General features: G+C 44.8%; 1 non-coding gene across 1 annotated transcript; it reads left to right on the top strand.

The window, feature by feature from the left end:
- The first annotated feature begins 262,291 nt into the window (after positions 1 to 262,291).
- On the top strand, positions 262,292 to 262,453 carry LOC138565554 (U1 spliceosomal RNA). The gene has a single exon (XR_011301396.1). It is a non-coding gene; the product is annotated as a U1 spliceosomal RNA (small nuclear RNA).
- The last annotated feature ends 25,905 nt before the right edge of the window (positions 262,454 to 288,358 follow it).

The following is a 288,358-nucleotide window of genomic DNA, read 5'->3' on the forward strand; positions in this document are numbered from 1 at the left end:
GCTCTTCCGGATCTCCTCAGAGGCTTACCTTTAGATAAAAAAATTGAAGGAGTGAATCTCTCTTCAAATCTGACACCCGAGCAACAAGAAGAGTGCAAATCTATGTTGAATCAGTTTGCCTCTCTGTTCTCGCTTTCACCAGGCTTGATCCCTTGGGGCCAGCATGACATACTCACTGGTGACTGTCTGCCAGTCAAAAGCAGAGGATACCGAATGTCAGAAAATGTACAAACTCACATCAAAGGTGAGGTCAGCAAGATGCTTGATCTCGGGGTAATAGAGCCCTCTACTAGTCCATGGTCTAGCCCAGTTGTGTTAGTACCAAAGGCTGGATCTAAGGAACTTAGATTCTGCGTGGATTATAGAGCTCTTAATGCAGTCACCAAGACTGATGCCCACCCTTTGCCAAGAACAGATGAGTTGGTGGATAAACTTGGTTCAGCCAAGTTCCTCAGCACATTTGACTTGACGTCAGGCTATTGGCAAATAGCCCTGACAGACCATGCCAAGGAGAAAACTGCATTTTCTACCCCCATTGGCTTATACCAGTTTAAGGTAATGCCTTTCGGATTGGAAAATGCACCTGCTACATTTCAACGGATGGTAAACCAGGTTCTGAATGGGATGGAGGACTTCTGCATGGTATAATTGGATGACATAGCAGTGTTCAGCAATTCCTGGGAAGAACATGTAACCCACCTAAGAGATGTTTTGCAGGCTCTTGGACGAGCCAATCTGACCATAAAGGCGAGTAAATGCCAAATTGGACAGAGTAAGGTAGTCTATCTTGGACAAGAGGTAGGAGGTGGAGAAATAAGGCCTTTGCTCAGTAAGATTGAAGCTGTGCAAAATTGGACAACACCTACTACTCAGACCCAGGTGAGAGCCTTCTAAGGCCTCACTGGGTATTATAGGAATTTCATTGAGAACTATGGGACCATAGCTTCTCCACTGAATGTCATCTCCTCTCCCAAATTTCCTAAAAATGTTAGATGGAACGAGGAGTGCAATCAGGCTTTTGAAAACCTGAAAAAGGCTCTTTGCCAAGCCCCAGTACTCAGAGCTCCTGATTACCGCCAAACTTTCATTGTGCAGACAGATACTTCAAATGTAGGAATAGGTGCAGTACTCAGTCAACTGGATGGGAAAGGTAGGGAGCACCCCGTTTGCTTCATCAGCCTCAAGCTGAAGGATCCTGAAACAAGGTGGGCAACAATCGAAAGAGAATGCTTTGCTATCGTGTGGGCTCTGAAGAAGTTTAGGCCATACTTGTATGGTTCTACTTTTGTCATTCAGACTTACCACCAACCCTTGAGATGGATAATGCAAATGAAAGGGGAAAACCCAAAACTACTGAGATGGTCAATCTGCCTACAAGGGTTCGATTTTACCATTGAGCACAGGTCAGGGTGTCACCACCAAAATGCTGATGGTCTCTCTAGGATGTATCTCATCGACTAGAGGTATGAGATTCATCCAGGAGTGGATTAAATCCTCCTGTCCCTTAGTCTGGGGGGGACGAGTGTTAGGGAGAATTCTCTGTTTAGGCTGAATTTCCTAACCTAGTGAGTCCCCCAGCAGCTTTGCTGGATTTCTGGAGTTTGTTTTTTTCCATCCTGCCAAGAGTGAGACTCTTTTCTCCCACTCTTGGACATGAATGTGGTTAATTCCTGTGAATGTCAATGTGTTCTATGGGATATGGGGTCTTTTACTCCATAGGGTCTCATTTGTTTTGCTATGTGTGTTACAACGCACCCTCCGTGCCGTAACACCGGGGCGTCCTAGAGGACCCCCACCATAGACTCCATACCCTGGGACTGACTACTGTCTCCCAGGGCATGTAAAGTCACTATTGGCTTTACTAGACCTAAATTTACTAACAGAACTAGTACAAACCATCCTATTGTGGACGTACTGGTAGGGGTCATTCGATTACCCCTGTGTCTGTTATTCGAGGGGGCACTGTCCCGTCCCCCCTCATCGAGTTTTGGCTGGTGGCAGTGGAAACTACTTGTTATATTTGACCCCGAATATAACTCTATGGGATTCTTCCCATTGTTAGAGGTTAATACTTTTTCTTGTTAGTCTCTAACATACCACCGGTTTATTTGTCTTAAATAAATCTATCGGTTGGTATTTTCTGCCAGAACTCGGTTTTTAAAATGGCGTCTGTGTTCATCTCTGTGACTCCTAAACCAAAGGATGAGCCCTTTTGTTCCACGTTTGGCGGGCTTCTGCACAGAGGCCCTCCAAAGTGGTTCCATTCTGTATGGGTACCACAGGGGATGTGTGAGGGGGTTTAGGCACCCTGGACTGAGTTGCCTTGCCAACTCAAGTCGCACTCTGGTGTGATTGGCCCAAGTGGTGAGCCACCCCGCTCACCACTTAGCGTGTTTTGATTGACAGCTAGGCTGAATGAATGGGAGTTTTCTGCATAAAAGCAGGGCTTTTGGGACTGGATCTTCAGAAGTCGCCACAGGCCCTAAGAATCCGACGAGGGTAAAGCTGAACCGACCTGCAACGACGACACCTCCGGTGGAGCCCTGCTGAACCGACTCACCACTTCCCAACAACAGAGGAGATCTCCCAGCCAGAGAGTCTTCTTCCCCTGACTGGTGGGAACAACCAGTCCCCTTTGCTTTTTCTTCGTTCCAGGACGTAGTGGTCGAATTGCTCGTGCTGAGCACCGCGGCAACCGGATAGCCACTACCCACTGTACCACGACCAAAAGGTGGTGCCTTGTGACGGAGTACTCCGCGGCTGGTCTCTTCCCTGGTGGTGCAACGATCTTCAACTTTCCTTCGACGACGAGATCATCTCTTCTCTTGGCAAAGCCCCGACTTCCATCCACCACCAGGAACAACTGCCCCCGCCGGAGCTGTCTCTCCACCTACAAGGTACCGTGTCCGCCTGGCTTACCTTGTGACGGTTAGCATGAGGTGTCTTAATCCTCGCCTCTCCATTGGGTCACCTCCAAGCTTTCTTAACTTTCTGTTCTGAACTGGTCCAATCTTTCTATAACAATTTGCGACAAAGACTCGAAGTGCATTTCCACTGTGATACTTTTTGGGACATATCGCCTTGCCTCTCTCCGAGTGGGCCTGGCCTCTGAACTTTGCGATCTACAGTAGACCCTGCCTTACTTGCCTTGCATTTGTTCGTAAAAGTGTTGGTACCGAGTTGATTTCATACCCTGCCTTTTCTCTCCCATCCTAACGAATATTAGAGTGCCATCTAGGTTAAAGCATTCACCTCTGTCTGCAAATAAGTGGTGCCGTTGAACCTAGACTTGTCGCACTATTGTTAGGAGGATTGATTTACTTATAGTAATTGTAATTGAAGTTGTTTGCCGTATTAGTGCCAGAGTGTTTTCCATAGATGTGTTGTTATAAATAAATACCTATATATCTTTACACCCAAGCTCTGTTCCGTGTTTGCTTGTTCTACTGTGTAAATTGCCATCTTTTGTATACTCCACATACTGCCTAACTTTTCTTGAGAGAGGTCCGACTGCTCAGCCACAGCTACCAGGTGAATCTGTGTGGTACAGACAGCTACCAAGTGGGTTTACTGCCAACACCTGTAAGCCTAAATCTTTTGCAGTGGTCCCAGAGGGAACTGCACAGATTTTCCGCTTAACAGTGGGCAGCAGGCAATCAGGCAGCAGCAGATGGCAGGTGGGAGCGTGCTCAGAGCTCTGGGGGGCAGTAATTAGGCCTTCTGGGCAGAAGCGTGGTCTTCCGTGTGCTTACACGTGGCCAGCTTGATACGGAGTTATTTGGCACGTGAAAATCCAGCACGTCTGCGTGTAATTCGAGGCAAGGGCTTTAGCGCGTAAGCGCGTCAGCACACGTATGCAAATTCATTGGCCCAAAGGCCACCAGCGAGTATGCGCATCTGTGACGTGCGTGCGCGGGCGTTTCCCTGTACACGGGTGCATGTTGCACGTCCAATGACTGCACGTCAGAGTGTCAGCTCGTGTGATTGGAGGATGGGGCCTTAGCGCGTACACGCGGAAGTGACGCTGGACCTGTGGGCATCTTTAAAAGGTACGGGTAGAACGCCATTTCCTTGTACATTCTTTTCGTGGAGAGCGAGTGGGTGAAATCTGTACTTCTTGTCGGTTCACACGCGATTTACTTCACGGCGTTCCAAGTTCGTACTCCCCGTTACCTCTGACAGCTTTTTCTCTTCTTGTCTTTTTCCTGGACCTGTTTCCTCAAACAACGTTCACTTCTCCTGTTGTCATGTCTCCTCATACAGCGTACAATTCTTCTTTTGGCGGGGGTGTTGCCAACGTATTTTTCACGCAATATTTCCTGGCAGACGGTGAGTCGCGCACGTATTTGACATCTGTGCTTGCCCCGTGTGTTGCCTACTGCTTCAGAGGTCAGTCTAGGCTGCGTGTGACACGCATACGTTCATTTTTGTGTTTCTGGGTGCCACAGCATAGTGCAGGTTTTTTGTTTCCATGCACGTGGTCTAGGAGGGGTTGCATGCACATTATCTCCCTTTTTCGGGGTGCCTGTGCGTTGTGTGACCCGTCATCTTCCCCCAGGGGTCACATACAGCCTTGCTAGAGGACTAGGGTACGAATTCCATCTAGTACCCTACCCCTTTGACCACCAATTGCCCAGGACAATAGTTTACTGCAATTCCCATACGCACAACAACATTAGTGCCATGGTTGGGAGGCGAGCACACATTAAGGGTGGCAAAGGTGGGCGAGCCACAAGAGGTGGCCGTGGTGGATAGGGTAGGGGACATGGCCAGGACTTGCAGGGTGCCCCTAGCCCCCATGTGTGGGTGACCAGTCAGGGAAACCCATGCCCCCCCCCGGTTGAGGGTAACGTGGCTGACACCATCCCTGCTCAGCCCTTGTTGGACCAGCCCATTGTGGCACCAGACCTGGCACAGGGTGACTCCATGGATGACTTCTAGGTCAGCAGGTCTAGGCCACGTGTGGCGGCGCATGTTGGTGTCACCAGCCCACGTGGATCAGGGGCAGCTATGTCATCTGCTGCCCCAAGTAGGCAGGGTGGGGAGGCTGCAGGGGCAGCTGCGGCTCCATCCACCCCAGTTCTGAGTCTCCCAGCCAGGACAGTGTCGGTCCTAGCCCATCCTGCTGACGTTCCCCATGACTACATCACACTTCAGCTAATGCCTGCACCAAGTCCCATGGTAACTGTTCATTCCCACACTCCTAGTCCACAGTCCACCGGGGCTCCTGCCCCTAGTGTCCAGAGCGGCCTAGGACACTCAGTATCACCACCACCTTCCAAGCGGAAGAGGAAGAGTGCTCGTCCAGTACAGGCTGATGCCCCAGACACGGCTACACAGTCCGGCCCACCAAGGAAGCCCAGCTTCAATCAGGCCGAACTTAATGCACTTGTGGAGTATGTGTCCGCACATGACAGCGAAATGGTGATTACTGCAGGATGCAAGACCACACCCGCACAACGTCAGGCACACTGGCAGACCATTGCGGACATCATAAGTGCCCTTGGATTCGTGAGGCGCACAGCAGATGATTGCTACAAGCGCTGGAATGACCTTAAGCGCAGGGCAAAGAAAAAGCTGGCCTCAAGTCATGCCACAACTCTAGTTACTGGAGGTGGGTCTCCGGCAGAGGACATAGAACTCACTCCACATGAGTATGTTGCTGGTACATACGTCACGGTGGAACAGATCTAAGGTGTGGGAGACATGCCAGATTACGAGGCATTGTCCGGTGAGTGCACATGCATGTGTGTGTCATCCATGTACATGGTGTGTGTGTGAGGGCTTCTGATTGAGTGCCAGGTGAGGGGGTGTGTGCCTGAGTGGTTTGGGTCACCCATGTGCTTTATCCAATACATTCTATGCACCAGGATTTGGGTGTTGCAGTATCCCTTCTGGCAACAGTAGACATTCAGCCCAACCTCACGCCAGTTGCCCTTGAAGTGTCATCTTGCCACAACATAGTTGCATGTTATTCTGTGTCCATTCAGGCTGATTGTCTGCATTCCACCACTTTCACTAGGCATTTCTCAGTCCTATTGTCACATGTGTGACATGGCTAGGGTACATGCCATCTGTGTGATGACATGTGTCATGTATGTGTATTGGACATGCCAATCACAGGCCAATGTGTGATGGTACTGCTAGGCAGCATGCAGCAAATTTGTTGGTCTTCCATCTTGGTGTCATCAATTTGTGCCATTTGCCTCCCCTTCATATGCAGTGACAGTGCATGCATGGGAGGGTTATAGTCATGTGGGACAAGTGTCAATGAAGTACTGTTTCTGTTGCTTCTCAGCCCGAATTGTGTTCCATGGTGCTAATGCCTGTTCCCATTTCTTTTCTTTCATGTCTTTGCAGGGGATGACGCACTTGATACTGCTGGGGCTGTGGAGATGGTGCAGACCCAGGAGGGGTCTCAGGCCCGACCGGGCACCAGTGAGGGAAGTGGTGTGGTGGTGGGTGAGAACCCACACTTGCTGCAGACCGTCATCTCAAGGGGTGTCTCTGGGTGCACCTCCCCCGAGCTCTATTCAGGTGTCGATTCGGATGATGAGACCTATGTGCCGTCGCAGGTAAGTGTTTCTGGGAGGGATTCTGTGCTGTCCAACCCACATGCACCAGGGATAGAACCCTCAATGGGGATGTCAGTGTTGGTAGGTCCGCCTTTGGTGGTTACGGATGCAGGGTCACACTCCGCTACATCTGATCCTGTTCCTGGGCCAGCAGATCAGAGGGGGAATGCAGTCCTGCAGCCTCAGGCAGTGCCAGCACAGCAAGGCGCAGTTCGCCTTGCCCCAGACAGGTGTGGTGCCCGCCAACGCGGTGGCCGTACGCCACCTGGCAATACTGCATGGGAGCAATCCATATACGGTATGGCAAACCAACAGGCAGCATCAACTGAGATGATGGCTCAGGCCATAGATAGGGTGGCCACTTCCATTGTCCCCCAAGAAAGGCTAATTGAACAACTACAGCAGGCAACAGACTCCATTAGCCAGTCACACAGGGAGGACATGTTGGCGTCCAACAGGGACAGGCGGGCGGCACTGGAGACTCTGCGGGAAGCCATTTCTATTGAGTCCCAGGGCCACAGGGAAGCCCTGAGGGTGGAACTCCGTCAGCTCAGGGCAACTCTGGTTGAGCTTGAGGCTTCAGCTAACATGAGGACAGAACAGCAGCTGAAGTGGCTCACACGTACGCTCGCAGCTGAGATGCAGGCAACTAGGGAGGAGGTCTGGGCATCCCGTGAGTTGTTGCATGGGGACCTCCGCACAATTATCCTCCAGAACCAGACCTTCCACACCCGCATGCTTGCTGCCATGGAGGACCAGACTAGGGCTTTGTGTGGGCTGCCTCCCATAGTGCCACCACCTCCTGATGCAGCTGCAGAGGGTGAGGAGAGCGACAGCAGGGATTCTCCCACAATAGGGTAGCCGTGCAGGCCATGAGCCCATGGAGGTGTTTTTTTTCCGCAAGATCCACACAAGTGGGTTTTGGTGTGCACCCTGTCCTCGGACCTCCTGGGTGGCCTCCCCCACCCCCCGGGCCCATTCATGGCCATTTTTGATTATTTATTTTTTTGATTTTTGATTCTTGATTTTTTGGACAGTGTGTTGCCTTGTGTGGCTCCCGTGGGCATACGCTGTATTGTGGCTGGGGACATGCAGGCTTGTCCTGAATTTGGGTCAGATGCTTGGGTTTGTATGACACACACCCCTCCTGCTTATCGTTTCCATGGGCTTGCAAAGGGTGTGCCCAAGTGACATTGATTTACACAGTGACGTTGGACTCCCATTTGATGTGTGGGCAGTCTGTAGTCAATACTGTGTATACATTCCTAGTGCATATTGTTGTTGTATTGTACACTGCATGGTGTATTGATATGTGCCTCTGCATCCATCTCATCCTCCTAATTTGCAGTTCCATTTCTCATGTCTTCACAAGGCGGTCTACTTTGGAACTGGAGTCCATGTTGTAAGCAGTGCACCTACACTTTTGCGTGGCGCTAACACTGTATAGTTGGAAGTGTTCGAAGTGCTGGCATTATCAGGTCTTGAGGCTACCAATTTTTTAAGTCCCTACTGTCATGTTTATGGTAGGTTGGAGGTTGTGTAGGTGATTGGTATTATTGGTAAGTATTTGGTAATGTGTGTTGTTGGTCCTGCATTACTGTGAGCATTTCATGTGTGGCCAGTTTCCATTAGGGACACTGTAGTTGGTGACACTTGGGTCATGTTGTGGGGATTAATTTGTTTGCTCTCACATTGCATGACATGCCATGGTGTGTTGTGTGGCCGTGCCGGGGAGGGGTTGGGTGACATGGCACTGTTCTCATGTTGTATTTTGCAAGTGGGTATTCATTTTTGCTGCATGGAAGTGTGTCTTTTGATGACACTGCATTGGTGGTGTTTGTGTAGGTAGGGATGCACACATTGTGACACTTCCAGATGAACAATCTCAGGCTGCTATGGTTCTGACAGTTGACTGTCCCTTAATTCATCAGAATTGTCAGATTGAGTCATCATTGATTGTCAGGTGGTATGTGCCAGGGCTGTGTGCACTCCACAGGGGTGTGTTTTCTATGTGAAGTAATTAGCCACCAGCTGCGTACGGGCTGCCTCACCCCGTGCCCTTTCCCCTCCCATGCGCAGCGGGCGTGCATGTGGTTGGGGATGTGGGGGCACCACCATGTCCACAGCCAGGCCCCGGCGTGTTGCAACATTGTGCAGGACACATGCTGCCACTATGATCCTGCACACTACTGGGGGAGCGTATAACAGCTGCCCACCAGAACGGTCAAGGGAGCGAAAGCGTGACTTGAGCAATCCAAATGTGCGCTCCACTATGCCCCGTGTTGCAATATGGGCTGTGTTGTATCTTACCTCGGGAGGCGTGATGGGGTTCCGAATTGGCGTCATCATGTGTGTGCTCAGAGGGTAGGCACTGTCCCCTGGGGAGGTGGTGATGGGGATCATTAGTGGGGTATTGGCATTACTCTGTATCTGTCATGCATGCGTGTGCTGTGGCATTTCTACTCACCAAGCAGCCATGCATCGCCATGCCGCCCAGCTTCCATGTCCCGGTTTAGGGTTGACATCCTGTAAATGAAGCTGTCGTGGGTGGACCCTGGATAGTTGGCATATACTGAGGTGATGATTCCCTTGGCATCACATACTACCTGGACGTTGATGGAATGCCAGTGCTTGCGGTTTCTATAGATGTGCTCAGATGCCCTGGGGGGACGTAGAGCCACATGGGTGCAATCAATGGCACCTAGCACTTTGGGGAATTGTGCCACCCTGTAGAAATCCTGGCTGACAGCCAGCCTTTCTGCAGGTGTTCTGGGCAGGTATATGTGCCTGCAGACTGATGGTCGTGCAGTGATGATGGCCAACACCTGGTGTAGGCACCGTGACTGCGTGGCCTGTGACACCCCCCCCACTATGGCACTTGTACGCTGAAATGTTCCGGTAACCAAGAAGTTCAAGTCCATTGAGGACCTTCTCCACGGGGCTGAGTGCTTGGGAGCACAGGGTGGGTGATGTGAGGTCATCCTCCCACTCACTGACCAGGTCGAGTATTATGTGTAGTGGAAACCTGTACATCCCATACACCTGGTCATCAGGCATACCAAATAGGCTGGTTCTGGGTGTGAAGATTCTGGCCCTGACTATCCTTCTCCTCCTCCTGCGGTATCCCACGGCCACTGCTGCTAGGAACAGTATATTCATCCTGGCGTGTGAGCTTGTTTGTTATTTGCGCACTCTTTTATGCTGCGCGGGACGTGCGCCTGCTTCATGCTGGAGTACGTGTTTCAGGATTGGACCATTTATTTTTGGCGCGTTGTAGGCATCCGTGTAAATCTTCCCGCCCACCCCAGGAATACACGTAACACGCTCTCCCAGGCCCAGTCGCGGGTAAATATTCCCGCCCACCCCTGGAATACACGTACCCCACTCTCACAGGCCCAGTCGCGTGGTGAACTTCACGCGCACACCGAAATACACGTACCCTGCAAATTCGCGTGTGAAACTTCCCGCGCACCCCAAAATACACGTACCCAGGGCAATCGCGTGTAGAACTTCCCGCGAACCCCGTAATACACGTAGCCTGCTGATATCGCGTGTGGAAGTTCATGCGGACCCATAATACACGTACCCTGATGGTATCGCGTGTGAGACTACCCGTGCACCCCTGGAATACACGTACCCAGGCAAATCGCACGGCTGGGGGGTGGGGGTGCTGGGAGACAGGAGTGGGGGCCTGCTGGCAGGTGCCCCTGACTGGTGGGGGGTGGTGGTGCAGGGAGACAGGAGTGGGGGCCTGCTGGCAGGTGCCCCTGACTGGTGCGGGGGGGGGGTGCAGGGAGACAGGAGTGGGGGTCTGCTGGCAGGTGCCCCTGACTGGTGGGGGATGGGGGTGCAGGGAGACAGGAGTGGGGGCCTGCTGGCAGGTGCCCCTGACTGGTCGGGGGTGGGGGTGCAGGGAGACAGGAGTGGGGGCCTGGTGGAGGGTTCCCTGCACTACTGGGGGGTGGGAGTGCAGGGGGACATGAGTTGGACATGAGTGGGGCCTGCTGGAGGGTGCCCTGCACTGCTGGGGGATGGGGGTGCAGGAAGACATGAGTTGGACATGAGTGGGGGCCTGGTGGAGGGTCCCCCTGGATGCTGGGGGGTGGGGGTTCTGGGAGACATGCATTGGTGGGCAGTAGTGCAAGGTGACATGTGAGTTGGCTGGGGGGCATGGCCATGGTGGATGGGCTGCCTGCGGGACATGTGCAGGGGTGCAGGGTAGTCCCCTGTGGTGTGGGCCACCTGCAGGGACCGTGGAGGGTGTAGAGGGAACAGCTGGGAGGACCCACATGGCCAATTCACGTGTGGGACGCCCCGGCACCCCCGAAATACACATAGGCTGCAGGATTCGCGTGTGGAATCTGCCGCGCACCCGGAGTACACGTACCCTGCTGAAATTGCGTGTGGAACTTCACACGCACACCGAAATACATGTACCCTGCTCATTTGCGTGTGAAACTTCCCGCGCACACTGAAATACACGTACCCTGCTAATTTGCGTGTGAAACTTCCCGCGCACCCCGAAATACATGTACCCAGGGCAATCGCGTGTGGAACTTCCCGCAAACCCTGTAATACACGTACCTTGCTGGTATCACGTGTGGAAGTTCACCCGGACCCATAATACACGTACCCTGATGGTATTGCATGTGAGACTACCCGCGCACCCCTGGAATACACGTACCCAGGCAAATAGCATGGCTGGGGTGTGGGGGTGCTGGGAGACAGGAGTGGGAGCCTGGTGGAGGGTGCCCCTGGATGCAGGGGGGTGGGGGTGCAGGGGGACAGGAGTGGGGGCCTGGTGGAGGGTGCCCCTGGATGCTGGGGCGTGGGGGTCCTGGGAGACATGCGTTGGTGGGCAGTAGTGCAAGGTGACATGTGGGTTGGCTGCGGGGCATGGCAATGGTAGATGGGCTGCCTGCAGGACATGTGCAGGGGTGCAGGGTAGTCCCCTGTGGTGTGGGCCGTCTGCAGGGGCCATGGAGGGTGTAGAGGGAACAGCTGGGAGGACCCACACGGCCAATTCACGTGTGGGACTCCCCGGCACCCCCGAAATACACGTAGGCTGCTGGATTCGCGTGTTGAATTTGCCGCACACCCGGAGTACACGTACTCTGCTGAAATTGCGTGTGGAACTTCACGCGCACCCTGGAATACACGTGCCTAGGCCAATCGCGTGTGGAACTTCCCGCGAACCCTGTAATACACGCACACGCTATTTTTCACACAGCGGGTGTCCGTGTTTGTCGGTACCCCTTTGCACCTCATTTGTCCTAGAGGGCCACTGTATGGACCATTCATCATAGCTGTATATGGGTGCTTTTTGTTAGCGCATATTTTGGCGCACATTTATTTCAGACGCAGGGACGCTACCGCCTGCTTTCTTGTGGCGTACTTGTTTGGCCCTGTGCGCGTCTTTCACCGTGCGCTAGTTTGCCCTATTCGATTCCATGAATACGAGTTGTAGGCAAGCGTGTGGGCGTTCAGCGCACTTGCCTCCTGTACTTCCCCCGTGACGCCCATATTTTCACGCGTTGTTCCCCATTCCGAGTGTTACGCCCTGTGTTCCGCCTACTTTTGTGATGTGCGCCGTGCTATGTGCGATTTCACAGCGGCCGTGGCGCACGTCGTTGGATGACCTGTGTGCCGGCGTGCGCCGCGCTCTTTTTCAGCGCACATCCAACATTTTTCTGGCGTACGGACTTCCATGAATCGATGTGCGCTGGTTTCCCTGTGATTTTCACAGTTGCACTGCGAATTTCGCACTTTTACTGCGAATCACACGTTTTGGCACCTCTCTGCTGGAATTTGCGGCACACATTAATTCCATGAATCGGCCTGTCAGTCTGTTCCTAAACACCTCAAATTCACAATGCAAACAAACACTTCAAAAAAGCATTTACAGTAGAATAAGCATCCATTTCGGACTATGCATGTTGCTTTTTGCAAGTTCTAGTAATAGCATGTTTTTTCTCTGCTGTTGTCTCTGTTATGATCATCACAAGACTTTCCATCCCGGCGTCCTCGGGTACTTGACCAAATCCTTGTGCCTAAAAGCGTGTGTACAGTGTATAAATGTTTGACCATAATACATAAAGTGGCCCTTGATATAATTGTGCCACAATGAATGCCTTGTTGTAATGTGTCTATCTTTCCTATCTGCATGGCATGCTGTTCAGGATGTTTGGTTGATGTATGAAGTAACAAGTGCCCAGAGTATGGGATGCCGTCTGAGGGCAACTTCTGAAGCCTGAAAAGTAATCCATGCAGGCTTGACATGTGGCAACTTTGCACCAGACCTGCAAATGAACGAGCCTGCTGTTAAATCTGTTAGCAGTTTAATGGTATCCACTACAGAGTGTAATTTGCTTACTGATTTGAGAACATTCAGACATGTAATTGCTCATTTCACTAAAGCTGGTAAGATAGCTCAGTGGGTTGAGCACTTGCTGCAGCAATGTGTCTGTGATCGTTAGGTTGCAGGTTTGAATCCCGGCAGGGCCAGCTCATCCTTTCATCTTTCTAAGGTTGATAAATGAGTACCAACACAGGTTGGGTGATATTGTATGTATATTTGTTCTACAGAAAGCGCATAGGTTATATATAATAACACATCATTATCATTGTCCTTGGACATCTGCTCACCTTCACAGTCATTCGGTAATATGGTCCTATACACACTGATATTAAAGATACATATGGTAATCCAATCATGGATGCAATGTATATCACATTACATTGATATTGTAACCATATTTTTCGTAGTGTACTTAGGAACTATGCTATGTGATGCCACTTCCTGTTTTGTCAAGGGGTGAAAGGTTGTGTTCCATTGCTTCCTGTGATGTCACTTCGGGGTGGGGTAAAATGACATCACTTCATGTGATGTTATCAGAGGTCATGGGTCATGTGACCTCACTTCCGCTACCCCTGGCATTTTGATGAAATGACATCACTGACAGGAAGAGGGTCAGCACACAATAGGGAAAAAGACTACAGAGAGAGCAACCATAGATGTGCTTAATAGATAATGAAGAAATATGATATGATAAGTCATTTATAACGCGCCTGTACACAAGTGTTTCTAGGCGCAACAATGTAAGGGAGGGAAGTTAGAGGGAGGGCAAAACAACCGATCTTACTAGGCCTTATGTCATTCAGATTGTGCAAGTGCGAGAACGAGAAGTACAATGGGAAAGGGAGGGGGGAAGTGCAAGGGAGAGGGTACGGGAAAAAAGGGCAGCAAGGGCAGCACAGCCCTGGGTAGAACAAGGAGAATAAGGGACTGTAGGGCTACAGTTACAGCTCGTAGGTGCGTGGTAGGCCTGGATGCAGTGTAAGGGTGACTGATCATGAAATAGCCTGATAGCCAGTGAGACTCTGAGGGTAGCCAAGCAACCAGGTACAGCAGACAGGTAAGTCAGGTAGATCAGCGGGGAAGGCAGAGAGAGAAAGCAGAGGAGAAGTGGAAAGTTTTGAGCTGCTTCCAGAAATGCAGGTGGTCCAGCTCAAGTTTGAGAGGGGTAGGGTGGCCATTCCAGAGGGAGGCACCTGCAGAGGAGAGAGATCTTCCCCCCACTCTCTGCCTGGAGAAGCGTCTAACCCTTGAGAGTTGGAGGTAGCTGAGTGATGTACTCTAGAAGGAAGGTTTTTTGGAAGAGAGTGTTGGATTAAATGTGATCCCCGGCCCCAGAAAGCAATGTGGACAGTGAAAAGTGTCTTGAACTTGATCCTTGCCGTCACTGGGAGCCAGTGGAGAGATTTCAGGGCTGGAGAGATATGGCCCCTGGGTTTGAGGCCAAGGTTAGGTCTTGCAATACGGTTCTGGATTAGTTGCAGAGGGCAGAGAGTAAAGGAAGGCAGATTGAGAAAGAGGTGCTTGCAGTACTCAAGCCTACAGAGAACCAGGGCTCTGGAGACAGTGAGCCTCTGGGGGAAAGTTAGAAAGAGAAGAGTCCCTCTGAAGAGGTGCAGCTGGTAGTGGGACTTCTTAGCGATGTCTAAGATGTGAGGAGAGAAAGAGATAGTCGAGTCGAAGATGACACCAAGGTTTTTAGCTTTGCAGGAAGGTGAAGGAAGAGGGCCCAAGGCAGGCGGCCAGAGTGATAGAGTGAAAGTAGGGGCAGTGGTCCCAATGAGAAGGTTCTCTGTCTTACTGACATTAGGGTACAGATATTTGGAGGTGCACCAATCCTGAATCGCGGATAGACAGTCAGGAATGAGTGAGATAGGAGAGGAGGCTGAGGGAAGCCTGAAGGAAAGCTGAGTGTCATCTGCATAACACTGAAAATTAGAGAAGGTAGAGACCAGAAACTGGGTCTTTTTCTATTACTATGGTATTTATGCTTTAGTAGTGGTGTCTTTGAAAGCCAAACAGCAGCACTCAATCCTAGCTGCAAGATTTAGTGGTGGGAGTATTCTCCCTACTTTTGGAAGTTGAATCTAAAAGATTTTTTTAGGTACTAAAGAGTAGTTCTCATCGTTGAATATGTTTTTTTCCATACTTTATTTAGACATACAAACATGAGTAAACAGCCATATTAATTTTAGAAACATAAGATAATGTGTGATTGTGTTACACAGTACTTCCTGTGCCTATTTATTAACATGTAAGAAAAGTTCTTTTTTTAAATCCCACCAGCCATTTTCTGAAAAAAATATAACAAAGTTGAAAGGCTGTGCGGTGAGTCACGCTATGATGATGATGTGTGATATGATTGGTTATTTATAACACACTTAATACCCAGAGGTTTCTAAGCGCGGACCCGGGGATCAAACCTGTGTTGCTCCATCTCGTTTTGCTTCCAAGGCAAGCACATTGCCCCTGAGCTATCCTCCCAAGAAATGTGCTGAATGGCGTGCAGTGCTGTGTCCAGAACAGGGGCATGCATTCATGATGCTTTAGCATTCATGCCAACATTATTCATTCCATTCGGGAGATGCTGGCCCAGCCCTAGTTACAACTTTGCAGTCTGGCACTTGTAGCCCTGGATTCCTCCATTATAAATCCAGAACTGGACATTCCGGAATGCAAAAGATAAAACCAGGACTGGAGTTCCATCTGCTGAATGGAATGGCTACTGTTCGGAGTCTGGCACTTGTAGCCCTGGATTCCCCCATTATAAATCCAGAACTAGAAATTCGGGAATGTTAAACATAAAACCAGGACTGGAGTTCCATTTGCTGAATAGAATGGATATTGTTGGCATGTATGCTCTAGTCTGAACACATCAACACACCAGTGACAGGAAAAAGAAGCAGTAGACAACCACATATCTATTACTCACGATTCATATTTGTTGGGAGTATTTGCCTAATAGTAGGGGGTAAAATATGCAAGTACGCCACTTAACAGGAAGTCTGGCAACACATGCTCAATTAACTTTTCATTTTCTTTTTTGCTTTTTTGGAATTTGCATAGCATTATTAATCATATTAATCAGGCCTATTGTGTAATTGCTATGAATTATGGCTCTTGATTTAATTGTGTCCTTTGTTCTTGCTTGCTGCATAACACGTTTGGTCCATACCATTTCACAGTCTGGTGCGGTGGTTCCCTGGTGAATAGCTGTAACACGCAGCACCATTGTTAAGTATTCAGCTCTCATTACCATTTCCCGTGACCCTTAGTCCGTCTGCGGCAGACATTTTAAGATCAGGGCCATTGTGAGAAATATTCCTTTGAGAACAGAATGAAATACATGTTGAGTTTGTGGTTTTACCTGCCACTAAAAGGCCCTGCAAGTATATTCGTATCCAAGCGCAAAATACATTCAAATACGTTTGTCTATACCACTCAGGGATGATATTTGGTGGTTTCCAGGGGTCGCAACTGTGACCCCTGAGGTCTCCCTTGCTAACTCTTTTTTTTTTTTTTTTTTTTTACAAATGGAAGCTCCTTGGCTGTGAACAACGACATTCTGGAGTAACTGACTTTCTTGTTCAGGCCTCTTAAAAAACAGGGGGTTCCACAAGTATAACACTTTGAGCAGTGCCCCTAAATCTGAAAGAATAGTAATAACAAATGATGTGTCTTTCTGGAATCCTATACAATAATTGCTAGACTCATTAAAGGTTTATTTCAGCCACACTTCAGGGGGGAGTCACTGATTTAGTCTGTTCTTAAACACCTCAAATTCACAATGCAGCCAGAAACTTCCAAAAAGCATTTAGAGTAGAATAAGCTTCCATTTCTGACTATGTAGTTTTCTTTTTTCGCAAGTTGCAGTTATAGTATGTTTTATTCTGCTGTTGTCTATGTTAATCATAAAAAGACATACCATCTCGGTGTCCTCGGTCGCTTGGCATAATACTTGTGCCGAAAAGCTTGTGTACAGTGTAGAAATGTTTGACCATAGCACATAAAGTGGCCCTTGATTTCATTGTGCCACAATTAATGCTTTGTTGTAATGTGTCCATCTTTCCTATCTCCATGGCCTGCTGTTCAGGGTGTTTGAAAGTATGAGGTAACCAGTGACCAGAGTACGGAATGCGTGTGAGTACGTTGCATTCGCCGTGCTAATCAACATTCTTTAATACAGTGTTATGAACCCTCCCAATGGTACGTATTTTGCCAACCTATGAAGCCTGAAAAGTAGAACCACACTGACTTGACATGTGGCAACTTTGCACCACACCTACAGATGAACTGGTCTGCTGTTAAATCTCATTTACCAGTTTGATGGTATCCACTATAGAGTGTAATTTGCTTTCTGACTTTGAGAACATTCAGACATGTCATTTCTAATTTTACTATAGCCGGTAAAATAGCTGGTAAGATAGCTCAGTGGGTTGAGCGCTTCCTGCTGCGATGTGTGTGTGATCTGCAGGTTCAAATCCTGGCAAGGCCAACTCAGCCAGTCATCCTTGTGATGTTGATAAATGAGTAAGAATACATGTTGGGTGATATTGTATGTAGATTTGTTTTAAATAAAGCACTTACGTGTGAGTGCAATATAATAACGCATTGTTTTCATTTGGCTTTTGGACGTCTGCTTGTATTCACAGTAATTTGGTAATATGGGCCTATACCCACTGATATTAATGATACATATGGTGATCCATTCTTGTATGAAATGTATGTCACATTACAGTGATATCGTAACCACATTTTTGTAGAGTGCTCAGGAACAATGCTATGTGATGCTACGTCCTGGTTTGTCAAGGGGTGAACGTTTATGTTCCATCGCTTCCCGTGATGCCACTTCGAGGTGTGGTCAAAGGACATCTCTTCCTGTGATGTCATCAGACGTCAAGGTTCTTGTGATGTAATTTCCGCTACCCCTGGCATTTTGGTGAAATGACGTCCCTGTACGCACTACTGAGAAAAAGCTTTTAACCACCATTTAATGCACATTAAGGACGCATTGTGAACAAAAAGAACACAGGGAATCAGAGGTACCATCTATTCAGCTATTTGTAAACACTTTGCATACCAACATTGCCTACTAGAGCACTTTGTAGTGCAGTGAGGCAGTTAGGATATAACCTTTAATTTTATTTATGGAAGCAGCGACTGATTATTTAGTTCACAGACTGCCTAGTAAGACACCTCTTAAATGTGTGAGCGCTTTTCATATTAGACGAGTGACTGAAGAGCACAGAATGGAACTGATTTATTTCCATGGAAGCCTTCACCAGGCACGAAACTGAATGCAAAGATAGGTCATAACCTTAGCATCTCTGGCATGTTTAGTCATAATTCACAGTTAATATTCTGAAGGACACAATTGAAGGACATCCATATGCAAGTACAGGATTTAAAAGGCACAAACCTAGTTAGGAAACAAGAACGCTATGCATAGGGGACACAAGTAGGGCGAGGGAGTAGCTGAGTAGTTAGGATAAATAACAGTAGTAGAGGAAATGGGGAGCTTGTTTAGGGGGCGAAAAGTCACATACCATATGCATCCGTATTGGTAATTCTGCAAAAAAAAGCCCCATTGGGTCGAATAAATGGGGAATTACAATGCCACCACCACTTGTAATCAGGCGGAAACTGACCAATTGGCGGTAACAGTAATTACTTAGGGCAATTCTTTGACGGATTTACCGCCGAATTTCCACCTAACTGGTAATGAGGCACTGTGTTCTTAGTGATTCTAGCTTGAAACTCTTTTAGCCCAAACAAATTTATAATATATAAAGAATGTATGGTCATTCTTACATTCCCAAAATACTATTTGATGTTATGTGAGGCAGCCATGAACCCTCCTTGGTGCTATTTGTTCTCTTCTCTTTTCTCATATGGTTATTTTGAAAGTCTAGAAGAGGGGTGTACCAGGCTGTCCATCTTGACATTATAAGCTTCTATCAAAAAAACAAACAATTGTTTGTATCTATTTATTGAGAGAGAGAAAGAGAGAGAGAGAGAGGGAGAGAGAGAGAGAGAGAGAGAGAGAGAGAGAGAGAGAGAGAGAGAGAGCACAGACAGGATTAGCGTATAACATTCCACCTGGAGTTAGGTGTCAAATAATGTATCTGTCTGTAAAATTATGATCTACTGATCCTGTTTTAACAGTAACTACTATTGACAAATGCATTGCACAGGGCTATGGCATCCATGGCAATATTCTGCATTTTAAGCAACTACACAATTACAAATGAATATTTTGTGCATTTGGTTCATAAGAAAACCTTTATACAACATATTGTTTAAAATAAAACAAGACTAAAAAGAACAGGTGGTTGCACAATTTATTACACAATTTCCTTAAAACTTAAATTAAAAGGTAAATGTCATGGATCTATGGCTATACATTCTAAAAATCTCACTGTGTCTAAAATCAAGGATACATATACTCCCTTAAAAATCAACGCCCAGATGATATCTGATGTATGAATAATCCAATAAGGCACACATTCACAACAGATGGTTTCCTTGAAGATTGAGAAGTGGAGTGAGAAGCACTGGGTGATTGAAGCACCATTCACTTATGCATTTCTTTTCATGGAATGGTTTATGAAGTGATATATGTCATGTTTCATAGCATGTCTTGTGTATTAAAGACCAATTAGGTTAAAGACTCTTATGCAACAAATTATTCCTTACTAAATGGTGGGATCTTGTAATTAATAACCTCCCACTCTCAGTAGTCTGCAAAACAGCTCTTCTAGCTCTGGCAACTGGCGAATTTTCTAAGTTGGAGGGGTGTAACTATTTTACACTGATCAGAGCTAGCGAGTGTACCTAGCAAGCCTGATCTAACCATTGGGAGAAAAGGGTTTCATGAGGTTATCCCCTAAGAAAAAAATCTAATATAATGTGCAGAAAATATGCAATTTACAGAACACATTTCAAAATAACTGCGTAAAAAGCCATACAATGTGTATCTGTTTTCATAGGGGAATATATCAAAACATACAATATCCAATTCGCCAGCAGTACCAATGCGCTTTTATAATACATTCTCATGAGGCCTGATCCCACAAAATATGCCATCTTTTTGACAATGAAGCGCATTTTCATGATGCCTGTGACACAATATACAACTGCATTGCCACTGCAGAGCACTTTTTCACTATTCCTGTGCACACAACATGTGCTAGCATTGATGCTGTAACACTTATATGATGCCTATACCCGCAAATATGTGCCTGGATTGCCACTGTAAACAGACTGTCATATGACTGTGTCCCTCCAATATATGCCAGCATTGCCACAATAAGCACATTTTCATGATGCTTGTGTCCACAGTAGGGGCTATCATTGCCATTGTATGGCATGATACCTCTACCATTGCCCTGTAAAACATGTTCCCATGTTCAAAGGAATGTCTGTTGTTGCCCCTCATTGTTGCCTCACACATGTACACATTCTTTAATTTTCGTAGTGGCCGGACCTGAGTTCCACTGTGTTTTGGGTTAAACCCGGGGGGCAAGGCTCTAATGTGGAGGGAGAAGCTCTAAGGGGGCCCGGCCAGAGCTTCAGGGTGGCTGAGGCTGCTGCCCCCACCCTTGGACACCTGTCTCGAGGGTCCCCTGGCCCAGTGGTGGTCACGGGGAGCCCCGGCGGGGTCCCCATAGCTCCCCACAGGGAAAAGCTCTAAAGGGCCACACTGAAGCCCCAGGCCGGCTGGAGTGGCTGGCCCCTGGCCTTGTGTGCCTGTCTAGCGAGTGAGTTAACCGTCCCGAAGCCCGGTGGTGGTGCCAGGAATCCCTGGCGGGGTCCCCGTCCCTCCCCGGAAGGAAAAGCTCTAATGTAGCGGCAGGAGCTCTAAGGCGGCCCGGGCTAGAGCTCCAGGCTGCTGCAACTCCGCCATGGGTGCCTGTTGACTGTCCCCAAGCCCGGCGGCCTTCCCGGGGAGCCCCGGCGGGGTCCCCGTCCCTCCCCGGAGTGAAAACTCTAATGTGGCGGGGGAAGCTCTAAGGCGGCCCGGGACAGAGCTCCAGTCTTCTGCAACCCCGGCCTTGGGTGCCTGTTGACCGACCCGCAGCCTGGCGGCAGACCCGGGGAGCCCTGGCGGGGTCCCCGTCGCTCCCCAGAGGGAAAAGCTCTAATGTGGAGGGGGTAGCTCTAAAGTGGCCGGGACAGAGCTCCATGCAGGCGCCCAAGGCCGGGCTGCTGTAACCCGGCCTTAGGTGCCTGTTGACCATCACCAGGCCCAGTGGCAGTACCGGGGGGTGCCCCGGCGGCATCCCTGTCCCTCCCCGGTGGGAAAAGCTCTAATGTGGAGGGGGAAGCTCTAAGGCAGCTCGGTCCAGAGCTCCAGGGAGGTGGCAGGGCTTCTGCAACCCAGCCTTGGGTGCCTGGGGGGCGTCTTAAAAGGTCCCCACACCCCGGCGGGTTCCCCGTCCATCCCTGGAGGGAAACAATTCTAAAGGGGCCTTGCTAAAGCTCCAGCGGGGCTGGGTTGAGCTGCTGACCCCCGGCCTTGGGTGCCTGTCTCATGTCTGGGTCGACCGTCGCCCAAAGCCTGGTGGCGGTCCTGGGGGTGCCCTGACGGCATCCCCGTCCCGCCCCAGAGGGAAAAGCTCTCATCCCTGTCTCTTTCATTTCTGAACTCTTCCTCTTGTTTGCGTCAGTGTTCTTTAATGCCGCTCTTCTTCTAACCTTCTTTCTTCCTCCTTTAGCTGCACTTGTCTTTCCTACTCTTCTTCTGCCTTTCTCTTTGATATATCTTCAAGCTCTCTCTGTTTTCTTGGCTCCTTCTCTTCTCTTTCTCGCATTTCTTTCACTTTGCAATCTCTAATTTTCTTCTTTTTCTTCCCTTTCTCTCGCATGCACTTCCTCCATTATCTCTGCCCAACGTCTAGCTTCCTCCTCCTTGTCTCTGCTGTACACTGCTTCCTTTTCCATTTTCTATGTTTTGCTTGCTGGTTTTCTGTCTTTGAGCAATATCTGCCCACCTATCCATTCATTTGATGCTACTACCTCTTGGCCCGCAGCAAACCCTGCCTTCCCTGCATCATTCTACTGTAAATCTGCTTGCATCTCACTGCGCTTCTTTAATTCACTGCTATTGTCCCTTGTCGCTTTATTCGCTTGCTTTGCACTATCAAGTGAGACTGCACTACTACTTGTGGGTGCGCAAAAATGGATTTGTGTATCATGTGCTGCTTTTAATTCTTTCATAGGGTAAACTTCCTTGCTGGTGAGGAGGAGAGAGGAAGGGGAGGATGGGGAGCCAAGGGCTGCTCGCTCTCTGCATCCCCTTGGCTCAGCATCCAATGTCGCAGAGTCAAATACTCTTCCTCGACCTGAAGCATTTTACACAACTCTAGTATGGCCACTCGGTTGCTTAATTTACTCCCCTTGTATGCTGGCTGTAAATAAGTGACCATTTGCTGCTGCTCACATTTGTAAAAGCTTCCATCTTTGGGCCATGGCTTTGCCAACTTGCCCTCTGTGTCGCGAGTTCATTCCACGCTATGCTTTCCTATTTTGTCTTGTTATCGCTGAAGGGACTTGCATAAATGTTGAAGAGGCAAATCCTCCATTACGTTACCTTACACAATACTTGTCAATCCTTACTTGACCTCAAATCAAGATTTTCGACACGTCCGATTTTAATCAATTCAAAATAACATATCTTTTCTGAGCCTCTCTGGCTCAACACCATCAACACAGCTCTGCGCACCGCCCCTTCGTGGCTCTCTGCCCTAAAAGGTTAATCCATAATTCTACTCAGGTCCGCCTCACGCTCGGCACAACACTGATTCTCAACCACAGTCAGTAAATCGCCTACTAGATTTCACCATGTTCTGTACACTTCAAATCCTATTTAGCAACCTCATTGGTGAAGTTACCACTATCCTAGAGGAAAAATGGTCACAATACAACAAGACACAACATAACATATACACAGTCGCCTTCCTGCTCTTCTAAAAGGGTAAACCAACCAATCTGTTGGTCCCTCTTCTGTAGCGTCGCCTCACAGGATTACATCTCACAGACCCACTTAGGAAACCACCTTCTGTAGTATAAGGTAGCCTTTTCCGCTAAGCAAAATGCCCTGGTAAACCACCATATGCTTTTTAAAAATGTCCCAAAGTTTTCTTCTTCCTGTTTTCTAAGCTGATTGTCTAAGCACACCGCCTAAACTGACCACCCAACAAACAGGTATCCTTACACCACCGAGAAAAACATCACCCGACCCACTGAACAGATATGTTCTCCCCACATTTGCCGTATAGCTGAGTCTATACTTAAATTCCATGATTTGCTGATGTCTCTCAGTCACCGGCTCTCCCACAACCCGCCACTCTGCCAACCAGTCTGATAGGTGTCCCAGGAGAAGAAGGCAGGAATTTTCGAAAGGTGGCTCATGTTGACCTCTTTTCCATTCACATGTGCTTATGGATGTCAATTTACATGGGCCAGCAAACAGCCCTGCAGGAATGCAGCAAGACAAGGCGGTTTCTTTCCGAAAGAACCTTGCAACTTCCTCTGCTACCACTTTGTACAGTGTGGCCCTGCTCCTCTAGCAGTCACTCCGATTATTAGCAGAGTGCACTTGGGCCCCTCAAAAACACCCAGCTACAAGAACAGAAGACTTAGCCATGGGGCAAAGTTTTAGTTGTTTATTAGCAAATAAACATAATAGGTATCACACCAGAAGAACAAGTTTCATCTAGAGATCTAAACTTCTAAGCATGTGTCTCCTGGTTTTATCCCGGTGTGACATCACAAATCCAGGTTCCCTCAGCCTACCATCCACACCATAAAGCATAATCGGCAACACCTTCATTTTATAGAAGGATACAACATGCTTCAGGGAACATTTCCCAAATTTGTTGATTAGGATTCGGGACTGGGAGATTAAATGCTGCGGTTTGTTCCGGGCAGATGCCGCCTCATCGCACCTGATTTGTCTATCGTAGATATCTACCCCCAAATATTTATATTGGGGCTCCCTTTATAATTTGATATCTTGAAGCATTCATACCAAAGAAGGGAGGTGCCCCCTAGGTCCCAAAGTGGCGCTACAGCTTATTATTTGGGATTTGGTGACATTAATCACAAGTTTATTTGCATAGACATAATCACCCAACTGTGACAGCATACGTTGTAGACCTTGCAGCGTTTGGGATAGTAAAACAAGGTCGTCCGCATATAGCAGATATGGAATTTTCTGATCACCAATCCTCGGGGCATCACCCTTACAGTTCATAAATTCATGGCCAAGATCTATAATAAAAAAAATTTAATAGGAACGCTGCCAATGCACATCCCTGCTTTAGGCCTCGCTGAGTCTCAATTTCGAGTGATAACTTCCCATCTAGGCTGATACGCACTCTCATTGAAGTTTTTGAGTGGAAGAGGATAATTAATGACAAGAGGGAGTGGGAGCAGTCATACAATTTTAGTTTTTGAAAAAACAGGGTCTATCAACTGAGTCGAAAGTGGCTCTAAAGTCGATAAACCCCATATACAAGGCTTGCCTTTGTTCCGCCTGCTGGGCTTTTATCATATTCAGTGTAATTATATTTGGAATAGTTTGTAGGCCCTTTACAAACCCTGTTTGCAGAGGGTCTGTTAGTTTTTTTTACTCTTTACCCATGCCTGTAATTTTCCCAAGATTAACAAACACAACAATTTCCCCGGTACATCGAGCAGAGAGATGGGCCTATAACATGCGTGGCTCTTGTCTATCACCCTTTTGTATATTGGGATTGTGATTGCCTGTGTCCATGAACTGGGAAGAATCTGGGTTGCATTTACTAACGAAAAGATTTTAAACAAAATGGATGCCATAATTCAGGATATTTTTTAAGCTCAAAGTTAGAGAGGCCATCAGGGCCCCTCGCCTTTGAGTTACTAGTCGTGTTGATCAGGAATAAAATATCTGAAACCTCAAACTCCAAATGAAAAGCCATCGGGGGAATGACTTGATCAGATATCTCGCTGGAGACAGGTCGGGAATACAGTTGAGTAAAGTGAGCTACCCATACCTGCATTTGAACTGCACTCGCCTGCAGAACAACTTGAGGGGCAACAACAGAATAGGTTATAGCAGACCACATTTTCGCAATATTCTTGCCAGCTAAGATTTTTAACATGTCAGCTCCATCCTCTTGGTACAATGCCCGATCTGAATGACACAAGGCTTAGTGAGATCATTTGTCTTGTCCTCCCTCTGTTTTCCTTCCCTAAAAGTTTGTGTGTACAGGCACGTTATATATGACTTATCATATCATATCATATAATTTTATCACAGATGCCCAGAAAAATATACAGTGCCACAGTAAGAAATGGCTAGACTGGTAGAACCCAAATGCCAGTCTAGCTAGGAAATTACACTTAGCAGGACTCATTTATCAGAAATGCCCAGTTAAAAAAAGTCATACCAAACTGGCTGCACCAAAATGCCTCTCTAGACACTATTACCACGTATCATGCCTGCTTGACATGAACATGGACAACCATTATGATTTATTGCACAGTTACACCCCACCACACATCCCCTCCCATCCCCTACCCACACTCCAAAATCAGCTCATTGGCCTAGAATTACCTCCACGTCCCTCTTCCTTGTCCCAGTGCTTACGTATGAGGCTCCTTGACTTAGAGGTAAGTACTGGGATGAGGAAGAGTGGGACTAGGAGTAATGAAGATTACAGGTAGCTAACAACAAGGAAAGGTGTTTAATTCTACAATTTTCCTGAGAAAAACATTTTTTATTGAGGGATTAAGGATTCATTTGTGTGTAATGTGGGACAGGTAACAGATACAGATCTCCCATAAGGATTGAGGGATTTGAATACTTTAGCGTTCTCTAGGGATACTGCGGAGAAAGTGCAAGAGCATGTTTAGAGGGTCCTTGAGTATAGAAGGGAACTGGGAAGGTTATGGAATAAAGATGATGATGGTGATAGTTTAGACGTTATGTTCGTACAGAAACGGTTCCTTCCTTGTCGTAAATCAATAACTGAGGAAACACGAATTTGCACGAAAGATGTGATTAGGTGGATCTCAGACATGACGATAACTCCCGTTGAAGTATATGACATGTGTAGTCACTATACGCCAGAAATGCAGAGGAAAGTGATACAGGTAATGGAAGAGTACCTACAGGATGAGTGTGTGAAAAGAAAGATTAGTTGTCCTGCAGATCTACTGAGTATTTACAAGAGAGCTTTTTCGTTTGACACTTCTTCGGCTGCTTTAGCTGTCAATTTGGTTCTGTTGCTTAGTAAGCGTTCGGAGTTGCCTACTTCTCAGTTGCCTATGAGAGAGGTTCCTCCGACGTTTGTCCCAAAAGCAGAGATCCCTGCTAACGCTGTAGCAGGTACGTCAGCTCAGGAAATTCCTGCACATTATGTGTCACAGTTTGTTCACGTCCTGTTCTCGAGACAGGAAGTGAACACCATCAAACAATCTATTCCCGACATTAGGTAGAATCCGACGGGGTTCTACAAAGAAAAGGAGTCTGTTTTGCAATCGTCGGTATTCACTCTAAGTGATATTGATTTGTTATTTCCTGTACTCCTACCTGTTGATTTGTGGAAGCAGATTAGAACTGTGGATGATGTACCAGGGTTTGGAGATAGATGGACTAACATGATTAGGCTCGATGGAGAAAGGCCAGCTGGCGAAAGACCACCTCAGGTAATACTAACCTTGCCTGACAGAATAGTTACGAAATTGAAAACTATAATTCCCGAAAAGAGAATTATTTGGGACGAACATACTGCCTGTGTCCAAGGGAAGTCTGAGGGTGCTACCAAGTTCTTTAATCGGTTCAAACAGGTATTTTCAGATTTCAGTGGACAAGACTTAGGCACAGAGTCTGGGAAAAGATTATTCATCGACAAATTTGTGCGTGGATTGCTGCCTGACATCCAGTCGCAAATTATGTCCTCTGAGAGCGATTGGCAAGCGAGATCTCAGTCGGAAGTACTGCACATGGCTCAGTACTATGAGAATAGTGTCAATAATGAAAAGGAAAGAGTTGAAAAGAGAAAAGGTGATTTAAAGACAAAAGTATTATTGCAGCAAATTGCTAGAGGCCCTAGATGGGGTGGTATGCAAATTAAAGGCCAGTATGTTCCACCAGGTAATGCGCCCTTCGGTCCTGTAAACATTAACCTGTGTGCTTATTGTAGACAAGAGGGTAATTTGCGTGCACAATGCGCGATCCTCCGACAGAGGTCAAATAACACATTTGGGAATATGGGTAGACGATCCAGAGACCGCCCAGGTGTAGGGGGTCCTGGTAGAGGTCAGTTTTCACAGGATTCGCAGCAACCTTTTTCACAGGATAAACAGGCATCGAATGTGGATAGTAGAAAAAAATTTGACCATCCTTCTGCTGCTTTACACCCTGAAGAACTTCCTTTAGATGACATTCTGTTTCGCTAGGATTGCCCGAAGCAGGGTTTGGAACCAACGTCTATTCCCGTTAATCAGAAAGGTCCCTATGTTGAAATGCTAGTGGGAAATAGGACACATCTATTCTTGATAGATACAGGGGCACAAAAGTGTTCCATTGATCATTCACGGGTTCCAAACATTCCACTGTCCGGGCAAACCAATGTTTCTGTAGGGTTTTCTGGCACACCAGTTGTTTGTCCGGTTTCTTCACTGGTGCCTATTTCTTTTGGTCCCTTTACGGACCATTGCCCATTCTTGTTGACTACCAATTGTGGAGAGAATTTGTTGGGGTTGAATCTGTTGAAGGAATTAAATGCGGTAATTCACTGTTCCTCTGATGGAGTGCGTTTGACGAGTTCACCACAGCAACTTTCTGTCTCTCAATTCTTGACCAGACCTTTTCTGCCGGAATTTAGTGAGGTTCCGGAGTGTTTATGGGCTATTGATGATAATGACGTCGGTGTTTTACAGATTGAACCTGTTAAAAATGTCTTGAAAAATAGAATAAAGCTGCCACGTATTCCACAGTATAAGATCTCAGTTGATGGTGAACAAGCTTTGAAATGCATTGTCTCCGATTTGGTGCATCGAGGGGTGATTGAGGAAATTGCAGGTAGTTTGTGCAATAGTCCGATTTTGCCCATGTCCAAAAAAGGCGATAATGCAATTCCTTTTCATTTCATAATTGATCTACGTGCCATAAATAAGATTGTTGCTCCACAATTTCCAATTGTGCCTGATGTGACGACAATATTAACTATGATTCCGGCTTCAGCTACTTACTTCAGTGCTGTGGATCTAAAGAATGCTTTCTTTAGTATTCCTATTCACAAAGACAGTAGATACTTGTTCGCGTTCACCTTAGGGGGACGTTCGTTTACTTTCACCCGTGCACCACAAGGTTACACGGAAAGTCCAAGCATTTATAGTAGGGCTTTGAAAGAGCAGCTCGATACCCTTGAGTTGCCCTCTACTTGTACACTGCTTCAATATGTCAATGACTTGCTTTTAGCTGCTGACTCAGAGAGCGCTTATAAGGGGTGCACTGTGTTGTTACTTATTCACCTCGCTAAACATGGACACAAAGCTTTGCTTAAAAAATGTCAATATTGTTGTCAGGAGGTCGCCTATTTAGGCTATCTCCTGTCAAAGGAGGGAAGAAGGTTGACGCCTGAACAGATAAAACTAATTTCTAGCATGTCTGTCCCAAATAAGCAGAAAGAAGTTAGAGCCTTAATAGGAATGGCTTCTTGCTGTAGGCAGTGGATCCCAAACTTCTCGTTAGTGATCAAACCAATGTTGGTTTTGACGAAGAAGGGCATTTCTTCGCCATTACCATGGGACTTGGTACACCAGCAATCATTTGATTTGCTCAAGACTGCATTGTGCTCGGCACCGGTTTTGGGCACACCAAACTATGAAAAGGCCTTTGTGTTGTATGTGCATGAATGTGATGGATGTGCTTTGGCTGTGTTAACGCAGGAACATAGAGGGAAGAATAGGCCGTGTGGTTACTTTTCTTCCGCCCTTGATCCTGTAACATGCGCTTTGCCAAGATGTTTCTGAGCTGTCGCTGATGCTGCTGTGTCTGTAAAACAGAGCGAGGGAATGGTGCTAGGCCATCCTTTAACCCTAGTGGTACCTCACTCTGTAGATGTTCTACTGAACAGAACTCAAACGCAACACCTCACCTCTGCAAGGTTAACAAGATATGAATTGATCTTTTTTGCACCACACATACAAATTAAGAGGTGTTGTGTTCTTAATCTGGTTGAACTTTTACCTTTCCCGCAAGGTACTGCTTGCAGTGACGAAGAGTCACATGACTGCCTTTACACTACCGAACAAGAAATAAAGGGTAGAATCTATCTGAAAGATACTCCTTTGATCAATCCACAAGGGGAGCTGTATTGAGACAGCTCCTGTTTCAAACTCCCGGATGGTACATCCACAGCTGCTTATGCAACCACTATATTGTGCACAGTCGTGGAGACCAAGAGAATTACGGATAACTCCGCGCAGGACGCAGAGATTATAGCATTGACCTGAGCTTGTGAACTTTCCGAAGGGCTTACAGTAAACATATATACTGACAGTCAGTATGCCTTTGGTGTGGCTCACAACTTTGGGAGACTTTGGTCAGAAAGAGGGTTCTTGACTTCACATGGTACAAAAATCCAGCATGGCTCCTTGATAGTATGGCTACTCTCAGCGCTTGCACTCCCTACTTAGCTAGCTATCATAAAATGCACAATGCATCAGAAGATTGTAGATGGTGTAGGAAAAGGGAACGCTTTTGCTGATCAGATATCCAAACAGACTTTCACTGATCTCTCTTCAGACATGTATACTTCAAGGGAAGCCACAAATGCCAGTACTATGGATGAGGGTATTGATTCCGTAACGGATAACCAAGCCGATGCCACGTTAGAAGAGTCCAAGAAATGGGCTGATCGCTTGGGAGAAACTTGATGATGATGGGTTTTGGGTGGACAGAGTTGAAAGAAAATGGCTACTTCCTGACGCCTAGATTATGATGATGGTTGTTATGGCTCATGGTCCCACACACATATGCGCTTGTAAAATTACCTAGATGTTGCAAAAAGTATGGGTAAATGACAAAATCTCTAAAGTAGCAGAACATTTCGTCCAAGAATGTATGATTTGTCTTCAGCATAATGTGGGAAAAGCCACATCAACTCCTAGGGGTAGTTTTGGCCCACCTTCTGTCTCCTTTGAGGTCATCCATTTTGATTTTATTGAGATGGAACGTTGAAATAATTTTAAATATGTGTTAGTCATCATCTGTGCTTTTAGCAAATGGGTTGAGGCTTTTCCCATCAGTTTCCCTCAAATAACTCAGTTGAGGCTTTCGCTTCCACCTTCTCGCACCCCCCTCCACCTTCGGCTGACTCCCACCCTGACACAGCCCTCTCCACTCTCCACTCTGCTATATCTGAAACCCTTGATATACTTGTCCCTGTCATGAGAATCTGCCTGAAGCCCAAAGCCAAATGTAACTCCTGGTATGACTCGGATCTCGTCACCCTTAAACACAAGTGTAGGGTGGGAGAGAGGAAATGGCGTGCTTCATGTTCATCCTCTGACAAACTGGCCTGCCACCTGCTTCAAAGGCAATACCGGCTCTCCGTTTTCACTAAGAAGAGAGCCCTTATCCAAGCACGCATCTCTGCGGCATCTAACAATTTGCCGAACTCTTTAAAATCTGCAAGGAGCTGGCCAACCCTGCTGCAGTCTCCATCTCTCCTGTCCCCTCCCAGGCCCTCTGAACAGCACTGGCCTCTCACTTAATTTCAAAAACTCAGGACATCCTGTCCTCACTCTCCTCCTATCACCTCCCCTCCTCTATTCCCTGATCTCCCTCTGGCCCTTCTGCAGCCACCCCTCCTCCCTCCTTCTCTGCCTTTCCCCTTTTTTCTGCTGACAAGGTTTCGAGACAAGTCCGATCTATGAAAGTCTCGTCAAAACAGGTCCACCCCTGTTCCTCCAAAACTATCAAGGACCACATTGACTCACTGGCGCCTGCCCTGGCTGACTTCTGCAATCACTCCTTCGCCTCTGGAGTCTTCCCAACCCCCCTCAAGCTCTCTCTTGTGCACCCCCTTCTTAAGAAACCCTCTTCCGACCCCTCCTGCCCAGCTAACTATCGCCCAATCTCTATCACTCCCTTCCTGGGCAAGCTCCTGGAGAAACTGGCCATCTCCCAGCTTAATCTCCATGCTGAATCTGTTGGCAGTCTTCATGACCATCAGTCTGGCTTCAGAGCTGCCAGAAGCATGGAAACTGCTCTCCTGAACCTCTGTGAGGACCTGCTCTCAAACCTTGACTCTAACACCCCTTGTGTTCTCATTTTGCTCGACCTCTCTTCTGCCTTTGACACTGTCAACCACACCATCCTGCTCAACCGTCTCCATGATAACCTGGGTATCACTGGTCAAGCTCTGGCATGGCTGACCTCCTTCCTCTCCAATCGACCCCCCCAGGTCCAATTGGGTTCCTTCTTCTCTGACATCTTTATCTCTACCTGTGGTGTCCCCCAGGGATCTAACCTCTCCCCCTGGCTGTTCAACCAGTACCTGGCACTTCTTGCTCACCACATCGCCGCTCTCTGTCCCAACTTTCAGTGCTATGCGGATGATACCCAGCTCATTTTCAGGCTACCCTCGGCCTCCTCTTCCCCTTCCCTCATCGCTGACTGTCTTTCTGCTATCCAGGAATGGTGTGCCACCAACAACCTCTGCCTTAATGCCAGCAAGATTGAGATTCTACTTATCGGCACACCCACTCCCTCCTTCCCTGCAGCTCTCTGGCCGGCCTCCCTCGGCCCTCTTCCTGCTCCTACCTGCAAGGCAAAAAACCTCGGGGTCATCTTCGACTGCACACTCTCTTTCTCTCCTCACATATGTGACGTCTCTAAGAAGTCACACTACCAGCTACACCTCCTCAGAGGTATCCTTCTTTTCCTCTCCTTCCCCCAGAAGCTCACTCTCTCCAGAGCCCTGGTTCTCTCGAAGCTGGACTACTGTAACAGCCTCTATCTAAATCTTCCTGCCTCTACTCTCCGCCCTTTGCAACTTATCCAGAACAGGACTGTGAGACTTGTCCTTGGCCCCCTCGCTACACCGGCTCCCAGTGGCTGCGAGGATTAAGTTCAAAACCCTCTGCATTGTCCACAAGGCCTTCTGGGGCCTTGGGCCAAAATACCTTCAACTCTCTCTTGCTAAATATCTTCCTTCTCGAGCTCTTCGCTCATCCACCTCCAACTACCTCAGGGTCAGCCGCTTCTCCAAGCAACGAGCTGGGGTGAGATCTCTCTCCACAGCAGGGGCCTCCCTCTGGAACAGCCTTCCTGCGCCCTGAAACTTGAGGAGAACCATCTCCGGTTCCCGAAGCACCTCAAAACCTTCCTCTTTGCCTCCGCTTTCTCTCCCTCTCTCCCCTGCTAAAATCACTGAACCTGCACTGAATCTGTAACTGGGCCACTCACCAATCTCGGTCCTTGGCCCAGCCACTCTTCCCTGCACTGCCTACCTGCACTACGGGACTGTCTCTGTATCCTACAGCCCCTTCTCCCGGCACTTACCTTGCACTTGCCACCAGCTGGCCCTATTATTTATCTTGTATTCTACTAACCATGCACTGCACTTTCCTTGCACTTGCCACCAGCTGGCCCTATTATTTATCTTGTATTCTACTAACCATGTACTGCACTTTCCCCTCTCCCCTTCGCATTGCACTTTTCCCAGTCCCCCTACCCTTGCACTTGCGCCATCTGAATGACACCTGGCCTAGTAGGATCGTTGTCTGTCTCCCCTTGTTCCCCCCTGCCTCGTTGCGCCTTGAAACACTTGTGTAATGGCACGTTACAAATGCCATATCATATCATATCATATCATAAAGGTGATACAGCCATGACCACTGCAAAGACTATGTTAAAGGAGTACTTCCCGAGATTTGGGTTGCCAAGAGTCATCTGGTCAGACAATGGTCCACATTTTATCGCTGCTGTAATTCTGCAGATATGCACGGGTTTACAGATCGATAAACGGTTCCATTCGGCCACACACGCTCAGAGTGCTGGACTAGTGGAAAGACACAATGGCATGATCACAAACAAGCGCGCTAAGACGTGCACCAAACTTAAATGGCCGGACGCCTTACCAATCGTGTTGTTATCCATGCGAACAACCCCTCAAACTAAGACTGGGCTCTCTCCCTTTTTGGTGGTTATGGGGAGGCCTGCTAATATTTGGAATATTCCGAAGTGTCGTTCTTTGCGAAATGTTGAACATGTACTTCTCTCTGACTATTGTAGTCAGTTGACTAAAAACTTGTATTTGATTTATCACCAGGTGCGAGAGGCTTTACCTGTATGATACGAGGGTCCCGGTCACAGCATACGACCTGGGGAGTGGATCCTCGTGAAATCCTTTGAGCGATCTTCTTGCCTCGCACCTCGTTGGCGGGGCTCCTTCCAAGTCCTGCTGGTCACACAGACTGCGGTGCGGGTGGCAGACCGGAAGAATTTGATTCATGCGTCGCACACCAAGAGGATTCCACATCGAGTGCTACACGATACAGAAGAAGCAGAACCCCTTACCAATGCTCTAACCAACGATCACGAAACATCAACTAGCATTGAGAGTGTATCGGAGGCTCTCTCTGGTCCCGTGAGGTCTGGGGAAACAGCTATTTCATCTCTACACTCTCCAACCATTTTGTTTCCGGAAATAGTCCCTAATTGTGTTTCTGAACTTACTTCCGCTCATTCACCGCTTCCAGTGGGAAGTGACGACACGTTGATTACGGATCAATCAGTACCAGGGATCGCAAGTTACAATCTGCATCCTAGGAAATAGACTTACTGCACGGTTGAGCTGTGCGATCGAGGAAAATCATCGAAGGGCTTGTCTTTTTTGCCCGATCAATTGTTTGTAAGGGGATTCTGTTGGCTAGGGTTTGTGGAAGGACTAAGAAGACACTCGGCCTGGAGGTCGCCAGCAAAATAACACTGGTGCTTTCGTTTGAAGATTACAATGCCTGCTACTGCTTCCGCTCGTACAGGACTGATAGGAGAACGTGTGACCAGCTGTGAAAATGGACAATCTGTTACATGGGCCCTGAAAACGTACTGCTGTCTTGTGATTATGATAATTGGTTTTACAATAGTCATTGTCTTAGGTTTCTGGTATCTAGAAGAAGTACATCCGCTTCAGAATTTGTTGCCTACTGAACATGTACCTACTGTTTCTACTCAGTTTGTGCATCTGCACACTCTATCTCCTAGAGACTATCAGCACAGACAGAGATATCATAATAATACACTATCACTCATCATGAATGCTACACATGCCATTTTTAACAAATCTAATTGTTGGGTTTGTTCACATCTACCGCAACAATTGGATAAAGGGCTAAGTTGGTATTTTCATCTTTTACCTTTGACAACTGCATGCTATGCTTCTCTTAGAGCACTATTCTTTGGCCGCTGGAACGATAGTATCTCAGGGAACTTCAATGGCACTAATTTGAAGCAGTTTGAAAAACGTGTTCTGACTCCAAGGGATGCTCGCTCTTTGCAAATAGGAGTAAGCCTAATGTTGCATCTATTAGGCCTTCTGAAGACTGTCCCGTCCTTTTCAATCTTTGATTTCTTTTAAGATGGCTCCTATAGGCAATAAGGATGCCACAACTCCTTCCTACCCTGTCAATCATAGTCCCGATTTCATTAGTTTCTTTCTGCATACAAATGAATGGTACTCAGTCAATGGGTGATTTTAAAGGTTGCGCCAACGTTGCAAATTTGACTAGTGAAGACAGACCTTTGTATGTAGGCGAACCTGTCTACTTTGTTTGTGGTAATGTAGCATTTCCATGGTTACCCAGGGATTGGGAGGGAACTTGTTATTTAGGTATTCTGTTACCCGGGGTATTCATAGCCAGTACTGGTGAAATTTGAAAGGCTCGTCCACGAAGAGACGAGAATGGTTACACTTCAGCAAAAGTTCTGGGCAATGTAGTGAAATCCTTTGTGCCATTTTGGGGGCAAATAATGAACTCTGAAGATATCAGGAGACTAGCGAGAGTACTGGAGAGGACCATCAATAGGACCACTGACATACTCTATAATATGACTCTAGAACAGAAAGCAATAAGTTTAGTAGCACTTCAGAACAGGATGGCATTAGATGCCATCCTGGCTGAACGTGGTGGGGTATGTAAATTAGTGGGGTCTTGCTGTGTTTTCAAGCCAGATTCCTCCCCAACTATCTTCAAGGCAATACAGAATCTGCATATCCTAAGTTCAGAAGTGCATGTTCCCGAGGAAAACTGGGATCTTAGCGCTTGGTTCTGGGACTTCTTGCGATCTTGGGGATGGAAACTACTTTCGGTCTTACTGATCATCTTAGGAATTCTGTTGTTTCTTTGTTGTTGTATACAATGCCTTCCTGGTATGTGTTTGATGCTAGAGGGATGGTGTGCACAGGCAATGGGTACATTAGGACACAAGGTATATGCCCCAGAGAAGAACTCCAATGAATACGTGCTGAAAGAAATCATAGTAACTGATTTTATGGCAATTGACATTTCCGATAGTGATTCAGGGTGTATGGATTCTGAGACGTGGAGTTACTCGTAAAGTGACTAGAAGCAGTTTAGCGCTTGGCTTAGGCCAAAAGGGGGGTTTGTTAGACGGGAAATTATATTGTGCCTTCCTTATTGTATATATTGGCCTAAGCCCAGTCGCTCTGAGAGGAAATCCGCGCTTCAAGGTTCTGACCTTAGATCGATTAAGCCGCCATTTTAGGGTCATCCGCCATTTGGATTCTCACTCCAAAGTCACCCTGTGTCCTAAAATGGAGAACAGGAGAAGGTGGACAGTGTTATTCTGCTTGTAACATGGCCGTCTTGACCTCTGTACACGAGTTCATGCATAAACTGCCCGTAGGCCAAATGTTAGGGTCATGTAATGAGACCTTGTCCTTCGTTGACCTGTAGATCGAGGATTACCTGTGCCAACGATACTAATCCATGAGCATATATTAAGCACAATACTGCTTTAACGATGAATGTGAACACTTGTTTAACTGCATTGTATGAAATATGTACGAAGGCTTAATGTTGAATTCAAAGACACACTGTTGCTATTGTAAACTATTAGAGTATATATTAAGGAGAATCCATAAATGTATAAATGCATAAATTAGGAACGAACTCGGCATGAACCCCTAGCCCGAGAAATGGTTAACCTGCAAGTGGGCTGGACATCATGTTACAAATTGTATAAAAAACACAAACATTCTGATGTATAGTCCCACTCACTTCACACACCGAACAGGGCTGGTATTCGCTGTGTTGTACGGAGGGCTTGATAGCTATCTGTTACTTTGTCCTTTGAAAACTGTTCAGTTGTAGAATAAAGAGCTGTGTATCTTTGTAAGCCCGTGTTGGTGTATTTACTTTTGGGGTACTCAGCCTCGATATTCTCTTTTTGCTTTTACACCCCCCTCGTGAAAATTGACAATTTTGTACATTCCCTTGACTCTGACATACGTGCACAATGTGCCCTGTCATCCCACAAATCCTACATATAAGGGGTGTCCGTCTGGCAAGCCCTCCTTGATTATATCCTCCCAGGGTATTCTGATTCTCATTCTGTATACTCTGAAACCCAACTTGATTATTTTGAAATCCATCTCCTCTTCCTCTATAGCCCATACCTCTGCCTCATGGCACAAACCCGTATCAGAATTCATCCATCGGGCATTGATTATTTGCCTGCTATGTACCCACTACTTTCTGCATTCCCAATCCTTCTCCACTTGTCAATACTGCACGTTCTATGGCGAATTAAGACCATTTTTTATGATATGATGAAATTATATGATTGTTTAATTTATGTATGATGTGATATGATATGATAGTTTATTCATATAGCGCCTATACACAATGTGTTTCAAAGAGCTTCAAGGCAAGGGAGGGAACAAGGGAAAATACAATTACATTCTTACAGGCCATGAACAGTAAGGATGTGAAATCAACTATGGTACTCGGCCTGACGACATTTCAGATAGTGCAAGAGCTAAGACATACATAAGGAAGTGAGGGGGAAAGTGGGAAGGAAATGGAACCAGACAGGCGAATACCGTACTAGGCCTGACGACATTTCACGTAGAGCCGGAGAAATACAAAAGGTGAGGGAGAGGTGTGCTGAAAGGGAGGGGAGGAACAAAACAAGCGACTTTCATACTAGGCATGATGACATTTCAGATAGTGCTGGAGGGGGGGTGGGACAAGAAAGGGGAGAGGGGAGGAGACAGACAAGGTTGCTATCATACTTGGTTCAGCAACAATTCTGATATAGTAAGTGCATTGAAGAAAGTAAGGGGAGGAGGGGAGGCGATAGGAACAAGGAGAGGAGGAGAGAACAGAGAGTAAGCAGTCAAAAAGAGTGGAGATGGGAGAGCGAATACAATCGCAGAAGTCAGTATTAACACATAATGTTGCAAGCCAGGATACAAGATGAAGATGGGAACAGCATGATTCATGACCACCATGAGTACAAGATTCAAAGGAAGTCCAGCATGAGAGTTGAGAAAGGGTGACGCACCGTGAATCAATGAAGTCTATTAAAGTGAAATCCAGCATTGGCCTCAAGACGGTGATGGTGAACGAGAATGTATCAGGACAGACTCCTGCAGAAGTAGGCTGGACGGGGAGAGTGGGGAGCAGGGTAGAACAATCAAGCAAAACAGGCAACACTTGCTGAACTAACTTCCCTTTCTCAATTTTACTAGTTACATCTTTCTTCCTATTTTTCTCTTGTAATAACCGACAATGATGTAATATCACCAGCTGTATCTCAGCCCATGGCTTTGCTTCCATTCCCACTTGCTTCTTCATCTGTCTCTGTACTGGCTCAGGCACCCCTGATATAAATGTGGTAAAATAATGCCACTGTTTTTTCTCACGGCTCTTGAGTTTCAAGTTACCATTTATCCTGAATATCCTGAATGTAAGCAATAGGGTCTTCATCTTCTTTCATCCTACATGTCATAATTGTACCGATATCTGATGTATCAGGATACTGATCCTGAGAGCCCTCCACACATCCGCTCTAAAATTATTAAACGGTGCTCCTTCATGCACTGTGTTTTGTGCTGTCACACTTGAATACTGTGTTCTCCTCCATATGTCCTCCATATGTCATCAGCTCTTTCCCCAAGAATAGCTGGCAGGAGTCCTTTTATGGCCAACCTTTTCTAATTCATATATCCAATTCCCAGCACCCAAAGTAAAACTCAGGAGCTTACACCTTAAATTATCTATGTCCATCTGCAGCCATGGAATATACTATGGTCTTGCTGCCCTCTTTTTCTCTTTCCTCATCTGAAATGTCTTGTCCCCAACTAGTGTGACCATCATGCCCATCACCCTGTAGTGTATTTACGACGTGGCACACTCCAGACCAGGACTCTTCCCACCTGCAAGTAATGCAGCACACAATAAAAATGCTTTTTATCTTTATTAATTTTGGATTCTACTTTAAGAAAGCACTCAACCCGTCTCACACCCACCTTAACCAATACCCTATGGTCATAATGGACTAAGAAACAGACCAGTGTGTTACAATGAAATCTTCATTAATTTTAGAATTCAAGTAAAATCAAGCAAATCAAAATTAGGGCAGCAGTCACCAGTGTGGTGGCAATACAAATGCAAATCTTATAATACTGTTAATTCAACTTTCTAAGATCATTTACATGAACCTTAAATAGAAATGGAAGTTAAATCACCTTTTATTCACAATCATAGATGGCGCAAAAGTTATGCACTCCCCTGCAACACTTCTCCCAAACACCTGCTAACTAAATTCTGTGAGGATGGAAAGCAGTGGCAAGGAGTCAGAAAGAAGAGGAAAACATTGTTTTTTAAATTCGACCCACCACTCTAGAATCAGAGGCCAAAACAAAAAATGTAAACCCTCAAAATGAGCGAAATGGCATACTCAGATTTCACTGGTTACTTAGAGGTCAGTTCACATTTGCAGTTGGATGTATAGGACAGACATTTGCGTTGCTGTACTAAAGAAGCAAGGTAGCTTACACACTACTGAGCAGGGCACTGAAGCAATGTGGACAAAGGTAAAAACGATTTTGGGAAGGAAAACAATGCAACAGAAATCACACGTGGCAAAATTACAATTCCTTATTTCACAGAGGCTTTTAAATGTCAAACAGCAAAGAAAGTGGTCTTAGCAGTCAAAATTGAAAATTGGTTTTTCAGAGGGGAAACAAAGGCACATCAGAGAAAGGGTACTGAGGTAAAAGGATGACTCTTTATGGGATTATGTTTGGGTTTTTTATGGGAAAGTTTTAAGGAAAAACAAATAAACGGGCAAAATCGGCTTTGTTAGCACAATGATTAGTTTTACTAGGACAATATTTTAATGGCTATATTATTAAAGAAAGACACTGCACGCAAGGAGGTTAATTTGCAATTTTAACTAGCTTGTGCCACGTACCTCTAATAGGGGAATTAATTTTTTTATTTCAAAGAATACTAAGGATTTACACAAATCATTGAAAGAAGAAAGGACAAGAAAGATGCTAACACATATGTACTAATACAGATTCTTCTAGGGGAAAGGGAAAACAGAGAATACTAATAGTGTGGGATGTGACTAGGATTTTAAGGGGTTTTAGTAGGATTTGGAAAAATAATTCAAGGTAAAAGAGCGTGAAATGCAATTTTAGGGTACAGGGTGATGTTGATACTTACAAAATGCACTTGTATTAGGTAGTTTGGACAGCCAGCCGGGTCTCTGGATAACGGCACCAAGAATCTGGTCACTGGACAGTGGGGTCAAGAGATCTGGTCACAGGGACGGCTGGGCTCTCTTGGCTGGGAACAGCTGGGCAAAGTCTGGTCACTGTGGACAGCGGGATGAATCAGCTGGGCAAAGGGTCAGGTTACTGGATTCTCCTAAAGGGGATACACTGACTCTCCTCTTTTCTCCCTGGATTATTTGGATGAATGTATGAATGTGGTTCTGGATAGGTGGTTCTGCCTGGACCTAGATCAGTGGTTTGTCTCTGGATCTGGATTTGGGTCTGAGTCAGCAGGTCAGGAAATCAGGCAGTCAGTCAATCAGTCAGGAGGCAATAGTCAGTAGATTCAGTCAGTTCAGTGCAGTGCAGTCCCTTGTGTCCCTCTGGCTCCTGCTTTTATAGGCAAAGTGACATCAGAGACGTTTACAATATGGGAGGAAATACTCTGGACTTAGCCCTCCAAGGGGACAGGCCAGGCTATCGGTGCCCCCACCTTCCACCTCCCTCTGAGATCATTGGTTTGAGGGAAGTGGCATCAGTTTCAGTGTGTATGTTTTATGACTTGCTTTGCCTTACTAGTTACTTTTTACCAAAAATAAGTTATGGCACAAAAACCTCATATTTACAATATAGTCACCATCATAAAAATCAGATAGGCATATCCCATATTTCACAAGGAATATGCTGGTTTGAACGCTAATTCTGTGCGATCTTGCATCGGCCTTCAGCACAATTTCGTAGTTTTCAGGAGACAGATCACATCTAAAATTCTGCAAATGGCTACATATATCCACACTATTATCTGGCAGGATCTCCCTAATTTTAATGTCCGTGCAATTTAAGCTTCACCCAGAAATGCCTTTTTACTGCCATTCCAGTCCATCACATGCCACAGCGACACCCATAGTCTTATAGTGCTTGTCCAAAAATCACATTAAAACTGCTTCTTCCGCTTGCAGGGAAAAATGTATAATTATTCTGCATTGTCAATGAGGTGGATTTGCCCAAGTTGTGGGTGGCGCTGCCACCCCCACAATTCAGATTTTCTACCCTGGGTCAGCTTGCACAAGGGTTTCCCTGACTCCCCTTTTGAAGTCCTCCAGTGGATACTGAGAATTAATGGAAAGAAAATCACACCTACGAGGCAAACACAGGGCTTCACCCCCATCCTTTGTCCTTGAGGGCAGTTCTGCCAGGCAGTCTGGGGAAACCTGTAATTATCACACTATCAGGTCCAGGAGAACAAAGCACATGTCCTTTGCAATAACAGTTCATGAGTAGGTGCGACATTGGCCTCTCTGCCAAACTGGTTTGACAGAAATTCCTGGGCCTAGCTAGGATGATTTGTCTTTTGGGGCGAAAAACAGAGCACAATATGCATATTTTTGGCAACACCTCTCCCCACAAGTACAATTGTGTTTCTGTGCGAGTGTCATGATCTCTGCTTCCAAAAGGTCAGGGTTTTCCCAACTCCCTTGGAAGCAGATCCATAACCCAGGTTCCGAGTGCCAACCAGTCCCAATTGGGACCTTTTGGCCCCAGTCCTGGCGCCAGTGGCACCAGGCTCATAAATATGCCCAGTCCTAGCGCTGGAAGCGCCGGGCTCATAATGCTTGGGTGGACTTACCTGCAGCAGACCATGCTGCTTATTTGCCTGCCTGTTGAGCCTCTGATCCTCTTCTGTTTGGAACTACTTTTCCTGTTGGGTGGGGCAGGAGCCACTCCCTAGATTCAGAACACTGGAACTCTTCTGGAAAGCAGGAACTCTTTTCTTACCTAGGCGTGGCTGTGGAAGGAGACACCTAAGCACTACAGGAGGCTATTTAAACCACACCCGATGGATGAATCTTGCTTTGCGTTATTCTGCATCCTCTGCAGCAGAACGCTCATCGTGTCTTCTGCATCTGATCCTGGGCCTAAGGAAAAAGGCTTACCATCCTGAATCCAGTCTTCAGCAACACCTATAAAGACAAGAAAGAACAGGTTAGCATTACGGTCTTCAGTGACAGCTCTTCACTTACCTGGTCCATCGGCTGTCACCAACGCCTCGCGCTGCATTCCGGCATCTGAAAGACAAAGGCTTACCTACTCTTCGTGCACTCCGGAGGTCTTCACACTGCATTCCGGCATCTGAAAGACAAAAGCTTACCAACTCTTCGCACGCTCCGGAGGCCTTCGGCGCTGCATCCCGCATCTGAAAGACAAAACAAGGTTCGTTTAAAGACATTGGGGAACTTTAATACTCACATGCCATTACTCCTTTCCACATCTAACCCAGTGGGTATTCCGGCACCCTGCAGCCGCTCCGAACTTGTACCGGCAAAATAAAAAGACAGTTAGAGCGCATCGTGAAGCAGGCAACAAGCGCTTACTTACGTGCTTCCAGGCGCTTCTATTCATCACACGGGCTCCATCTTCAACTCACTTCAGCCCGTCATCCGCCATCGCCGGAACCCTGCAAAACAAGAAACATCATTACTAAAGACTTTAAAGACATTAGAATTACTCGAAACTTACCGTTCGTGCAGTAAACGACGGACAGCAGTCCTCTGAAGTCAAGAGGCCTGCTCCCCTTATCCAGTGAAGAAACTGGTTACAGCACCCTGCCCCGAGGCAGATGGAGAGCACGGCGTTCACTTACCTAAGGTGAGAGCGTTAACCTTTGGGGTTCTACAGGAGAAGAGAAAGGGAAGAAGAGAGAGACATTCAATAACCCAGTTCCTTAATCCCATATTTTCTATCTGCAGACATCTTACCCTTCGAGTCAGACATACAGTGCACAGAGGTCCAGCCCAAAGAGCCAGCCGTGTGTTACACATCACCTTTGAAGATACGGTATACGCCCAGTCAAGACCGGCGCCTCTACGGGAATCAGGTGAGCGTTACAGCGAGCTACAGTATTATTTCACATTTACTTTTCACAAATGTAATTTTTCTGCTTTGCAAAAGCAGATTTCACTTTTGCATTTAACTTTCTGAAAGGCTCTTCAAATATCTTGTTAGTTTCTGCACACAGAGATATGCTGAAAATAGTTTCTTGGTAACTGACATGAAGCAAGAGAGAGCATCTTTCCTTTGAAGTACTTTGCGGGTGTTGATTTATTTCGAAAAGTAAATCCGAGCTGTGCAGACTTTAAGCAGAATTCCTTTGCTTTTCACTGAATTTCCTGAGGAAACTATGCCATTCTGGGAAAGATGGCTTTAATTGATGGTGTTCAAAATGAAATACATGGACAGGGCTGTGTTTTACTAAAACAGAACTGTGTGAAGTTTGAAATGAAGGTAGCTCCAGTGGGATGTAGTTTTAAACGCAGGTAATTTTCCTGTGCAGCCGCAAATGTTTATATGACAGAACAGCAATGCACAGCCATTCTGAACTGAAGTTATTCTCTATGGATTCACATGAAGAAAAAAAAATGCAGTCATTCTTGGGGTGGCTAGGTTAAAATCTTGCCCCATATGGGCTCAGCAGACCGAAGCACATCCATTTTTGGGTGACTGCTGAAATGCATTTGTTGTTGTAGGGGAGTTCTGTTTTGGGCTCTAAATGTACCCCACAGCCCTTAACCAGATTCAATCTACTTAAAGACAATGCTCGAAGTTTATCACTGAACAGGCTTTCCTCCTCTCTTTGTGATCAAGGCATTAGGGATCGATCATCGTTCCCACGTGTTTCATGCTCGCTATTTCGTCTCAACTGTTGATAGGCCTTATCAATCCTTTCCCCAATGCTTTCCGCATCAAATATTTCTTCATTTCTCACAATTCTAGATTCCCCTGATGTTGATTCTTTTATAGGGAGGAACATTTCTGTTCTATCCCATCATATTTCTGGGCTTGGCCCTACTGGTTCCTTACGAATGGGACTGGTATCAAGACCCCACTGCCTTCTTTTTTGTTTTTTTTCTTCTTCTAATTTTCTTTGCTTTCCCTTGCCTTCATTCTTCTCTCCTTACTTCTTCCCTTCTTTCCTCTTCTTCCCTTCGTCTCTGCAATCTTTTGTCCCTTAAATTCTGTGCTTCTTCCTCTTCTCTCCTCTTTTCTCTTCTATCCCTGTCTTCTATCGCTCTCTGTCTATTGACATACTTTCTTTGTTCTTCTGTCTGATCTTCTTTTTTCTGTTGCTCCTCCTGAAACATCTGTTCTCATCATTCCCTGCTCTTCCTTCTCTGTTCATCGTCTTTCAATCTCTTCTCTCGTTCTTTATCTTTTCTCTATTGTTCATCCTTATTTTCTCTTTGCCTAACTTCCTCAATGCTTTTCCCATTTATCTTAAGTAATATCTGTCCTCCCATCAATTCGTTCTGCATGAGTGCTATCTCTTCGACTCTATCCTTCTCTCCCTTCCATCTCTTAATCTCCTTGTCTATTTCTGTTGACAAATTTGACCGCTCACTCTTTTCTTCTCTATTTTGTCTGATTTTACAGGTCTCTTCTTTTCTCTTATTCTCCTCTGGATCATTGCTGCTATAAGCGGAAGGTTCGTATATTGGGTTACTATAGCCTGTCACCGCTTTCAATTTCTTTAAATGATATAACCCTACTTCTTCCATACTAGCGCCTTTTACTTCAGGTCGGGCAAGGGGAGCTGAGGGCTCAACACCTTCCTCCTTACGCTGATTAACCATCCACTCCTCAGGTGGCGGATCTTCCCTCTGTTCCTGGTACGTTTTCCAGAGCTCTAGAATTGCTAAACTTTTCTCTAGTTGTTTCCCTGTGAACGCAGTGTGCAAGTATGTGGTCATGTGTTCCAATACCACTTTTGACAGTGACCCCCCTTGTGGCCATAGCATGAACATTTTATCTGCTGTGCCTTTCACCCATTCCACACTATACTGTTTGAGCTTGGGCATGTGCTTTGGCAATGGCTTACATAAGTGCATAAGAGCAGTATCTCCCATAATGACAAGTCTCAATTGACTGTCAATCCTTAACAGGCTGTTAAATATACGTTATACTATGTTTAAATCACAATGTTGTCAATGCCTTTAAAACAACAAATATGAGCGCACACCATCAATCGCTGCTCAAGCTTCTAATTTCTTAATTGGCTGTCCCTATCTTTTGATTGGTACCAATCACCTTGTTAGGCTTAAACACTATTGCTCCTCAACTTTGTTCAATTACATCACAACTTCTATCGCTCTTCGATATTTTTACTCAACAAACAACATACAGACTAGTTGACTTTACACATTAATAAACACTGTGATCACCCTTTTCTCTCTCACCTTTACTTATCACCTTACGTAAACCTGTTTACGCTGTATATGTTTCTGCTCTAACCCCGTTGGGATTCAGAAACTCCCTTGAACCAGAACTCTAGATGTTCCACTTCTTTACACAATATTTCCCGTTACTTAAAAAAAAATATCACAATCCCATCCCCTTCATTTGCAATTCCCTTTAGTCTACTCACCATTTGTTTGTTAATCAACTCAAGGCCTTCAGTATCGACTCCTCCTCCAATCCGACCACTTGGCCTTCCATCCGCAAAGCACCCATGGAAACCTGGAAATTTGGAAATTTCATCAAAGGGGGACCTGCCCACTGTCTCGGGTCTTCTTCCAAATTTATTTCTACCGACCACTCTCCACAGGAAACCCGACAATCTTTCAGCCCATGGCAGAGGGTGTCCGATCGTCCGAAACACTAGAGACTAACTAGTTTGGATCTTTTCCAACCATCCGCACCGCTACCACGTGAGCATATGGCGCTTTGGTTATTGTGCATGCAATGGTTGGGGATTCAGAATAACTCTGACACCAAATAATCAAACCGACTCAGCAAGATGGCAAAGGTTCTGTTTAAATATCAATTATCTAAGGGATTTACAACAGATATCAATGGCTGTTCGCTCGAGCTCTTAGTGAATTTATCATAAAAACACATTTATAGAGTAAAACTGTGTCATACGTGAGGTCATACTACATGGCAAATGAGAAAAACCTATTGGGATAGTGATAGGCTCAAGGGGTACATCTAAATATACTTTCTATAAGGCATGGGATTGTGATTGGATATCTACTGTCAGGTGGACAACTTATGCCTATCTCTACAAACATGTCATCTTCAACACTATTAAGTACACAGTATATCATAGGCTCTCATACTATAAGGATCTTTGTTATACAGCCCTCTACAATTGGTTGGCATGCTTGGGCCATGTCTGGAACATTCGGTTCACATAGCAGCACGTAAGCTCATACGTAGGTGCAGGAGGTGGACTTGACTTCACCTCCCCACTCAGTTTTCCCTTCATCTCTCATCACTCAAGCCTGATGCCAAGCAGATTGTCTTTGAACTTGGCCTTGCAAAGTATCCTTGTCTGTGGGAATATGTGGGAGTGCAAGCACGCAAAACTGTTGTTCTAGGACTCCATGCTCAACTCTATTTCCATCCTTGGTTCACGTGACAGGAGACCACGATCTGGTCCATTTTGCAGCATTAAAATGTCTTAAATAAATAAAACTTGCCATGCTTGGTGTTCTTTCTTTGTTCACCGCCTTCAAGAATAGATAACCGGCCTTGGCTTGCTTCTGCTTTGACTCTAGGCCAGACAACATCGTTGTTCATTTCCACAATCTCAGCTTATTAGTGCTGCATCAAAGTTCTCGGCCCTTCCTCTCCATGGGTCTGGGCTTACTAAATTCATGACATTGATGTCCAGCTTCTACACAATGGTGGCTTCGTCTGCAGTCTATTCACTACGTGTAGCCAGCTTCTAAGATCACTTTATCTACTTGCGTTACTACATCTGTACAGTCATTGAACGGCTTGCCTTTTCTATAGTGCGTCACACACATGCAATGTTATTTTCGCACATGAAACTTTACTTGATTATTAACGTCGTCATCAGCTTCTATAAGGTCCACGCATTTTCTTTGGTATTATTCTTAGTGCATCACGCTCCTCCCTTGTGACTTCACCAGCTCCTCTTTCACTCATGTTCATAGTCCTTCAGGGAGTTCCTCCCTCAGATTATCATCTCTTCAAGGATACATTTGATAGGGTTTTCTCAGAGGCTATCTTCTTTCAAACACTTGCTGCGGAAGGGGCACACAGGCAGGTGTCAAGCATGGCACAATCTGAGTTATCCAACATATAGGAGGTTGGGGTGGAACTTCGTGCAGAGGCAGTTACCTGCTCCTCTACAAAGCTTCTCTTATTTCCTCTGAAACAAATGGCTTAAGTGTCTGCACAGATGTGGCGATAGTCACAAAAAATCCCAGGGGTCAACAAAGCTTAGAGGATGCCCGTTTTCGCGCTTGCGTGGTACACAGAAATGCACGTCAGTGTATCCCAAAGGTGACCTCAGCATTCCATGGGGACTGTGCATCAGCGCAAATGACGCACTCTCTATCCGACTTATATAAATTAGTTTCAGGTGAGCAAGCCCAATGTTAATCTATCATGGGCAACCAGCACTGCATGAGCGCCAGGAATGTATCTCACTATGAAGGCCGGTCGATGCGAAATGCAAAAAAAGGAACATCGCACTACTGTCCTTGTTTGGGGTTAGTAAGTAATGCATGCAGGACTGTAGCGACTGGCACGGCTGGTGCTCGAATTACCTATGCTGTGTGCATCCCACTTCTCTTGGTCCAAACAGGCGCAGTGGGATGCGTTTGTGATTCGGGATCTGTTCTGAAAATAAGTGAAAATGTCCCTTTCACATTCGTCATGGGGTAAATATGGCTTATTACCTATATCTTCCGTCTGCACGGTTTTCTCTTCATCCAGCACTCTCTTGAGTCCCACTATCTTTCTGTGTATCTCTGTCTCTCTTTCGCTTTTTGTCTTTCTCGCTCACACTTTCTCTCTCTCTTTCTGCCTCTCTGTATCCCTCTCTCCATCTGCATGGGTTTTCTCTCCCCTCCCTCTTTCTCTTTACTCCCGCTCTCTTTCTCTCTCTCTCTCTCTCTCTCTCTCTCTCTCTCTCTCTCTCTCTCTCTCTCTCTCTTTCTCTATCTCTGTCTCTTGACTCTGCATATGCAGTGATAATGTAGAATCACAAAATAACTAATCCAATTACAACAAATCCAAAATAACTAATTTCATAATTACTAATTTGGGAAAAAACGAAGAGGGGGTTGGGAGTGGGAATAGTGCTTTAGGCGGTGGTGGAAAGGTATTAGGAACAAAAAAAGGGGGGGCAATAGGAGGGAAACCCTCCAAAACAACAAACATTGAATTAGCTATTTTGGAATTCGTTATTTTGGTATTAGTTGTAATTGAATAAGTTAATTGAGATTCGATGAAATCACATGTAACCTGACACCCACTGTCACTCTGTCTCACTGTCTCTTTCTCTCTGTGTTTATTTCCCTCTCTCTCACTCTGTCTCTCTCTCTCTCTCTTTCCATCTGCACTGACCCCTGCCCCTCCTCCCTTCCCCCTCTTGGTCTCCCCATGTCTATCCCCCCTCTGGGTGAGAGCTATGTTGCATGGTACGCTTTTTCTAGAGCAAACCTAGCCATTCCAGACAGGAGGGCAACCAGATTAAAAACCCAGATATCTGGAAAGATGGAATGCTCTGTTTTTTTATGGTTAAAGGTAGAAGGAGAGCACTTGGGTGTATCTGACAATGAGACTCTCTCAAAGAGTAAAAGAGAGAGAGAGAGAGATAGAGAGTGAGAGAGAGAGAGAGAGACAGAGAGAGAGAGAGAGAGAGAGAGAAATGTAGACACAGACCAAGAGAGAAAGAAATTGCAGAGAGTGAGAGAGAGAAAGCACTAGATGAGTATATGATATGCTGGGTAGAGCTGGTGAATTATATATATAATTTACTCATAGCATTACTTGTTTACATGTTACAATTAAAACCATACAACTAAAACCGTTTAAAGGACCAACAAATTTAAAAGGAAAGTTAGTGTATGTGCTGTGCAACCTTCATGCACTCTGTAAAGTCTAGAATAACTTGCAGTTAATCACATCTCCATACACATAGTGACTGGCACACATTATAACAGATACTTAGGAATCCTATTAGCACATTTCTAATTTTGATTTGATGGTAGCATTTGCACATCTGACTCTTTTTTTTCGCCGAAACAAACTTTCCATTGGAAGATATCACCACTATTGTGGCTCCAAGATTCCTCTGTGACGGAACTGATGCAGCAACACGAGGCGCTGCTGCCCCCTTTAACAATAATTGTTTATGTGCCATTCAATGGAGCCTCTTCTGTGTGCAGACTTGCTCAGCCGACAAGCTACTCACGGGTCTTTTCCCCACTACTGTGTCCAATGCCAACATGCTGCAGCATTTTCAGATGCCGCGGTTCGGCCACTCCCCCCCGCGCCACAGGTAATAGGATCTATCAAGTTTCCTCGCAGCAATTTTCCTGGTGGCCAATTTCTTCTCATTTTGTTAGGCCTCAAACAAACTGGTCTGTGAGGAAATGAGGTAGTTCGCAGTTACCATCAATGGCTCTTTGTGTTTCGTTTCCTTTCCAAGTGGACAGGAAGTGCTTACCAGAAATGTCGTCAGGCCTAGTACGATAGTTGACTGTATGTTCTCATCTCCTTCCTCCCCTCCTCCCCTCCCTATATTTGTCTAAGCTCTTGCACTATCTGAAATGTCGTCAGGCCTAGTGCAATAGTTAATTTCACATTCTTAATGTCTCAGGGCCTTGTTAGAATGTCCTATTTTTCCTTGCTCCCTCCCTTGCCTTGAAGCGCTTTGAAACACGTGTGTATAGGAGCTATACAAATAAACTATCATTCATTAATTCCCAGCAAGCTGAAACCCATGCTGTTCAGGATAAGCTGGGGGCACACATAGCATGCAGTCACTGCAAAATTGTATTTATTTATTTATTTTTGCATTTATAGACAGCACACTTAAACAGGTGGTATCTAGGCGCTGGCTACAATTATAAAGGGAACAACAGGATGAAGGGCTGTCACGACTCATTCTAGCTATTAAAGTTAAAGAAAACGCAAATTTATATAATTTGTGCAAAACCTATTTGTAATTAACGGAGCTCTGTCACTGTACATACTAAGCGGGTAATTCATAGAAATTCGCACAAAAGTGGCGCACGCGGCTGGCGCACAGGGTTCCCGTGCGAATGTCTGCACCAGCCGCGTGCGCTAAAATCGATTTCCGCGCAAAGCGTATTCATGGATTTTAGCCTCCAAAAGCAGCCGTGGTGCAGAGTGGCGCAGCGACCCTGCAGCAGCACCAGTTACGCCCCCAAGAACGCCCTTGCGCAAGGAAAAGCCATCAAAATCCCCAATCCAGCGCAAAGGGCTGCACCAACCCTGGACCAGTTTACCGGACTGCCAAACAGCAAACGCCAAGTGGGGAACGTGTATTACGGGATTTGCGGTAACTTCCACACGCGAAAGGGCCTGTGCGAGTGGGGTACGTGTATAACTGTTGTTCGCGTGAATTTTTACACGCGATTGCCCTGGGTACGTGTATTCCAGGGGTGCGCGGGACGTTTCACATGCGATCGGGCCTGGGGGAACGGGGTACGTGTATTTCAGGGGAGCGCGTGAAGTTTCACACGCGATTGGCCTGGGTACGTGTATTTCAGGGGTGTGCGTGAAGTTTCACACGCGATAGGCCTGGGTACGTGTATTTCAGGGGTGCGCATGAAGATTCACACGCGATTGGCCTGGGTACGTCTATTTCAGGGGTGCACGGGAAGTTTCTCACGCGATTGGCCTGGGTACGTGTATTTCAGGGGTGCGTGGGAAGTTTCACACGCGATTGGCCTGGGTACGCGTATTTCAGGGGTGCGTGGGTAGTTTCACATGCAATTGGCCTGGGTACGTGTATTTCAGGGGTGCGCGGGAAGTTTCACATGCGATTGGCCTGGGTACGTGTATTTCAGGGGTGGGCGGGAAGTTTCACATGCGATTGGCCTTGGTACGTGTATTTCAGGGGTGCGTGGGAAGTTTCACACGCGATTGGCCTGGGTACGTGTATTTCAGGGGTGCGCGGGTAGTTTCACACACGATTGGCCTGGGTATGTGTATTTCAGGGGTGCGCGGGAAGTTTCACACGCGATTGGCCTGGGTACGTGTATTTCAGGGGTGCGCAGGAAGTTTTACACGTGAATTGGCAGTGTGGGTCCTCCCAGGTGTCCCCTCTACCCTACCCCCTGCACGGCCCCTGCAGGCAGCCCACACCACAGGGGACGTCCCTGCACCCCTGGTCATGTCCCGCAGGCAGCCCATCCACCATGGGCATGCCCCTCAGCCAAGCCACATGTCACGTTGCAATATGATCACCAACTCATGTCTCCCAGCACCCCCACCCCCCAGCAGTCAGGGGCACCTGCCAGCAGGCCCCCACTCATGTCCCACTCATGTCCCCCAGTCCCCCCAACCCCCAGCAGTCAGGGGCACCTGCCAGCAGGCCCTCACTCATGTCCCCCAGCACTCCCACCCCCCAGCAGTCAGGGGCACCTGCCAGCAGGCCCCCACTCATGCCCCACTGATGTCCCCCAGCACCCCCACTCCCCAGCAGTCAGGGGCACCTGCCAGCAGGCCCCCTCTCATGTCCCACTCATGTCCCCCAGCACCCCCACCCCCCAGCAGTCAGGGGCCACTCATGTCCCACTCATGTCCCCCCCAACATGTCAACATGACCCACAATCATGGCCCTCATGTCCACCAAAATTCCACGGCACGCCACCCCTGCCCAAATAACCAACCAAGCATAACATACACCCCACATTGAAATGCCCATTTCATGAAACAACCCAAATGGCATGTATGTACATCAGCACATGTCCGTCACACACACACACACACAATGGGTGCCAGTGAATGTGAACACCCACATCGTGACATGCATGAAACCCATGAGAGAATACCACACATTGAAGTACGGGAACAAATGTATTGAACAAAGAATGTGGTGAAAGAAAATCAAATACCAAACAATGGACATAAGGAAAACAATGCAGAATGTCACATAATGATAAAAAAAGGAAATCAGAATCCAAAATATATCAAATCAAAAATGTCTCCAAAGTCTCCTTCCAACAAAGCAAATCCAAACCGAAATGAAAAAGTAAAATCCATTGCTCCATGGAAAAATAAAAAAATAAAAAGCCGACAAATGCACACTCCAACTATTTACAAGGATGAAATCCTGGGTCAATGAGCCCAACTGTCCAAAGGAAACCTACTAAAAAGCCTACAGAATAAACAACTATATACAAAAATGTGGGGCATAGTCCATGCGCCCCAAAGGGAAGAAAAAAAGAAAGGAAATTTAACACTAATGAACTATATACAATGGCGGCGGGCAAGTCCAATGGCTCACTGGTTGATGGCATGGGCCAGGGCATCATCGAACTCCTGTTCGAGATCTCGCAGGGATAATGCGGTGTCCAGCCCCAACTCCCTGCGAATACCCTCGAGGCACTCAGCCCGCCTCAGCGCCCTGCACATGGAGTTCTCCGCCCTGACCATTGTGAGCCGTTCCTCCTCCGCCCGCCGCCGCTCCACACCTATCTGCTGGCCCAACCGCTACCACATGGAAGACACTCCCATTTCAGGGTTCTCCTGCCCTCCGTCCGATGCCTGCCCCTCTGATGTAGATGGCCTCGAGCCATGATGCCTCCCACGTCGAGCCTGCCGCTGCCTCTGACGCAACTCCCTCTGCCAGCATGACGGCATCCAGGCTGATGGAATCCACCGACGCCGTCGTGCACGTGCCCTGCCCGATGATGCCGGCACATCCTCCATCTTCTGGGGTCCAGTTGCTGGTGTGTCCACCCCTGCTGGACCTCCGACTCCCGACTGTGGCAGGGATGGGAGCCCCACCGAGCTTGCTGCGTTGGTCGGGGCAGATCCACAGGGGGCCCTGGTGGCATCTGGAAGACGGAAGACGGCATGGAGAACGACTGGCGCATAGCCTCCACAGAGGAGGAGAGGGTCGCCAGAGTGGCCGACACATGTATGAAACCCCCGAACATGGTCGCTCCCAACTGGGCCACGTTGGCACGCTGCTCTTCGTGATGACATGTGTGCTCACCCCGGAAAGCACGCATGTCATCACAAATGTCACACGTGCGCAACGCAACACCATTCAGGACCTTCTCCATACGGCCAGGGGTCCCCTCGTCCGCAGCCATATATCACATGAATTTTTAGCAGCAAATGAGTTGAACATGTCTTCGCTCTCCTTTTGGAAGAGAAGACATTTTCTCGCAGATGTCCAGTTTTTATATCTTTTTCTCAAATGTTTAATTTGATTCTGATACCCAGATAATTTAGATTTTTGAAGGTTCTTAATTTTCTTACGCATTATAGATTTACGGATTTTCAACTCTGGGTCGAAGACATGCTTATGTAAGTAGAATAGTTTATTTAGACCATTATCGATTTCTTGAAATAGTTGTAGTGCATCAACATATGAACTCTCAGCTGTATTTTGGTGATACAGTTGGCCAATGTAAAATTTTAAACAGTGAAAGAGGCTATGTAGGGAATCCTCCTTCAAAAGCAATCTATTTCGTCCACTATTTACACTAAAGGATGTTTTTAGGTGTTCTGATTGTGTTGGCAGGATGTCATGTGTCCATGTAAAGATGAGATGATCATGATCACTAGAGGTTTGGGATTGTATTTGAAACTTTTTTGCTAATAAGAACATCTTAGAGTCACTGTATATATAATCAATGGTGGAGTTTTGATTTGAGGCGATGCCATGTTGGTTTACGCGGAATATATCCTTCAATTGAACCATTTATCATGTACAAGTCATTATTGGACATGATGTCAGGCCACCTCTGAACGATTTTTCCCTCTTGTTTGCAAATCTGTTGGAAGGAATGCAAATTTAAATCTCCAACTACTAGAATCGAGGAGATTGTGTTATCTAGAGCAACCAGATAGAAGAGGAGCTCTATGTCTGCAAAAAAATCAGCAAATTTCAGGTCTGCTCGGTTCCAATATATATTAATCAATGTAATAGTCGATGAACTGATGTGAATTTTGACTAAATGCATATAATCATTTGGAGTTGCCCATTCAGAGATTGAGAGTCCAGATGACTTCTTTACTGCGGTGAGCAGACCAGCCTTAGGTCTACCTTTAGGTTGTTTGATTGCCCTCAATGCTATAAGTTCGTAATTGTTCCAAACAGGGTTGTCAGTTAGCCAAGTCTCCTGAATTGCTACAATGTCATTAAGGTGCAGAATGGATTGTTGATTGTTTAGAAAGGAGATTAATCCCCGTGCATTCCAACTAAATAATGTCAATTGGGATGTTACTTGCGATTGCGACAATCATGATCAGGACTCACTACGAGGGTTTCTAGAGATTGTTAGATCTGACCCCGTCAATTTCTGATATCTTAGATATGAATTTCCTTGGAGTTTCTTTGTCGGTAATTCTTTCTGAAAAGTTTCATACTGCATTGTAAAAACTAAGTTAAAGATGTCTTGTCTGGCCTGCCAGATCAGATTTAAGATGACACCAGATCTGATCCACAATCGTACGCTTGTAAGAAGTGAGTGATCTAGAAATTCAACTCTGTCCATGTCAAAGGAGGTCAAATCTTCAAGTGAGGGAATGTCCGCAAATATATTTAGGACCGATGAACGATTCAGATCAAATATGTCATATGGGCCAGGTCTACATTTTATAATCAAGGTATGATAATTCTGTCCAGAGACAAGGGCCTTACCTTTGTTAACAATTATGGGTTTATCTTGAATATTTAGAGCAGAATGAAGAGGTATTTCAGTGAATACGGAAGTATTTGGTAGAGAATTCTGATTGAGAGTCGTTTGGTTCATCAAACGTTTCTCAATCTGCGATAGCCTAGTACGTAAAAACTGGTCTTCTAGTGAGACAGAAGATACATGTGGTGAAGTCTGATCATGCTGATCACAGCACGTTAATTGAGTCTGTGGAGGGGCAGACAGTTTTATGTCGGCAACACTAAAATTGGGTTGTTGCAGACTTGCAGTACAGCTAGGCTGAGTAAAATGATGAATTGTAAAAAAGTTTGACATCGAAGGTTGTGGATTCAATGACTTTTCGAGCTGTAAATGACGTCGTTCTATATCAGATGTTGTCTTACCTAATGGACCATTTGTTGTTATCTGGGGAAGAGTATGGGAAGAAACTAAAGAAACTTTCAATAATTTGGATTGTGCATCAATTTCGTCCACTAGATCATCTAAGAGTTGATGAGTGGGCGTACATTTGTTTTCTTGGTTGATTCTTTTAAAATAGGAGATACTATGTTCAATTTGGCATATTTTTTTGAAATGGCTGCAGATGTTTCTGACAAACCATTTTTAGGTTTGGTTAAGATTTTTAGAAATAATTTAGTTGCAGCCTGCTCAGTTGGCCTGTTATTTTCCATATTTTTAGGGTTTTTTTGCTGGGCATTAGGTGCAAAAGATACAGTTTTTTAACAGGCTTACAGAACTTGGCAATGTCTTGTACCAGGATTAGTTTATCCGGGTTATTATTCTTTTTCTTTTTCGTTTGGTTTGGATTATTCTTCCCTTTATCAGATGTAATAGGGGAGTTTTCATTTGCTTTATCTGGGGCTGTAAGATCAATTACGGATTTCTCCGAATCCAGTTCAGGACTCACTGGATTTTGTTGTGAGATGGCGTTTGCCATTTTATCAGGGAGCACTTGGAATCTGGTCTGAGCTGGAAATGTGCTTTCAGTTCTATTACTATTTTAGATACACAAGTTTGAATCAAGGATGAGCGCAAAGAGTTGTTCGATGCAGTAGCCATTTGGTCTACTAGTAATTGTTGTCTATTTGACAAAAGAGAGGCTAATGAATTGGAACTCAGTGTTTGTTGATTCAATAGGTTACTTATGAGAACATTTTGATGTTTTAAACACAAGTCCAAAGTTTCATATAATTTCAATAGCATTGCAGTTTCAGGTTCAAGGAATCTAGAGTAGTTTGTAGTAACGGGGGTAACCTGAGCATGGTAGCTGAAGGTACAGTTAAAGGTGATAAGGTAGAATTTTGGAGGCATGGCTTTGGTAGAAGCACAGAAGATTGTGAGTCTGAACCAGGAGATGAACATGGTTGAGTAGAATTTGGAAACATAACAGGGGACTGGGACAGATTAAAAGATGGAGCATCTTGATTTTTAAAACTTCTTTTCAAGCAATCGCTTTGAGTGGATGCTTGGAAGGAGTGACCGGCCTGCATTGAAATATTGGCAAACTGAGCACCTTCAGCAAGAGCATCAAAACAATTTGTTTTTTTTTGAGATTTAATATTTATTTGGGATAGCGCAGGGTCAATTTGCAGATCAATAATACAGCTAGGTAACTTTTCAGAGGTAATTATTTCATTGCATGAAAGATCCTGAGGCTTTTTTAATTGAGCATTGCTTTGAGCCGCAATCAGTGAGGAACTGGTAATTGGAACAGAGGCCATTGTGATGTCACTGATAAAGGGAATTAATTGTGGAACAAGCAACTCTTGGGCGCCGGCCATTGTATTATCATTAGTACCCTTAGAAGAAGTTGTTAATAAAGCAGAGACAGGCGGGTAAAAAGTGTGAATATCCGCTCTACTGTTGTCATTATTTTATGAGAAGATAATGAATGACTTTGCTTGGCAGGCGTATTCTTTAAGCGTTGAACAAGTTTCAAAATTTGAGATTTAGGCGGCATATCTGATATTAGAGCATATAATTTCATAAACTTCAATAAATGATTATGAAATTCCAAAATACTTGTAGCTAATACAATAAAATAAAATAACAATAAGTCAGCAGTGAACCAACAACAAATAAATAAATACCTTCAATCCAATAAAACATGGTAACGTGTGAAGCATGAATCATAAAACAAAAAACTTACTAAACATACAACGATATTCTTGAGGCCATAAGGCCTACACAGCCCAAACAGCCACACCAGCTCTTTCAAAAAAGCTCTTTGCCGAAAAAGCACGCGCGCAAAAGTGCGAGTCCTGTGGTGAAATTTGGTTGTGGGTAATGGAGGAGGGATTTCATAAAAAAAGTTAAAGTCCAACGTTGCTTTTTCCCTTTGCAAAGGTTGCTTTTGCTTTCACAAATCCTCGCATGTAGCACGTTGCAGGAATCCAGGAGCACACCCCAGCCACAACAGCTCTTTCAAAAAAGCTCTTTGCCGAAAAAGCGCGCCTAGTTTTAGTTTACTCTGACTGGAATGTTAGACAATCTCTTCTAAAACCCCTTGGGTTCGGTCACATGGGCTCGCTCTTTCTCTCGTTACAAAAAATAAATCTCATGTTACTTTCCAGTTACTTTCACATTACTTTCCCTGTTACTTTCTAAATGACCACAATCCCATCCCCTTTAGTTTGCCATTCCCCTTAGTCTACTCACCATTTGATTGTTTAGCTCGAGGCCTTTGGTATCGACTCCCTCCTCCAATCGACCACTTTCGCCTTCTGTCCTCACAGTGCCTGTGGAAACCAAGTAGGGATTTCATCCAAGAGGGAACCTGCCCACGGTCTCGGGTTCTACTTGCAAGTTTTATATTCGGCCACTCTCCATAGGAAACCCCACAATCTTCTGGCTAGATGGTGAAGGATGTACGATCGTCCGAAACACTGGAGTCTACAGGTCGATGGGTCTTATTTCCAACCGTCCTCTGCTACCAAGTGAACCCTTACGGTCCTTTTAAGTGAGGTAACACATCTTACCATGGAGGAGGTGCAGAATAACTTTTACCCCAGATAACAAGACAGACTCAGGCAAAATGTCTCCTCTGACTGTTTTATTTTCAATTGTCTAAAACAGGGAGTTACAACAGATAGCAAAGGTTGTTCAATTGTGCTTCCAATCATTTTGCATAAAAACAGACTTAAGTACTAAACATTCATCATACATGACATCATATTATGTGGCAAAATAAGAAAACCTACATGGGATTTTGGTTGGTTGAAGAGGAACATCTAAGTATAATTTCTAAAAGGGATTGGATTGTGATTGGGTTTCTACAATCAGGTGGACAACTTATGCCCACCCCCAGTGTAAGTCATCCTCATCAGTTACTAGATACGCAGTACAACATTGACTCTCAAACTATAAAGCCCTTTGTTATATGGCATTCTACAATTGGTTGGCATGCTCGTGCCCTTCTGGAACATTTGGCTCACTAGCAGCACGTAAGCTGGTGCCCAATGTGCTGGAGGGCGGACTTGACCATGTCACCCACCCAATTAGCCCAACATCTCTCATCACTCATGCCATCTGCCATTCAGATTGTCCTTGAACTTGGCCTTACAAAGTATCATTGCTCCTGAGAATAAAAGGGAGTATAGGCACAACCTTAATGTAGTTCAGGTCGGCACATCCACTCCTATTTTCATCCTCAGCTCACGTGACTGGAGACCGTATTTCAGCCTGTTTTGCAGCATTTAATTGTCTTGAATTAATACAATTTGCACTCATGGTGTTCTTTCCTTGCGCCTTAACAAGGGCTGATTCAGCTATTCACGTCCACTGTACCCCAAGGACTGATAACCGGTTTTGGCTTGCTTTGGTCCTTGACACCAGGCCAGACAGCCTTTTAAGGTCTTCCTTCAAGCTTCAGCTTAATTCTTTTCTGCGTCACACACACATAGCTGGTAATCCTTTTTTCTGTATGGGTTTCAGCTTATTGTTGACACCGATGTCCAGAATTCTATATAAAGGAGGCCCTGCCTGCAGTCTATTCACTACGCGTAGCCAGGCTTATGATTACTTAGTCTACTTGTTTTTGCAGCATCTGTACAGTTATAAGACGGCTTGCATTTTCTGCAGTGCTCTTCACACGTGCAATCTTCATTCCGCCTTTCAAAGTCTTCTCGATTCTTTACTTCGTCATCAGATTCTATAAGGTCTATGCATCCTCATCTTCAGCCACTCTTCTCAGTGTGTCCCACTCATTTCTTGTGATACCACCAGCCTCTCTTTCTCTCATCTTCACACTTCTTTGGGGATCTCCTTTAAGAGACTGTCATGTCTACAGGGATACATCATATAGGGTCTTCTCACAGGGTTCCTTGTCTCAAAGGCTCTCTGGGAATAGGCACCATCACCGGTGTTGAGCATGTCGCAATTTCCGGTTTCCAGCATATAGGCAAAATGGGGGCGGGACCTCCTGCGTAGATATTCAGCTGCTCCTGTACACTCTGCCCACTGGTTGAGTCATCGACCACTCCTCCATCAGTCTTCACATCCTGGTATTCTCTCTTGAAGAAATGCTTCTTCAGAGCCCCAATATTAACTACTCCCTTCACAAATCCTGCTGACTTTACATGCTCCTCAATGCTCCAGGTCATGCGGCTGCACTGTCCATTTGGGCTACAGTAGATCCATCTTCCCACATAATTCCTGTGATTCCTTGGATGCAGGAACTTTGTTTCCTCAGGTGCTAAGATGCTGGCTTCTATATATTTTCTGATTTCTTCATCTGACTACTCCTTGGGTCCAAACTTTGATTCGACATCAATCATGATCTTCATTCCCACTTCTTTCTTTGCTGTCTTCTTTCACTGTGTGAAAATTATCCTGATCATACAGAATCCAAATATCACCATGACCAGTACTGCTCCCATGAACCTAAATATGTTTACCATCGATTGTGGAACCCACAAGAAGATAGACACAGACCAGCCGTCATCTGCAATATCCTCTGTTTTTTCTTCCATCTTGTCGTGTAGCTTCGTCAGCAACGTTATCGTGAAGGTCCCATTCACGTCATCATGAGAAGGTTTGAAGGTCCAACATGATTCTCTGATTTTGGCGCAAACACCTCCATCAATTGCTGTGATCATATCAAGGACATATCCTTTCTGCAGTGTCATCAGTCTTATTGACCTCAGTTCTTCCCTGATAGCATTGAATCCCTTCATGGTGGTGTTGATTGTCTGTTGGAACTCCCAGTGGGTGATCTGTAACTACTTTACATTTGCCATTGTCTGGATTCCTGGCATAAAGATAGTCGTGAAGATTAAAGCAGTCTTGCTGAACAGCCTGTGCTCATATGGAATTGCATCAAAGGTTTCTATCAATTTAGCAGAGAAATAATTCTCCCTCCTGCATCGATTGAGGAATTACAGATATTTTCTATTCTTCAAATCGGCATCTGCTTTTAGAAACTATCCAATGTTCAGGTTGCTTTGAGGAATCACTAACATGAATAAGCACTATTGAACATATCCCTCCCCAATCTTTGGGCAGCTTCATGTAGGCTCTGGACCCACAAGCCAAATAGTGGTCCATTAAGAAAGCTTTTCCATCCTTCATGCCTGGTACATCAAATATTCAGCCATACTGATGATTTACTCCAACTTTCCTCATGCCATTTTTTCTGAATCACAAGGATGAATTTGCTTGAGGCACTATCTGCAACAGTCCTCCTTTATCGTTAACCCAATTCAACAACTTTGCAATCTTCAGCCAGTGGTGTACGTATTGTACTTCTGCATGTCACACAATTTCTTCAGGTGGTCTGGTTAGTGCTGGTGCATTGCATACAATCAGGCCTTCAGCCCATACTTCCAGAGTCAACACTATTCCTTTAATTTGCAGTTGGCCTCTTTCCCAGCATCTCTGTATCTCTTCTTTATTCTTGCCTTGACAATTTAGCCTCTTGTTTTCTTCCCTCTGATTCCTGCACCTTCCATTCCAGGCTGTTCATATTTTATTACTATATTCTGTGTTTCTGACTTCTCTCCCCTGCTTCAAATCTTGCACGTAGTTATCTTCTCTTTGAGATATCTTTTTAGTTACCCATATCAAGGATGCTGTCCTGCCTTGGAACCGTCCTCTTGTCTGGCAGAGTGCGAGATGTGTCAGGAAATTAGCTTTTTGCGCTGGTTCCTCTGTAGATATGATTATCTCAGAGGTTGGCATAAGGTATGTGAGTACAAACATAGCAACTCTCCTTGGAGGTTTTCTCTCCCACCTTTTTTATGTGTTGATACCACATATTAGTACTCAAGTGTACTGTACTGTCTAGATATGTGTCGATCCCATTATCATCTTCCTCTGCACTTCTTCTGTGTCTTCCCCTTAAACTTTTAGCCGCCCATGGAAACAGCTCTAAAGCAGCTCTACTCTGGGAAGAAAAAACTCAACACTCTGGCTCATTGGTAATGGACAAACCCAAAAGAGTTCCTGGAGTGGGGCGAATCAAAGGGACTTCTGCCCTATTCGGACATTTGAAATAACAAGTGTGAACCAGGTGAAACAGGAAGACAAAGATAGAAACTGAGCATGCATATATTACAGACCAGAATATTAACCCACACCATTTACGACATTCTGGAATTTGTTGGGCTTGCTTAGTCTCTGAAGCCGTACCATTTTTAGCATTCCTCATGTTTGCTGTACTTATTTAAGGAAGGAAAAACCCTTTACTCAGGTATTTGTAGTAGGTTTGGCAGCTGCAGTAGTTCCTCTACTATTGCCATGAGCAGCCTTCTAATCACTGGGCAATTCTTAGGATCCTGTAAAAAAAGTGTGGATGTACACATCTTTTCTAACAAAGCCGGATAAACTCGAAGAACAAATGCAAAAATAGCAAGCACGATACGATGCACATTACTTTCAGGGAGAACCATAAACTCAGTCGAAAAAGTTTTCAGTAAGAAATGAATTGGGGTTTGCTCACATTTCCAATTATCAAATCCCAACTCAAATTCTAGTTCAGGCATATTTGTGATCCATCAACAACTTTCTAAAGTTCATTTTTCAAAGATGCCTGTGACTCGTGCAATGAGTTTGCACTTTTGCTGTAATATCTATATGTAGTGTCCAAGGGGAGACACAGTCCAAATGTGAATTTGCATTTATCAGTTTTTTGCCTTATCATCCTTTTTCTTTGTCATTGTTCAAGTCTGCACACGCTGAAATTCTGGCTTCTGGATCGATCGTTGGTAGTGTGGTGGCCTCATCGGTATGTAGCTTAACGTTATTCAGGTGGATCCACGCTTGTCTACCTTGGACCATTACTGCGAAGGGAGTGATATTCTCAACTATGTAAGGGCCGGCAAACCTTAGCTCAAGCCACTTCCTAGTGAAGTTTCTGATCAGCACAGTGTCACCGGCAAAATGTCTAGGTGCTGATAATAGTTCTGAAGATCCAGTTGCTGAATGGTTTTAATCTCTTTTCTGAAACTGACCCCACTGGTGCTTGAGTTGATCTGAAATGACAGAGATACTAACAGTCATACATGTTAAAAATTCATTCAATTCATTTCTTAACATTTTTGCTGTACTCTGGGCATCACTTTTATTCCTCGATGGATGAGTTTAAGGTATTCTCATTCACCATCCTGGCACTAGCTTGTTGGGTGTGAAGTGGTGGTTCGAACCAGGCTGATTCCTTAGGGCACATAAAGCTATGAGTAGGCAATATAGCCTTCCCTTTTTCAGTGTCAACTTGAGGTTGGCAATCCTTTCTTTAAGGAGGCCATTATGTCTCCCACATATCCTGTTCACTTGCAGGTGATAAGCAGAAGAAAACATGTGCTTAATGCTCAACAATAAACTTATTTGTTCAAGTACTTCATTGACAAAATGTGGACCATTATCTGATCTCAGTACCTCACACACACCCCAGCTTGGGAAGACTTTACATACCAAAATCCTTGCTGTGCAAGTGGCATCACAGTGTGTACACAGACCTGCTTCGATCCACCTAGAGAAGGGACGCACCACCACTATCAAATACCTGTATCCATCACATATTTGCAGCATATCAACATAATCGATATGTAAATGCTGAAAAGCACCATTCGGTCAAGGAATTACTCCTCTAATCATTCGCAGTGTATGCCCAGCGATAAACCTTTGACATACAATGCAATTTACTACATAAAATGCAACATTTTCTAACAAATTTGGCACAAACCAGTCTACTGCAATTGTTGCAGAAAGACGTTCCCTAGTTACATGCGCAGTGTAGCACAGCTGTTCAAGCGCCACCTTTAACAATGCTTCTGGCATCACTGGCTTCCCAGTGCTATTCTGTCACCATAATGCTTTTGTGGGGGACAGAGAACATCCACTTTGCTTCCATAATTCCTGCTCTTCCTTTGGTGCACTGCCTTGAATCTCCATTAATTGCATTGCAAATCCCTCGTTCACAATAATAATCGTGACTACCTTCTCTTTAACACCTAGAGTATCAGAACTTAAAATATCTGTGGATTATGTAACCCTTTTGGCTTCTGTGACTTCGGCTTCATTCCCGCAAGAGATAAAGCCAGTTCGCTTAGTCTGCGCTGCACATTTAACTGCAACTATGGCTATTGGGAGTTGTAGTGCCTTAATGAGCCTGTCCTATAAGGATGAGTGCTGCACTGGAGTTCCATCTGCTCGGAGGTAGCCCCTCCTTTTCCAATGTGTTAGTCCTGCGTGTACGGTCGATGTCACATAGGCGGAGTCACTGTACACCGTCACTTCCTGCCCTGCATGATTTTCAAACGTGACAATAAGCACTACCAATTCTACCGCTTGCGTCTAAAAGTGAGACGTAGGCTTGCATATACTACAACTTCAAACTTGTCATTTGCATTGTGTCTCACTACAGCAGTGCCAGAATGCCATTCTCCACTTGCTTGATCAATTTTTGAAGAACCATCAATAAAGAGAATCACCCCTCCTGACAATGCGTACTCTTTTACGCGCCATATATCATCATCAAACTCTATATAATTTGTGTAGTCATGCACATACTTTCCTTCTGCCACGGGTTCAGCTACAAAGGTGGCAGGGTTCACTATTTTACATCTGACAATTTTAATCGCTGGGTTTGAGATTATTACTCCGTATGCCGAAGCTCTCTGAGATGTCAATGTACCCTTGGGTTTCTCTAAAATGGCAAACAAAGCATTCTCTACAAAAAGTGTAATAGAACAACCCATTACAATATTTGTAGATTTCTCAGTTGTGAACGCGGTGGCTGTCAATGACTGTTTGCAAGGAAAGTGCCCTTTCATAACTGGATCTAAAATCGCACTGTAATATGCCAGAGGTATTTACCCTAATTTAGTCCTCTATGTAAGCACTGCTGTCATAATCGCCCCATTTGTGTGTGAAAACAAGACAAAGTCCTTAGCATAATTGGGAATTCCTAAAACAGGAGCTGTACAAATTGCTTTCTTCAACTCTTCAAATCCTCCCTCCATTTCCTCAGTCCATCCTATTTTCGCCTTGTTCACCTGTGCTTTCTTTAGAGCCTGCAAAAGGGGCCTTGAGTACGAACTATAGTCAAACACCCATGCTTTAACATAATTACATAATCCCAAGAACTGTTGCATCTGCTTTACCATGGGCGATTTTGCAGTCTTCATGATCGCCTCAGCCCTTTCAGGTGTTACCTTCTTTCCCTCATGCAAAATAAACTGGCCTATGTACAACACCTCTTATTGACAATACTGTAACTTCTCTATGTCTACTTTGTATTCCTTGACTGCTAGGATAGTCATCAACTGAATCGTGTCTTGCCTGCACTTATCGTATGTGGTCCTACAAAAAATATCATCTCCGTGCTGTATCACGGCACTCTTCAAATAAATATTGCCTAGGTCCATCTGTAGGACTCTGTTAAAGATCAATGGGGATTCACAGTACCCTTGCGGCAAACCAGTGTGCTTCAGATGGATTTGGCGGAATGAAAATGAAGTCAAGTCTTGTGAGTCCTTGTGCAACAGGATTGAGAAAAACACTTCAATCACTGTGAAATATCGCACTTCCACTGGGATACTGCATAGAATCATCGCTGGATTAGGAACTAAAGGAAACTCTGTCCCTACAATCTGGTTAATCGGTCTCATGTCTTGTACAAATCTCCATGACCCTCCCTTTGATTTCTTCACACGGTAAACAGCGGTGTTGCACGATGATTCTGATGGTACCAGAATACCTTGTTCCATCAGTGCTGAGATAGGGCCTCATCACGAGTTGGGCAGTAACGCTGGCGCTAATAGCACCAGCGTTATCTGCCCTACCGTCAAACCCACCAGCGCTATTAGCGCCGGATCACGGGTTTGGTGGATTTGGAAATCCCCATTCCCCATTGAGCCCATTCGGGAATGCCCCATTCCCCATTGGGCTAAATGGGGAAATTTCGCGCTCTTACCGCCGGCAGATTTTCCACCGGCGGTATGAGCACGAAAGAAAGAACCCATAATTTGGCGGACCCTTAAAGCCGGCGGTAATAGCGCTACCGCCGGATTTAAGGGTTACCGCCATCTCGTGATGAGTCTTAAAACTAGCTTCACCCGTCTTCGAGACATTGGGTACTGTCTTGCTCGAGGTAAAATTGCTCCTGGTTTCAGCTTTATTTTGACCTCCCTTACGCCCTTCAATAGGCCTATGTCATAAGGGCCTGTAGTCCATAAGGCACTTGGCACCCTTCCCAAGTCTTTGGCAAAAAATGCTGGGCGCTGCCGCATTATCAACATTCACAGTGGGACCTCTCATTTTACTATTTTAATCCAATATGTAATGCTCATAAAGAACGCTACTTCATCATCTGATGGATCGTCTCTGAACATGTCATCGTCAGTGACGTCAGTCAACCTAAACTCTTCCCCAATGGCAATCACTGTTCTCCACGGTCTACCCTCATCATCTGTTCCTTCGAACATTGCCATTTCCCCTTGTACTATGGCTACATTGAGCTCTAGGGGAATAGTCTGTCCTGCCTCTTCGTCCATGGGTATCTTTGGTCTAAACAAGAATTCATCAGGTATCCTCATAGTCCTTCCTACTAAGTCCGGTAGCCATGTTAACAGAATGCTTACCCCTTGAAGGAAACTTCTGGTTCCATCGGTACACCTCGCAGAGCCATTTGGCGTGCAAATGCCAATATAAATTTGCCCACATTTATGTAATGTATCCCGGGAGTGGAACACAATATCCCTTCATCAGCAAAAGAAATCGTCATGTTAAGCTTTGTCATGAAGTCTCTTCCCAAAATGTTAACTGGCTTCTGCCGTGAATACTACAATGCAACAGACATGTCACACTCTCCTATAGAGACTGGTAATTCATCAGTAAAAGGATCTCAAATTGTTGCTCCAGAGAACCCTTGAGCATTCATGGCAATTCCTGACATTGGATATTTTTCCTCTAGTACACATGACCCTGTAGCTTCAGTGTCTACTAGAAACTAAAAAGATTTGCCTTCTATCATCACATCAACCATTGGTTCCTCTGCGGGTCTGGTGTCACTGATAGTACTGAACACACCAAATCGCCCTGTGAGCTGTCCTATTGTGGATACATGCATACCCCTGTACCTGTGAAAGGATCCCTCCCTGGGAGGATAGCTCAGCGGCAACGTGCTCCCCTTTGAAGCAAGACGACACTGTGCAACACAGATTTGATCCCCTAATCCGTGCTTAGAAACCTCTGGGTATTACGCGTGTTATAAATAACCTATCATATCATATCATATCATATCTGACCACAGTGACATCCCCTATTCTAGGTGTCAATAATTGTCCTGTGTTTGAATTCTGAAGTATCTGCATAGGGGTATGCTGTGACTGTCCTTGTGGTGGATCTCAATGGTGGTTGCTGTGCCTGTTGCATTAGCAGTGTTTGTTCCTGATACACTATCTGATCTTCTGCAAACACTTCCCTAGCTTGTGAGCTATATGCTGGACAATAAGCTGTTCCTCCACTTGAGAATTGCCCATTCTGTACATACCCTTGGCTCGCGCACACACGCACAACGTGCCCTGTCATCCCACAAGTCCAACATATAGGAGGACCCTGTCTGACTAGTCCCCCTTGGTTGAACCCTCCTTGCATATTCTCTATTTTGAAATCCACCCCTTCCTCTGTAGTACATGCCTCTACCTTGTGGTACAAACCCATTCCCACCGTGGTCCATAGGGCGCTGATTATTTGCCTGTGATGTACCAATTGCTTGCTGTACTCCCAGTCCTTCTCCGCTTGTCAATACCACCCCTTCTATGGCATATTTTGACAATTTTTCTTCCTCAAGTTTTCTAACCTCTTCTATCTTCTTGTTTATGTCCTGCATCAGCTGACAGTGATGCACTTTCATGAACAGTTTTTCTGCCCATGGCTTTGCTTACATTCCCATTTGCTTCTTGAGTTGCCTCTGTACCTGCTCGGGCAACCCTTGACATAAAATGTGGTAAAATAATTCCACAATTTTTTCTTACGGCCCGCATGTTTCAAGAGTCCAGCGTTCCTGAATTTCCTGAATGTAAACAAGTGGATCCTCATCCTCTTTCATCTTACATGTCATAATTACACCTATGTCTCATGTGTCAGGATACTGCACCCTGAAAGCCCTCTAGACATCTGCCCTATAATTATTAAATGGTGATCCATCGTGTGCATTGCGTTCTGTGCTGTCACACTTGAATAGCCTGCTCTCTTCAAATGTCATCCACTCGTTAATCAAGGATGACTGCTAGGAGACGCTTAATGTCCCCAATTGCCAAGGTATTTCCTCCTGGAATTTTTTCTAATTCATAAATCCATTTTCCTGCACCCACTGTTAAACTGGGGAGTTTGTACCTTAAATTATCCTTATCCATATGTGGCCATGGAATATACTGTGGTCTTGCTCCTCCTTTTTCCAGTAAGCGAAACTGCATAAATTCTGAGCCGCAATCGGCTCCTATCATCTGCTTATCCATAGTGGGGACCTGATCACCTCCTTGCTGGCAATGATCATAACCTGCTCACATATGGTGGTGATTTTCCCTTCTCACTACATAATCGTCTGTTTGGGACACTCTGGATATGCTAAGGGATCTAGTGTCCTATCCTTATGTTGCTCTAGATCAGACCCCCTTACTTCCTTGTCCGCTTGCAGACTACCCCAGGGGCACATGCAGGATCACAAGCACCTCCTCCCGCTTCCCCACAGAAGGATTCTCTCTCCTCCTCTGACATGTCTAGTCCCCAACTAGTTTGACTTTCATTGGCTTCACCCTAGTCTAAGGTCAGTCTGCTTAAAGACAAGGGTCTATGCTCGAGGCTGAATGGATTACTCTCTTCATTTCCTGATTGTAAGACCAGTGTTTGATCTCCCTTCCCTTGGCTTCCCGATTTGCTACCTTCTCTTAAGTCTTCATAGGCTTTATTGTTCCTATCACTGATGCTGCCTATATCAAAGTTCTCTTCTAGGGTTACTCTAGATGGCCCTGATGTTGCTCACTGTTACGGGAGGAACTCTTCTATACTGCCCCATTGTATTGCTGGACTTCGCTACATTAATTCCTTTTGAATGCAGCTAATATTGCTTCCGCTGTCTTCTCCTTTGTTCCATTCCTCATCAAATTCTCTTATCTTTTTCGCTTCCCATCTAACACTTTCCTCTTCATGTCTTAACTCCTCTCTCCGAGCCACTGCTCTGCTCTCTTCTTCTTTTCGTCTCTGTATTCTTTTTCCCTTACTTTTTGTGCTTCCTTCTCTTCTCTTTCCTTTCCTGCCTATCCCGTTCTTCCATGGCTCTCTGCCTGTTGCCATACCTTCTTTTCTCCTCTGCCCATTCTTCTTTCTTTTGTTGCTCATCTTGATATAACTGTTCTCACCACTGGCTGCTCTTTCTTTTATGCTCATCTTCCTTCAATCTTTTTTCTCATTCCCTTTTTTTTCTTTCTTGTTCGTCTTGATCTTCCCTTCGCCTTGCTTCCTCGATGCTTTTCCCATCTAGTTTGGGTAACATCTGTCCTCCTATCCATACATTCTGTATAAGCATTACCTTGTCAGCTTTATCTTTCTCTCCCTTCCATCTCTTAATCTCTCTTTCTATGCCTGTCAATGCATTCGATCGCTCACTTGTCTCTTCCTTGTTTTGCAAGATCTTAAAGATCTCCGCTTTTCTCTCAGTCTCCTCTGGACTGTCGTCACTGCTATAAGCGGGCGGTTCATATATCGGATTACTGTACCCTGTCACTGCGTTCAGTTCCATTAATGAATACAATCCTACATTTCCCGTATTATCACCCTTTTTCTTAGGTGAACCAAGGGGAGCAGAAGGCTCAACTGTTTCCTCCCTACACTGATTAAGCATCCACTCCTCCGGTGGCGGATCCTCTCTCTCTTCCTGGTACATTTTCCAGATCTCTAAAATAGGTAACCTTTTCTCCAACATCTTTCCTGTGTATGCATTGTGCAAGTATGTGGTCATGTGTTGCAATACTGCTTATGACAGTGATCCCTCTGTGGCCATGGCATGAACATTTTATCTGCTGTGCCTTTTACCCATTTTGCACTATGCTGTTTGAGCTTGGGCATGTGTTTCTGCAATGTCTTAAATAAATGCATCAGATGAGTAATGTCTCCCATTGTGACAACTCTCAATTTACTGTCAATACTTACAACTGCTTACAAAATACCTTTATGAAAACAATACCTATGAGCACGCTCCAACAATCGTAGCTCAAAACCTTTTTTCTCTCCAATAATCTCTGTCTACCTCTGAATCGGTACCAGCAATCTCCCTAGATAGACAGCATGACTCCTTGAGTTTTTCTCTCAATTCCTTACACATATGTCACTCTTTGACACCTTAATTCAACACAAATACACAAACAGACAAACTAGTCAACTCTTTACATAAACCTTAGTAGTCACTCTTAATCCTACCCCTTATAACACCCTGATTACAGAGTTTAGATTGTCATCTTATGGGGACCTGCCCTGCACGTAGACTAGTTTACTCCGACTGGAATGTAAGACAATCTCTTCAAAAACCCCTTGGGTTAGGTCTCATAGGCTCGCTCATTCTCTCGTTACAAAAAAGAATCTCCCCTTACTTTCCAGTTGCTTTCCCTGTTACTTTCCTATTGCTTTCCCTGTTACTTTCGAAAAGTACCACAATCCCACCCCTTTAGTTTGCCATTCCCATCAGTCTTAGTTTTCTATTTAACCACTCTCCACAGGAAACCCCACGATATTCTGGCTAGATAGCGAAGGATGTATGATCATCCACAACACTGGAGTCTACAGGTCGATGGGTCTTATTTTCAACCATCCTCTTCTACCAAGTGAACCCTTACGGTCCTTTCAACTGAGGTAACACATCGTACGATGGAGGGGGTGCAGAATAACTTTTACACCAAATAACAAGACAGACTCAGGCAAAATGTCTCCTCCGACTGTTTTATTTTCAATTGTCTAAAACAGGGTGTTACAACAGACATCAACGGACGTACTAAAAATGCATCTATCATATTAGTGGCAAACTAAAAAAACCTACATGGGATTGTGGCTGCTTCAAGGGGAACATCTAAGTATACTTTCTAAAAGGGATTGGAATGTGATTGGGTCTCTAAAGTCAGGTGGACAACGTATGCCCACCCCTAGTGCAAGTCATCCTCATCAGTTACTAGATACGCGGTACACCACTGGCTCTGAAACTATAAGTCCCTTTGTTATATGGCCTTCTACAATCGCTTGCATGCTCATGCCCTTCTGGAACAATCTGCTCACTAGCAGCACGTAAGCTGGTACCCCAGGTGCTGGCAGGTGGACTTGACCATGTCTCCCCACCCAATTAGCCCAACATTTCTCATCACTCATGCCGTCTACCATTCAGATTGTCTTTGAACTTGGCCTTGCAAAGTATCATTGTTCCTGAGAATAAAAGGGTGTATAGGCACAACCTTATTGTAGTTCAGGTCTGCACATCCACTCCTATTTTCATCCTCAGCTCACATGACTGGAGACCGTATTTCGGCCTGTTTTGCAGGATTTAATTGTCTTGAATTAATACACTTTGCACTCATGGCGTTCTTTCCTTGCACCTTAACAAGAGCTGATTCAGCTTCTCACGTCCACTGTACTCCAAGGGCTGATAACCAGTTTTGGCTTGCTTCGGTCTTTGACACCAGGCCAGACAGCCTTTCCTTGTCTTCCTTCGAGCTTCAGCTTATTTCTTTGCTGCGTCACACACACAGCTGTTAATCCTTCTTTCTCCGTGGGTGTGAGCATACTAAATATATGACACCGATGTCCAGAATTCTATATAATGGCGGCACTGTCTTCTGTCTATTCACTACGTATAGCCAGCCTTATGATTACTTAGTCTACTTGCATTGCAGCATCTGTCCAGTTATAAGATGGCTTGCATTTTCTGCAGTGCTCTTCACACGTGCAATCTTCATTCTGCATATTAAAGTCTTTCTTGATTGTTTACTTCGTAATCAGATGCTATAAGGTCTATGCATCCTTTTCTTCAGACACTCAGTGCATCACACTTGCTTCTTGTGACGACACCAGCCTCTCTTTCTCTCACCTTCACACTTCTTCGGGGATCTCCTTCAAGAGACGGTCATCTCTACGGGGATAAATCATATAGGGTTTTCTCAATGGATACCTTGTCTCAAAGGCTCTACATGGAATAGGCACCATCACTGGCATTGCACATATCGCAATTTCTGGTTTCCAGCATATTGGCAAAATAGGGGCGGGACTTCCTGCAGAGGCATTCAGCTGCTACTCTACACTGTATTTTCAGATATGTGGTACAGTCTATTATTTTTAGACTGCAGGCTATGGTCGTAATGGGGCAGTAGTTGGTTTGGATGGCGGGGTCAAGGGTGGGTTTCTTCAGTAGCGGGAGGACCTAAGCTTCTTTGGGGCTTGTGAGCACTGTGTTTGTAGCAAAGGCGGAGTCAATGATGGCTGTTATGATCGGTGTGACTGCTTCAATGCAGTCTTTGATTATAGATGCAGGGCATGTGTCACCTTTGCACCAAGATGGTCCAAAAAGAAAAGTCGCTGCAGTGCTTCGAGCAGTCACTGACCCCTCCGGGTTTGTACTTTTTTACCGAATCTAATGGTTCACATGGAAGGAGGAAGAAGTTAAATGAGGATGAGGCAATGAGGGAAGTGTTGCAAGGAACATTGGTGGACGCAGTAGTAAGTAAGAAGAATGTGGCGAGATATTGAGGAGGAGTGGGCAAGAGATCAGAAATGTAAGGTGAGACGAGCATGGTGTAACGTTGAAGAAGAGAGAGAAGATTAAAGAGCAAAGAAGAGGAAATAAAGAATGATAATCCAGGTGGAGGGAGGGAATTAGGGACACAGTGAAACTAATTCTATGTTATGTTCATTTGGTTTTATTTATCACGCAGACTCCATAAATTCCTCCATGGCACTGATTGACTTTTCTTTTAATACTAATCGACCTTGGAACCGGCAGGTCTTCAGATGTTTATAAGAGAAGAGATGATCCTTGGTTTGCCAGATATACAAAGGTAAAGTATTCCAGCAGAAGGCAGGAAGTACTGGTAAGACTCTTCCTCCTACCCCCACTAGCCTTTAAAATGTGACAGTCAACCGAATGCTATTTAATAAATGAAAGGATGCAATGGTACATATTCCTCGAGGCGTGATATAATCAATTCCGGACCATTTTCCAGAAGTGCCGAAAGAACCATATAGAGATCGAAAATGTGGATCACCTCTCTACCGGGAGACTGTGTCAGCCTCTCAATCCAGAGATATATTATGACTGTGCTTTGGGAGGTTCAACCAAAGATGAGCCACTGCACAGGGGAGCAAACAATCCTTATCTCGCTTGCACTGGGATTGAGGTTGGGTACTTTCTCGTTCAAACATCTATCCAGAGATAAAATAAGATTTTTTAAAAATAATTTGCATCCATATCTGCAGATTATGGAGCCCTTTCCCGAATTATCTTTCTAATGGTATCTTCCGTGTATTTGACAAATTTGAAATCAAATCTTAGAATTAGTGAAGACAATGTTTGGAGGTAAAGAAAATAAAAACACCTTCCCATTGCATTCATGAGGGATTGGGGGCATAGTGGGGCAGTCTAATCCATCAGTATTCTTAAAACAAATAAAATGATGCCGTTGAAAGCTGTACCCAGAACATATCCTCCTTTTGTTTTGGTGTAGTCACCTCGAGTGGAACAGGTACCCCCAGACATGGGTCCCAAGCCTGCTGTTCCTAGAGATGCAAACTACACCTCACTGATGAAGCCCAATTAGGCTGAAACATGTCTGGGGATGCGTGTAGTCTTGTGCAGAAGGGATGCAACCATGCCGTTTGTGTTTGGCTGCCCTTTTTGGGGTGGGACCAAGCTTGATTTGCACCTGGTCTTTCCCTTTTAGTGGCTAGGCAGGCGAATTACGATGGTCTGGATGTGTTCACAGGTTTGCCAGGTGTTTATATGAATTCTAAACCTTCCAGCTACTGCACCTTTTTTTTTACCCTACTGAAGCCTTTCCAGCGCACCAAGAGCCATTCAAATGCCAAGAGGGGGGCAGCAAAGTACCCAGGATGTGCTTACAGAGTCTGAAGACACCTTGCAGTCAACCCCTACAGCATAGTCTTTTTTAACCTCTCCAGCCCCCTAAACCCTGACTGCTGTATCACCCCTTTACCCCCCCTCCCCCGCCCTGACATGCCCTTGTACCTACCTGTACCACTGTGGTTCTGTTGCCAATAACCAGTTCTATTTGTCTTCTATTGTCCTCCTGTCTCCCTTGTTTCTGGCCCTAGCACTTCTAGCAATTCAATTCGTATGGCAAACACTCTGGCATGTTCCCTGCAGGTCCAGGTGAATCGCTTCATTACCCCACAGCATCAGTCACCCTCTAGCACCATGTCCAAGGGCAGTAAAACCAAGTACTCAGATGACAAGTTGAAGGTCCTGGTACAGGGTGCCATTGAGAAGGTGTTTACAACAAAGCAAAGTCCTGGTGTATCTAAGGTTGGCCCGTATGGGGTGTGAATAAATTAAAGTTATTCATCCGGTCCCAAAACCTTTATATCTAGTATAATTCATAGATATTGCATGCAGTCAGAAATTAAAGTCATTCCTTCAAAATGAGACATAAACATTATGGAAATTGCAAATTAAAAGCTTTATATCAAAGAAACAGAAAATGATATACAAAAGTAAGGTCTAACATGTAACAGCATGTAAAAACAATGGTTTAAATGGTACATACACGAATTAGGTGTAGAATCATTAAAAAAATTGAGAATACGTAATGAAAAAAACTTTTTTAACATAAGTTAGTTAACAGTCACAGTTGGTTGACAAATGAACTCTTAACAAGTGAAAGTATGAAATTGAAGAAAATGAAATAAAGAAACAGTAATATTCATCGTAAGCTGTAACCTTATTGAGGAAAACACGTGCCCCTTGTTGTGGGGCAATTGTGAAGAAACAAATAAGTTAATTATTTTTCGTATCCCAAAATCGAAAATTATTATGTATTGGGATTGGGTCTGCCATTGAGAAGGTGGCATACTTCATGGGGAAGATTACGGGAATACCCCCAAATACCAGCACCCCAAGTTGTTGCAATCCATCTGCACCAGCATCAATGTTGTGGCCAGCACTCCAGCCAGAATTGACACAATATGAAAACACTGTCAGAATTAAAGAGGCCTGTGCAGGAGCTGGTTGCATCACAGTACAGAGTAGTAACTTCCTCCGCAGAAAAGTTGGCAGAATTGAAGAGCTTCAAGTTTGAAACCCGGCATTGTGCAGACCTATAAATCATATAGTATTTCAAAATAATGAGGACCTACTTGTCAGCAACAGATACTGCTATCTGACTAGTTGGCACCCAAACTGAATTTCATCAGAATTGTATAAATCACCCAGAACAAACTGCTGCAACTGGCAAAGCAAACTGAAAAGCAAACCCACTGGCTACTGGTGAAGATGAACATGTTGCCATCTTGATAACACACACACACACACACACACACACACACACACACACACACACACACACACTCAGATTGAAAAGCACACTTAACGGTATGAACGGTATAACGGTATAAACAATGTGACGGTTATTATTGTTCAATTAAGTGGCCACCCTACTTTCTGGAGCCTGCCCCCCTCTGTGTGCCCAAATAAATGTGTTCCTTTAACTTTGCTAGAGATCAAATACCTTCTGGTGAGCTTTCTTTCTACATGGCATTGCAGTTGTCAGCCCAATGATGCATTAGTATCTGTCAGCTTTTATATTTCAAGAGGGTTCTGTAACTAAAACTTTTCTTGAATACTTTGTCAGCCCCGTTGCACATTTTGTAAGCATTGTTCCCCCGCTTTATGTATAACAGCAATTTTAACATGGATTTGATCAGAATCCCCTTAATTAATTCCCAACAAAGGCCTTGTGTTTGACATCTGTAATGACCAGATGACACAGGTTACGTGTAATGATGTTTAAACTAATAATGCAAATTGGGAAAACAGGGAAAGGGAGCACCTCTGGCACCAAGCACACTGTCTTCCATCAACCTCCGTCTGCCATCCAGCCCGTTCTCTCGTGGCACTCTCACTGATGCAGAGCACACAAGACATATGATCGGCTTGTGAGGAAGCCGACCGTACACATCCCCTCTTCTTCCACAATGACTCTCCAATGGGACTCCAACAAGGGGATAGTGAACTCTTCAAACATAGTCTCTGAGAAAAGCTTGTCTGCGGCAATTCCTCCCAAGCCTAGAACTAGTCGAATGTGGATCCATGGTACTTTTTGAAGAAGAACCACAATCCCCTCTTCTGCAGGTCGATACTCCATCAGCAACACTTGGCAAGGAACGTAAACTCAAACAGTTGGAACTCGCCTAATTATCAATCATCACCCATTCCAAGTTCCATACTCTGTTGTCCTCGGTCCTAACAACAATCCTGAACACCTCTTTCACTCTGATAGGGTCTGACCACTTACATGCCATAACCCGGAGAGCCACAGGCAATTTGATCCTAAATGTGTCCCTGGTACACAGCAAAACGCTCTCTCTCACTCCACTATGATCATACAGCACCTTATTCCTCAACTGACTTCTTTCAATATTCTCCCTCACATTTCCCATTCTCTCTTCTGACAAAGTAGGCTGCCCCAACCATGGGAGAAAGAGTTTAGTATTGGATTACACAGCAAGCTTCCAATTCCAGCCATCCCCCCATGCCCACTGGATTGCCTCCTTTAACACCCTGTTATGATATGATATGATATGGCATTTATAACGTGCCTATACACAAGTGTTTCAAGGCGCGACGAGGCAAGGGGGGGACAAAGGGAGGACAGACAATGATCTTACTAGGCCAGGTGTCATTCAGATCGCGAAAGTGCATGGCAAGGGGGGAAAAAACGAAGAGTGCAAGTGGTAAAAGGGAGAGGAGAAAGTGCAGTACATGGGAAGTGGAATAAATAAGATAAATAAATAGAAAGCACATAAAAAAAACAACAGGCAAGTGCAAGCAAGTGCAGACAAAGTGCTGTTAAAATGCTCCATCATACCATTTGTTTGCGGGTGGTAAACGGCACTGGCTTTGTGTGAGATAACATGCTTGCATCAATAGTGACACCTGAACTGAGTCCCATTATCAGTTACTATCACTGTCACTATGACTTGGTGATAACCCTCTCTGCCGCACAACTCCTCCAAAAATGTCACCACTCGACCCAAGGTCACACTGTCACCAAAACTTCTGCCCATCTGGTAAAATGACCTGCCTCTGGATACTCTCCTATGCATTGTACTGAACAATGCATCAAGGTACGAGACACAATACTGAAAGATTTGAGCATCAAAGCCGAGATGGCTAAGCAGATAATCCCACCAATACTGCCTGCTGCTATTGCCACTGTGGGCAACAATAGCGCTATAGACAGAAAAAAATCCAGGACCGAGAAATCACATGGGAGAAGAAGGAGCTTTGAAGGCACAGGAAGAGTTAACTCCCAGGGAAGAGGAAATGGTGACAAGAGGAGATGCTTATGGTGTGAAAGGGCATCCCACTGGGCGAATGACCCAGAAATGCCCTTCCTGGAAGATCGTTTGCAAGATTTACAAAGGGAAGGGGCAACTAGCAAGATGCTGTCAATTCAGGAAGACCACCACTTGAATTGGGAGCGACCACAGTGAAGGCGAGCAAGAACAGGCTGTTCATTTAGTTATGGATAATGAAGAAGTTGATAGCCCAAAGGATCCTGTCTTTGTTAATGGCGTCTCTACTTCGATGATGATTGACTTTGGTGCCAAATATATGCTGATGCCAAAGAAAATCTGGGAGAGCATGGGCCCTGAGTACCTCAATGAAGTTGACATTTTCCCAAGAGCATATGGAGGAGTGACCATAGACTCACCAGTAGCAGTGGATCTAGAATAGGGTTGGATGTTTGCAAGGGCCTTTTCACAAGATCAGACTTAAGGATTACTGCAAAGCTGTGGCACAAAGAATGCAGAACATTCCCCTCTCTATGAGAGATGAGGTCAAATTGGAACTGAGGAAATTGGTGGAACAAGATATAATTGAGAGCATTGACGCCTCAGAGTGGGTCTCTCCGTTGGTTGCAGTGAGAAACAGTTCAAGGAAGAAATGGATGTGTGTAGATATGAGATAGTTGAACAAATGCATTACACCAGAAAGACATCCCCTGCCCAACCTCCAGGAAATTATAACCGCCGTTGGGCCAGCAGGGTTCTGCTCTATATTAGAGCTCACTTTGGCTTAACACCAGGTGAAACTACACAAAAAGTTGAGACACTTAACTGCATTCATAACTCCAGAAGGTCTATATTTGTGCAAGCGGATGCCTTTTGGACTGATCTCCGCAGCTTCGGTCTTCCAGAAAATCATGTACTGAATTTTTGAAGGAGATCCAGGAGTACTTTTCTTTCAAGACGACACACTGGTTTATGCAGACAATATTGAAACACACAATGAGAGGCTTGAGGAGGTGTTTAAAAAACTACAGAAAGCAGGTATGACCCTCAGTAGGGTGAAGTGCAAAATTAACAGAAGTGAAATTGAATATCTTGGACATGTTATATCTATGGAGGGCATTCGTCCCAAGAACAATTTGTCAGATGCAATCAAAGGTATGCCTGCACCAACCGGATTAATGCAATTACGGACATCCATGATATGGCCGAATACTATCCAAAGTTCATTAACAATTTTGTAGCCCATACTGTGAATATGAGGGAACAACTCAAGAGCAAAGGAGGATTTGTGTGGAATGACGCCGGCAAGGAAGAGTTTACACTCATAAAGGATGCGTTAGCCAAAGCCCCCACATTACAGAAAAGAAGGAGAAGCACACTCATCACAACCAATGCCAGCAACAATGGGTTGGGGGCTGTTATGACCCAAGTAGAAGGCAACACAGCGTACTTGATAGCTTTTGCTTCAAGTCTCTTGAAAGGAGCAGAGAAAAACCATGCTACTATTGAAAATGAGGGTTTGGCCGTCACGTGTGCCGCAGAAAAGTTTTGAAATTTCATATGGGGCACAAAGTTTGTGTTTCACATGGATCATAAACCTTTAGTCGAGATCATCACTTCAAAAGGTTTAGACAAGGTATCTGCAGAATCAGAAGCTGGGTCTCTCGTCTTCAGGAGCATGATTGTATCATCAAATCCATTCCTAGAGTAGAGAACCATACTGCTGACTGCTTATCGAGGATGTCCTCTAATGTTCAAAAGGATGATGAGGACGAAGGAGGTGAGGTGGTCTTCGAATTGAGGACAGTTCAGTAGCCAGGTAAGAGTGGGAGTGAGAGATGCACGTAGATGAGAAGTTGATTCAACTCATGGGTGCAGTATTAAGATGTGGTCTCAACAAGAACCTGGCAGAGAGTTTGGGCCTCAGGAGTCTATGGGAGGTGAAGGATACATTATTGATCTCGAATGGGCTGCTGTGGATAGGGATGACCCTCCAGAAGGAATCAGGATGTGCCTAGTTGATATGGGCCATGAAGTTATTCAGGTTACTGGGAAAATGAAACAATGAATCACCAACGACTACTGGTGGCCGGCGTGTGACCTTCAAATTGAGAGGGCAGTCAGGGATTGTATCCTTTTCAAAAGAAGCGATCCAGTGTGTGTGAGTGCGAGATGTCCTATGGCTGTAACTGATATTATGGCACAGCCATGGGAGAAAATTGGCATCGATATTTTTGGTCCCATTTGGTGTAAAGGATCCTGCCTCCCCTCCACCAGAGCCGTGGCCCACACCAGGCAACCTACCTCCCCACCACCAGAGCCTAAACCCCATACCTGGCATCCTGCCTCCTCAACCCGCCAGAGGCAAGGATGCAAGCTGCATACCTGGCATCCTGCCTCCCCATCAGCATAGTCCAGGCCTGTACATGGCATCCTGCCTCCCAACAAGCATAGCCCAGACCCCATATCTGCCAGTCTGCTGACCCACCACTAGAACCCAAGCCCCATACATGGAATACTGTCTCCTCAACAGCCAGCAGCTTGAACACAAGCCCCAAACCTGACAACCTTTCCACACAACACCAAAGCCTACGCCCCATACAAATGTTTTCCGTTGCTATAAGCAAATAAATTACTAACTGTGATATTCCAAAGTGAAAAAAGTTGCTCCCTGTTCATATCAGGTGGACTGTTGAGCAATGTATGGTAACAGTTATTACCTGACAATAATTCTACATCCCCTAAAAAAACAACCCATCTTCACATACAACTTCTATTCTGAATCAATACGGATTACACAATAGAACGCATTCCACATGAAGGAATTCCCTATATAGCACACAAACCTACCATGGATACACCAATACAGCTCCCCGCACACCATAAACACCACAAGGACCGCCAGAATAACCACATAAACAATTTAAGTTACCAACCTGGAGAGTACAATAACCACTGCTCCAGACAACTCACAACATATATGCAACTTGCACACGACAGAGAATCCTAGCTTTTCAGATCAAGCACACATTGATATTGCAACAAAGCAGTCTTGCCCTGCCTCTGCATTAGTATCCTGGCCCACCTCTTGAAGATGCTGAAAACCCAGGAAACTGTGAAAATGGTGGACTGTGCACTATACAAAATAAATACAATTGTATTGTATTGTATTGTTTATTTGATAATGCGCACAAAACCCAGGGGTAGCCGGGCGCAGCAGGTACAAGGTTACTTAAGCTTGGGTTACATACAGAGTATAGGCGAGAAACAACATAACAGTACAGTAAGAACATATCAATACACGCCGTGTGGAAGGAAAAAAAACTAGCATATTGTAGTTTTGAGGGAGTGTACAGGTGTAGGTATGAGAACAGAATCGATTTGGACAACGGTATCATGGTCATTGGGTGCCACGAGAGTTAGTTGTCATTTGTCCAGAGCCAGTTTTTTACCTTGCATCTAAAATTGGAGTAGGGTAGGTTGGCTCTCAGTGCAATGGGCAGTGCGTTCCAGGCCTGGGCAGCTTTGACAGGGAAGCTTGCTCCGCCCGCTTTGGAACGTCTGAATCTAGGGGTTTCGAGCAGGTAGTGGTTAGTAGCCCTAGTATGGTGCCTGGATGATTTTCTAGTCAGTCTGGCTGAGATGTAGGGGGGAGCAGTGTTGTTGAGCCCTTTATGGGTAAGCGATAGTGTCTTGAGCAGGACTCTGTCGCTGATTTTGAGCCAGTGGTGGTCTTTCCTAACGTTTGAGATATGTGCTTTGCGGGGTATGTCAAGGGCTGCTCTAAGAGCGTTGTTTTGAAGGATTTGCATTTTATTTATGATGGATTTGTTGGCACCTGCATAGAGGGCATTGCAATAGTCCAGTTTGGACATGACTAATGCATTGGCAAGCATGATGCAGTTGGTTTTAGAGAGGTAAGGTCTACAGGTCCTGATTAATTTGCAGGTGTACGCTGTAGAGGATGCCAGGGTGTTAACTTGTTTTTTGAGGGATAGAGTGGAATCGAGGTAAAAGCCCAGGGTTTTTACCTCGGTGGCCACCTTGATTGTGTTGCCATCTATGTTGAAATTACGATAGTTGGGGCTCAGTTCTTTTAGGTTAGAGTCGGAACCCAGTATTAATATCTCAGTTTTGTCGTCATTTAGACAGAGGCCGTGGGAGGCCATCCATGCCTGAATGAGGAGGTAGATTTTGTTTACTAGAGCCGTATCTTCGACAAAGTTGCCTGATAGAGGTATGAGAATCTGCGTATCGTCCGCATAATTTGTGTAGGTTACCCCTAATTTGTCAAGTTTGCCGAAGAGAGGCTTAGTAAAGATATTGTACATAGTCGGGGTAAAATAGTATAACAGGGCATAGCAAAATGTTTCACTCTTTCTCCTGTGGGGCTATTCTTTGGACAGCCTATGTCATTTTGGAGACTGGCAGCAATAGGGGAGGACATCATTGTTGGCTCTGCTGAGGTTAGTCTACTATACATGAAGAGATTATATTAACTCCAATTATTTGCTTGTGGTCGCTTCCAGAATTTTGTTTCTACTCGCCTACCTGGTACATATTGTTGTTCACTAACAACCTATTTAAAACATTTTTTCCCACTACTGGCTTAATTATTATTAGTATTGGTTAATACTCCCTGGTAGCAACCCTTAGTATAGCACCCTCCCCCAAACTACTGGCCCAAGCCTCAACATGTTTATGTCTATCCTCATCCTCCTTCTTGTCACTTTAAATCACAACACTGCATCAAGGGCTTCAGCCACCCACCTAAGTCATCCACCTATATTGCACTGCCTTTTCTCACTCAAACGTCAGCTCGCCCCCACCCATTACCCACCTCTTGAAATCACCCCTTGCCTCTGAGACAACACCTGTCCTTCACTGGACTCATACTAGGGCTTTGGAATAACCAATCCCTCTGTAACACGCTCTCCTTCCTCATTGATCACTTTAAGTCCCACCTTCCCACCTATGCATCAACACCCAAGACACAGAAACACTTCCAATCCTTGCCACTGACTCCTCTGCATTCTCCCACTCTCTTCACCTATCCAAAAAGGGTGGTGGAGTAAATTTGTTAGTCATCAAAGTCACCTAATGCACCCATCTTACTCCTCATTCTGCATACCTTAATGTCATCCCTTCATGTGTTTGCTTCAACTCTTCTTGTCATAACAGTCCTCTAATTCCCTCTAGGTACTCCCCAACATATTTTCCACAACTTAAGCTAGTTACTAGAATCTCTTCTAACTGAAGCCTCAGCCATAATCATGGGAGACTTTAATCTCCCAAACACAATTGTTATGATGGATTTCTAAACTCTGAGCTGGTGGGCAGAAGTTTAGGAGGCCACTCTTGGTTTAGTGAAACAGGAGAACCTTCTGGACAAGCTATACCAATCTAGGTATCTTGGCAGGCGGTCAAGACTAAGGGCCTCATCACGAGTTGGGTGGTAATGCCGGCGGTAATACCGCCGGCGGTATTAGCCCTACCGCCAAACCCCCCAGCGCTATTAGCGCCAGAACACGGGTTTGGCAGTTATGGAATTCCCCATTCCCCATTCCCCACTGAGCCCATTCAGGAATGCCCCATTCCCCGTTGGGCTCAATGGGGAATTTTCGCGCACTTACCGCCGGCGGATTTCCCGTCCGCGGTAATAGCGCAAATTTTCAGCGGATTTCCCCCTAGCTCAGCCCTGATTTGGCGGACCCTTAAATCCGTGACCGCCGGATTTAAGGGTTACCGCCAAACTCGTGATGAGGCCCTAAATCTCAGGAGGGGTGAGAGTGAATGGAAGTCCACAATGAGCACATAAGCAGCAACAAACAACAAATTACTCTTAGACAAATGTATATGAAAAATGTCTATACATTTTTTGTTGGCCGGACCAATAGACACAAGTAACTTTAGCAGTGCAAAAACAGTTATCACACAAAATCCTTATACTATACAATGTATACAATTTATATACACTACGTTTCCTAATGCAATTCAGTAGTAAATCACAGCCACAACCTGTAAAGAGAGGGTGAAGTAACAGTAACACAATAATAGCATTAGGTAATTCTTCTGAGTCGTTCCCTAACTTTTGAGTTCAGCCATAAGAAGAGTGGAGCCTTGTGCTCAGCAGTACAGTTGTGCGTAAAAATACACAATCACACAGGTGAAGCAAAAAGTGGATCTTCTGGACTGTAGCAGGTCAGGAAGGGGCTTGAGGTGATGAAGAAATGGGTTCCATTATTCCAGTAGGCCCTACCCTAGGCAGCACAGCAGTGTTCAAAGCGTGAGAATAGCTAGGAGCGCAGGCTAACCTAGCCAATTTTAAATACCTTTTAAGGGATACTCATGCTTAAAAGTGATTGGTTGTGCCAGGGGGTCACTGGTTAGTGATGCAAGTACTCACCGACCCTCAGCACATTCTGGACCAAACTTTACAAGTTTGGTCGAGGTTGCTAGCAGGTTTGAGACCTGCAGTTTTGCAATGCTCTGGCTTTTAGCCAGCAGGGAAGAATTATAGTCTGTGACGGGACAGTTGCATTTTCTCAGCTTTCAAAAGAGGTGTGAAGAAAATCCCAGGGCAGCAGGCTTCAGGGCACAGGAGAGCAGAACAACAAGGGATCTACAGCGACTGTCACCAACAGGAAGTGACGCGGGAATCACAGATTCGGGCAGCATTACGCATTCTCCTAATTCAGGACCCAGAGGAGCTAGGCCTGAGAAATTTGGTAGGAGAATGCACAGGACCACAATCCAGCAATGTCCCAAGTCTCGAGTTTGCACTTGAGACAGCAGCGGTTCTGCAGGATACCCTGAGGTAGAGCTGGACAGTTCATTGGATGGTCGAGGAACACTTCCGAAGGGGCTCATTCAGTGGGAAGGCAGGGGGCACTTCGAGTAGTTGTTTCCACTACTCCAAAGGGGTGACAGCAGGGCTCCGACAGAGCAGCTGAGGGCGAAGGCTGCTAAAACATTCCAAAGCATCTTTACAGCGGTTTCATGAGTCTTTTTCTTCATGCAGGAGACTTGGCTCCTTCTGTAGTTCGGTGTGAACTCAGGTGAACGACCTAGAATGGATGCAGAGTCCCTTCTCTTGTATGATAGGCAAGGCAGTTTTTGTTTCATGTTTGGGGTGGTATTCTGATTGGCATAGACCAAGGATGTGGTTATTTTCTAGGTGTTCCCGTTGAACCCTTACCGGCCTTTCAATTGAGGTAACACATTGTACGATGGAGGGGATGCAGAATAACTCTTATACCAAATAACCAAATGTTATGAATATGCAGTATCCTTATGGGATGCCACAGGTGACTGGGGTTGGTTGGGCTCTGTGTTCTTCAGCAAAAACCCAGGATGTTCTCTTGGCTAGAAAGGATGCGATCCAGTCTGTTGCATTGAGAAAGAAGGTGGCTATTGCAGTGTGTTGGTGGAATAGTGTAAGGCAGTGGTGGAAGTGGGCGGGTCCGGTTAGGAGCAATGCTCCTCTACTTTTTAAAATTAAGTTTTACTGTTCCTATAATTTTATTTTAAAAAGAAAACATTCCAGAGTGGTTTCGTTTTAAAATAAAAGTGTAGGACTAAGTTGAACCTTGCAGTTTCAGTGCAATGGACTGAACGTTTCCGTAAAACAGCAGGTGCATGTGTTTGGGGGTTTGTATTGTCGAGGGATGGGGCGTGCAATGGGGGTTGTGAGGAGCTGGAACACGCAAGCATTGACCATAGTTCCACCACTTCTTTTCTTACACTTTGACCACTGGTGTTGGGTGGTCGACTAGGTGGAAGGCTGCAGATATATCTAACAGGAGTAGGAGGGACAGATTGCCTGCATCTTTGATATCATCAAGTTGATCTTGATGATAGGCAAGGCAGTTTTTGTTTCATGTTTGGGGTGGTATTCTGATTGGCAGAGACCAAGGATGTGGTTATTTTCTAGGTGTTCCCATTGAACCCTTACCGTCCTTTTAATTGAGGACGTACAATCGTACATCGTACGATGGAGGGGATGCAGAATAACTCTTACACCAAATAACAAGATTGACTCAAGTAGTTGTCAAAATGTCTCCTCTGACTGTTTTATTTTCAATTGTCTACAACAGGGAGTTAAAATAGACATCAACAGATGTTCAATCGTGCTCTCAGTGCTACCGGGGCTGTTGTTACCTTGCCGCAACATTCTGAGTTTGCTTGCGGGTGCCGCTCTGGACGCCTGGTCAGACAGCTTCAAGTAGAATAATGAAACATATGTATTAAAAAACAACCTTTCACGTTGACAGTCTCTGCAATGGAGAACATTTCTTTTTTAACCGCATTTTTACTCTTGTATTTCCCATATACTAATAGCACTATTCGCTGTATTCATGGTCTATCATGTGGTTAATTGACTCTTCTCACTGGTTTCAGATAATAATGTCCCCATACATAATGTCCCCATACATAATGTTGCCAGGAAAAGCCATTGGCGACATTATATATGGTGACATTATGTATGGGTACGGGTTGCAGGGATGTCCCTTTCTCCCCTTGTAAAAATTTAATAATGTTTCTGAAAAAAACAGTGACTTTTTTGTCAGGAGCCATTTTTGAGGGGACATTATTACATGGAACACTTCTCTCCATTATCAGCTGTCACTTTGATTGGGAGTAATACCTTTGAAATAATAAAATTACTATTGCTATACAGTGTGAATGCAGTGCATGCTGAAATATTGTGTTAAAAGTGAATCATTGGTTAGCAAATGATCTATGCAGATCTTGGCATGTCCTTTTGTAGTCAAAGAGGACGTCCTATGCTCATCAAACACCATCATCTATATCAAGTGGTTAGATGATTATAATTTCCCCTTACTCTGAAAAGGAAACCAAATTACAAATGCTCTGATGCACTTCTGTTTATAAAAAGCCTCTGAAGCTTCATTGTCCTTATAATAATGTAGCACAAATACAATAATGTATGTCAATGGTTTAAGAAGCTTTCATTTCTTTAAAGAAGGTCCTTCTTGCCACAGTGCGACCATGAAGCATGACTTGCTCTGTTAGTAAAAGAGCCAGGCTGAGAGCAATTACGTCACCTCTCTTGAAATTGACACATTGTTGCAAAACAGTACTGTGGCTCTGTTGTCATTACATATGCTATATTATGTTTTACATTACACTTGCAGCAGTATCATCTGAGAAGAATTTTCCACACAAACTTCCAAACTCAAAATTGAGTTTCACACCTATCCTAATGTAATTTTAAGAAGTATAAAACATTGTTTCTGTCCCCTTATAAGGGTGGAAATTGAAGCAGGACAGGATCAGATAGAACCATAGCTGTCTCGGTTTAAATAGATTCACAAGGGGGTCACAAATAACCCTACTAAGCTTTAATATCTCCATTCCCCTGCTACAAACTGGCAACTTTTTATATTTTTCTTTTAAACACTATATCAAAACCATCCAATTCACGAACCATAATGTGGTTTTAAAATTCATCAAATTCAATACTCTGTTTTGGCAAATTACGCACAAGCAGCTAAAATGGAATTTGAATGTTTGCATCTATGATCAGCAAAACCTGATGCAAGCAAAAGCAATAATGCCTCACTTCATTTACACAAAAAAGGTTTTGTGTATCTGAGCTTATGTGTCTATCTTGTGGACAAGAAAAGAAAGAAGTGTCCAAAATTGAAGGACACTCTTGTCCCATGCAGACCAATTGCACTGAGGAATATCTCGGTCAAAACTTAATAGAATGTATACAATCAATTTCAAACAGTGAATTACATTTTCAATAAGTGTGTGTGCTACAAATGTCAGTATTTTAATTTTTGTAAAAGTAAAGAATAAACAGATAATAATAGAAAAAGTAAGGAGCTCTACGCGTTTCGGGTTGACAATCCCTTCATAAGGAGCAGTGCTTCTTGATTATAATGACGATTTCTCTTCAAGATGTGTGCTCCAAAAGTCTACCAACAAGTAAATAACAAAAGTAAACTTAAAGTTCTAAGTCTATCTACGTAAGGTCAGAATTCTGATATGATATGATAGTTTATTTAAATAATAATCTTACTAGGCCCAGTGACATTGAGAACAAGCAAGTGCAGGGGAGAGGGAGAGGGGAAAGTGCAAGGGGCAGGGAGGAGTGGAAAGTACTGAACAAGAGTAAAAAATAACAACACGTAGTGCGGTTGACAGGTGTTAAGTGCAGGTACGGGGACTGTAGGGTTGCAGATAAAGTCCCAAGTGCAAGGGTTACCAGGAGACAGTGCAGGTAAGCAGATGGGTGGGCAGGGATCTGGGCCCGAATACAGAGGGTCACCAGGAGCTCAGTGCAGAAACAGACAGATCAGCAGGGGAGAGGAAGAGAAAAGGCAGAAGCAAAGAGGAAGGTCTTAAGGTGCTTCCGGAACCAAAGGTGGTTCTCCTCGAGTTTCAGAGAGGCAGGGAGGCTGTTCCAGAGGGAGGCCCAAGCCGAAGAAAGAGATCTACCACCAACTCGTTGCTTGGAGAAGTGACTGACCCTGAGGGAGTTGGAGGTAGAGGAGCGAAGTGCTCGAGTTGGATGCTGTGTATGGAGGGAGGGTTGAAGGTATTTCAGACCCAGGCCCCAGAGGACCATGTGGACAATGCAGAGGGTCTTGAATTTAATCCTTGCAGCCACTGGGAGCCAATGAAGAGTTTTCAGGGCATGAGAGATAGGATCCCTGGGCTTAAGGCCATGGACAAGTCTCACAGTCCTGTTTTTGGAGGAGTAGCAAAGGGCCGGTGTTAAGGATTTCAATCAGGCGACGCACACTATAGTCTCGGCCCAGTATGCAGCGCATGACTGAAACGCTTATGTTTTTTGTTAGATTCAATATTGAGATGGTACACCACTCATATCACACCCCCTTTTAAATACCCCGGCTCACAATGGACCATGAACCAGGCTGGTTGATAAAATGTAATATTTATTTATTTATGTTAAAATTCAAAAGAAATCATACAATTTTTAATATGGGGCAGCAATCACCAATGGGGTGATAAGAACAATAGGAATGTAATCAATGCACTTAGTTTAACCTTCTATTGACACAACTACAAAACACCAGGGAATAAAAGCCCTTGATTTTAGGTAAGATATCACTTGAGTTTGGATTTCCGCCTGCAATGTTCTCTCAACCCACAAATAATCAATTCTAAGTGGATAAACAGAAGCAGCAGGTAATAAGGAATGACAAATGGGAAACAGATTTGAAATCAATCCTATCTTCCCTCCCAAAACAAGAGAGAAAAACGGATTTTAAACCCAGGCAATGCTAAAACACTCGGAAATGGAGGAATAAAACAATGAATGTGTATAAAACTCTTGAAACAAAAACAATTCTTTCCTGGAGCAACACTGGAAAGATACTAGTAATCACAAGCAACGGGTTGAGCAAAAGCATAACATTTGAAGTTGAATGGAAGATTTAAAACAGTTTACAATCAAAATGACACCTTGGAAATTTAGCAACCGTTTGCAATTCCCGCCTGAATTTAACAAAACGGTTTTTAATAAAAACTGAGTGATTTAAGCAAGATCTAGTGAGGTGCGTTTTGAGATAATGAAGGTGCAAAAAAGGAAAAGTAATCACATTTGAGAAGAACAGTTTGACTGTACATTAGAGCATACAGGCTAGACTACCAGATTGAGACACAGTAAGCTGAATTCACAAGTCAACCCTAGCACATCCGCGCCCGTCCTGGCGGAACAAGTCCGATCATCAGAAAGAGGATTAAGGGTTTAGGATTTCACAAGACAAAATGATGAAAGATGTTAGCGATAGCACAAGAAATCAAAGGCAGGGTTTCAAGAATGATTTTTGACAATATGACAATTTATCAGGATAAGGATAGGATGACCTAGAGGGGGGAACTAAGGACAAAGCAAGGCGAGGTATACTATAGTTTTCTATGGTTCCTATTGACACTCAAAGTCCACTTTTTAATTTGGATTTTGGTCAGTCAGCGGTTCTGCTCACCACACAGATCTGGTCTAGCAAAGGACAGCCAGACAAAATCAGCGGGACAAGATCAGCTGGGCAGGGACTGGATGCCAAAGGATAGTTCTTCTGGACTGGCAATTCTGGTTACTGAATACTATAGGTCATCAGGGTAGCATGATAGAAGGAGCATGCAGTGAGTGGCGGCAAGCCGAGCTGGATTAGAATGCCTAAAGTACCACTGTTTCTCCTGGTTACTGGGAGATTAGTGGGATTTAATATTGTAGGGTAGGCCTTGCTGGAGCACGATCAGCAATGCTTGGGTTTTGCAATGGGCCCTGGAATAGGATCAGCAATGCTTGGCCTTGTAGTTGGAGTCTGGAGTCTGAAAGATGAAACAGGAACAGGATTGCAGCGCAGGAAATCAGTAAGATTGTCTCTCTAGGGTCTTGTCAGGGACCCTTATTTATAATGCCAAATGACATCATCAAGGTAGAGGCTGGGTAGGGTTAACTACGCCCGCCCCTAAATTACTTGGATTGGCAGGGGAGCTAGTCTCTGCCTCACTCTCAGTTGCTTGGATTTCTACGGGAATGATGTCAGATTTATGCGGTAAGCTTTACAATGTCCAAAAACTCCCACATTTACTTTACTTAAAATCCGATTTTGCCAAAAACATAAATTTCTTCACTTGTAATCTCTTGGCAAATTATATACACAGGTTACATATTATGTGCAGTCCAGGTCAGTCCAAGGTCTGTGCGACCTTGTTTTTCCTTTCTAATACATTTTGGGAGTTTTACACATTAAAGATTTGGCCTAAAATTCCTCAATTTTATACACAAATGCGAATTGTCCCCAGGGATGTTTTTTACAAAATGTTATGCTTGCCACATTAATACTTTCCATGGAATATGTCATATTTCGTAACTTCTGTTCCCCACGAGGCAATGAGTTCTACCAAGTTCTAAAAGATAGCTCACAAAATTGGATTTAAAACTGCACACTTTTAAAATTTTTGCTAATTCTTGCTACAGAAATAAAAGTCTTTCAGGTTTCTTAATAACATAGTCTGTTTAACCAAAAGGCAATCCTTTGTTACTAGATCCTGTTTTTTTTCTTCTTCCAACTGCGACCAGCTGTCATTCATTTCCTTCCAGGCAATGGGGTTTCCAGTCTTAATTGAAGGTTTTAATGCCCCTTCACACTTGACAGGTGAGTGTCCCAGGACTGCTATTGTCCCAGCCTGGAGCACAGACGAATGTCTGATGAGCGTGTGAAATTTCATTGTCCTGTCCCATACAAAGTTTTCCAAGCTGGCTTTGGGAAGTTTCATGGCTGGCAACTGGAATGACTGGTTTTTTGGAGAGTTTGCAAATCCATCCCATGTGTTTTAAACTGTTTAATTTCTTATTTGGGTCTTGACTTAAACAAACTTGTCAAAGAAGATAGCCTATGTGTGTATTATCACCACTAACATTATCCCTTTATATTACTAAGTAAACAGGCTTTCATTAACAATTGAGGTTTAAACAGGCCATTTTTTTCTCTTCAGTCAGCACAGCCCATTTTCCCACATGTGTTAAAAACTGCTAGCATTTCTTTTTTTAATTTGGTTTGCAGCTCCTCAGATTGCCCACACTGTCTTTGCAGCTGTAATCATTTCCTTGCAGCAGGAGTTTTATCTAAAGTATAGATACATTTGCACTTGACCTGGCTCAAAGAGCTAAAACTCTCTTTGAACTGCTGCGCCTGGATACATTTTGGCAAGAAATAAACTCCTGTTCCCGTCGAGTGAAAAGAAAGTTGCTTTTTCAAATCTACTTTGACAGGAGGCTTTGTTTTTCTGAAGCACAATGAATTATCCTGGGACTGGCAGGCCAATTTCCATCACAGTGGTTTCAGAATGTCAGAATGCACAGATGGAAATAGCATAACACAGCATTTTGAAAGGGTGAAAAAGGTTTAATTTTGAGGGCAGGGCAGGAGCGAGGGTGTCAATATGCTACTTGATGGTTTTTGATGAACAGGGAAGAACCTATTTTGACGAGACTTTCATAGATCAGACTTGTCTAGAATTCTTGTCAGGGGAGAACAGAGGAAAGGAAGAGAAATAGGGAGAAGAGGCAGTTGTGCGGGGAGCTGAGGTAGCAGAGAGAGAAGCAGAAAGAGGAGGAGAGGACACAAGGGTGGACAGGATGTCCTGTGTTTTTGTGATGAAATGAGAAGCCAGGGCCGAGCAGAGGGCCTGGGAGGGGACAGAAGAAGTGTAGACGGCAGCAGGATTGGCCAGCTCCTTGCAGATTTTAAAGAGCTCGGCCGAGTTGATAGATGCTGCAGTGATGCGGGCTTGGATGTGGGCTCTCTTCTTAGTGCGGACAGAGAGCCAGTGTTGTCTTTGGAGCAGGCATCAGGCCAGTTTGTCAGAGGATGCACAAAAGCCCACCATTTCCTCTCGACGACCCTACACTTGTGTTTCAGTGTGACAAGGTCAGAGTCGTACCAAACGTTTCACTTGGCTTTGGGCTTCAGGCGGATCCTCATGACATGGGAAAGAACATTGAGAGTATCAGATATTGCAGAGTGGCGCTTGGACAGGGTAGTGTCAGGACGAGAGTCAGCCACAGGTGGAGGAAAGAGAGATAAATTGGCAGTGAAAGTCACAGCTGACACATGCTTCATGGGCCGGATGACTGAGAAGGTAGGTGGCAGTGTTAGTGCTGGCTTGGCCTGTGAGGTCGAGGGGGACAAATGGGAGGAAAGGAGAAAGTGGTCACTCCAGGAGAGAGGAATGGTGAGAGGGTTAGAGAGGGGGAGGTCGGGGAGAAGAGAAGATAAAGAGTGTGCCCTGCAGAGTGAGTTGGGCCAGAGGGAAGAATTGAAAGAGCGAGAGAGTCGCAGAGGTCACGAAAGAGTCTAGACGAGGGGCAGGAAGCATCCAGGTGGATGCTGAGGTCACCAAGGAGGAGGAGTTGAGTAGTTGAAGCCAGGAGGTAGGAGGAGAGGTCCGCCCACTTGGAGAAGAAGGAGGTGGCCGTTAGATAGTATCCACTGTGAGAGAGTGACCAGGAGAGAGAGAAAGCCTACTTACCAGTCATTCAGAGGAGGTGTAGGCCGGCGTGGGAATGATAGAGGCAGGAATCCACTCAGGGAAGATCAAGGCTACACCCCCATCGATGCGGCTTGCTCTGGGTGCGGAGAGGATCTTGTAGCCATCAGGGAGGAGAGTGTCAAAACTCATAATAGAGCCAGCCGTGAACCATGTTTCGGTGAGACCAAGTACATCAAGGTCATGCTCTTCTAGGAGATGGCAGATGTCAGAGGAGTGTTTGATAGCTGAGTGAGAGTTAAGAGTGGCGAGGTGGAGAAGGTTGCCATCCTTCAAAGACTTCCAGGGAGGGGTACAAATCATAGGTAATCCCTGCGGAGGTGTAGGAGGAGCGGAGGGCAGAGGAGGAAGGAGGAGAGGGCAGAGTAACCAAGGTGGAAGAAGAGGGAGCAAGAGAAGTGGTGGAGGGTGGGGGCAAGGAAGCTGCAGAAGGGAGAGAAGGGATAGCGATGCAGGAAGGAAATTGATAAAGCATGGGAAACGTCTGTCAAAGAGGAGGACGTTGCCTGAGGGCCTTGGACCAACATGGTGCCATTCCTGTAAACATTAATGATGACCTTAGAGAAGTGGAAGGAGGCAAGGAGGGCCTCCCACCAGGGGACACCATTAGTGGGAGAGGAGGAGTAAGGCGAGAGCAGAGACCATGTGAAGAGTTCAAAGGTCCGGCGAAGGAACGACAAAGAGAATGTTGGCGAGAGTGTGTCTGCGTCATGGAGGCTCCCACACACGCAGCCCGAATCACCCCACATCACGATACCTGTGTCAGGCATTCCTCACAGCTGTACCCCTCCAGCAAGTCTCGCTACACCCGAAGCCCCGTGCTGGGATGGCGACGCACGGGAACTTGGCGGTTGTGGCCGCGATGGCACTGGGGGGCACCAGGATTCGCCGGCACTTCTTCCTGGTCACATGATGCTCGACACCGCTCACATGACCCCATGAGGCCGCATCGCCCCACCAATCCTGTTGCTACTTCCTGGTCACATGACAGGTCATGTGACGCGCAATGCCGCTCACGTGACTCAATGAGGATGCATTCACATGACCAAACCCCCAGCATAAAGGAACGCTGAATCCACACTACCACGCTTCTCAACTGTTTATCAGTGCTACGAGTGGTGTTTGGATTGCTTGGACCCTGATTCCTTGGCCTTTTGACCTTGTTTTCATGTTATTGGAACTGCCTTTGCCCTTGCCTTGGATTTGGTGCTTTGGACTCTTCCTTCCTGGATTTTTGGACTTCTTGGTTACTGGATTTTGGGACGGCCATTTGGACTCCTCTTTGGCTTAAGGTGACTTTGGACTCTAGCTGTGCTCTCTGTGAATCTGTTACTTCTCCTCCTGCATCAGGTGCTTCAACATCAAAGGGGACAAGGGTGCCATTACTCTCCTGGTTTTTCCATCATCATCCTGCCACCAGTGGATCTCTTTTGGTATAGAACCTCACCCTTCCTGCAATTTTGGTAGGTGCCTCCCACTCCTTCTATTTACGATTCCATTTGTAATACTGATCTTGTACTCACATCTACCTAACCTTTCCTTTGCAGCTACCTGGTACCCGTGTTCCTGCCCTTTGCACCTGTGGCCTCAATAACTGGTCAGGGAGTATATTTGTCCCACCTTGACCAGTGCTTAGGGGCCGGAGGTATACATAGTCATTGCGGAGCCTCATTGTGACAGTCTGGTGGCAGTGCTGGTGTAGGCTTCAGAGATAGGTAGGCCTGGGCTGGAGACCAGGATATCCTTTTTGATCTTCTTCCTACCAGACTTAGTGAGGAGGGAAGGATAGTCGATAGAGAAACAATTGGAAAAGATCAGAGAGATAGAGAGCACCATAACTGTGGAGAGAGGGGAGAGAGGGAGAAGGGCGGGGAATGGAGACACTGGAGGGGTGTGGAAACAGAAGAGAGTGAAGGCTCGGGTGGGATAGCAAGCACGGGAAGCACAGTGTCAATGGTTACTGGCACAGCACATTTCAAAAGGTGGTAGGCAGATGGAAATCAATGGTTACTGGCACAGCACAAATCGAAAGGTGGCAAGCAGATGGAAAACAATGGTTACTGGCACTGCACAATTCGAGAGTTGGCAGGCATTGTTCAATGTAATTATACAATGTATTATACAGGCATTATACAATGTAATCTCATCAAATGAATCCATGTTATAAGATACGTGTAACATCACCTTAATAATATTTTGTAACTTGATCAACTTGCAAGAACCTCTTAGGTATTATATTTAGAGTGGATATTCACCTATTGATCAGGGTGTAGCTCCACCTATTGAAAAACATGTGGAAGAGTGCTTTATATGTCTGTCTCTGCGCTGTCATGCCTCCAGGTCTTGTTTATGCACATTACAAATACATTAAATAAATAAATAAATAGATAGTTATCGTCCAAAACATCTGGAGAGACAACATTTGCAGACACCTGCTGTTGCAGATAGATGTTTGATCTCTGTCTCTGTGAAAGATTGTGTACAGGAGCTGTGTGATTCTTCAGCTTTGGTCCTGGAGCATCATTGATTGTTGATATGTTTGTATGTGTAAGGATTACCATCTTGCAAGTGTGTAGAAGTCATTGCTTTGTTGATTCTTATCAATAATACAATGTCTCAGGTAATTCTGTCTCAGAAAGGGTGGCCTACTCGTCAGAAAACGCCAGCCAAAAGCATAGTGTACTCCTGTGCCGTGCTGAGTCAGTATCCTGATCTGCAGTGCCTGCTCATCAGTGAAACACATCAGGTTCAGAGGTCACAAGTGCCATCTCTTGACGGATGCAGTAACAGGCAACTCTCTATAGGCCAGGGTCTGTATCTGAGATATGCACCTGTGTTCCCAAACCACAAAACTATCATAGTAGGATTCCATGTCATTTAATCGCGGGATGTTTTTTCGCTGGGTTTTTTACCGCTATTTTCTTTTACGAAAAACCCATCAAATTTAAAAAAAGAATAATTTTACTGGGGGGGTTCCCCTCCCAACCACCCCCATTTTCTTTAATTTGTATTTATTCCCAAGCACCCACACCCAAAATATAAAATGTACTAAACCCCCCCTAAAAAATTAGATGTTTTCTTTTAAAAAAATAACTTGCGGCAAAAAACCCTGCGATAAAACATCCCGCGATGAAAGGACGTTGTACCCATAGTAGCTATCCTGGTGCAATTGTAAGTTTGAAATATATGCCTGAGTTCAAATATGAAGGCTAGTATGCCTCATAATCATTAAAGCCACATCAAATTAGTATCATACTGATGTCAGCACAGTGAGCGCAGCTTAGCCATGAACGGGCTATACATATTTGCCCTAGACTGGCTGTCTTACTTCACCCAGCAGGACAAGAGCCATGGAAACTGGCTCTCTTTTGATCCTTTGTGAGTTTCAGGTAAAACCTCTCTCCATCAAGACAACTCCTTAGCGGTAGCTGTCCTGAGAAACACGTATCAAAGGGCATGTCCTACACAAAACGATTAGCCTCATACCATGGTGTCACATATCAAAGAGTCATTGATGCTGTGGTCAAACGAAGGCAGTGGGGTTATTGTAGACAGATGGAGCTGTTGAAGGAGGGGTCAACCATCTTGTTTCTCTCTGTACCCCTTTTTTCCTTCCTGTCCCCTTCACTTACGTGAGCACAAATTACTTTGGATATGATGCAAGGAGACAAATCCCATCTGTCTCAAGAACATGGACTGGCCCCTTTAAAGTAGGCTTGCTTTTTCCAATCTCCTGTGGTCATTTGCCTATTAAACAGGGTGTTTCTCGTTCCTTCTTTGATTCTATTTTGGACTTGAAGAATTAAGGAATAATTCATTTGGACCTCTCTTTGATCTTACCAAAGCCCTCAGCCATTAGGTGAACAAAGAGCAGTCCAATACAGCAGCAAACGCTGCTCTCTTCCCACTCCGAGGGCACTTTGGGGGTGACTTTTGCTGAGTAGCAGAACCTGCCACTCTGTACCAAACCTCATTAGGCTGGGTGAACAGAAGCTGAACTTTCTTGGAGTTCTCGACAGTACATCCAAAAGCATCTGGAGGACCAGATTAGCCAAAGCTCCCTGTTCTGGCATATTGAACCGGTCAAAACACATTCAAACTGTGTTCACAAAAGTCAAACTAGAGGGAATTGTCAGTCTGCTTTTTGCACTCCATCGAACTTTGACTCCACCATTACCACTGCATCATACCTGTCGAATCGGCTACCTGCTACATTATGGCAGCTCGAACTGCTGCCTCTTTGAAACCTGCATTGGATCACCAAATTCACTGCTTGAACCGATGAACCTCAAATCGAACTACTGGAGCATTGCATCCCTTAACAACCTGGCCTTAGCAGTTACCAATGACTTGAACCAACTCGACTCCCAGTCCGACCCTGGTGAGCAATCCGAACTGCACTACCTGAACTCCGCACTCCAGCAACACGAAGCTCCCGCTCAAACCAACCAAGTGGTATTTATGAAAAGGCAATATTATTTTAAATTCCTGGTGGTTGAGTATTGCCTTTTTACCCCTGTTTCATTACCCAGAGGCCAGAGTGCTGCACCTGTCTTTCTTTTGCATATTCTTTGTTCTGTCCACAGGGGTGGGTTTCTATACTGCATCTATAGTTATTTGTACATTGGTGTTTTTAGTTAAAGTATATATATTTGTATAGAACATTGATTGGACATTCCTTTTTTTTGGACTGTTATACTTCGCTGTCTGGGTTGCTACTGGATCACATTCACACTCCTTAGGAGAGTATAGCCTTCTCTCTGCAAACATTACCACAAAAGGCAAATGAGGTATATCTCCTGGCTTTGCTTGTCTTATCTTTATGATTGTGTTGGCTCTTGGTTTGAAGATGTGTGGTGGCTGAGTGGGAGTTTTAGCCACTACTCATCCTTATAATTCTGCAGAGCAGAATTCATTTTGCCACAGTAAGCGATAATGGGATGTGTTTGTCTTTTTCCTCCTCAAATAATAATACTTAACTGTACCTTGCATATCGCATCCTGGCCCAGTGCGCGCTCTCCCGACCCCTTTCTCTCTATCTCTCTCTCTCTCTCTCTCTCTCTCTCTCTCTCTCTCTCTTTCGTTCTCTCACTCTGCACTTTCTTTCTCTCTCACTTTGATGTCCTACTCTAGGTATCTGTCTAGCTCTCTTTGTGGGTGAACATCACTCTTTTAAGTGTGTTTTTGTCAGGTGTTACAAGAATCTGTGTTATTTTGCAAAAGCAATGATTACAAATAGGAAACTATTTAATTGTATGAACATTGCAAAGCTGTCTCTTTTTGAACGTTTACAATGTCCATTGTTAATAATCACTTACATTATAGATTTCACTCATAATAAGAATGTTACTCTTGTCTTCACTGATTAAAGCACTTTATCAAAACCTAGAATAACCATATACATTATTTTCTGATGGACGGTTCATGTTGCAAGATTGAGAGTCTGGTACGGTCCTTTTTATAATCTTTTGAAAAACCACTACGAGAAAGGGTAAGGGGACACAGCTTCAGTGAGGGTTTAAGACTATTTTGCATAAAATCTAAGAGCATTTTGGGAACATAAGAATGATTATAGATCTGAATAATTTGATGAATATCTCTGTTGTAAAGGGTTTGTATTCTACAATCATTAGGTACAAAATGCACATTGGGCTTGGTATTCATTTAATTTTTCCTATCACTCACCCTAATATGAAAATGTTTGTAACATTGAGCCATATATATTGATTGAGATAGCGTTATTCTTTTGATGTGAGGATAGAGTAGCTATAGATTTGTTCACTCTTTTGGGGTCCTAAATAAGGCTGTCATTGCATGTTCCCAGTTCACACACATCCTATTAGAACTTTAATGTGTATGATAATGTTGCTTTCTCATTAATACCCCTTTTTAAATGTTACTTAATTTATCAACCTCAGAAGGATGAAAGACTAAGGGGGTCATTACAAGGTTGGCGGTAAGGGGTTAACGGTGCCGGTAAGGGTGCCGGAGCCGTCAACCCCTTTCCGCCGCATTACGTGGTCCTTTAGCGGGTCCCGCTAAGGGTGCCTTGTTTTACCAGGTGCCCTTAGCGGGACCCGCTAAAAGACCAGCATGCTAACAACGGGCCCGTTTTTAGCATGGTCCCCATTCCCATTGAGCCCTATGGGGGCTTGAATGGGAATGGGGATGTTTTCCCTGAATGGGGAAATACTGGGTCCTCCAAGGTCGGAATGGCCTAGTATTTCCCCATTCAGGGAACCCGGACCCGGTATGCGGTATGGGGGTAGCCATGCCGCAAACAGCGGCATGGCTACCTCCAACCTTGTAATGACCCCCTAAGTCTGCATTCAAACCTGTAAAGCGCAGCCGGATATCATATCAGAGACCAATGATTTAATCCTTTGTATTTTGTTATTTATTTTTATGGTATTTATTGAGAGCAGACCTAGCTTCGAGAAGCAGACCACTTTACAGCCATGGTCACTGGAATACAGGTAAGGTAACACAAATAACAGCAGTTCCATGGTGCATGAAGAAGGTGTTCCTTGAATTAGAGGGTGTTGAGGTTTTTTATTGATTGCATTAAGGTAGGTGCAAGTCTAATATCAAAGGTTTGGTTGGTGTTTCGACTCATTTGGCGCTACTACATTTCATCATATGTATGTAACCCTGTTGTCTCGGTTAAGTATAATAAATAGGATCCATACAAACCTTTTAGTGTTTCATTGTTGTTTTATTGTAGTTTTTCAAGGTTTTGTGAAAGTGGCCCCGACACGGGTTTCGACCTTACAACCGGTCCTTATCAAGGCTGGATTGGTAATAAATGTAGCAGCGCTTCGGTGTTGGCTGGAGGCCTCATGGGTGATCCATATTAGATAATGTCTCGTTATCACTGGTTAGGCGTATCTTAAATTGAAAGAGCTGGATAGCTCACGATCGTGCTCCTCGTATCGTTCTGCTCCGCGTTGGTGTTGAACCATATCAAACAGAACTGCACTTTGGGCACCTTGAGTATGGGCACCACTGTTTCTACCCGCCGGCTGCAAGTAAAAACTCAGGAAATGTTTGGAGTAAGGCGCGGCATCCACCAGCTTCTTGTACTCATTCCTCTCCTTCTTTGAACTATCTAATATCAAAGGGTATAATGCTCCACACCCTGTGGGTGTAGAATAAGTATGCCTGGTTCCTGGTCTCTTTTTTGCATTTTTGCAGCTCACATCTGAGCAGGTCCATGGTTCTAGTGGACTGTTGGTGCAAGCAATGGAGACTTTGTTGTTTAGGTTCGAGGTTACCTGGAAAGTGTACGACGTAGCTGGTTTTGCAGTTGATGCATGCTTGTAATGGGCAATGAGTGTGGGCATAATGTGGTCTTTGATGAGGCAGGCTGTGGGTGGCATACGCGTGTTGCTATTCACCCTTGGTAAGCCATTGTCATCTAGGTTTTCATAGAGGATATGTTTTTACTTGATTGGAGGAGCATGGTCTGCATCTGGGCATCATCACATCATCAACATCTAAGCATCTTTCGATGGGTAGTGTGGAAAGTGGGATTAGTTAGAAGGACTCCCTTTTCTCCACTTCCCCAACAAACAATGAAGTTCCCTCTCATACTAATTCTGACTTCTCTGCCTCCTTCACTATTTGGTTAATGATCATTTGATGAATTTAATACGACTGTATAGTACTATCACAAAGCCAAGAGAACACACAATTACTGATAACATAATAAAGTTAAAGGGTTTTATTCAACAAAAGTAATTCATAAGACTATTGCATTGAAATTGTTTAGGATTGCTATAACATAATGGGTGATTCCGTGTCGACGGTGACTCCGCTTCCACGACCGCAAGGTTGCGGAAAGAATTGCTGATTATGGCACGTGGGTCACGTGCAACACACCGAGGCTGAAACGGAGTCACCGCTGTCACGGAAACACCTACGCGCACGGACTTAGCGCCACAGAAAACGGCGCTAGACCTGTGACCGCCCCCGCCGACACGGAAACACCGGAAGAGGAAATACCATGACCGCAGGGGAAAAAAACGGAAACAGAGAGGCAGCCATTATATAAAGCACAATCCACTGGATGGCAGTGGGTGCTCCTGGATCAGCGCTTCCCTGCTCTTGCGATTCACTGCACCATTTATTTTTGGCTCAGCTACCTGTAAATACTCCTCACTCCATGAACCTCTTTAGTTGTATTTTTGTACTTTGTGCTTGCATGGGCTGCTTTCACCCCGTTCTGTGTATTCCACCCCCCTTCTGCATCGTTCCTGAATGCACACTCCTAAATCAACTGCTTGCTAACCCCTCAGCACCATTCGATGGCTGTCTTTCTTCAAGGTGCCTACGTTCTGCAGTAACTTTTCTTTCATCCTCCTGTCCCTACCCAACCCCTCATGCTGCGGTGTGTGTGTATGTAAGCCCTGTATCACTGGTCCTGGTGGAGGTGTGTGTGTGTGTGTACTGCTCTGACATCATCCCACATATATATATATATCTATCGCCCAGCAGGGCTGGAGCACAAGGTCTGGGGAGAAGCAGCCGTCGCCTGAGCTAACACCCAGGTCCACAGTTGGCATCGCTACCCCTCTGGGACTGGCAGCGTCTCCCACCGCTGGCGCTGCTGCTGTGTCTGGACCACATCACCTCAGCATCCCTCCCCAGACGTTGCCGGCTGCGGCGCGTGGTAAGTCTGGACAATGCATGCTGAGGAGTTGCAGCAGCGCGTGTGTCTAAGTTGCGAGGGCTGGGGGGCAGAGGGGGCGAGACGAGGGGGGGCCAGCTCCTGATTGTGTCTGGCAGTATTGATTTAACTTAGTCATGTTGGAGAGCTGCAGACAGACAGCGCGGATCAGGACGAGGTAGGGAGGGAGGAAGGGGGCTTTTTTGGGATGGCTGCAGGTGCACACTAATCAGCATAGACGGCATACACCATCCTGCAAGGATTGGGGGCATTAGGTGGTGGGGTTCTTTTGGGGATGAGGACAAGCAGTTTTTTGCAGAGAATTTGATTAGTTACTCGTCTATCCACTTAATTTGTCAACTTCTCTCCTGCAGTCTGAAACCTCCTTTCATCCTAGGTATTCATACATTTTAACACTTAAATGTAATTTGCACACACACACACACTTACTTCGCTGTGCAGAATCAGGTTGTCCTTTCTTTAACACATTAACACATGTTCTTTATGAAGTCAAATTGTATCTGCTGTGCTCTTAGTTGCCTGATTATATTCGTTTGTTTTGTGATTTGAATATTGCCTTTTGTAGTCATTCTGCCTGATTTCTGTGCGTTTTCATGTTATGTTCCACCTTTTGTTTCCTGTCCTTAAATATTTCTTACAAAAGGCACCAATATACATATTTTTTTTAAAGTGCCACCTTCACCAACTCATATCCTTTCCCACCCCAGTCAGTTAATTTTCCGCTACTTGGGGCTTGGCGGTGATCCCGTCTGTGTGAATTGCCTTCACCCCATGCACACTGCTCTGTGAAATGCATGCATGCCTTTCTTATTACTGAGTCCAGACACATGTCTCTTCCTCCAAAGGTGAACGTGCACAGATCGTGGAGCGGCGCGCCGGAGACGGAGCGAGATCTGGAAGACAAGACTCAGGTGGGGGCCGGTCTTGAAAGAGAGAGGTGGACCTAAGAACTTTAGAGACAGACACCGGTGTCTGGCCAACTGCTCTCCTGTCATCAAATGGAAAGCCAGACAGCCATCGGACCTCGAGGTGCATGGAACGCAAACTCAATTTATCATTCGATGGAGAGTATCTATTTGGTTGATATACAGTGCCTTGGTGGATCCTGACGAAATGGGTTTCTAAGTAATTGGAATCATTGGGAAAATGCTGTCTTGTGGATTGCAGCAACATATAACTGCATAGTTCTCTGGATATAAAGTATGCAATAAGCAAGGTGGCTATTGTTCACATTGGAAGTGCGGCGATTTCAGTGTCAGTTGGATTTCCTGAAACTTTCCCTTGTAATACTGGAATGCCTTGGAAGAAATGTTAGCAGTGATTTGGTGGGTGTGTGGCTCTTCTCCTTAACAGCTCTAGAAACACCTCACAAGACTTTCATTCTGCTCTGATGGTGCTCTCTGTAGGTACAAGAAGATGCATCTTGCCTAGTTCCTGGATTACATCCTATGTGTGAACAAGGCCGGGGTTAAAGGGGCTCTGATGGATGGCTTAATGGGTTGAACGAGAGAACCAGGAAAAGAGGTGAATTTCTGGGTACATCGGACGGTGAGGTTTAAACCATGGATTACTTCCTGGACCAGGAGCTTTTCTGCCTGCCCCATTGGGCTATCCGGCTCTGCCCCAAAGGTGTGGTAAGTACATCCGCTATCTCAATCTAAAGTCCATTCAACAGAGTCAAATTTTGGGGATACATTGAAGTGTTCTTTCAATTAGTCTTGAAGTAATAGCCTCTGTAACGCAAAGAAAGATTTCATTGTTACAGCAAACTGGTTAAGGAGAACGTCAGTCAGTGTCCAAAGGTGTTGGGTGGTAGTGATGCGTATCAGAATTTCATGGATCGGCCTCCCCCAATCTAGGCAATCATTGGGTTTCGAAGTTTGAAAAAGGCCGCTTCTTTGAGTGAGGGAGGAAGTCAGATGGGTCTGTGTTGGGTGGACCCCTGGATGGCTTTGCAAATTTCTAATCTTCATGGCTTCTAGGGGAGCAGTGGGTGGTTAGGTTCCAGAATTATAGTTCAATGCTTTCGGGAGTCAAGGGCCTAGTACTTTGATTGTTATGATCCATGATTCTTGACGTTGAATATGCCCAAGTTGATTAGTTTATCACAGCCCGATTCAATGTTTTAGTAGGAGAGGCAACTTCCTCAGATATAATGGGCCTTTTCACCCAAATGGTTGTAGGCAACATATAAAGTGTTCTTGAGCTAAATTAAACTGTTTGCTCAGCCTTTTGTTACGCACCTAAGGAATTATCAGAATCATCCATGTGCACTGTGGCTCGGATTTAACCCAAGTGAGCAACATGCCTTTCACTGAGCCACAGTGTCCAGGTAATAAGGACCCGACTTGGTCATGCAAAAGTTGCTGTTGCATAAAGTACTCTATCTATTAGTAAATATATTCAGGGAAATGAGTGACTGATTTTTGGTTGCATCATAACCCCAACTGACTTTCGAAAGGTTTTGACATAAACGCCCTAAGAGTACACATGTTTTGTGCAGTTTTATGGTTTTATTGTCAGTGAGATTTTAAAGATTTAAATCTATATCAAAGAACTTTTGCTTTAGTCTATCCATCCTTTTACCTAAATAATTCACATCAATGAATAGCTGTTTCCTCAGTAGCCACTAAGTCTACCTCAAAGTCTGTTTTCCCTTGCTATAATTTCCCCTCGTCACTATTGGTCATCTGTTTTTGTCGTTGCAGTCACTGTGGAAACAAGAAAATGCTATAGGGTATTCTGCTAATTATCAGGAGTGGTGTTGTTGTTTAGCAATGAATCTTATTTTATCCACACGTCTAAACCCAAATGAAATTTGACAAGTGTGGGCTTAATCTAGAACTTCCCTTGTTCTAATTCAGTTTTCTGGGTTATTTGACAAGAAAGGCTGTATTAGTAGCAGTAGTAGTCATTTGTATAGGGCCTTTATCCCATTAATATGGCCTTAACGCGCCTGTGGTGGGAACGCCCCTGGGGCCGAAGTCCAAGGCGTGGGAAGATGTGTGAAGGCTAGAATGCATGTGTGCATTTGGCCAGGATAAGGAATTAGGGGGACTGGCCGGGTTCCATAAAGCTCTCCATGAATTCAGGCACATGGATGGGTGCTGAGTGCAGAGAAATATGTGTAATAGCAAGAAAGATGTATTAAGTGTCGAGCTAGATCGAATTGTGTCGTAGGTCATTGCTGCATTCTGATGGAAGAGGTGTTGGGCACTCTGTATAAGCCTGGAGGAGTTTGCTGTGCTCAGCTATACCTGCATTTTTGTCATAGGTCATAGCTACATTCTGATGCATGCGGGTGGGTAGCCGTGCCTGTGGCCAACGTTAACTGGAGAGGTGCGTGCATACGTACCTTGAGGCTCGGACAGAGCCTTGTCTTTGAAGTAGTTCAGTGCTAAGGTCATCTGTAAAAGGGTGTGTTACCTTTAGGGGCAATAGAACATGCTGGCCTAACACATCTTCTAAGCGCAATAGACAATCAGTCGTCCTGAAACTTATGGTTCCAATTTCAAGTATCTTCTGAGTGCAGTTATCAGTGACCCCCATAAATCTTTCTGCAACAGACAGGATAACAACATGGATCTTCTAGGTGTTCAGTCAAGGCAGAGCGCAATAGACAGGAACACCCAGTACCTTTTTGTTTTATTTTCATGCCATGGGCAGGCTGTCTTAATACATTGCATCTGTAATATACCGGCTACCCTCAATCTTTCAGGATCTATGTACAGGATGCGTGTGTGCAAAAGACTGAGAGAGGGAGCCAGATGGGCTGGTCGCCCTCCAAACCAAGAAATCCTGCATGGTCGGGTACATGGAGTTAGGGGCTAAAGAGTTTCATCATGTGGCCACCATGCCTCTGTTCTGATGTGGTTCAAGCTGTAATAGGTGCCGAGGGTTTGTTGCTCCAACTTGTTGCCAATAATCCATCGACTGTGCGCACCAAAATCCAGTTTTATTGAAATTATTGTGCAATGCTTGCAAAGCAGCTTGGAGTTTGTTCACTTTAACACATTTCCCAGAACTTGTTTATTAGGAATTGTTCCCGGTATGTAGTCACAGGTTTTGTAGTGATGTCTTCTTTAAATGTTACAAACTAACCTGGTAAAGAGGTGATGAGGAGATTATCGGACAGTCCCATGACACAAGCCTCTTATTTGATTAATCCTGTGCAAAAATGGAGCTATCGGTCAACAATGTTGTGAGATAATCGATATTGTTTGCAGGTTTTTTTAAAAATATAGAGACAAATTAACACTAATATTTATAGACATTCACTAAAACAAAGGGTGACAATTTTAGAAGCAGCTGGATGAAATACAGGCTTAAAACCAAATGTGTTTATAAGAGTGTAAAGGTATTTTCCCTGTTTGCAGAGGCTTACAGATGTGGATACAACTTGTGCCGCACAGTCTTTCAAGCCATCTAAGATCAAGAGAGGGAAACAAATCAGGTGACATGTGTGTGTTGACATGATTTCAGTGGGGTTTTAACTAGATGCACACACCTTTTTAAGCCAACGAAGGGTAATGTAGACAAAGCAACCCTGTAATTGCAACCTGTTGATATGAATCATAGGGCTTCTGTATCAGCAACTTGGCTAAAGGGGATGGGCTTGGAAAGAGAAGTTGCCATAGTATTAGTCACTGTGTGTGTGGTAATGAATCAAATGCCACCATTAGAATATGTTGTGACATGGGAATCTGGGAAAGGAAGCTACATTATTTATAGATTCATGGGTAGCAGTTTTAATAAAAGTAGCAAACAGGTTGTCTATGATTCATTTGTTGATCAATAAGTTTATGGATCATTAATTACCTATGGGAGTGCTCATCACTCCCATTAACATACGCCCCAAACTAGTGTTGACTAAATACTATTGAGTTGTTTTTCATTAATGGCACCCTTTTTTGGGTTTTATACCTCCAACCTTAAAGTATGCACATATTCTCCATGCTTGTTCCAGAAAGCCTGTAGCAATCAGTCTTAAAATCAATTACTTTTACATCTGGTTTCCGATGTATTATGATTCCGTGTCTCCTGTGGCTGAGCCGATCTGGACAAATTGCACTGCGATTGGTCAGAAAAGATTCCCCTTTATCCCATGATCTGCCCTCACACACTGAGCTTAACATTTTAACGAAATAAGCTGTCCTATTTTTCTGCCCTCAACCCACACCAACACTGGACCTGAAGCTTAATCTCAGAATCATCCAAAGCTTCGGTTAATTGAAATGAATCCAACGCATCTGAAAATGTAGACAATTCAGACGTTTACACACATTATTTTCCCCAGGTTTTATCTGATATTGTAACATGGTGAAAGCCGAGCTGGCCTGGTTTGACTTAACTTTTCCAACAGGACATTGTGAGGAGTCTGTTGTTATTTGTTCCTTACATTGGATACATGTTCTACTCTGTTGAGGACTTTCAGTTTAGGATTACATGATTGGTATCTCATCAGCATCTGACATGACCGAAGACAGAGAAGCCCAGCTCCTGTGTTTAATCTGATATACTTCTGGACCTGTTTGCCATTCGGCAAATGGATGAGGGCCAACAACATCCACACTCTTCTCATCACCAAATAAAATGTCTTTAAGAGGCACAGTTCTGTCCTGCAACATTCTAAGACTCATTATTACCACCAGGCCATGTCTGTATTGTTAGATCAAATATATTGATTTACCTGCCAAATACATTGGTTTCTGTTACATAAATGCTGTCTAAATGTCCCTTGATCTAATTCAGCTTTTATGACTGTATCCTGTTCCTTTTCAAGAAAGGCTGTACACAACATTCTATTGGAACGAATTTGTTGCCAATAATCCATTGACCTGTGCATGCCAAAAACCAGCTGTATTGAAATTGTTATGCAATACTAGTAAAGCAGCTTGGAATGTATTCACTTTATAACCGCTTTACACAATTTGTTTACTGGGAATTTTTCTTGGTATGTCGTCGCAAGTTCTGTAGCAATGTCGTCCTTAAATGTTAAAAACTAACTTGGTAAAGAGGCGATGAGGAGATTATCTTAAAGTTCCATGACACACGCCTTATATCCAATCAATCCTGTGCAGAAATTGAGCTCTTGATCAAGAATGACGTGAGATAATCAATATTGTTTGCAGGTTTTCTAAAAATTACAAAGAGGCAAGTCAACGCCATTATTTATAGACATTCACTAAAATAAAGGGTGACGATTTTAGAAACAACTGGATGAAATACAAGCTCAAAACTAAATGTGTGTTTAGAAGAGTGTAAAGGTATGTTGCTTGTTTGCAGAGGTTTACAGATGTGGATTCAACTTATAGTGCATGGACTTCAAGCGATCTAAGATGAAGAGAGGGAAACAAATCAGGTTAGAATTGTGTGTTGACCTGATTTCAGTGGGGTTTTAACTACATGCACATAACTTTTCAAGCCAACGAAGGGTAATGTAGACAAAGCAGCCCTGTAATTGCAGTCTGTTCATATGAATCATAGGGCGTCTGAATCGGCAAGATGGCTAAAGGTGATGGGATTGGAAAGAAATGTTGCCATACTATTAATCACTGTTTGTGTGGTAATGAATCAAATTCAGCAATTAGAATATGTTGTGACATGGTAATCTGGGAAAGGAAGCTTGAAAACCAATTTATAGATTCATGGGTAGCAGCTTCAACAAAAGTAGCAAGCAAGTTGTCTGTGATACATTTTTTGGCTCATTAATTCCCTGTGGGAGTGCTAATCACTCCCCTTAATATAAGCCCCAAACGGGTGTTAATTAAATACAATGGAGTTGTGTTTCAGTAAGGACACCCTTTTTCAGGGTTTATTTCTCCACCCTTAAAGGCTGCTCATATTCTGTATGCATGGGTAAGAAAGCCTGTAGCGGTCAGTCATAAAATCAATTACTTTTACATCTGCTTTACGGACATGGCCTGCTGTATTATGCTTCCGTGTCGGTGTGTCTGAGCAGGCCTTGACGAATCGCACTGGGATTGGTTAGAAAATATTCTCCTTTATCGCATGGTCTGCCCTCACACTCTGAGCTTTACATATTTAAAAAAAAGCTGCCCTATTTTTCCTCCCCTAACCCACACCACACCTGGACCTGAAGAATCTCCCAATGGTTTGGTTTGTTGAAATTAACACAACTCATCTGAAAATGTAGACGATTCAGACTTGTACACAATTTATTTTCACCAGGTCTTTATCTGATATTGTAACATGGTGAAAGCCAAGGTTCTGTTTGACCTTATCGAAAACATTTAGTCGAATAAGAATTCATCGGATTTAATTTTTTGACAGATTGATTTTGCCACATATATATGCAGGGCAGGGGGAGACACCATACAGTCCCCTCCCTTAACTCCCCTTCATTTATTTTTTCCATAAACCCACCCCCTCTGCATGTATATGTGGAAAGTTTTATTGTAAAAAACTCTACGAAATCATCTTCGACAAAATGATCTGAGGCAAAAACTCGAAGGACAAGCTGGCCTGGTTTGGTTTAATTTAGCCAACAATAACATTTTGTGATCTATAATTTGACTTGTTCTTCACATTGGATGCAAGTTCTACTCTGTTATGCACTTTCAGTTTAGGATTACAAGGTGGGTATCCCTTCAGCATCTGATAGGACTGACGACACAGAAGGACAGTACAACACATAAGCCCAGCCTCCCTGTTTAATCTGATATACTTCTGGACTTGTTAGCCATCCCGCCGCTGGATGAGGGCCATCCACATCCACACTCTTCTGATCACAAATACAGTCGGCCTCATTACAACGTAGGCGGCTGCGGAATCAACGGTGCCGGTAAGGGACCGGCACCGTTCATTCCGGACCGCCTCATTATGAGGTCTGCAGCGGGTCCCGCTCTGGATGCCTGGCCAGACCAGACGTGCAGAGCGGGACACGCTAGCAGACCAGCATGCTAACAACGGGTCGTGCCAAGGTCATAATGGCCCGGTAATTCCCTATTTCTGGGATCTGGACCCAGTACCCGGTTTGGGGATAGCCATGCCGTTAAGAACGGCTTGGCTACCTCCAGACTCATAATGAGGCCCAATGTCTTTAAGAGGCACAGTTCTATCCCTGAAGATTGTAACACCCAGCATTACCACTTTGCCGTGGCTATCTTGTTAGATCAAATGCTTGATGGCGCCATATTGATTAATCTGCCAAATACATTGGTTTGTGTTACATAGAATGCTGTTTTTTAATGTCTACACTCGGGCGCTTTCCACTGGTTATATGACATGTGTGGAAATTAGGTTATATGAAATACGATTCTGAGCCATACATTGGGCTGTAGTGAACATATATTAATATGAATATTAATATTAATATGGGGAAGTGTGTGGGCAACTGGAACACCCAGCTAAAATTCTGTCTGCAGCACTCACCTTTATGTTAAAAGTATGTGCCTAGTGCTTCTAACACAACACTGGGCCCTTGCTGTAAGAACATGGAGAGGGTTGGTGCTATAAGGTTTATTAATGGCAAGAGGTTCAGTCAATGTTCATTGTATATGGACTATATCCCTGTAAACATGTGTATGCACAGTGATGATAGAGTGATACAGAATTCAGCTTTTGAGTTGTGTCCTCACTATAAGCAGTCTAATTTACAGGGTTAGTGGCTACTCTGTTTTCTTGTCAGCTGCTTTCTCCTGTTTCTGGCAAACACCCAAGCTATTTTATAAGGGGTGCTTTGTCGCCTACGCAACTGTTCATGGGATAAACACTTGAGCTATTGAACAATGGCAGGTTGCTGTGATTACTTACTGGTAATCATTGTTGGGCAGGGAGGATAGCTCAGGGGAAACGTGTTTGTCTTGGAAAGCATGAGTAAGACAGGTTAAAATCCTGGTCCCGAGCTTAGAGACTGGTCTCCGGTATTAAGTTCCTTATGAAAGATTAATTCATTAATTACACCTTCTCCTACGTTTCCTCGTCCCAGTACTTCCCTCTTCCCTCCTAAAGCCTCTCCCTCCATTTCCCCCCACCCCATCCTCACCCCTTCCTTTCCCTCCTCCTCGTCCCCACCCTCCCTCCCTCTTCCACCTAGATCTCCTCCACTTCTCTCCCCTTCCCTCCATCTAATTGCTCTACATACTGTTTTGTTGACTGATTCAAGTTTGTAATTTGCTTCTATTGTTACTGTTATTATTATGTTAAATGTATCCTGTTGTTGTTATATGTGCAGCGCTTTGGTGTAAAGCGCTATATAAGCCTAATAAATACAAATACAAATACAAATACAAAAACAAATACAAATACTTTACAATTGTAGATAGTATTAGTATTAGTGAGAAGACTGTGATGAAGGGGAAGATACGCGTGGGTACATCATTAGGGGACATTTCAGAACTATAATACACTACAAGCAAAATTTACTGTGCCTTTGAGGGGGATACTGGGTTCATTGAGGAGTGATTATGGAGTGGTAGGTCTCATGGGTCTCCACCATGACTAGGAGGTGCTTTTTAAGATTCTTGAAGAATTGGACAGTGACAATGATCCTTATGTCAGGGAGCCCTGGGGCTGACAACAAGAAGGGCGTAGGAGTGGGAGAGACTGAGAAGGCTGGGTAGGGAGGTCCAAATCCACACATGGATTTGAAGGCATCAAAGAGCAATGTGAAGAGAGACACAATACACAGAGAGTGATTTTGCATGAATCGGTGGAAATAGGTGGGGGTGACATGTAATCGTTATTAGGAAGTACAGGAGGAAAGTTGATTATTGTCTTGAGGTCTTGAGGTGGTGAGGGACTAAAGATGAAGTCCTAAGAGGAGGCCAGAGAAGTCAAGATAGCAGAGGGCAAGGGTGCAAATCATACTTTTAGAGTAGTGTTTTGTACTTTTCTTGTGTGGCCAGTGGTATTTCTACTGAAAAATCCCTGCACAGCAACTCTTTTCATTGTGTGCCGCGCTTGAGTATTCCATATAGCTACCAGAATGGGGGTGCCCTTTTGAGCATCTCATTTTGGTCCTGGGGGGGCTCCGTCGCCCTGACAGTGTGTTGCAGAGTAGGACGGTGGCAGCTGTTTGGCTACACCAGCGTTGTATCCACTTTTAAACATTAGTAGCCCAGAGCACCTGTGTGGTAGCCATTGGGCTACTAATGTATTTTCTAAGCCCAAATCCCAGCCTGTTAGTTTTTTGGCAGCCAATTTTTCATGTGAATTTATAGGCACAGCCAAAATTGCCATTTCGTTTATACTGAGCCCAAAAAGGCACCCTCCTTTGCAGCATAACGAGATGTAGACTTGGTTAATATTCTTTAGATCTCCCGCTACGCATCCACTGTGCAAATGACAGTGTTAGGCAGTTTTTAGGTCTGCCCTGATTGGCTGGATGTCAAAGCCTTTGCGTGCCTGCCTTGTAATGTACTTGGTGGTCAGGTTTAGGCCAGACCATGAACGAATATAATATCAACAGGAGGCCCTGTGCACATCTCAGTGGGATGCACTGAGCACTTAGAAGATTGCTCCAGAAGATGGGGTGCTGCTGAGGATCCGTGAGTGGCCAAATTGGCTGGACACTGGCTCCTTTGTCTTCACATCTGACTTCTGCCCTGATAGTAAAATCCTGTGCGGGGCTCTTTCTTAGCATTCTGACGTTGTCTTACCTGGCTGGACTGGTTATTCTTTTATGCAACATCTTCCTGGTCTGCAGTGCCCCCTCTCAAGTATATTCTTCTGGCTGAAGTGCTTTACGATGTGGGCATCTACTGGGTCTCCTCCTGCCATTGGCATTGCGAGATCGTTTATTGATGACTGGTTGTCCCTTCCTGCTCCCCTGAGTTGACATAGGAACTTGTTTGTGTTTTTTGGTACTCTTGTCCCTATATTTCTGATGCACTGTGAGTCATCCTGCCAGGATGACTAGGTGTCGTTTTTATTGCTTATAAACTAGGGGGATACCAAGTAAAAAAGTGGAGTTGGGGGAGCAAACCTGATTTAAATACAATCTCAACAGAAAAAAGAGCTCCCTGTCTCTAAGGGTTGGGTTATTACAGTTCCTAAGGTAGTGGAAGTGTACCACTCATTAGAATCATCCAACACATCTGTACAAACACAGTGCACACGGAGTATTGAACCAGACACTGTACAACCCAACATCATATGTTACAAAAACATTATTATATCTTTAATACATATAAAGGACAAGTTAAAAACATTCTGATAAAAACCATCACAAAAAGTGGCGAGTGCCTAATAAAGTGTCTTATGCCTATCACCTGTCAAGTGTATACAAAGTGCAAATACAGTGCAGAACAGTTATAGAATCAAAGTATAAATGTACTACAATAACAGGGAATTAAGGAAGGGCACACATTTTGTAAAACAAAGACCACACTTGTTTTCCACAATGCAGAGTGCCTAATTGGTATGTAAATATGTAAATCGAATGTGTATGTAAAGGCACAGCTACCTATATTAAATCTGGCGTTATATTAGTGTCTATCACAACACTTGGTCGGGTGTTGTCCTATAACCCAACATGTTTAATTTCTCTGGACTGAACATTTCAGATCATTGTGGGAACTTCTTCGGGGCTAGAGAATGACTGTTGCTGGCCCAATCGGCTCTAGCATGTGGTTACTAAAAAACAATACTCATAAAACCTAATGGTAGATAAACAGTTTCTACGTGGAGTCTCATTAAGTGGCTTTCCGATGAGGTACTAGCGATGAGGTACTACCTCAGTCTCGTTTATTTTAGTGAAATGTGAGACCCTAGACCAAACCATGGATACAAAACCAGAAAGGAGCCTCGTTTGCACAAGGGGCCTTTCATGTTACTCACATTATTCATTCTAAAATGTGTGCAAGATACTTAAGATGCTTACCGTATATTATTTCCAGTAATGCCAGGTCATGGAGAACAATACAGTTAGAATAATAAAAGGAAAAAGGAAAAGTGGACACATCTCCTTGGCCAGGAAAGCATTGCACTGGCTGAAGATCGAAGATAGGATCCAATTCAAATCCCTGACACTTGTGCATAGGTGCCTGTATAGTACTGCACCTGAATATTGAAAGAAAAAGATCACACAATACATTCCCAATCGACCCCTAAGATCAGAGGCACAACGCAGGATCACAGTGCCCCCACACAGATGAGCAATGTCAGCTAAGGAAAGGAATAACCTACGCCCAGCCATTCGACTGGAACCAAGCTATCTGGCTTTCAGAAAGAACCTAAAAACATACATATTCAAGTAAAGAATCCTCCTAGCAGGATGATGAATCAGTTCAGGTGAAGTTGTTGAACGTCGATGTATGCTGTATTCATGTTTTATGTTATGCGCCTCGATGCCTGCGGGCTCTCCGCCCTTTATAAGCACATACAAAAATAACTGCATGTGTATCAACTGCAAAACTCTCAGGCCCTCATTACAACACTGGCGGTAACCAATGGCGCTATTAGCACCATGGTTGCTGCCGGTATTGTAACGAGTCCGCCAATGTTAAATGGGGAAATACCGCCCCATTCCAAGGTTGGCGGGGCGGTAATTCCCCATTTAACATTGGCCCTTCCCCATTCCCATTTTTGCCCCATAGGGCTCAATGGGACTGGGGAAGGCGGTAATTACGGTACCGCAAATTGCGGTACCGTAATTACCTCGTAAATCCCTTTGCGGGTCCCTACTTTAACAGCTGGTCCAGACCAGCCGTTAAAGTCGGGACACGCAAAGGGACCTCGTAATTAGGCGCCGCAGCCTTTTACGGCGCCGTTAACCCCTTAGCGCCAGGGTCGTAATGACCCCCTTAGTGTAGCAGTCATGATATTCCTAGGACACATATACAAAAGTGGTATCAGCACACTTCACCCTGGCCCTTTTTATTGCTCCTTTAATCATCTGGGTCATCTGAATTCCATGTCTGTCTCTATTTTATGAGCAACATGATGGTAAAATATGTGAACAAAGTAGGTTTACTCACCAATATGAATGAAAAATACATCGAAGAATATACCTGTCAAGGTTACTAAACACAAGACGGAAATTAGGTTACAAATAAAATACGCATAATAGTGCCAATGACCGTCATTCTAAGTACGGTGGTCCAGAAATGTCTGGACTGCCATACTACGAGAATGCCGGAAGGGGCCACGGATCTCCCTGGCAGGCCTGACCTCCCAGGTGTTCAGGCCCCTACTGGCATGACTCTCACTGAAGTACAGGCACCGTTAGCAACGGTGCCGGTGCTTCAGTGACCCCATTTCCATGTAGCCCTACAGAACTCCATGGAAATGGGGATTCACCGTTTCAACCGCCTGCCATAATAACCCGGTGGCACCAGGAAGTCTGGCCCTGGAAACTGCGTTACGGGGTCGCTGGTAACCCGCCGCCTACCGGCTGATTTTCCAGCAAACCAGTAATGAGGCCTAATGTTTTCTTCTTTTGTAGCGTGCACTCTGAGTAGGCACCACTGGAGTCCATTACCACTCTGTTGACCCACTTGACCCTCTTTAAACGTGCAACTACAGTGTAAATAGGGGAACTTGTGAGCTAAATTAGCTGCAGTCTCAAATATTTTTGGGAGTTTCCATAATAAACAAAAACTGCAAACTTTCTCGGCTATTTCCACCAGGTTAGTATGTAGGTCAATGAGGGCTGTTCTGGCATGGCACAGAAACCAGACTTACAGCCACTGAGCAAGCCATGCTGTTCAACGTATTCTTGGAGCTATAGCTAAGCAATCCTGTCCAGTATCCTCAGCAGAAATTGAACTTTATTGATAGGACGGTAGTTATTACGTTCCCAGGTTCCAAAGTAGTCTTTTCTGGAATTTGTGTTATACATACAACTTTCAGGCTAGTAGGCACAACAGAGGAGTTGACAATGTCATACAGGAGAGGAGTAAGCAAATGAACAGAGGCTTGAATGAGACTTGAGGGACAAATGTCGGAAGCACACAATGTGGGTTTGAGTTCTAGGACAATCTTTTTTATAACATCCTGCTGGAGAGGGGAAAGATGAAAGGGGGGATAACACAAGTTGTGTCAGATCGATTGACACATTGTTGGTGGAAGTCAATTGCACAGAAGAAAGATGATCCTGTCTGATGGTGATAATAGTTTGATGATTCTTTATTTTATTTAAAAAACCTAATTGTATTTCAGTGTACTAGGAGTAGCTGGCTTGGACAAGATTGATTCCCTATTTATTACCTTCAAGCTCCCTTAAGACTTCGAGCAGTTCTCTTTTATCTAATTTCGCATTTGCGACTCTGGTTTCAAAGTAAGATTTCTTACTGGAAAGCAGGTTTTTGTTGTAGTGGAGAGCGCCAGCCTTATAGTTGGCATGTGAATCAAGGCATGGATCTTTCCTCCACAATCTTTCCAGAAGTCTCTTGTGTTTCCTCGCATAAAGTAGTTCCGCAGTGAATGTGACATGATTGGAAGTTACAAAAAGCAAATTTGAGTGGGCACCACAGAGATATCACGTCTTTCTGACGTTTATTAGAAGTCTTTATTGAGGTAAAAAATGGTTGGATCCTATATGCAGGGGCTGGCTGAAAAAGGGCCTGGAGACACCCAGGCCCAGAAACTCGACAAAAAACAAAGATTGGGTGGAGACCCAATCATACAGCCGCTCTCTGAAGTCCCAAATTGGGTTCTATATTCATTGTAATTCTGCTCAAGATAAATCCTTTAGTGTAAACTCTTGAAAAATACGAGAATCAAATGTGTGATGGTTTTTCAGTAATAATTTTATCCTTCAATTAGAAAATTATTATTTTAAGCGTGGAGGTGACCAATAGCCACCAAAATGTCCTTAGTGAGGAAGAGATAGCCACCCATCACTCTATTCATAGACTTCAATTGTGCCAATGCATTTCGGAATAAAATCCTTCATCAGGGCAAGTCTAAAGTTCAACATTCAAATGCAATTATGTCAACCATTTTCATAGTTAATTCAAACATAAGCGAATTTCCATATTTAAAGCAACACGAATATTTCAACATAAACAGTTACCGTCACAAATAGTAAAAGAATACACATACCGGACCACGATATGAGACGGAACCGAAGGATAATACAAAAAAAGAAAGAAAAACAAATCAATACACAGGCCAGTCAAAGCATCTTATAACAAAATGGAGGTAATCGGGTGTTTACCTCATGTGGGTGAATAATGGCGAAAGCTATCGGAGTGCATGCTGCTTCTACCGGGTGCGGAGAGCAGGTGCTGCGAACATTAGGAAAAAATTTTTTTATTGAAGGACTTATCCTAGATATGACAACATCCCTGGTAGTAATCTCGGATAATCACTTACCCTATGTGGAGAACGAAGGTGTTCTCACCATGTCTTACTGAAAGTAGACTGCCTTCGTTGCATCGGCGCGTTGCCGAGCAACCTTGTTAAATAGGACACGTGATGGGAGGCGAGGTGTCCTCCCTGTTTGGATACGTTGCCGGGCAACCCGGCACGTGATCACGGCTCCGTGTACATGGGCCCGGACCACGACCTATGTCAAAAAAACTGGACGAAAATAAACCTATAATAAAAATTCTTACTAAGGGGCCCTCCTGGGAAAGTGGTGAAAAAAGTCATCACCTTTAGAGGGGGGGGGGGGGGGGGAAGGTGTTATCATTCATAGACATAAACAAAATACTAAATCAAAAATACTAAAACAGTTATTGGACAAAATACTAGAACTAAATACTATAACAGTTATAAAAAGCTGTGTTAAATGGAAAAAAGTATCTACAAGTCGCTAATAATGTAATATGGAAGTATGTGCCTGCATGCCGCTAGTGGTGTTGTCTAAACAGACAACACCTCGGGTCCTGGGGGATCCAGGACGCGCAGAATGCAGGGCATTATAATCATATGAAACATTCACATACATTCGAGTATTCGTGTCCATCTGAACCAAACGATGTTAGGTGTAACAAAGAAAAACAATTAGAGAAAACAATTAGAGAAAACACAATTAGAGAAAACGCAATTAGAGAAAACAGTGATAGTTAATCTCCTCGTTTAACCCATTGGGTGCCAGGCTACCAAGCTTGTCGATCCAATATGTCTCTCTGCGATTCAAGCGCTGGCCTAAATCTTCATGAGGGCTGTTTTTGGTTAGCACTTCCAAAATCACAAATTTTATTTGTGACACGTTATGTCCATTGGTCATCCAGTGTCGTGCCACAGCTGAATTCACATTTGCATTACGGATACATGATCGATGTTCTCCCCATCTCAACTTGGCTGTTCGTGTCGATTGTCCTACATAGAATTTCCCACAAGGACATTTAATGCCATAGATGATATTACTACTATCACATGTGGCGAAAGTCTTAAGCATGATCTTCTGCCCCGTTCTTGGATGGTTAATGGAGTTTCCTTTAATAACAAAGTTACAGTTAACACACTGTAAACAAGGGAAAGTCCCAGTTCGCTGGGTCATAGGTTTTCCGACTGTTGGTTTTGTTTGTACCAGCTCATCTCTTAAGTTCCTACTTCTTTGATATGCAAAGATTGGTTTCTCGCTAAAGATATCTTGAACTCGAATGTCATTCTTGAAAATCTCCCAATGTTTCATAATAGTTTTCTTAATCTTTGTGCTTTGTGTAGAGAACTTAGATACAAATACCGGTGACTTCAATTCCCTCTTTCTTCTGGAACTCTGTTCTAATAAGAGAGTTTCTCGTGGTATGGCATCAACTCTGCTCGATGCCTGATCAAGTTCATCCTGCTTGTATCCCCGAGCCAGAAATTTCTCTTTCATTTCCATCTGTTGTGTCCTGTAGTCTTCAGGATCACTGACTATTTTCTTAACCCTCAATAGTTGACTGTATGGCAGGTTCTTCAATAAACTCGGCTGATGGAAACTGAGGCGATGCAGGAGATTGTTCCGATCTGTCACTTTCCGAAACAATGAGGTGCTGTAGCTAGTTGATTTCTTATGAACTTGTACATCAAGGAATGTTATGGTTTCATATGAGATCTCTCTGGTAAACTGTACCCTCTGGTCAATGCTATTTAGATGTATAAAGAAGGTTTCAAAAGACTCTTGTGTACCTTTCCAAATCCCAAAGATGTCATCTATGTATCTCGTCCATAGTCTAATGTCCTTCTTCCATTCTTGTTTGTTCAATACATGATCTGTTTCAAACTTATGCATGAAGCTATTAGCATATGAGGGCGCCATAGTGGCACCCATCGAAGTCCCTGACGTCTGTAGAAAGAAATGGTTCCCATACTGAAAATAGGAGTTCTCAGCAATAAATTGTAATAATGCCAGTATAAATTCCTTTTGGGCACGTATCTCAGGTGCTCTCAGTAACAACCATTCTACTGCTTCCATTCCTAAGTCATGGGGTATGGAGGTGTATAGACTTTTCACATCTATTGTGAACATCAGGTCTTCAGGCAAAGGTGTCAGCAAGCTCAGTTTCTGCAAAAAGTGGGTGGTATCCCTTGTGTAAGTGCTGGTCCCTTGTATCAATGGCTGTAGGAAGAAATCTATATAGACCCCCAGGGGTTGGTTTATGCTTTCCATCCCTGCAACAATTGGTCTGCCAGGTGGTTTCATGGCATCTTTATGGATGATTGGAAGTTACCACTTTCTTTTTTTTCCAGAGTAGAGGGGCAAGTGTATTAATAGCCAATGATGTGACATCAGTAAATTGCTGTATTAATAAATGTCACTAGTCGTGCCTCTTAGTGTTCAAATTCCACCTCATGTATCAAAGGGCCTCTCAGTGTTATTTTAGGGTTCAGAGTGCCTCAAAGGTTCAATCCTCTACACAACTCATCCGGTCAACAACACTGCATTGGGGTATTCTGGGTAATATTGAGCAGTTGCAGCCGGTATTATTTGGCAGAGTACATCAGGTCAGTCACATCTCTTTTTCTGAGATGACAGGGGCTGTGTATGACTAAAGACTTGGTATTGTTGGCTTTTGCCAGTTTTTCGCCATCAGTTACGGGCTACTACGTCACATACATCAATCCTAGGCTTCTACTACTAATGTCTGTTTCTCAAATGCATGGTGAAGCTAAACTAAGTTCCTTTCATCATTATGATGAAAACAACCAATACATGTTTTTTCTTTTCACTCAGGCCACTTGTTTATCTACTGGTTATGAGAAGACCTATCTTCATTCTACGCTGTCCTCTGGTTTTCCAGTCTACCCTCTGATGCTTTATCAGTATTTAATTGGTAGTCAAAGTCTGGGGACTCTGTACTAAAGTTCATCGGCTGTGTTAACTGTCGTAGTACATTGACTCACCACATAATCGCATTCTCTTTAATTTAACTTCAGTTATCGTATAGACTTTCCGGTTCCTGTGGACACAAGTGATGGTGAAAGGGTCGTCTTTTACAATTTCATGATACTCTTTCAGGATCTGTATGACTGCTGTTTGTCGGCTCTCAGAATCCAGCACAACCTGAGTGTTATTGTGGTAACCCCTGACTGGAGGTTTAAAGGCTCTGCTCTCCCCCCTTCCTTTTTTCCCAATGTGGGCCCTCTTCCTCCTAATAATTAATTTGTAGCTTGCAGAGAAAAGAAAGTGTGATCTTTACCCATGTCAGCCATGGAATGTCTTCTGGCAGATAACCTTCCTCTAGTTCAGACAATGTGATCTTAACCCATATCAGCCAAGGAATGTCTTCTGGCAGGTAACCTTCCCCTAGTTCAGACAATGTGATCTTAACCCATATCAGCCATGGAATGTCTTCTGGAAGATAACCTTCCTCTAGTTAGTTCAGATAATGTGATCTTTACCCATATTAGCCATGGAATGTCTTCTGGCAGATAACCTTCCTCTTGTTCAGGCCGTGTTACCTTTACCCATATCAGCCATGGAATATCTTCTGGCAGATAACCTTCCTCTAGTTCAGACAGTGTGATCTTTACCCATATCAGCCATGGATTGTCTTCTGGCAGATAACCTTCCTCTAGTTCAGACAGTGTGATCTTTACCCATATCAGCCAAGGATTGTCTTTTGGCAGATAACCTTCTTCTAGTTCTTTGTGAAATGGAACCACTGTACAGATGTCCAGGTTGTCTGGTTGTTTGTGTGGGCTAATGTGAGCAGAATTACTCCATTCTTCACAACTACAAACTAGGCAGAGAAACTAGGCAGAGCTATCTTGCCTTTCTCTATGTATGTCATTGAGCATTGTGTCCCGGAGAGTGAGGTTCCAAACGCAATTACATAAAGCAGACTACAATAAAGCAAATCACTGTAACAACCGGTTACAAACAACAATACACTGCAACGAGTGCATACTAATCAAACCTAATAATCAATCAGATAATATCTCAACAGAATGGAGTAACAATATCAAGTTAAAAAGGGTGCTACTCACCCGTAGTCAAAAGGAAAATGTGCAGCACTCTGTATATGCATGATGTACATACTAATCAGTGGAAACTCTGTGGATTAATTCAAAATCTCACTTTACTGAAATTGATCCTTAATCTCCATTATTAAATGTGTTCCCTTTGTGAAATGCATATTGCATCACATGTGCTGCATGAGGCACTCCTTTGCATTACAGGGGAATTCTAATGTCCACTTTTACAATACACAATACACAACCACTACCTTTGCAGGTGCACATTCACCAGGGGTTGTTTCCTCACTGCATGGTGTGTGGGAAAAACAAAACAATATGGGAAACTGGGGACAGTGGAAAATCAAGAAAGCATGACAGAAAGTATTTTTCACTCAAATGTCCAATGTAGGGTCTGATTCAGAAAAAGGTTGCATGGGCTATCTCTGAATTACCATTCTCTTTCCAAGAGTAAATCGGAATTAAGTCAGAGTTACTCCTGCTAAATTATTTGTCAATCAAATAATCTCTCTCCAGGAGCAAGTCAAGAGTAAGTCCAACTTACTAATCATAGATTCACATACACCAGGTCATGCATAGTCCCTTGTTGAAGGCCCTGACTCTTTTTATGGGTTTTCAACAGATAGCAAGCTACTACCTTTGCAATCTGCCGGAAATAGTCCAATCAGAAATCTGTTTTCAAGTCACCCATATCTTGCTGGCAAAGGGGGCGGTGACGTGGCATCTTACTCATGTCTCTACAAGTCGAGCATAACAAAATGAAATGGCGTGGATGCGATCCCCATTGTAGATGGTATACACATGGCAGTGATGACCATTTCTTCTATTTCCCTTTAAAGTATGTTAAAGACAGATGGTCAACAATGACCAAGGCAAATAACCTCTTCTCTTGTGGGTTGGACGAATAGCTCATGTTGTGCAGAGGTTTTAGAGATATTGGGCCACATAACAACGTAGGCGGCCACGGAATGAACGGTGCCCGTAAGGGACCGGCACCGTTCATTCTGGGCTGCCACATTACGAGGTCTGCAGCGTGCCCCGCTCTGCACGCCTGGTCAGACCAGACGTGCAGAGCGGGACCCGCTAGCAGACCAGTATGCTAGCAACGGGCCCATCATTAACGGGACCGTTGTTAGCATCCTCCACATTCCCATTGAGATCTACAGGGGCTCAAATGGGAATGGGGATTTACCGGGTCCTGCGAAAGGGAATTACTTGGCCCTCCAAGATCGGAATGGCCCGGTAGTTTCCTATTTCTGGGACCGGGACCGGTACCCGGTTTGGGGGTAGCCATGAAGGTAAGAACGCCATGGCTACCTCCAAACTCGTAATGAGGCTCATTGTGGTGTTGTTGTACCATTGTTGATTGAGGGAATATCTTTGCTTGCTCCTTCTTTCCTCTCCATCCATGTTGCAACACCTCTTTACAAGTGACGCTTGTTTTCTCAATAATAGAGCTCTTCTGCTTGGTGCAGAGATCAGAAAAGGCAAACTCAATGCTTTTAATTCACAATGCTCACCGTCCATACTTTTATAATTTATGGGGAGCAACAGATCTTCTTGCCAGGATTTCTTGACCAAATGGATTGCTTTGGTGCCTGACATTCAATTGAATAGGTCACTTGGGCAGTCAATTTCATATTCCAAACTGCCAAGTTGCCCAGATCGACCGGAATGACAGCTACGGGGAGTGGGGTCATCGGAGACGCAGAAGTAAATTCCCACATTTGCTTTCAGGTCTGGCTATTTTCTTTGTACTTTGATCGAGTTTTCAGATCTCTGCACGTAAAGTTCTGATACTCACACATTTTCCATACAATAGTTGGCCTACTGGAGATGTTGTTTAATTTCAAAATGTGCATACACCTCATATAATGGCTTATGCGTTTGTAGTCTCCCTTGCAATTACTGAAATCACATGTGACTGCTTTTTTCTATTGCTACCTATATGAAATCCCACATCACCTAAGTAATGCTGTTCAGCCCACAGACAAGAAATATATTCAGAATCTTCTTTGTTTAAATTTGAAATGTTGATTGCTTTCAAACATAACTAAGAAGAAACAATTACAACTTAAATTGAAAGGTTGTTTTTTCAGCCAATAAATACATTTTTAAAAAATAAAAAAAATAACAACATAATTTCAACCCCAGCACATGCCAATCTATCTTCCTGTGTTTTCATACCTCCCTCCCCTTTCACGCCAATGGTAATTCCAATACAATTCCGGCTGGAACCAGGGATTGTGTGAATCAACAGTCCATTCAACTGTTCACATGGCTATACGCCATCTTTTATCGCAACATACCGCTTAAATCCGGGGAGGTACACTAGAGGGACGGATCTGTTAACTACCTATAAATACCATCGAACTACACCCCCTAGAAAGGTTCCTCACACCCCGATAAATTTACTAATGAACCCCAACCATCCCATTTCCATGTCAGCGATCCCTCCGTGGTGGGCAGCCATGATCTTCTCCATCAAGTAGATGTCTTTAGCCTTTGACACCCATTCCCATTTGACACCCATTCCCATTCAACTGTTCAGATGGCTATTTGCCATCTTTTATTGCAACATACCGCTTAAATCGGAGGAGGCACACTAGAGGGACGGATCTGTTAACCACCTATAAATACCATCGAACTACACCCCCAAGAAAGGTTCCTCACACCCTGATAAATTTACTAATGAACCCCAACCATCCCATTTCCATGTCAGCGATCCCTCTGTGGTGGGCAACAATGATCTTCTCCATCAAGTAAATGTCCTTAGCCTTTTACACCCATTCCTCCCGACCAGACAGCCATTCCCTGAAACGTCAAGCATACCCAGGCCACTAATAGTAGGAACTGCGCCATATTCGGTAAGCCCCTCAAAACCCTGTCAACATCCTCCATGCCTAATAGCACAAGCATATGGTCCAAGGGTCGTGAAATCCCCTCAAGCTCCTTTATCCATCCCAGCACACCTGCATTTAGCCTATTTTGCCCAACAGTTGATTTCTGCATTTAGCCTATTTTGCTCAATGGTTGCTTGTTGCATTTAGCCTATTTTGCCCAACAGTTGATCTCTGCATTTAGCCTATTTTGCTCAATGGTTGCTTGTTGCATTTAGCCTATTTTGTCCAACAGTTGATTTCTGCATTTAGCCTATTTTGCTCAAAGGTTGCTTGTTGCATTTTACCTATTACTTAGCCCAATAGCTGACTGTTACTTTTAGCCTATTTTGGGACCTATAGTTGACTGCTGCATCGAGCCTACACTGCCTAATACTCAGCCTAATATCCAGCCCATGTTGTCTAACATTTGATCGATACACGCAATAGCAGGCTCTAGTTCTAGCACTAGCTATAACACTATGTACTCTTACTTGCCTACCTCAGCCTATCGAGCATCATTCACCAACCTGATAGCCCTATTTATTACCACTGCCTTTATCACCATGCCTGCCACATTGCCCCCAGAGGGCGTAGGGGCCTCTCATATGCAACTTATCTCTAAATCCCCTTTTAGCATAGCACAGAGAAACCATAAACTCCGTGCACGACTACCCAAAATATTCGAACCTGTTAACAAATATAACATTAACCTGGATCACCTTCGACCGAAAGGTCCCCTGGAAACCACCATTCCTCCTAGCCGCAAACCCCTCCCTGTAAGAAATAAGACCACCACTAACCGACTTGCCACCACTAACCGGAGTCCAACACCACAGCAAGAACCCGATTTGAAAGGTGCATTAATCAATTCTAGATCTATAGTCGCTCATGCTACAGATATAGCGGACGCTATCCTGAACAACGACCTCGACTTCATCGCCATTACTGAATCCTGGCTCCACGAGGCAGCAGGTCCAGCACTAATGCTAGCAATCCCGGACAACTAGACTATCCTTAGTGCTGATAGACTAGATGCACGAGGCGGAGGAATAGCAATCATTGCCAAATCTAATCTTTCCATGAGAGTCACCTCTACACCCAACCTCAAATCCTGCGAGTCTCTATCCCTTAAACTACCCACTGCCAACTCTCAAACATTAAATATCCATCTCCTCTATAGACCCCCAGGCCCTATCAGCACCTTCCATGAAGACATTACCACTGTTATCGCTGAGAAGTTAAAAAACTCCTCACAAACTTTAGTGCTAGGAGACTTCAACCTAGGGTACAATGGTATCAATGATCACCAGGCCACCGCCGTAGCCAACACCCTGACAGAACTAGGCTTCTCGCAGAAAGTGAACACGTCCAACCACACCAAAGGGAGAGCTCTTGACTGGATTGCCAGTCACAACTGCAACCTCTTCATTACATCGATCGCCCCCCAAATATGGACTGACCACCACCTAATTTCCTTTACTCTCAATACTAAAAGACCCTCTGCTCTAATACCCCCCTTCGCCGCACCTACACCAACCAGAAACAAGAAAAATATTACAGCAGACAATATTTTGCCCCATATCCTTCCGAATCTTAACTCTCTACCAGACCATACTGACCCAGGCCTTCTAGTAGAGGAATTCAATAAGGCTATGACCACGGACCTCGACAGCATTGCTCCACTTAAACTTAGGAACAGCAAACCAAAAAAGCATCTTAACTCTTGGTTTACACCCCACCTAAAAAACCTAAGATTACAGAAAAGAAAATGCGAAACGGTATGGAATCTACATCCAACCATAGAAAATAAAACTAAGCTAAGAAATATCTCAACGCAATACAAAAAGGATATCATTATGGCCAAACAAGAAACGTATAACAACAGGATTACCCAAGCCAACTCCAGTATGAAGGAGCTCTACTGTATCTTAAAAGAATTGGAATCCCCCATTGCAGTACAGGACGACTCCATAAAAGATAAAACCTGGTGCACAGATATACAGTTGGCACTAACCAACAAAGTAGCCAACCTCCAAACTAAAATTGCTCTAAAGAAAGCCTTATTATCCTCCCAAACCCAAATTCCCCTGATCAAAACACCTATACCTAAACACAAAGAATCCACTCTATTCAACTTCTCTAAGGTCTCAGTGATCGAGGTAGAGAAAACCATTCTTGGACTCAAACCATCCAACTGCAAAGGTGACCAATGCCCAGCACAATTGATCAAGGACGCTGCTAGAGATCTAGCTCCCTTCATCACCAAACTTATTAATGCCTCCTTCACCACTGGCACTATCCCACGCAACCTAAAGGAATCTTGGGTACTCCCCCTTCTGAAAAAACAAACATTGGACCCCAACATTCCCACAAACTACAGGCCCATCACCATGGTGCCTTTCTTACTAAAAATACTAGATAAGGTAGCTTACACCCAAATTCAGAACTTCCTTGAGGTAAACCACCTCCTTGGCACCCGCCAATCTGGTTTCCGCCCTCAACACGGCACGGAGACTGCCCTTATCGACTTAAAGGCCCAAATAGACTCACTTAGAGACGAGGGTAAATTAGCACTCCTCCTTCTACTAGACCTCTCAGCCGCCTTTGACCTGGTGGACCATAGAGTCCTGTGTAATCACCTGGACTCTGCGGCCCACTTTTCAGGGGAGGCCATAGTCTGGATACAGTCATTCCTCAGTGACAGGACCATGAGGGTATTCTCCCCCTTAGCGGAAGCAGACCCGATACCCATTACTTGTGGAGTGCCACAGGGATCATGTGTATCACCTACACTCTACAATATCTTCACCAAGCCACTCTTTGACGATCTTGACAATCTGGCTATCACCTATACCAACTACGTAGACGATACCCAGATTCTCCTACCTCTTTCCGGGGATTACGGGGAAGATTTGGCTTTGGTGAACAGAGTCTTTAGCATCGTTCAGGCATGGATGGCCAACCATGGCCTTTGCCTGAACGATGACAAAACGGAGCTCTTCATCTTGGGCACCACTGCTCGCATTTCTAAACTCAACCCAAATTACTCTGCATTTATCATCGATGGTATCACTATCAAGGTCACCAGAGAAGTAAAAACGCTAGGTTTCTACCTCGACTCGACCCTACCCTCACCAAACAGGTAAACTCATTGGCTTCATCCACGGCCTATACATGTAAATTAATACGCGCCGGGAAACAATTCCTATCAGATGGCAGCCGCCTAATCCTAGCTAGAGCCCTTATCTTGCTCCAAAATAATGCACTTAGAGCGGCCCTGGGTATTCCCAGAGGAGTACATATTTCAGAAATAAGACGGAAACACAAATGGCTCTCTAACCAGGAAAAAATCAACCTCAAAGTTGCCTCCCTCATCCACAAATGCTTAAATAACAAAGCCCCTTGTTACCTAACAGAACGTTTTACTAGAAAAATCTCCACTAGACCATCAAGAACAGCCCGTCCCAATTGCCTGCTAGTGCCCAGATTTAAACTGACCACTATTGGAGGGTCCGGCTTCCCAGTCAGGGCAGCTCAACTTTGGAACTCCCTACCTCATGCTCTTAGATCCGACCAAACGTTCAACAAATTCAGAAAGAACACAATAAAATGGCTCACTGAGAATGCTATGTAACCCGCATTCGCCCCACGTATCCCCTGCATGTACTGTACTTATATAGATTTGCTATCATGTAAAACGTCAGCTATATGATGACCGGCTTTCTGCACACCGTATTGTACATGCACCTTACTGCCTTAACTTCACCCTGTGGATCCAAGAAAACTGTTTGTACCATGCTCTGTATATCTGTAACTTCTGTAACCAAGCTGTAAGTCTTCTTGTCTTATGCGCCCTGCTACCTCAGGGTCTGGTGCGCACAATAAATAAATAAACAAACAAACAAACAAACCTTCCCACAGGACCACCACGTGTGCCAATACATGGTTCATACTTCGCAGTCTTATCAGCAGTAAGGACTAACCCCTGTAAACATCTTTGAAAGGCAAACTGGGTCATACTTCCATCTATGAAGTAATTTAATACCGTGCAGCTTGCATTGACATGATAACACCATCTTAAAAGCTCTACAACACATCCTATGCCAAAATCGATCATCTAATTCCATACAGAAGTCTCGTTCCCATCTATTCCAGAGCCCATTCGTCCCACTCCTATTTGCTTCAATCAGTGAGACATATAATAGGGAGATCAGGCCACCCATTTCTAAATGCCTATCTAAAGCTCTCTCAGTCTGGGTAAGCTCCCTTTGAATGCATGATTTCCATTGCTCTGCCGGTAGGACCCCTTTTAACTGTAAATATCAGAATACGGACAATGATCCAATATGTATAGCCTCCTCCAGGTCCTTGATCAAAATTAATTTCCCAGTCTTCCAAAGCTAGACCACCCTGGCCAACCCTGCCTCAAAGCATTGATGTTATCTATCAACAGCCGCAATCTCTTACCTTTCCCCGGTGCCCAAAAATGGCGCATCCGCAAAGGCCAAGAGTTGACCCCCTTGCTTCCCTTGCCAAATATTCCATATGACTCCCAAAATGGGACGTTCCCTAACCCTACACTGTATTTTCTCTCTGGGTACCCACAGATACTCCCCCACGGTAGCCGGGTGCAGGTGGTGATTTTCCAGGGAATCCCCTTTCTTACCCCATCCTCCCTCAAATGAGGCACCAACACACTCAACTGCGCTGCCTTGTGATATGTCTGAAGGTCAGGAAATCCCACACCCCCCTCGCTCCTTGGGCAGCACTATAGTATTGTAGGCCACTCATACGCCTTTTGGCCTTGGTAAGTAGGACTTCTGGTACCATTATTGGAAGCATCTGAAACAGATACAAGATCCTGGGGAGAAAGTTCATCTTTTACACCTGAAGACGGCCCATCCATGACATGGTGAGCTTCTCAATATACAGAGTTCAGAGCAAATGTGGGTAGTTGGCCTCACAGAGCTCGCTTAACTGGTGGGTGATCACCACCCCCAGATGCCCCAAATTCACCATTCTCACCTCCATCCCCAGTTGCTAAAGTATCCCTATATCCATAGCACATTCCTCGTCAAAGGGGAACAGAACAAATTTATCCTGTTAATCTTAACCCCAAAGAAGTTCCCATATCTCTCAATCACTACCAATACCACTAGAACCTACTTATGTGGAATTCTTACGTGTAACAGACCGACATCTGTATACAATCCCAGCATAAATTCCAAGTTCCCAACCTGGATGCCCTCCAACATCTTCCTTTGAGTATCTGCTCCCTGCCTGCCTTTTACAAAGCCCACCTGGTCTGTATGAACCAGGCGTGGCATCACATTCTCAAATCCTGATGCCAGTACCTGGTGGGCTCCACATTAAGGAGCGATATGGAACGGTATCAACCACATAAGTGGGATTTTCGCCCGCCTTTGTGGATCACCAAAATCAGCACCTAACAAATGGATCTCGTACCCCTTATAGTTTCTATAATATGGTTAAACAATTTTGTTGAATGCATTGACAAAAGTCGCATGACGGACATGTAAAACCCACAGTATATCTGTCATCCCTTGGTGCTTTACCCACCTGCATCCTCGGAATGAGTGAAAGGCTTGTCAGCCTCCGACACCTCATCAACACTAAGCACTGGGAGTGTTATTTCCTGTAGTTACAATTCCATCTGTGCTATGTCCACCTTCATCTCATTACCATAAAGCCCTTCTTAAAACAATGCAAACCATACAGCTATCCATTCGAGCAATGTGTCCTTCTCTCCATCTGCCACCTCAATCCTTTCCACCCATTGCTGTGCCTGCTGCCCCCGCAGGGGTGCCGCCACGAGGCCATTAGCTTGGTCCTCCTTTTCATAATATTAATGTGGTAGAAATTGAAGTTGTCTAACCACCTTCCCTATTTTTAGGGATTTCAGTTCCTCCCTTTTCCCCCTTTCCTCTTTGATTAACCTGTCCCTACCCTCATCATCAACCTGCATTCTCTGTTCCAAGGAACCAATTTCTTCGCTCAATCGAGACTCAATCAGGTTTCTTTCCCTTTTCTTCATTGCTCCCTCCCTAATCAGTAACCTGTGCTAATTTGCTTTAGCCACCTCCTACACCATACAAAATTCCACCTCTCCGGTGTCATTCACCTCAAAACATTCTGTAATTGCGTCCCTCATCTTGCCAATAAAACTTCTCATCCCCCACAGGGAATCGTTAGACCTCCACAGCGAGTCCCGTTTACCAAACCCACTCAGAGAAAACTCCATTAGGGCTATGTCATGATGTTGGGACCGAATAAAATGCAAACCCACATTCATCTGGGAACGAACTGTCTCCACACGTCCCAAAAACCATGTAGGTCCAGGCATTGACTCACCTCCACCATTCTGGGGTCTATCCACACCGGAGGTAGTTCTGTCCAACCCAGGATCGGCCCACATATTAAAATGGCCACCCAATATATTGGGACCCTTACATTCCCGAATTATTTCGGCTAGAGTTGCCTCAAGGAAAACCATCTGTCCTTGGTTGGGCCAAAGCGACAACCATGCACCGTCCCTTGTACCCAATATCATCAATGCCCTCCCAGTACTCTCTTTCCAGACCACAGTATTCTCCAACCTTAACCGTTTGTGCAGCAAAATCCCTACACCACCCTTCTTCACCTCTCCAGAACCCCAAAATGCTACCCCAATCAAACCAGGAGGAACGCATCTCTCCTCTTCTTCCACCATCCTTGTTTCCTTTACCATCATCACATCCAGCCCGGATCTACAGAATTCCCTAGCGATCGAGGACCTCTTGGTTGGGGCATTAAACCCTTCACATTCAGGGCCGCAACCTGCACACAATTCACCCATACCCCTGTATTGCCCAACGTTGCCATCCCATAAGCATTCTGAATACTCGCAAACCATTTCCACTCCACAAACATGGTTCCCTTTCCACCCGTTTCTGCCTGTGCTGCTTACACCAGTCCCATAACTAGCTCACATAGTACCCCATAACACCCCCACACCCTCTTCACCCATACCTTTGCATACATGAGATGCCCATCACAAATATGGGCCTCCCTGTTGTACTACAGGCCTGTTCTGTGCAGCAGGCTAACCGGCTGCACTTAGATCTTTTCCTGAGGCGTGTTCCAAATTCACATGGGGGAACCACTGCCGTCTTCTCGGAGCTTTATTGGTAAGTTGTTATTCTTTGCACAGCGAGGTGCACCATCAGGCCTTCAAAAAGGGACAAGGGTTGAAGGAGCTCGACTCCTACCTGGCCATGCTGGTCCATGCCTCCTGGTAATCTCCCCTAACTTAATTTTGAACCCAGTGACCTAGCACCCTTTAAGACGAGGTAGCAATAATTTGAGATGGATGGGGATGCAGAAGTTACTCAAACACCAATAAACAAACTGACTCAGGTAGTTAGCAAACTTAGTCTGTTTTATTTTCAATTGTCTAAAACAAGGAGTTACAACAGACATCACGGATGTTTGCACGATTTATCTTAGAGCATTTCATAAAAAGCACAACTTTTAGAGTCAAAACCCGTCTTAAGTGACGTCACACTATGTGGCCAACTACAAAAACCTACTGGGGGATGTGATAGGATTACAGGGAACATCTAGGTAAACGTTCCATACTGACGGCGGTTGTGATTGTGTCTCTACTGTCAGGTGGACAACTAAACCCATCCCAAGTGCAAATCATCTTTCGTGTCATACTAATACTCGACACTCCATTGGTTATACAAACTATTGGGCTCTCTGATACATGGCTCCTATCATTGGTTTGACACCTTAGTACCCTTCTGGAAAATTCCACACGCTAGCAGCACAAAGGCAGCCATTCCAGGTGCATGGACGGCTGGTGTGATCATACCTCCCCTTCCAATTAGCCCCACATCTATCATCACTCTTGCAGTCCGCCAGTCAATTATGCTTTGAACACGGCCTTGTAGAGGCTCTCTGAAATAAGGGAGTATCTTCTTGGTTTCAGTGTAGCTCGACCCAATGTCTATTTTGATCTGACCATGTGACTGGGAGACCGCATTTTCAAGCTTTTTGCAGCATTTAATTCTATTAAAGGTTGAACTCTTGGCGCCTTCATTGTTTTCCCATTCCATTTCAAACAGAAGTTTGTTTCTTTCTCACGTTCACTGTAACTGCTAGATGGACCCCCAGGCTCACGGTGGCATCATTTCTTGGTGGTGGGCCAGCCAAGCCTTTCTTGAATCTCCCTCTTGCCATCAGTAATTTTCCAACTACGCCACACTAAAAACTCCTTCCAATCACGGCTTTCATCCTTGCTTAAAGTGCACTGTGGAATATCCAAGTTCTATACATTCCTATGTATTATACAGTGGCACATCACTGTAAATCTATTCACTATGTAGGCAGCCTTAAGATTACTTTGTCTACTTGCATTACTGCGTTTGTACGAGTGGAAACTGATTTATAGATTCTTCAGCGTTTCTGTAGCATGAGCATCTTCATCTCGAGCCCGAAATGTTGCTCATCTTTACCATCTTCTCTTCAGAGGTTATAGAATGTCTAATTTCTTCTGCCTCGTGCATCATTTCCAGGTGTTACATTTTCTGCTCCGCATGATGTCATCAGTCTCCTCTTTCACTCATTTTCACACTTCTTCTGGGACTTTACCCAAATTATTTCTTCGTGAATGCATATAAGGTTTGCTTAATTGATACCTTGTTTCCATGATTCTCTGCGGTTCAGGCACCCTTACTGGCACTGCACGTGTTACAATTTCTGTACCCCAACATATAGGCAGTATGGGGCGGAGCTTTAGGTGGGGTATTTGACCCCTCCTGTACAATTTTAAATTATGCATCCACAGGAAAAATCGATCCTAAAGTCTCTTCTGTCAGATTCAGACAAGAACTGCACTCTTGGTGTCCCTTCAGGCAAAGCAAATTAGTAAAGACTTTGTTGTGCCCTTTCGGCAGCTTTCGGGAATTGTCTGCAATTAACTTCTTAAATGCTAATATTTAATTTTTAACACAGGATTTACTTGATGGATCTGTAATATAAAGTATATTGATTTATTATAATTTTTAAGATAGTTGTCAAGCATATGTCCTGATGTGTTGTCTTTACATTGAGCAAGCGCTCCACGCTGACAGTGTGTCACATCTCTTCTTCACAAGAAGAATTTAAGAACTTAATTGACATTTACATTCAATGCATTCAGTCATCCCCGTTCGCTTTAATTGAAGGCTTCATGAGGCCAGCTTCACAACTCATGTTTGATTTTATGATACCCTAATTGAAGCTATCTCCCCTCTCACAGAAACTTTTAATGCTTCCCAATTTGTCACTGGAGCTGTGGCCCTCTTCAGCAGTGCAGAGATGTTCTTTGACAGTCTGCTTGTTTTCCCTTCATGAATACCTTTGAATTAAAATGCCATTCCAATGATATGTTCATAGCTCATGCATGTTCAATAATGCCAACCTCATGTAACTATATGAGCAAACGGTTGAGTGCTTAAAGAGAATCGATGTTAAACTATCATGAGTGGGCCTGAAAGGCACAAACTATTTGGAATAAAGTGCTTTGTTTGTGATAGGACATCTAAGAGCCATGTCAGCTTTTGGTAGCCGGTGTTGAGCCTTGCATTCATCTGAAGAATTTTAATCTTTTGAACTTGAAGGCATGAATTATGTAGTCTTATTATCGTTTCTGTTTGTTTTATCCAATTTTTTAATGTAAATTAATCACCACGAATTTGGTCTCTTGTGATTATCACAAGGAAGAAGGAAGAAGAGCTTAAGTTAGGACTGTTGGAAAATCTGGGTGTGAAAAGCCAGGATGCCAGCAATATGCTGATGCCTGATGGGAAATGCTTCCTGGGACTGTAGGAGAGCAATGTGATGGAAGGTCTACCAAAGCATGCATTGTAGATGCAAGAAGTTGGAAGGTGGCTGTACAAGGGAGATCAAAGGTATGATATGAAAGTGGGTTTTGTTCATAAAGGTTGCACTTCCTTCCTCATTGACAATTAGAGGTCCTTCACTCCACATAAGCGACCCTTTGCGAGCTGCCCAGACCTCCTACAAAGAGTTCCAGGCATCCTTAATTTCTCTGCCCTTTGAAATCACCTCCATCTATTGTGCCCCAGTTCGCTTCCGCTAGGGTTAAATAGGGAGACCCAAAACGAAGCACATTGTTATCTCAACACCTGATTGGTTGGAAGTTATAGCAAGTCTATAGTTCAGATTTGTCAGGTTCTCCTTTTCATAATTTGCAGGAGGTCTTTGAAATCATTGCCTCCCATTGGCTACTTAATTGTATACAATCAGTGCTTGCAACAAGCTTAAACCCTTAGATTCTGGGCTCGACCTAGACACAACTCTTGCACTCTGCTCCTGACTGAACACTGGTATTAGATCCTGCACATCACTGAGGAATCTCTTGGACCTGGAGCAATGGTGTGGTAAGCGCTGGACTTCTGCAAGATCATCCAGGCTGGAAGAAGGCACCTGTCATCCCTGGACATCTGTACAACTGAATATCTGAAAGGCCATGCAGACTTGATTTATGGGGTATTGAGCCTGCATACCTCTCTGATGGTCCATCTTGGTCCTATAAGACAATGCAGACTTAATTCCTTGGGATAGTGCCGTCCAAATGTACGCGGATAGGCCCACCTGGCTTTTGATTCCGAGCTGGTGTTGGCGACACTTATGAGGTTACCTGTGATACTGATTTCCCATAGTTAGCCACTGTCCAACCTGGCTTGGATTCCTCACTGGCGTTGTTGAAAGTATTGATCAGGATCCCTCATGTGGTGACTCAAGGCACCCCAGACTCTTGGAACTCTGGACCCCGAATGCTGTTTTCTGCAAAACTCAAGTTAATTACCAATCCATTGCATCCTTTGCACCTTGAAACATTTGTGTGTAGCAGCATTATAAATAACTTATCAATCAAGCAATCAATTTTGATAATGCTTTCCATAGTTCCAGAGTACAGTGAATAACCACGAATGGGCCCCATCTGATCAACAACTGCATTCTAGTTTGTTTCTTTAGGTGCATTGCATTATGTGAAATTAACCTTATGAAGGCATCAATTAATGATCCGTTAATAGAGAAAATTCACATCATAAAAAATCTTAAAATTAATAATTATAAGCATCACATACATTTTATGAAATATAACGCAGGGCAGGGGAGTTCATTTATTTGTCAAGATTGAATCCTACAACTCGCAAATGTGTTCTACTTGTTCATTTGCATCTAAAAGACGTCTCTATAGGTCTATGTTGTAACGCCACCTACACTGAGATCAAGAGTCTTAAGGGGCGAGGATTGGAGAATATTTCACGTAACCAGAGGACTTGGAGATTACGTGAATACAATTTTAATTCAGTTACAATGAGCACAATAAATGTTATACCTGCAACTTAGGCCTCAAAGTCTAGTACAATATGACATAGACTTTTTAAGACATTCAGTTTACACAATCAGAGAACTTGGAGATTGGGTAAACTGAATGGCCCTCATTACGACCCTGGCGGAAATCGAAAAACGATGGCGGAAATGCAATACCGCCATCGAATAGCGCTCGGTGCGACTATGACCCGTCACCGCAAAGTACGATGCCATTAGCGACACCGTAGTGAACGCCAACGCTAACTGCACCAAGCACGCGCGCGCGCGCCATGCCAAACCGCAAACACCACCATGGTGCAACGGTACGCCAATTCCGACCCTAGCGGACATGTACCTAACGCCATCAGGCATGGCGGAATGGACCATTCCGCCATGGCGAGAAGTACGGCATCGCGAATCAACCGTAAACGGCCCCACTGAGTGCCTGTACACCGCTCCCTGCCCACAAAGTACAACTCCCCGTAGGTGCAATGAAGCCACAATGCAACCATTGAAATGTACAAGTCACCCATGCATGCCAACGAACAAAAGAAACACAACAGGGGCCAATGGGAGCTGCAGGGCACAGATGGCACGAATACACAAGCCATCCCAATGGACATGACCACAGTCCCCCACCAAGAAACGCACGCAAACACAGGCACCTGTGACCAGCAATATACCGAAAACCACATCATTCAACCAGTCCACCTGGCTGACCGGCATCTGTTACACAAAACCCAATCCCCCGCCCCTGAGCATGACAACATTCAAACTGGCATATTGGCAGCCCCCATCCCTGACCTCACTGGGCTTCGTAGGCAAACGCGCACAGCACAGTACCACGCAACTAAACCCCGAAGCTGGAACCCAATGCAGATCTCCTCACAATACATCGCCCCCCAAATAGGCATATGCCACATCACTTGCAAAGAAAAACGCTACACGGGCCAAATCAGAATAGACATTTATGCACATCAAAATCACCAAGCACATACAGCCATCAGGCCATGAAATCCAAAACACCAACCACCATTGTGGGCTGCTTCCGCAAGAAACGACCAGCCACTACCTGTGTGTCGCCCTGTTCCCCCATGGTACACAGAGCCACATTCACGTACGAAAAGGCAACATGGAAGCGCACAGAACCGCAGGGCCGTCCCAATGGGGAGGCACTAGTCCAGCTGAAAGGCCGAAATGTTGCTCCGAGCCACCAGTACTGCGTAAGGGCATGTGGGCCATTGGCGATCGTCCCATAAGATCGTAATGCTGCTCCACTGATTAACACGAAGCAGCAGGTGTCGGGAGTAAAATCCATCTGCAGGAGTGGCATACAGATGGCAGTGGCAAAAGGGGAGGAGATACCTGTCAACCAAAAGAAAAGAAAAAGAACAGAATGGCCATCAGAACTACATTCGAACAACTCACTTCAATGATCACACGAAATCCACAGCCATATGCATGCTAGCCCACTCCAAAGGAACATCACCACCCCAAAACCACTTGCGACTCACAACCATCTATATCGAGGTGCAAACACCATCACAAACGAGTGTCTGAGGGCGCCTCGAGACAGGGAGGGCTCAACAAGGCCAGATGGACGATGGTCCCACTATGGCAGCCCTGCATCACATAGCGTAGGGGAGGCGGATAGATCCCAAGAAGCCCTGTACATGGCAAACTCTGTACCAAATCACCTGCCCATGCATCCATCCATCATTCCCTCATCCCGGGATCAAAATGCCTGAATAATTACTCACATGACATTAGAAACATCCATTGAGTCTGTGCGTTATGCAGCCTGCTAAATCCACAGTGCCCCAGCCCGTAATTCCAGTGTTGTGAAGTAACATGTATTTGGGAACGGACGGCCTCATCGCCCACGTAGCTATTGCGCATCCCAAACTATTCATATCAATCATTGCTCCCTCGCCATGGGCCCTGTCTCAAGGACATAGAACAATAGAACGTTACATTTGCAGTCAGACCTGTGGGCATCTCCTCGCCGCTAGCTGGAAACCGAAAGCGCCGCCCTTCGAATTCCTCATTTGCAACATCACGTCGAAAAGGCATCTGTGGCCGTTTGAAATCACTAATCATCCCATCGAGTGCGGCTGTGTGTGAAAATGGCAACTGCCTTCACCCACGAATGGGACGCCCCGCCCGTCGTTGCAACTCGGTACAGTGATGCATGAGGGCCCACCGTTAACCGAGTACTACGTCCCACTGACCCCTCACAAGTCTGTTCGCGACTGCACAGATAGTACGTGAAACAATGGGACCACAGCAGAATGAACATATCAACCAATCTTACACGGCCATCGGGTACAAATACATGATTGCAATAGCAAGATGCCATTCCCCGAATTGCAGCGTTGTGCGCGGGACGTGCTCGGCCAAAGGGGAGAGCAGTTTGCACAGGTGGAATTAATCACCACAGGTGGAGGCCATACAGCCTGAAAACACATAAATTGCACAGCCAGTCCCCTCCCACAACCACACCGAAATGCTACCGGCAGGACTCGCGATGTTGGCCCTGGGGGACCTGATAGCACTGCAAGTGCTCCGACTCCAAGAAGTAGACGAACACCAACTACAACCAGCCGCACGGAGGAGACGCAGGAGGAGGAGGAGGCCAAGGCAGGGCCAGCAAGGCCCACCAGCACAGCCACTACCACCACGCAGGCAGCCCGCAATACCACGCCTCCGAGCACATCCGTTCAACCTCACTGATGAGCAGATCCACACCCTCTACCGTCTGGACCGGGACACCATAGCCGCCATTGTGGACATGACACAGGCTGACCTTGTCAGCATGATAGACAGCCCAACCGCCATCCCACCCCTACTGAAGGTGGTGTCTGTACTACACTTCCTGGCCACAGGCACCTACCAGCACACAGTCGGACAGTTGCATGGCATTTCTCAGCCACTGTTCTCACGGACACTATTGCTAGTGCTCGATGCCCTCCTGAAGCACGCAGACGACTACATCTCTCTACCACGCTCGGAGCTGGAAATAACCAACACAAAAGTGGGATTCCATGCACTTGCCGGCATACCGGGTTGCATTGGTGCCATCGACTGCACCCATGTTGAATTGGTCGTCCCACATGCCATGGAGGCCCAGTACCGCAACCGAAAACAATTTCATTCCCTGAATGTACAGATGGTGTGTGACTCCAACAGGATCATTACACATTGTTGTGCCCGATTCCCTGGATCAACCCATGATTCTATGGTCTTGAGGAACTCTACAATACCACGCTACATGGAACGACACGCAGGGAACAGATCCTGGCTACTCGGTGAGTCTCATTACATGCATGATGATGTGGGGTATGTGATGCGGCAATGACCTGCCAGGAAGGGGGGGGGGCTGTGCGTACGTATCAATGGCATTCCACATCATACGTTTCTCGTCCACATACAGGTGATGCTGGATATCCACTGAAGAGATGGCTCCTCACACCAGTCCGGAACCCACGGGACCAGCATGAGGAGGACTACAACCATGCCCACTCACGTACCCGTGTAGTCATTGAACAGGCATTCGGCCTACTGAAGACTCGTTTCCGCTGCCTCAGCAGGTCTGGCGGGGCACTCCTGTACCGCCATGAGAAGGTTGCAAAGATGGTGATGGCATGTGTCATGCTCCACAACATGTGCGTACGTAGAAATGTGCCCATGCCCCCTGACGCAGAACTGCAAGCACCTGAAGATGGTCATGATGAGGGTGGGGATGTGGCAGCACCTCATGGAGTCTGCGAGGCATCGGAGGGCCGTGACATTCGTCAGCATCTCATTGATGTATGCTTCTAGCACTCACGCCTGGTGGCTGATGCATGGACACGGGACTCGTGGCACTGCGTGTGTCTGGGACATGCACAATATGCACTGTACGCCTATGATGGCCTAGTACACAAAGATCAATGTCCACACTTCTCATCGGTTGATCGTGCACTTTTTATGGCATATGTGACATCATGTTGAACACCCTATCGACCCGCCACCCAAGTGAGCCCAACACACCCCCTCCACCCTCCTACCTCCCCCCCGAACACCAGTGTCCAAAGATGCTCATTGTCAGTGGGCTGTCGCTATTGCATGCCCCCTCTGCGGGTATCAGGGGCACCCCTGCCTGTGGAGCGCAGGTTCCTTCCAGATCTACGTTGGGGGCTGCCCTGGACGGAACTTGCAACGGATGATGTGTCTGCCTGCTCACGTCCATGCATGTCCCTAAGGGTTTGCGAGAGCTCAGTGAGCACACGGCGCACTGCGGCAAGTTCGGCACATACGTCTTTGGACGTCGCATGCAGTTCCCCCCTCAGGCTCTCGGTGCTACTCTCCATTTGGACTCTCAGGCTATCGGTGCTACTCTCCATTTGGACTCTCAGGCTCTCGGTGCTACTCTCAATTTGTGCCCTTAGCGTCTCTGTACCTCTCTCCATTTCTGCCCTAAGTGTCTCTGTTGATGTTTCTATGTCTGCCTTGGTGCCCCCACATTCATCGGCATGGCCCTTGAGGAGTGTGGCCATTTGCTGCTGTTGGACGATTAACTTGTCGAGGGACTGTTGCCTCTGCTGGGCCATGGCCATTTGCGGTGGTGTCACAGAGGGGCTGTTGTCCTCATGTTGCCTTGCCACAGGGCTTGTGGGGGATGGCCAGTCGTCGTCTTGTGGGTGCCCCTGCGTGGTATCCTCATGTTGTACGGGAGGGGACAGACAGGGGGATTGGGACAGGTCATGGATGGATCTGACCTCGACATCCCCGTCTTCTGTGTCGGAGCATGCTGCCATCAATGGGGTGTCACCTATGGTGCTGCTGCCACCAGAGGCAGTGCCTTCTGTGGCATCCATTGGGGGGACCTGTGGTGCTGGTGTTGTGGGCATGCTGGCTGCTGGGGTGCCTGTTGATGTTCCCTCCTCTGTGCTGCCACCTGATTTGTGCTGCTGCCGTGTCTTGATGCGTGCAGCTGAGGTGGAGGGTCTCTGGCCGTTGGTCTTGGCCCTCTTTGCAGGTGTGCTGGTAGGGGTGTCCTGTAGCTCGTCGTTCGGATCGGACCCTGTGGTGGAGTAAAGGAGGGCGAGGGTTATTGATGGGTCAGTGGGAATTGGAATGGCATTGTATCACATGCATTGGGGTGGTGCCTGAGGGTGATTTGGGTCGGGGTCTTGGGGGTGGTTTCATTTGTGTGTGGAGTGAGGGTGCAGTTGTTTGGCAGCCTGCAGTTAGGGTGTGCCTGCTGCACGTGTGGTGCGTGTTTTAGGGGTTTTTAATTAATTATGTATTTATTGTGGGTTTTAACGTGCGCTATCAGGCCGATGTGTGTGGACGTTCTCCTGGACATGTGTTTCTGTTGCACTATGGGGACACATGGTACTTCACATGAATGGACTTTGTGGATTTGGCATTGTTTTATCTGGGCCACCTACCTGAATCTTCGGATGTCTGCACTCCTTTCTCCATCCCTCCGACTCCCTCTATGCTCTCCATTCCGATGGTGGAGGCACAGATTTCTTCCCAGGGGGTCAACTTGATGGGTGATTCAGGACCTCCCCCGGTGGCTGTGGCAATGTTGCGGTTGGCAGAGAGTATGCTGCGGACGCGTATCCGCAGGTCGTCCCATCGCTTGCGGCATTGCTGTGGGGTGCGGGGTGCGGTCCCCACCGCACTTACCCGCTGTGCCACCAGAGCCCATATGGCCTTCTTGTTTGCAAGTGCCGTCCTGGTCATTTGCGTGGAGAAGACGACGGCAGCATTCTCCTGGAGGGTCTCTGTTAGCACGGTGAGTTCCTCACGGGAGAAGTGGACCTGCCGCTTGCGGTCGCACGCTTTCTTCGCTGCTTTTCCCATTATTCTTGGTTTCGCTAGGGTGGTTTGCGGGTTGGGGTGTGTTTCGGGGTAGTGATTTTAGTGGTTGTGTGGTTTTAGTGTATTTATAGGTGTACGCCGGGATGTTTCCCGTTCCGGGCCCATGTTTTAGCTTCCGTTTCCGTATATTTCCGGCCACCGTACTTTCCGGTAGGCGCACACTGCGGTGACCGCTAAGAGGGGTGGCGGTATTGCACCTAGGGCGCCGTACGGCGGCGGTGTGGGCCGTTTTGGGGTCATTTCCGCCATCGCGGACTTTGCACTTCCGCCATGCCGTGGTGCTCGTGCCCGATGGGTCGGAATGGGCCGCACTTTGCTCCTTCGTGCAATGGCGGAAACGCTATTTACGCTGTGGCGCTCCGGTCAGTCGCTTTCCGCCAGGGTCGTAATGAGGGCCAATGTCTTAAAAAGTCTATGTCATATTGTAATAGACTGTGAGGCCTAATTTGCAGGTATAACATTTATTGTGCTCATTGTAACTGAATTAAGATTGTGCATAGACATTTGAGGGGCGAATTCAAATTAGAAATACCTAAAATGAAACATTTCAATTCGAGATACAGGAAGATCACAGATATGAACATGGGTTATGAGGGCTATATTTTAAAGCATTATTGATGTTTGGATAGTTTTGTAGGATTTTATTGAGGTTTGTGTAAGGTAACTGTGTGTAAGCTTTGAATAAACGATAATAAACCAAGCTAATCCAAACCTGTTGGTGCACAGTGACTTAACCATATACTACGAATTAACAATATTGTTATAAAAACGGTTCACACATAACCTTTGGTTTGTTATAATTTAATATGTGCTAAACAGTGATTTTGAGAGAAAATACTCAGTGGCTGCAGTTTGTCTCAGTTGGGTTGGGTGCTAATCCCGATAGAATGGCAGACGTGCGGGCTCAGCTTGCGGACCGCAATGCACCATGCAATGCACCATGCCAGTGGACGTAACAAACAGGTGTCCAGCAATTAAAACACAGTGAAGAGACAGCACGACACCAGTGATTCGTTGCATTGTACAATACATTGGTGTTACGGGTGATACAAAAATATGCAAGCCTCTTCTATTTGCCTATATCCTGTTGGGTCCAGTGTCATTGGAGCTCTCTGTTTTGGGGAACAATTCTTTTGAGATGTAGTAAGAGTAGCCAAACTGATATCCGCATTCTCCCTTCGCTCTTGACTGCCTTGTGAAGTCAGCGATGGACCCCAGTCTTGAGTACAACTTCTACAAGTGGTGAAGGTCTTTACAGACAACTCTTGCCATTCAATGAGAAGACCACCATTCTTTCCTGCAACATACTACAGGTCAACAGAACTATTATTCACCCTACCCAACCACCCACTCATTCATGCCAGCCAGAGCTGCTCACTGAAAGATTTGATTTGACTAAAGAGGAAATATATTTGGGGAAACAACTAGACTTAGGGAATGTGTTCAGAGGGTTCTGTGATTTGTTGGTAATACAGACGAGTCCACGTCGCCATAAAGAAGAAAAGGCATCATAATGATAATCCGTCCCAAGTTGGTGGTCCAGAGACCCTTCCGCTACAGGATTATAACTCTTTGGGGATGTCTATGTAAACATGGATTAGGAGATACGTCGACACTTTCCAGTCTCTGGTTAAGGCTCAAGTGTTTCCTATGGTCATTTCTTCCCTTTGGGTTTCTGGGGTCAAGGGCCTGTTGTTGAATCAAGTTGGTAAATATGTGTTCAGAGATTCTTGCAGGGTCCTTTGCGGCCTGCAGTTTCTCAAAGGGCAGCTCCTCAGCTTATTGATGGACAACGTGCCAGCGGTTCAGGACATCAACGATCTAGGGCACACACTCTTCAGGACCCTCTCCAGACTGGCAGTGATCTTCTGCATCGCCCCCCTCCTACATCAGATCAAAATCATCAGGGCAGAGTATCTTCTGGGTTCAGGTCACCTGGTGGCAGATGGGTGCTCTTGGCATGCCAGTGATTTGTGTCTTCTCAGGGGTTTGGGGTCTTTGTGCAAATTTAGGGGCACTGAGGCATGGTGCCATTGTGAAGTTATCTTCAAGGGCTTCAGTGCGATGGTACCATTCCTCCAGGACACAGGGAGTGAACATGTATGTCTCCAGTGGCCTCAGGGTATGCTTCTGTTGCTGCTCTCCCCTACTTTTAACCAAAAAAGCACATCATCTTTATTCTGTCAACATATGTTTTTTCTTCTGGTAGTGCTGATTTCAGCAATGGTTATGGGATCTAGAAAGCATGCACTTGACAACCCTACTTTCGGCCACAGAGTGAGAAAAACAGAAACAGAGTGAGACAGAGAGAGTCAGGTAGAGACTGAGAGATGGAAACAAAGAGAGCTCAGGGATAAGGAGTGAGGGAGGGTGTGTGGGAGAAAGAGAGTTACTTCATTGGGAAGAGATTTTTATTAATTTAATTTATTGTATTGGTAATATATTATGCGCTTCTCAAGGCACAAGAAGCCAAGGGGGGACAGAGGGGATCGATACTACTAGGCCTTGTAGTGCAGGTTATATTGTAACGCGCTTAATCCTGAGATCGGTTTGAAGCGTGGATACGGGATTCGAACCTGTGTTGCTCAGCATGGTCCACCGCCATCCGTGTAATGAGGCCCACAGTCTTCAATGCTGAACTAAAATACAGTTTGCTTGAATGGTGCTTAGTGCATTCGAATATAATATGCTTTTCCAACTCTATATAAAGTGGTGCAAAGTCGGTGAAGCACATACAGATTCATAGTTGGATAACACACCGGTCTATATTACACGGCCACGGTAGTGGCCGTGTAGTTATGGTTAAGTTGCTGTTTCCATAGGAAGAGCACTTTTTGGGTGGCTTATAACTTTTCTCCCCCTGGATGAATCCTCACCAAACTTTGCAAAAAAAGTATATGGGCCACACTGAATTTGAAGTTTGGAGATGTTTGGTCCAGGGGGGCAAACGTTATAGGGGGGGGTTCCAAAATGTCTTTTTTTCCCATAGACTGAATGGGGGAAAAACTTTGCGCACGGCTACAGTTCAAACCGCTGCACAGATTTTCACAAAATCTGCGGCAGGTACAGTGGCTTGGTCCAGAAAGCGTGCTTTTGTAAATATGGTGACCTTCCGTGCAGTACTTTTCTTTAAAATTATCAAAAAGTAGGTCTCAAAAAATTAGTGATATCTATGTCCGCTTCGCGGTCACACTTCCCTGTTCGGTCCACGGACAAGATACCGATTGGCTAAGGGGCTGGCGTCATGAACGCAGACACACAACATCTCTGCCCAGGGGCTGCTGTGAAACGTGTTATGCGTCAGATTTTTTGAATGCGCACGACATCTTGGATCCGCCGAAAGTGGAGCAACAACCAGCGTACATATGCTCTATTTATAAAACTCTTTTGCTGTGTCACAGACCGTTGGGAAAGGTTCAAACAGTAAGACATGGGTGATCAATGCATTTGTTCTGGGGGTCGGTCTTCATGATGTACTTTCCATGGAGAGCTTGTACGGACAGAAAATAAGGGGTGTAATAACGATAGCACTTCAGTCCATGCAGTGGACAGAGAACTTCTAACTGTTGAAAGAACATGCGTAGTGGTAGCCAACATTGAAATTGACAACATGCCGTGATTGCATTACTTTTCGCTATGGCTATCATTATATTCATTAGTACGCCGCCATGGGTGTCACATGCTACAGTGGTTGTGGCCAGGGCCTAGAGTCTTGGATCCAGGGCCAACAGTCTTCCAAGATTGTTGGCCCTGGCCACAACCACCGCAGCATGTCACACCCATGGATGCACCCGTATTATTGCGTTTCGATTGGCAAGTTGTGGGGAGTGCAAAGTGCAAAGTTATAAGTACTAGACGTGGAAGCCACTGCACACCCATCCCATGTAAGCTCTATGGACATACAGCTAGGAGTGAAGCCTCTGGCCAGAAGCACTGAAGGATACCACACCTAAAGAAAAACCCCCACTACCACACATCACTGAGGTGGTTGTGGGGAGACTCTGTAGTCTTGGGTGCATGGCCGAAGGCCATGCGCCCAATAACACACTTATAACACAATAACACATTTATACCTTCTTCATGATGTATTTTCTATGGCCTCCTCCTGTACGCACAGAAAATGAGGTGTCCAATAAGGGCGGTATTTCAGTCTGTGCAGTGCACAGGGAACTTGTAACAGTTGTAAGGACATGTGTGGTGTTAGGGAACATTGAAATTGACACCATGCCAAAATTGCAATACTTTTTCCTATGGTTATTGTATTCATCAGTACGCCGTCATGGGTGGCACATGTTACGGTGGTTGTGGCCAGGGCCTAGAGTCTTGGATGCATCGCCTTACTTCTAAAACTCTATGCCCTGGCCACCAACACTTCAGCATGTCACACCAATGGATACCCCCTTACTAATGCGTATCGATTGCCTGATTGTGGGGAGTGTGTGTACTCTTGGGTGCAAGGCTGAAGGCCATGCCCCCAACAACAAAGCTATAACCTCTTCACTTACAAGCCCACATGGGTTTCATGTGGGTAGTGTGGTGGTTGTGGACAAGATGTGTACTTTTGGGTGCATGGTTGCAGGCTGTATGCCATACACCCAAGCATGCACCCAACAGGAAACTTGTAAGCACTGGAGTTATAAGACACTTCACAGCCATATATTGAAATGTATGACCATACACCTAAAATTGTAGGCCCTGCGCACAAACAGTGCAGCATTTCAGAGCTACAGAGACACCCCTAGTATTGAACCTCAGTCAGGTGGCTGGGGGGAGAGTCTGCAGTCATGAGTGCATGGCCAACAACACAGGTATATGTAGTGTACTTACAAGGCACAATGGGTACGATATGGTGTGGTAGTGCATCACTCTGGCAGCTGTGGGGAGGGGCTGCAATCATGGGTGCATGGCCAAAGGCCATGCCCCCAAAAGTACATTTGTTCGTAGTGTACTTATATGCCACAATGGATTTCATATGGTGTGGTAGTAGTGGCCAGGATGCAGGGTATTTGAACAAAGTAATAAGCACTGCAGTTGTAACTAACTACGCATTTTAAATACTGTATACCCATACATTCATAATGCTATGGCCTCAAACTCACCTCTTTATCTTGTGGCTACAAACTACTGCACCATATCACAGCTATTGGTACACTTGTACTATGCAACATCATTAAGATGGTTGTGGGGAGGGCGTAGCGTTTTGGGAGCATGGCCAAAGCCAAAGGCCATGCTCCCAAAACCACGTTTGTACATAGTAAAATGACAAGGCACAATGGTTTCGATATGCTGTGGTGTTTCTAGCCAGGACCCAGAGTCTTGACTGCATGCCCAGAGGCCATGCACCCAAGACTGAAGTCATAAGCAGTGGAGTTAAAAGTGAATATGGGTGTGGTGTAATGCGCTAGTTGTGTGGATGCCCTAGTGTCTTGCCTGCATGGCTGCAGACGATGGTCCGAAAAGTAAATTAATAAGTAGCTAATTTACAAGGACCATGGTTTTGATATGCAGCGATGGTTGTGACTAGGACCTATACTCCTTGTACCTTGGCCGTAAGGCGTACATGGTAGGTTACACACCGAAGATGCTAGGGCCAGCCTACAGGCACAGCAGCATATTAGTACCATAGATTAGACGTGTAGATTTGCATGTGTAGAAAATGACTGCCAATATACTTACTCCTCACTTTGTTCAGAATCCAAATACAATTTTTAAATGGTTATCGTACTTGGCGGAAGTATCCCTTTTTCCATTTCTGTGATAAAAGAAACAGGTATGTTAGTCTTTGCATTTTCTGAAAATGTACTACATTTTTTAATCGACAGTTTACCTTTTTTTTTACCCTCATAATTAGTTTACAAACCACTGTACTGTGCATTGCACTCAGTTTCTGTGTTTGCTTTTCTAATCGGGTCTGGGGAAAAAAAATCCTTGTCGGATTAAAAAAAAACTTCATTTACTATGGTACTAACTACTTTCATGTTTCCTTTGAGTGTTTCCTTCATCTTTCTGATTAATGTTATGTTTGTTGCCTTCCTGCTGATTTTTACCAACAGTTAGTACCTGTAGGCGTATTCAAACTGTGCATTTGTTCCTACAGCTTTGTGATATTCATTCATTTGTGTCGTTGTTATATCCTGTTTCCTTCATCTTTCCCATTAATGTTATGTTTGTTGTCTTCCTGCCAATTTTTAACAACAGTTAGATACCTGTAGGTATATTCTACCTGTGCATTTGTTCCCAATGATCTGTGATATTCATTTATTTGTGTCATTCTTACATCCTCTTGGGTAGTTAGATACCTGTTGGCGTATTCTAACTGTTTGTAGTCTTTCACATAATTTTTTTTTTTTAATCTTGAAGTACACATTATTTTGTAAATTTTGGCTTTAAGAACATTAAATACGCATTTGTAAGATTAGCTGGCAATCTCGGCTTTAGAGTAATGGTGCTATCATTACATGCTTTTGTTTTCCAATACTAATAGTATGTACATTAGAAATTCTTGTGGATCTTCTTGGAAGTTCATAGTGAATCTCACCATTCCGTTACACAGTCGTCCAATTGTTGCCTTACTCCATGAACACTGTATGTGTTGTCAGGATTGCTTGTTGCATTTCTATGCAGCACTAACATTTGCAAACACAATTGGTCTGTACTGTGCAGGTAAATATTGTTAACAATTGGTGGCAATTGAAATAGAATATTCATTGCTACATTTGCATAGCAATTTACCCTACTTTCATTTGCAAATTTGAATGGTCCAGCAAAGTTCTGCATCTGAGTGAATTTTTCGGAATTTCTGTTGCTTCTTTGCCGATGTCCCTGGTTTACATTACCTAATAGGTTCTTCTATGTTTGCGATAATTGATGAAACTTTAGCTTCTTTTCTTTTCTTTCCAGAATTTGCTGTTGGATTCTGTTGCATTTCTGTTTCATTTAGTTTTCTTTTACCACGTTTTACTTTATCTGGAACAGGGTATTGTTTCAGATGAGGTGTGTACAGTAAACGCAATCTATTGTATTCTAGAATGCAAGGAATATCAGCTTTGATTTTACTTCCATCAAAGTTCATTAGCAATAGACCGTCAAGTGTACGTAAGCGTGCTAATGCTACGTAGCTCATGCCTTCCTTAAAGACTGTGTTTCCTGTATCTATCAATGCTTTGTCTACGGTAAGACCTTTGGATTTATGAATGGTAACTGCATATGCAAGAGTTAGAGAAAATTGCTCTCCACCAGAGAAAAAAAGCAACTAGGCTGACTTTAGAGCAAATTTTTACCTCAATCTGAGAGAATCATACAGAGACCAGCCCTTGTGGCCTGTGTACCTTCTGAATAACAGAACCTGTGGAATTAATATACACACAGCACAGACATCATACAGTACAGAACCCCGTCCTGATTAAGGCCGTATACCAGATGTGGCATATCAAGCCCACCTAGAAACGGCTGAAACACCGTGGTGTAGACACACTATTCCCAACTGCAGTATATTTATGCTGCCACACACAGAGAAATTGTTTTGTGTCTTTGAAATGTATACGTGATGTTATAAATGTTCTATTGTTTATGTGTTTACTATTTTTATGTGAACTTCATGGCAAACAACACCTAAGGTTTAGTTTGTCTTACACACACAAAGTGGTTGTAGTACCAAGAAACCTTTGGTTCCATGTGTTGTAAACATTTTCTGTACTTTTACTCAAAAAACCCTTTTTTGATGTTAGCTCTTGAGTTTCTATTTTATGTTCAACTGTGTAACCTTAAGAAAAAGAACAAGATTGATTCTACACAAAGCATGAATAAGTAATTCTTTCTTTATGCAGTGGTTGACAAAAATCAGGAGTATTCTGTGAGCACTTGTTTCTTTTGTACCTATTCAATTGTGATTGCTGTTTCCTAGTAACCCTCCTGGGTAGAATAGGCTGCCAACCAGGAGCCCAAATTATTGAATCTGTACTGTGCAGGTAAATATTGTTCCAGTTGGTGGCAATTGAAATAGAATATCCATTGCTACATTTGCATAGCAACTTACCCCACTTTCATTTGCAAATTTGAAAGGTCCAGCAAGTTCTGTATCTGAGTGAATTTTTCAGAATTTCTGTTGCTTCTCTGCTGATGTTCCTGGTTTACATTCCCTAATAGGTTCTTCTATGTTTGTGGTAATTGATGAAACTTTAGCTTCTTTTCTTTTCTTTCCGGAATTTGCTGTTGGATTCCGTTGCATTTCTGTTTCATTTAGTTTTCTTTTATCACGTTTTACTTTATCTGTAACAGGGTATTGTTTCAGATGAGGTGTGTACAGTGAACACAATCTATTGTATTCTAGAATGCAAGGAATATCAGCTTTGTATTTACTTGCATCAAAGTTCATTAGCAATAGACAGTCAAGTGTACGTAAGCGTGCTAATGCTACGTAGCTCATGCCTTCCTTAAGGACTGTGTTTCCTATATCTATCTATGCTTTGTCTAGGGTAAGACCTTTGGATTTATGAATGGTAACTGCATATGCAAGAGTTAGAGAAAATTGCTCTCTACGTACATACATGTCTTTGAAGAAAAGGAATTGAGCAATTTAGTGCCCTATCCTTTTCACTTCTGAAACTTTATCAAAGCAAATATTGACAAACTGAATGTTGCTATCACGTGGGTATGATTGAAAGCCAACAACTGTGCCCAGTGCTCCATTAACTAGCCCTTACTCTACGTCAAGGTTACGTTTAAGCATTACTCTACAATTTAAGGATAATTTCAATATTTTTTCCAATCCAGCTGGGTTGGAGATTGATTTTTCTAAACTATTTAGTCTTGTTGTGGCTTGTTCACACATCGGTAGTGTCATACCATGTACGTCTAGTTTGTCTGTGGTGCTAATTTCCAGAATTGGTGCATTTCTTTATTGAACATTGGTTCATTGAATTTGAAATAGCTTGCAAGAGTTGGCATTAAGGCCATACAATTGACATGTTTGTGTGCTATTTGTTCCATAACATCAGTTGCACATGCATTGTCACCATAAAGTGCATGTATGTGCCGGTTTTCCAATACAACTTGTGCTTTCAGTTAATTCTCTATATTGGAAATGTTGCCAAAGGTTAACATTACCTATGCTACCAACAGTTGCCAGCAGAGTTTGTGGCCTAAGGTTTTAAAAATTGGTTCACCTTTCACTGGTGTCAATTGTAGAAGATCTCTGAAAACAATAATGTGTTTCCCTGCAAAGAGTTCTTCGTTGTTACTTTTAAGTACTTCTTGCAATCTGAGATGGATCAAAGCCAACATTAGGTTGGAGACCATGCTCACTTCATCTATTAGTAGCATTTTCATTTATTTCAATACTAATTCCATAATTCCATTGCAGCTTCTGCAGAAAGTTTGTAGTAGTTTCATTTATTTTGATGCTCTACCGGAAGCAGTAGTAATCAGTGTAACGTGACACTGCCTATGTTGTAGGCAGCTAAATCTGTGGGTGCCGTTGCAAGAGCTAACAGTTTGTTGTTTGTCAATTGTTGAAGGAACTTGCTGATGATTTTGATTAAGAATGCTTTCCCTGATCTAGCTTCACCATTGACATACAGCAGTATAGGTTTGTAATTTTGGCAGGTACATTCTTTATTTTCGTGTTGTACACCATGTACAATTTGTTTTGTTACATATTCAAAAATGGTGCGCTGATCGTTGTTAAGTTTTGCTTGTTGTACATTTAAGTCTTCTGTATCTTCTTGACACTGATAACCAAATTTCGATGCACCTTTGATCCATAACAGCATGTGAGTATGTGGTGCTCCTCTCGCTTGATATACTTTTCTCCAAAAGAAGTGTTGCACTTCTCCAAGGGGAGGAACAGTTTTATCGCAAATAATGTGTAGCATGGCAATGAAATGATGATGGAAATATCTTGACACATTAAATGGATCTAGAGAGCAAAGTTCTCCAAGTGTTAATATATCCATGTTGTTTTTGTTGCTGTTTGCTATGCGTAGGAACTCATGTAAATCTTCCCATGCATATTCGGCACAACTTAGCGTAACAAACCAAGTCGGTGGTCCAAGGTTTCTGATCATACAACGCACGTCTCTGTGCCATCGGAACCAGTATTCCTTTGTACCACGCATGTTTGCAAACAAATTTGTTATCCTTGATTGTAAAACCTCATCTTTTTCCTGTACTTTTTGTATTAACTGCATAGCTGACATATTTTGAAAGTGGGTACCAGATTTAAGAATGTGTGCTACTACGTAACATAGTGTTGCTAATTCACTTTCATTGAGTAGGTGGAATATGTATTCCACATTTTGTCTAAATCGGGAATCTTGCGAATACATTCGTAATGAACGGTATTATGATGCCCCAATCTGAGTGGTTCTATCATCGTATCTTCCGCCTTTGCCGGTAGGAAATAGCAGTGGAAAAGCACGTGCTTCTATACTTTTTTCCCATACACTCATGGGTGACCCTTTGGTGTGTCGCATTTGGTAAGTTTCTAGTGCATCATCTATGCTTTCATTGGAATTAAATGGATGAATTGTGTAATGGTCCAAAAGAGTGGATACTGCAGCAGGATCCAGAAGTTCGAATTGTCCAGTTTCTGATGTCTCTTGAATTATTTCAGTTGTTTCCCTTAAGCTCTCATCAATATTTATTTCCTTGTAGTACTCATTATTGTCTTTTAGATTTTGCAATGCTTGTCTAACTTTGTGTAAGTCCACAAATTGTTGCCAAATTTTTTTGTCCTTTGTTGGTACTCAATTAACCAAGACTATTAAAGAATGCTCTATTGAACGTTCCACTCCTAGAGTGTATGCATTTTCTGTTAGATCTAATGGCAAATAAACTACTTTGACACGAATGCCTTTCACCAATTCAGAGGAAGGTAATTTTGCTGTTTTTGGATGAAGGCGTATAATTGCTTGAAATGGGTGAACTGTTTGAATTATTATGCTCTCATCAAATTGAACTGTTGCAGGATTTTTGGTAATGGAAACAATTCCAAATTATTTGTAATAGCACGTGAAGGAGTGTGGTTGTTGTCTAATCTTTCAGTACAGTAACTGCAATATATTAGGCGTTCATTTAGTTCATATTTGTTTTCTGCTAAAAGGTAGAGAGCTAATTCAAATCATTTAGAATCTTCATTGTCTTCTATTTTGTATGCTATGTCCACATTTTTTGTGTTCCTTTTATAAAACGTTCTGCAGCAACACACACACACATGGTTTGGTACTTCAGCCGATGACCTTTTAAATTTTACTATTTCTTTTCTATATGTGTATAATAGAAGGTTGCTATGTGCAGAATTGTTGCTACTATGTTCTAAAACTGTTGCATTTTATAAGTGGCTCTCACTTCCAAAATACTTTCTTTACATTTTTGGGTGTACCATGCAGAAGAGTGGTATTTAAGTTGCCTAATTCTGAAGCTGGACTTTTTGCATAGTATATTTTATACACTAGATTTCTTACATTGGAATGATGTATTGATATCCTTTTGATATCATGGAAGGTGCTTTTGCAAATAGGCCGAGAAATGCAGGCTAATGAATGTCCTTTTAGTCCTGTGTATTTCCGCACTGGACAAATATCCTTATTTTGCAGCACTTTCATTTTACTTTTGTCTTTACCTTTTACATATTGATTGAGGAACTGAAGTAAAGATTTGAACGCTTTGTTTGGAATGGTACACATTGATGTGCACGGCTATTTGTATACTGGATGGTGTGGTTCTACTGAATCGAGAGGTAATTCTGAGTTTTCAGGGAATACATTTGTAAGCAGTGCTTCTTGTTCCATGATGGTAGTATTGATTTTCTCATACTCTCGTCCACTGCTATAGATGGCAATTGTGGTTGTTTGATTTTGTTTGTATGCTTCTTCATTAAAATATGGTTCTGTGGTTGTTGGGTGACTCCATTCACCACCACAAACATGTAAGAAAATATTTTTGTTCACATTCCGTTTATTGCTGAGTTTCTTTTGTAGTTTAGTACTTAGTTTTGTTAGTGCTTTCATCCTATTTAACACTAATGTAAACAACTTCCTTTTGAGAAGGATTGCACTGTCCACGAGAGCTTGTAGGATTAACTTTCTACGGTAGGTTTTAAGGGGTGAGGATGATTTCAGTCCTCTTCTTAGTAGATTCTGAAGGTCTCTGTGATGAAACATTTTTGATAAAATACTTTTTTTACTATGCGTTCTTGTTACACTATCAGGATTATTAGGAGCATTGTTAGCTGTACTGGTAGTCGTTTTTTTGACATTTTTGTGTTTTGTGACACATTTTGATGGAGGAGGTAAAGTTTCGGTAGTTGAGACTTCCTTTGTTTTGCTAACCAACTGCATTAGCTGGTTTGTTCCAACATTCTCTACAAACTCTACAACAGGTGGATGCTTACATTGGGCACTTTTATTTTTATTTGCTCTACTTTTGCGTTCTTTTCTACAGAGTTGTTTTTTGGTAGGCATTCTTTGGTGTATGTTGAAAAAAAAGGTATACTTTGGTCTGTTGTCCAATGTCTGTTTGCTGTGTGCATGTGTGCATGAGTCTGATGGGGAAGCTCTTTTTCATGGTGAGTCGATGTGCATTGGATTCTTGCAATGATTTGGTAAGGCTCTTTTATTGTTAGTATACTACTACAATGTGCTTCAGATGAGAGTACAAAGTGGGCTACTTGTGATGAGAACCATTATTAATAAACTAAATGCCATAAACATGCAACAGCGACTTCTTTTCTAAATCTAACCTTATAAGGATTACGTCTGTTTTTTGAGTTCCAAACACACAGGGATTTGTGAGCCATTATTCTTTGTTCAATAAATGGATATTTGTAGGTAGAATGGTTTAGAAATTAATGTTTGCTTTGGCGCCCAAAATAAACAAATAACCCACACAGCCTCTTTGAGGAGTAGTTAGAATATAAAGGTAGTACTGTACTTACTTTTTTTTTCAAAATAACCAGGTTTCTTTGGATATGTCGTCTGCAGTGCAGATGCTGTTGATTCTCAGGGGAGTAGTCTTCACTGCGGTGCAAAAAAACAAAATCAACTGCTTTGTGTGTTTACAGCAGTGATGATACTGCATACATTAATTGTGCTTCTTTCCTCAGAGCATTCTACTTTCATATTTCACACCAGTGCATGTGTGCATTTCACTTCACTCTGTGCAGTCTTTGCATGGTATTTGCAATATGGTACCTGAAAGTCGTTCAAAATTGCTAACAATTTTAAGTTTATGGAAATGCCTTGTTTTTCACACGGTGTACTATGTATAGGAGAGAGGTTTGTAAGCGATAGGGCACAGTAGTAGATGGGGAAAAAGATTCTACTTGCAAATTAAAAGCACGATGCCGAGAAATCGGGAGACCCCCAGAGGGAGATGTCACCACAGCAATCGGGAGCGCTTACTTTTTTCATACGATTACATTGCAAGTAGCATTACTGTAGCCCGAACACAGTACACAACTCCGACATTTTCACATACAAAATTGAGTTCCACCCTAAATAGGCATGCTTGCAACATATGTATAGGTTATGCGGAAGACAGTAAGCAGTCATGCGGTTTGTCAATGATAAATCGGACATCTTGCACTTAAAAGGGGGAGCATTGGTATGTATTGCCTAAGCACATTTAGCGGCATTAATGTGTCTAAATTAAATCATAAGGGTTGCACATGTTCTCTGATTACAAAATACATACCTGTATTCTATATTCATGCATGTGTGCATGCATGGAGCTGTACGTAGAAATTCGCAATACTTGCAAAGTAGCTTGTGAAGTTGGTGCTTTGCAATGATATGTGACTTCCATTCAGAATCATCGACAGTAATTTTGAAGTGTGCAATGTTGATGACGGAGCTAGAATTAGCGATGTTCAATGTGATTGGTGGGTGGTTGTGTGACTGATTAGTTGTGTCCAATGAGGGACTCGAATTGCTGCCGCTGTTGAAAGGGTGGAAGGACTGGGTAAGAGTTACGTGCCGCACGTAGGCTATGCTAGTCCACAGGTAGGGCGTGTCACATACAGGTTTCTACTGCAAATCCTGCATGGAAAGGGGACTGTAGGCATCAGCCAATCAGATGTTCATATTACTCTTTTGTGTCGAAAGACGGTGCCTACACTGAAGATGTCACAGGTGGAGAGGGTCAGGGGTTTGGTGCTTGGAGACATTTTTGTGCATGGCTTACAACACTATGCGGAGAGTAGGCATGTGGCACACCATTTCGATGTGAGAGGAGTGGAGGTGGTGTGGAGCGCTGACACTGATGCCAATGCTGCGGCAATTCTGCAAGTTTGCAGAGACATGCGTACAATGACCACTCCTCATATGGTAATTTTGCACTACGGTGCTTCCCATTTGGGATACGTGAGTTCACGTACTTTGTTGGCAGATTTGGCACAGTTGGTTGAAGCACTCATGACCATCTTCCCAACAACAAAAGTATTTTTTTCTGCTTTACTCCCTAGAGTAAAATGGGACAAGAATTCTGTTTTCTGTCCAGATCAAAGTATTGGGAGGTGTATCATCAATCCCGGCATGCGTGCATTCATTGTTAGGCGGAAACCTGTGCAGTTCCCTCTGGGACCTCTGCAAAAGATTTAGGACTACAGGTGTTTGGCAGTAAACCCACTTGGTAGTAGTCTGTATCACACAAATTCACTTGGTAGCTGTGGCTGAGCAGTCAGACGTCCCTCAAGAAGAGTTAGGCAGTATGTGGAGTATACAAGATAGGGCAATTTACACAGTAGAACAAGCAAACACGGAACAAGGCTTCGGTGTAAAGATATATAGTTATTTATTTATAAAAACACATCTATGAAAACACACTGGCACTAATACGGTAAACACTTCAAGCACAATTACTATAAGAAAAATCAATCCCCCTAACAATAGTTCGACAAGTCTAGGTTCAACGGCACCACTTATTTGCAGACAGAGGTGAATGCTTTAACCTAGATGGCACTCTGGTATTCGTTAGGACGGGAGAGAAAAGGCAGGGTATGAAATCAACTCGGTAACAACACTTTTACGAACAAATGCAAGGCAAGTAAGGCAGGGTCTACTGTAGATCGCAAAGTTCAGAGGCCAGGCCCACTCGGAGAGAGGCAAGGCGATGTGTCCAAAAAAGTATCACAGTGGAAATGCACTTCGAGTCTTTGTCGCAAATTGTTATAGAAAGATTGGACCAGTTCAGAACAGAGAGGTGAGAAAGCTTGGAGGCGACCCAATAGAGAGGCGAGGATTCAGACACCTCGCACTAACCGACACAAGGGAAGCCAGGCGGACACGGTACCTTGTTTGTGGAGAAACAGCTCAGGCGGGGGCAGTTGTTCCTGGTGGTGGATGCACGTCGGGTCTTTGCCAAGAGAAGAGATGATCTCGTCGTCGAAGGAAAGTTGCAGATCGTTGCACCACCAGGGAAGAGACCAGCCGCGGAGTGCTCCGTCACAAGGCACCACCTTTTGGTCGCAGTACAGGGGTAGTGGCTATCGGGATGCCGGGGTGCTCTGCACGGGCAATTCGACCAATATGTCCTGGAATGAAGAAAAAGCAAAGGGGACTGGTTTTTCCCACCAGTCAGGGGAAGAGACTCTCCGGCGGGGAAATCTCCTCTGTGGTCGGGAAGTGGTGAGTCAGTTCAGCAGGGCTCCAGCGGAGGTGTCATCGTTGCAGGTCGGCTCAGCTTTACCCTCGCCGGATTCTTAGGTCCTGTGGCGACTTCTGAAGATCCAGTCCCAAAAGCCCTGCTTTTATGCAGAAAACCCCCATTCATTCAGCCTAGCTGTCACTCAAAACACGCTAAGTGGTGAGCGGGGTGGCTCACCACTTGGGTCAATCACACCAGAGTGCGACTTGAGTTGGCAAGGCAACTCAGTCCAGGGTGCCTAAACCCCCTCCCACACCCCCTGTAGTACCCAGACAGAATGGCACCACTTTGGAGGGCCTCTGTGTAGAGGCCCGCCAAAAGTGGAACAAAGGGCTCAATCTTTGGTTTAGGAGTCACAAAGACGAACACAGACGCCATTTTAAAAACCGACTTCTGGCAGAAAATACCAACCAATAGATTTATTTAAGGTAAATAAACCGGTGGTATGTTAGAGATTAACGAGGAAAAGTATTAACCTCCAACAATGGGAAGAATCCCATAGAGTTATATTTGGGGTCAAATGTAACAAGTAGTTTCCACTGCCACCAGCCAAAACTCAACGAGGGGGGACGGGACAGTACCCCCTCAAATAACAGACCTAGGAGTAATCGAATTACCCCTACTAGTACGTCCACAATAGGATGGTGTGTACTAGTTCTGTTAGTAAATTTAGGTCTAGTAAAGCCAATGGTGACTTTACATGCCCAGGGAGACAGTAGTCAGTCCCCGGGTATGGAGTCTATGATGGAGGTCCGGTAGGATGCCCCAGTGCTACGGCACGGAGGGTGCGGTGTAACACACATAGAAAAACATATGAGACCCTCTGGAGTAAAAGACCCCATAGCCCATAGAACAGATTGACATTCAAAGGAATTACACACATTCACGTCCAAGAGTGGGAGAAAAAGAGTCTCACTCTTGGCAGATGGAAAAACAAACTCCAGAAATCCAGCAAAGCTGCTGGGGGACTCACTAGGTTAGGAAATTCAGCCTAAACAGAGAATTCTCCCTAACAATCATGTTACGAGCTGGTATGTTTTTCTGCAGCCACGATAACATTGCTTCAAGCGATGCAGATTATTTTGAAGCAGATGGTGTTGCGCTATCTTCTTTGGGAAATGCGATGTTCTTTTGGAATGTAAGGCTTGCTTTAGAGAAGGTTCTGTAATAGTTGTAGGAGTAAAGCATGGACAAAAAATAAAAAAAATAAAAAAATAACAGATGTCTGTACGGTATCTGGCCAAAAATAAAAAAACGGCTCTTTTCAGAGCCCACCTTAAAGGGTAAAAAGGGGATTAACACTTTAATGTACCGTCGTCACGCTCACATCCTATACATGTCCGCGAACATGGTGGTACTTTGCAGCCAGCGCATATCACCAACGGGGATTCAGGGGTGGAGGCCCATGCAAATGAGAATGAACGGAGCTAGGGATTGGTCCATAAAGTTCAGTAGGTGTTTTCTGAACGGGGCACTTTAGTAAGACACTTTAGTAAGACCGTCTTCTCCCTGACAGGAGACCACACAGCCATGGCTTTCCATGCTCCAAAACAGATTATCTGGATACATTGGTTGAAGGTGCATGCAGAAAGCTGCAGTTTATCTGCAGATCTCGGATTTCCTCATGTGGAAGTGCACTGGCATGGCGTGCGTGGCATGAGGTGGCTGGGCTTGTTACCTCTCTGTGTTACTATACAGACAGAGCGTCCTCCAGATATACTTATCATTCATTGAGGAGGAAACAGTTTCGGCCATGTCTCTGGAATTTCTTTGCAATTTGCAATGAAGGAAGGACTTGTCAAATACTTTTTTCCCGTATAGCACAAAGACAAATATGGCTGTGTTATTCTGCTTTTGGTCCACAAATGGAGAAAGCGAAACGCAATGTGAATAAGGCTGTTTGTGCCTTTTTAAGAGATGTTGGCATGTCCTCCTTCCACAATGAAAACATTTTGTTTCGCAGCTCTTTCATTTTCTGCAGAGATGAGTCCATCTCACATATGCTGGCAATCAGATTTTTCTTCGCAATGTACAAAATGCATTGCAACCTCTTTTGAATTCACACTAACCTATCTGACAATTCATTTTCTGCAATCCAGTTTTTGACCCACACAACACACCACCGAAAGGCCCTTTTCAGAGCCACCACTTACTCCCAGCGTACACTTCATTGTGTTTGCTTCGCTTGCACCCTATCTTTTTTCCCCTATGACTGTCTGCAAACTTTTCCACCACTCGCGGGTGTCTACGACCATCACCTCATAGTTCTATCTTTATACTGAGAAAGGCGGCTCTGAAAAGAGCCTTTTCTGTCACTTTTGTTGTTTTCACGTTTATTGCTTCACAGCACACAACACACTAGGAGAAGAGGCCAAAGGAGGGTAAGGAAGGGAAACCAGCCACGAGGATAAGAAAGGGCAAGTGAACAGAGAAAGATATAGGGTGAGCTTTATTTAGGTAAGGAGCAGATCTTCTGGTGCTCAGTGACCGTAGCCTCAAAAGCACTTTGAAAACACTCAACCCTGAAGAGTACTGCATCACAATACTTACACACTATTGCCACCTTTGAAAGGTAAGGGTCAACAGCATTGCAAATGGCTTGTGGGGCACCTGGAGAGAGGCGCTCCCCCACAGGAGTGTCTCTTGTGGTGGGAGGATCGGACACGGAGGATGCTGTGGAGGAGCTTGTGGGATATACCAACCCACTCATCCAAGCCCTGCAACATCCCTGTGCATTGCTGGCAGCAGGAACATCATAATGGCCACTGGAAAGCATGCTGCTTGCTCAAAATCAGCCAAAAATGCACAGTGAAAACCTGAAAAATAGGCTGACATCCACTTTTGCCTATCTTAGTGAGCACAGGAGATCACTGCTAAAACCACCATTGGGCTACCCACAAACCAGCCTGAAACAACTTGGAAATAGCAATGCTTATTGCGAAAAGAAACCCAGAGCTGTTGGGAATCCGTTTTCTTGATTGTCAAAAATTGATAAAATCCTGGCTCACAAATCACCTAAAAGATCCAACCTCTTTGTTGGATGTTCCACATTACTCAACTGCAAGGATCCACATCAATACAATGTCAGCAAGAATCACATGTTCTCAGAACAAGATCCCTTTTAAGGATACTGATGGAAAGACAGCTGTCAAAATGGGTGCAGTACTGGTACTCACCACCACCAGAAGCCGGCGTTTTAAAACCATATTCTTTGTAAAGTTGGTCATGGAACCCCAAACTATGCCAAAGAAATACTTGCTATCGGAAGCCTAAGGGGTGGAGACAATTTAAAACTATATTCTGAAATGGCTTGAAGGAAGCAAATGTTTAATGCATGTATTAAAAATGTGGGTTATATTGTAAGAAAAGACAAATTGTAGACATTGGTTGCAGAGTTAAAAAGTTTCCCATATTGGGATCAAACAGATTCCACACCTTTTGCCTGGACAAAGGAGATTTTCCCTGCCCCAGGCTAAGAGATTGACAAACTGGTGTGAACAGGAACTAGCCAAGGCACCCTGGCATGTTGCTCTCAGTCAAGACAATGGATTCTTTGGGATGAATAGGAATATGCAAATTTGGGTGTGACTTGTCAACAACTGCTCTGGAAGAGACAGGACATGTGACCTCTGAGTCAAGCCAGCTCTAGGGGCAGAGACAAACCATTGTGGATTGAAATGGCCCAGCAAATATATGTTTTATAAAATTGCTTATAAAAAAGTGTACCAAGCTGACAAAAATGTATAACTTTGAGACGGTTAAAATGAAAAATTCACTCACAGTTTGAGACTAAATTGAACTCCGTGTGATGTTCTGAGACCAAACCCCGGACTTTATTAATATTGCAACTGTAGTGTTTTTGCTTTGAACATAAGAATTTACAGGAATGTGCCCAGAGAGGATATGTGTGTTTGTGTAACATTTGGTGCAGAACCAATATTGGGAAACCCACCAAAAGCGGGAATAAGTGGTCATTTCTGAACCCAAGCTCGTAGGAACATGGGACTTGAACAGATACATGCCTAAATTAATATGTGATGTGTATATTTATTATGAACAACTTGTGTATCTGGGAAATATGTTTTTTTGGTAGAATTGATTTTCTCTGTAAAAGCAATGGGGAGGGATTTCAGTTAAGCCATAAACATGACAACGGGTGACACGCTGATCCTTTCTCCAGTCAGGGGACAGGGAATCCTCTAACCTATTAAATAGGGGGGTTGGCCATAGAGAATCAGCCTACCCACCCACTTTGGAAACACATAAATAGAGTCTGCTTAGGACAGATAAGGGACACTCTTTACACTCTTTAACCGATTTCTTGCAAAGCACTCTGCCGGAAGACTCCAGAATCCAGATAGATCCAGAGACCAGACTCTAGATCCAAGCTCTAGAACCCTGAAGCAACGGCCCAATGCCAAAAGCTGAACTCTTTTCAGCATGCTTCAAATCTAGCAACCTGATTCTCACCTTCAAAAGCCTGGCTGAGCTGTTTTGCTGTTCTAGCTAAGAACCCTGTGCTAGAACCCAGATCCAGACCCAGAGAGAGCAGTGCTGTATCCAGACCCCTCAGATCCAGTTCAAGCGACCCAGACCGCCGTGCAGTGCTGAGAGCAGATCCCAGCGTGCCTGAGACCTGTCTGGTGGCGAGAGTGTCGTCAAACCCTTGACCAGATCTTGACGAGGCCCATTACATTCCAAAGTCTAGGAGTGAGTATCTAGTCTAGAACTGTCCTTAACCAAGCTCTTAGTTTAAAGTAATCATCTTCCATCCATTTCAACCTGTTTGGAACTGCATTATAGAATCTTGTGTCCATCCTGTTGATTTCAAATCTGTAAGGCGCGATCTGTCATTTGGAAATCTTGACTTTATTTCTGAAAATCTACCTTCACAAAAACCTCTGTAACTTTTGAACCGCACGTCCTAGAACCGTAATGTAACTGTCATTTTAAAGCTAAGATCCTAAGCTAAAATATATTTTCTGTAAACACGATTTACGCATGCAGAAAAATTGACACGAATTGCAATTTACCTCAATTTCAACACATGTCAGAATAGCTGTTTCTTGTTTGCAACTGCTGAATTTCATTTTTAATTTGATAATCATTCTTGAATCATTGCTAGTGTTGACCTGGACCAATCTAAAGTAATTCTCACTAGTGCTGAATCTCCTTTAGCGAATTAAAATCCATTTAGCATATTTACACTTTCACTGCAATCACATTCAAAAGTATTTTTGCCTGTCTTAAAATCCTTCCTGTGTTTTCTCTAAGCTTGCTGGGGGAACTGGGATTGAATTGCATTCTTGATTAATATTCCTGACACCGGTGCTCTCATTTCCACCTCTTCCTACGGCATACTGGGGGGAGTGAGTAGTCACAGGGGAATGAGTGATCATACTGTCTTTTGTTGAAATCATATCTAGTTATTTCTGGGTTGCAGTCTTTACCATCATTGCATTTCCTTGAATCACATGAAGTATTCTCTGCTACAGTATCCTTCATATTCATACTCCCAAGTGATTAAAGAGATTGTCAATTTTGTAATATTACCCCTTGTTAATTACCGTCCATATGCGTAAGTGTGCTATTCAGATATTATTTTGTTCATAAAAGTGTGATATATATAATGTTTAATTCTTCAAATAAACCTTTTAATTTGCAAAACAAACCTACTTCTTGGCTCAGTGAGGTCAGGGGATTCAAAGAGAGGGGCGTTTTATAAGGGTTCATCATCCAGATTTAAAGAACTTTGACATAAAAATATATAAATAACGGCTGCCATTGGGCATCCCATACTAAGCATTGACTTAGTTGGAGTGCTGAAGTCACTTACAAAATCAATGCTCTTCACATGGCACCACCTTGTGAATGTCTGCAGTGTGGAACAAAGTGACGTGTCGCTTCATGGTTGTCGTACCAAAGCTGTTATAACCAAGTCTACCGCGACTCAGCACCACCTTGCACTGGTTACACTTCACCAGATTTGCACGTGCTTTTGGTACGTTCCCATAAACGGAAAACAACCGCCACACCCACGACTCCCGGCGAGTGCTCCTAGTGCCGAGTTACTCCACTTCATTCTCTTCTTCCTCTTCTTCCTCACTCTCTACATCCTCACCCATATATCTCACTGCAGGCCCTTGGGGAGGTGGTGGTGGTGGTGGGTTTGGGGGTCGTGCAGAGGCTAATGAACCAACAGAAGCCATGGAAGCCATACCGATTAGTTTTCTTTTGGTCACTACAGCAGTAAAGGCAGTACACCTCAATCTGCTATAGCTAGAAGGACAATGAAGATGCGCTCGGGGGTGTGGTCCTTTGTAGGGGTGGAGAGGTGTGCCTCGTGACTGTCTTCATCACTGCAAAGTGGTACAAACATTTTACACACCAAGTACGGACAGTGTTCGGGTTCTCAAACTAATTCAAAGTGCGGCACAAGTGAGACAGACAGTTAGGGACAGGCGCAATGTTCGCTATACTTATGGGTGCTGCGCATGTGCATACATATGTTCACTGTACGGACAGTTCCAGTGTCCTTAGGACAACTCCATTTTGTTTGCCTACGAACTTGCCGGCCACCGCGACTGTTCTACGGACGGCACCATTTTAGCTGTGCCCGATACGGACAGGTATACTGTCCTTCACACACTCCCATTTTGCTCATTTAGAGCCATCCCGGACATCTGGTGTGTTCTACGAACATGTTTCATCTCGTTTACAAGCGGTACGGTGAGGTATAATGTCCTTAGGATGCCCCTTTCTGTTTATGTACGCACAACTTCAACAGATGGTGCGGTCAAACATCAAGTCCATCTTACTTGACATTAGTAAGGGTAGGTGTACTGCCTTTACAGCACTCACATTCCATTCCTTACGGATAGGTCGAACAGGTGCGCTGTTTGCAACATTTGACGTCTTTATAAAAAAATATTTTTTACTCACACTCTTTCACTACAACTACTATACAAAAACATTGCAAACACACTTCACTCCAAAGAAATAGCAGGGGAAGCGGAATGTCATGAGTGATGTCATCAATGATGTTTGTGATGTCATCTTTGATGTCCTGGTTGTTAGTCTTAGCAATGCGCGTAGATGGTGCGAGTTAGCTTACCATAATGGGGGAATGAGCAGTGTTTTTCGGTTTCGCTGTGAAGTATAACATTCCTTTAACAATGTTTTTTTTACTGAATGTACATATATATATATGTGGTAGGGAACGAAAACAAAGGGACTAAACATGTGATGTCATCAGTGATGAGGTCAGTGACATTTGAGATGACATCTTTCATGGTCTGGGTGTTAGTGTTAGCAGTGCACAGGGGCGGTGGCAGTTTGGGGGCTTAGGTTACCATAACTGTCGAATTTCAGGGGTTTTTCAGTTTTAATTTGAACCATAAAGGGGAGGTTGAAATTATTTATTTGTGAACTGAACAGGTTTTTGGTAGGGCAACTTAACCATACGTCCCCTCAACAAAGTTTTTTTTGTAGTGAATATATATATATTGGTGTGGAACCCAATAAGAAAATATATTGAATTTGCTCTTGATGAACATGAACTATATAAGGGCCTTGTGCCTGTTTCTGCATATTATGTGAGGAATGCTGCCAGCCAAGGGCTTACTTAAACCAGGCTTGTATGAATGAATTGTGCCTTTTCTTGGGGATCTGCTCACCTTCTCTCATACAGGCAGGCAGGGAGGGGGTGTCACCAGTCACAGTGCCAGGTAAGTGCCTATGAAACGCCAGTAGGTCTGGGACAGTCAGCTGTACACCTACCTCACCTCCTAGTAGCATGCGTGCCATGCATAGCAAGGAGTGTATTTTAGACTTGACTCAGAGACAGTCTAATGTTTCTCACCCACGGCAATGCCTGTGGTGTTGGGGTGCAGTCAGGCCCATGTAAACTCGTGTCTGTGAGGGGTACCATCTCTGGGTCATATCCTATGCCTGCTTTGACTGATGTCTCCGAAGATGTGTAGTGTGTGGACAGTGTCATGCCAGTGGAAACACCCCAAAGGTTTGAAAAGAAATGGTCGTATGGACCTTTTGGCCGAATTTGGCCATTACTAAAAAATCGATAATCCAAAATACCGAACCATGTGGAGCGAGGGTTGCAGGGATTTCCCCGCTCCTCATGTTGGGTGTTATGGCCTTCAGGGGTTGCATAGGTTATCCCCGCTTCCTTGAAATTGAAAAAAAAATCTGAACAAGAAATAAAAGTGACCATACAGCATCAGCTCCGACCCGCGTTAGAGGGACGGAACTGATATTGCAAGGGTGCAAGAGAGGTGGCGGCCAGGGATAAGGTAGGTAGGAGAGGTGGGGCTGGTGCACTATGATGTAAAAAGTGTTTTTTGGTTATTTGGATGCAATATGGTAAAAAGGTATTGCGAGGAAATCCACTACGGTCAGTTCCGCAGAGATTCTTTCGACTTCCGCAGAACAACCAAAATCCATGCCAGTGAATCTTAAAGGCTGTAAGATGGCGTGAAATAATTCACCTGGGGCGCCAGTTCTGAAAACCTTGTCAAGACACTGCGGCATCAGTCACATGCTAGGCCTATATGTACACACACACACACGCACACACACACACACACCCCTGCCCCCCTAGATTTCCTGGGAGAGTAAGAAGCCTTATATTTACCAAAATGGATGAAGCCACACTGATTTTCAAATAGATCAACAGACATATGCATAAACAAGATGTTTATTGCAATTAGAAATACAAATTATCATCATCACCACAACTACAGGAAAAGTTCACACCACAAAATGGATTATCTATTTTCGTAACTCTTAAATAATACAAACCCTCTGTTGAGATCATACTATTTAAAAGTCACGAATATCACCAATCACTTTAAGTCAGCGCTAATTTCGCCACTGCACCTTTCAATGACCTATTCATTTGTCAATTACCAATAAAAAGACAGATGTATTATGTCTAAAAGCGAAGGGAGTCAGCTTCTAACACGCATGGGGTCCATTAGTGAGATATAAATCAAATGAGGTAAGAGAGATTGTTTCTCTTGTGACCCTAATGGGTGCTGAACTGCTGCTGCTTGTCTTTACTTTCCTTGTGCTCTGTGGGAGACCTGTGATGCTCTGGACACAGCCCGCCACTTGCTTTATGCAATCACTGCATTGATTGACCTTCCATTGGGCCACGACTTAGGGTGGGTCACTGCCCGCACATTATCCCCTTGTGTATTGTATTTCCTTGAATTACAGGAAGTTACAAATGGCGTTTCCCTAGGCTCTGTGTTTTTTAGATCTGCCTGGCCTGAGCTGTGCTCAATGCCTGATTGAGCTAATGAAATACATAAAAGAGAGGCTGTTTAGTATTAGCCAGCTGCTTGGTCATGCTTCAACAGTGCATCTTTATTAAATCTCTACTATAGCAGTTGTCCGTTTGTAAGGGCCAGTGGGACTGTTTAAGCTGGTAATAGATTTGCTGAATGTTGCTTTAAAGCTTAGGTTTAGTTTCCATACCGTCCGGTACAGCAATGATTTTAGTGGTGGTAGTTGAGCAGTTTAAGTAGGGAGAGATCTACATAATTATACCTTTGAGTGCATTTTTTGATTTCTTGCTGTTTGAGTTGTCCACACCGGGTAGCGCTGTCACTCTGGCATAAGTAATACATGCCTAAACAATGACAAGTAATTTGTGTGACTACAAAACCGATATATTATTGCCCTACCGCACTCCCAGTTTAAGACCCCTAATAAAGTGAAAGAGCCAGGCTTATGTATGTCCCTGTAAAATGAGCAACATGACTTCTTGATGAATAGGATCAGCCATTTTGTAGATGCCAAAGCAACGATGTTGCTTGTAACACTGTTGTCTCTAAGCGCTTCTTTAGTCTATCCTGCCTAATGCACTGAGGATGTACCCACTTTTGTCCTGCCAAACACTGATAAACATTTTCTGGTGACATTTTGATGTGCACTGGTATGCCACCATTGTTCTCTTGGTGTCATGGCATTGTGCCATACTATGGAGATAGGCACCATAAATCTGCGCACCTGGGAACGTTATGGTATGCAGTTTAACACCAACATAGGATGTATAAGGTTAAGCACTGTAGACCATTAATTAGTGGCGCTAGACAACTTGGCACTAACAGATGCCTACACCTGACATGCTTAATAGGTGGAGATGCACAGTCTCACACACAATTTAATTTCAGACAGGCACCACTTTTGTCTAGGTGAAAGATCAGTCTATGAATCTGTGCTTCTTTGAATTTCACAGGCTTTTGCACAAGCAACTTAGTGCGCTATCGCAGGCCAAATAGGCAGTGTTGTGCACTTTTCCAATGAAATTGGATATCTGAACATGCACTACCACAAGTTAATAGGTGGCAGTGTGCAGTCGGGCATAAGGATTGGGAGTGCAGCCAAACTAAATGTACGCCTCTGTTCTGTTTGACAAAGTGAAACATTGTGTTGTGTATCTGTGCTCCTTAGTTTTGCAGGATTATTAATGGACCAGTGATATAATCGATGCACTTTCGTGATTTGGCAATCAGACAGGTGTTTCTGTAGATGTAGTTAGTAATGCACACACGTCACTTTCTATTTGTAAGTATTTTCTCATCTGTCATGGTACTCGAGTGTTCCTGAACATACAATGATTACGAAACCCATATTTATATCATAGAACACAAACATCGACACCTTAAACACTTGTGCTCCTGGACACATTTGTCCAAGGTGTGATGTCACGTGTATCGCAGGAGACCAAGGTCACGTGTTGGGTGTGGGACTGCGAAAATAAAGGAACCACCGGAACTGCGCAGCAGGCTGCAGTCCGGGTTTATGCACCCTACATACTGGTTGTGTGTTTTATTGCTTTGTCCCCTGCTGCAGGCCTGAGCAGGCCTGAGCCTACTGCGTGGGTCTCCCGCACCACCAGATACCTAGAGGCTCACAGAGAACACTGACGATGAGGACGGCGCGTTACTACGTGTGCCTGATCATACGCCTGCGGACCCACCAAGGTATCCTGCTGTCGCGATACCTGCCAGCTGCGGCCACTCATAGGGCTGCACACTGCGACCCTGGATGAGCCGGCAGAACACGCTCGCAGACACTTGTTTCATTCCGGTAAGCGCCGGGATACAAAAGGGCATTCTACATGATCATGCACGTTCTGATCACACGCACCCCAATGCAGAGGTCGTAACTACCATCTCCAACGTTCCACGGGCCTCATTACGACCCCGGCGCGGAACCATGGTGCTATTAGCACCATGGTCCATGCCGGGGTCTGCCATGGTGAATGGCAGAATTACCGCCCCATTCCAAGGTTGGCGGGGCGGTAATTCCCCATTCACCATGGGCCCTTCCCCATTCCCATTCCCATTTTTGCCCCATAGGGCTCAATGGGAATGGGGAAGGCGCTAAGTACAGTGCCGCAAATTGCGGCACCGTACTTAGCACCAAGGTCCCTTTGCGGCACCCTACTTTAACGCGGTCGGGTCCCACAAAGGGAACTCGTAATGAGGCGTTAAGGGTTTAACGGCGCCGACACCTTTTACGGCGCCGTTAAACCCTTAACGCCAGGGTCGTAATGAGGCCCCACGTGTATTACGAACATTCCATTCTTACACGGATTCGCGCAGAGGCTGTAATGACCCCCCCCCCCCAAGCACTCCGCTCATTTTTTAACAAACACATGGAAACACGGGATGGTCTGGTCATCAGATGGAGTTTTATCCATTTGCCTTGCCACGCACGTACTAGACCAGACGTATACTTTGTCGATCACCAACGAAGACTGCAGATTAGCACTGTGCTGGCAAGGCAATTCTCACGCACGCACACGTGCCTACAGCCTGCAAGAGACTCAAACAGCACATGCACACATGTGCTACAGGCAGACCGTTAGCGGGAAAAAAGGCGCAACAACACTAGGCCAGCACCACGTCCAGCACGAACGCAAGCCCAACAAGGGCAGGAGTGAGCTCTTTGGACAGGAGAAGTGTCAATCTCATCCCTGACCACCAAGACCCTGTGCAGACCACCCTCATTGGGCCATTCGACCCATATGCTAAGGGAGCCGCAATCCGCTGGGGCTTTTGGCTACAACAATTCAAGTTGCATCTGGAAGCCAGAGAGATCAACGAGGACAGGAGAAAACGCACACTCCTTCTTCTACTTAACGTCAGAGCTGCTGCCATGCACCTCTTCAATACGCTCCCCAACACCAGGACCACGGACAACGACACCACTGATAAACCAGTACTAACAAACACGTTTAAACCAGACCTCAATCCGGACTATGAGAGGTTCCACTTCTGCATGGCCAGACAACGTGAAAACGAGACCATGGACAACTTCCATGCAAGGCTACGTGAAATGGCCTTCGGATGCAAATTCCCTGATGAATTGTAGTGTTGCAGTGTGTGTTCTTGCAATAGCCTATGGCTGTTGCTATAGGGAAAAAAAAGCATGCCAGTATGGCAAACATAATTGCTGTTTATTGACAAACTTTCAAATCTGTAATGACAATTGTACGCAAATGTTGGTGTCCAGACATTCAGCAGGGCAGCAGGTGGATAGCCTTTGAATTTCAATGACTGATGTGCTGATTCCAATGACTGTTGTTTACCAGTGACTTTCAGACAGCATTTGATTGAAGAAAACCATGGCACTAGTTTAACCTACATCCGCTACTAGATAGCTAGGGGGTCGGGGGAGGTGCGGGGGATACTCCTCTTCTATCCCCACCGCCACAAAAGAAAGTGCATGGATAAGTCCCCCCTCCTCTAGTTCCTATGCCCATCACTCAATGTTACTTGAGAATGTCCAGAAGAACATGTATGCAAGTAAAATAGAGGGACACGTATGCTGTATTTAAATCAAATTCTCAATTGTGGGGAACTTTACTGGCTGATCCATTCACAAACACCCTTTAGCTCAAGGAAGTCTTTGACTTCATGGTTGTGAATTAATGCTGTGCTGATTTTTTTTAAAACGAACATTGGCAAAGCCAATTTGTGAAACCAGACTTATTAACGTTGCCAATGCTTGTTTAACACTTCCTATTGTGCTTGTACTCAACTTGATGGTGGCAGACACAACCAGCTGTTTGCCCCTTGCTCATTGGCCCGGCGGCACCACCTGATGCCGCTGGGTATCACTCATCCGCATGACCTGTGGTTAGAAGGATTCCCTCTTTTAAGATCTTGCTGCATGCGTATTGCTTCAGCTTGTTTTTACTTTCCTAATACACTATGTGAGACTTGTGGTTCCCTGGTGACAGCCAATCTTATGTCCTACTCTTATGTTCTTCACTACATTTGATTTGTGTTCCATGCAGGGATGCCATTTGCGGGATGACAAGCGTCCTTTTTTTTGTAAAGTTTTTTTTTTTTTTGATTTAAGCTCCTGGGTTGTGCCACGCACCATGTGGCTATTTGTTTCTGGATGGCTGGCTTTCTTGTTCAAAGTGTAACACTTTGAGCAGTGACCCTAAATAAGAAAGAATAGTAACAACAAATAATGTGTCTTTCTGGAATTCTCTTAAACACCTTATCTCACCCTTTAATCCTTCTGGGGTCAATACATGAGTACCAACACAGGTTGGGTGATATTGTATGTACATTTGTTCTATATAAAGCACTCCCATGTTATCTTGTATATTGTTGTGTTGCCGGCTGATGCAGTTGGACTCTGCCTGGGCTTTAAGCTTTTGGAACACTTCTTATTGTAAATGTGTCCCATCTTAAGATGGCCGCTGCTGGAGGATTGCCTGCATCCTTCTCATCACACAGAGACACGTGACGCTTCTAGCTGCGTAAAACTATGGCAAGTAATGCGCTTCGAAACTCTTGTGTTTAAGCACATTACAAATGAAGAATAAATAAACGCGTCACCCAGTGGGCGCATATCATGTTCACATCCATGCACCAGCATGATATGGGCCTGTGTATGACAACATCTCGGTGGAGCCACCTGACGACCCTGCACTCTTTCCAAGATTTTGAACTGTGTCCCTGCCCTCTTAGTCCACTTTTTCCTGCGTACTCCCGAATCTACTTGCCCTGCTCTTAGCAAAAGCCCCTGCGTTGCTATACGCCCCATATAGAATGGCCTGCGGGGCCTTTCTCTTAGGCTACACTCTGTATTCTGGTAACCTGATCTGCTTCCTCACCCATCTACACCTCCTTGCTACCTCAGACGTCCCCATCCTCCCACCTCCCTGTAATACAGTGCATCTTTTTAATGCTTGCTCACATCCCAAACATGCAATTGAAATCCTTTTTAAGAGCAGTGTGACGTCATTGTTGTCACTGGCTATAACAAAAGATCCTGGTTATTAATCTCTGCTTCTCGTAGATTCATACAACACATAACACATGCCAATGTTGGAAAGGAAACATGCATTAGCTACATAGTTTTGACAGTAAGCAGGAAGTTAGACTTGATAACTTAATGAACTATCAAAATATATAATGTATACAGTCGGGGACTGGGAACCAAAAAAGGTCCTGGATTTGTTTTTCAAAGTAGACTCATATTACCCATTGAAGCACAAATAGCATCCTAATTGATTGTGCTACATTGAGCACCAAAAAAAGCTGAGATCTCTCAGAAAAGATGCCACTGTGCAGAGGCCCACCAGGAAATCTCCAGACTTACATGTAGGCCAGTCTACCACTTAATATATAGTAATCATGATATGGCACTATTGAAATCATATTCATGAACTGATCTGACTTACAGTTGCACCCCACCATAATCAATTGAAATGAGACACAAAAAAGTGACACAACAATTAAACAGGACCATGAAAATAAGAAAATGCAACATAAGTAAATACATTACCAACATATACATATGCTATTTCACAAGTGCTAAACAACCCGACATGTTTCTGTCCTTCTCCTAAAAGTATGGACATTCTTCAGGGGAAAAGTGTTACATAATTGGTTTGTAAAAAAAGTTGCAAGTAGACCTTTGAAACAGTATGAGTAAACAAGAATGATGTAAGCCAACGTTGAAATGGGAGGCAGAGGCCAGTTAAAAGTGGCTCATTTCTATGGCTGGACACCTGTGCGCTGTTACTTTGGAAGGGCAAATGTGTGCTCTTTCTTAACTGACACTAACTGGGAACAGAAGTGGTGTTTACACAACAGCACTATTTATGTGTGAAGGAGTCAACTAATAGTCCTGAGGCCAACATCACTAGCACATTATGGGAATCGCAGATTCTTTTCTCAACCCACATGCCTTACTAAGTGATTAAGAGTTGCAGGTGGAGAAGAGCAAGAGCATCCTGAAGTAGTGGAAACTGAGATACCTCAATAATGGTGTCTACCAGCCATGCCTAACTATCATTGTCAGAAGGCTCATTACATAATCAATAGATTACATCTGGATTAAGGATGAAGTTGCCCGGCTGTTAATACCAAGCTGTTCCACATTATATGCATTTTATCCTATATCCGTCAGTGAAACCTGTATTATGATGAAGTCTTGCCATTCAGGGCACAGGACATTCTACACTGTTACACCCTGGGAAGCTGGGTAGCCACTTTCCCTCATCTACCTCTGGAAGGGGTGATCCTGGATATGTCGAGCCCTGCTAATCTCAAATCACAGATTAAAAAGCCTACACGTCACCCTTACGTAGTTAACTATTTTCAACCACTTGCTGCTATTGAAGTCGAAAATCATTCTGCAGAATGTGGTTGTTGGACAAGTGCTTCTCAATCTTCCAAAATTCACTATCTTTAATGTTTTTCATTCTGGCTTTTGTAATGGGTGCGCAGGAAATCCTAGAACGAGCTAATGAAGACATGTCACTCCTTCTCATGTTAGATCTTTCGGTGGCCTTCAAATTGTTACTAGTCCATCTCAGCCCAGTACTAGGTTTCAAAGAACTACCTATTTTGCTGTGTTTTACCTATGTATCCAAAAGAGAAGGTCAAACTAATCCAGTTTTGCTCCCCGCTTGCAGAATTTCAATATGAGTTCCCCCAGAGCTCACCCCTAGCCCCCTTTATTTTAACATTTGTCTTCATCTGCTTCTATACCTTCTTCATGGTGCCCGGCCTGCAATAACATTCATAGGCTGATAACTCCCAAATATAGATATTATCAGCATCCTCAAGACAACTTTGCCTTGTTGTCTAAGTGACTGGTTCCTATCAATGAATGATGAATGGCAGCCGTAAATTAAACTCAATGAAGATTTGAGTCCTCATTCTGGGCCTTTGTCAGTTTCTTCAAAACCCTTCCTGTCACTTAGATACTCCTACTGGTTGTTCCAAAATCTTCCGTTGTCCAATAAAGTGATAAATCTGCACAAATCGTCTCAGCTTGGTTGCCCAAATGACTCATATTATTATTAGTTCTTAGTTCAAGCCCAGACAGACTCCTTGCTGAATTCTAAATCAGACTTTATCAGGCGTCTGCAACCTTTGGCAGTCTACATGTTTTGACTGCAACTTGCATCAGGCTGGGCCATCACAGTTATTGGCCAAGGATCGTAGAGGTCATAGTCCAGTACCTCTTGAGATCCACATGTTGCAGACAAATGGACAGTGTGAACACTCAGTATTCATGACTTCTGGAAACACAGGTACACAGTCTAGCTAGTGTTCAAGCTGTGTCTGTTTGTCTTTTGTTTTAGAGACTATTACATGATATTGGCACCATTTAAAAGCATTACCTTTAGAATGCGCCTCCTGGGCCCCTACTACATAATTGCCAAATTGAAAATGTATACTCTTAATAGATCTCCTTGTTCTTCCGGTCAAGGTATCCATGTGATAACACATGGTAGAACCCAGATTGTGGCCATATCTCCCAGCCAACATGTGTAACATTCATGGTCATTTCACCTCTATTCGAGCCTTTAAAATGTATCTGTTTAGTTGCAAACTGCTGTCTATTTTCATATGCCACTGATGGCCTAATCAAAGTGCACATAAGCAATTCAATTTGTGATGTGTGCTCAGGAAATTCCACTACCAACAAAGCAACCAATTTCAAATCCAATAAGAAATGAATTCCTGCATATTGCACTGTACGGATCCACTGGAGCGCTCTTTCCAACATCCCAAATACTGCAATGCTGCATGGCATGACGCCAAAAACTACATTTCCCAAGAGGCCACCTGCTGACCTACCTGGAATTATAGCAAGTGATCATTAATTTCTAAAGTTTCCCAAACCAGAACTAGTGTGAAGCAGTATCCAATGAAATACTTAGATCCAGGAGATGAAAACTATTAAGAGCCTGCTCAATCAGACTGAACAACCCACAACACAACGATTGTAGACTTCGTTTTCAGCATGCCCTTTGATTCCCGACTAAAGCATCTCTAGGACTGAGTGTCTTTTATTGTTATGTTTAAGAAACTGCTTGAGACGGTCTTTTAGGAAGCCTGTGTCTGCTAGCTAGTGTCTTCTAAGATGCCTATTTTAAGCTGCAGGTTGAACTCTCAGTTCTAGGGGGCTGTATATTTTCTTTCATTGCCAAGTAATCTTGATCCACTATGGAGTAGCCCAGTTGACTTGTTTGCTCGCCAGAAATACCATATTTTGTTTCCACACTTATCCCTCAAACAGTGGTTTTGCTAGGTCTGGAAAAGACCCGGGGCGACGGTGATGTCAGGACTGTCTGGACCGGGTGCTAGCTATCCTTTTGCTTGTAGCTCCTGATATTCTATCCGGGGCTACAACCAAAAGACCAGGAGCATCTGCCCTCATAAATCCCTGAGGTCATAGGGTTGTAATGAGGCACACTGTCTCAAAGCGCAGGGAGGGAGCATGAGTGTGAAAACATTAATAACTCAATATGTAAGAGCAGTGGGGGGGGGATAGAAGGGGCAAACCTACTGTGCCCCGTGAGTATTCAGAACTTGCAAGTGCAGCAAGGAAGAGGGAAGAAGCGGTAAGTGCTGGGGAGTTCTAGCTCATGGGTCAGCTACAGATGAAGTGCTAGGAATGTTGAGTGCTATCCAGACTGGTGCCGCGGGAGGTGTAAGTGCGAGCCTCCAGGGCGCAGGGTGTGCAGATGCAGGTGCTGTAGATAGACAGGAGGTGGGTAGAATTGAGGTTGGAGGTCAGGGCCCCGAGGATGCCTAAGGGTCCAAGACACGGATCACAGCAACTGTGGGATTAGCAGAGGAGAGAAGGAGGGAAGGAGGAGGAAAAGAGGAAAGTCTTAAGGAGCTTCTGGAATTTGAGAAGATCCTGCTCAAGGCGCAGAGGGAGGGGGAGGCTATTCGATAGGAGGGAGTTTTTATTTCATTTGTTTTCTTTTTGTATAGGTTTGTAGCAATTTAAAGGCCAGCCGTTTTCTTTCTAGTTTGCAAAATTGTGGTTGAATGTGCATGTTTATATGTCTTTGCTTTCACGTGGACTTTAAATTTCTTTTTCATTGATTTACACTGTGATGTCTCAGAATTCGGACGCACATCAGAAATTGTCTAAAGCGGTTCTTCAGCTGGCACTTCTTGTGAGCGTGGGATTTATAGATTTGCTTTTCCAATTATGAACGCAGGTCTTTCCAGAATAGGATATAAGGTGAGGTGTAGAGCAAAGACTGGTTAAGTTACTACTATCCACTGCAACACAATGTAAGCACTCCAGTATGGACACAACATCGAGTTCATGGATCTTGCGCTGCCTTTAGTCAAGCGTGAGAAGCCCCACCAGCCTTGCTTGTTCCTGCATTTTGCCCATGTTACTTGAAATGTGCGGTAACACATAGCTCAGGGGCAACGCGTTTGTCTTGGAAGCACAACAACATGGGGCAACACCCGTTTTAATCCAGATATCGTGCTTAGAAGCCACTCGCTGGTACTATGCGCATTATAAATGAACAATAAAATACAAATTCAATAAGATACGAGAACCAAAATCAGAGCACTCTCAAGCAGGTGTAGCCCCTCCAGGCTTGTTTCTACCCTTTCAATAAACATAGTTATTGTTTTGCTTTTTCCATCTTGGAAGCAGGTGCATAAGACCTGTAATGCTTAGAAATAAAGGACTTGATTGCTACACCTGATTGACTTAGGTCACGTTCAGAGATAAAATGAATCTTAGTACCAGTAATTAGTTTGTAAAAAATATAAGTGCCAGGGGGGAAACATTTCCAAGCGCACCTGGGACACATAAGGTGGGCAACTCCGGGCCCGCTGCTGCCAACACCCATGATTGTCCCCCACAGTGGCTGCATATTAAGGTTTAAATCTGCACCTCCCACGGGCTATTTTGGGGGATAGGTGCACTAGCCACGGCAGATGTGCAATTTAGAGGTGCCAAACATATAATAACATATTTGATTAATACAAATGTTTAAGTGCTTCTTTAAACACATCATCATGGTTAACATTTTGCTCAGATTGTACAGGTGGCAATGGGAACATGTTGACTATCTATCCACAGAAAAACGAACAAACCTGCTTTCCTACTAAGTTTAACTGGCTAGAAAATGCAGGGCAATTATTACTGAACTGTTAAACGTGTCTGTCAAACATTGCAGTAATACCTTTGTGTATAGGTTGTCATTCATGGAAAGCACTCCTCTTATGCAGTGGCTTTTTCCGTAGACTGTTGGCGATGCTGGCTGGTGACTGTGTAAGTGACTTCAATCCAGCACCCCAACTAAGTCAATGCCTAGTCTGGGATGCCCAATGGAAGCCCTTATTTATATATTTTATGTCAAAGTTCTTTAAATCTGGATGATGAACCCTTATATAACGCCCCTCTCTTTGAATTCCCCTGACATCACTGAGCCAAGAAGTAGGTTTGTTTTGCAAATTAAAAGGTTTATTTGAAGAATTAAACTATATATATATATATATACTTTTATGTAAATAATATCTGAATAGCACACTTATGAATATGGATGGTAATCAACAATGGGTAATATTACAAAATCAACAATCTCTTTAATCACTTAGGAGTAGGAATAGGAAGGATAAGGTAGCAGGGAATACTTTATATGATTCAAGGAAATGCAATGATAGGAAAGAATGCAGCACAGAAATAAACTTAGTATGATTTCAATCAAAAGATAATATGGTCACTTTTTCCCCTGTGACTACTCACTCCCCCCTATGCAATATAAAGAGATAAAAATGAGGGCACACAGGTTTCAAGAATACAATCAATAATGCAGTTCAATCCCAGTTCTCCCAGCAAGCTTAGAGAGACACAGGAATGATTTTAAAACAGGCAAAAATACTTTTGAATGTGATTGCAATGAATGTGAAAAATATGCTAAAATGATTTCATTCAGTAAATGAGATTCAGGATAAGTAAGAATCACTTTGGATTGGTTCAGGTCAACACTAGTAATGATTCATGAATGATTATCAGATGGAAAACGAAATTCAGCCAATGTAAACAAGAAACAGCTATTTTTACAAGTGGTGAAATGTAGCTAAATTGCAATTCGCTGCAATTTTTCCGGTTCTAGGACATACGGTTCAAAAGTTACAGAGGTTTTTGTGAAGGGAAATTTTTCAGAAATAAAGTCAAGATTTCAAAATGACAGATTGCGCTTTACAGATTTGGAATCAACAGGATGGACACAAGATTCTATAATGCAGTTCTGGACAGGTTGAAACGGATGGAATAAGATCACTTTAGACTAATAGATGACTATGCACAGTTCTAGACTAGATACTCACTCCTAGGCTTGGGAATGGATGGGGCCCTGTCAGGATCTGGTCAAGAGTTTGGCTCACTCGCCACCGGACAGGTCTCAGGCACTCTAGGTTCTGCTCTCAGCACTGTACTGCGGTCTGCACAGCCTCTTGTACTGGATCTGACGGGTTCTGGAGACAGCTCTGCTTTCTGGGTCTGGACCTTGGTTCTAGCACAGGGTTCTAGGCTAGAATAGCAAAACAGCACAGCCCGGCTGTTGGATGTGAGAGCCCCTTGGCAGTTTAGGTGTTAGAATCAGGTTGCTAGATTCTGCAGGCCTGCTGAGAAGGGTTCAGCTTTTGGATTAGGCCTCTCTGCTTCTAAGTTCTAGAGTTTGGTTCTAGAGTTGGTTCAAGATCTGGAGTCTGGAGTCTAAGTTCTGGAGTCTTCCAGCAGGGTGCTGCGCCAAGAATAGTTGAGTAGTGGAAAAGAGTGTGTCCTTTCTGGATCTCAGCAGTCCCTATGTATGTGTTTCCAAAGGGGTGGGGAGGCTGATTCTACAATGCCCAACCCTCTAAGGATTTGATAGGTTAGAGGATTCCCTGTTCCTTGATTTGAGACAGGAGCAGTGTGTCATATGTGTCAGAGTGATGCTGTGTTTTATGGCTTAACTGAAATCCCACCCCTTTACTTTTTCAAAGAAACTCTATTTTTCCCAAAAGAAATATTTTCCAGATACACAAGTTGTTCATAATACATATACACATGACAGCTTAATTAAGGCATGTCTCTGTTCAAGTCCCATGTTCCTACGAGCTTGGGTTCAGAAATGACCACTTATTTGCGCTTTTGGTGGGTTTCCCAATATTGGTTGTGCACCAAATTGTACACAGGCATACACACTCCATCTGAGCATATCTCTGTAATTTCTTATGTTCATAGCAAAAACACTGCAGCTGCAATATTATTAAAATTCCGGAGTTTGGTCTCAGAACATCACACAGCGTTCAACTTAGTCTTAAATTGTGAGGGAATTTTTCATTTCAAGAATCTCAAAGTTTTCCATTTTTGTCAGCTTGGTACGATTTGTTATAAGTATTTTTATAAAACATACATTTGCTTTCAATTCAATTCACATCTCAGTCTGGTCCGCCCCTAGAGCTGGGCTGAGTGAGATGGTCGCATGTCTTGTTTCCTGCCAACACTTTGTTGACAGTTACACCCAAATTTAGCATATTCCTATTCAATCCGAAGAATCCATTGTCTTGACTGAGAGCAACCATCCTGTCAATCTCTTGGCCCAGGGCAGGGGAAGCTTCCTTTGTCCAGGGAAAAGGTGTGAAGGGTTCTCAGGGGAAGCAAGCCTTTTGGAGTTTTAACTGCATCAGGTTACTTTCTGATCAATTGTAACATAGTTCCTTGAAAAAAAAAACATTTATCAATTTAAAATAAGCAACATATCTTTAAATCCAGTCCTTTTCAGCATTAATTCAATGTGTGGCACTCTATATGGCATTTTGATGGAATTCTCTTCTTTGACATATTTAACTTCTGAAACACCAGTTCTCCTGTTAGAATTATAAATCGTCAGCACCTGACAGAGGCAAGTAACGGTACTGCACCCATTTTGACAGCTGTCTTTCCTTCAAGTATCTTTAAAATGGGATTTTGTTCTGAGAACATATAATTCGTGCTGACATTGTATTGATGTGGATTCTTGCAGTAATGATGTGGAACACCCAACAAAGAGGTTGGATCTTTTAGGTGATTTGTGAGCCATGATTTTAGCCATTTTTAACAATCCAGAAAACGGATTCCCAAACAGCTCTGTATTTCTTTTGGCAATCAGCATAGATATTTCCAAGTGGTTTCAGGCTACTTTGTGGGTAGCTCAATGGAGTTTTTTTTTCCAGTGATCTCCTGTGCTCACTACTGACATAGGCACAAAGTAGATGGTGGCCTATTTTTCAGGTTTTCACTGCGCACTTTCTGGTGATTTCTGGTGAGCAGCATGCTTTCCGGCACCCATTATGATGTGATGTTGCAGGGCTTGGATGAGAGGGTTGATATATCCCACAAGACCCCCTCTTGCAATGGCTGTTGAACTTCCATCAATGGAACTTCGCAAGACTGGGATGTAAGCCTCATCTCTCCGGATTCCACAAATGGCAAAGTTCAGCATCTTTTCCTCCATCAGGGGTGGATCGATCGGTTCTCCTCACCAGTCCTGATGGGAGTATTGAGCGGTACCCCGGGCCCCTCGGATCTTTGCTCCCGGTCCCCGGGTCGTCCTCCTTGGTCATTCTCCATGGTTTATCTCTCTCTTTCTCTCCTATGATGACAAAGCAAAGACATGTTTGTAGACATTTCCCCACCACTATTAATGTAGTGGGGCGGACATATACATTTGGTAAATCAGGAGACATTTACATTATTGTATTTTATAGACTATATGTGGAATATTTTAGGGTTGATATTTTATGGATCTGGAGTGGCCCCCTCTGGGGTTTCAGAAGACTTCTCCAGATGCTGCAGAGTGTGCCTAGCATGGCAACACTTTAGCTGATTAATATGGACCCACATGCCTTACCCTTCTGCCATACTGCCTTTGGGGATTCGGATCTTGTAGGCGACTGGTGAGATCTGGTCTACATACAACTTCAAAAGGTCCCTTCCAGGTAGGCAGAAATGTTCACTGTCTGGCCTGGTTCCTTTGGAAATTGTATAGATAGACCCAGTCTCCTACATTGTATTCTTTTCTGGTGGTCTTTAAGTCATGGTGGGTCTTCATGCTATCGGCTGATCTTTCTAAATTTCGCTGAGCATAGGAAAAAGCATGTTGAAGGTGTTGTCTTAAATTTTCAACATACTCATGAGTTGTGGAGGCATTGATCAATGGGGTTTTTAGAAAGGGGAAAAGGGGGTCCTCATTGTGTTTTCCTTGGACAACAAGTTTTCCTTGCACTTGATAACTATGTTGTACTAACAATCATTTTGTTGTTGACGTTGTATGCCAATACAATATAATGGAAATGCAATTTGTGAAAGTGGACTCTTAGTTTGTATATCTATTGAAAAAAAAAGGAAAACTTGTTGTGTGCTAAATAAATAGGTTTTAGCACCTTTGAAAAAGTTATGTTGTGTTCTACTATAAGAAATACAGGTCCTATCAGTTTAGACATGTTTTCATGTATGCCAGTACGACACCTGTTAGTGTCTCAGAGGAAGAGGCAGACAGAGTCCACCCCCTTTTGTCTCCGGCATTGATCAATGTCTGCTCTTGGGTCCTGTAGAGCAGATGCTGGGGAAGCACAATCCTGCGTCCAGTTATCAGCTCAAACGGTGACATTTTATTTGCAGATGAAGGGGTAGATCTGATGGCCATTAGGACAAGAGGTAATCAAATATCCCAACTTGGCCCAGAATCTGCCACAAACTTTTATAATATGCTCACAATGGTTTTGTTGTAACATTCTACTGCACCACTAGAGGCTAGCCGGTAAGCAATGTGTAGCTTCCTTTTCACCCCAAGTACCTCCCACATCTTTGTCATGACTTCGCTGGTGAAATGGCTACCTCTGTCTGACTCAATCCTTTGGGGTAGTCCAAAACGCGAAAAGATGTGATTGATCATAAAGGGCAGCTGCTGTTTCTGCCTTGCAGTTTGAGGCCGGGAGACATTCTGCCCATTTAGTAAATAGGCATGTCATGGTCAACATGTACTTATTCCCCCTAGAGGAGCGAACCATGGGCCCGATAAAGTCGACTTGCAAATCTGACCATGGCAGTGTCACCCCCCTCTTTTGGAGAGGCGCACGGTGTGCGAGGGATGTTGGCTGAAATTGGCCACACCCAAGACATCCCTTCAAGTATTGGTCGAGGTCCTGCCCCATGTGTGGCCAGTATGCAACCTCTCTTAAGATTTCAAGTGTTGTATGAAACCCCGTATGACCGGCTGTGGCCGCATCATGGGCGTGACTTAACATCAGGCTTTGGAATGAGGTAGGAACCACCCACTGATCATGGCCATCTAGGGGTTTCCTTACCAACAAACTGTCTTGGATTAGAACATTTTTGGAAATTTCATCAACACTCTGATGTCCTCTTTCCCAATGTAATCGGTATCCGTCAGGGGAAAGTTCTCAGGGTCCTCAATGTGTTGATAACATTTACCAATTATTTGATACCCTTTTTGAGCCGTAATCAAATCAGCATCTGGGGTCTCCTTACTCCATTGTGCAGTTGAAAGATCATTGTGAGCATTTGTCTGGGACCTAGTGATAGCAGTGACCTGGATTTCCCCCAACAGGGACTCTATCTCTATTAGATCCCCTTGGATGGCCCCGGTTTTCGCCAGCTGATCAGCTAAGTCATTTCCAGTTTTGTCTGGTCCCTCTACTTTGGAATGACCCTTGATCTTTTTCCAGTAGATGGTCATCCCATTCGAGGTGACCAGATCATCAATATTTTGAATTAACTTCCTATGTTTCAAGGGTGTGTTGTTAGCACATAGCATGCCTCTAGTTTTCCAGTTAACCAGGTGCTCCACAAACCCGTTCCGTACATAATCTGAATCTGTGATTATGACCAGTTTGTGGAGTTGATGTTGGACAGCAGTGAGGATGGCCTGATGCACAGCCATCAACTCTGCCACTTGACTACTTCGGGGACCAATCTTGTATCCAGCGGAGGGTCCTGGGGACACATTCACCCATGGATTCCCTACGCCAGCCAAAATGTATTTTTCCCCGTTGTTATCAACATGGTAAGAGCATCCATCCACATAGACAGTGGGCATTCCCTCACACTTGTCTTCTTCAAAGACTTTGTGTGGGGAATTGAGGTATGCCTTCATGTTGTCCTTGATTTTTAGACTCTCGTCCTCGAGACAGTTTTCTCTGGCACAATCATGCAAGTCAGCCGGACCTTGCGCGAGGGGACTTTTCTTGTTTTGACCATATCTGACCTCCACAGCCTTGCATTGACAGAATCCAGGAAGTAATTCAGAAATTACTCACATTTCCGGCCTGGTTTCTCTCACTTGGAGATATTGCAGAGGCTGGTGTGGAGTCTCCACTATGATCTGTTCCCCCTGGATAAACGGGTGGTAATTCTTCAATGCCCACACCGTTGCTGGGAGTGCATTCTCACAATCGTTGAATTTTTCCTCCACAGAGGATAAAGGTTTGCTCGCATAGGAGATTACTTTATTGACCATGTCATGCTTTTGTTATAATACTGCAGTCAAGCATGTATTTGTATTTGTATTTGTATTTATTTATTTGTATTGCGCACCTTGCCCGGAGGCTTGCGGGCGCATGTTTAGTAGGCAGTTACAAGTTGCAGAGGAGAAGTTACAGGTTCCAGGAGAAGAGGTTAACAGTTACATAGGTAGTGATACAGTATAACATGAACGGTGAAAATGACAATGATACAGTATAACATAACGGGTGAAAATGACATAGATAATAACAACAAAGTAGCAGTACCCAAGGTTACAGTAGAAGGGTACGCGCTGTGAGCAGTTACAAATTTACAGGATGTCTTGTTCCCGTAACCAAAGTTTAGCTTTGGTTTTGAATACGTGGCAAAGCGGAATGTTCCTTAGTGCATTGGGGAGTGAGTTCCAGAGCTTGGCAGCAAGGACCGGAAAACTTGACCCTCCTGCTGAGCGTAATTTGAAGCTGGGGATGTCCAAAGTGTGCGCCTGGGCAGCTCTCAAGGGTCTGGTGGCTGTGTGATGCGAGAAACGTGATATTAAGTAGGCTGGAGCTGCATTGTTCTGTGCCTTGTGTGTGAGCACAAGTGATTTGAGTGATATACGGTGCAAGATAGGTGACCACTGGATGTTGCGTCTGATAGTGGCTATATGATTCCGTCTAGGTATGTTGAATGCTGCCCTAATGGCGTTGTTTTGTGTGACCTGTAGTTTGTCCAGATTTCTTTGGCTCGTCCCAAGGTATAGGGCATTGCAATAGTCTATTTTGGATAAGATGAGGGTTCTCGCGAGGGTCAGACAATTGTCTGGAGTCAGGAATGGCCTGCAGGCTGTAATCAATTTGCAGGTGTAGGACGATGCAGAGACAACTGCATTGGTTTGTCGTGTGAGGGACAGGGTAGAATCAAGGTAGATTCCTAGAGTTTTGGTGACATTGGCCACTTTGATGTCAATCCCGTCAATAGTGAAGGAATTGTAGTTGGCGTCAAGTTTCGCGAGTTTAGTTTGGGAGCCCAGGATGATTAACTCTGTTTTTTCGTCGTTAAGGCAGAGCCCATGATTGGCCATCCAGGCCTGGATGACGGAGTAGACCGTATTAAGAGATTTTGAATCGGTTACAAAATCACCAGTGATAGGGATGAGTATCTGGGTGTCATCCGCATAATTAGTGTAGGAGACACCCAGATAATCAAGGATATCAAAGAGTGGTTTAGTAAACACATTGTAAAGGGTGGGAGATACACAGGATCCTTGTGGGACTCCACAGGGGACGTGGGAGGGGTCAGCCGCTGCTAGTGGAGAGAAGACCCTCATGGTTCTGTTGGCAAGGAATGAACTGATCCAAGAAGTGGCTGCTTCCGAGAAGTGGGCGGCGATTTTGAGATGATGACAGAGAATTTGGTGGTCAACCAGGTCGAAGGCAGCTGAGAGATCAAGGAGGAGCAGGAGTGCCAATTTGCCCTTGTCTTTCAGGTCCTCGATTTGGGTTTTCAGGTCCAGTAAAGCTGTCTCAGTGCCATGCCTGGGACGGAAACCAGATTGTCTCAGCCCTAGTAGATTGTTGCGTTCGAGGTACTCCTGGATTTGGAGATAGGCTGCGCGGTCAAGGATTTTAAGCAGGAAAGGCACAGTGGTGATGGGCCTGTAGTTTGAAGGGTTGCTGGGGTCAAGATTGGCTTTTTTAATTAATGGTATGACCCAGGCATCCTTAAGGTTGTCAGGTACGGTGCTTGATTCAAAGGAGGCATTTATGAAGGAGGTAATAAATGGGGCGAGCTTGGGTGCGGCTTCCTTAATGATGACAGTGGTGTAGAACTGTATTAGAGAACCCTGTCTCCAAGAAGAACTCCTTGTTTCTGACAGGGTAAGCTAGGCAAGGCGCTTGTGAGAGGCTTCTTTTGAGTTGTCTTACTGCCTCGGATTGTTCTGGACCCCATTCCCACTTGACCCCCCCTTCAAAAGATGAATCAGGGGTCTGGTGATCTCTGCATAGCTTTCAATGAATTTTCTGCTGTAATTAGTCAGTCCAAAGAGGCTCCTTAGTTCCCGCAGAGTTGTGGGGTCCTTCAGTTTCTGGAGTGCTTCCACCTTCTTTTCCTGGGGACAGAGACCCTGAGGAGTAATCTCATGCCCCAAGATATTAACAAAGGTTCTACACCACTGTCCTTTCTGAAAGGAAAGTTTTACTCCGGAGGCCCTCAACTGTGTCAGAACATAACTGTCTCCGCTATGTGTTCCTCCACAGTTGAGCTTTTGATGAGGACATCATCTACATAAACCAGGTTGCCCCTCATACCCAGGTCGGACATGGCCTTATGTAGAAAAATGTTGAACTCATTGCCGGAGTTGAGGTATCTGAAGGGAGTCCGGGTCCATGTGTACTGCTGGCCCCCAAAGGTAAAAGCCAGCTTGTATTGGTCCTTCCACTGACAGGTACCGTCCAGTATCCATTGGTCAAGTCTATTGCAGTGAATCCTGTGACCCCTGGATCTGGGCCAGCCCTTGTTCAATGTAGGGAAGAGGCCATCGGGAAGTATGGACCCGTTTGTTGAGCTCCCTAAGGTTGGCGCAGAGTCTCCACTGGCCGTTTGGCTTCAATATCCCCAGCACCGGATTATTGAGGGTGCTGTGGACTGGACGGATTATCCCACGGGACTCCAGGTTCTTAATGATTTCAGTAAGGGACTCCATTGATGCGAGAGGCAAGCAATATTGCTTCACAAACACTGGAGTCATACCAGGGTCCGTGGGAATTGTTGTTGTGTGGATGTCGGTGCGACCACAGTCATATGAGTCCACCGCAAAGAGATCTTGAAAATTCAAGAAAACTTGTTTCAATTTTTGCTTCTGCTCCAGAGTCACACAGGCATCAGCTAGGATGACTCTCTCTTCAACCATTTGCCTGAAGCCTGCAAAGACTAATGGTTTATCTATCTCAGTGGCCTCCTCCAGCTGGGTGGAGAAGTCCCTGGTCAGAGTGCTGATTTGGACTGGTGGCTTCAGGTGGGAAAGGCAACCCTCATGGACCTGGAAAATCACCTCATCCCTCCTGAAGTCACAAGTCCCATCTTTCTTACCATAGGGGCAGGAAGTGTACACCAGGAAGTTCCCCCCATGCCGGGTAAAGATCCTGTCTGGTGTTGTGTTGTCATCACTGTCACTGTCAAAACAGTCTTTGGGGATTGGTCCTAACAGTTCATTTCCTAAATCTATAGAGAAAGGTTGGTCATCAACCGTCATTCCAATAATGGTGCCTGCCGCTAGAGTGATACTCTTTAAGTCGCTGTTATCCACCTCTATTGGAATGGTGTCATGTTCTATATTGACTAGTGGTGTTGGGTGTACCCCCAACCCTTGCTGTTGAAGAGAAGGATTCAGATGAATATAAGCATCAGGGTTTTTCAATTTTTGTCCTCTTTTAACTTTCACTTCCAGGGAGAATTGTCGGGTCCTTTCTGGGATGGTGACTTCCTCTCCAATCTGAATTTCAACTGCATAAGGTAGCAATTGAACTGACCTAAATGCTTTTTCGGGATCATCAAAGCCCATGGGATTATCTGCTAATCGGGACCAAGCTTTGAAGTCTATTAGGTCCAAACTAATGGCAAAGTGATTGAGAATATCACTGCCTAACTAAAAGGCGGCGGTGACGTCTCGCACGACCCAACATTTATGGACAATGCTCTTGTTGCCTATGGAGATTTTGAGCATACACCTGCTTTGCAGGAGATGTTAGGAATTGGGTGTTTCCAGGTCCATTTCCCATTTGTCTATAAGTCTAAAGGTGGGAATGGCTGGATCTTTTGGGAGTTGGCAGAACATGGCTTCACTGATGAAGCTCTTACCGTTGATCACACACACTCGGGCGAGAACAGAGTCCTTCCCATCATTTAACTGAACAGGGATGAACAACTGCTCTCCAATTTGCTGAAAATCAGCCAGGCTCTGAGCTGATTTCACATCTTTCTGGACTATGGAAGTGGGAATGTCTGATTGTGGTTTGGTAAAGAATTTCAAAGTGTTTCCTTCCAGTGTGGAATACCACCTTAAACTGGAAGGAAGGTTGATTTTCAGAAATAGAGAGGACCCCCCATCACCAGTCTATTGTCCTACTGCTATTACCGTCATGGCTGGAATTTGGTTGTTCTGGAAGTGAAATTCTACTTGGTCATATTTTTGTTCAACCATGTGGCATGTGCCGTTTAAACTAACATAGTTGACACTCTGTTTTAATTTTATTGGTTGGCTAGTCTAGGTCCAGAGGACCTTGTTTACACAATCTATTAGGGGTGACAACCTTCTCAGGAGGTCATTCCCCAGTAAACAAGGGGTGCCCTCTCGGGTCACTACCATGACCATGGGCCTCATTACGACCCAGGCGGTAAGTTACCGCCTGGGCCGTGACTTTACCGCCATGGCGCTAACTACGTTAACGCCATGGCGGTAAGGGGATTTACCGCCCCATTCCGACCTTGGCGGGGCGGTAAATCCCCAATCCCCATTTACCCTTCCCCATTCCCATTTTTGCCCCATAGGGCATAATGGGAGTGGGGAAGGCGTTAATTACGCCACCGTAAATTACGGTGGCGTAATTAACTCCATGGTCCCTTAGCGCCATGGATTTTAACACCTGCTAAAAGCAGGTGTTAAAAGCGCCATGGCGCTAAGGGACCTCGTAATTGGCGGTAAGGGGTCGGCGCAGCTAACGCTGGCGCTAACCCCTTACCGCCAGGGTCGTAATGAGGCCCCATGTGTTTCATCTTGTGTCGCCCAATTTTAATGTCCAAATCCGCAGTCCCCTCGACAGGAATTTGCTTCCCGTCAAAGTCCTGAAGTTGTCCAGGAAGGGAGGTGAGAGGAATTTGGTATTTCTCCCCCCTACCTGAATTTAGTTCATCAAAGGCCTTTTTGGACAGAAGGGTAGCTTGGGATCCAGTGTCCACCAGTGCCAAAATTGAACCCTGCTCCTGTACTTGAACCGGGGCATAGTATCTTCCCTCCTTCTCCGCAAGGGGGCACAGATAATGCAGATTTTTGGACAACTGGTGGGCTAATTTTCTGGTTTTGGACATGGAGAGAGAAGAGATTTGGGCAGAATTCTGTGGAGAGCCTTGAGAATCTGAAAGAAAAAGTTGGCAACTGCAGATAGGAGATGTTTTGAGTTCCCCTGGTTCTGGTTCTGGTCCACCCCCCCCCCCCTTTTTGGCAGCAGCACCAGGATGGGTTTGAACCAGGGGATTTTCTTGCTGTTGGTTCTGGGATGGGGTGATGGGCGGCGCTAACTCAGTCCCCACATCTACCCAGTCTGGATTTTAATCTCTAGGGACCCATTTTTCTTTGGGAGGAGTTCCCCCATCTCTGAAGGAGAAGATCCTTTCCCCAGGATCCTCTGAGGATCCCTCTCCTTCAAATTGGAAGATCTGTACCTCCTTCTCAAAATGGGTCTGTTTGGGCCCTTTGTTTCTCCTGCCCCCCCTCAGCTCCATGGGTGGCAGTCTTTCAGGGGCAGGAGATTTTGTTTCCAGTTCCTGGGTTTCCAGGGGCTGTCTACAAGTGGGGAAGGAAGCTTCCTCCAAGGCTTTACACCCCCCTTCCCCTTGTGCCTCCTCCCTGGGAACCGGTGAGTTATCGGGGTGCTGCCCCGTCATTGTTCTGGAGCAACAGGTCCAGAGTTTGGGGCATTCTGTGCCGGCAGGCTCATCTGAGGGTTCTGCTGAGCCCTCAGCATGCGACCCAGTTCCTGTGCCATCTTATGGACCTGGCGCTCGAGCTGTGAAACCCGCTCAGGCTGATACAGGGTTCTGTTTTCTCCCCTGGGCTGATCCCGGGAAGGGTAGCTATACCTTCTCTGGTAGTACCCTGGGTTGGGAGATTTTGGTACCCCCTCCACCATTCGCCTCCCCTCTCCCGGATTAGGTGGTCTGGGCTCAGGGAAGTGGGGAAAGAAGGATGGATGATTTTGGGGTTGGAAATTCTGTGGGTACCTGGGGAAGAAATTCTGCCCAGGATTTGGTGAATTTCTGCCCTACTAGGGGAAGTTAGGAGGGAAGTTCCCTGGGTTAGGTGCTTGGTTGGATCCCCCCCCTTGGGCTGGAGGAGTCCACACATAACCCAGGATGTTGAGAGTGCGTTCAGCCTGAACAACTGTTGCGAGCTACCTTGATGCTGTTTTGTGAGAGGTCACTGCACTGATATTGTGCTATTTGTTTGCTGCATGTGGAGCTTGGGACATTGCGGCTGCCCAATGTCATGAATAAATTCCTTGGAAAAATACCAGACTTCCACTTTTGCGCTACAAATATAAATTTTATTTGATTGATTACACAGTTGATTCAATACATTGTTTCTCAGTTGTGAGGGTTATAAGGTTCACCCTCAGTTGATTCAATACATTTTTTCTCAGTTGTGAGGGTTATAAGGTTCACCCTCTACACGTGTTTCACCTTGCTTGTGTTGGCAAGGATCTTCAGGAGGGATTTTTAACGTATAGTTATGCTGGTTGGAGCTAAAGAGAAAAAAGGAACAGAAAGAAAAAAGCAGCAAATCAATGCTTTATAGAGCAGATCATCATCAGGTTCGCCCTATTCAAGTTTATTTATATACGGTACTTACTTACATATATTGGGATTTCCTTGTTAGTGCTAGCTTCTGATATTACATCAATTTCCTTCATCGTCTCATTTTTAAACACAAATTCGTTGTCTATATCCAAAGTTTTCTGAACAATCTACAAAAAATTATAATTTTTAAATGTGTAGTTGATGTTAGCGTGGCTGTTTGCCTATTACAGTTGAAAAGTAACATCTTCTTTAACAAAAATAAGTTCTGCCATTTAGAATATGCTAGTATGCTAGGTTGCTGTTATTGGGCTTACCTGGAAATGTTGTTTGGTCTTAGATCATCTTGGCGGTCGCTTTCGAGGGTGTGCATCGGATACGAGTATCCGCTGCACCCCTCGAGAGCCGCTGCTTTTTATGGTGAGTCCATGGCGTTGCGACATGATCACGTCACCTCGCCGTGGACGCAAACTGACGTCACTACGCACCGTGTGTCGCGTAGTTGTTCCGACCGCCATTTTGGATCGGGAGAAAACGTTGTATTAGTGCTGGAGGAGAAAACTTAGTCTCTGCCGGCTTACATTGAGTCGAACATAGGGAACTGTCTATACCTTCTGGAGAAACCGGATTGTAAGTTATCACTATGAATTATAAATTGACATAATATTTTGCATTTTTTTACATTTTTTGCAATTTGTTTAGACATATTTTACATATTTTACAAAAAGTGTCCCATTTCCGTATCAGTGTTTAGACCTTTGTTGCAACAGTCCATTAAACAAATCCATTTTGCTTCATGTTGCCGAAGTTTCTTTTCTTTATTGCCACCTCTCTGTCCCATCTTGACTTGTTCAATGCCAAAGTATCTTATCGCATCCATACTCTCTTCAGAGTGTTCCATTATGAAGTGTTTTCCCAGTAGGTATCTATTGTCTTTGTTCCTGATTGTGCGTAAATGTTCAGCAATCCTTATTTTAAGAGGTCTTGTTGTGCTGCCTATGTATTGTTTATTGCATATACAGATGATGGTATATACTACGTTGCTCGTGTTGTAGTTCATGAGGTCCATTATATTATGCGTTTTTCCATTGGGTAAGGTTATAGATTTTTTGCCATTTTCTGCAAATTTGCAATAGTTACATTGGGCCTCATTACGACCCTGGCGGAGTGGGTTTACGCCAGCGGTATTCGCGGCGGACCCGTCCGCCCTACTACGAGTTCCCGTAGCGCCATGGAGCGTTTTCCGCCTGGTTTTTCCGGGCGGAGAAATCCATGGCGCTACGGGACCTTGTTGTTAATTACGCCACCGTATTTTACGGTGGCGTAAATAACGCCTTCCCCACTCCCATTATACCCTATGGGGCAAAAATGGGAATGGGGAATGGTAAAATGGGGAATGGGGATTTACCGCCCCGCCAAGGTCGGAATGGGGCGGTAAATCCGCCAACCCCCATGGCGCTATCGGCAGCTTTCCACCGTGCTCCATGGTGCATTTTGCGCCACGATTTCCGCCAGGGTCGTAATGAGGGCCATTGTCCACACTTGTAAAATCCTACTAATTTCTCTGTTGACCAAAATTGTGTTTGTCCTTGTTTTGATAAATCTTGTGTAAAGTGCGATGGGCATAGAGTTTGTTTGAGATTTCTTGCATTGCTATATGTGATCAGAGGGTGGTCATCAATGTGATCCTTCAGCTCTTCATCCAATGTAAGCATGTTCCAGTGTTTGTTTAAGATTTTCCTTAGAATTTTGTTGTCTGAATTGAAGGTAGTAACAAATCTTATTTTGTTGGCTTTTTTGTCTGCTTGTTTTTGTTGTGTTGTTGTATGTAGAAGATCTTGGCGATTCCGTTGTTGAACTTTTGTTAGTGACTCTCTTAAAAGTTTGTCGTGATAGTCTCTTTTTCGAAATTTGTCCGTTGCTGTTTCCAAATGTTTGTACATTTCACTGTCTTTGGTACAGTTCCGTTTAATTCTTGTAAATTCTCCATAGGGTATATTTTTTATTGTATGTGGTGGATGATTACTGTCGGCATGTAAGATACTATTGCCAGAAGTAGGTTTTGTATAGAGAGTAGTTTGAATCTTGTTGTCTTCTATATACAGTTCTAAATCAATAAAATGAATCCGGTCTGGACTTTCTTCCATAGTATGTTTTAGATTATAATTGTTGTTGTTGAGGTGTTTTTGATAGTCTTGCAGAGATTTTTGATTACCATTCCATATCACTAGTATATCGTCAATATACCTGCCCCAAAAAATGATCTGATTGTTTTCTGTAAATGCTTTGTGTGACCATGCATGTTTGAGTTCAAAGCTGCCCATGTACAGATTGGCATATGAAGGTGCACATTTTGCGCCCATGGGTGTGCCTTGGCATTGTAGATAGATCATGTTGTTGAAAAGAAATATATTGTTTTGTAGAACAAAATTGAGCATTTCCAAGATCATGTTGTTCTGATTTAAATAGGATATAGATCTTGCCTTCAGAAAGTATTCTGTAGTTTCCTTTCCTTTGAGATTTGGTATGCTTGTGTATAATGATGTGACTTCAAACGTTACTAGCCCATAGTTGGCTTCCCATTCGATGTGTTCTAGTTGTTGTATAATATGTTTTGTGTCCTGTATATATGATGCTAGGTTGGCTGCCAGCGGTTGAAGAAACCGATCGATGTATGCCGAGATGGGTTCTGTTAATGCACCTATTCCATTGATGATTGGTCTGCTTGGCGGTATTTTTGTGTATTTTTTGTGTATTTTTGGTAGAAAGTAAATTGTGGCAAGTACCGGATGTTTGGGCTTTAGATATTCTAATTCATCATCAGATAGGAGGCCGGTCTCATACCAATCAGTAATCATCTGATTCCATTCTGTCATAAGTTGAGGTAGAGGATTGTCTTTTAGTTTTTTATAACATGTTGAGTCTTTCAAATGTTGTTCCGCCATTTTGATGTAGTCCTTAGTATTGAGCAGGACTATTTTTCCGCCTTTATCGGCCTCTTTGGTTACGATGTCACTATTCCTGCTGAGGGCTTGAATTGCATCTCTTTCTTGTTTTGTGAGATTGAATTGTTTCCTTGTGATACTTAGATTTTGAGTATAGACTTTTCTGAGATCTTTTTCTACTGCCAGTGTGAAGATGTCCACTATATTTTCCATCGTAGTGTGTGGTGTAAAAGAGGATTTGGTTTTAAGTTTGGATGTTGCTGTTTGTCCTGTATCTATATCAAGATCTGTTGTGAATGTTTCCATTGTATGTCTTTCTTCGATATCTCCTATGTTGAGCAGATTAACAGTGTGTTCTGTGTCTTGTATCGTCAATTCCGATATTGGCGGTATTGGGATTCCAATTATCTTGTCGATTACTATGTTTGCATAACATTTTTTGAGTTTCAAATGTCTACTGAATTTGTAGAGATCCAAATATGTTGAGAAAAAGTCCAATTTGTTGGTTGGACTAAAAGACAACCCTTTGTTCAGTGCTGAAGAAAGTTCTTGTGTAAGTTCCATGTCTGAGAGATTGAGGACTAAATTATTTTCTGATTTGAGTTTTTTGATCTTGTCCACATTCCTCTTGAGTTGTCTCTTGTTGTTTCTAACCCAGGATGGGTCGGTTTCCCTTGTAGTGGGGACTTACATAGTCAAGGGAGTGAGGGACCCCATTTGTGGGACTACCTCCTTGACTCCCTGTTTGTGACTGGCCGAGGGCCTTCTGGGCTTAGAATTATTCTGTGCAGGCAGGTTTTTAGGCCCCCCATCTCCAAATCTAAAACGGGGGCAACCTTTACCTCTGCCACTTTAACAGTGGCAGGGTTGCTGGTCGGTTTGGGGCTTTTTTTGTCTGAGCATTATTTTTAATTTATGTGGGCTTCTGCACCTCATAGATTCGAGTGGCCTGTTCAATGACCCAGTCTAGTGACCTTTTGTCATGAAAATCTCTCACTAGCTCGGTCATGATGTATTTGGGTAAGGCATGGAAAAAAGTGTTAACAAATTCTTTGCTATCCGTGCGCACCCTTTTGGTAGTTTGCCTAAAGGCACACTTCAACTCCTGCACAAATTCTTGTGGGGCCTGATCTTCCTCACATTGCGAGCCTCTTGGGGATTTCTCTGAACAGAAAAGTGCTTTAAGATGGCCGCCCTATATGTGGACCATCTTGAATGATTTTGGCTCTCCAGCCCCGCAAAGAAACTGAAGTAATCTGGGGATAATGTCCATTTGACATATTGAATGCAGCTACTGCTGTCTTTCAAATGGAAAGTCTCCATCATTTGCTCAACGAGCTCTAAGTGTTCCCACACAGAATACTTGGCGTTCTTGTGATAAGGGGTGATGACATTCCTTATCGCCTTAATCTGTTTTAAGGGGTCCTTAAGTAAGGCCCTTTTCGCCTTATTGACCTTCTTGGTTCGGGGCACCCTGGTCCATTCATCATCCGACTCAGAGGCACTGCTCCCAGAGATGCCTGTCTGATCTTCCAGGTTTTCCCGGATTCTGCGAGCCTGGGAATGGCTGGCAGAATGTGGGGACCTAGTCTCCTGTGTCCAGGGATGCTCAAAGGAGTCTTCTGATTCCTCCTTGTTCCCAGAATTCGATGGTTACCCCCCCCCACTGACCTAACTGGGCAGAGGTTTTCAGGATGCCCTTAGTGGGCCTACTCTCCCGGGGTTCCCCACTAAATTGCACTGTACTTGGGTTCCCATACCCGGATGCCTGCCCATCCATTCCTGGGAGGTACTGGCCTATGAGCCCCATGATTCTGACTGGATAGTAATCTGCCATCCTCGTGGCCGTGGGCCTTTGTGCGCCAGGGGACATGGGGGTGGCAGAGTCAAGGGACTGGGAGAGATGGAGGGCCCTGGTACTAGGGCTCCTGAGGTTATGCTCAGGTGTTTCCCTTTCCCAGCGAACCACATCTCTATCAGCCCCTGCTCCCTGTAGCCATGCAAGAGCCTGAGCTTTATGTTCCTCAATCAAGGCCTCACTAGACTCTATCAGTCTCTCTTGCATGGCTACCTGTCGCTGGAGCCTATCATTGTGCTGACAAAGAGCCTCATTTTCCCTCTGTGCTTCCTGGTTGGTCCTGGAGTACTGGGCCAGTCTTTACTGCATCAGGGTTTCCTCCTGAGTCCCATCCCTATGGCCTGCTCCTTTCTTGCCAGAGCATCTTCCACCCTCCTGGTGTGCTCCAACAAGTTTTGATGCTCTTTTTGGAGATCACCCAGTCCCTGGAGGGCCAGGTGATTTTCCTCCAGCTTCCCTTTTAAGTGGCAGACTTCCAGGCCTAAGGTGTCCCTTTCCTGATCAAGAGCCTGTCTCTGTACCACCAGCTCGTCCCTCTGCCTTTGAAGGGCACCAGCTTTCTGGCGCTCTTCCTCAAATTCTGCCTGGGTGTCCAGGTCTTTCAAAATCAATGTATTGCTCTCTGCCTTCACTCTATCTGGGTGGCTTTGCAGGGTGGCTACCTGCTCTGTGCATGCCCTGTTGAAGTCCAGTTGTTGCTCCAGCTTTTTCTGGCTCTGCAGTAGGGAGACAAACCTTTTTGATACTCCTTCTGCCAGGCCAGAATTCTGGTATCCTGGTCTGCCCTTTCCTGTTGCAGGAAACCCATATACTCTTTTATTTTAATTATATACTGCCTACCTTCGTTTTCTGACTCCTGGCTCCTCTGCAGCCTCTGCTCAGAAGAGTGCAGATCAGATTTGGCCTTCTCAAATGCCATCGGTTGCCTACTTGCCAGATCTTGGCCTTCAGCACATTTGTCCTGTATGGCTCCTATATATAAATATAAATATGCCGCTATCCTGACAATCTTGTCGTGCTCATCCTTGGCCTTAGGCCCCATATATAATTCGCTCAGGGCCACATGTAAGGGACCCTGATCTCTCCAGATATCTAACCCAGTTGCAGTGACCTGTCGTGTGATTGCCTGCAACCACACATTTTGGTCCTGCTCAGTCCATTCACCTCTCCCAAATAGCTTATGTAAAAGGTTCTCTCTAGCTATCTTGATGTCTACCAATGTCGCCATTCTGGAAATTGATTTCCTTCCTGATTTACAGAAATGTATTATTTTATTTTGCAAAACAGGCCGTTTCCTTAGAGCTTTCCCTTTTGAGGGGTGCTTTTACAGCGTAACACAGCATAGTAGCCCAACAGGATGTATGAATTTTGTCAATTAGCACACTGCATTAAGCTGCACAAGTGGTAGATCTAATCCAGAAGTCCCGGCTACCGAGCCCCCAATCTGTAACTTACTTTAATCCAGCACTCCAACTAAATCAATGCCTAGTCTAGGATGCCCAATGGAAGCCCTTATTTATATATTTGTATGTCAAAGTTCTTTAAATCTGGATGATGAACCCTTATATAACGCCCCTCTCTTTGAATCCCCCTGACCTCACTGAGCCAAGAAGTAGGTTTGTTTTGCAAATTAAAAGGTTTATTTGAAGAATTAAACAATATATATATATCACATTTTTTTTAACAAAATAATATCGGAATAGCACACTTATGAATATGGACGGTAATCAACAATGGGTAATATTACAAAATCAACAATCTCTTTAATCACTTAGGAGTAGGAATAGGAAGGATAAGGTAGCAGGGAATACTTTATATGATTCAAGGAAATGCAATGATAGGAAAGAATGCAGCACAGAAATAAACTTAGTATGATTTCAATCAAAAGATAATATGGTCACTTTTTCCCCTGTGACTACTCACACCCCCCTATGCAATATAAAGAGATAAAAATGAGGGCACACAGGTTTCAAGAATACAATCAATAATGCAGTTCAATCCCAGTTCCCCCAGCAAGCTTAGAGAGACACAGGAATGATTTTAAAACAGGCAAAAATACTTTTGAATGTGATTGCAATGAATGTGAAAAATATGCTAAAATGATTTCATTCAGTAAATGAGATTCAGGATAAGTAAGAATCACTTTGGATTGGTTCAGGTTAACACTAGTAATGATTCATGAATGATTATCAGATGGAAAACGAAATTCAGCCAATGTAAACAAGAAACAGCTATTTTTACAAGTGGTGAAATGTAGCTAAATTGCAATTCGCTGCAATTTTTCCGGTTCTAGGACGTACGGTTCAAAAGTTACGGAGGTTTTTGTGAAGGGAAATTTTTCAGAAATAAAGTCAAGATTTCAAAATGACAGATTGCGCTTTACAGATTTGGAATCAACAGGATGGACACAAGATTCTATAATGCAGTTCTGGACAGGTTGAAACGGATGGAATAAGATCACTTTAGACTAATAGATGACTATGCACAGTTCTAGACTAGATACTCACTCCTAGGCTTGGGAATGGATGGGGCCCTGTCAGGATCTGGTCAAGAGTTTGGCTCACTCGCCACCGGACAGGTCTCAGGCACTCTAGGTTCTGCTCTCAGCACTGTACTGCGGTCTGCACAGCCTCTTGTACTGGATCTGACGGGTTCTGGAGACAGCTCTGCTTTCTGGGTCGGGACCTTGGTTCTAGCACAGGGTTCTAGGCTAGAATAGCAAAACAGCACAGCCCGGCTGTTGGATGTGAGAGCCCCTTGGCAGTTTAGGTGTTAGAATCAGGTTGCTAGATTCTGCAGGCCTGCTGAGAAGGGTTCAGCTTTTTGATTAGGCCTCTCTGCTTCTAAGTTCTAGAGTGTGGTTCTAGAGTTGGTTCAAGATCAGGAGTCTGGAGTCTAAGTTCTGGAGTCTTCCGGCAGGGTGCTGCGCCAAGAATAGTTAAGTAGTGGAAAAGAGTGTGTCCTTTCTTGATCTCAGCAGTCCCTATTTATGTGTTTCCAAAGGGGTGGGGAGGCTGATTCTACAATGTCCAACCCTCTAAGGATTTGATAGGTTAGAGGATTCCCTGTCCCCTGATTTGAGACAGGAGCAGTGTGTCATATGTGTCAGAGTGATGCTGTGTTTTATGACTTAACTGAAATCCCTCCCCTTTACTTTTTCATAGAAACTCTATTTTTCCCCAAAAACATAATTCCCAGATACACAAGTTGTTCATAATACATATACACATCACACCTTAATTAAGGCATGTCTCTGTTCAAGTCCCATGTTCCTGCGAGCTTGGGTTCAGAAATGACCACTTATTTGCGCTTTTGGTGGGTTTCCCAATATTGGTTCTGCACCAAATTTTACACAGTCATACACACTCCATCTGAGCACATCTCTGTAATTTCTTATGTTCATAGCAAAAACACTGCAGCTGCAATATTAATAAATTCCGGGGTTTGTTCTCAGAACATCACACAGCGACCAGCTTAGTCTTAAATCGTGAGGGAATTTTTCATTTGAAGAACCTCAAAGTTTTCCATTTTTGTCAGCTTGGTACGATTTGTTATACGCATTTTTAGAAAACATACATTTGCTTTCAATTCAATTCACATCTCAGTCTGGTCCGCCCCTAGAGCTGGGCTGTGTCAGATGGTCACATGTCTTGTTTCCTGCCAACACTTTGTTGACAGTTACACCCAAATTTAGCATATTCCTATTCATTCCAAAGAATCCATTGTCTTGACTGAGAGCAACCAGCCTGTCAATCTCTTGGCCAGGACAGGGGAAGCTTCCTTTGTCCAGGGAAAATGTGTGAAGTGTTCACAGGGGAAGCAAGTCTTTTGGAGTTATAACTGCATCAGGTTACTTTCTGATCAATTGTAACATAGTTGCTTGTAAAAAAATACATTTATCTACCTAAAATAAGCAACATATCTTTAAATCCTGTCCTTTTCAGCATTACATCGATGTGTGGCACCCTATATGGCATTTTGATGGAATTCTCTTCTTTGGCATATTTAACTTTTGAAACACCAGTTCTCCTGTTAGAATTATAAATCTCCAGCACCTGACAGAGGCTAGTAACGGTACTACACCCATTTTGACAGCTGTCTTTCCATCAATATCTTTAAAATGGGATTTTGTTCTGAGAACATATACTTCGTGCTGACATTGTATTGATGTGGATTCTTGCAGTAATGATGTGGAACACCCAACAAAGAGGTTGGATCTTTTAGGTGATTTGTGAGCCATGATTTTAGCAATTTTTAACAATCAAGAAAAGGGATTCCCAAACAGCTCTGTATTTCTTTTGGCAATCAGCATTGCTATTTCCAAGTGGTTTCAGGCTACTTTGTGGGTAGCTCAATGGTGGGTTTTTTTCCCAGTGATCTCCTGTGCTCACTACTGACATAGGCACAAAGTAGATGGTGGCCTATTTTTCAGGTTTTCACTACGCACTTTCTGGTGATTTCTGGCGAGCAGCATGCTTTCCGTCGGCCATTATGATGTTTCTGCTGCCAGCAATGCACAGTGATGTTGCAGGGCTTGGATGAGTGGGTTGATACATCCCACAACTGTCCTCTTGTTGCCAGCCCACACTAATGTTGTAGTGTTGGTGTGTATTGCAGTGGTGAAGGAGCCCCAATATTATGCAGGAGGACAGGGGATGTGTGCGGTTTGGCCAGCACAAGCACCCAGGCATGTCACCTTCCAACTCATTGTTATCAATGAAAATGAATATACCACTATGCTGGCATTGTGGGTCATCAAGTTCTTGTATAACGATGCACCAACACAGGGTGGAGATAATGTGGCCACTGCACACTGTTGTTGCTTGAGTGACAATTGTTGAATGAAATTTAATAATAAAGTTGCCAAAACACAACATCATAATCAGACTGAGTCTGAGAAAATAAGTGCCGGGGTTCAGAAACACCCCCACAAATTAAGCACTGTGTGACAAACTAGAAGATGTGTCCCATCAAACTAATGTCCTCTGTCCTTGGTCTCCTGCAAAGCAAATTTCTGTTTATTGCCTTCAAGTGGGACAGTGCATATGTTCCCATCATCCTGGGGAATGTGGGCTGGCGAGGCCTCCCTGGTGACCGCAGGTGCATGCATTCTGACATTTGGTAGCTGGTCCTGTCCATTCAAGAGCCCTCCTCTACTTCAGCTTGTTCCAGGTGCAATGTTCAAGAACACCTCCAGATTTCTATTCTGCGCTGTACCAAGCTTCATAAACAATGCATGGATTAGAGATTGGCTTGCTCCAGTCCTCGGGACCCACGTCATCATCTCCAACATCATTGAAGGTACACCTGTTTTGCCAAACCTATTGACACAATTAATTGTTCCAATTATAATGTACCTATCTTTCTCTGCTCCCACCATACCTCTACCTCATCTTCCTTCCCACTGCACCTCATGGGGAGTGTATAATCATCCGGCTTCTTGTCTGTGACAAATTGTTCCAAATAAGGTTGTATCTTATGTCTAATAAATAATATGTGTTGTATCTTGCAAATGTGGTTGCTCTGGGGTATGCCTACATATTATTCCCACCAAAAATATCACCGTACATATTATCGTTTGTATCGCCATAGGCAATATTTTTTTGGGGGGGGGTAATTTGTCGGAGCGGGTGTTGCAGAGGTGTTCCCCGCACATTTAAAAATAATTGGGGGGTGTCCCCCCGCAGGGTCCATGGCTCAATATTGCCGCAAAATATGGGGATATTTTTGTGTCGCAATATTTTTGCGGGGATATTAACACATGTAACCGTTCTGGGGTGATGTCTCTTTGCGTCACGACACTTATATCTACAGGTCTTTTCATGTCAGCACTTATATCGGCGCATTTGCTTCATGTTTGCTCTTTTTCAGGGAGCAAACTGAATAACGGCAGCAAAGGGTAGTGCAGAGATGTGAAAAGGTGAGGTGTTAATGGAGGTGTACCTCCACATTTTGTTACAATAACAAATGAGGCAAATGCACCAATGTAAGTGCAACGATGGAAAGATAAGGAATTGTGTCTGGTATATGATTGCTATGCCAATGCATGTAACTTTGGACCAGGGTAGGCATCTATTTTATCATGGCTAGATAGAGTCCAATTTCTGCAGTCATATTTAATGTCACACTACATATATAACCACTCAGGCCATGTTACTTGCAGACTATTTACCAGCAATGTTGTGAAATAGACCCGTCAACAAAGGATATGCTGGCTATGCTGGCTATGCTGGCTATGCTGGCTATGCTGGCTAGGACAGAGGGAGGTTGAAGTCCAAAACATCTGGCGAGCCGAAGGCGGAAGACCCCTGATTCTGTAGATGGGACTACAAGGCTTTAACTGTCATACGACGACAGGATGTGGACATGTGAGGTTGCATCTACTTCTAGTGATGCAAGACTCTCCCCAGTCAAATAGGTGTAGAAGGGCAAATGAAGCTACAAGTGATGTGCTATAATGTCATGTTTTAAAAAGAAATACACTTTACAAAGCAGCAAGCCCATTGACCTTTGTTAGGGTCTTGCATTGTGCAGACATTTAAACAGGACACTCTGCAGGGCTCCTATTTTGGCAGTTTTCACGAGAGTCCTCAGAAATGTTGAAATGCTAGTCAAACTTGAGCTTAAAGATTGAAATACATTAGGATGGATGATGAGTGTTTTAGTTGTACACAGCAGCAATAAACTGGATACTTTTATATTGAAGTGCAGGAAGTGTCCCTGCAGTCTAGCAGGAAGGACACAGTTTGGTGTGTGGCAAGCAGCAAGTTCTACTACTTGCCCTGGATTGGTGTTTGATTGGCAGTCCTCAAAGTAGGAAGACAACTTTAATTCAAATGCTGTGCTGCAAGTGCAAGAAGTGCAGAAGTGTCCCTGCAGTCTAGCAGTCCAGCGGGCCGGCAGCCGCATTGGGAAACTCCATGATGATCGCACGTTGGTCAATGAAGGTCGTCAAATAAGTGCAGGTGCAGCGTCTGTAATTCTTCTACAGTGTACCTTTAGGAACAGGTGGTATATATGCGCCTTTGTATGGTAGCCTTTTGTGTGGGCTCCGGTTTTTGGCTGTTAGTCTTGGTTGTGCTGTGTGGGCACTGGTGCCCCTATGGCCGGTTAGTCCAGGGCCAACCGTTGGGGAATTTCTGTCGCTGCTGTCACAACTATTCAGTCATATGATTTAACCCTGATCACCCTAAGAATTGCTTGTTTGACTCACCATGTCGGTTGCGTATTCGCTGAGCAGCCGTGCTAATCAGGACAGTGTTGTCCCGGCTGTTCAAGAGGCCGTGTTAGTAGTTGTTTAGGACACAGCTGAAAATTCTTCTGGGATAATTGTGGCTTTGCCAGTTGTGGAGTCGGCTAATGGGCTTCAGCCTGAGCATCACAGGTGGGATCAAAGGGGCATTATCAAAGATGACTGTTTTCTTTGATAAAGTGCCTCAAGCTGGCGGGAGAGACCTTTAATTTTGTCTGATAGCTCGTATGAAGAACGTTTTACTTATGGACAAATTTGTGACCTTGCAGATGTATTCCTACAGCGTCTTCTGGTCTGGGAAGGTAGGTCTATTCCACCTCTTCAGCTGCCTGATGCTTTTTTAAATATGATCGTGGGGAATTTGCAGATCTCTGCTGTGGAGGCTGCACAAGTTCAATCAACTCCTACAAATGTCTGGATTATCGCCGCATTGGAAGCCACGCCTGTTTTAATTGCCGAGGCTCCGACAGATTTAGGCGTTTATTCCTCAGCTTTGATCTCATGGTTGTTTTCTTCGTTGCAATCAAACTTCAGCCCCTCCTGGCCCCCAATGGGGGCCATGATGCTCAAGTCACTATCAACTATGTTCTATCTGGGCTTGTGAAATCATGTGAAAACCTTAATGCAAACTATAGAGATCAGGTGTCTGTATTAAATACTGTGATTTTAAAAAGAAATGTTCCCTGTGTACATTCTAGGGTTACCTCAAAAGCATTAGGGCCTGTGGAGGATGTATGTGGTGAGTCACCTCCCTTCCTAACTTTAGAATATAAAAAGATTGAGGGTGACTCCCACCCCTTACGCTGAGCTTTGCCTTGTAAACTCAAAAGCGAGTTCTCTACCGGGGGCTTGCAAAAAAGTGTTGAGCCCTCAATACAATACTTTTAGAGTGTATTCCAATGGTGCCAGATGAAACGTTTTGGCCCTATTGATGTTCCAGCTTTACGTGCGATCGAATTGAGGGATGTTTCACAGGTTAAGTTAGTTGGTGACACCAAATTAGATTGTCTACTATTGCACCTCGTCTTGTGAATGTCGATGAAGGTACTTTTAGATGCTGCCTCCCTGCTTCTACCCTTGGGGAATGAGCTAACAATGGTGGATAGAGTAAGTATAAGGTAAGTATAGTGTTTCCCGAACGCTCGCATTCAGACTCGTCTTGGCTTCACGCAGAGCAGCTTGCCGGCGTTCAGCCACTTCCTGGAGGAGGTGGAGCTTTGCCTGGTTGCGGTCACGTGTGCTGTCACGTGACCTTTTTCGACTACAAAGAACAGCCCCAGACACCCTCGCGGCGTTAAGCCCGACTGCGGAGTAAAGGGCACTGCATCTAATACAAAAAGAGCTGTTTGGCTGCTGTTCGGCTCTGGGCGGCACGGCCACCCGAGGAGGAATAGGCAAGTGCGCGGGGCAGGGCGTCGAGAAGCAACAGACGGTAAGCCCCTCCCTGACATCTGCTTGGGGCTTACATAGAAAGCCCCCCCTCCACCCAGCCCTTAGCTGTGTATTAAACACACATAACTCTAACTACTGGGGGATGGCTTGCCCACCCCCCTTGGAAGACGACATAAGTCGTCGTCTGCGTAGCAGCAAATGGGTACCCGACACTGTTGTTCCACCAGAGTGCCAGGAGCACACTCCGCTAAATAAATACTCTCTGAACACACAGAAAGCAACCCCACGAGAGGTGCAACCACAAACTATGAGTAATCCCTCCCCCGTATTCCTTCCCTGTTCACACTCCTCACCACCTGTGCCTTGTACGCAGATGAACTCACCTGTGGATAGGGTAAAGGAACTAGGCAGCTCCAAGAGTCCCACTGCGGACCCCACGTATTTGGATGGCCCCTTGCTCCCAGTAGTAGATCAAAGGGGCAAAGGGGAAGGAGAGGTGAAGAACGGTGCAGTGTGGAAAGGGCTACTCCCCCCACCCGCCACCACGCGGAGCCCTCTTAAAAGATCTATGCACAGAACGCCCGACGGTTCGACCACTATGGCAAGTGATCTCCCGCCGGAGAATGTCGGAGTAGGGGCAAGGCAAGAATCTATATGCCCTGATCTACCATCCCGAAAATGCTCTCAAGATAGAAGAGCCGCGGACCAACTCACAGGGCCAGGAGTACGCTTTCACGCAGTCGCCTGTAGGCCAAACGCGGAGGGCACCTCCAATCACCAAGACATTTCAACTTCTAAAGTCTCGACTACTGCTCAAATGCACCAACCAAGGATAAGTACACACTCACCCATTGACCATTCCAACCAGTCTAATCTACTTAACGCCAAGGCAACCCAAATTGGAAGGAGTGAAAACAGCTCAGATCTGAACAAGAGCTATGACCATGAACCAGAAAAATCAGCTATGAGTGGCAGTCAATCAGACGACTCGGTATTCGAAGTACTCGAGGAGGATGTGACTACGCCCCAGGATGATTCATTCCGCGAAAATTCAGACCAATACACTCCACCGGTAGCACTGGAGACGAAAACAAAAGAGAGACCCGCACAACGCACGCCCCAAACTCAGGAACCAGAGTACAGTGGCAGTGGAGGCTCCACCCAACAGTACTTGGCCTCCCGGTATGAGGTCCCTAAACCGGATGACACCTTGAACAAATCCCCAGTACCACGTAGAACAATTCCATCAAAGCAAAGTAAAACAGCAAAAGCAAGGATGGAAAAGGCACCAGGGAAGAAATCTCGCAAAGTCCCAGCGAGAGCACAGGGGAGAACCAATCGCCTAGCAACCCCTCTGATATCAGCATCACTCAAAGACTATTTCATCCAACAGCATAAAAGGAAATATGAGAGGGAGCCGGAACTTTCAGATGCTGAAATACTGGAGGCCATCATAGAACCCTCTCCAAGACTGAAATCTAGGAAAACCGAAGATACCCCTCAAGAGTTCGCTAATAGCTCCCCAGCGATCCTCGCCACGCCGATAGACAAGGAGGAGAGCGGCGACTCAGAAAACATCTCGCCCCAGCCAAGGGTAAACCTAAGTACGCAAGAAACTTCCGCTTATCAAGCGACTGAGAGAGATGCAGTGCACGAATCTCCAAAAGCAGCTCAGTCAGAAGAGGCTATCTCCAAACCTCGAGAGGGGGGCCAAGCCACTCCCAGTGAAAGAGATGAGCAGACTGTATCCACCGCGAAGGACCAATATGCATGGACATATCCACATATTCCTGGAAATCCAGGGAGGCCACTAAGAGAAAACAACTCACCGACGCCCAGCCCATCGCCACAAATAAAGCGAAGGTCAACAGAAAGGCCGGCCCATCACTTAATGGAGAGAGAGACAAAAACCCCCAAGAAATCGAGGCGCCTAAGTGAAATTCCAAGCATAATAGAGAAAGACACCCCCTCTAAAAATAAAGCTGACTTACTGTCAATAATGTCAGCGATGACAATAGCCCTAAACCCCTTTTGCAAACTGTATGAGGCAATTCATGAAGCACTCAAGGACAACTCGTCCATGATAAGCTCAATGAGCGAAAAACTAACCCTCATGGAAGGATACCTAATGGCCGTGGAGAAAAACTCAAATAGGATTGCTGCAAACCTTGAGGGGAAAATTGACTTACTGAAAGGTGAGTTAGAAGCAAAAAATAACCAGACCACTTCCGTCTCAAAGGCCATACAGATAATAGAAAGTGGCAGCAACATGGGTACCGCCCCCATTTTCAAAAAGTCAGTAAAGAAAACGGCGAGCCACGAACAGGAACAGGTTAGAGTCGGGCGGCCCACGACTAATTCAAAGCAAACAAAGGGCAAAAGCGTGCTGGAAACGGACAAAGAAGCAAAGTCCACCCAAAGGGAACTTCCAGAAGCACATAAAAGTCGCGATGAGGGGAGCTTAAAACCCAAACCCAATAACGCTGTACAGCCAGAGAATCCTTCAACCACTCTGAGACCAGTACTGACCCTGGATGTAAGTAGCGGAGAGGAGTCAGATCAGGATCTATTGAATATTTCACAACACTCGGATGGTGAGAAGGCGAGGCCCTCAACATCGAGAAAAATCAGCTCCCCATCGACAAGTGCGCCACAACCCTCTTTGGGGAAGTTGACCCCATTACAAAATGAGGTAACAAGTACGAACGGGGGAGGCCGAAGATCTCGCATTTCCAGTTCACCGGCAAACTCACCAAGTATTGCCCTAGAGGCCTTAAAAACCCTCAAAGAACAAGAAATATCAAGAACTCGCAAATCAGACCAAGATATAAGTGGTAGGCCAATCCAACAGGAGCACCAGTATAAAACTCGTTTCCAACCCCACAAATTGTTGAGTAGCCACCAAAAGTCAAAGGAAAAGATACAAGGGAAACTACACGACTCAGTACTGTTTAAATTAGAGCAAACGTCTGCAAAAGATGCCTATCTAGTACTGAACCGAGGCACAGTCCTGAAATTGCTGCGGAAGACAAGCACGTTGCGAAACTTGAGATCGGCCGATCTTATACTGGTGGAACCATACCATCGAGACCACAGAGCCAAAGCCTATCTCCATGTGAATAAAAAGGCAGCCTTCGATCTCTCCAGAGAACTTGTAAAGGATTTGCATCGTATGGGCCTGAAAATTGAAAAACTTCAAACCACACTGCCCACAAACCAAACCCACGAGAGAGAGAATAATGGCGCAACTCCACATCAGGCCGCAAAATACATTGCAGAAAAGACACCGTATAATCCCAAGTGGTCCTCAAGGGCACATGTAAGGGGAGAATTCAGGCCGTCTAATCATTATGAAAACAAAGAATATAGTAATCACATGAACAGTCGACCTAGAACAGTCGACACAGATCCACCGAAAGCCCAAAGATTAAGTGATGAGAAGCATCACCAGGAGGAACGAGGTAAACAGATTAAAACAGTGCCGAACAAAGAGGGAACCCAATTGAAACCGTGGAAGTGGGTTCAAGACCTTATTGCCCGCCCCCCCAGAGTTTAGCAATTACCATCGTGTTCCAATGCCACTATGGGGCGAGAAGAAAGGCCGCCCACTAAGCAAAAAGAACTATCCCTTCTTATGGCATCTTGGAACACAAGAGGTCACCGCCACCTAATGACTGAAAATGAGACTAACTTAGGAGCCTTTGACCTTATTTGCCTTCAAGAAACCTGGCTCCTGGGCAAACCGGCGTTGGACGGCTATGAAATTGAAGTGTCCCCAGCAACAAGGGCCTTAAAGGGACGACCATCGGCCGGCCTACTGACGGCAATCCGGGTAGGCTCAGGAATCTCGAGTATAAAGAAGGTAGCCGAAGATTATGGCATGTTAACAACTCTTGTATCCTGGAATCACCGTCTCCAAGATCTAGCCGTAGACGCCACATCAGAAATAGCAATAATCAACCTATACTGGAACCCGGAGAGAGTTTCCACTGAGGGCTTCTGTACGGACACTGCGAACATCATCGACAATATTACAATCGACCTAAAGATCCCCCACGTAATAATATGCGGTGATTTGAACGCAAAATGTGGGACCAGAAATGGCAAAGATGACAAGCCTCCCCATCCCGTGGTCGACGAAAGGGGTAAAGCATGGTCTGAACTAATGAAATCACGTAAGCTATACAATGTAGATGAACTGGTGGAGCACAAAACCCAAATTCCAACATGGGAAAGGTCGGGGGCGGAGGCGACTCTCGACTACATCTTCATCTCCGAAGGTCTGATTCCGTACCTGACGGACTTCACAGTATACCGAACATCAAAAAGTGACCACAATCTGCTGCAGATGTCCTGGGGCGGTCTTATGAAGGAAAGAGTGCACTACCTTCCAGTAATAAGCTCGAATATGCAGCAAAACCGTCTTCGTCTCTCAGCCAACATCGTGAGAGGGTTGGAAATCGCCCTAAAGCAAAAAGGGAGGGTCCAACCAGGAAACCAAACGGAGGGCATACCGGAATATGTATCGCTACTTGTGCCCTACCAAACAAGTTTTGGAGGGAAGGAGAAAAATCCTCCCAACCATGTCCACACGTTTAACCAAGAGGTGGTGACAAAAAGGCTGGAACTGAGAAAGTTAAAAAAGAAAGCGATCAAGGTAGGGAAGGTGGAGGCATGGACTGAATATCACACGGGCGAGAAGATTTACAAGGCATGGCTAAAACACCATCGCCAAGCACTGTACCAGAAGGACGCGGAAGCCATGCTGGTAATTGGGGCGACGAGAAAGACCAAAGATTTTTGGACACTGCTCAGAAATAGAAATTGCCAAAAAGCGCCTCCACTCTCGAGTTCAGTATCGGAACAAAGCTGGATCTCCCACTACTCAGACTTATACCGGGCACCCGGGAACTCGCCCGTCCAGACTCAAAAAGCAGGGGAATACCCATGGATCAATTTAGCAAACCAGGAAAACATCCTAAGAATAATTGCCAAGCTAAAAACGTCAAGGGCACCGGGCCCAGATGGACTGACGAATGTGGATATTAAAAGACATCCAGCAGCATGGGCATATGCGATTTATGAACTTTTCACCCAATGTCAAACCCTGAAGCAAGTTCCTAAATCCTGGACAGAGGCAATTTTAGTCCCAGTTTTTAAGCAGGGCGATAGAAACCTACCAGCCAACTACAGACCGATTGTACTTCTTGACATAATTGGCAAAATCTATGCATCACTGCTGTTAAAACACTTCAAGGACTGGGCTGCCTTCTCCCCAGCGGCGGACTGTTTTCAGACAGGATTTCAAAAAGGCACAGGAACGGCAATCAATCTTCTTATCCTGAGTATAATCAAGGCCAATGCTAAGAGGGGGGCGACTAAAGTTTACATGGCACTAATAGACCTCTCACAGGCCTTCGACACAGTAGATCGGGCGATGCTATGGGACAAACTGACAGCATGGAACTGCCCGCGCCCAGTTCTCGACCCTATCCGGGCCCTCCACACGGAAACATCATTAAGGGTCCGCTTAAACCAGCAAGGGGCCCTCTCCGACATGATTTACACCAAACGAGGAGTTAAACAGGGATGCCCCCTGGCCCCGGCCCTATTTATTGCATTTATTGGGGACTATCAAGAGTCCGAGAAAACGGTGCGAGCATTCCCCCCCAAACTAGGAGGGGTGAAAGTGCCCAGGCTTTGGTATGCCGACGACTTGGTTCTACTAGATCAAACAGCAATTGGCCTCCAGCGTCAGCTGACCAACGTAGCGGCATACATGAGCATGAATAACCTGCAAATCAACAAAACGAAAACCAAAATCTTGATACTCTCAAAACCAACAAAGAGCACGAAACCTACTTTCGGCTGGGCACTGGGACAAACCAAAATTGAAGTTGTAACCGAATACAAATATCTCGGAGTCATGCTAGACAACACGCTCCGGGAAAACTCACTCCAAAACTCGCTCTGGTCAAAAGTACGGAACCTAACCTCTCAAATGCGGGCAGTCGATGGGAAATTTGGAAAATTCTCATGGTTTCCCGCCATACAATTCTACAAAACGAAAGTAGTTCCAACTATTACTTATGGCATGGCGGCAAACCTCAATCTCCCGGTTGAACTATGGCCCCGTCTAGAAGGCTTCATTTGGAAATCTGTACTAGGCTTGCCTAAGTCAGCTCCCCTTCCAGCAATCCGTCGAGACTTAGGTCTACTATCTCTCGGAGCGGTGGTGATAATATCCGCAACGCAGCTATACAGGAAAATTCGGTTACAAAGCTCCCCCTCGATCTTCCAAATCGTGGGGGGGGAATTACAAGGACAGAACTGTAAAGCCTTGGCAGATTGGGAAAAAAAAATCAAGATTGCTATGGAGGCGGTGCTGTGTGATGAAGAAACACTGATCTCAAATCCAGGCCGTGTCAAAACTAAGCTAGAGCAGCAAGATTGGATCTGTACAAACGAAAAAGCTCTTTCTTACAAATCTCTAATGCATCTACCTTCTTCGTACAATCGCCTAAAGGAACCTTTGAAGTACTGTGATAAGTTCCCGGAAAAAAATCTAAGACGAACCTTTATGCGGGCTCGGCTAAACTTACTCCCTACTAGAGAAATTCTATTTAATAGAGCGCTGTCCCCAGTAGCGGAGTGTCGGCTATGCAGTACGCCGGACAACCAAGAATCACTTCGACACCTGCTAATGATCTGTCCAGCACTATCCGATGAGAGACAATCCTATCTGACACCACTCTTCAATGAAGCCAAGACGTTGGATGAGGAAACCTCCTGGTCACGGCTGATAGCCGGGGACTCGGCTAAATGGTCCAGGACAGCCGCGAAGTTTTTGACTGTCGCTCTGCAAAGAGCTAATGGGCCAAATTGAACCTGTAAGAGCCTACAGGGACCCGCTGAGGAGGCGCACACGTCTGGCCGGCTCGTGAGCTCAGAATAAGAGACAGGAATCCATAGGAGTGGTGTCCCTAGGTAGATACTAAACAAACGGCGCAACTGGGAAAGAAAAATTTTAAAAACATGTTGTAAAAACCTATGAGGTTATAAACAATGGGAAAAAAAAAAAAAAAAAAATAGTCCACAGTTGATGGCAAGGGGCCTCAAGTCCTCCCTGGACTCCAAATCACTTGTGCATGCTTGGCCTAAAATTCGAGAAAGTCCAGAGAAACTGTCAAGTTTGGTCAGGTGTTTGAAGATTGGAGAAGGGTCCCTGCTCTCATACACCTTAACAATGTATTAATTGTGAACTGGTTGGGGTGCAGGTGGGTCCTGGAACACACATGGTGTTTGCCATCTTTTTCAATTAGAAGGTGTCAATTTATCGTCCCTGGACTAAACAAGTCCAATCTTCCAAATACCTTTTGTTTTAACCAAAATCGACAGTCTCTCTGACCTTCCTCGAATTTTGGGCCGAGCATGCAAAAGTGATTTGGAGTCCCAGATCCAGCACAGAGACAGCAACCATGCAGGTGGTTGACGATGCCTCAAATATTCTTGATGATGCCCACCCCTTCCTCCTGGTTCTACTTGACCTCTCAGCCACTTTCTACACAGTAGACCACCAGGCGCTTATGGACACCCTACATCGGTGCCTGAGGATCAGCAACCTTGTTCTATGCTGGGCCAAGTCCTACCTCACCAACCGCCAGCAGTTTGTTCAGGTGGACTCCTCCATTTCGCCAATGCTACCCATCACCTGTGGAGTCCCGCAGGGTTCCATGCTCTCCCCAGTTATCTTGAATTCATACATGGAGCCACTGGGAGTCCTCCTAGCCATACACAACCACCAATACGCTGTTGACACACAGCTATACCTCAAGATCAACTCCATAAAGAACATCCATGTGCTCAAAACCTGCCTCTCGCTGATCAAGGCTTGGATGTCCAGTGCATACCTGAAGTTCGATCCCTCCAAGACTGAATCCATACTCCTCACCAACAACACCAAACGCCCAGACATACAGTCTTGGCTATCAACAATGAACTCTGAGGGCTTCACACCCAAGCTCACCTCCTGCATCAAGTCCCTTGGGCTCAACATTGACAAACACCTCCCTTCAAGACACATATAGCAAAGAAAACTCAGACATTTTGGTATCAGCTCTGCCTCCTGTGGAATGTCAAGCCCTTGCTCCATCCACACAACTTTAGATCCAATGTTTAAGCACTGGTCCTATCCCACCTTTATGGGGGCAATACACTCCGCGAAGGCCTTTCTTCGTCCTCCATGTTGCCTCTGAGAAGTGTCCTACATGCAGCCGCACTCCTCATCAAGGGTCTACGCAGACACGACCACATCACCCCAGCCATCATCAACCTTCACTGGCTCCCACTGCATGCACAAATCACATGCAAGTCTTGCTGCATCATCTATAAGGCATTCACCCTCAAGTCACCCAGCTACCTCGTGGAGAAATTCAGAATATCTGTCTGACAGCACACCGCCAGAAGTCAGGACACATGCAGACTTGCAATCCACCTCTGCAAAAAGCAAAGGACCAGAAAACAAGCTTTCTTTGCTACGCCCCAAGAATATCGAACTTCCTCCCATTCAGCATCACACTTGCCCCCATCTCCTACAATTCAGTAAATAACTCAATCTCTCCTCTTCAACACCTAGGCCATCACATTCTGGCTCCTTGTGCTGTACAACAACCCTCCCAAACAGGGAGCATTGTGCAGTGCAAAGGGAGTGAATACAATCACAACAGAACCCTTCTTCAAATTGGTCCATGAGATTATAAAACCCCATATGATTGATTGATTGATTGATAGTTTATTTGCATAGCGCCTATACACATTGTGTTTCAAAGTGCTTCAAGGCAAGGGAGGGAGCACGGGAAAATACAATGACATTCTGGCAAGGCCTTGAGACATTAAGAATGTGAAATTAACTATCGTACCAGGCCTGGCGACATTTCAGATAGTGGAAGAGCAATGACAAAGATAAGGGGCGGAGGAGGGGGGATAGGAGATGAGAACAGACTAGCGACTATCGTACTAGCGATGATGTAATTTCGGGTAGAGCCGGAGATGGACAAGAGGTTCAGGGTGGCGGGGGGAGGGAGGAGGAGCAAAACAAAACAAGCGATTATCGTACTAGGCCTGACAACATTTCAGCTAGTGCTGGAGGTGGAGGAAGAAACAAAGAGGAAGGAAAACAAACAAGCTACTATCGTTCTAGGCCTGGCGAAATTTCAGATAGTGCAAGAGCTATGACAAAGATAAGGAGGGGATTAGCAGGGTAGGAGATGAGAACAGACAAGCGACTATCGCACTAGGCCTGACGACATTTCTAGCAGAGCCGGGGAATGACAAGAGGTGCGGAGCAAGGGGAGGAGGGAGAAGGAGAGGAACAAAACAAGTGAATATCGTATTAGGTGTAGCAACATTGCAGGCAGTGCTGGAGGGGGAGGGGGAGGAAGAAAAAACAGGGAAGTGGAAAACAAACAAGCAACTATCGTACTTTTTTTTCTGATAGAGTAAGTGCAAGGAATATAGTATGGGGAGGGGGAGATACCACAGTCAGGCAAAAAGACATCACAAACATACAACAGGGGGGGAGGGGTGCGAAGAACTATAGGCAGGCAAACAGGCAGGCCGACAGACAGCATAAGCATACAGCAGGGGGGATGAGCAAATGGCACAGCTAATTTGCATAACAGAGCCAGATTTGACATTAAGCTAAACGCGTAAAACACAGCCAGATTTGAAATTAAGCTAAATGGATAAAACACAGCCAGATTGGAAACTAAGCTAAATGTATAAAACACAGCCAGATTTGAAACTAAGCTATATGTATAAAACACAGCCAGATCTGAAATGGCAACCAGAATCAGATGCTAGCAGTGGGTGCAAACATGCAATGCAATCATGGCACTCAAGCAGAGAAGGAAACTGAAAGACAAAAGAGGGTAGAAGCGTGTCCAGAAGGAGGGTACTAACCCGTAGTTTAACCCAACCATAGTCTAACCCATTCTACTGTAACCTTTTATCATCTACTGTAACTACCACCTTTAAGCTATCTTAAGTATTTCATTGCAAATGGTTTTCACTTACTGTTACTGTCACTTTATGCTTGTCATTGCAATCTCTGTAACCGTCACCCTAAGTACTGATGCGCCTTGATGCCTCTTGGCTACGTGCACTTTACAAATGTCAAATAAATAAATAAAACAAATATGTATGAAGGTTTGAATGGTATGGAAGTCCAGATTTCTTAGAAAGTAAGGTAGCAGCATCATGAAAGTTCAAATGCAGGGGTGACAATAAAATACCTCAAGCAGCATTCTGGTAGCAGACATGGAGCAGACCGATCTTTAACAGCCAAACCGAAGCCTGGCGTGCCCCCACGTCCCATCATTGCCAGGAGGCTAAACTATCGTGACCATGATGCCCTTCTCAGGGCCCCCAGCGTCAAGGGTGAACTGTTTCTAGGATCCACCAGAATCCACTTGTACCCTGACTTTTCTGTAGCCGTACAACAGGAATGCAAATCCTTCCTGGCTTTTAAGACGAGGCTTTGCGACTTGGGAGTCAAATACTCCATGCTATACCCAGCTAAACTGAGAATCGAACACTCCAATCAGGTGTACTTCTTTACTATCCCGGAAGAGGCCTCTAGATTCATGAGCAAACACTTCCCTGGATGACTCTTCCCCAGCAACGCCTCTCAGCTTAATGTTCTGCCCTTTCAACTAAACTCCCTCCAGATGAGAGGCTCCCAGCTCATGCAAGAAGAAGATCTACGCTTGTCGACAATGCATACATGTTTCAGCTTGTTTCAACGATGTCCTGATCTTCGTTATATAAGTTCCTTGTTATGCTCGTTGGTTCTCTTTGCTAAGCACCACAAATATCCTTCAACTTCCCAGTTCGGAGTATCACTGCCAGGCCAGCTCCCAGCCCCCTGGGCGTCAATGCCGTTGGTTCTGTTATTATTGGGGTGCTGGGTTATCATTCCTCTTTTTGAGGGAGGGATGTGGGTGGGGGTGGAAAGGGTTGGGGGTTCCATAAAAAAATGCTTGACGTTCACGAAAGTGGTAGAGAGTGAATCAATGCCAAAGCAGTTATGTATTTGCCGAGATGCATGGCCATATGAGTCTCGCTTTCATTGGCTTCCACCCCTTCGGTGGTTAAAACTTACGTTGCATCCGTATACAGATGGGGGATAATAGCATTGCGTTCATGAGCTGAAATGTACGGGGGTTGGGTAATTACAAGAAAATGCGACAGTTACAGCTTCACGCTGAGCGCCACAGTGTCAAAGTCCTATGTTTACAGGAGATGCATGCTCGTTCTGAAAAATGTGAAAAGTTTGCCAAACCATGGGGTCCTCAGAGATACTACACAAACTACTCTACTCAAAGTCGGGGTGTGATGACTCTGATTCATAGAAGCCTTAAATTCACCTGCAACTCCTCACAAGTCGATCCGCTTCGTAGATATGTGTTGCTCCATGGCATCCTCCAGAGTAGGGAAGTTATTTTATTAAATATCTACGGTCTAAATATTGATGACCCTGATTTTTACCTAAACCTCGCCTCTTTATTGGAAAGCTTCCCCTTGATCCCGATCCTATGGGGCGTTGATTTCAATACTATATTAGACATTAACGTAGATAGGTCGGGATCCCGACCCCGCCAACACTCCAGAGCAGCCTACTCCATTCTGAAGTCACTTCCACTCCTTGCGATTGTAGACGCATGGAGACTAATGTACCCCGATTCCCGGTTGTACTCCTTTTATTCATCGGTACACGATTCACATTCCAGAATTAACCAATGGCTCATTTCAGACATACTCATTAGGCACTTATCTCACCGTTTGATTCTCCCTAGAACGCTCTCTGACCACTCGCCGGTGGTCATTTCCCTATTCTGGTGTCTAGACCACATCGGATTTAGACACTGGAGGATGAAACCTCACGCCCTCCAAGATGCTGCCTTCAGCTCCAAACTGGAGTCATCCATCGAGGACTTCTTTGAATTCAACACCAACTCAGTCACATCACAGTCTACCCTTTGGGAGTCGTTCAAAGCTTACACCAGGGGTATTGCCATTTCCAAAGAAAACGGCATCCTGAAAGTGATTTGTGCAGACATTACAAAAAGTGAATCTACGCTTGCCACCCTTGAGGCTCAGTATGCCTCACTCCAAGCCGCTGAGACCCTGGCCTTAATAGGAGCTGAACTGGATGCGTTCTGCTCTTTGGCTGAGAGGGAGGTGCGGTTCCTAGATAACCCTGGCCTTGCAAGAAAATATGGAGAGGGAGAATGATCAGGTCACATCCTGGTCAGACTGTTGCGCTGTGAGCTCGGTGCCCCCAACATACCGACGATAGCTAGACACGATGGCTCCCTGGCCACATCACTGCAGGACATCAATTCTGAATACTTGACCTTTTATAAATGACTTTACTCGAAACCAGAGGGTGCCCCACTAACAGAGATTGATTCCTACCTTGATAACCTCCCTCTTTCAGTTCTTTCCACTGAAGCCAGTTCCTTCCTTGAAAGGCCTTTTACTCCAGAAAAATTCTCAGAGGCCATCAAGTCTTTGGCATCTGGGAGGGCCCCGGGCTCGGATGGCCTCTCGATGGAATTTTACAAACAGTTTAAATCACTCCTAATCCCCACTTGATGGCCCTTTGGGATGGGGCTAGTGAGGCTGGCATGCTCCCATCATCTCTTCGGGAGGCCATGATAACGGTCCTCCTCAAACCCGTTAAGCCAACAACCCAATGTGGTTCATACCGACCCCTCTCACTGATAAACTGTGACGTCAAAATCTATGCCAAACTATTAGCCCAACGCCTAGTCTCCTTTATGCATTACATCATCCACCCGGATCAAGCGGGATTCATCCCGTTTCGTTCCACCTGCCTGAACCTAAGGCGCCTGTTCAATGTAATTAGTAGAGTCAGCCCGAATGTTCAGGCAGTGGCTGCCACTCTGGATATGCAAAAAGCATTTGACTCCGTGTCATGGGAATACCTGTGGCGAGTCCTGGAAAAATGTAAATTCGGACCCCACTTTCTCTCCTTGTCAGATCCGCCTGGGTCCTAGGCGCAGGAGCGATGCTGAACCAAACACCCCCTCTGTGGTTTTGGTGCCTGCAAGACAAATCTTACATAGACCTCCTCAACCAGAGCGGGGAAGGAGGGTTAGGGTCTGGATTGCTGGATGGGTATGGGGGTTGTAGGGTAACCGGATTGAGGAATAGGAAGAGGTTATGGATCGGACTGGGGAATTCTGGGGTAAATACGATGATTGCACACTTCTAACAACAACCCTATAGCACTTTTTTTGAAAAGGGTTGCTTACCCAACACCTTTACATGTAAAGGTGTTCCCTTTCACACCTTATCACCAAATCTACATGTACCATACTTTTGCCACCTTCAACATATGGGTTAACTTCACTGCCACCGTTGAGTAACAATCACGTAGCACCAAGTCAGTTAACATGCACTTGCACACTAGCTCTAGTTTCTATGTCCTAGTCCAGTCCTGCAAGAGCTGTCTAGTCCTGTGCCACGTCTCTGAAGTCCTTGGATTCGGTTTTGACTAAAAGAAAAATGCCACAGTTGAGTAACAATCACAGGGTTTTAGCCCAATACATAGCACAAAGTCAGTTAACATGCACTTGCATACTTAGCTTTAGTTTCTGTGTCCTAGTCCCGTCCTGCAAGAGCTTTCTAGTCCTGTGCCACGTCTCTGAAGTCCTTGGATTCGGTTTTGACTAAAAGAAACAATACAAGACAAGCATTAGCGTATGCCTTAGAAGGTAGGTGTTGGCTCACTCCTCTCAGCACATCCAAAACACAAACATTCTGTACGCGCAGTGTGTTTAATTTCCAAATCCCAATAGTGTGCGCTGCCGCACGTGGCTTGCAACATCCAATAGTTGATGTTGCCTATCGCGGTCTTTCTCCAGACCGGGTATACATGAAAGCGCGCTTTCGTTTCATGCGCCTGTTAAGCACGAGTTTTACTGGGCAAAAGCACGCAGAGTTACAGTCTTCCCCGGGCTGGGTAATGCAATATTCCAGTCGTTCAAAGCACTTTACACTTCCCCGAACAATCCCGTCCACTTATCTGTATTCGGGTGCGCAGGGGCTCTGGAGGGGCTGGATGTGCCCCTTGCGCTTTCCCCCTCTGTCCCACTGACTCCCAGAGCCAAGCGGTACTTATCTTTTGCAGGCAAGGGGCCGGATGATCTCTCCGGAGGCTTTGGCGCCTTGTGTGTGATTTTGCAGGTTCTTGTAGTTCCGGAGTCCCTTTTGCCTGCACATAGGGCACAACAACCATCTATAGGGCTGTAAGCCCCCAAGCCAAGGTCCTTTCACTGTTGCACCCCCCACAATCCCAATGGTCCTGAGCCCATGCCGTGGTCTGCCCCTGACACTTCTTGGTTATGCTACTGTACTCCAGTCCGGTGGCTATGGTCCGTACTGAGGATAGATTCTCACCTCTTTTCCAAATACCCAGCAGCACTCGGCAGGGCGGCCCCTTCTCACCATTAATCTTTGCTATAGCCATGGAACCATTTGCTGACTTGATGCGGCAGTCCCATGCGCATTTATGTCTGCGGACAGCGGGTCAGTCCGACATCATTTCCCTTTACGACGATGATGCCCTTCTTTATATTCGCTCCCCCGCCATCAACCTAGCCCCGATACTGGAAGATGTGATACACTTTGGGCGTGTCTCGGGACTTACGGTGAACTGTTCTAAATCCACCCTTTTCCTGCTTACGGACTGCACACGATCTCATGGGTTTCACATGGGCACAGTCTAGGTTCATTTACCTTGGGGTGGTGGTGGCGCGCAACACTGAGGTGCTACTTGAGGAGAATTTCCAAAACTATCTTGCGCACCTAGACACAAAGGCCTCTGGGTGGACAAAACTACCAATCTCCCTTGTGGGCCGAAGAGGTGTTCTAAAGATGGTTGTGTTACCCTAACTCCTATACAGATTCAACAATCTCCCTCTATGGCCGGGTGACGCCTTCTTCCAGGCGCTAACACGCATAGTCAACACCTTCCTCTGGCACTCTGGTGCAGTCCGTCTTAAACTTGCGACACTGACTACTCCCATGGAGAGGGGTGGGTTCAGCGCCCCTGACTTCCTCAGGTATTGGCTGGTAGCGCAAGCCCAATTTGCTTTGCACTGGTTTAGTGCCCCAGACTCTCCTCCCCATGTTCGTCTGGAGAAACTGGCAGTTAGTGATTGGGATATCCGCTCTCTCATTCTCAAACCCATGCCACTCAACCCGGACTCACCTGACAACGTTGCTGGCACGGCCCTTGCCCTCACCAAAATCTGGAAACTATTAGACACATCCCACCCTTTTTATGAGGACCTGCCGCTGTGGAACTACCTCCCGGATGTCCCTCGAGTGCCACAGCCCATTGTCTCCCGGTGGGCCGAGGCTGGCTACGAATCGCTCCGGGATATTTTTTGTCCAGGGAAACTTTGTTGAGTGGGCAGACCTTCCACTCTCCCTGAGGCGGGGACCCTCCGCCTGGCTCCAACATTCGTCTCTTCTGAAAACCCTTAAGGCTAAATTCCCCAATTTCCCCACAATACCGCCTGATGACCCCCTCATCGCAGAACTGTGTGCCTTCGACTCCTCGAGAGGAAAGGTGTCTAGACTTTACGCCCAACTCAGGCCAGAGCGTGCCTCTTGTTTACTAGGTTGAAACATCAGTGGGAAGATGACCTGGGGGTGGAGATGACCGATGAGCGTTGAGCCTGCATGTGTGCTCGCACCCATGAAGTATCCCTCAATTCCCGTTTTAAGTTAATACAGTTCAAAGTACTGCACAGATATCATCACACTCCGAACAGGCTGCACCATATGTTGAAGGAGCGCACCCCAGGATGCCCCAGGTGCGACTCAGATGATGCTACATATATTCATATGATCTGGTCCTGTCCCCACTTGTTGCAATTCTGGTCTGATATATGCCTTACTGTGTCTGCCATGCTATAACACACCATAGACCAATCTCCAACTCGTTGCCTCTTCTATGACTTCCCTGCACTGGGCCGCTACTCTAAGTAACTGGCTAGCCTCTGCATGCTCCTCGCTCTGCGCTTTATTTAAATGCACTGGCTCCGACCCGGAGCACCCACACACGCCCAGTGGCTCAGAGCGATCACGTGGGCTTCGGATACTGATGAAACCTGGGCCAATCAGCAACCGACATACTCTAAACCCAGATATATCTGGCTGAGGTTTAGCACCTATATGTTTTCCACATTCACCGACTCGGACACTGAGTCCCCCATCCACACCCCACCTCCTGTGACCACCTCCTGAGCTCCAGCTTCTCAGCCCTCACCGCACAATTGCATGTTCCGGTTTATCAAACTATGAAGATCGAATCCGAGCTGTATCTGCACTGTATCTACTATATATGATTGTACTGTTCATTGATGTCACCTGCCTCTTTTCGTTGTTGTCAAGCTGAAAAAAAAGGTTAAAAAAAAGGCCTGCCTATTGATAAATACCGTAAAAAATCCTTATCAAGCTAGAATAAAACCACATAAATTGTAAAAACACAAAAACAATACATTATTTATTTAATTTATTTGTGTTGATTCTAAAAAGAACCTTTAAAAAATTGACGTTTAACAACAAAAGACAAAAATGTCTCAATATTTCATTGATTCAAGTATTCATGAAACCTTACAATTTCATAAAATTCATAACATTTGTAAAATTTATTTTACAATTGTGCAAAGGGTTTCTCACCAAGAGTATTAGCAGATACATATTAGAATTGTTATTAAGTTCTCTCTTTCATCATAAGGACTGAGCTTTTTAGGTTATACCAAGGGAGCCAAATGTGCCTTCTTGTGCAGTCCCTCTCAGATCACTTGCCACCCTAAGAACAAAGCCATAAGCACAGTTTCAATGTCAGTATTTAAACAAAAAGTCCAGAATTCGTCACTTTTAATTGCATCATAGCTACCTACCAACTCCACCAACCTTCTCATGTACGTGGGTACCCATCTAGGACACAATGCCACCACATGTGTGGGTGTTTCCTTGTGATCTTTTAGCCTACAGATACAGCAATATCTCTGGACAGCCGGTATTTTATCTTGGGCTCGCTGCAGTGCAAGCAGTGGCAACTGGTTTGTCTGCAGTTTCAGTCTAAACATTCAAACCGCTGGACTTCCTCCAAAAGTATACCTCGACCACATTTAGCCAAGTCAAGTCCCTTATGGCCATTGCGTCTAGACCATAGAGGGTGGCAGGAATAAAGCTCTGTTAGTAGAGCTTTAGAATCCCCTCCAGTGAGAACCCTGCTGTTTGCTTGGCAAAGTTATTGATCAGACATGTTAATTGTTGAGCCTTTCTCTTTTTACACTCGACAATATCAATATGCCACCCATCTGCTGATAGGCCCAGACCCAGGTAGGGCTAACGGTTGACATACTCCATCTTGTGTTTGTTTATCTGCAAACTCACCCTAGCTATCCTGCTCCCTGAGACGTCCATTATCTTTTTCTTGCTCATGTTGATAGCTAGATCATTCTGATTAGCGTATTCTAGCAGTGTCTTAAATTTATTTTTCGCACTTCTAATTGTGCAATCGAGCAAGACAAGATCACCTGCGTACAGCAGGCTACCAATGTGGTTTCAACCGATATTCACAGGGCAACCCATGCTCCCCAATTAATTTGCAGAAAGGTCAGCCAGGTAGAGACAGAACAGCAGAGGAGCCATATTGCACTCTTGTCCAACACCCCAGTTAATTTCTACTAGGGAGGACAAATCCCCCATGCTGTTCAATTGCACCTGTACACTGTTCCTAGTATGCAATTGGATCAGTATTCTCAATAGCCATTCGGGGCAACCCTAATTTCTCAACTTTGACCACAGGAGGTCCTGATTAACGGAATCAATCACCGCACTAAAGCCCACCCAGATTGTGTAAGGCGCCGGTTTACCCTTGTTTTTTACTTCCCTGATGAGGCTGTCAAGCAGTCGTATGTTGTGCGTTGCTGCAGACTTCGGGCAAAAACCCATCTATGTGTAATCCAGGATGTTGTATTCCTTTGCCCAATCCAGTAGAGCTTGGAGCATGAAACCGGAAAACAGTTCACCTGTTACGTCTAACAGTGAAATTAGTCTATAGTTTTCCGGGGTCTCCCTGTTTCCTTTTTTATAGATGGGCAGGAGGATAGCCTTCATCCATGCCTCAGGTACTACACCTTGTTCCCACACTTTCTCAAAGAAGATTTTCATGACTAATGCCCATGTTTTGGGATCGGCTTTCAATACGGCGTTCAACAGTTCATTTGGTCCTGGTGACCGCGACCTCTTTAGTTTATTTATTGCCAAATAGATGTAATCAAACTCTGGGGCAAGTGGCCATCTCCCCAACTCGCCTACCTTCATTTGCTACTCTAAGCTAGTCATGAAGTAGGCCCCTATGAACGCTACCCATTTACTACCCGGGATTGGGTTCATCACGTTACCCCTCATCTGTCTCTTAGCCTTTGCCAATATTTGCCAGATGGTCCTTGCGTTTCCACTACAAAGTGCGACAAACATCTGCTGCCAGCGGCTATTTAACGCTCTGTGTCTTCTCATTTTCAGCCAGCGCTTATATTCTCTTCTTATTTTCCTTGTTTTAGCCTTAAGAGTAAGAGTAGAGTGTTCCACTTCCCCAGCTTTCCTCAATGTATGACGCATGTTCCTTTTAGCGTCACATATTGCAATATCAGAAATGTTGCCCTCTCTGCCTTCCTGTACGGTCACCTGCTTTACCTTCACCGTCCCTGTTTCAATGGACAGTGCTTCCACCATACTCCATACTGACTGACTTACCACCCTTCTCGGCCATTTATTTCCCATTCAAGATGTAGGCTAATATGTCTAGTTGCCCTGGAGATGTTATTGGGTATCCAGCTGATTCTGTTTCCCCCCACAATTTATCACCACCTCTCCCACACCCCCCTTAGCCTTGGAGTCAGTAGAACTACGATGGATAGGATCAACATATGGTTGTCAATGAACTGTGTCCCTCTGACTTCCATTCCGTGTACTCTTTCAGAGCAGGTATTGGAGCCGAAGAAATAGTCCAGTGTTGATTTTTTTTGCCCATGGACCATATACTCTGACCTAGAATGTTTCCCAGTGTGCGCCCATTATACATCACCATCCCCCATTCTCTTAACATGTCGACCCACTGACTACCATTTTTGTTACCCCTGGGGTTCTTCATAATACACTTAACATAACTATATACTGAACTATCTTCTCTGTCTCTACACCTGGCCTTCAAATCTCCCCCTAGCAAAATAGATTCTGTATCTCCCTCTAGTGCCAAATCAGAACACACTTGATCAATAGCCTCATGGATCTCATCCAGATTTTCCCTATCTGGCAGGGTGTAGATGATCATTAGCAGCACAGCCAATTTGTGTCCCACTCCTTGCGCTTCCGCTTCTATAGCCAGAACGTTAGGAGAGCTCAGGATCAATTTTATATTCACCAAAGGGACCCCTTGTTTGATTCCTATAATTGGGCCACCAAAGGGGCGACCTCTGGGACCCTTGGCCACCAGTTGTTGAAACAGAACGAACCCCACTATGTGGATCTTGATTGTGAGCCATGTTTCTTTTAAGTATACCACATCTAATGCATTGAGTGGATGGAGTGAACCATTGTCATACAACAAGTGGGCGTGGCCCCTAGTATTCCAACTAGCTATTTTCAAAATTCACTGTGGTGCCTTGAGTTTCTGTGTGAGGAATTTCCTAAACAATGACCATCCCACATTATCATCCATAGAGATTGCCCTGTGCTCCACACCCTTGCTGGCAACATAGGTTTCTCTTAGATTGATTGTCCATTGCTGTTCGATGATCACATGAGTGGGACAATCCACCACATATCCTATATTCCGAATTGAGTTCTGGTGCACACGTATGAGGGCTATCACCTCGGGGGGCACACAGTGTACTTTCACAAAGTTACCCTTGTCCATCTTCATGGGTTCTACAAAGCTAATGTTTGAGCAGGTCTGACCTGTTGGTTCTGTTACCTGTGAAAGTTAGAGGCCCCCTGCCCAGGGTAAAGACAATCGGGTCCTTTTTGGGGCTAGATGGAATTTCCTCTATTTCACATACTGATCTAGTTGGTTGTTTGGTTACTCCTTTTCCCACTTCAGGACCCAATAGGTCATGGGCCTTGATCAACTTTGACATTTCCCAGAGTACTGATTGACTTGTTTCATTTATTTCTATGGGGGGCTCTTCCCCTAGCAACCAGCTGGTCAGTGTTCCTGGCGGCTTTTGCACACTCCCCCTTTTCTTTGTCTGTTTCCTCCATCGCTCCTTAGTCTGTCTTTGGTCCAGTGTAATTGAGGTGGAGTTTCAAGGTTCTGTCAAGCTCTTTTGGCTTGTCGTCTCATTTTTTCCCCTTTTTTCCATGCATCGTTATTTCCGTGTTTTATACATTGAGGCATCATTTGCTACTTCTACTCCATCCTGAGGTGTGATTCTGATGAGATGATAATTGTCTCCTGAGCTGCCCCCTCTTGTGCTCTCTCTCCAGTTGTTTCAGGCACAATTCCTTCAGGGCTAGTGTCTGGGGTTTCATTACTTACATGTTGGTTTGTTCTTTGTTCCAACACTATCCCTTGCCTTTGTACCTCCTCAAGGATCACCCCAAATAGTTTTAGCAGGCTTTGTACTGCAAAGTGCAGTACTCTGTCGGCTGCCATAGTGTTATATCAAGTATTTGGGCTATATGAGCCCCTCATCTCATCAAATATTGCCTCTGCATCCTCCGATGGATTCCTCGCCATCTGCGGACCCATATTTTTTGTCATTGACAGTCTCTGAGAGATTAGATGCACAGGTTGGTTGTTTCCTAGTGATCTCCTCGGTACTCCTACTGCCTGCTCGTCCTGCTTGGACAAGTTGCTAACCACATTCATAGCACTTACATGTACTATCTCTTTGGTCCTTTCAGGAGCGCCAGCATTAGAGGCTAGGTCAGTAGTTTTCTCTTGGGAGGGGTGTTTCACATCTGGACACTGTGCCAGTCAGTTTGTAGCACAATGCTAATAGGGAGTTGTTATCTATGTCCCCGTAGTCTGCAGCAATTAAGTCCAGAGTTGTTGGGTCCAAACTGGAGAGCACTGCTGTCTGACCAGCTTCCTTCTGAGTAGTGACACTCTGGAACTATGAGGTGATTACTTCCTTTTCACACTCATCACTTGTTGCTTTTCTGAACCCTCGAGCTGCCGCAGGGGTCTGTACCCGGGCTTCATTAGTGTCCCTGATTTCATTTCCCCTTTCCTTGGTGGAGTTATTTCCATTGCAGTGCTTTTGCTGTCTGGGTTTAGTATGTGCAGTGGGCAGCATGGTGGTTCACTAGCCACTTCTGTCAGGGGAGAGGTTCCACCTGAGTCACTCCCCTGTGGTTGGCTTTCTGGAGTACTCTGTCTAGCTATCCAGTTCACTCCCACTCACTACACACACCTTGCTTATTCTTGCAAGGTGTTAGGGGTTTAAGGTTAATCTGTATGACTCCAGGGAGGTTTAGTTGTGTGGGGCATTTGGGGGGGAGGAGAAGAGAGAGGGAGAAGAAGGAGAAATGATTTCCCTGCCAATTACAATGGAGGGGCTGCTGCGGTGCCACCAATAGAGAGATGTAACTCTTACCCGGAAGAAGCAGTATCAAGCAATCATGGTCCCGGGTATCACACATGGTGCCGGCGTCCCAAATCCTGATCTTCCAAACACCGAAACACTCTGTCATTATTCTGCCAAGGCTTCCCCTAGCCGTAGGTATTATATTGGGCTCCTCCATTGCAGTGATCAGAGACAACAGACTCCGGTATCTCTTCCTTCTCAATTCTGGATACACACGGTAAGCAAAGCATTCATCAAAACACTCTGTCATTATTCTGCCAAGGCTTCCCCTAGGCGTAGGTATTATATTGGGCTCCTCCATTTGCAGTGATCAGAGACAACAGACTCCGGTATCTCTGCCTTCTCAATTCTGGATACACACAGTAAGCACAGCATTCACCGAAACACTCTGTCAACACTCCACATTAAAGTATAGAAATATCCACCAAACTCACCTTTTTTGCTGTTGTTGAAATTACACTCTGAATAAACAGCAGGCCCAGATTCCAATCAGCAGGCTTTGCATGAGTTATCCCAGTGTTTACAGACACACAATAAAATCCAGACGAGAAGCAAGGCATCCCTGTGGCAGAGTTGCAATCACCTCTTCCAAGTCAATTAGTTGCCATTGCAGGGGATCATCAGGCAGGCATTCTGACACTGGGGTTGACAGTACCCATGCTGGAATCAGAGAACCCATTTTAAAGGGATGAAACCTCAATGTTGTTTAATTATCAACAAAGCACTGATTTTGGTATTTCTGTTTAATTTGCAGAAATGGGATTCTTATCAACCGAAGCAGAGCATTCTATTTCATGTGTAATGCTTTGTATGCATTATAACAACATCTAAAAATACCTGCAGAGGCTTCCAGGGACCAATGTCATTATTTTTATCAACAGAGGCAGAGCATGATATTTCCTGCATACTGCTTCTTATGTGTTATAGCAACATCTGAAATTAAGTTCAGCCTGCAGATGCGTCCTGTGCCGGCCTTCAATCATAAGTTAAAAATAACCTTGCTAATGACCATAAGTTTTAGTCGGTAAACATTGTTCATGTGTATTCACATAGACGGTTTGTATATACAGCTGGCACAAACACCCGGCAATTGAAACATAAACCCCTTCTGTGCTTTCTGCTGATGCAGCTAGAATACTTCTCTATAAGTCACCACATTCCTAGGATTCGCCCAGCCTTGTTGTAATATAAAACCCCTGCAGTGTTGATTCACAGCTTTTTGGTGGGTCGTAGAGGGACACATGTATGCCGCGCATGAGATTCTGTAGACCCCTTAGCAACAATAGTTTGACTTTTGTACAGGCTCTGGGAAGAACACTGTACATATAAATTAAACTGCTTTCCATTATTTTAACTTTTTATCAAAGCCACTTCATATAAGATTGGTGTACATTTCTATATTAAAATTGATATACATGTTTTTATATCAGCATTTCTGGGGAAGTTTAATAAATGTAAATTAATATTTTATATTAAAATATTATTTTATATACATTTCTAAATCAAAGATTAATATTTTTTATATTTTTTATATACACTTTCATATAAAAAATATGAGTTGTAATATTGATTTTTATATAAAAGTTTATATCACAAAATATTTTATATTTTTATATTAAAAAGATATCAAAATTGCACCCTTACTATAAAGTGTACATAAAAATCATTAGGGTTGAATAGAATTGCTATCAAAAAATGTGGGGGGCTTATCAATTTGATATGAAATGTATATCCACTTCCTATTACCCAAGGGTGGAACCCCTCTGTCACGTCATCACCACATCACTCTGAGAAACCCTAGATTCACTGTCCCTGTCTTCAGAGCTCACTTCGCTCTCAGCGCCCGGTCACGCAACATTGGCAAGATCTGCTCCCAGCCGCTCCCAGCCACTCCCATCTATATATAGATTTTATATAAAATGCACATTAACTTTATTTCAAAACTGATATAAAATTGAAAACTCCTATATCCAATATATATTTGATATACATTTGATTTGATTAAAAGCAGATCAAAAGGGGGAGGGACTAAGACCAGAAGCCGGGGGCATGACCACCTGTCAAAATGTAACAATGTACAAAACGGGGCCCCTTCTACTAGTTCAGATGCATGTTTGGCCCGAACACTAGGTTGGTGTGAGTCAGAGTGTGCATGTTCCTCAAGATGGTTGACAGTATGGTCAAAGACAGCTCTCAAGGATTTTAGAGTGGTGGGGTGGAAGAGAGACAGATCTGTAGAATGAGGTAGTGTTGGGATTGACACATTGGCATAGCAGAAGCCCCTGCCCCCCACATTGAGTGGGGGCCCTGCTCATGACCTGGGAGGGGTTCCCTCAGACTAAAAACAAAAAAAAGATTATTTTTTTTACAAAATTCAAAGACACAGAAAAATAAAACGTTTATTTTTGCAGTCACTCTGCCTTCATGGAGACATTATTTCTCTCAAGGATTTTAGAGTGGTGGGGTGGAAGAGAGTGAGATCTGTAGAATGAAGTGGTGTTGGTTTAGTGCTGGGATTAACACACTGGCAGAGCGGGAGCCCCTGCAGCCCCCACGGCACATGTCCTGAGAGGGCGACCCTCAGATAAAAAAAAAAAAGAAAAAAAACTGTTTTAACAAAATGTACATACATAAAAAAGGAGTATATTTTTGAAGTCACTGCATTCATAAAAAAATTATAGTGACTAGAAAAAGATACAATTTCTTTATGAAGTCCGAGGGCTCCCCACCCCATGACATGGAAGCCTACCTTTAACGAAAATAATTTCTTTATGAAGTCAGAGTGACTTCAAAAAGAAACCTTTTCTTTTTGAAGGCATGGTCCTCCCCTCCACCCCCATGACACAAAGGCCTCCATATCCCTCTGCAGATGAAGGAAACAAGCATTCCTGGCTGCTGCAGGGAGCAGAAGGTCTTGTTCCCTGGACCAACGGATTAAAGGTAAAGAATTTTTTTTAAAAATGTGTCTGTGTGCATGTAAGTGTGTGTATGTATGTATATACTGTAATGTGCATTAATGAGTGAGCGCATGATGCAGCCTGTGTATGTGTGTGTGAGTGTATGGTGAAAGGTGCACACTCAAATATATGTGTGGCTGCCTGGGTGTGCCTGTATGGTCAAAAGGTGCACACTTAAATGTTTGGGCGGTTCCCTGGGCGTGCCTGTATGGTGAAAGGGTACACAGGCTGAACAAAACCTATATTTCACGGGGGGGTGGGCTAACCCTATAAATGCTGGGAGAGGCGCTAACTTCACGGGTGGTGGGGGAGGGGCAAACTTATTTGTGTGGGGGCATCTAATTTTGTTACGCTTTCTAATGAGACTATTGTAGAGCAGATTCAATGCTACAAACAGTTAACTCTCTCCTTTATGTTTGAAAGCACCCACCTATGGACCTCTTTGAGAATGAGCGGTCTCCTGTCCACACTCTACCCTTCCAATCACTCCCCTGGCATGCACATACTAAATCCACATCATGATTTCAACTGCCTAAAAACTAACAGTAAAATGCATTATGTTAGTAATTGCTGGGCCTTTGTTAATGGTGAAACACAAGTGACATTCAACATCTGTGTCTACAATGGCTTTGTAGGTCAGCCAGGTTGAATCAACATAGCCCACTATTTCAGGTGGTGGGGGAGAGGACTGAAGTCCAGTCCGATCAATGGTGCTGTACCACTGCTTGTGTTTAATGCCATGATTACTTATTGGCAATCTTCATTACTGGTATCACCATTCTTCCACGTCCCAGTACTTGTGTTTGAGGCAATGTGCATCATATACAAGTACTGGAATGAGGTGGTGGGACATGGAGGTAATGCCCTGCTTAGTTACCTGTAATCGTCTTTACTCCTAGCCCCACTTGTGCTTGTCCTAGTACTTACTTATGAGGCAAGGTGGCGCATGCGTCAGCACTGGGACAAGGAAGAGGGACATGGAAGAAATTCTGACGTGATGTGCTGGTTTTGAGTGTTAGGGCAAGGGGTTGGAGGGAGAGGGCATGTGGGGGGCAGGGATTGTGCGATAATTCACAATGTGCTCTGTTGGTGACTTGCATGTATTGGATTTTTGGACTGGTGTTACCCTACAAAATACTTGCAAACGCTCTGGCTTCTTAGCACATTGTTCTCATAAAGTGTGCTGTATATTGCATTAAAACACAATATGCTTCTCCTAGTAAAGTGTGCAGCGTACACCTGAAGAAGCACGTTTGTGCGTATTGCGGTAGCGTAGTAATCTAGTCTGGCCCAGAGTGTGACGTGACCCGTGATTTGTTGCCGAGCTGTGGGGGGGAGAGGGGTGGGCTCAGCTTGGCTCGTAGGGTGGCCCCCAAATTTTGCGGTGTTTCCTCCTGTGACCCAGCAAAATCGTTTTCCAGTAAAATAATGCAGACGCAGGACACATCCACAACGCAGGTAGAGGTTACAGAGTCACAAAAAAATGCGCACCCCGCTCCTTTGCTTCCTAGTAGCACTTTGCCTCTCCTGAGCTTTTATATCGTGCGTCATGCCGGATGTCAGCCTCTAAGAGCTAGCCTGGGATTCCAACCTGTGACGCTCGCATTGTCAAACGTCACCCCTCCCCCCCAAGAGCTATCCTCCCGCCGCCCAACTGGCAAAATTCAGATTTGAGGCCCGGATAACTCTTTATAAACATTTTTCACTGAAAGTCAACCACTTCCTCTGCCAAAAATGGTTTAAGGATTTTTTTCTTTCTCTTTTCACCTGAAGGTTCGCAATTCATTTATTGTTAATTCCGAGACCTCTAGTCTGCACACAAAATTTGCCAACCCTGCGAGGGTGCACATTTATTCCTTTGTGATTTACGCCCACCGTTTAAAATGAACAATTTTGTGTCAAAAATACGGGACGTTCTCGAGAACAGATGCCTTAAGGAAGCATGGCAGTTCCTCCGATGTAGTCCATCATGTACGCTTTCGGGTCTCTGGTTCTGCACTTCCCCCACATGAAAGTGCAAATGTTGCAAAAATATGTCTCAATTCTCAGTAAATCAGGACACAGTGACTTCTGCTGCTTGCATGAGGTGAAGGGCTGGAGGACATTGCATGCAAGCAGCGTTGCTGCGTTCCTTTCGTCAGCAATGCGGTGACCTGCCTCAGAAGGCTTGAGGAAAGAACAATGATGCGGCTCTCATTTTATGCTCCGTGTGCACAGAAGGTGAGTGCAATATCACTGGTTTCTTCTCTCACTGTGCACACTGCCTCCCAGTCCCCACGTTTGCAGTGGGGCAGTCAATTGCGAATCGATTGAGAATGTCACTGCCTACGTAGAAGGCAGAGGGGACATCTTGCACAACCCCACATTATGCTCTATGCTTTTATCACTGATGGACATTTTTAGCAAGCACCTGCTAAGCAGGAGATGTTTGGAATTGGGAATTGTGATGCTGGAAATGCATCGGAGGGACAGGGCCTCTGTATCCTTGTCCTTTACTGCTTTTTATCGTGCGTTCTGTCGTGTTTTCCGCACAGGAGTTAATGTGGGACTCCTGGCGGTGCAGCTCTCTTTCTTTTGGTTTGGTGAACGGACCTGTGGGATACCCTTATGGCACCCATGGGTGGGGGTACAAACCTGTGCCCCTAGTGTATGTTTTTGGGCACCTATGGGTGGCCCGCAGAGCAGGGTATGGGCTGGTGGCAGCTCCATGCTGAAATTGACAGGTGCACAGAGTATCCTCCATTTTGGGATACCCCGGCCCTGCCATTGGGATTCGTTGATTCCTGATGGAAAACAAGATGGCCCCTGTGGCCTCTTGCTTTCTATTACCCATTACCTTTTTTTCCCAAAGTCCTGGGAAGCCCTGACTCTGTCCCTTCCCCCTGACTGGCTGTTGGATGGAAGTGCCATATATGGTGTTGTTGTGAAGGCCCGGCCAGACTGGCTGGAGCCTTCCCAGTGATGTATGTTGTGGGTACCTCCTGTGGGTGGGACCTGGGTGAATAGAGTGTGTGACGGATATGCATTCTGTGTTGTGGGTGTCTAGTATCTGGTGGTTGACACAATGACTGAGACAGCCCTGCCCGAAACCGGTATGAATGCAGCTTGGAGTGTTGAATGGCTCCGTACTTGTCCCAATACACATAACTTGTTGTGAGTGTCTGGAGAGAAGTGAATGGCCTGAATACCTCGTGTGCCTGATTGGCTGCCTGCCGGCATGAATGCCCGTAGTCGTGATTGGATGCTTGAGTGTGACCCAGCGGAATGAATGGGAGATCAACAGTATATCCATTGATCATCGGACGCTCTCGTCTGCATCGTCGCCCACTTGTCTCCCGCTGGAGAAGGCCTGACCGTTGTCGTGCCGAGGAGCATCCACCGGTGGGTTTCCCGCCACCTAAGGACCACAGAGACGCCGATGACTCGACGCACTTGCTTGGCCACAGTTCTTCATCATCTCTTTGCGGTCCAGAACTATAGTCACCGAGGTGCCCCGCACGCCTCTTTCTTGCAGGACGCCAATGCTCTGTCGTCGACGAGCACCGCTAGGAACGAAGCTGCCACTTCCCTGCCGTAGTTCACCCTGTTCACCGTCGGACGTTCGACGACCCGTGACTTCTGCCTTAAAGGGAGGGCACTCAAGAAGGGCCGCAGATTCTCCGACACCGAACGCCAAGTTCCCCGACACTTTTCGACGATCCGTGGCTCCCGCCTGAAAGGGAGGCACTCAAGAAGGATCGGTCGACGCATCATTGGAGAACTTTACTCCACCAGGTACATTGGGGGGTTAAAACCTTAATAGGAGGAAGTGAGACTATTGAACATATGGACTGGGCTTGTGCTATATATCTTTTATTTACAGGTTGCCAAGGTGGGGGGATCTCCACACAGAACTGTGCCTAAGGGTAGGGGTCAGCATTCTGCCTATTGTTTCAACCATCTTACATTCCTGCCTATCTCTATTGCTGGTTTCCTCATTATTATTCTGTGTGACATTTTAACTGTACAGTTGATGCACTTTAATGAGATTTGATAACATTAGTGGTACCACTTTAGAATTGTATATATTTATCATTATCGACTTCCAAGTACAAAGTGCGTTATTGTGTGTCAATACCTTTGAATATTAATTAAATAAAGACTGTGTTTTCAGTAATACAGTGTGTGGACATTCCTTTGTGGGGGTTCGGGGACTACACTGTACTTAAGAACCAGCCCGGATCACCTCCTGAGAAGCTAGGCCTTGATTGCTCGACCACGTACCAATAATAGAGAATCTTGGCTGGGGTCCTCTGTGCCTCTCCTCTACCATATAGAGAGTGGAAGTACAGACACCCCCTACCAGTCTTTACAGGAGTCTCCAGGCCCATTTTTCCACTTATCAATGAACTTAAATGTGTAAATGGTCTGATCTTTTGGGAGTTTCCTGAAGAACGCTTTGCTCATGAAGCTTCCTACATTATTCAGGCATACTCTGGCGATAACAGGCTCCCACCAATCATTTACCTGACTGGGGAGGAACAGCTGTTCACCCTTTTCCTGAATATCAACCACGCTTTGAGCTGGCTTATCATCACCTTTTATCATGTGTTTTGGGGTTTCTTCAAATTGTGGATCACTATACAATTTCAGGGTGTGTCCTTCCAGTGTGGAATGCCACTTGAAACTGGGAGTAAGGCTGATTTTCAAAAATGGAGAATGGTTACCATCACCAGTTTGTTCTCCTACAGAGATTATAGTTATGTTGGGGACTTGATTTTTCCTAAAGTGGAATTCAATTTGGTCAGACCACTGCTCAACCATATGGCAAGTGCCATTTAAGCTTACATAGTTCATGCTGTGTTTTAGTTTAATTGACTGATTAGTCTGGGTCCTGAGGACATTGTTCACACAGTCTATTAGGAGTGAGAACCTCCAAAGGAGGTCATTCCCTAGGAGACAGAGTGTGCCCTCTGAAGTTACGTCTATGACCAGGTGCTTCACCTTGTGTTGACCAATTTTGATCTCCAGATCCGCAGTCCACTCGAGTTGTCCAAGAAGAGGTGTGAGGGGAATTTGGTGACTTCCCGCCCTTCCTGAATTAATTTGATCCAATGCCTTTTTGGATAGAAGGGTGGCTTGGGATCCTGTGTCCACCAGCGCTGAAAATGCATGCTGGCCTTAGACCTTGACGGGGCATAAAACCTGCCTTCTTTCTCCTCCAGGGGGCAAAGGAAATGTGCATTTTGGTCAAGCTGGGCAGTTAATTTCTTTATTTTGAACTCTGACATTGTGTGACTTGGGCTATTTTTTGTGTCGGAGTCCAGGAATCTGTAAAAACAATTTGGCATCCTGAGATTGGAAATCCCTTTTTCCCCTGGTTCTGTGCTGTCCCCCTTTTCCTGGTGACAATCACTTGTATCGGTTTGGGGAAAAGATCCCTCATTTATTTCCGAGTCATCAGGGTGTCATTTTTGGGATTCAAGAGTTGGTGGTTCTGGGTCAGTCTCCATACTTACCCAGTCTAAGTTAGGGTCTTTTGGGACCCATTTTTCTTTGGGGGGAACTCCCCCATCCTTGAAAGAGAAGACTGTATTCCCTGAATCCTCCAGGGATGTTTCCCCTTCAAATTGAAGGACGCAGACTTCCTCCACAAAATGGGTCTTCTTGATCACGTGGTTTCTCCTACTTACCATCTGTTCCCTAGGTTGCAGTTTATTTGGGGTAGGAGATTTGGGCTCAGGTTCAGAGGTTTATAGGGGCCTTTCACAAGCTTCCTCTAGGGATTTGCATCCCCCTTCCTCCCGAGCCTCCTCCTCTGGAACCTGCTGGTTGTTGTGGTTTTCTCCCTGTCATTGCTCCGGAGTACCAGACCCTGGGTTTGAGCTGTTCTGGGTAGCCATGTTCATTTGAGGGCTCTGCTGAGCCCTCAAGATGTGACTCAGGTCTTGGGTGAAGCTCTGGACCTGGAGCTCCAGTTGTGATATTCTCTCGGGTTGATATGGGGGTCTAGGATCAAACCTGTGCTGCTCTCGGGAAGGGTAACTGTCCCTTCTCCCAGAGTAGCTTTAATATTGAGGGTTTCCCTGGTAGCCCTCCATTCTTGGTCTCTCTTTTCCCTGATTTGGGGGTCTATACTCCTGAAAGAAGGGAGTGAGAGGGGGATTGGTCTGAGGATTTGGATTTGGAGGGTACCTGGGGAAGAAACTTAAAATGGAGGGTGGAATATTACTGCCCTCCTGAGGGAAGTATTGTGGGAAATTTAGAGGGAAGTTTGGAAGAAAATGTCTGGGGGCCGTACTTACCTGATTGGATCCCCCCACCCCTTGAGCCGGGGAGTCCATACATACCCAAGATGGGTCTGTTTTCCTTGTACATTGGGCTAATGAAGGGGGCAAAGTCAGGTGACACATTTGTGGGGTACCCTGCCTGGCTACAACCCACTTGGGACTGGTCAGAGGGTCTTTGCTGCCTCTCATTCGGTTTGTTGTCGGGAGGGTTATTTTTAGTCCCCCCCATTTCTAGGTCCAAAATGGGGGTATTTTCCACCTCTGCCACCTTGGCAGCAGCAGGGGCGTTGACTGGTTTGGGATTTTCGGGAGAATTTTTGTTTTCCATAGGCTTTTGGACTTCATAGATCTGGGTAGCCTGTTCTATTGCCCAATCAAGGGTCCTTTCATGGTGGAAGTCCCTAACCAGTTGTGTCATTATGTACGTAGGGAGGGCATGCAAATAGGTATTAATGAACTCCCTACTGTTTATGCGCACCCGTCTAGAGATTTGGGCAAATGCTCGCTTCAATTCTTGCACAAACTCTCTTGGTGCCTGACCCTCTCCGCACTGATGGTTGTAGGCCACCTTGCGAGCCTCCTGGGGCTTCTGGTGCATGGAGAAGTGTTTCAAGATGGCCACCTTATAGGTAGACCATCTTGAATGATTTTGATCCTCCAGTCCAGCAAAGAAGCCAAAGTATTCTGGGGAGAATAATCACTTGGCAAACTCAATGGAATTATGGTCATTTTTGATGCCAAATGACACCATCATCTGGTCATACAGCTCCAGATGCTCCCAGACTGAGTACTTGCCATTTTTGTGGTAAAGCGTCATTAAGTTTCTAATGGCTTTAATTTGTCGAATGGGGTCTTTTACCAGAGTGCTCTTTTGTTTGGCAGCCTTCTTTTACCGCTGCAACTGAGTCCTTTCGTCCTCAGACCGACACAGAGCTATCCTCTAGGTGCTCCCTGTTTCTTTGAGACTGGGAGTCTCTCCCAGAATGACAATGCCTAGCGTCTTCTCTCCTGCTGTATTGTGGGCTCTCTGGGTCACTTCCCTAGGGCTCCATTTTTCGCACAGGGTATTGCCCATCTGACTCCTCCCTTCTTCCAGGGGTGGTGGAGAACTCCCTCCAGCTCCCTGGATGGTTGATGGTTCTCAGGATGCTCTTTTGGGGCCTAAACTCTGACTCTTCTTTATCGGCAAATTGGACCGGATGTTCCATTTGTGACCTATGTCTCTGCCAGTCGAACTCCCTGATCATCTCTTCAAAGGAGTCCTCCTGGTCAGATGTATTTGCCAAAATGTTTTTGAACCTAAGCAATGATGCATGTCCATCAATCTCTGATGGGGTCTAGCCTTCCGGGTCAGTCATGCTAGGCCTACTTGAGTCCAGCTGCCTCATGGTTCCCAGTTCTGGTGAAATGATAGTCATGAAGTTAGCAGTGCCCTGCACATACAAGGTGGTCAGCTGGCTTGAGGCCCCTGGTACAGAAGGCATCCCAACATGATCAGGAGTTGCCCTTCCATTCCCTGACTGTTCGGAGTTACTCAAGGCCTGATTAAATCTAGCCCATTCTTTTTCTAATCTCTTTAATTTATCTTTCTCAGCCCTTAATTCTTGGTAGTATGCAGAGACCTGAGCTTTGTACTCTGCTACCAGGGCTCGACTGACTTCTATGACCTTACCTTGCACTACTACTTGGCCATGGAGACCCCTGTTCTGCTCACAAAGGGCCTTATTTTCTTTCTGTGCATCTTGTATTGTCTGGGAATACTCATACAATTTCTTTTGCAGAAGACTAATCTCCTCACTCTGTGCATTTTTGGTCTGTATTGTCTGCTGTAGGTCACATTCTATCCATCTCATAAGTCCCATTAATTTTTCATTCTCTACTTTTAGGTCAGTCACTTCCTGAAAACATGACTCATCCTTCGCCAGGTCTGCCTTCAACTGGCACACTTCCTGGTTTAGGGCATCTTTTTCCTGATACAGAGTGCCATTATGTTCACTAAGAGGATATCTCTGCTGTTTCATATCGCTCAACTTCCAGTGCTCCTATTTGAATTCCCCTTGGGAATGGACCTGTTTAATAATCGACTGGTTTTCCTGCTCTTCCAATCGCTTGATCTGAATTTTCAAAATGCACATGTCTTCTAAGCAGATTATATTGCATGTCACTTGCTGACTAGATTTTAATTGACTCTCTTTCAGGTTCTGAACCCCTTCTTGGCACTCCTCTTTCAGTGCAGAGAATTGGGACTCTTACTCTGAATACATTTATTGCTCTGCTGTCAACTTATCCCTTAGCTGCTGAATTGTGTTTCCTAATTCTAACTCAGAATGTTGGCTCTGCAACACTTTCTCCTGTGCTTGCCTTATAGCTCTCTGCACTTGTTCCAATAGCTCAGATTGATTTTGCCCAGAGGCTACACTCTCCTGGTATCCTTCTTCCATGATTATCATGTCGAAATACATATATGCTGTGAGCTGGACCATTTTAGTTTGCACATCTTTGGTGGTCTGCGTCATGTATAAATCTGTCAGGGCATAATGTAAAAGGACACTGTCTTGCCGCACATCATATGTATAGATAGCACCTGTTGCATCATACTAGATTGAGAGGCTTCATGTCCCTGTTCGGCCCATTCCCCTTTAATGAACAATTTGGATAGCAAGAACTTCCTAGCCATGTTAATTTCCACAGTGCTCATTGTGAAGAGTGTTCGGCACCTGATGGGTTATCTATGAGAGGACATCTCCATCCTGCTCCTGCCTAGTTTATGCTGACATCCAGGGTACGAATTTGGCTGGCGTCTTCACAGTGTAACACAGTTTACCATCCACTAATGTAACAATACCTTCAATGGGCTAGTCTGCTGTGCTACACTGTCATGGGTGAAAACACTTCTTGATCCTGGACTACAAGCCCCCAAGTTTTTCACAATATATTATTATGCAGCACAAGCAAGTCAGGGATCTCTTTCGTCTGGAATGAATGTGGCACACAATAAAACCACATTTTTATTTTTACAACCAGATTCTTTTAAGGAGGCCTCCAACACATCTCGCACCCATCTCCACACGCACCCCGACATCAGTAGACCAGGAACCAAGGCGGTGTGTTGTCAATTAATATTTGATTTATTTATGATTTTAATGGAAGATGTAATTAACAGTTACAATGGCCACCAGGGGGCAGCAACACATGCTTCAGAGTATTCTTAGTCAAATGGCACACTAAGACAACTAAAACATGGATGGAACATGGATTTGCTTGACTGATTTCACCACTACAATCAACAGTTCAAACACAATGTAAATGAACACAACCCACAGGAAAGTGCATGCACACACAAAAGACTCTTGAGTCCCAGCAACCCTCACCCACTCCACCCCCCAGACCTCTACTAGGCTTGTCAGCTTTGAAGGGAAGGCAGTGATAAGTACTGGGACCAGGTTAAAATCAGATGCAAAATGGGGGTTTCAGAAACAATATGGGAACAGCAATGAATTGGACAATTTCTTTTATGCTTCAGGTAAATGGGTTTTTACTTTATTGAGACAACTGCTAGGGACAGCACAAAAGGGCTCTTTGTGCTGCTTGCTTTTAGAAGACAAATAGGGCTTCAGAACAGACTAGCTAGCACACAATAGGAAACTAGATTTTAGTTCATGCAACACATGGAAAAAAGGGAATACAATTGTAAATCTGTTATCAGAATATAGTAGGGGAAGAGGGATAGACTATAAAAATGGTTTTAGACATGTTAAGCTAAACTTCCAGGAAAATGAAAATGCGAAGGACACTCGTTTTTACTGTGGCTGCAAATGACAGACACGCTTTTAGCAATGAAAAACTCAAATACGAGTTTTTCAGTTAAAATAACAGAGGCACATAACAGGTAGACTTTGGGCAAAGGGATTACTCACAATAACAAAATTGGTTTGGGTTTACAATGACAGATGCAAACAGGACTTTGTTTTGCAAAACACCATTTAAATGCACAGGCACATTCGTTTTTATCTCGTAGTGAATTTAATTCTTAGGTGAATACTTCATACTTATAATGGCTCACAAGACACTGGGAAGGAATAGTTAGTTTTGATTGTCAACTATTCCAATCCTGTGAAATAATGTGGAAATTAATTGATTTAATGAGACAAAATCAACTAGGGATCTACACAAGCAACTGGAATTCTTTCAACGGGAAATGACAAAAATGCACGGGCAAAAATGGAAAGCATTACTATAATGCGCAGAAAAGTAAAATATGTTTCAATGGGATAATGACTGAATTACACAAACACAAAGGATTTTCACTGGGAACAATTACCCAATGCATGGGTTTTTTTTCCATGGGGAATCTCTATGACAATTCTAAAAAATATAAGGCTTATTTAATCTATTGCTGGGGATGTACATATTACAAGAGAGGGGCTTGATGGACATCAAAGGGCACAAGGGCCTCACTGGTGGGACAATCAAGGGGTCAGTCAAGGCCTCTCTCTGTCCTCCAAAATCAGCTACTTCAGCTCCTGGCTTTACTCCAAGATGTAGGCCCAACTCTGCAAGGATGGTTCCAATTTTGGTGAACTGCACACCTCAGATCTGGTAGGGAGAGTCCTGATTTAAGGCGGAGTGACCTATTTATAAGGCAAATTACATCACTGATGTGTCATCTTTCTTGCAAAATTGATAGGGCAGTGGGCAAGGGTTCCCTCCCATCTGCGAGCCGATAGGTCCAAAGAAAGTGGGCGTGATTTGGGAAGCCAAGGGAGGATACCCTATCCATCATCTGATTTAGACAAGGGGTCAAGGGGCTTTTTGCACATGGAAATCTCACTTACGACAAATGCCCTTTCTCATCATATTATGCCACATATGCCAGCATCTTTAAATACTATATTTTTTCAGGGATGCACATAATCCTTGTTGGTGTCTGTGAGACCTACTGGTGCAAAGCTACAGTATTTTCTCGTTTATACTAGAAATATATGAATGGGAAATCCGCCACTCTGATGGCAGAATATGAATATTAATCTACACATTTACGCAAACTTGTATGGTTCTCACACTTACATAGAGCGAATAACCAAATTTTTCCTCCTAACTTTTGGTATGTTGGTGTCACCAAATTGTTTTTGGCTCACCAGAAGCGGGTCACTGACAGCTTTTCAGAAAGCTGAACATGAACCATGTATGATTAACATTTCCCTAGTTATCCCCTAAACAACATATCTCTCAATCTGTGTACTGGGTGTGAAGCTCCGCCCCCACCCATAGAAGAGATCTGGTTTTAGCTCTGACGTCAAGAGGGAGGCTTTTGTTTTTAGTAACCCCGAGGTTCAATGGGCTGATGGGCAGTTTTTATGATGGCCTAAGTGATTTTAGTCATAAAACTTGGGAGAGCAGGAGAGTTACTCATCTCGTCCCCCTGACAATGGGGCCTTTGGAATTTAGCTTCACACTTGGGAAGCCCACTGCCGAAAGGAAACCAGGACTTTGGCTTTTCTCTGCTGAACATTTTACATTTCAATCAACTCTTAGAATTGCACACTTTGACATGTAAATTCCTTGCACAGTAATTTCCTGCAAACAGTGATCACTGAAGGGCAACTTAATGTACATTTTTCCAGACTTTAAATGTACATGTGAATACTTAAAGTGTTGATGTTAAAAGTACAATTTCCATGTTACCAAAGAAGGTTCCAGCCGTGAAACCTTTCATTCTGTTGCAGTTTCACATTTTCTTGTAGATTCATGTCACTTAAAGGATTCTTCTATGATGAGCTCCTTATGAACAGAACTCCAATTCATTTGTTACACCTCTTGCACACATGTTTAAGGAGGATATCTTTAATTGAATGAGAAAAAACGATATTTACATTTAATTATTTTTGTCACAGTGAAAAACTAATTTTGCTGTGCAGGCTTGCATACAATCTTGTCACTTTTATTTACATCCTGGATGCTGCCATTTCTGGCAACAGTACTTCAGCCATTTGAGACTTTTCGCAATTGTTTTCTTGTGACTTTCCCTTTGGTAGGGCCATGAACATTTTTAGGAATTTCTGAGTTTTGACGCCTTAATATGCTCCTTTGCACTTTGAAATTGCAAGGTCTTATTTCCATGTTAATTCGCAACAGGCCTGTCATTTTGGGTAGCCCTCATACTGACTCTGGCCTTTACTTATGGTGTTCAGGGCTATTTCACCCCACATATCAAAAACACGTAGAAGAAGCACAATGCTTTTCACTAAAGAACTGCTTCTCTTGCTCTCTTTATCACTAGTATGGCCTTCTCTACTACGAAAAAATCTTTCCCTGACTACAGAAACCAAGACTAAAAAAGAAAAGCAAGGCGAGGGCTCCGGTCATACATTCAATACATTATAAAAGCTGCCAAGGGCATACTTTAGGAGGGTATGTATGGGTGGATTTACCATAAGATGCCACTTGACCTGTAGGTGAGGTTTCCCGCCAAAAAGACAAGCAGACTAAAAGGTTTCAAGACAAACCTCACAATGGCCGTGCTGGGTGGAGTATCAGCTCACACCTATAAAACAACAAATTAGGTAAAAATATATACAAGGGACTTACAATGTAAATCAGTTCAGTCACTCCTTCAAAGCACTCACATTTCCAATCCCCATAACCTTGACTAACTTCACACATGCTTGCCAAGTCCAGTCTTATCAAACCCCTTAAATCAAAGAAACAACCCTCTTTTACCCCTATTTCCCTTTGCTTTACCCCCCAAAGGTGCACTCATGTGAACCCACTGCCGTCCAATATGGTGCTCCGTCATGTCGTCCTGCACAGCTGGGCTATGGTACAACTTCTACTTAGAACAGACAGGCCTTTAGCCAATATGGCACCCACAAATCTCTCTTTTTCACCATGCACAGAAGACCGGTCCCTGTAGTGCGGGGCTGCAGCCAGAGAAACCTAAATTCTCTGAAATCCTGGGGTCCCTTCGTGGTCACCAATTTTGTGGGGGAAGGCTGCTTAATCACCTTAACCCAATCAGGCCCAGCACCTGAGGAACGAGTGCACATTTTGTACGTAAAGCAAGTTTTATTGCAAAATCATCTGGGTAGAAGTTAGATGATGCCTTGGAGTCAAACAAACCCAAGTCTCCCTGCACCACATAAGTTGACACATTGTATACAAATGTGCTACAGTTAAAACACTCCCATATATTTTATTACTATCCACCCCCACATGTAATTGGACAAAATCGCTTCAAAGAAATCACATCTTTCTCCAGTTCCTACATTCCCATTGGTAGCCATGATCTTAACTACCGTCTTCAACTCATGTGTAGAACACACCTCCATTTAGGATCAACCAGTTAAACGTTTGTGTGCTAACATAATTCATTACTGGCCTGAGTCCTTTAACCTTGATTCTGATTGCACATGGTTTGCATAGATAGTTTAGGCAATACAAGGAAAGCTGAATAAGCAGGTTCTCTTTGAAATCTTCTATCTCATCTGCCCCAGCTCACTGGCTCTATTGTAACATTCTAATCTAAATGACTTCCATTTCATCACACGCGGCACATCTTGAGAATACAATTTAAACTCCTGGGTTTCGATTACTTTAGCCTTGAGCATTGATTCACCTGACATGTATTGTTGGTGAAAAACAAATAGCGACAACACTCTGTCAAGCTCCCACCCATTTACGAGATTACATCTGCTTTCTGCGATATTATCTGGCCATAACAACCATGGCCGGCTCCTTTAGCTGAGCTGAACATCGCTAAAGTTGTAGTGACTTATTTACCCATTCTCTGGACTCTGTAACTCTGCAGAACCAGTTTTTCAAAGTCAATGGCTGACTGCCGCATTTTAAGCTGTTTATCAAAAGCCCACTAAATGTAGATTCATAAATCCCCATGTTTTCTCAGTGTGCATGCATGTTAAATAAATACTATCTTTCCTTTAAAGTGGGTTCTTCAGTACAGGCCCCTTTTCTCGCATGCACATTATGAAAACTCCTCATTGCCTGCTTCTGGACACTCAATAGTGCATTATGCCTGATTTGCGTTTATATTTCATCTTGTGGTTTTGGAATTTTATCTTTCTACGCGCGTGCAATCGAATATGCAGCAACTTTAACCAAAATGTAATACTAATGTATCATATCCCATTCACAAATAACTACACTGGATACATATGAAATTGCAACATTGCACTGACATCACCGCACCCATCGTCACAAATATGGCATGCGCAACATAAACCCCTCTTGACCACCCCAACAGGTTCCATTGAACAGTAGACATATACAAACGAAAGCATTGGTGGAGTGAAATAGCTTACATTTATCCTTGGTACTTTATGTCACATATGGTGGCCAAGGAGACTTCTTCAAGCACCAAATTCTACCTTACCATTATTGAGAAAAAATCAATTATTAAACTATAAAACCAGGGTTCACACTAAGGAGTAACAAAAACTAGGGGTTACACCTCCTTAACACAATCCACTTGGTGGACTTTTCATACCAACACATACGTTTAATATGGGAGATGTAAATCGTGATGTCTTTACTCTAAATGAACCAACTCATGAGCCTTTCACTGCCATATTTACAAGGCTTCACACTGTACTGGGCCTCATTCCAAGTATGGTGGTATTTCCGTATGAAATGATGCCACACTCATTTACTGGTACTGCCACTCCTTTTGAAAGTAAATCTGCCAAATTAAGAGTCACTGGGTGGTAGTGTTAGTCCCCGTTTCGGTGTACATTAGGGCTTCATTATGGTTTGGTGCATTCTGCCCACAGTAAATCCTCATTTTCCAGAAGACAATCTTTCAGCCAAGTGTTGGTAAAAGTGGTGGTAAATCCAGTGCCAACACTTTTTTCCTGGACCGGCATACTCTTAATGAGGCTCAAAGGCAATCATTACGGAAATACATACTTGTGTTATTTCCCCCACAGAAGAGCCTCACTCTCCTCGTTCGCTGTTCCCACAGTAGTGCACACATATGCTTACAGCGAACAGAACACTGTTCAGCATTCCAATTAAAGCCGTGATTCATGGAATTATGTGTGTATAAAATAGGAATTTGCATGCCATTCTGCCTGCAAATCCCCATTCATCAAACAGGGATTTGCGGGCAGAAAGTCACGCAAATCCCAGTTTTACACGCAAATAAATGAATCAGGGCATCGATCACCAGCTTTTAGTCTCTCTCTCACACACAAAAGCACACGCAAAGGCACGCAAACACGTACAAACACCCGCACACATACACAAATACAGGCGCGCGCATGCGCAAACATGGGCGTACACCAACACACACACCACACACGATGATGTCGGAAGAGGAACATGCACTTAAAGGGTATCACAAATAACAGTGGCATGATTTTGTGCAAACGCCAGGCTTTAGCAGTTTTCAGTTCGGCATTTCAGTCCAATAATGCACAGGCACCAGCCATCAGAAATACACTGACTAAGCACTAGTCAGGTACCCACAAATTATAGTAATGATAATAATTATTATAGGGTAGTTTTAAATGATTTCTTGTTCATGTAGATAATTGCATGCTAATTCAGGTTCTCCAAATAAAAAAGTGGAATTACCAAGATTTGGTTTTAATTTATGAATGACAGGGACGTGTTGTTATTGTTTTATGTTCACTAATAGCGCATAGATACAAAAATATCCCCAAAAATGGCATCTAACAACAAAACAAATTAGGAAATGTTTTAGCATCGATTAAAATTGTAATTCACCTCTAGCTGAATTGGTTGATTTTTTTTGTTAAACACATAATGATTGTTTTCTTGTTTGTTAAAAATCTGTTCTTTCACATTGATTTAAATGTGTCAAAAAGATTATTTAAGAGCAAAAAATTTGAAAACGGGGTGCATTTGTTGTTTGCTAACAAAGTGAATGTTCAGCCAATATCCAACAGTTCCTCGTTCCTCAGAATGAAATTGGCTCTGCAATAGCATGGGGCTGTTATTTTCCATCTGCAGCAGTGGACCCCGAAACCTGTGTGTCCTTCAAACTGGCCTGTTGGTGCTCAAGAGGTGCTGCAATCTGTTAGACAGGCTAAGTGCCTGTTTCTCCAAGATCTATTCGCTAAGTGCCCTCGGATTGAAAACTCTTGCCAGGCCATGAGAGACATGCCCCCCAACTGCTCGTTAGTGCACGCGTGGAGGTTGAGCAGGCGAACGGGTGGGGGTGGGCAATTACATCACTTGGCATTGAACAAGCAGCATCCGAGCGCTGATGGCCTACGTCCTCTGCTGTCGAGGACGCCGACTGCTGACTCATCCGAGATATATTAAGACAAACACTGCGTTCTAAACACATGCCAGCGAAATGACACAGCCCGCCTCAAGGAAGCGTGGCAGCCGCGCCACGAGAGACTTCAAGCAGGACAATACGGGCTCGTGATAGCCACTGGCCCCCGCCTCCATCGCTGCATTGATGCAGGCTGCAAGGAGGCGTCGGGATGGGGAAAATGCTTACACCAGACAATGAAAGACCCAGAAAGCTCCTCCTTGACACAATATCAGAAACCGCATTCCCCTTCTGAAACAGATCAAGCATTAAAACGATCTTCGCAGCCCATGAGTAAAGATGTATTTGGGAGCATCTCGAAATTGCATGTTCTGTTATGTGTACAATCATCTTACAAGTTGAGCCTCCGCGCCCCCCTCATGCTCCTCAACAAAGCAAGTGCCGTACCACACTGGGGGGTGGCCTGGATCACCATGCACGCGCAATGCCCATGATGATGTAAGTATGTTTTTTATGGAAATCTTAAATCTTTCACCTAGCTTAGAAACAAAATGGCGGTGCCTGGCTCCTGGACTTAAATGTACCAGACACCACCGGCGTCTAGTGAATTATTAAATTTGAGGGGTGTCAAAATTATCCACAAATATGTGAGCGCGACTAAGCGTAGTAATGGAGCCCAAAACCAACCAAGGCGGTTTGAGGAGTTCTCCCTCCCAGAAAAGGTTTTGAATATTTTGTTTAAATGTATTATACAGCAAAGTTTATGTGAATAAATGGGTTAAAAAAAAACAGTTTTCAATCAGTTCAGTAGGGTAGCTCATGAAAAAAAAGCAATAGATGCAAGTCACCATCAATTTATATTTCCCAACGCATTTCCTTATGCCTTCCTGGCAATACATGCCAGTATAGAAACATGTTCAAGCTGGGTGCGCCCAAACATTTCCATGCTGGCTGCAGCAATATGTGCTTGTATTCCCATATAAGAACATACTCATGTTGATTTGTGCATGATGCCAGTAATGATACTTTAGGAAAACATGTCCAAGCTGGCTCTCCCAATGTGCACCAGTACCACATGTAAGATCATCCTCCTGTTGGCTTTACCGTTAAAAATGCCATGCCACAATGATAAAACTATCTGTACCAATGTAGAATAGTCTAGACACATAATAACACATATATTTGCTTTATCATAGATGCTCAGTAGAAAATACAATTGTCCAGTAAGATAGTATGTAGCTAGACTGGCTGCGTCAAAATGCCTGTCCAGCCACATAATATTGTTTATCATGCTTGGTTTATCATAGATGCCCAGAGAGAAGTGGCATACCAGAAATGGCTAAACTTGCTGCACCAAAATACCAATATAGCCTTGAAGTCCAGCAACAAATAACATGCCACAGTAATGTATATAGCTAGACTGGCTGTCCAAAATGCCAACTAGCCATGTAATAACACTCATCATGCTTACTTTATTGTAGATTTGGTTGCTTTGAAGCACAATTTACTTGATGTATACGCGCCTCATAAATGCACAATAAATAAATAAATAAATAGATGCCCAGTAAGAAAATAAAATGCCATAGTAGGAAATAGCTTGACTGGCTTCACCAAAATGCCAGATTAGGCAGGTAATAACAATTATCATGCTTGCTTTATCATAGATGCCCAGTAAAAAATGTCATGTCTGCCCTCTGGGCCCTCCAGTGCCTCACACACACAGATAAGCATACCCATTCTTACAATCAATCACACGGCCGCACAGAACGTTCCCACTACATTCTCCACATGCACACCCAGAACATTCACACATTGCATTCTCATTCACACAACATGCACACTAACACCCATACACACATATACAACATTCACATGCACACGTGCATATATACATAAACATCTGACATGCACACATGCATAATACACATGTACAGATATATACAAACAAAAAAGTGTTTCTTACATGTTTCCAGCCCAGTTTCATCAGGCCGTCGGTTCCCGTGCTCTATGCAGGCAGGAACTAGTAAGCAGGGAGAGCTTCCTGGTTCCTGTCGGGCATGTGCAGGGGAGCTGAAGGCGGAGCGTCCCATTCCACGCCATCAGGCAGTGCCATTGAAGTCGGCACCAGCCCTTCCCTAACCCTGAATTTAGTCAGTGACAGCTGTGGCAGAGCTCCCTCCAGGACATGGGGTGGCAGGGCGCCCCTAACAGTGGGGGATATGGGGGGCACTGCTACGCCAATTCAAGTTGAAAAAACAGCAAATTGTATGCCTAGCTTGAGTCACAAACTACAAAAGCCAATCCTGTGAGTCTTATTCATGGAATGCACACCCTGGACTCATAGCGGGCTAAATGCAGGTGAGTGCAGAAGTCAGCCGGCCCTACCAATCCACCTGCATGTGTGTTAAGGTTCCACGCATAACCAATGCACCTTTGCCACCTGCCTTCTTAAGGAGGAGGGCAGCACTTAAGGACTCGCAATCCAAAAAGGGTACATATGATGGAGGAGACTGCCGACACTTGCACTTTCACGTGTTTGTGTCTCCTCCATTCACTTTTCATCCTTTGAACTCCAAAATGCAACAAAAAAAAAGAGTGTTGAACCAGAAGATAACACAATTGTTTTCACTTTGCAGTGCCCAGTATTGTCAATGCCCACTGCAATATGCACTAGCAGCAAGCATTTACTGTGGATTGCTACTGAATGTGCCTGCAATTAGAAGGGGCTAAAACAGGCCGGTTCCATCGAAACTGTGCATTAACACCTGAATGAAAATAACATGCTGGCGTTAATGCATCTTTTGGAGTGAGCGTAAACGGTAATTACGTTCCGTGCCACCTTGCTCCGCCTGCAAACAAAATTAAAATGCCAGGCATGTGAAAACATGTGCAAAACCTGGCGTGCATTTGAAATGCTTGGGCCCATTTTGTCACAACACTCAGGCCAGTTGACTAATTGAAAATGAATTTATAATCATTTTTTCGATTAAGGTTAGGACTCGGGCTTCTCCACAGATACATTTTGAAACAATGTTGCATTTTGGGACCACATTAATCCCAGGGAATCTTTTGCTAAGAAAGGGAATTGCAACCTTTGGGTCTTCAGATGTTTTGGACTACAACTCCGTTCAGCCCTTTCCAGGATATTCAATGGTAAGGTATCATGGGAGTTATAGTGAAAAACACCTGGAGAGCCAAAGGTTGCAGACCCCTGTGCTAAGAGCACACCCACATAAACAGCACAGCTTTGGAACGTCAAAGGTGCAGTGCTGGGCAGCAGGGTTTCACCTGGCATCATTGCAGTGACACGCGGAGACAGATGTCTGTAAGGAGCGCTTTACTCCCTGACTTGTCTTACCATGTTGTTGGCAAACTGGAAGATGACTAAGGCTTCAGCGACACTCAGAATGTTCCATTCACAAAAAAACGGAATATCATCGTGGTAGACTCTTCTTTACATCAAATTGAATGTGGGAAATAACTGCTGCACTTTAATTGCACTTTAATTGCAATGGTTTCCCTAAGCATTCACCAAGAGTCAATCCTAGTTAGTGCTTGCAATGGAAACACAGAATTGCAGGTACTCAGTTGCTCCCAGAGAACCTGCGTACTGCTAAGAACTGCTGGCACTACTCCTTTACAAGTACTGACTTCCTACTGAGAATTGCCGGTACTGCAGGTACTCTGGACCAGCACAAGTGCCTGTCTATTTAAAGTCCTGCAGTTAGAAAAAGAACTTGCCACAGTGCCACTCAGAGCATATTGCTTTTCGGTGTTAATGTGAGGCAACATGACGCTGTGTTCATTCTCTGAGATGGCTCCTGCCATCCATATCCACCCACATGTAACAGGATGGCCGCCGTCACCATGCTGTGAGCGCAAAGGCTCTTTTCGGGGACTATGTTACCAATAGGTAACACCAGGCAGCAAGCTCGGGCTGGCTTATAGGGCAATAGAAATGTTTGCGGGCTCTGGCGGCGCATAAGAAGGCTAAGGCCAGGGCGGTGAGATCGGGAATGTTGATGGATTTGTTGGCATATAAGAAGGCTAAGGCGGTGGTGCAGAGGGTGATTAGGGAGAGGAAGCGTGGATACTGGAGGGGCTATTGTAGGTCCTTGGGGAGTGATTCTGGTGTGGGTGAGGTTTGGAAACAGTTCAAGCGGATGTCCGGTTTGATGAGGCCGCAGGGTGGTGTGTCTGTGTTGTTGAAAAGGGAGGAGGTGGTCAGTGAGGATGGGGAGAAGGCGAATTTGTTGGGGGAGTATTTTGCGGGGGTGCACAGTTCAGGGAATTTTCCGGACGCGGTGAGGCTTGGTATGGATGTGGTTGAGGAGGAGGTGCTTGAATTGTTGGCGGATGTTGGGCCTTGGGAGGAGCAGTATGAGGTTCCGTTTTCTATGATGGAGTTGGATGGGGCGATTCAGAAGGGGAAGTGGTCTAGTCCAGGGGTTGATGGGATTATGTATGTGTTTTTGAAGAAGTTGCCAGTGGAATGTAAATTGGAGGTGTTGGCATTGTTCAATGAGATCTGGAAGATTGGAGTTTTGCCTAGGCTGTGGAAGAGAGCGATTGTGGTGGCGATTCTGAAGAGTGGCAAGGTTCCTACAGAGTGTAAGTCGTATAGGCCGATTGCGCTGACTGTTGTGCTATGTAAGGTAATGGAACGGATGGTGGTTGAGCAATTGGGGTTTTATTTGGAGTCGAATGGGTGTTTGAGTGATTTTCAGAGTGGGTTCAGGAGGAATCGGTCGGTGGCAGATCCGTTAGTGAGGTTGGTGACTGGTGTGGAAGAGGCGTTGTGTGATGGGGAATTGGTGGGAGCGTTCTTTTTGGATTTGGAGAAGGTGTATGATATGGTGTGGAGGAGTGGGTTGTTGGTGAGACTGTTGGAGATGGGTGTGAAGGGGAGGATGTTTCGATGGATTAGGGTGTTTTTGGCAGATAGGTCCTTTCAGGTGAGAGTGAGGGGGGTTCTGTCTGAGGTTTGGAAGATGGAGAATGGAACGCCACAGGGGAGTGTGATTAGTGCAATGCTGTTTAATGTTATGGTGGATGGGTTGATTCGGGCTTTGGCGGAAATTGGGTGTCAGGTGGATTTCTTCGCAGATGATGGTGTGGTATGGGTAAGAGGGCGAAGTTTGTTGTTAGTGCAGAGTCGGCTGCAAGCTGCGATAGTGCGTATGGAGGAGTGGTGTGGGAAATGGGGCTTTTCGGTGTCTGTGGAAAAAAGTGTGAGTATGGTTTTCTCGAGGAGAAGGGTGCAACAGGAGTTGGACCTGGTTCTGAAAGGTGTGAGGGTGAATAGCGTGGAAGAGTTTTGGTACTTGGGGGTGATTTTGGATAGGAAGTTGAACTGGAATTCGCAGGTGGATGGTGTGGTGGATAAGTGTAAACGTAGGTTGAATTTGTTGCGGGCGGTGGGGTGCGCAGCAGAAGTGTTTACGAATGTTGTATAAGGTGCTGATTTTGAGTGTGATGGATTTTGGATGTCAGGTGGCAGTAGGTTTCACGGCGAGTCAGAAGCTGCGGTTGGATAGGGTGCAGGCGAGGGCATTGAGGGTGTGTTCGGGTGTGATGAGGTCCTCTCCAGTGAATGCGGTTCAGGTGCTTGTGGGAGAGATGCCGTTGGGATTGAGGAGGGATGTGTTGAAAATGAGGTGGTGGGTGAAGTGCAGTGTGAAGAGTGTGGCTCATCCTGTACGTGAATGTTTGCGGTATAATTGGAGGTTTGACTATGATAGGGACCGGTGGAGGAAGAAGGGGGCACTTTGGGGTTTCACATGTGGGAGAAGGGGGTGCAGTGGGGTGTGGGCGAGTTGTTGGCTGTGACGGGTACGGATTTGGTGAGAATGCCAATGTGGATGATGGGGTCTCCAAAGGTGTGTTTAGAGTTGGCGAGTGTGGTGTCGAAGAAGCGTGGTTTGCGGGTTGAGATCAAGGCTTTGGGTCAGGCGTATGTGGCAGGGAAGGAAGGATGTAAGTTGTTCACGGATGGTTCGAAGGATCCTGTGTCTGGGAGAGTGGGTATGGCGTTTTATCTGGAAAGCACTGGGGAGTATAAAGTGAGGCGACTGACGAATGACGTATCGATTTGTACGGCTGAGTTGGTGGCGATTGCATTGGCGATTGATAGGGTGTGCGAGTTGGGGTATGAGAAGGTGGTGGTGTTCTCGGATTCATTGAGTGGGTTGCAGGCGATTGTGGCAGGGGATGGTGATAGGAAGGATGTGATTTTGGACATCAGGAGGAAGATTGATCGGTGTGTGTGTGTGGGGATGGATCTGGAGTTGGCGTGGGTCCCCAGTCACAGTGGCATTTTGGGTAATGAGTTGGTGGATTTGGTGGCGGGTGAAGGCATGAGGAGAGGAGCGGTTGATGTGAGGATACCTTTGAGCGTGGAGGAGGTGAAGGCTGTGGTGGTGAAGCGGGTTATGGATCAGTGGCAGGAGAGGTAGGAGAGTGGGGTGAAGGGCAGGTGGATTTTTGGTGTCCGAGAGAAAGTGTCTGTGAAGGTGGATGCAGGGAAACTGGAATGGAGGAGGGAGGAGGTGATGCTGCACCGGTTGAGCATAGGGCATGTTGGGCTGAATGACAATCTGTTTAGAGTGGGGAAGCGTGAGTCGAGGGATTGTGCGGTGTGTAGGGTGCCTGAGACTGTGGGACATTTTCTGCTTGCGTGTGAGAGGCATGTTGAGGAGAGAGAGTTGATGAGGGTTTGGTTTTCTGCGCTGGGAGTGGCTGAAATGAGTGGGAAGGCTTTGCTGGGAGGAGTCGAGGTGAGAGGCAGGGAGAGGAGCAGTGTGCTGCTGGATTCCGTGGGGCAGACGGGGCGGAGGGAGGAGTTGTGAGAATGTGAGGGCTGTGTGTATAAATGGAGAGTTAGGTGTACATCATCCTTTTGGATGGGGAGGCGCCTGCGTGGATCCGCCCACGCATTTCGATAATTCAAAGAAGAAGAAGAAGCCCATGGCCAAACCAAAAGTGCAAAAGGCTTGCATGGGCATGTTTTTTGGGTCAAATTGCTCCACTTTTTTGGCCAATGTGGGCCAGTTTGATGAGTTACTTAATTATGCTGCTAATAGTTTTGACCATTGTTGCAGAATAAATATTCTTTAAAATGTAAAATGTGCATCACATTTTATCAAAAACCTCCCCCTTGGCTACTATTCAAACAGCGTCACAAAAGGAATGAATTCCCATTTGCAACTGTGGGCCAGTTTTGTGTTGCTGCCTGAGACAATTGTATGCTCCAGTCCGACCCTGGCAGCCAGGAGGGACCAAAAGCGTCCGGCTAATGCCTGGCTCTGGTCACGCTGTAATATTTTATCAATGCCAACTGGGCCAACGCACTGTTGTGCTGTGGTATCATGTTCAGGAGAACACCGGATGTAAACGGAGCAGCTCGTCGGCCCTCACCCGCAGAACACGTGTGGCTCTTGGAGAATGTGGGCACAGGCATGAGGAGCGGGGCGTCGCCCCCATTGCGGGGGCAGCCCCCACCCGCCGCCGCCGAGGGTGGGCTCTGCTCGGTCGCTGTGGCGGCGGCGTGCCCTCTCGCCCTCCGGTTGAGCGCGCCTTTTCTGCTCGCTTGACACTCGCTGTTATCATTGAGTCTGGCGTCTCGGGAGCTGTCATTGAGTCGGCTCCAGACGGCGCATTTCGGGGAGGGGGGCCGCTGCCATTGTTGGCAGGCAGGGATAGGGTGTCTCAGACAAAGGAAGTGGCTCTCTCTCTGCACGCGCAAACTGGCGTTATCTGATCCGGTTTCTTATTCTCTTCTTTCTCCCTCTCTTTCTCGACTGTCTCTGGCTAGGAGCCTTTATTCGCCTTCTTGCTCTAATGATCTTCATGCAAATGGCCTCCCTTTTTCCTAGGTACAATGTGTTGCCTTTTATGTTTCCCCTCCACCTGTCTCTCTGGACTTCTGAGTCTCTCTGGCCTCGCGCACATGCTATCTGTTTCCTCTCTCTAAGCCCCTCGTTCTTTTACTATCATGTCCCTCGCTCTCTCGCCCCCTAGCTCTTTTCCTACTCTCTTTGCTCCCTCTTTTTCTCTAGTTCTGCCAGTCATTATCTATCTTTCTATGTCTAGCTCTTTCACACTCTCTCTGTCTCTCCCACCTGTATTTTGTATAACCATCCCTACATGTTTAGAAAACTGTCTCGCTCTTCTCTCCTCCTCCCTTTGCACTCTCTCTTTCCCCACCTTTCTCTGTCTCTCCCTTACTTTAGTAGCTTCTCCTTCGCACCCTCTTTCTGTCCCTCTGCCTCTCACAGTCTACACCTGTTCTTCTTTCTTTGTCCCTTCTCTCTTTCTGTTTCTTTGTCTTTCACTCTCCACTCCACTTTCTGCTTCCATCTCAGCCTCGTCCCTTTCTCTCTCTTTAGCTAGCTATCTCTCCCCACCACGCTCTGCCTCTTTCTCGCTTTCTTTCTTAGCCCCTTCCTGTCTTTTCGTTTTTTTTTGCTCTCTCCTTTTCTCTCTCCCTCTCTCTGGCTCTCCCTCTGCCATCATCTCCCAGTCTCTGTTTCTATTTTCTTTCTTAGCTCCTTCAACTCCCCCAGCTCTCTCTTCCTCTTACACAGTCTCTCCATCCCTCTTTCTCTCTATTTTCCTATCTCTTTCTCTCTCCACCTCTATCTGCCCTTTATCTCTTTCTTTCTTAGCATCTCCCTCTGTCGTTTCCCCTCTGTCTCTCCACACCTATCTTTGCCTCTATTTTCTTAGCTTTAGCATCTTCCTGCCTTTCTCTCTCTATTGCGCCTCTCACTCTCCTCACCTCCCTCTTCATCTTTCTTTCATAGCCTTTCCCTCACCTTTCCTCGCTGTATATATATCTCACTCTGCTCGCCCTCGCTCTACCTTTCTTTTTTCTTTCATAGCCTTTCCCTCTCTCTTCCTCGCTGTATATATATCTCACTCTGCTCGCCCTCGCTCTACCTTTCTTTTTTCTTTCATAGCCTTTCCCTCTCTTCCTCGCTGTATATATATCTCACTCTGCTCGACCTCGCTCTACCTTTCTTTTTTCTTTCATAGCCTTTCCCTCTCTCTTCCTCGCTGTATATATATCTCACTCTGCTCGCCCTCGCTCTACCTTTCTTTTTTCTTTCATAGCCTTTCCCTCTCTCTTCCTCGCTGTATATATATCTCACTCTGCTCGCCCTCGCTCCACCTTTCTTTTTTCTTTCATAGCCTTTCCCTCTCTTCCTCGCTGTATATATATCTCACTCTGCTCGACCTCGCTCTGCCTTTCTTTTTTCTTTTATAGCCGTTCCTTCTCTTTCTCTCTCTCTCTCTCTCTGCTTCTCACTACCCTACCTCTACCTCTTTCTCTCTTTCATTCTTACATTGCACCTCTCTTTCTCTCTCTTACCTTCTCGCTTTCCACACCTCCCTCTTCCTTCTTAGCCTCTACCCATTTCTCTCCCTGTCTCTTTGACTCTTACGACCCCACCTCTCTATACCCCTTTCTTTCTTTCTTTCTTTCTTTCTTTCTTTCTTTCTTTCTTTCTTTCTTTCTTTCTTTCTTTCTTTCTTTCTTTCTTTCTTTCTTTCTTTCTTTCTTTCTTTCTTTCTTTCTTTCCCCCTCTCTCTCTCTCTCTCTCTCTCTCTCTCTGTTGCTCACTCTGCCCATCTATCTCTCCTCCTCTTTGTTTTGAGCCTCCTCCCTCTGCCTTTCCCTCTCTTGGTCCACTCCTTTCACTGCCTCTTTGTCTCCTTTTTCTTGGCCTTCCCCCTCACTCTTCCCATCTCTCTTTGCCGAGTTTTCTCTTAGTTTCTGAGCCTTTCCTCCTCTGACCCCCTCTCTCTTTCACCCCGTCTTTGACTTTCACTCCCCCACCTCTCTATGCATCTTTCACTCTTTCATTCTTAGCTTCTGCCTCTCTCTCTCTTTCTTTCTCACTCGCCATACATTGCTCTGCCTCTTTTTTCCTAATCCGTTATCCTCTCCTTTTACTTTCTCTCTATATTTTGCCTCTCACCCTCACCACCTCTATCTTTCCCTTTTTTTCTTAGCCCTTCACTCTCCCCAACTTCTTTCTTTCTTTCTTTCTTTCTTTCTTTCTTTCTTTCTTTCTTTCTTTCTTTCTTTCTTTCTTTCTTTCTTTCTTTCTTTCTTTCTTTCTTTCTTTCTTTCTTTCTTTCTTTCTTTCCTTCTTTCCTTCTTTCTTTCCTTCTTTCCCTCTCACTGTCCCCACCTCTTTCTCTCTATCTTTCTTAGCCTCTACCCATTTATTTATTTCCCTCTCTTTGCCTCCCACTCTCCCCACCTCTCTTTCTCTCTTTCATTCTTAAACTCTCCCTCTTTTTCTCTCTCTCTCTTTGCCTCTCACTGTCCCCACCTCTTTCTCTCTTTCTTTCTTAGCCTCTCCCTGTCTTTCTCTCTTTGTCTCTTTACCTCTCACTGTCCCCACCTCTCTCTCCCTTTCATTCTTAGCCTCTCCCTGTCTTTCTCTCTTTCTCTCTTTACCTCTCACTGTCCCCACCTCTCTCTCCCTTTCATTCTTAGCCTCTCCCTGTCTTTCTCTCTCTCTCTTTGCCTCTCACTGTCCCCACCTCTCTCTCCCTTTCATTCTTAGCCTCTCCCTGTCTTTCTCTCTTTCTCTCTTTACCTCTCACTGTCCCCACGTCTCTCTCCCTTTCATTCTTAGCCTCTCCCTGTCTTTCCCCCTCTTTCTTTGCCTATCACTGTCCCCACCTCTTTCGCTCTATCTTTCTTAGCCTCTACCCATGTATTTCTCTCCCTCTCTTTGCCTCTCACTCTCCCCACCTCTCTCTTCCTCTTTGTTTCTTAGCCCCCCCCCCCCCCACCTCTGTATATTCGCCCAGGTCCCTTACCCCGCCAGTCGCACACCAGCACTGCCTTCCTGGCAAGCCCTGCACTTGGGGACTGTTTCTGTATCCCTACACTCCCACTAGCAGCTCTTGACACCTGTTATCGGCACTTACCCCTGCACTCGCCACCTGCTGGCCGCACTTTTACTTACTGTTATTTATTCTATATATGTACTGCACTGTCCCCTCCCCTCACCCTTTGCACTGACCCCATTCCCCCTCCCCTGCACTTGCATGATCTGAATGACACCTGGCCTAGTAAGATCGTTGTCTGTCCTCCCTTTGTCGTCGCGCCTTGAAACACTTGTGTATAGGCGCGTTATAAATGCCATATCAAATCTCACTGGCCCTACCTCTTTTTCTTTCTTAGCCTCTAGCCATGTATTGATTTCTCTGTCTCTCGCTCTCCCCACCTCTCTCTCGCGTTCTGCCTGAGCCCCCTCTTGCCCATTTCCCTTTCTCTTTCCCCTTCTCCCATCCCATCACCCAGGTCTCTCTCAATCATGGGCAGAGATGCTTGTCCTCAGAAGTGGTTCATAAGGGACACTCTCAATCTGTAGGTCCCCCAACAGGCCCAGGGGCATTAGTTCGCTGCAGCAGCCAATATGTGGGTGCCCATCAGAAAATGCTGCATCGGCCCCAGGAGCCTCTGCATCTCCGGCCTACGGGAAACTGCAGCTTTGTCCATCTAGTGATTAGCTACTGGAAACAGTGTTAACATCGGTGCTGGTGAGAAATGAAGGCCGCGCATGTAATGAGGCCTGAACAATGGCACAGGGCGGCTGAACGGAGCATATAGAGCGCTGCGATTATGCCTGCGCTAGAATGCCGCTGGGGAAAGCAACAGGGACAATAATACATCCGTTTAGGCGCTAGAATGCAGCTGGGAAAAGCAGCAGCAACAGTGCATCTATTTAGGCGCTATAATACCGCTGAGTACAGCAGCAGGAACAACAGTACCTCTATTTTTAGCAAACGGCACCTGCCGTCCCACACTTGCTGCCCCGCCCCCCTGAACCCCCTCTTACAGCCATGTCCAACCTCTGCCCACTAAAAAGAAATACGCTGCTGGTGTTTGTACTGCCAGCCTTCTAACACGGGGTAAATACGCGGAACAGAAGACATGTTTCACAGAATGCTGCCTTCAGCTAGTGGCACCCCCGCGGCCCCCAGACAGGACACTGATATGAACTTGGGCTTCTGACCAGAATTGTTCCATTTTAAACCTAGTTTAAGGTCATCAGTGGCCCACGAAGACGCGGTATAATGGGCGGGATGGTGTTATTTGTTTATAAAACTCTTGGCGTATTAACCTTTTAAATGAGTGTCGATCTGTTTAAATGGCCTACAAACTAATTTTTATCATTTCATAGTTGTCATAAATGTGCCAGAACTGTGATTTTATGAGTCCTCATTTTAAATAAATCAACTTTGAATTTGATTAATTTCCCAACTGCCTGAAATGACACATTAGTCCGGGGTCAAAGGTCCATAACCCTGGGCAGGAAGTTGCAGAGCACATTTATGAGGTTTAATCAAGTTTCCTTTGTGTGAAAGAAAGAACCAGGCCCAATCCATTTGGCAGGACATTTATCAAGCTAAAAAAAAAGAGTGTGGAGAAGGAACCCTCAAATGCAGAATTGGTAAATGTGCTCGATTCTGAAGTCAAAGGTCAGATTGTGCACAACCCTAGTATTAAGAATGAATGGTAATAAACATATAGTGCTTCATGCCAGACTCTTCCATCTTCTAGGCGCTGTAATAATCGGAGTTATTATTACCCCACTAATTGAGATATTGCCCCAGAAAGGATGAACAGCTAAAAAGCGAAGTCAGCCCAGCCATAAGATTCTGAAAGAGTGGGGATGGGGGTAAGGGAGAGGTGGCAGTAAGAACAATGGTGGCTGACAAATGGAACCCCGTAGAAAAAGCCTATTTTGAAAAACACCGGTTTAATATCATACGCTAGGAGAAGTCAACGAATTGTCCTGTGCAGAGAACATCCCATCAGCAGAATCGATTCCATCTTATTCTAGTGCAGCCTCACACACTGAGGTGCGGCTCAGAAGTGCCAGGGTAGGCCCCCGAGTTTCATGGGCACGCCTGGAATCTGCCAGCAGGTCACATCTGCCATTTGTACAGGTTATTGTTCTCGGTTGTTGTGACCAATCAATTTACGGGGCACGGGTGGTCCTGGCAGTGCATTAAGTGGGATTAGAAATCGAGGGGGGCTCTCCTTAGGGTGTGTGGCCTAACTTAGGCCACAACCTCTAAGGACATTCCCCCACCTAGACTTAGTTTGGAGGGGGTGCAAATAATAGGATTACAGCTGGCGCGCACTACCATTATTAACTTTGATCAGCAAAGCCCCTCCATTTAAAGAAAAGAAGGGTCTGGGCTCACCACTAGGTGTGACACCAGTGTGCCCCAGCTCACACACAGCTGGCAGTCCTTTCATCCAAGGAGCCGGTGGTGCAACGCTTTAACCACGGGATCCTTAAATGAAACGTCACCCTGCAGCTGATGTCTATGTACTCAGAAACAGGAGGGGGGTTGGACTGGCAAGCTCTCCTTTTGTTTTCGAGTTAAGTCATCAAGCAGCATGAAGCCAAGGGGCTTCATGCTGAGTGATGACCATTAACTCAGAAACAAAAGGAGAGCCGGGCAGTCCTCCTGTTTCTGAGTAAACAGACATCAAGCAGCCCGTGTAGCCGAAGCACTGCACGGTTACACAAGCTGCTTGCAGGTGTCAGTACTTACGAAGTGCTGACATCTGCAGGCAGCCTGTGTAATTGCAGCGCTTCAGCTACACAGGCTGCCCGACAGAGGTGTCAGCGTGGCTGGGGAGCCTTTTTTGGAGACTGCAGGGCTGGCTCGGGCTATCCCCGGCCCACGAAAAGCCCTGGGTCCTGGGATAAGTATCGGTTTATAAACCATCAATCAGCCCTACACTTCCCGTACACCAGAAGGGATCTAAACAGATTGGAAACACAAGCAAATTATAAACCACCTTGTCCAATGTTGGTAACGTGGACAGTGCAGCAGGCTTATCTCCGAAAGGTCGTGGGTCATTGGTTAGTTGCAACACAGCGAAAATACAATTATTACCCAATGATAAAAGGGACTGACCAGTCAATGTTGTATACAAATATCGACTTTATTGTTATCACAACTGACAGTTCTAGCACACTACAAAAAACAACCCACCCTGTAAAGGAATGCCGAGGACAGGCAGTTACAAAGAAGGAAAAGGGATGCTCTCTGGATACTGATAGGTGGGTAGTCGGTATAGTAAATAATTTCAACAGTTCAAGGATAATTAGTTTCAACAAAAAGGGAGAAACGGGTTGTGAAATATCAATAGGGGCCTTCAGAGGACCAAGGGGGACAGAACCAAAATGTACCTTGTGCTACAGGCATTCTTGGTGCTCAACAGGGTTGAGTCCTTTTCAGGGGACATTGCAACTTCTGCGACAGAGTTCAAGACGGGAGACAGCTGCGGGTATCAGGTGGCAGGCAGTTCGGTGAACGAAGCTGGACGGATGGCTGCAGACTGGCCTACACAGCAGCTCGGGGTCAGGAATCTTTGTCTCAGTGCTGATTGGCAGCTCTGAAGCACTGGTCGAGATGTCAGGCAAGGTGTGTCCGACTGCGGCATAACAATAGTCAGCAGTACAGTCGGTTGCAGCTCGAGGGGCTCGACTAACTCAAACATTTCCTTTACAGCAGACGCTGGTTGATGTTTGTCGATGCACTCCTCCTAGCTTCTTCACTGGGCTCCTGGTGTCCTTTAAGGCAGACGGTCCAAAGCTGAGGAGAGTGTTGCAGGCAGCTGCCTTGTCCTTGTCCTTCCCACATAGGTGGCTTGCTGCATAGCCAATCAGGGCATGCTGTGTGCTGGCTGGGTACTGGTTCTGGAGCTGCCATAGGGTACCCTGGATTCGGTATCATGCTCTGTAGATGGAGGACCAGGTGGACCCATGTTCCGTAACTCCCGCCCCCTAACTGCAGTCATACTGGAACAGCAGGAGAAGGGACCTGTGTGAGACTCCATGTGTTATGCCTATCGCTCATAGAGTGTATGAGAGATGATATGCACTCAGACAGCCGTACCAAATGTACCGTCACACTGAAAGTGTGAGAGGATGCCGTATGGAAAGATGTCAGCACTCACCATTGGACATCCTGGAACGCTGACTGAAATCTGACAAGGGCAGAGTGATGTCATAAAGAAGATGTAGAAATCCGTGCCGAAACGAAATGAAAATACTTGAGTGATGATGTAACTGAAGCAATAAGAGAAACGTGTACAAAACGATAAAGTATTCATGAACGCAAAAGAAGATATAGTTGTTGACCAATAAGTGTAAATACACAGTAACGCAAGGTGGAAAAGATACTTGGTTGCTATAGAGGAATATATAACATGGCAGGGATGGTCATTATTGGAAAATGGACCCCGACTTGTGTAAATATTCAATTGAACTACCTCAGAAGCCGATGGGACTTGAAGAGTCAGGAGATGTTGGTAGAACAGCTTTGTGTGAAAAACAAAGAGTTGGTGTTGGCTTGGGGTCAATGATGCTATTTTTAAGGAATAGCTGCAAAGGGAGGCAGATGGATGAGTCATGGACATAAGAGATATTTCTCTAAGATTAAAGATGAAAATATTTGCAAGAGCCAAATATTGGACAATTAAAAGTGTATAAAGTCTATGTAAGGTAGAGAGCAAGTCTCTAGAGGCCAAGAGGAGCAATGCCACCACACAGTGGCAGAGTGCTGTGGGCGAGTGTTGTCTCGCTGTCCTGCTGGAGCTATAAGTGGTGTACTTGATATCGGACTCACTTTCCTTTCTTGCATCACTGCAATTTCAACACCGCTGGAAGTGACGGTTGTGTGTGGATTTATACTGTTCTCCGACATCCATTCAATCCATTGGTCCAAACAGTAAGTTGCGCCTCCTAGAACTCGAAGCGCATTTAAGCGGTAGGCCGCGCGCAGTCAACTTGCACACAGTGGCAGAGTGCTGGGAGCGAATGCTGTCTCGCTGTCCCAGTGAGACCATGTGCCTGTGAGTGGGTAAGTTACTCTGCCTTATCCGAAACAACAGGAGAGCGCAAGGAATACAGAAAATTCACACATGGAGTTGCCTGCGAATATGTGCATGTGTAATGCTGCTGCACGCAAGGGCAATAGTTGAATGAGACAGCAACTGAGGGAAATAATCCCTCCGCCCAACAAATTGAAAAATCGCTTGGATAAAAACCTCATTCTTTCCAGTATCTCGGATAGAAGTCACAGCACAAATTAACAACACTGTGAGTGAGCTCCATGACCTGCCCTACCCAAGTGAAACTGAAGAGCAGGAAGCAAGTTCAAATTTGGGAGACATTGATAATAACTCCTTATTGGACCTCTGTTTCTCGATTCAGTGGAGTATTATGGGAAATGGGAGAACTAGTATTCCTACCAATAATAATCTAGAAGATCTGCCAGCGCTGCCCAATAACCCGGACCAGAGCGAAAGGGACACCTCTGTTAGATTATCAAATTCACCCAACTTGTACACTAACTCAGACTCTTCTCTGCCCCTTTCCGTCCACTCTGCCCAAGTTGACCGGTTTACAGAAATTCAATTGTGCCTATCAACACTATAGTTCGCTATGAAAATCTTGCTTAAACTCTGTGGACGGATAAGTGACAACTTGGCTGGGCTGAAGTGGAGTGTGTTAGACCTGCCCAGGTTAAAATCCCCCATCCTATAATTATATCATCCAATAGCAAACAAAGTGGTAATGTAAATGAAGAAGATACACAGCCGATTAAGGCTAACAAAGTGACAACAGAGGACGAAATTGTCATACTTTCGGGGGGAACGGATGGAGGCTAAGGTCCAGCATAACCTACCATGTACCAGACACGCCGAGAAAAAACGGCAAGCCTGTAAGGACATCAGGAAGCAAACGACGAAAAAGATCTGCATTGCTCCTTTGGACCCAGGTAACCTAGGAAAGAAGTCTTAAAGAGCCTGCAAGAAGTGTGCCTGCCAGAAAAGGAAATCGGACAAGAGATTCAGTACCCTGACAACTTGGATGCTGCCCAGCGACAAGTCAACAGACAGTAAGGACTCAGACGTTGCCTCTGTGGCAGATGGGGAAAATCAGACTGAGCATAAGCTCGACGAAGGCTAGCAAAATACTTGCTCAACCTCAGATGGAGTAAACAGAAATATGAAGTGCTGTCCACTAGCTGCATCGGCTTACCATGTGATGCAACCAGATGGGAAACCAGACCTGGATGCAGCTACTTTTACAATCAAAATAATGCACCAACAGCAGAGAAACAAAAGGGTAAAACGCTCATCAATCGTGAACATTATACATCAAATTCCTTCTTGAGAGTTCTAGTATCTGAAGACTTTGACTTCGTGGAGCCTCTTAGATGTCTCAATGCAAATGTATCTCGAATACACTGTAAGGTCTTTGATTCGTACACAAAGATTTGTAATTACAAAATTGTACTATGCAAACTTGGACTGGAATTAGATGTGGACCCGAAAATATCTGATCCTGACCTGCCAATTCAGGGAAGTAGATCCTCTCTTAACAACCTCCTCTCAAAGCAGAAACCGAAAGAGTGACCGGTAGGGGAGGCTAACAACGCCGAAATCCAGAGAGTACTGAGATGGCTGGTGGCTGAGCTTCCAGCAATAACCACTAAGGACCAATGAAGGATTTACATTTCTTCATGGACCACCCGGGGGTTTGTTCATCTCCTGGGGACTGGAGATTCAGTGAAAAGCCTAGCGGCCAACCACTTGTTTATGTTGCAGGAGACTTGGATGAAGAACCATAATGTTGTCGATGGCTTTGACATCAGTCAAGTGCTTGCTAATAAAGGGACACATGGGCGCCCGTATGGTGGCCTCTTGATTGGCGTGAGGCATCCTTTGAACATTCTCAGAACTGTGCCCACTGAGTGTTTGGACTATATCCTCGTGGTAGAGGTCGAGGTCAAGTTGAGGGACATTGAAACTCGCCTACAGGCGATTTGTCTATATCAAGGTTGTCCAACATACGGCCCGCGGGCCACAATGCGGCCCACCAAGCCATTTTATGTGGCTCGCGAGGCCGTATATTGGACAACTCTTGAGTAAAAAACAAAAAAAGAAATTTGTTTTTTTGTGTTTTTTTTTTAAATATTCCTGTGCGCAAAACTGTTACTTCCTCTGGTGACCCCATGGGGTCAACAGAGGTAGTTACAGTCCTCATCCACGAAGCGTTAATTTATTTATTTATGCAATGTTTGTCGGATATCCGACAAACATTGCAGAAATAAATAAATTCGTCAAGAAGATCTTGGGACTTGATGATGGAGGAAGGAGAGACTAATTTGTACCATGGCATAGTGAGGGTTAACTCGGGAATACCATTCATTTTCAGTGAGCGCGGGTCCATACAATTGCCCCGTACTTCCACAAACTATGAACAATGGGATTAATATAGTAGCAATTACTTTGCATTTAAATATCCCATTTCAGGCAGGTAGGACCCACCATGCAAGAGAGGAACGGGGCCCGGCCCAGACATGCCCGTTCCTCTCTTGCATGGTGCTCCGAGGGGCAAAAGGCGAGCCGAGATGAAGGGAGGAGGTGACGAGGTGAGGAGAAGAGAGTGCTGGCCCGGGCGAAGGATTGTGTGGACAGGTGCAGTGCAAGAGTTCCTCTCGGTGTGGGCAGCACAGCGGATTCCTGAACCCCTGATTAGCCGCGGGTCACTGCTCAGAGGGCCATTGTGCGGAGTTACTTTCAAGGTTTGTCATCTCTGGACATATGTTTAGCAGGGGTTGCGGCGACACAGCCTGTCTGCCTCAAAATTCGTTCTTTTGAATTGCGAATGTCACTGAAGATGAACCTTTATCACCTTTGCAGTGCTTTTTTTCCTCGTCTCGAGACAAAGAAGAACAGCAGGAGCTCAGTTACGTTTACCTCTAAGCACAGTGCGCATTGATGAAAATGTCCATGCATTATACCAAGTACACTGGACATTATAGATGTGGCCAGTGGGGTGTCAAAGCATGGCGAATACCACATGTACAGCACAATATGTTACCCTAGTAGTGCCCCAATAACCCACTGCAACCTGCAAATGGGCCTCAGTGGACCACCTGCCAAGGTTTCTGGAAGTTGCTTATGATCTTGATTTGTGATCTATGATATGATCTGATATGATAGGTTATTTATAACACGCTTAATACCCATGCAGCAGTGATCCCAATCATAAAAGTGAAACAGGCAAGCCCAACAGGTATAACTTAATTTCACTCTTTTGGTAGCGCAGTCTGAGGGCAGCCTATACCCTTCAGGAGAGGTGTGAGCTGATACAGTTGCAACACAAAAAACAATAGTACTATGTTCCCAAAATACCTTAGTTCTTGTCTTTCGGATCTCAGCAGAGCCAGGCTTTTCGGCATCAGACCAGAAGCATGGGTGCCTTTGTGCTGGGCTGGGGTCAAGTCGGAGAGCAGCAGCGATGGGCCCCAATGATGCAGTTCTGTTTGGCAGTGGTGCTGATTTGTGGGTAGAAAATGCTGGGAACAGTAGGCCGTGCCAAGTGGATGGCACTGGAAGACTCAGTGACCTCTGGGCCCGGACAAGGGAATACTTGCCTTTGGCGCTGTGCAGGCTCGGCTGACACAACACGGCATATGGTTACGGCAAAGATGTCAAAGCTTCAGCATTGTCATTGAGCAGAAATCTGAGATTCAGGGGTGGTGGAGCGTCGAGGTCCAGAGTAATTATGATGGTGTCAATGGGGCCAGCGCTGAGCAGCTCCGCTCAGGACGGCCATGGGCCCGTGCGGGGCTGACAGGCCAGTGGGCAGACTGCAACAGGCCGGCTCGAGCCATCCTGCTATTTATACAAATCTCGGGGCGAGCAGGGCCTGATGGGAGAAACGAACTGCGCTACAATCTGTTCTTCTGCTGGGCTCTGCCTGCTGGAGCTTCCCCCTACACGCGGGTCAAGCAGCTCTGCAGACGCTCAGAGCTTCTGGGGGGTGGGGGTTGGGGCTGGGTCAGGGCCTGCCTTCTCACCCTCGCTTAGCGGGGCTTCCCAGAACTGACCCAACCCCTGCCCTCTTGCATGCAACTCATACTTAGCTGGCAGGGGAGAATCTGATCTCAAGGGCAGATCTCCCAGGGTGATGCTTACCCATTGCACATCAGTTTTTATGACCCCTGCTACGTTTCCAAATGCGGGATACACAACTGCATTATTTCTGGTAATGGGGGTCTGCGTTCGCGCTCTCCCCCCGATTTATTGGTGAAAGAAAAGGTAAAGAGTGCATTAGGCCTGCTAGGTTGCATACTTTAATATTATGCTCACATTGCCTTTTCTTCAATTAGGTTCACCATCGGGTGATCGCTTTTCCACATTTTATCTGTTGAATTGAATTATGCTTCTTTCATCACCACAGAAGTAATGTGTATTACAGAGATAAGCTACCATATGTATTGGGCACACTGCACATGCTCAGGCAGCATCAATCATGCTTTGTACAGGACAATGCTGGCCTAAATTGGGAACAGCCAGCATAGACATGTTGCTACAGAGGCATATTTTGGGTACAACCAGCATGACAATGTGTTACATCAGTGACAGTGCTGTCTTACACTGTGGACACATTGATCATTAAAATGTGTTGTGTTGTAAAATGTTCTTTTCTTATGGCTTTTTGGTCACCTTTTCTGCTGTAAAATGCACCATTTCAGCCCCATATTTGAAAAAAAATTCTTGGGGGGGGAGCCCCCCCAAACCTTCCCTAGAACCTTATAGATCCCTTGCTACGCTTGGTCGCCCCCACTATTTTAGAAAAATATTATCACATAGACACTGAAAGAAATCAAAAGCAACTAACCTTTGATCACTGCCCATGACACCAAAAGCTATCTTTGGGACTGCATGGCTATCACTGCCTGTGATGCTATTGTGTCAAAGATCACACAATATCACTTTTTAATATACTGCTTTGGGTGAGGTTGTTGACTTTTGGCTCGCCGGCCCACTGGGTGACAAAAAGTTAATGCTTCGGCCCAACATTCAGAAAGGTTGGACAAGCCTGGTCTATATGAACCCCCTGGATAAATACACACTGATGACATTCTGAAAGCACTAGCTAATGTTTTTGCGGGTTGGAAGTGGTAAAATAAGGGTGGCCTCACTGTTGTTGGGGGGACTTTAACACCGATGTAGTTGTCCCTTTAGCATTACTCCTTAGATAACATTGTCAGCGGATCTAAATGGCTATCCATAAGCGAAAAATACAAGGCTGCAAATGGCTGACATATTTGAGTGACTGTAATTTGTATATGCTTAATGGTCACAGAATGGGCGACATCCGGGGAAAACTATGTGGAGGGTAGGTAGAAAGCAAGGCACTTTAGACTATCTATTCGCCAACCCAACTTTAACACAACACACTATACAAAGGAGGGCACAGTTTAATGAAAGGAGTGACCATGCTATCCTAACCCTAGAGGTTGCCTTAAATTCTACCATTAGAACTTACTCGCACGCTGGAGAGCTGTGAGTTAATCATGCTGGCAATCACGTCAACTGGATGGAGAGAAATATTCAGCTGGTCAATAACTATCTATATACCATTATAAACAAAGTAATTGTAGATCTGGCCAATATGACGGTAGACGAGATAGAGGAGTGGATCTCATTTATTACAATAAAGGTCCGCTCAGAAAACTTCATGCGCAATACTTCTGATAAGCGCCACCAGTATGAGAAAAGGCTCTGAGATCGGAAAAGAATAATGAGACGGGAGATTTTCTATGTATAAAATAAGATCTGTACTTTAAGTGTCCTCTACCAAATCAAAACAACAAAACAAATTATACCGAAGCTGGGTCAGGTGGTGGTGGTATTTTCTAAAACAGTAAGTGTGGCAAAAGATGGCTAGAGTGCTGTGCTTGGTGGATATGAAGAAGATTTGGTAGACATTGGGAGCAGTTAAGAGGAATGTTCGAGAAAGCGTAGTCAATCCTGTGAGCGAAGTGCAATGGATTGGCCACGTAGAAATGGTGCTAACTGAACGGACCAACCCTGAAGTTATCCGGTGTGTGAAGCCGCCAGGAAAAGGAAAGCAATGCAATTAACTGCTTTGATTGCCACCTTGAGTAGGAGCACCATAGGGTACAGCCTGAAGGGAATCCTGAGGCTATATAAACAATGATTTGTACTGTTGAGATATATGGCCTGGAATCCCTCACGCTAACGGACATGCCCATGGTTGCCCATGGTTGCCAGGACAGATGCCTGCTTTTGGCGTCGGATCCTAGGACTACCATCCTGTATTTCAATCGAGGTCATACGCTTTGAATTGGGTCTCTTTTCAATGGAAACGTTAATCCTGATGAGGCGTGGCCTGCTATGCATAAAGGCTCTATCTAAACCACAGTGTCCATTATTAAAACTGATGGGCTTGGATATGGAGAACAGAGAGAATTCTCTATATGTCAAGTCCATCTTGGACCTATTTGGATTAATCAACTGGTCACAAAACATGGAGTTTGGATCCTGGAAGCACCGAAAGGTATTTAAGATTAAAATGCTAGACTGGGACAGGAATTATTTTGTTGTTTTTTTCATAACGCGCCTAATACCGTACATGAGTTTGGTTTCTGAGCGCAGATCTGGGATTCAAACCTCTGTTGCTCTGCGTGGTCTTGCTTCCAAGAACAGCGCGTTCCCCCTGTGCTCTCCTCTGTTCACAATATAATAGGATAAAAGATCACACACACTTACAGAAGATGAAATCATACCAGTTTATGTCAGACATGCTGTATACCACGGGAGTAGCGCAGCGCTATCTCATGTTATGTCCATTAAAAAACCTCTGTAGGTTTATATTGCTTCTCAGAATAAACAGGCTGCCTGCATTTTGTAACAACGGAACTGCAAGGAAAATGAAGCATAGTGAACGATTCTGCTGTGCTTGTAAAAACGAAAGTTGCCTGGAAACTGAGAAGCATATACTAACTGAGTGCCCCTGTATGGTTACAGCTATCATGTCAAATCTGGCTGGCTATGTACATGATTTGTCTTCAATCAGTGAGAGTGCCTTCTGGCTCCGCTGCCTGAACACAAGTAATAGCAGTTTACAACTGGCGCTATATCATGTATGGCTATCATTTGGGCAATTGCTAACACACGCTGAGCTGTAAATAGAACTCAAGCTTGGCCGGATATCACGGGGTGAAGCCAGAAAATAGAAAACAGGAAATGGAAAACGGAAATAGAAAATGCTACCATACTATCGCTCTGTATGCCACTCGCTCTGTATGCCATAGGCCATAAGTATTCAGATGTGTGTTCTGAGCAGCTATGCCAATAGGGCCTATAATATACCATCTCACTTAAGAAGGGGTGATATAGTCCACTCTTAATCTGCTTTGGGTGTCACTGATGTCTCCTTTAACCATTTTTGATTATGAATTTTTCTTAAATTTTACTTTTAACGGTTCATGGTGATTACAATCTGAAAATTCTTTTAATTTATAACATTTTGTACATTTTGTAAAATTCTGTACATTCTGCAAATCTGTCAACTTTCTGTATTGGATATACATACACTCTATCTATTCTTTTTGTTTCTTTTTTCCTTCATGTGTAAAGTCTTTGACTAAAACACATTCAAATATAAAATAAAAATAAAATAATCAAATCAAATTGCAGTAAATAACAGGCTGAAATCGACAAATTTGTGGTCTCTTCACACTTGATTCAGAAGTCGAAAACAAGGGATATTCATTAAGCCTCGAATTAAGATAGTGATGTGCTTTCACTCCCTTGAATGTCCCAGAACAGAGAACAGGCTACAATCCACTTCCACATGGCATGATAAGAAGCCCACAGAAGCTCACCAGAGAAAACATCTGAATTTTACAAAACACTACTGCCCTCCAGCCACCTTTTGAATTTAACCCCAACTCAATAATGGGTACAAACACTTTCATACTCTCTAAGGCAGTGAAAACAATAGCCCCCCTAGCCTAACACAAAGCCAAAAAAGTTCAACACTCTAATTCTTGGTTTATCCCTAACCTACTCAAACTGCACTCCCAGAAGCGACAAGCCCATCAAACATGGCTAAAGAACCCAACAGATGCTCCCAAACATGACTTCAGTACAGTTGCCAAACTCTACAAATCTGCCACCATTGCTGCAAAATACATATCTTTCAACTCTAAAATAAGCAACGCAAACTCTGATGTAAAAGAAGTTACGATCATTAGATGTGACCGTAACACGGACCAAACTAAAGGAGGCAGTGTCGCCATTAACCACAAAACCTCAATTAACCTCTGCATCACCATTCCCTGCCAATTTACCTCAGCAGAGCTACACACAGCCAAGCTAGCCTAGCCCCCAACCGGACCATCACACTCTATATCATATATAGACCACCTGGCCCACTATCATCGTTTGCTGAGGACCTTTCCCACATCCTCACTGACAATACTAAGTCTAAGTCTCAAATCATTGTATTAGACGATTTCAATCTAGGTTACCTAGACCCCAACGATGCCTCCACCCAGGATATCAACAACCTGCTACTTAACATAGGCTTCACACAACAGGTAACCCTACCAACTCACTCTAAGGGCAGAACTCTTGATTGGATAGCTGACCTAAACTGTGGCACGAATGTCGAATCCATTCAACCATGCGCATGGACCGACCACCACCTTATCACCTTCAGCTTCCCCACCAAAATCATCCATCCCACGCCTAATATGGCGCCCGCCACCGCCACTAGAAACAAGCGTAATATAACTTGTGCCAAACTAATCCCACTTATCCTCCCCACTTTCAATGATATCTCATCCTCCTGCTCTGACCCCACTGTCTTGGTTGACACGTACAATCAGATAATGCTTAAATTGCTTGATCTTATTGCGCCCTCCAAACTAAGAAAACCCAAACCTCGGGCCCACCTCAACTACTGGTTCACGCCACAGCTGAGAACCTTACGTAAGGATAAAAGGACCCTTGAAGCACGATGGAAAAGCCACCCAACAGAAGCCAACAAAGCTAGTGTCGCCTTAGCTACCTTAAATTACAAAGAAGCCATACTCACGGCAAAAAAAGAATTGTACAATAAACGCATGGAACTTGCCCAATCTAACACCAAGGAGCTATTCAGAATCTTAAAGGAGGTGGAATGCCCTGCCTCTCCCCCCGACACCTGTTCCAAAGACAGCACCTGGTGTGCCAACATTCAAATAGCCCTCCTTGGAAAAAACGTCACCCTCCAAACCAAAATCAATGATAAAAAAATTTGCTTGCAGCCCAGCCCGTAACACAAACCACTGCAGGCTAATATCAACCCTAGCACTGAACCCTTGAAACCCTTCAGTTTCTCACCTCTCTCCATCATTGAAGTTGAACACATTATCAACAACCTTAAACCTACCAATTGTCAGAGAGACGCATGCCCCGTGACCATCATTAAGGAAGCCGCTCATAACTTAGCGCCCTTCATCACCACACTTATTAACTCCTCCTTTAGCACTGGGGTTGTCCCTGACAACCTCAAGGATGCCTGGGTAATTCCTCTCCTTAAAAAATCTACCTTAGACGCCAACATACCCACTAACTACCGACCGATCACTACGGTCCCTTTCCTCTTAAAAATTCTCGATCGTGCTGCATACCTAAAGATCCAAGATTACCTAGAAATCAATAATCTTTTGGGTCTGAGGCAATCTGGTTTCCGCCCGTGATACGGCACCGAAACAGCTCTACTTGACCTTAAAACCCAGACTGAAGACCTCAAAGATCAGGGCAAACTGGCCATCCTACTCCTCTTAGATCTCTCCACGGCCTTCGATTTAGTCAATCACCAAATCCTATGCCGTCACCTTAAAACTGCCGACCACTTCACAGACAAAGCAACAGCCTGGATCACCTCATTCCTGGACAATAGATTGATGCGAGTCTTCTCCCCTACCGCCACCTCAGAACCCTCCCCAGTCACTTGTGGAGTGCCTCAATGATCTTGTGTATCCTCAACACTCTATAATGTGTTTACAAAACTTCTATTTGACATTTTGAATCTTCTGGGTGTTACGTATACTAACTACGCTGATGACACCCATATACTTATTCCTATCACAGGCGACCACAAAACCGACTCACTCGCCATCAACGCCATTTATCAAATTATCCAGAACTGGATGGCTCAGCATGAACTATGCTTAAATGACGACAAGACAGAGCTCATCATCCTTGGCTTCCACCAAAAACTTAGCAAAATTGACCCCTCATTTAAATCCTTCACCATTGATGGCAACACCATCAAAGTGGCTAAGGGCACAAAAACGCTTGGTATCTACATCGATTCCGCCCTCTCCTTATCCAGACAAACCAACGCAGTATCATCGTCGGCTTCATACACTTGCAAGCTCATCACAGCTTGCCGCCCCGTCCTCTCACCAGCCAACTGTACCACACTAGCCAGGAACTTGGTTCTATCCAAAATTGATTACTGCAATGCCCTCTACCTGGGTACCAACCAATGCAATATGAATAAACTTTAAATCATCCAAAGTAACGCCATCAGAGCGGCGCTCAATATTCCTAGGAACCTTCACATTTCTGACTCCAGATGAAGTCTTCGCTGGCTCTCAGTCTCCCAAAGAGTCTCCCTCAAAGCACTCGTGCTCACTCACAAAAGCCTCGCCAATCAAGCCCCTAGCTATCTAGCCTGTAGATATGCTCTACACACTGCTGCGAGACCACTCAGAAGTGTCCAAACTAACTGCCTCTCTGTCCCACGCTTCAACTTGCAAAGATCTGGTGGGCGCAGCTTCCCAATCCTAGCACCCAATCAACTCAGAGTGGAAACTTCCTTCCCACCATTCACGCGCAAAGCGTCAGCTTGGCTGACTGCCCAAGACTTGCCGTGATCCCTATCTCATAGCGCCCAGGGTCACCACAACAGCATCACTGAGTCACTGCTATAACCTGCTCTTACACATTGTATATTTCTTGTATAATTGACCCATTATGTATATCTTATTAAACTGCTTTATTTTACCATGCCTGTAATTACGTGTTGAACAATTTGTATATGTGTATACTCTATTCAAATGCTTTATTTTACCATGCCTGTAACTAAATGATCCGCCCGGTTGCCCTTGGGCCTGGTGCGCTATACAAATAAATAAAATACAAATACAATATTTGCAGAGAACTTGAGGCACCGGCCCCACCACCCACTACACTCACCAAAGGCAGCTTGTGGTGTTTTGACATCCAGGCAGCATTTTTAGGTAAAATTGATACCCTTAATGCAGAAATGATCTCTCAACAAGCTTTATTCAACACCCACCCTAGAGCCACCATTACCAGAACCTACCCCCTTACGACATCCTTCACACAATCCTGCACACAGTTCTACTTCAGAGATCTCTTTGAAAACAAAGTCCTCAAAATGATGAAAAGCCTAAAACCCTCTAATTGCAAAGGTGACAACTGCCCTGCTACTCTCATTAAAGAGTGCACCAATATGCTAGCCCCAGTCATAACCGCCTTCATAAATGCTTCTTTTGCTAAGTTCATCGTCCCAGTCAGCCTTAACGAAGCCTGGGTCCTCCGTCTCCTAAAAATAACCACCCTTAACCCCGATATTCACTCAAATAAAAGGCCAATCACCACAGTTCCTTCTTATTAAAAATCTTAGACCGGACAGCCTATCTTCAGGTCCAACATTTCCTGAAAGACAACCAAATTCTATGGATGCGTCAATCAGGTTTTCACCCATGTCATGGAAATGAATCTGCCCACTCGACTTAAAGAATCAACTTGACGAGATTCGAGACTAAGGTAATTCTGCAATGCTCCTTCTCTTAGACCTGTCTGCGGCGTTCGACTTGGTCAACCAACAAATCCTTTGTCGCCACCTCACTACCATGCCAACTTCTTCCCAACTGCCACTGCTTGGATTGCTTCCTTTCTGGAAGGGAGGGTCATGAGGGTCTTTTCAAACACTGCATATTCTTTGTCTTCTCCATTCTCTTGCCGTGTACAACAAGGGTCCTGCATTGCACCAGCACTTTACAATATCTTCACTAGGCCACTTTTCAACATCCCTTATTCATTAGGCATTGCCTACACAAACTAAGCTGATACTCAAATCTTGATCCCCTATCAGGCAACTGCACAGACGACTCCACCTCTCTCAACAATATCTACTCAACCAACAGGCATGGATAGCAGATAACCACCTCTATCTCAACAGTGATAAGACAGAAATTAGCATTATAGGCTCTCCAAATGCCCCGAAGTCCCTGGACAAACAGTGCCTTCATGATAAATAAACTGCACAACTCCTGTCTCATCAACAGTGAAAACCTTAGGAGTCTACCTTGACACCTCTCTTAACATGTCCAGGCAAGTAAGCATCATTGCCTCCACAGCTGCCTATTCCACCAAGGTCCTGAACGCTGACAGACCCTTCCTCAACAAAGAAAATTGTCTCACAATTGCGCAAGCAATTATTGGCTCCAAGATCGACTACTGTAATGTCCTATTCTCAGGTACCCACGCACGTAATATACAAAGATTACAAGTGGTACAAAACAATGCCTTCAGAGCGGCCCTCCACATCCCAAAAAGAGATCACATTTCTAAAGCAAGAAGAGAAGCACACTGGCTCCTCAAACAGGAGCGCATCAGATTTAAAACCCACTCCATCACCCACAATTGTTTATCCAACACAGCTCCCCCGTACCTCACTTACAGAATCACCAAGGCACCTTCCCCCAACACTGACAGCCTAGGCATGCCCAAAGTCAAAAGATGTAATGCAGGAGGGTCCAGCTTCTCATACATTGCTGCAACACTTTGGAACAACCTCCCCCTTCCCTTAGAGTGGAGACATCTTACTGGCTAGTCTGCAAAGCACTCAAAACACAGCTTTCACATAACTTGCTTCCCCTCCCACTGCAACCCCTCCCACCAATCCACTAGACCTGCCAATTATATGCTGAAAATAACATGCATGATAATACTGTTTTTCTTTGTATTTGATCCTATGCTCTCACTACTGATGTAATTCACTTGAACTGCATGACAAACTACGCTTACCTGACTTGTACCTGTAACAGCGCCTCAATGCCTCCGCATGTTTGTGCACTTCATAAATGAAATAAATAAATAAATAAATCAAAAAACAAGGTCAACTACAGGTGGAAAACTTTGTCTCATGACTGGACTGATGACAGATGATGGCTTAATTGGGAAAGTGGAGAGTAATCTGACATGATTCAAGCACCTGGGTTTCGGTTTCCTTACGTGCTGCTAACTGAACCAAACATCCAAGGATGGGTCAGAATACTTAATCTCCACACTGAATCTGTTGGCTGTCTACATGACCATTGGTCTGGCTTCACAGCTGCCAGAAGCACAGAAACTGCTCTCCTGAACATCCGTGAAGACCTGCTCTCCAACCTTGATTCTAACACCCCCTGTGTCCTCATCTTGCTTGATCTCTCTTCTGCCTTTGACATTGTCAACCATGCCATCCTGCTCAATTGTCTCCATGATAACCTTGGTATCACCGGTCAGGCCCTGGCGTGGCTGACTTCTTTCTCTCTGACCGACCCTCCCAGGTCGAACTCAGGCCCTCCTCTCCGCTATCTTTTTCTCTACTTGTGGTGTCCCCCAGGGGTCTAACCTCTCTCCCTGGCTTTTCAACCTATACCTGGCACTTCTTGCCCAACGCATTGCTGCTCTCTGCCCTAACTTCAGTGTTATGCGGATGACACTTAGCTCATTTTCAGGCTACCCTCGGCCATCTCCTCTCTGTCTCTCATCTCTGAATGCCTGTCTGCTATCCAGGAGTGGTGTGCCGCCAATAACCCCTACCTTAATGCCAGTAAGACTGAGATTATCCTCATTGGCACACCCGCTACCTCCTTTCCTGTCACTCTCTGGCCGGCCTCTCTTGGCCTTCCTCCTGCTCCAACCTGTGAGGCTAAAAACCTTGGGGTCATCTTTGACTCCACACTCTCCTTCTCTGCTCACATCTCTGACATCTCTAAGAAGTCACGCTACCTGCTGCACCTCCTGAGAGGTGCAGCTGGTAGCGTGACTTCTTAGAGATGTCCTTCTCCCAGAAGCTCACTGTCTCCAGAGCTCTGGTTCTCTCTAGGCTGGACTACTGCAACAGCCTCTTTCTAAATCTGCCTTCCTCTACTCTCCGCCCTCTGCAACTCATCCAGAACAGGACTGCGAGACTTGTCCTTGGCCTCAAGCCCAGGGATTGTATCTCTTCAGGAGTGAAATCTTTGCACTGACTCCCGGTGGCTGCGAGGATCAAGTTCAAAACCCTCTGCATTGTCCAAAAAGCCTTCTGGGGCCTGGGCCTCAATACCTTCAACTCTCACTTCCTAAATATCTTTCTTCTCGAGTTCTTCGTTCATCCGCCTCCAACTCCCTCAGGGTCAGTAGCTTCTCCAAGCAACGAGTTGGTGGTAGATCTCTTTCTTCGGCCGGGGCGTCCCTCTGGAACAGCGACCCAGCATCCCTGAAACTTGAGGAGAACCATCTCCATTTCCGGAAGCACCTCAAAACCTTTCTCTTTGCTTCTTCCTTTTCTCCTCCTCTCTCCTACTGACCTCCTGGCTAATTTGGAATCTGCACTGGTTACCTGGTCAGCCTCTGATCTTGGGCCCAAGTACCTCCCCCGCCAGTCACACACACCTGAACTGCCTGCCTGGCATCCCCCGCACTTGGGGACTGTTTATGTATCCCTTCAGTCCCACTACCAGCACTTGACACCTGATGTCTGCACTCACCCTTGCACTTGCCACCTGCTGGCTGTTACTTTACTTGATGTTATTATTCTATTCCCATGTACTGCACTGTGCCTCCCCCCCGCACTTTTCCTCCTTCGCGCATACAACGCACTTGCATGATCTGAATGACACTTGGCCTAGTATGATTGTTGTCTGTCCTCTCTTTGTTCCCCCTCCCTTGACTCATTGCGCCTTGAAACAGTTGTATATAGTTGTGTTATAAATTCCATATCTTATCATATCTTATCATATCTATGGGGCAACCTGCTATACAATGTTGCATAGACCAATCTGTTGCCATTTTATTTGCTATAATCAGTATTGTACATATGTAGAGACAGTTCAAGGGTTGTTTTAACAGATAAGAGACAGCCAATGAAGTACTAACCCATATATATTCTATAAGTAGATATGTTCCCCTAATCCATTCACTCCTGCTAATAGGTATTATGGTTTGCTAAGTAGGATGATGTCATAGATGATGCATATTGGGGTATAAGACCCCCGTGTAATCAAATTTGTGTGTGAGTTGCAAGCACCTGCCCAATGTCTGCCAGATGACCCTTTAGCACAAGAGACGCTTCAAGGTGCTAGTGCACATGTTGGTAGCAGTGCAGATGTTTCAGGTCTAATCGAGCTAGGCCCAGATCCAGATTCTCTGACTTTTGACTGCTATCAGCAGTAGCCAGAAGACTGCAAAGCTTCCTGTGGAGAACGGATTGCAACAATACACATGTAAAAAGATACGGTTAGCAGGTCCCCCTTTAATGATATTTCTGTCTGGTTCCTGCCGGTGCCCCGTGGATGGAAGGCTAACTGGTCGGTTGAGGGAGAGTCGACGCTGAGGGACTCGAGCTGAGCCATGGATGTAAATAGAACACCGAAGGTGGCAAAAGTAAAGGGAAGGGGCTGTGTTGTAAACAATATATATATATATATATGTAGTTATGGTTAAGTTGGTGTTTCAATAGGAAGAACATTTTTTGGGTGGCTTATAACTTCGCTCCCTCTGGACGAATCCTCACCAAACTTTGCAAAAAAAGTATATGGCCCACTCAGAATTCTTTTTGCAAAGTGTGGAGAGGTTAGGTCCAGGGGGGGCAAAATTATAGAGGGGGTCCCAAAACTTTTGTTTTTTCCCATAGACATAATGGGAAAAAACTTTGCGCACGCCTACAGCCCAAACCGCTGGACGGATTTACACCAAATTTGCGGCAGGAGCGGGGGCTTGGTCCCGAAAGCGTGCTTTTGCAAATTTGGTGTAAATCCGTCCAGTAGTTTTTTTTAAAATGACCAAAATGTAAGGCAAAAAAATTAGTGATATCTCCGTTCGCTCCGCAGAGGGTATTCCCGGTTCGCTCCGCAGACAGTGCCCTGATTGGCTGAGCGGCTTGCGTGATGTCTGTAGACATGCAAAGTGTTCATTGATTGGACGGCGTGGTGCGTGAAGCACGTAGGATTTTCTATGGTGCCCGCCATCTTGCATTCGCGGATGACCGCGGACAGCTCAGTGAAACGTGGATTTAAAATTGTATTTAGTTGAGTGTGTTGGTGTGTAAGAGTGTTTGGGGAGGGTGGGAGATTATGAGATAGGTTCAATGTTCTGTTTTTTTTATGTGCTAGACACTTTTGTTGTGTTCGATTTTTCTGCGGGCAACACGGCTGTTCTGAAATGTTCGTAAATAAACAGAATGGATTCGGTGTCAAGTTGAAAGTGTTCTAAGAAGACTTGTGGGGTCCTGGAATGTTCGCACGGGGTGTCCAGAAGACGTTGTCTGTATTGTTCGTTGTCAAGCTGAAAGTGTTCTAAGAACACTCACGGTGTCCTGAAATGTTCGTACATAAAGAAAATGGGGGTGTTCTGAGGACGTTGTCCGTATTGTTCGCTGGCAAGTTGAATGTGTTCTAAGAACACTCGCGGTGTCCTGAAATGTTCGAAAATAAACAAAATGGGGGTGTTCTGAGGACGTTCTCCGTATTGTGTGCCTGCGTAGCTGTATCCAATGAAGGAATGGCATAGAGAATGAAGTGGAAATGGTAGAAGGGCTGTCTAAGTGTTATGCGGTCTGCATACAGGGCGTGCTACATCCGATATTTTCAAGCAAATCCAGCATGGAAAGACGACTGTAGGGATCAGCCAATCAGATGTTGAGGTTGTGGATTTGTGTTCAAAGAGAGTGTGTGTGGTGAAGATGGCAGAAGTGGAGAAAGTCAGGGTGTTGGTGCTCGGAGATATGTGCATGGTTTACAAAAGTATGCTCAATGCAGGCATGTTGCAAAGAATTTTGATGTTAAAGGAGTGGAGGTGGTGTGGAGCACTGTGCCTGATTGCAATGTACAGGGAATTGTACAGGTTTGTGAAGATATGGGCAGGATCAGCAGTCCCCATGTGGTAGTTTTGTACTATGGTGCTTTCCATTTGGGTTATGTCAGTGCCCCTACTTTGTTGGCAGATTTGGAACACTTGGTTCAAGCAGTAATGAACATCCTTCCAAATGCCAAAGTAATTTTTTCTGGATTAGTACCTCAGGTAATATGGGACAATATTTCCGTTTTTTGTCCTCAGCAAAACAATGCTAGGTGTGTAATCAACCGAGGCATGTGTGCCTTCATGCTTAGAGCTGGTATGTTCTTCTGTAATAATGAGAATATTGATTCCAGTAATGCTGTTTATTTTAAAGAAGATGGCATTTCCTTATCTTTTATGGGAAATACCATTCTGTTTTGGAATGTAAGGGTTGATTTGGAGAAGGTTATGTGAAGATTTTAGGAGTAAAGTAAGAAAAATAAAAAAGAAATACAAAATAAGGTGTCTGTCAAGCATCTGCAAAAAACCCCCCAAAAAAACGGCTCTTTTCAGAGCCAACCTCAAAGGGGAAATGGGGCACACTATTTAAATTTACATTCACCACGCTCAGATTTTCGATATGTCCGCGGACATGGCGGTAGTCCGCGGACATCGAGATCACTAGCTAGGGGTTCAGTATGTTCTATGTTACATGTATATAATGTCAGGGATATTATGGTTAAGTTGTGCTGCTAAAAACATATGAAATTCAGTAAAAAAATGTTGTTAAAGGGACGTTATGGTTAAGTTGCGCTACTAAAAACCTATGAAATTCAGTGAAAAAACTTTGTTAAAAGGGACGTTATGGTTAAGTTGCGCTACTAAAAACCTTTGAAATTCAGTGAAAAAACATTGTTAAAAGGGACGTTATGGTTAAGTTGCGCTACTAAAAACCTATCAAATTCAGTAAAAACACTTTGTTAAAGGGACGTTATGGTTCAAAGTAAAACCGAAAAACCCCTGAAATTCGGCAGTTATGGTAAGATAAGCAACCATAACTCGCGCCACCGTGCACTGCTAACACTAACACTAACACCCAGGCCATCAAAGATGACATCGCAAATGTCATTGATGACATCACTGATGACATCACATGTGCATTTACTTTTCATGAAAACTCTGTAAGAGGGATTCTTATAATGTTGACCAAAAAGTGTGAAGGATCATTTGAATACATATCATGAGCTAATTAGTGCATTAAGCAATGCATTGATATAAATAGCATTCTATTATGAAGTTCTATCCAGTATACTAAGCAACTCATGCAGAAACTTAGGCAGTGCGTGCAGTATACATGATGAAGGTGCAATATTCATAATCTAACATGTAATAAGTAGCTAATAAAACCCACTTAATACATAATTACACTTAATACAGACAAAACACAAAGAGACAACAACACATACAAATATGAGTATATACAAGGACAGAGAAGTAAGCAAAAATGCAGACGTAGTAGGAGAAAGAGTTCATAACCTAACTGATTATCTTTATGCAGAGAAATGATTGCTCTGTTTCAAAGGTGCTACTTACTGTATGTATGTGTATCAAATGATGTCAGTGAACCCTAAGGAAAGGAGTGTGAGTACAATGTATACAAATATGAGCATATACAGGGAAGGTATAGTAATAAAAATAAAACTATGAGAAAGTGCTGATAACTCTAATGATTATCTTCATGCACAGAAAGGATTGCTCTCTTTCAAGCCTGTGTCTTCCGCTATATATATGTTTCATATGATATGACTTGACCCTAAGTCTACAAATATAGTACCTTTTCAATTTTTACTTCCTGACTGTTACTGAAGAAAACTGTTTGGCTTAGATATGTCAGTAAAGGAAAAAAAGGGAGAGCTAGCCATGTGATGTCATCAGTGATGTCATCGATGACATTTGTGATGTCATCTTTGATGTCCTGGGTGTTAGTGTTAGCAGTGCACGGTGGCGCGAGTTATGGTTGCTTATTTTACCATAACTGCCGAATTTCAGGGGTTTTTCAGTTTTACTTTGAACCATAACGTCCCTTTAACAAAGTTTTTTACTGAATTTGATATATATATATGTATATATATATATAGAGGTAACAGGATTTTGGGGGATTATAAAGAAGAGAAGTAGATACCTTGATTCCTGTTTCCAAGGGGACAGAAGAGTACACACTAGAAAGACTCCAAATAGGGGTTTTAACTATGCCTGAGCAAAGACAACTAGAACAGTGTGTATCAAGCTCCAAAATGGGGCAGAAATAAGATGAGATACATTTGTTAAAGATAGGAAAGGAAGGCGTACGCAGGGTAACAGTTTTTGAAGTGGACATGTGTGGGATTATAGGTATGCCAGTGTAAAGCTTGGTTTGTGTTTAAACTAGTAGATATAACACAATAGTCAAAAAGAAAGGTGATTTTATGATTTTTTGATCAAGAGATTGACACCAATAAGAAGGATAAAAATCAAAGGCAACTAATATATAAATAAAGAAGAGATTTTTAAAATATCAATGATCGACCAACGAGAGATAGAAAATCAATAGAACGTGTAAACAAAGGACCAAAACAAACATTGATTTGTAAAATTTTAAAAAAGCAGATACAATATTATGATTTCCGGATAATTAAAACACCAATTGATAGTGCCTGCTCAAATTGATCAGTGTGGGCTATCTGATAACATAAAGAGAAGAACAAAAAATTGGGTAAATGCGAACAGTGGAGATTGACTTGTCATCATGGGAGACACTCCTCCCTTACACTTTTACAGGACATTGCCAAGATACAGAGCTAAGATAAGGAAATATCATTCAGAAAGGGTCAGAGGCATGACTAATAAGATACTCATGCCGTGGCCTAGGAGGATTAATTGTCAAAAAGAGTATTGTGACATATAACAACGTATTTGCATGCTACATAAGAAAAAGAAGTTACAGAAAAGGTTGGTTGTTTTGAAGTTATGGAAGATGCATCAGAGTGAGAAAGAATATCCAGTGGAGAATGAGTGGATGCTTAATCATCACAAAGTGGAGGATAACATGCCTCTGGCTTCCCTTTCCCCTCCTGGAAACAAAAGTGTAGACACAAAGGATAAGGGATTTTATCCTAAAAAGGAATTGAAAGCCACGGTCTGGTACGTTAATCTGACATATGAGCCCCCTGCTTAAAATAGTGAGGACAATGTTGAAGAGAGAAGTAGAGAACGCAAAAATATCTCGAAATGCAATGAAAGTAAACAGTGTGATGGGACAAAGGACAGACAAGCTGAAATGGGAGGACAGATATTACTGAAGCTGGATGATAAGGAGATAGATGGGGTTTGAGAAAGAGAAGAAAGAGCAGAGCAGGAAAATGAAGAAGAGAGGGCATATAAAGAAGAAAAAGAAAGAGAATACAAGTGAAGGGGAAGAAAACAGGGAAAGAAGAGAGAAAGCAAGAGGCAAGGAAAGAAAAGCAGAGACTAGAAAAGAAGAAATAGAGAAGGCAGAAGTCCAAAGAATGCAATAACATAGGTTGCAAAGAAGGTGAGGGGAAGATGAATTATAGGAAATGAGGAGAAGGGAAGAAGAAATTAACAGAAGTAGGGCATTAAAATATGACGAGATAGATTATCTATATCATAGAAGCATAGTGCCAATTGAAGCACAAGAACAACTTGAGGAATAGTAAGAGTCACAACAGCCTCTTCACTGACTCCCCATGGATGCAAGGATCAAGTTCAAGACCCTCTGCATCGTCCACAAGGCTTTCTGGGACCTCGGAGCGCTCTACCTCCAATTTTCTCTTACAAAACATCTTCCTTTTCGAGCTCTCCGCTCATTCACCTCCAACTCTCTGAGGGTCAGACGCTTCTCCAAGCAGAGAGTTGAGGGAAGATCTATCTCCTCGGTTGGTGCCTCCCTCTAGAACAGCCTCCCTGCCTCTCTCAAACTTGAGCAAAACCACCTCTGGTTCCGGAAGCAACTCCAACTCAAGACCTTCCTTTTCCCTTCCGCTTCCTCTCTTCCTCTCCCCTCCTGATGCAACTGACTGCTTTACACACTGGCCACCTGGTCACCCTCTGAACTCAGACCCAGGTTGCTGCATGTCCATTTGCTATTACACCACCTACGGGCTCCCCAGCACTTAAGGGTCTGTATCTGCAACCTTACAGTCCCTTCTCTCTGCACCTATGAGCCACCCTCTGGCTGCTGAAAGGCTGAGAGGCAGGCCATACTTGGACCCCTTAAATATATTGGGGTACACGCTGATTAAATGCACCCCTCTAGGGAATTAAGGCCATGAGTCTATCTTGCAAGCGATAATAAACATTAATCTTTACAAAGATGAGGATTGGGGGAATGGCAGAGGACTCTGCCATTCTACCAGCATTCTGTTTTCCTTGGCTGACTCATGCAGACTAATGGCCAGCAGGCACCTTTATATACTCTTCAACTTGGTCACTGTATAACGGCAGAGCTCATACAAAACTGTTCTTCTTGCCATACAAGCGATGCTGTAGTCTCCAGTGTTGCATGGCCAGGTTTACATTTAGACCAATCCTGCTTAACATACTGCTGCCTCTGCAGGAATACATTGTAGCTCTTGCTTAGCATCATTTGCTATGTTATACATATTCATACATAAACACATCTTCCCGCCATACTCTCAAAACCTCACTCAATAAAATTATATTTTATCTGAACCAGTAATTTCTACAAAAACCCTGTTTTCCCATAGTACTCTGTCATGCATTAAATCTATTTTTCTCCTCCATTGACTTGTGATGGACAGGGAACAGCTGCTGAGTTACCTCGTGTACTCTGCTAGCCTGCCTGTAGTCGACTCTTAGCACAGGCTGCATTCTTTTTGGCACAGAGGATTCTGCTGTTTACTGTGCTTTGAGGAAAGCTAACTACCCTTTAACATTTTTACAAATATATTCAGCTAAATCAGTATGTGTGCCTTAAATTTAAATCCTGCCTATCTTTATTTAGTGGTCCTCCTCCCCCCTGGACTCTTGTAATGCTTAGAAAACAGTTAACAGAAGTCTTGCCTAATTCTGAAGTGCTTGGGAAATTTGGGAATGAAGAAAAGCACTAGCCTCCGTCCCAACATTCCCCCCGTTTGTTACTTCTACATTAACAAACACATCCCCACCCCACATATCTACAACCCCAGAAATATTAGTTAAGTTTCGCTATTTATTGTATGGCAAGGTGTTTGAGATCCCCCAACTGATACCATCATCTTTGCACTATTAGGGACTATATGATCATCGGATGTCAATTGGTATGTGCAGAAGACAACCAAGAAGAACACGATCACAGCAATCAGTATTTTTACTGCGGCCTCCAGCCATGACAAGACTCAATCAAAGGCAAGGATAGCCAATCTATGTTCTGAACTCCACCTTCTTTCTTCATTTGAACACCTAGATTGTGCACCACCTTGATCTTGATGACGTGGGATAGTAACCCATTCTCAACATCCTCTGGGGTAGAAAAGTGCAGCACCTGCTTGTACCCCAGGTGCCAAAAAAGATGACAAGGAAAGTCTCTGCTGGGTTAATAAGTCGATACTCATCAGATGTTCCTCTGAGCAGTGCAGAACAGTCTTTTGAGACAGTTTGATCTCTTCCTCTGTTGAAATCGTCCTTTTTCTGGCAGTATACCAAATTCTTGTGTGATCTGCAAGCTTCTTTCTGCTTCTTTATTTTCTAGAGTAGCTGTAGGGCATCTCGACAGGCATTTCTTCTCCCTTCAGGTGTTCTTCTAGGATAATTAGTACCACTGAGTGCAGGGTGGCCAGTAAACACTTGCCTCTCCAAGATGGTAGGAGTTGCAGGTAAGCTTGTTGGTCACAAACCCAATAGTAATCCATCACCCCTGCTGTACCTTTCGTCATACCAGTGATCACAAGAGTGTGGTTGCACTGTGTGTTTGTGCCACCTGGAACTGTTCCTTCATTGAGCCTATGGCTCTATGTACTTGCACTGGCTTCTTCATTGTTGCAATCCATGGCAGCCTTGTGATGTGTTGGGACCATATTTGTGCACACATAGTTTCTATTCAGGATATTGCATCTCCACTGTACTCGATCAGCCTATCTGCCAGGCATATCACTGTGGTGCCCTGCTATTTGTCATTGTCATTTGAGTAACCTCCCAAGGAGAAATATTTTCCTTGTTTATACTGGTGGTATTTTATGTTGCCATTGCGTAACGCTGGGTCTAGATCAATGTTCCTCAACTGCACACTACGTGCCTGGAATGTGCCCCTTTCCCCATATAGTGCAACATTTACCGGGCATTATTCCTCTGTAATTGGGAGTGGATGTGGAACTAAAACCTTAGGAGCCCCTGATGTGTGCGGGATTAGTGCACACACGTAACATCTTACATTGATTATATTCCTTCCTGCAATGCACATTTCAGAGTACCAGCTATTCAATGTTTCTACATTCAGGATGTCAGAAATAGTATCAAAGCCCAACCCATTATATAAATCATACGTCATTCATACTTCCCGTTTCATTCATCTAAGAAAACTTGTAGGGGTGGCCTGCACAAAGTGAGACATTTTGTTTGTGATTGTGTTTTTGTTTCATAGATATATTTATATTAGCATTTTTTCCAACTGTCCACCCCCTGCCCCCTTATATGGCCACTCCATATAACAGGCATCCCTTCATCCACTCCAACAACCACAACCAGTGTCATACAAAACATCATAGTACTAAAAAGAGGCACTACATAATTTCTAAAACAAATGTAATGTATTTTAACTGTTTCCCTACATAACAGAGAGGTTGGTCAGCCATCTTTGCTTATTCCTTGAGAGGAGAAAAAAGGTTATCAAGAAAGAGCGAGAAAGAGAAAAACAAAGAGAGAAAGAAAAAGAGACGAGAGAAAAAGAGATAGAGAGAAAGAGAGACAGAGAGAGAAAGAGAGAGAGAAAGCGAGTGGGAGAGAGAAAAAGAAGGAGAGAGAGAGAGAGAGAGGGAGAGAGAGAGAGAGAGAGAGAAAGATAAGAGGAAGAGACAAGGAGAAAGATGGGGAGAGAGGGAGAGTGAGAGCGAGGGGACAGAGAGAAAGGGAAAAGGAAAGGAAAAGAGGGAGACTCTTTTTCTACCAGGGCCGACCAGGGTTCTGGACCTTAGAAAAATAAAAGAAAAAACAATAAAAAAATGAAAAAATGAAAAAAGGAAGAAAAAAGAAAAAATAATCAGGCGTGTGCTACTACACACCACTCTGGCATGGATCATCAAAAATGTCTCTTCTTTGGCTATGCCCTTACTAAACTTTGCCTTGTCTCAGGTGCTCTTCGGATATCCGAGAGATGCACCCAATATCTAACTCCTTCATACGGACTGCGAGAGGAGTACAGAACACCACCTCATATGAACCTTTAAACCTGGGGCTGATCAGTTCTCCAGATAATAATGGTCCAGTTGTAATATGGGCAATGCTGTGTATGGAGCTGTAGAAATAGCCCCAGAGAATCCCTGCATGTAAAGAGTTTTACCCCATAATGGAAAGTTCCCTTCCATGATGTATGATTTAGGTGCACCTGAATCTACCATAAATATAAATTGCTTGTGTCCTATTTCCTCCTCCACCAAGGGCTCCTCTTCAGGGTGTGTGGTTATCAATAGGATTGGACATGTGAGGGCTCTCTCTGGGTGGTCCTAAATAGAATATTCCATTCTGTTAAACTGTGTTCCCTCACCCTGCTGTAGTTGTTGCCCTTACCTGTCAGCCCCATAGAGTAACTGATTTTGACCTCCTCACCCAAATTGCTGTTGTCTTCGTCCTTGAGGCCCTTGGAATCCCTGCCCTGGAGGTGATGGCCCATAATTAAATCTCATCCTAGGTCTGTTCTTGCATTTCCTTGCAAAATGCCCCCATTTCCTGCAATACCAGCACTGTGATGTTCCCAATCCTCCTCCCCGAGGCCTTATCCCGCAAAGCCTCCCACCCTTGCTCCTTGAAATCCTCATTTTCCCCTTGGGCTCCTTTATACTGCCACTGTGGGTTGGGGTACCGCCCCCCCACCTCATCGTTCCTGTCCTCCTTTACCCCATAGTGCCGCAGTTGTGGCATTCCCAATTTGTTGAGTATCTCCTGTCCTTTCCCCCTGCGCCAGTGCCTTCACTGGTGCTTTAACGACAACCTTATTTAGTTTCTTTTACACTGGTTTTGCCTCATCAATTTGCCGCTTCTGGGCTTTCTCCCTGTCCCGCTCTTTGATTCTTTTACAATTGTGGACTATTATACTTTGTATCTCTGACCACCCTTTGGCTTCAATTCCCACAATTTTATCTAGTGCCTTCTGGACCTCTTTTGGTAGTCCCCTCTTTACAATAAAATAGAAAACTAGTACTGTCTCAACTTTCCACATTTCCTGTAACTTAAGAATAAACGTAACTTGGTCCTCATCATCACCCATTGTGCACTGCATTGAAGAATGTAAGTCATGGGTATCTGGGTACATCCTTCGTAGGGCATCCCATATCCTTGCCCTTACCTCATTAAAGACTGCTGCCATCATGTTCATTATCTGCAAGACTTATCCCAGCACTTGCCCATATTTCCCCAGCCTGGTCCCTAGCTAAGGTGACCGGTAAACTCTTACAGTCTCCTAGTGTTAAGGCTACCCCTGCTGTTTGTTTTTCAAATTCATAGATCCATTTACTAGTTCCGTCTATACGCTGGGGGTGAGCTTTAATCAAATTATTTTTGTCCATTTCAGGCCATGGCACATACTGCGTTATCCCTACTTCTTTGGGTATTAGAGGCATCTGCACATCTGTTTTGTTTTCTACCCCTTTAGTATTCTTCTGATCTTCAACTACCATGGTATGGTCTATTTCTTGGCCTGTATCCCCACTGCCTCTTGTGGCAGGGACGGGTTTCTCATTGCCGCCTCTCCTTGATCTCCTTCTTGCCATGCCTCTTCAATATTTCTACCACCTTGATCTTCCCCTCCATTATCCCTTGTTTGCTCTACTTCTTGTCCCAGGACCGTCCATCATCTTTTTCAACACAAACATTTCATATTGCCCCATGGTTAAATGTAAACAAAAAATCTCCTGACTTCCAATCCCCTATTTTCTGTACTGGTGATACTTCTTCCGGTTCTTGTAACCTGACCAACCTTTCCTGCAATGCTCTTAACTCGCTGACTATGTCTACTTGTGGACCCTCTGGGTGCAACAATGCTACGGGCCTATTAGAGCTTGTGTATGGGTTATATGGAGGTGCAAAAGCTCTTGAGTCACCCCCGTAGTTGCTAATACTGATAATCCCGTTGACACCCTCTCTACCTCTGGAGGCTTATAGACTGGGTTTTTATACTCTACTGCAGGTTTAGGCTATACGGGGTATATCCCCTTGCATTGGATCTCTTTTTCACCTTTCTGATTTTCCATATCTTCAACTAAGTGACAGAGATCTAGAATCTCTTTTTGGGACTTGTTCCCTTCATATTTTGCTGCTACAAAGACAGACATTTCTTCTAGCATGTTTCTGTTATGGGAGCCTTGCTCTGGCCAGGAGCAGGGCAATCCCCTTCCCTTGTTTCTAGTATCAATTGTTTATTTATTCTGTCACAACACAGTGGCAGAACCCTATGCATGTGTTTTGTTGGAGTCACTTGCTCCATAATGTTGCGCTCATCCCTAATGCTTCACTTACACCCTACTGCATACTTCAGCTTTTTTTACACAAAAATACAGATCAACCCACTTTTTTCCCCACCCCCTATGCACTTTCTCCATTTTTCACACATACACACACACCATGACTCACCCACCTTCCTTCCTTCCTTTTTTACCACAAAAGACAGCAAGAGAAAATATTTAAAACATAATGGACTAAAATCCAGGCCCATTCCTTTATACCGAGCCACTACCTTTGTAATACCACTTATTGCTTTTATCGTGATAAGAAGAAGAATATGTGGTACTGCCTTCTCAACCTGTTATGGCTGAGGATGCCATACCTCCCAGTTCTTATAAGCCAGGGATCCCTTTCATTTCAGTCTTTTATATGCTGAGGATCCCTTTCACCTCAGTCTTTTATATGCTGAGGTTCCCTTTCCATTATAAAATGTAGATCTTATTCCTTATTACCAAAAGTCTTATTTCATACTACATCAGCAATACTACATCAGCAAGTCCAATTCCATATGTTCCATTGACCTCGTACATCCTCCACATCACCACATATTTTGTTCACATCACCATATCATACATACACATCACCACATCACCATATCATACATACATGTTCCCATTTTGTTATCACTTGCACGAGTATACTCACATTGGCATTGTTCACTCGAGTTTCCTCCGTTAGGAAGTCCCATGCTGGCCTGTCTTTCTGGGGCCACGCCCTGCTTCAGTGAGCAGAGAGAATTTCTTTTAAAATGGCTTCTACTAAAACTGCCAGGAAACACGTGTTTTTTTTTTATTTAGGAGACCTGTCACTATAGTTGGGCGTGGCTGACTTGGCCTGGGGCTTCGCAAAGTACAGAGGTGAAACTGAGGTTATGTTAAAGGGTCACCACTGAAAGGCTGGCCATACTTGTACACCATAAATATATTGGGGTACCCCCTGATCACGCTCACACCAGATTATATGCACCCCTCTAGGGAATTAAGACAATGGGCCTCATTACACAGACGGCGGTAACCATGGCGCTATTAGCGCCATGGTTGCCGCCGTTATTTTACCGATTCCGCCTTGGTGAATGGGGGAATTACCGCCCCAACCCAAGGTTGGCAGGGCGGTAATTCCCCATTCACCAAGGCCCTCCCCATTCCCATTTTAACCCCCATAGGGCACAATGGGAATGGGGAAGGAGCAAATAACGATACCCCTATTAGCAGTACCGTTATTTGCCCTGAAGTCCCTCAGCGGGTCCCTTCCTTAACATGTGGTCTGGCCACACGTTAAGGACGGGACCCGCTGAGGGACCTCGTATGGCGCTAAGGGATTACCGGCACCGGCGCCCTTACCGGTGCCGGTAATCCCTTAGCGCCATCTGTGTAATGAGGCCCAATGAGTCTATCTTGCAAGAGATAATAAACTTTGATCTTTACAAAGATGATGATTGGGGGAATGGCAGAGGACTCTGCCATTCGACCAGCATTATGTGTTCCTTGGCTGGCTCCTGCAGACTAATGGCCAGCAGGCACCTTTATATACTCTTCAACTTGGTCACTGGATACCGGCATAGCTCATCCAAAACTATTCTTCTTGCAATACAAGGGATGCTGTAGTCTCCAATGTTGCATGGCCAGGTTTACATTTAGGCCAATCCTGCTTAACATACTGCTGCCTCTGCAGGAATACATTGTAGCTCTTGCTTAACATCATTTGCTATGTTATTTCATACATAAATGCATCTTCCGGACATACTCTCAACACTTCACTCAATAAAATTATATTTTATCTGGTACTCCGTCGTGCATTGAATCTTTTTTAGTCTCCATTGGCTTGTGATGGACAGGGAACAGCTGATGAGTTACCTTGTGTACTCTGCCAGCCTGCCTGTAGTCTACTCTTAGCACAGGCTGCATTCTTTTTGGCACAGAGGATTCTGCTATTTACCGTGCTTTGAGAAAAGCTAACTACCCTTTAACAGTTTTACAAATATATTCAGCTAAATAATTATGTGTGCCTTATATTTGACTCCGACCTTTCTTTATTTAGTGGCCCTCCTCCCCCATGACCTCTTGCAGTGCTTAGAAAACATTAAACAAAAGTTGTGCCTAATTCTAAAGTGCTTGGGAAACTTGGGAATGAAGAAAAGCACTAGGCTCCTTCCCAACACTGCACTTGTGAGATAACTGCATATCCCCCTTCCGTTCCCCCCTGGCACTTCTCCCCTTCCGCCTTCCCTGCACTTGTGCGATCTGAATGATACTCGGCCTAGTAAGATCATTATTGTGTCCTCCCTTTGTTTCCCCCTCCTTGTCTTGTCATGTCTAAAAACACTTGTGTACATTAATGTTATAAATGTCACATCATATCGTCACCTATGTGGTCAGTAAATACCTTCTACACCCTTACAGGTAATTTTGAGTTAGTTACACCCCACAAAAAGATATAATTTTCAGGACACCTACCCCGAGTCACTCAATCTAATCCTTTGTGTAATTAAATGTTCATGTTAAAAGGTGCAGGCAATGGTCCACATTTTGGGCCTCATTACTAGGTGGGCGGTAAGGGATTACCGGCACCGGTAAGAGCACCGGTGCCGGTAATCCCTTACCACCCTACTATGAGTTCCCTTTGAGGGTCCTCCCTTAATGCCTGGTTTTTCCAGACGTTAAGGACGGGATCCGCAAAGGGACTCTGGAGCTAATAACGGTACCGTTATTAGCGCCTTCCCCATTCCCATTGAGCCCTATGGGGGCTCAAATGGGAATGGGGAAGGGCCCTGGTGAATGGGGAATTACCGGTCCCGCCAACCTTGGAATGGGCTGGTAATAGCTCCATTCACCAGGGCGGAGTCGGTAAGGTTTTGGAGGCAGCCATGGCGCTAATAGCGCCATGGTTACCTCCAACCTCGTAATGAGGCCATTTGTGTTGTAGGTGATGGAGTCATGATGACTAGTTTCAGTGCGCTTGGCTCTTTACCAAGGTGTGTGAGTGCTGGCAAATCTGTGCTAGCTCCGAGCACCCCCTGTGTTGTCTATCTGCATGACTCAAACCAGCAAAAATTGTTGAGATACATCAGATTTGCTCTTAAACATCGTCATTGTTGTTGAGGTGTTGGGCAATAAAAGAGTTAATTCTGTTAGCTTTATTTTCTCACAAAAATTGAGTCATTGCGGCAAGTCATGTATTTCAGAAAACTGTCATATTCTGGTCATTGAATGACTTTGTCATATGGAAGCATTGAGAAGATATTTAAGTCTCTGCCAACAATGATGGGCATCAGGGTGCCATGTCGCAACCTGAAAAATGTAGTTGTCATGGCCCAAATTGGGAGGGATGTAGGAAAGAGCATTAACTATT

This window comes from Ambystoma mexicanum, chromosome 1q (assembly GCF_040938575.1).
Source record: "Ambystoma mexicanum isolate Mex_15411 chromosome 1q, UKY_AmexF1_1, whole genome shotgun sequence".
Lineage (NCBI taxonomy): Eukaryota > Metazoa > Chordata > Amphibia > Caudata > Ambystomatidae > Ambystoma > Ambystoma mexicanum.